Source organism: Nuphar pumila, chromosome 15, assembly GCF_984573655.1.
Source record: "Nuphar pumila chromosome 15, dmNupPumi1.hap1.1, whole genome shotgun sequence".
NCBI classification, from domain to species: domain Eukaryota; kingdom Viridiplantae; phylum Streptophyta; class Magnoliopsida; order Nymphaeales; family Nymphaeaceae; genus Nuphar; species Nuphar pumila.
In genome coordinates, this window is record NC_143263.1 from 66,794,688 (window position 1) to 67,083,045 (window position 288,358).

The following is a 288,358-nucleotide window of genomic DNA, read 5'->3' on the forward strand; positions in this document are numbered from 1 at the left end:
ACCTCAGAATACCTTCAGTATTACTTTTGAAAGGATAAAGCTTTCACGAAGAAGAATTCAAAACTCAAAATCTTTCTATTGGCCAACCAAAAGGATGAAGAATAAATCCTCGATATGGCCAGCAAAGAAAATTCAATGTTGTTGTAAAGCCATAAGTGATTGATATTGATCGCAGTCAATGGCACATTTTTAAAAATCATTCTTGGAAAATAAAGCAGTCAAAATATCCTGGGTGATACAAAAAAATTCACTCAATCTCTATATCTCCTCAATCACCTAAGCTGCAATTAAATATCTGCAAAAGGGATCTCTCAATTGTCGTCAAGATGAAGACGAATTATGCGAGTTAGACCCCCGGGGCCAAAGAAGATTTGGGTAATCTCCAAGATGAAGGAGTTTGTGACGGAACCTTACAGGGAAAGTTCAGATCACCGTCAAGATGAAGGCGACTGCGATGAGCCTCCCGACAAACCCTAAAGGATATTTAATTTCTGCTATCATCAAGAGATTTCCAACTAAAGAGCCAATAACCATCAATATGATTCCTGAGAGGCAAAGAAGGATCGGAACATCTCTGAGTTGAAGGAGTTTGTGACGTACCCTTTCAAAAAAAAAAGAGAAAAGTCAAGACATCTCCAAAATGAAGGATGATGTAATAAATTTTTCAAAAACCCAAGAGAGCTCCAATTCTGTCAAAAGAGAGTGCAGAAATATCATCATGAGAAAAGAATCCCAGGATATCAGACTGCCGAATCTGCCAAAGAATCCTCTTTAAATTTTATGAAATTCTATTATCAATATTCTTTCACCAATTGCTTTCACAATATCAAGAATACTCTTTTTTCTGTTTATATCAAGGAGATTGATAGCATCCTTGAAAGAAAGTCAATTGCAAGCAATTTGAATTTGAATCTGAATCTTGATTCTACGGAGTTAAGCCCAGTCAAAGGTAATACTTTAGGTAGAAAAGAGGAAATATTTTCAAAACAATGTGCATCACTTTCAATCATTTTAAATCAACGATAATTTTCAACATTTTGACAATATTTTTTAACTATCCTGGCGTGAAGCGAGAGCTTGAGGTTCATCTTTGGCGCATCCTGACATCAATTGTTATCCCTTTTAGGACTTGATAAAGAGAGTTTTCAAGATTCTTTCCCTTCTTTTGGTATAATCTAAGTGTCTGAGCTCTCAGATTTGCACACTTCCCTGTGTCCCCACTGTCCCACCATAGACAGTCCAATTTTGGCTCAAGGTTAAGTCACAAATCATTTTCTCGCAAAAGGTCATCAATTTCAAAAGTTATTTAGTCTCAGCAATGAGGCGCCAAAAATCAAACCTCTTTTCAAGCTTTAGGAACCCCAATTTCATCCTTTTGCAGAACCCCTATCAGATTCATTGTGCGGAAGTCCGAAGGTTCCATCATGGGTTCTTCTTTCGAGAATCCCATCATTTTCAATTTCTCGGTCAGGCTAAGGGTTAAACCTGAGCTTCATTTTGATGAGGTATTTCATTTCCTGGTCAGGTTAGGGGTTAAACCTGAGCCTCATTTTGATGAGGTATTTCATTTTCCGGTTAGGTTAAGGGTTGAAACCTGAGCCTCATTTTGATGAGGTATTTCATTTTCCGGTCATGTTAAGGGTCAAACCTGAGCCTCGTGTCTACACAAGGTATTTTCTCGTCCCATCCAGGTTAAGGGCAAAATGTGAATCTCACTTCTAAATCTTTTTTCTTCATTCACCATTTCATATCTACCATTTTCATCAGGGCTAATAATCTTCATATTCAGTCAGATCCTTCTAACTGGGGCATTTTTATAGCCCAAATTTGGTGTGTTTTTCTTTGCCACTAAGATCGACCCTAAACCAGCTTAGTAGCAAAGATGGGCATTTGTAAACACCCCAAATTTTCTACACTCATTTCAGATGCATCTCTCGTGTGCAGTGCCAACCCCGTTAGGTCAGTGTAGGAGTCAAACCCCGAGTCTGTTTCAGAAAACTACCATTTTACCAACTTTCATTAGGGAAAATACCATTTTACCCCTAGGTCATCACGAGTCTCAGTCAGTCGGAGTCAACAAAGCTCACTGGTCAGTTCAGAACTGTTAAAATATCAGTCATTTCAAGCTCATTTAAGCTCACAATGAACAAAGCATTTTTATTTATGACAATTCCTGCCAAAACGGGATCTTTTCTTCAGAAATGAGCTCATTTCTCACTCAAATCCAAGCCAATTGTCTCTGAGTCAGTCATTCACAGTCAATCCTATTCTTTTGAGTCTAACTTGAGCTCACCAGGAGTTTAAGTGCTCGAGTTTCAGTTTAAATCCACTTCCAAGTGTTTAGGAGCCCATTTTAGCCCGTTTCAGCTCTTTCAGCTGAAATTAAGCTAAGTCGGGTCGATTGAGCTAGTGTTTGAGCTTTGATTTTAGTTCATCTCAGTATTATTGACCTTTGTTTTAACTCAAAGCCAGCTCAGATCCGTAATTCACTTCACTCCAATGACCATTCTGTACCATTTCTCTAAAAATGGCAGTATTTCTTGAAAATTTAGTCAGAGAGTCCAGTTGAATCAGTATCTTGTCAGTCCAGTCGAGTTCTGAAACTCAAAAACCCAGCTCAATCTAGTTCATTTCAGTTCAAATTAGTTCAAACCCCAATTTCCAGTGTCACTCTAGTTCGGTAGAGCCTGAAAACCATTTCTTCAACCATTTTCCAAATGTTATCAATTTTAATACTTTTTGAACTGATACAACTATCAATCGGGGTCTAACATCCAAAATTCTTCATTCAGGGTCTGCATTTTGCATATCATTTCATATCATTCATCATCATTTCATATCATTTCTCAGTATTTCATAACATTTCATCACATTTCATTTCATTTTTGAAGTCCAGAACTCCAATTTTATAAATTTCAATCCAGATTGGGTTTTTAAAGTTTTCATAAATCAATTTCAAACCCTGAGTTTCCAAAATTGATATTTTTACGCCCGGGAGTCTAAATTTGGAAATATTTTCTCGAGAAAAACAATCTGGATTTATTTCAAACTAAAATTTTTAAATTCTACACTGGATTTGCTTCGCAGCGGGGTATTGAACTTCAAATTCTGAGTTCGTTTCAAAAACTGTCAAAAATAGCTCATTTCGTCATAAATCTTTCTAAAAAGACCATTCTGCCCCTATGATTATCAAAATGAATTTTAAATTTGGAAAGAGAGCCCACTCTGAGATGGCTTATCTACTTGCATTTTATTTTTAAAAGAAAAAAATAATATAAATATTTTCTTTTACCTTATTTTATCATTTTCTTTTTATTTTATATTTATTTTTATCATTCATTTTTTTAGAGGTGGGACCCACCAAGGTGGTCAACCAAACCTCCAGCCCCTTCTTTCCTTTTTCTTTTTCCCTTTCTCTTTCTCTTTCTTCTTCCTTTCTTTCCTTTTCTTTTTCTTTTTTTTTTCTTTTTCTTCTTCTTCTTTCTTTCATTTCTTCTTCTTCCCTTCCCTTCCTTCCTTTCCCTTCTCCAGCCCATTCACGTAAACCCTTCTTTCATTCTCATTAACCATTTTTAAAAACTTTAGCCTTATGCTATCAAGACCTATGTTTTGGTTTAAAAAAAAAAGAAAAAAAAAAACCTCCATACTGCTGGCTTTTTCCAGCCCTACCTCTCTCTCTCCCCTCTCCCTTGGTTCCCCCTTGGCTCCAACAGCAGCCCTCCTCACAAGGTGCAGCCACCTCCAACCTTGCAGCCATCGCCTGCACCACGGTTCAGCCACCACCTTCATCAACTACTCCAGCCGGCAACCACCAAGGAGCACCTCCACCTCCATTGCATCAAGGCACCACCTCCCGCCGGTCCTCCATCCAGCTGCAGCCAACGCACATCATCGATCCCCTTTAGCCAAGGTTGTGTCTCTTCTGGCTCCAGCAAAGATACCAAGGTGAGACTCCTTCGGCTCAATGAATTTTTTTTCATTTGTTTGTTTTGGTTACGATAGAGCTATTGAGTGAGCTACTTCATTCGCTCCATGGATGAAGCCTCTCACTTCAATAGCTAACATAAACACAGAAAAAGTCATGCCTCCCTAGAATTTTTTCATATTTTATTAGATCATAGATTCCATAGACATCATTGTTAATCTTGCTTTGTCATGTTTATACGTATTTCATTTACCCTAGTTAGTTCATTAGAATCAGGTTGTTAGTTTGTAGGTCTTGATTTTATGTAGGTAATCCAGTCATTATTTCATATTTAAATTCCTGTCAATAAATTTTGATTTTTTTGTGGTAAATGCATCTATGTATCTATGATTCTTTGTAAAAAACTCAGAGCAATTTGGGTTTGGTAACTCTATTTTAAAAATCCAAAACTGAGTTGGGTTTTGAACCCTCCAAAAATTTCAGGTTTTGTTTTAGCAAACAAAAACCTATGAGATCTCCTAGATGAGAAATCTGAATCTTCCCCTAAAAATTACAGTAGATTCACGGTGGAATCTACTAATTGTCTGAAAATTTTAGGATCTTTAACAGTAGATTTGACATCTGTTAAAAATCGATTTTTCCAGACCTCTAAGAAAACCTTGATTTTTCTTTGTCAGGGTATAGACCGACTTTAATGTGCTGTGTTCGTTCAATCCATAAGTTGTCTGTCAAAACTTTCAACACAAAAGTTGTTCCTAACTCATTACTGTATCATTTCCCAAAATTTGGGAATTTTTGAGATTTTTCAAGTATTTTTCTCAAAATTATCTTTTCTTTCTGACATATTCCAATATTCAGAAATTCCAGAGATCCAGGTCTCTAATAATAGTGTGCCCATTTCCAAACCGTAACCTGAATTGCAATACTGTAAAAAGATGAAATTTTTCTCTATTTGTTAAGGACATTTTCTCACAATTTAAGCTATTTTCCCATCTGTATGCTATTTTTCCCATATTTTATCCCAAAACCTGTTTGTCTACCTTAAATCCTATAGTCGTCGAATTTCGATCCGACTTGCCGGAGCTGTACAGCTCCGACCATAGGTCAAAACCAAAATCTATAAAAGACAAAAATCCTTTCCTTACTGTCCTATATCACTTCATACAATTTGGGAAATTTTTATGGAAGTTTGATATCTGAAATTCAATTTAGAATCAGCATTTTAGGCAAATTTTTTATTTTCTTATGATTTTAGCTATTTTCTATATTAAGAAAATAAAAAAAATAGATTTTCGAGCTCCATTCTGTTTTTATAGTTAGTCTAGGTGTCCATGCTAAATTTGGCTCAAATCCAAGTTCATTTGCCTTGCATGTTAGGTTATCTTTAAATTCAGAAGCGAAAATCAGGCAAAAATCGAGTCAAACTTGATATTTTAGCCATTTTAGGGTTTTTATCATGTAAATAAGCATGTCATGCCATATTAGTGTTAGTTTCAATGTCATTTGCATTTCAATTTCTCTTTTTTACAAAATTGTTTTCAGAAAACCCTGGTTTCAAGGCCATAGTCTTGTTATCAGAGGCATTTTGGTGATATTTCATCATATTATGTTTGATTTATTTCATTTAATTTTCAAATTTTCAAATTTTACAAAAATTCTTTCAAAAAACCCTGATTTCAAGGGGGGTATTTTGGTCATTTTGACCCCAATTTTGAATTTCCAGGTTTGTTTTCAAAATTTATTCTTTATTTCTCATGTTTATATCAAAAGAGGGTATGAATTTGGGTTTATATCTGAATAATATCCGATAATTTCCAATATTTTTGGATAACTTCAGAAAAACCTATATTTAAGTGCTAACATGTTTTCTAGTTTTGCAGGAACATCCAAGAAGAAGACTTAGCTTTTATTCTTTTATTTCAATTCAATGTAACATCAAGTTGTAATAATTTGGAATAAGAGTTACTTTTCTAATTAAAATAGGACTGCATTGCATATAGTTTAATTTCTACAAATTCTGATATCTGATGCATCATTCATGCACATTTTTCAAAATCACTATGGTTGACACGAATGACACGTGCACAAGCTCTTATGGAGTTTATAAACTTGGTGGAATTTGTATTTTTGGCCATAGTCAGAATACAAATGAAATACCTTTCAAATTCATATTCATTCATTCAATTTGCATTATTTTCAAACTCTTTTCTCAATTCAATTTCAAAAAAATCAATTTTCTCAAGAATTTTTAAGTCTTTCTCAGGATTTGATTTTATCAGAACTCTGAATTTTCAAATAAGATTTCAAAGTATTTCCCAAGTTCAAATCAAGATTTCCACATTCTCAACTTCATTTTCAAATTCCAAAATCGATTTCCCTAGAGTTCCCATTTTTCTGAGAATCCATTTTCCATTTCAAAAAATTATTTTCCAATGAATTTTCTAATTTTCTCAGAATTCCCAAATTCATTTCCTCAGAAAAGCAATCCAAATCTCAAAATCAATTTTCCCAAAGTCCAAGTTTTTCTGAGAATTCATTTCCCAATTCAATTTCTGATTTCCAATAAAATTCAATGATTTTCCAAGAATTCGTTTTCAAGTACTTTTTCAGTCACTTTCCAAGCATATCTCAATTTTCCAAGCAAACATCATATTTCGCAAACTTGCATCTTTTCAAAATTTCATAGCACAAGCCTGATTCTATGTGCATTCTAGGAAAATAGAGCATGATTTAGATATTTGAACTTAGTCAAAGCGCACATTTGATCCTTGGTTCGCTTACCTCTGGTAAAGGCGCCAGGAACGGTTGAACCTCGTACCGAAAGGCGGATCCCATTCCACGGAATTTTCCCACAAATTTTTAAAACGAAGGCGAGTAATTTTCAAAACCAATTTTCAAAAAAACTTTGGTCGAGTTTGACTCGCAGAATCATTTCTCTCACTCTCGCAGAGGGAGAGGGGAAAAAGTTTGCGATGATAACATGCTTTTGGGATTCGGGTTACGGTTTGGAAATGGGCACACTGTTATCAAACACCTAGATCTCTGAAAATTTTGGATATGAGAATCTGTCAGACCGAAAAGATAATTTCGGGAAAATACTTGGACAATCTCAAAAATTCCTAAATTTTGGGAAATGACAGAATAATGGGTTAAAAACAACTTTTATGTTGAAAGATTTTGCAGATAACTTACAGATTGAATAGACACAGCACATTAGGGTCGGTCTATACCCTGACAAAGAAAAATCGAGGTTTTCCCAGGGGTCTGGGAAAATCGATTTTTAACAGAGGTCAAATCTGTTGGTAAAAATCCTAAAATTTTCAGACAATTAGTAGATTTCACCGTGAATCTACTGTAATTTTTAGGGGAAGATTCAGATTTCCCATCTAGGAGATCTCAAATGCTCTTGTCTGCTAAAACAGAAATTGAAAGTTCCAAAAATGCGAAATCCAGTTTAAGATTTGATTTATTTAGGGGGGGTTTCAAAACTCGAATCAATCTGGGTTTCTGGCAGAATAACACAGACAAATCAACCTAACTGCCATAAAATTTCTAGGATTTTTAAACGAAAAATTAAACACAAAATTATAATTGGACTAAACACATGGATTTAAATTTACAAACTATCAATGAAACTTTTAAAAAGATAACTAAATGAATGAAAAGCAAACTAAACATGTTGTCTAAAACATGAAAGTTATATGAGAAATAATAAGAAAAAGAAAAGAATCGGGGAGGCATGCTTGAAATTCATTTTAGCTATTTGGAATGAGGGGCTTCATCCATTGAACGGATGGACCACCTCATCCGTATAGCCCTAAGTCCATGTAAAACATAAAAAAAAAAAGAGAGAGCTTATTATCTTGGCTTGGTAGGCTGGAGCCAATGGAGGCTGTCAAGGAAGGAGATGAGGTTGTTGTACTGTTGGTATGGATGCAGCTGGATGTTGAGGAGGGTGAGGTTGCATTGGTGGCTTGGAGGAGGTTAGAGGCTGCTGGAAGGGCAGCTGCCTGGAGCAAGAAGGTTGGTGCTGAACCGGCTGGAGCTTGAGGTGGTGCTGGGCCGACCAAGGAGGTGGCTGCAAGGGGAGCTGGAGCAATATTGGAAAAGGTGGCTATGATGGCTGTAGCTAGAGCCAAAGGGGAACCAAGAGAGAGAGAGAGAGAGAGAGGTGTGAAAGGGGGCGGCCATGAGAGACCTCTCCCCTTTTTCTTTTTCTTTTTGGTTTTTCTAACCTAGGGCCCAATAAAAATTTCCTAAGTTTCTAATGGGAATAAAAATTAGTGAGAGGGAAGAAGAGAGGATTCAAGGCATATGTACATGGGCTGGACAATAGGGAAAGGAAGGAAGGAAAGGGAAGAAGAAGAAAAGAAAGAAAGAAGAAAAAGAAAAGGAAAGAAAGGAAGAAGAAAGGGAAAAAAAAGGAAAGAAAGGAAGGGAGAGGGGGCTGGAGGTTTGGGCGACCACCTTGTGGGTCCCACCTCTCTAAAACGCAAAATAAAATAAAAAAACAAAAATGAATAAATAAAAAGAAAATTGAAAGGAATAAAATAACATTTTTTTTAATAAAAAGGAGATGCAAATGAATAAGCCATCTCAGAGTGGGCCCATTTTTCAAATTCGAAATTCGTTTTGAGAATCATAGGGGTAGAATAGTCTTTTTAGAAATTTTCGGACGAAATGAGCTATTTTTGGCAGTTTTTGAAACGAACTCATAATTTGAAGTTCAATACCCCGTTGCAAAGCAAATCCAATGTAGAATTTGAAAATTTGAGTTTGAAAGAAATCCAGATTGTTTTTTTTTTAGAAAATATTTCCAAATTTAGAATCCCAAGGGTAAAAATGTCAATTTTAAAAACCCAAGGTTTGAAATTGATTTCTGAAAACTTTTAAAACTCAATCTGGATTGAAATTTATAAAACTGGAGTTCTGGACTTCGAAAATGAAATGAAATGAAATGTGATGAAATGTTATGAAATGTTGAGAAATGATATGAAATGATGATGAATGATATGAAATGCTATGCGAAATGCAGACCCTGAATGAAGAATTTTGGATTTTACAACTTGATTGACACTTGCACCAGTTCAAAAAGTATTAAAATTGATAAAATTTGCAAAATAGTTCAAGAAATGGTTTTCGGGCTCTGTCAGGTTAGAGTGACACTGAAATTAGAGTTTTAGCTAAATTAAACTGAAATGAACTGGATTGAGCTGATTTTTAGAGTTTCAGAACTCAAGTGAACTGACCAGACACTGACTTGACTGACCTTTCCAACTAAATTTTCAAGAAAAACTGCCATTTTTAGAGAAATGGTACGGAATGGTCACTGAAGTGAAGTGGATTACGAATCTGAGTTGGGTTTGAGCTAGAACAAAGATCAGTAATACTGACATGAACTAAAATTGAAGCTCGAACACTAGCTCAACTGACTGAATTTAGCTCAATTTCAGTTGAATGAGCTGAAATGGGCTAAAATGAGCTCCTAAACACTTGGAAATGGTTTTGAACTGAAACTGGAGCACTTGAACTTCTGGTAAGCTCAAGCTAGACTCTGGGGAATATGACTGACTGTGAATGACTGACTCAGAGACAATTAGCTTGGATTTGAGTGAAAATGAGCTCATTTTCGAAGAAATGATCCCATTTTGGCAGGAATTGTCAGAAATGAAAATGGTCTTCTTACTGTGAGCTCAGATGAGCTTGAGATGACTGATATTTTAACTGTTCTGAACTGACCAATGAGCTTGGTTGACTCCGACTGGTTGGGGTTTTGGATGACCTAGGGGTAAAATGGTAATTTTCTAATAAAAATGGGTAAAATGGTAGTTTTCTGAAATAGACTCGGGGTTTGACTCCTACACTAACCTAACAGGGTTGGCACTGCACAAGAAGGGTTGTTTGAGAATGGATGTGGAAAATTTAGGGTGTTTACAGATGAACCTCTTTGCTACTAAGCCATCTCAGAGTGGGCTCTCTTTCCAAATTTAAAATTCATTTTGATAATCATAGGGGTAGAATAGTCTTTTAGAAAGATTTAGTACGAAATGAGATATTTTTGATAGTTTTTGAAATGAACTTAGAATTTGAAGTTCAATACCCTGTTGCGAAGCAAATCCAGTGTAAAATTTAAAAATTTGAGTTTGAAATAAATCCAGATTGTTTTTCTCGAGAAAATATTTCCAAATTTAGACTCTTGGGGGTAAAAATGTCAATTTTGGAAACTCAGGGTTTGAAATTGATTTATGAAAACTTTAAAAACTCAAATTGGATTGAAATTTATAAAACTGGAGTTCTGGACTTCGAAAATGAAATGAAATGTGATGAAATGCTGAGAAATGATATGAAATAATGAGGAATGATATAAAATGATATGCAAAATACATATCCTGAATGAAGAATTTTGGATGTTAGACCCCGATTGGTAGTTGTACTAGTTCAAAAAGTGTTAAAATTGATAAAATTTGCAAAATGGTTGAAGAAATGGTTTTCAGGCTCTACCGAGCTAGAGTGACACTGAAAATTGGGGTTTGAACTAATTTGAACTGAAATGAACGGATTGAGCTGGGTTTTTGAGTTTCAGAACTCGACTGGACTCACAAGATACTGACTCAACTGGACTCTCCGACTAAATTTTCAAGAAATACTGCCATTTTTAGAGAATTGGTACGGAATGGTCATTGGAGTGAAGTGAATTACGGATCTGAGTTGTCTTTGAGTTAGAACAAAGGTCAATAATACTGAGATGAACTAAAATCAAAGCTCAAACACTAGCTCAATCGACCAGACTCAGCTTAATTTCAGCTAAAACGGGCTAAAATGGGCTCCTGAACACTTGGAAGTGGATTTAAACTGAAACTGGAGCACTTAAACTCTTGGTGAGCTCAAGTTAGACTCAAAAGAATAGGATTGACTGTGAATGACTGACTCGGAGACAATTGGCTTGGATTTGAGTGAGAAATGAGCTCATTTCTGAAGAAAAGATCACATTTTGGCAGGAATTGTCATAAATAAAAATGGTTTGTTCATTGTGAGCTTAGATGAGCTTGAAATGACTGATATTTTAACTGTTCTGAACTGACCAGTGAGCTTTGTTGACTCCGACTGACTGGGACTCGGGATGACCTAGGGGTAAAATGGTAATTTCCCTCATGAAAGTTGGTAAAATGGTAGTTTTCTGAAACAGACTCAGGGTTTGACTCCTACACTGACCTAACGGGGTTGGCACTACACACGAGGGATGCATCTAAAATGAGTATAGAAAATTTAGGGTGTTTACAGAGGCCTAGTAGATCTTCCAGAAAAACATCAGCATACTCACGAACTATGTCTATATCTGATATTGTGAGGTCTGTTCTCTCCTCAGTTTTCATGTAGGCCACGAATCTCATGCATCCTTTTTTAATATATTTATTGGCCTTTAGACAAGATATGATAGTTGGCTTGGGTAATTTCCTAATACCCTAATATGTGAAAGTAGAGGTATGTGGTATTTAAAAGCTGACACACTTTCTTCTACAATCGATAGTGGCATGATGGTCTGACAACCAATCCATGCCTAGAACAATGTTTATATCTTTAAGGTCGAGTTGCAACAAGTTCACAGGCAACTCACAATTTTTGATTTCCACCACACAGTTAGAATACGCTGTATCCACTATGGTGGTTGCTCCTATAGGTGTCTCTATTAAGTAAGAAACACTCAATCGAGAAGGTGCCACTGGCAACCGTTTTTCAAATGCTGAAAAAGTGAAACTATGTGTGGCTCCTGAGTCGAATAATACATGAGCAAGAACACCAGAAATAGGAAGTGTACCTTCAACCACTTCAGGGCTGGAAGAGCTTCTTAGAGAGCTATTACATAAGCACAACCTGGTATTGTGGGCTTCGGCTTCGGTGGGGTGTTGCTTCTCAGATCAGGTTGTGGGCAATCATTGGCATAATAACCCATATGGTGGCAATTAAAACATCTCACGTTCCTTAAGTCACATTTACCCTCATGCCTCTGGAGACCACAAGTCCTGCAAGCATTATCCGACTGGGCCATCTTTTGAATCTTCGGCCTCTTAGTTTGTTGCATGCCGTTGTTCTTGAGGTGCTTACATTGGTTTTGACCTCCAAATTTTCGTTTGTTACCTCGTTGGAATCTTTCTTTAATCGAAAACTTCCTTTGAGATGACTCTGTCGCATCACTAGTATTGGGTCGAGTCCTTTCTTAATCCTCGATCTCTCTTTCTTCTGGGGCTTCTCTATCATTTGCATCTCCCAAAACTCATACCTGGAGGCGTAGTCTACGAGCCGACTGTATTTCTTTATTTGTTGTGGCCCTACCAACCTCAAAAGTTTGGCCCTCAAGCCCCTCTCAAACCTTTTGCACTTCTCTTTTTCGTTTGCCACTAAGGACTTGGCAAAACAGGAAAGCGAGTTGAAACAAGCGGTATACTAGGCGACAGTCATGCTACCTTGCTTCAGTTTCCTGAATTCTTCTTCCTTTTCTACCTTTTGGCACTTTGGAAAGAATTTCCTGTAAAATCTCTTCACGAATGTGGACCAAGAAAAATACGTGTCTGACTCCAAGGTGTTCCTGATGGACCTCCACCAGTACTCTGCATCGCTGGTCAGATTTGATACGAGTATCCACACCTTCTGATCCTCTGGACATTGGATGACATTCAATGCTTTCTCCACTTGCATCATCCAATTTTCTGTCATGACACCTACAGGAGTGCCATTGAAGAGCAGATGTTGCATGTTCTTGAACCTCTCAACCCATGAGGTGATGTCAGAAATCATCGTCTGAGGTTGACTTTGCTGGGCTCAGGTCGTTTGCAGAAGCTCATACAAGATACGATTGGTAGTGTATTCTGGCGATATTCTCGTACTTTCCCCTGTTAAACTTCTCATCAGTGATCCTTGTGGGATCTCCATATTTTCTTCTCCGCCCTCTCATAGAGCATACCTCTTGGGAGTGTGAATCGCTACATGACCCCCTTGAACTTGTGCCCCTTCCGTAGTAGGGGACGATAAGGGCACCCTTCGCGATGGTCTACCAAGGAGCTTCCTTTCTCGCCTGGCCGCTACAGTGTCCTTTGATAGGTAAGATGCTCTTCTGCGAGTGGCCATTGGTACTGCAGGAAAATTATCATTTAGTGAACTTATTATCACGTGGTTCGTTGATACTCGTACGAAATTGCATCACATATCACACAATATAAAAAAAATATTCAATTTATTTCATTCATAAGTCTCGTACATGCACGAGAAACATCACTAGCAAGCAAAAAGAAGGAATAATGCAATTTAAATAATATGACCCTACTAAGTAAACTAACTAATCATAATCACTCTTCAATCCATCTGAAGCATGGCCTGTTCCATGTGCTCCTTTGAGCTTGATGCTAGTGAGTCGCAGGGGAAGCATTCAGGTCATACTAAGGCGATGTAGGTGTATAAGTTGGTGTAGATGGAGTATGGGTAGGTGAGGCAGAAGTGTAAGTAGGTGAGGCCGTATCATCAGTGGGGTCTTCATCCTCATTTCCTTTCTCTGTACTCCTCGAAGTTGTTTGCTTGTACCCCAATCCTGGGTTGCTTCTAGTAGCTTCTGCAGCTTGCCAGGCTGCTTTCGCGGCCTGAATTGTTGCTATTCTAGCTTCCACAAACAGAGGCTCTTTGACTGGATATGGAACTCCTTGATTGGCTGCACTCATAGAAGCTGCATAACTAGCTCGAGACATATGTCGTTCTCGCGCATTGGCCATATGAGACCCTCCCCGAGCACCAAGTTTGCGCTAGGGGATGCTCTTCTCTCAATTCCTCTTCGTGCCGCCATCTGGTTTTTCACCATCCGCCCATGTGGATGTCGCTCTTGAGTAGTGTAAGGGTAGTTCTGAAGGTAAGAACATCGGTCTCCAATTATAATGTAGATCAGAGGAAGCCATGGTGTCAGATCTCTAACTACTTGAGCCATGCTTGTGATGACTCTGGTAGCCATCGTCATCGCAGCGATGAACTCTTCTCTCCCTCCGACGAGAGGCTCAGCAGGGTCTTGAGCCCTTTGGTCTTCGTTATTTCCTCGTTCGCTAGTCATTCCTAATCACACAATAATGTAATCACTAACGTACCTTATTCGAGCAGAGACTTATATATTGTCATTGAATTTTGTTATGAATGGTGAATATTTTTTTGTGTAAACCTGACTTTGATACTATTTTGTAACACCTCGATCTGGGACCTCAGAAGTCTGAGTTCGGTTGGTATTACTTCTCAGATGGAAGAGTTCAAAGTCTACATAGAGAAAACGTGGCTAAAAAAAACTTTTCATTTTATTACCATCATCACATTTTTCCTTACAAAGTTCATCATTCATGACAAAGGAAAGCAAATATATTTTATTCAAAGACAAGGAAATACAATATACCAAATGCTCTGTTGTAGAAGAAGAAGTTTCTCACGCCCTGATTGGTCTAATGCCTAAAACCTACTGTTATAATTTAAGCATGTAGGTGAATCTATAACCCAGTAAGGAATAATTATAAGCAAATAAACTATTAACTTACAACTATAGTGGGCTCCAAGCCCCTAATCTTAGTTTAGTTTTTGACACACCACACAAGTTGGTATATTTTAATTTCTCCTATTAACTTTCTCAAACACTCTCTCACACAACTATCACTAAGTCGGCGATACCGATTATAGACATTTATGGGCGTAGCAACCTCGTAGAACACCCCAATTCTATATATTGGCCAGACAATAAACCACCACAGGCACCCTACAGGTAGCTAGCCGGGAGGTCAAGCTCTTAATCTCGGTATGATTCATGCTACATCCTAACCATGATGGTTATCAATCATTCCTGGTCCTCCAGAGTCTCAACCCGGTATGAGTGAAACTATAAGTCATAACTAAGTTCAACCCATTGAACCATATTCTCAAACTCGTTCTCTCACGAGTGATGTTTGAACTCTTCACAATGAATCTCATTCTTAAATTTCATGATGACTTTAGGACTCACACTTCTCTCACTAAGCACGCAAAGATGTAGGGACTCTACATCGTTAAATCACTGGTGGCTCACTCTCCATGGTGACTGCACTCTGACTGCGAACTAGGTCATCACTTCCGAGATTTAAGGGGTTATGCATGTTGATCTTAACATATTTATTCATATAATATGAATAGACTATATGGGACTCCAATCTAACATACTCTCACCACAATGTTTGACATTAACGAACATTTAGACATGCAATCACAAATACAATCTCTTTCAGTCATGCAAGATACATCATAACTAACATAAATATCACAATCACATGTTTAAAATCAACTCATAATGTCAAGCATGGTAATTTTTATGCATGTCATGGTATCACTCGAAAGCTATCATGCTACTCATATTAATACACAAAATTACGATAACATGCAACGTAAAATATTTATTTACTTCTGAAATTACTTATAATATCCCTTACCTTGAAGGTGAATCCTTTGCTTTTCCTCAAATCAAGCCTCATGAAGCTCTAATAGTATGATCTGGTTACACAATATTCTCATAATAATGCATAAAACTTCATATATTATTACTAAATTACCAAAATATCATTTCTCAAATTTATTCATGAACTCTTAATTTTTGCATCACTAATTTGACTGAATTTCATGGACTAGTAGATTTTTTTCTACGATACGAGTCCAATGCACCAAACCTCACTCGATTCCAAGTTCGGGGTGCAAAGATATGCCCATTTTATCAAAATGGATCTCGGGTATCCCAAAGAATATTTAGGCCATTTCAGATTTCAGTATAATTTGAGACTATCTTAAGATCCGATCCGGATTCGTTTCTGATTTGGATCCAACCCTATCTGCTTGGATTCAGATCTATTACTCATTTGGATCCAGAACAGTCTGACTGGATCTAGAATGGTCTGACTATGTCCAGAACATCCTGACTGGATCCATAATAGCTTGACTGGATCCATGACATTTTAATTGGATCCAGAATAGTCTGATCTAGATTCGGTTCTGATATGGATTTAGGACTGATCCAATCATATCCAAAACAGTCAGTCTAGATCCAGAACAGGTCCAGATCGAATTGGATCTAAACTGAAAACCCAGATCTAGTTAGATCGAACCGGTTCGGCCTGACTTGGGTTTATCCAAACCGGTTCAGCTCAAACTCGATTCGGTCTGAACCGATTCCACTTGAACCGGGTTGGTCTGAACCGGTTCAGTTCAGACCGGTGCCGTTTGAACCGACCCATATAAACCGGTTCGGCTAGACTCCATTTGGTATGAACCGGTTCAACCCAAACTGATTCAACCAACATCTTTTTTTTAACTCAGTTTGTCTCGGTCTGGGTGCGACCCAGACCGACCCGGTTTGGTCTGGGTCACACCCAGACCAACTCAGTCCCTTTTTTTGTTGTTGTTGACCCAACCTTAGGTTCAGTCTGGGCGCGACCCAGACCCACCCTCGGCCTGTCTTTAAAAAAAACTGAAAGGGGCAAAACCCCTTTCGTTTACAGAGAGGGAGGGCCACCGACCGACCCTCTCCTCTGTACCCAAGAGGGTACGAGTCGGCATCCGGCGTTGGTTGACCCTCCCTACGATAGAGGGATCGGCCACTGACGTCGGTCGATCGACCCTCTCTCTCTTTCTCTCTCTTTCCCATCTTTGTTTTTTTCTCTATTTTCTCTGTAAATCACCGACAGCCATGGCTGTCGGCTCTCACTCACCTGAAAAAAGAAAGAAGAAGAAGGAGAAGGAGAAGGGGAGGTGACTCACCGAACTACCACCATCGCCGTCACCTGTAAGTGCTCCACTCTCACTCTCTTGGTTGCCCTCTCTCAGCTTCCTCTTGCTCGAGTGTGGGAAAAGGCACACCATGAGGGCTATTTATAACCCTCACGATGGGGTGAGGATAACCCTCAACCCCCCCCCCCCCCCCCCGCCCTTTTTCAATGTTTATCCCGTCTGGCGACTTCGTCTTAGGGGGTTTACAAGGGCATTGATTATAATGAGACTTTTTCTCCTGTCTCAACAATGGAATCGTTGAGGATAATCATGGCTCTCGTAGCTCATTTTGATTTAGAGCTATATCAGATATATGTGAAAACTGTCTTCCTGAATAGGGATCTGGATAAGAAGGTATACATGCAACAACCTCCTGGTTTTAGTATAGATGACTCGAATGATTTAATTTGTAAATTGAAGAAGTTAATTTATGGACTTAAGCAGGCCTCCCGTCAGTGGTATAAAAAATTCAATCAGGTAATTATGAACTTTGGATTCACTAAAAACATTGTTGGTTAGTGCATTTACATAAAGACTAGTGGGAGTAAGTTTATAATTTTAGTTTTATATGTTGACGATATTCTTCTTGCAACTAATGATTTGAGTCTATTACATGAAACAAAAGATTTTTTTTTCTCTCATTTTGATATAAAGAACATGGGTGAGGCCACATATGTTCTTGGAATCGAGATCCGTCGTGACAGAACTAAGGGTGTCCTTGGCTTCTATCAGAAATCCTATATCCTTATGGTTCTTAAAAGATATAGGATGGAGAATTGTTCTCCTAGTTTGACATCTATAGTAAAAGAGGATAAATTTAGCTTAATGAATTGTCTTCAGGATGATATTGTGAAGGCGCATATGATAGTTGTCCCATATGCTTCGGCAGTTGGAAGTTTGCAGTACGCGCAGATTTGCACTCGACTTAATATAGCGTTTGTTGTGGAGATGCTTGGTAGATATCAGTCAAATCCAAGCATTGTGCACTGGAAGGCAGCGAAGAAGGTCATGCATTATTTACAAGGAACGAAAGACTATATATTAACCTACAAGAAAGTTAGACCACCTAGAGGTCGTTGGATACTCTGATGCGGACTTAAGAGGGTGTATTGACAGTAGAAAATCCACTACTAGATACATTTTTGTACTAGTGGGTGGTGTTGTCTCATGGAGAAGTGAAAAATAGTCTAGCACTGTTGTTCATACCATGAAGGCAGAATTTATTGCTCTATATGAAACTTCGTCATAGGCTATTTAGATAAAAAACTTTCTTATAGGTCTTGGTATTGTGGATTTTATTGAGAGGCCACTAAAGATCTTTTGTGATAATGAAACAGTTGTGTCTTTTTCAAATAGCAACAAGATCTCAACCTCGTGTCAATACTTGGAATTAAAATACTTTTTTGTTAAAGAAATGACTGAGAATCATCTAGTATGTATTGATACAATTGGGACAAAGAAAATAATTGTGGATCCCCTTACTAAAGAACTAGCGCCGAGATTATATTCTCAATATATAAAGGAGATGGGTCTTTTTTATTCTTTTTGATGTATGACAATACATTAAATGATCATATTTGTGTATATGAATTTGATTCTCTATGGCTTTATAAATTATTGATTTTGCATAAAGGATCTCTTATATGGATTAGAGAGAATAGCAGAATAACAATATTTAAATGACCAATAGAATAGGTAAGAGACCAACCTATTCATAAAAGTAATTTCAACATGCTAAAGTACTAAAGGTGAATTATAGTGTAGTACATGAAAATATGACATTTCATAAAGGAGTGTTCATCTCCATGACTCATATGATTCATTCTTGTGATAAAGGGTAGCATGTGAACCCACATGAAGAATTAAATCGAGATAACGGTATAAACCTCGATTTAGTGCACTTTTGGTGTCAATGGGTCAAGTGGGAGAATGTTGGACATAACGGATTTGGGTTCAACCCATTGGGTGACTCAGTTTGACACCATTAGTGAGCCACATAATCGAGAGTTAGTGGGTGAGAGTTACGTGAATGTGAGATCCCACATTCACGTAACTGTCTCTTTCTCCCATTATATAAGGGGGATAGGCTGCCATGAAAATGATGAGAGATTCATAGCATATTAGCCTACCCCATATACCACATAAGGTTTACGTGGTACAAGGTCTTGCTCACCGTCAACCTTAGGATTGGGCTCATCGTGGGCGTCGACCAACTGAGGAGAACGTCGAACACCCACACTCGCATGCCATGGCATCTTTAGGTACGCTTCAGTGTTTGATTTTGCAGGAAACACCAACAACATGAACATAAAATAATCCCTCTTCCCTTGGTTTTTTTTTTCTATGAAGAAGAAAACCTGGGTGGGGCCTCGTGACCACCCTGCCTTATCTGGCCCATCTCTGAAAGCTATAGACACACTCGTGCACTAATGGGGTTTGGTTCGGTGCCTTCATCTCAGCACCCTCACAACAACCCCGCTGGCCATGCAGGCGGCCTCCTCCCATGTTGATAGCCACTAATAATCATTTTCTTTAAGCAAGTTTAGCAGTTGTTTTTATTCTTGATAGTTAACAACCACAGTTTATTTTTGTTAGATGTCAAACGACAAGCAAACCACCAAATTGCATGAACATAAAATAATTCTTCTCTTGTTTATAGCCTCTAATAGTCATTGCCTTTAACAAACAAAAATAAGTTTAGCAACCATTTTATTCTTGACCGTTATAGAAATATCATCATAGTTATCAGCAAAACAATAGATATGAGAAGCGATGCATGAAGTAGAATTGGGGCACGGTTTTTTTCTTTGTGTCTTCCTGACTCGCACGGAAAGGGAGATTGACAGGTTGTCTGAGATGTGATGCATATAGCTTGCCTTAGGCGAGAAGCTATATAAACTTAGAGGAAGCGAGTTCACAGTCGTGCATATCTCATGCAAGCTTAGTATAACGAAATATTGAAAGTGACAGAGTCAAACGGGTTGATAGAGCGGAGCAATGCCAATTGTCAGTGCAAAGCGAGTTCAAGCCAACGAGGGACGGGTGTGTCATCTTCCTGTGATGAGCGCACAAGTAGTCGAGGGTCGATATAGCCAGCTACATGTTCGAATAAGCATCATGAATATTAGAGTGAACATCGAGTTCTTGTGTCACACCGAATGAGAGGTATGTTATATTTTGGTGTCTATGACTCCCACAAAGTACAACGCTCATCCCGCAAGGAACCTTTGTTATGATGGAGTAGACCTTTCGACCCCCAGTCTAAATCAGTTGCTAATTTAATGTAGTAAAGCTCCCTAATCAAGAAAAATCATCGTCGCTCGACATACACTCATCGAGTGCAAGGTTGGGTGGCAAGAAGACCAACTAGAGCAGACCCCAGGCATGCCTTATGATGCTCATGGAGAATTTGCATACTTGTGCCTTATTATGCTCATGGAGAATTTGCATACTTGTGAGCACTCTGTGTACTCTCATGTGTTACTCACAATACGATCTTAAAGCGATTATGCAAACACATAATAAACAAAAAGAAAGTTTTATGAAGCAATATGAAGTGTGAGTGAAAGCAAATAAGAAATTAAGTAAAAACAAGTAGAAAATGATATAAAACCATTGTACAACCTTGTTATAGGAAATTTACTATTTTCTATTATAAAAATTATAAAAAAGTGATGGAGAAGCAAAAGGAAAACACTGAGGAAACAAAGAGGAAGCATACTTCCCACTAAAGAGAAATGAGGAGGAAGTATGCTTTCCACTAAAGGGAAACGAGTTTCCCATATTTGAGAAGCAAATTTTCCAAAGTTTCCCCATCTTTCCGAGAAGTGAGGCGTGTCCCACTAGCACACTAACCCTTGTATCAGTTGGCACTATCAATGTTGAAAAATGGTTTTAGTTGTTTTTAATCAATCTCAAACTTATAGATGTACTCCCTATAGCTTTTTTTTTTGAAAGGCAAGTTGGGGTTAGGCATACCCCCACCAGTTATTATTCAACGTACTACTGGGGTTTTGAACAGCAATGTCTCACCACAGGGAGACGTGCACTCATAGGTCCTACCAACCATGCGGAGCCCCCAGTTGGTTTGTACTCCCTATAGCTTAGCTAAAGATATTTATTTATTTTTAATCGATAGTGAAAGATATGCATTGAATCTTACACCATTTTTTGTTCAAATAGGCTTTTAAAGATACACAAAAGTTAGTGGCTCATATTGTACCAAACTTTACAATAAAAAGTCAAGCTTAGCAATGATATGTATATCTATAGCGTAGATGCATTTATAACAATAAAAAACAATTTTTATATTAGATTAAGTGATTTTTTCATGATAAAATGTGTTTTTTAGGGAGAGAAAATCAATGGCTGATGTTACACTGAAACTTGATAAAACATTGAAATTTTTCATTAGATTAATTCAATGTAAAGCATGTTTTCTAGTGAATAAGCAATAATAAACACATCTACAGGTTTAGATTAACTAAAAAACACTTGCAGGGTCATAACAAGTAACCTAATTTTTTACAGCAAGATGACTCTCTCTCTCTCTCTTTAGTTTCTTCTTGTTCAGCAGAGCATTTGGTAGATTTTATTTTTATGTCATTGAATAATTATGTAATTATTTTTTTTTTTGTTATGAATGATGAACATTGTTAAGAAAAAGTTGCTTATGGGAATAAAATGAAAAAAAAATTGCCACATTTTCTCTATGTGAACTTTGTAGTCTTTACCTTTGGGAAGTAATACCAACCGAACTCGAGCTCTCGAGGTCCCAGATCGAGGTGTTATAGAGTGGTGTCAGAGCCAGGTTCAAATAAAGAAGTTCTTCATTCATAATAAGTTCAATGACATAGAATGTGTTTCAAGTCTCTGCTCGATAATAACACGTTAGTAATTAGATTGTTTGTGATTAGGAAATTGCTAGCAAGCACAACCACGAAGACCCTAGAGCACAAGTCCACATGAGCCACCCATTGTAGGAAGAGAGGAATTTGTCGTTGCAATGACAATGACGACTGGAGTCATTACAAGCATGGCTCAAATCATTAGAGATCTTACACCACGGCCTCCATCAATTTACATCATAGCGGGACACAGAGATGTCATACATCATAACTACCCCTACACTGCTCAAGGGCGATAGGCACAGTCTTACGAGCGAGGGACTCACCAGAGAGCTCGGTCAATAGGTGTTCAAAAGATAAGAGATTGGATGGCGGCTGGAGGAGAAGTCGCAAAGAGAGCATCTTCTAGCGTAAACTTTGCATCTCGAAGAGGTTCTTGTATGACCAGTGCACGGGGATGACATATGTCCTGAGCTAGTTATGCAGCTGCAATGAGTGCAGCCAATCGATGAGCTTTATATCCAGTGGGAGAGTTCCTTTCTGAAGAAACTAGAAGGGCGGTGATTCGGGCCGCAGAAGCAGCATGGCAGACTGTTGAAGCAAACATGAGTGGCCCAGGATTAGGGCATCGATAGGTAGCCACGGGGAGTTCGGAGGAAGGAGGTAAGGATGAAGACCCCACTGATGATCCTGCCTCACCTACCTATACTCTTGTCTTAATAATTTTGCAAGAAGTTTTGTGCATTAATGCAAGCATGTTTGTGTAATGACCAAATCCTACTCTTAGATCACCTTGAGACTCAATTGCATTGAAAGCATAATGTTTGCACTTGAAGTAATATGCATGTTAGTTGTGGTTTGTTATGCATGAAAGACAATTAATTTATGAACGCATGTCTATGTGATTATTAATATCATGCATTGTGATAAGATTATGTTTAGATTGAAGTCTCTTTTATTCTATTCATATTGTATGAATGAATATTTTGAGATCAGCATGCAGACCCCTTAAATCTCGGAAGTGGCGACCTGTGGTAAGGGCTACTTGATTCACGGTCAGAGTGCAACCATCATGAAGAGTGGGTCATCGGTGATTTAATGATGTAGCGACACTACACCATTACGTGCTTAGTGAGAGATGTGTGTGAGTCCTAAGGTCATCATAAGATTTAAGAATGAGATTCGTTGTGATAAGTTTACGACCTCACTCATGAGAGAATGAGTGAATTACGAGTTTGAGAATGTGGTCCAATGTGTTGAACTTAGTCATGTCTTAGGGTTACACTTACACCGGGTTTGGGACTCTAAAGGACCATGGATGGTTGATAACCATCATGGTAAGGATGTAGCATGAACCATACCGAGACTGAGAGCTTGATCTTCCAGCTAGCTACCGGTGGGGTCCCCGTGGTGATTCGCTGCAGTGCCTGGTGGTCCAAAAACTACTGAGAGTGTATGGTTTATTGTATGGCCAACATATAGAATTAGGGTGTTCTACGAGGTTGCTACACCCATAGACGACTATGACCGATATAGCCAACCTATTGATAATTGTTGTGAGATAGTGTTTGAGAAAGTTAATGAAAGTAATTAAAATATACCAACTTGTGTGATGTATCAAAAACTAAACTAAAACTAGGGGCTTACAGTCCACTACAGTTGTAAGCTTAAATATTTATTTGCTTATAATTATTTTTTACTGGGTTATAGACTCACCCCCATGTTTAATTATAACTGTAGGTTGCAGGCACACTAGCACAGATAGAACTTGATCAGCTTCTTCGTCTTCAGCAAAGCATTTGGTAGATTTTATTTTTATGTTATTAAATAATTATGTAATTGTTTTTCCTTTGTTATGAATGTTGAACATTGTTAAGAAAAAGTTGATTATGGAAATAAAATGAAAGAAAAATTTTGCCATGTTTTATCTGTGTGAACTTTGTACTTTTTCCTTTTGAGAAGTAATACCAACCGAACTCGAACTCCCAAGGTCCCAGATCGAGGTGTTACAGTTTTCTCCCAAACAATTGAAGTATTTGTCTCTTATTGCAATCTGCAACTTAGCGGTGAATGAATTGATGATCTATTGTTTCAACGCTATGCAAACACTAGTGCATTGATTTGCAAGGGAGATACCCATATGTTGGAGATGGCCCTGGGTTGGCAAATATTTCCTTAATGCTAGTCTCAGTGTGAGTGCTGCACGAGAGGAGTGATATTTGCAGCAGATTGAATTACTACGGGAAAATTCCTCATCTTTTTGTCTTACAATTTCCCAAGCAGCCTCAGTAGACAAAATCCTTTGTTCGCTCCTGCCAATATAGCTGATCTTCCATATCAGAGAATTGAGGTGGATTAGTGATAATTTCATCTACTGCACGAAGACTGAGCATTAAAAGCTTAAAAAATGGATTAAAGTAAAACAAGCTTTATTTTACTTCTTGATGTACAATGTCTACTTCTATGATCTTTTCTTACTACTTCCCTTTATGCTTCTTAAACGCTTCATACAACTTTTATTATGGGAATTTGAAAAAACATGCTATATTTGTGATTCTCTATATTTTTCTGAATATCATATTTTTCAATGGATTTTCCCGGGAACGGGTGATACTAGTTTGAAGTTTTGAACTAAAGACCAGCAGATTGACACTACCCACAAGCCCCACCTTTTGCTATCGTTCTGTCCTATGTATCTCTCAATTCTCAAAAAGGATCGGGCCTTTTGACATAGGACCGGTTCCCATTCCATCCTATGTCGATCCTAGCCGTCCAGCCACATCCAAATGAAAATGTGGACCAATCCTAGCCGTTGATTGGACGGCTAGGATTGAATGTAGGATGGAACCCATCGTACGTTGGGCACTCGCCACACGCACCAATTCTCTTACTTACACGCTGCAAACCTTCTCAAAGTGCAACGATGGGCTCCCTCTCTTCCCCCTCTCCCTGTGCTCTCAGAGTGGAGGCACCGTTCCTCACCAACGTCCCCATCCGCCACAAAATCCCACCGTTGAAAACAACCACCAAAACCCCACATCACAAAACCCTCTCCTTCCCCTCAAAACCCCACCAAAACCTCCACCCCCATCTCAGAATCCTCAATTTCCGACCCCCCAAATCCTCAAACCACGAAACCCAGCTCACCAACGGTCGAAACCACGGCGAAGAGGATGATGGCATCCCCACCGACCATGTCAAGACCCTGGCCAAATTCAAGAGCAGGCACAACTACATCAGGGTTCTAGAAGTTTCTAGAAGGTTGGACCACCCCTTCTCAGGCTCCAGGCTCCTCCTGCTTGACCGCCCAGGGAACATCCACAGCATCGCCTTCCTCTTCAAGCTCCTCACTGATACCTACTTTGATATCTTTGCCACGTTTCCAGCAATTCTGAGGGATGGCCCATTGGGCATTCTGGGTTTTGGTGCAGGAACAGCTGCCACAATGATACTGAAGTTGTACCCACAAGCTGAAATCCATGGGTATGAGATTGACCCATGTGTTGTTTCAGTTGGTAGGGAGTATTTTGGGCTCTCAAAGGTTGAGAAACAGCATAAAGGGCGGATCTTCATATACATAGGCGATGCCCTCAAGGTACGTGTGAGAGAGGGCTTCTCTGGTATCATGGTTGATCTGTTCTCTAAGGGGGTTGTGATTCCTGAGCTTCAAAACTCAGAGACATGGGTGAAGTTGAGAGACAATTTGAGGAAAGGAGGGAGGATCATGATTAACTGTGGTGGGAGCTGCGTGGAGCCTGAGGATGCGTCTAGAGACGGGGCGTCGATCATGGAGGAGACTCTGCAGGCAATGGATCAAGTTTTTCATGGTCAGTTGCATGTCCTGAAACTTGGGAATCAGAAGGAGGATAGCTGCCTCGCTTTAACGGGTCCGTTGCCTGATCATGTCGCTTGGAAGCAGGCATTGCCATCTTCATTGAGGCATTATGTTGATATGTGGAGACCTTATCGAGGGTAGATCACGCCTCCCTCTTTCTTTAAATATTGAATTTTAAAAGGATGAGCAGTTATTCTTTCTCTGTTTATATGATTGAATTTCAATTGTTATTAATATGGATGGTCACTGGTATAGGAGTATTGAAATTGTATGAGATGAGTAAAAGTAAACCAATGTGAATTTCTCTATAGGAAATAAAACCAGTAGAGATGCAGGTTGGCTTGCTGCAAGGCATTTCCTTTGTCAAATGTGCGCTTCTACTATTGATTGTTGTAATCTCCTTCTATATGATTCAATTTCAATGTTTATTAATCTGGATGGTCACTGGTATAGGAGTATTGAAATCGTATGAGATGAGTAAAAGTAAACCAATGTGAATTTCTCTATAGGAAACAAAACCAGTAGAGATGCAGGTTGGCTAGCTACAAAGCATTTCCCTTGTCAAGTGTGTGCTTCTGTTATTGACTGTTGCAATCTCCCTCTGAGAAGCTGATAGTGCTATTCGATATGTTAGATGCTGATGGTTGTTGAAACATCATGATTCAGTTGTCAGGTTCTTGGACCTGAGGTTGTTGTCATCCAAATCCATGGTGAATTTATGCCTGTTTCTTGATGTTGGTTGGAAAACTCTCCTAATTAGGCTGTGAAATAGCCAACCAATCTAAAGAAGAAACTCAAGGCACGGTTAAGCCCCAAGTCAGGTCATGCCATCAGAGTTTTGCCATCGAGTTCTTTGATGTCTGCGTGGGAAATTTGAATCTTGGTATTCACCTCCTCTTCTTTCTTAAGTTTTTTAAATCAGCTACAATGTCGCATTGTGGATCATCTAAGGATTTTTTTTTATGAGGCATAAACAAAGACTATTGGCTTCTGTTGGTGGTAGGAATCGTGAGCTTCAAGTCGGAGATGTGACTGCCTATGCGGAACGATGAAAGTGCTATGTAGAAATTAGCTAGAGAAGTTTCATATCTGGTGCTGGTTGTATGCCAGGAGCATTACAGTGGTAGAAAATTATTGGTACAAGGTCAAGATAAAAGTAGCAGCTGGTCATGTGGTATACAGAATTAGTTTCTGCAGAAGTCCGCTCACAGATACTATTATGAAGCTTCATCTGCATTTGAGAACTCATGTTCTTCTAGAATCTAAGCATGCGTATGATGCAAAAAAAAGTCATTCTTTGGTATCTTCCACACTTAATTTAGCATCACAAAAATCTAATTCATTGGTACTCAAGTTGATCCCATGTTAATTTGTGTGTGCATCATACAGTCAGCTTTGAAGTCAACTCCATGTAGTTGGGACAAGGCTTCTTGATGATGATGATGATGATGATGATCTTAACAGTGAATCTTGCAAAGAAAGAAGCATGAATTTGCACCTAATTGTAAGATTTCCTTTGATGAAGAGAACAAATATTCCTTGCAATTAGACCTAGGACTGTCATACAAGTTTTTTGAAGGCAACCAGTCAAGTGTAATCTTTGGACTGTCAGTACCCCTAAGCATCTAAATGTATGTCAATCTTCCATAAGCATATGAACGTCGGCTAATGAAGAACCAATCCGACCCAGTCTGAATTGTTGAGGAAAATGAATTCTGACAAATCACGGAAGATGGAAGTTCAGGACTTCCTAACTTGTCATCCATCCTGATACTACTGTCGGCTGAGCATGCTTTAGAATTTTTACAGTGTGACACAAGATCTTCAATCCCATAAGATTGTGCCTCTATGAAACATATTCTTTTTCATTTTCCATCAATAGCACGCTTCCTGTTACTAGAAATTTGTCATGTAGAAAATTTTCCACATTGTGGTGTTTGGCGTATTTCAGATTTTGCTTGGATAACAGCATATTGAAGCAGGTAGCACTTGAGTGCAACATGGTATCAACTATCTGCTGAGAGACCATTTGATTATTTTCTACTCAATGACGGGTTGGTATTGGACTCGCTTAACAGTTCTGTGGCTAAGATATTTGATTCAATTGCCAAATGGTTTTTAGAATTTCTCCATTTTATATCCTCAGTCTTGAGATACAGTTTAGTCTTCGCCTTCTATTTAACAGAATCTATGCTTAGTTATCCAGTAATTTGTTTAAAGTTATCCAGATTAGTCACTGGAGAATTAGCATAAAATTTGTATCATGGCAACAGCTGCAGATATGTTCATGAGAGAGAGAGTTCTGTTCAGGGGTTTTTTACTCCATATTTCTCTCTTTATGGATCATGGAACAAGGCCATATCATTTGAACATTCCATGTTTGTTGGCCACGAATTCTTCCTTACCATCGAAGTTGAATAAGGGAGGTTTTTTTCATGGTTAGCTGCAAAATTTTATTCAGAAATGTTGTGGAAAAATTGATGAGCATTTCTTTACTACTTGCCCTTTTAACTCAAAATAGCAAACTCTACCTGCAGAGTTTGGCATCAAATGTTCGATCTGCTAAGCTCTTAGAAGGCAAGAGGGACAATCAAATACTGAGTTGGTGCTTTGTCCTAGAAATATTCTCCAATATTGCCAACAATGTTTTTTAGACAGTCATTTTTTATCCAAGAAATCTCCTCAATGCATAGAACACTGTGACGACGACCATATGTATCTTTTAGGCCGTTTGATTCCTTTTAGTCCTCTTATTGTCAATGAAATGCTTTCTCAATCTGTATCTAAAAACTGAAGAGAAAAGAAAGCAATGTTCCTATGTTTGCACAGAAGAATAACCAACTACTAACTACTAAATATGTTGAATATCATAAGGATTACTTGTCTTTCGATAAGCCCATCCCCCAGTTTAGTGGCCCAAAGCGCACACGTGAACAGAGAATAGAAATATTGCCTTAAAAAGGAAGAAGGCTGGTCTGAAATTCTTCCCTTTCCTAATTTGAAAAAGGTTATGCTGAGTATGAGTTTAAAGGGTGTGCTGCTCTCCTCTCCCTTAGTTTTGAACTTCTTCACTGTTGCATTTAATGTATAGGCTAAGTAGCTTTATGTTCTCCATCAAGATGCCGAACAGTCATAGTGGAAACAGAAGGGGAAGGATGAGGGTCAGGTACAATCAGTGGAACAATGCAAATGAACCCACACCATACAAGCTAACAATTATTTGATAAACTTGTGAACTTGCATCATTGAACATCGACATACTGATACTATTGAAATCTTATGTAACCATTTGTTCCTCAGAGTCTTGATTTGGCTCGATAGTCTTCATACTGCTCCATGAATTCATCATTGAATTTCTTGAAACTAGCCATAATTTGGGGCATGTCTTCTTCTGCTGGCAAGATGGTGGTTCTCAAGTGGAAAACCCTGCATCAGAAATGCAATGTCATATTCTATGACAGAAATCCCATCAACTGAATGTAGATCAGAAAAGTATGACTTCATAACACAGACATGATTTATGATCCAAAAGTAAAAGGATCAGAACTTTTTCAAGCATCGTCTAGAACCTATAGATGAATCCACATACATGAATTCCCTAGTGTTCTGTCATAAAAAGAAGAAGGAATTCCCTACTCACTTAGACATTCTGTTGACTATTTGATCCTGGAAGTGTTTGAGCAAACTAATGTTTGAAAAACATCTCAAAATTAACCTCCATCAGAGAGATTTTATTCCATGTTCAACATCACCAAAATTTTGAATAAAAACTTCACACTTTTGACAATAATGGTACAGTATGACTCCTACACCTATACCATGTGTGTGCACACCATAGTCACAAATATTGATGTTGGCTATATATTGGCGATGCTATTTTTCGCGATATTATAGGTTTGGTGATAAGTCTCGGGAAAACTTTGGGGCTTAAAAAATATAAAAATAACAAACATAAGTAAGAAAATATCATGTTTAGACAAAAAATACATAAATAATAAAAGAAATAAGGAAAAAATGTAAAAGAAAGAAGAAAAACATATTTAAAATATAAAAAATAAATAAAAAACAGTAAAACTAATTGATAATATCATGATATTAGCAAATTGGTGATTATTTTCAAAATATCTTGATATTTTACCTATATTATCGTTTGCTGAATTTACAGCAATAATATCGGACATTTTGAAAATATCTCCGATATTTGTGACTATGGTGCACACAAGCATGAACCAGACATGCATTTAGTTGGTGAACCACGGTAGGGATGTTAACTAAGAGTTGGATTGCTTGGAGAAAAAATAGTTGTTCTGGTTGCTAGGTCTAACACATGAATATGTGGTGACCACTGAGAAACCGGCAGATAATACAAATCAGAGCATATCACTTGATTTAGTTCTGCACTTCTTTTTTCATTTATTAACAAAATTGTGCCTCAAAACTTTCTGAAAAGTTGGTTACCCTTCTTTCTGACCAAAGCCAGAGCCTGGAACAGTTGAAATGCCAGTTGCTTCCAAAAGTTTCAGACAATAAAAGACATCAGGGACTTTTCCAGCTTTCTTTGCAGCTTCAATTGCTCTAGGTGGTAGACGTATTTGTGGGAAGGAATACATAGCTCCTGCAACCAAAAGTGCAATAGATTAATACTCTCTCTCTCTCTCTCTCTCTCTCTCTCTCTCTCTCTCTCTCTCTCTCTCTCTCTCTCTCTCTCTCTCTCTGGCCCACCTTCTGTGAAATTACAGACTACATTTCTGCAGCTGTTGAATCCATTGGTCATTATGTGTGCTCTTCTCCTTAGAGATTCAAGGACTGCCTTGCTGCATATTTCACCATAAATATTACCACGACACCATGAATAATGTACATCATATTTTAAAAGCATAGATCTACAAGCACTTATTCTGCATTTATCATGCAGCAGCCATATAGATAACAGGCATAAGATGCTCCTGAACATGGAAATCATACATTCTACAATGGGGGAAAGTGTTCCAGGCTCCAGCCATTTGTTTGGCTGATGTCACACTGCCAAGCATGTGAAATTTTGGTTTGGAAAATTACATATTTTGCCTGTATTATTATAGGTAATGAAATGGGGGTATTGTGTAAATAATGATTTCATTAGGACAAAACAATTGGGTCAAAACCCTTTCAACAAATGCATGTATGCATGTATAAAAAGAGTATTTCTCTTGTATGAGCTACATTTGCATGCAAAGTTCCACCAGCTACCTCTGAGAGAGAGAGAGAGAGATGGTAGTGATGTACCTCTCTTGCTCATATTTCAGGTATGAGATGTCTCCTGGTTTGAGGGGATTAACCATCAATCCTACCTGAAATGCAGAATTCCATTCTTTATATAACAAACCTAAGTATCGCCAAAGGGCCCTCGCACATTGCATATTATAAATGCACCAGTGAAATACACTCACATAATTATTGCATAATTAGTAGAACACAAAGAACTTATCAAGCAGGAACTGAAACACGTATAACCTCAATCAGATTCAGAATCTCAGTTAGTGTGCAGTAACAATATTAGTTGAAGTATGGATTGTCTTACAAATATCTGGCCTGGAACATTTGGACTGAGAGATATTGATGCAACTTTGTAAATTTCATCAACTGTCTGCACCAATCATCAACAGAATGGAGGAAACAGAACAAAGGAAATGAGTATGACATACAAAACGTAAGTAATGATGCTTTTCTGGAGAGCCACTCCATATTTAATTGAAGGAAATGCATATGTACTGGCCATTCACAATCAGTCGTCAGCAGTCTAAGAAAATGGTTTAGGTGAAATGACAAATGACCTAGCAGTTCTTGAATTCGGTGAAGACATGCAAACTTATTTAGAAAGACAAACAGATGATATATTTTGCAAATTAAAAACCTTTGGGGGGATGTTTGTCATCTCGAAGTATCCTCCACGTTGTCCACATTCACCCCAATATCCTTTGGACACGGTATGGAATGACACAAGTTGGACTTCTTTGCTAATGGGTGGGCCCATATCCATTAGAAGCTGGTAGCACAAAGAACATTTAAATAGTTTTTAAGGTGAATACATGTTAAAACAGATTAACAATTGAAGGATTTTTTATAAGTATACCTTCCTCGCGCTTATGAATGGATGCTCATCCTGATAAATATTTTGTTGATAAACTTCATCAGCAAGTAGGACTAGATTTTCAGCAAAACAAAATTCCAACAGTTCCCTCAGGTTAGCTTCACTTAAGCACTGGCCAGTTGGGTTTCCAGGATTTATGATAACCATAGCTCGGACCTGAATTCTCAGCAGCATTGTGAATGAGTTTATAGAGACAGATAATCAAATTGCACAACATAAACATAATCAGGAACTAAGCACAGAAGCAATATTTGAAACAGATGATTTAATGAAATAATCTTTTATTCTAGAAAATCTCTTTGAAAAAGTCTAAATAAAGACAAAACTCAAAAACAGATGAAATCCCCCAGACACCACAACTAGTGGAATGCCTGGAACCAAAAGAAATGTGGACTACCAACCTGGATTTGCAAACAAGTGACAGTCATGCTTATATGAAGCTAAATTTTACACATTATTGAGAGGTCGTTAAGTTGGAAGTATATTTGGGCTTAATTATTTTTAAAATGCATCATACTGGACATGTTAACTCTGATATTGAAAAGATAATTAACCCAAAGGATTACACCCAAGAGGTTCTAACTCAAGCTTTACAGTCTTCACTCATTTCATATGTGGCCCATAGCCACAATGTTTTGACCCCATAACTCAAGCAGGTCACAATCTTCTCCCCCATTAGAAAATAAGTACTTGATGAGGTGTGGCTGCTTGCTAGCTTCCACACATGGGTGTTTGTAGCTGAGCATGCATGACCTTCCATAGAAAACCCATAAAAGAAGCAAAACTTACAGTTATTCCTTTGTGACGGGCCTCTGCTACCGCCTGACGTAGGTTTTTTATGTCAAGGCCCCAGTTTGCTGACTCTTCCAGGTAATATGGGACAAGCGACCCACCATACAATGATATGGCAGCGGAATAAAGAGGATATTGGGGAACAGGAACAAGAATCTGCACATATATGATTATTCAGCAGATTAGGGAGAAGACAAGTGCCTAATTAAAACACATATGAGATCATGGGTTATCATAAGAATGACAAATCAACTAACACAGAATGTAAGATCATTCATATAGTGCTTTGTACATTCCTACAGAATTTTAATTAAAATCATTACAAAAATGCACTGTGTAACATGCTATCTGGATGATCTAGACAAATTTTTAAATCGTTTGTGACTCATGTCATGATCTAAATATACTCTACATTTTAAACATTCTTTTATGACAAACATCTTGTGCATCTGTAACAAGTCGCAGCAACCAAAAGAAAACTTAGCTGACACGCTTCATGGTCTAAATACGTCCTACATTTTAAACACTCTTTATGACACACATCTTGAGCATCTGTAATAAACCGTGGCAACCAAAGGAAAACTTAGCAGGTTCAATTTCTTAAAGATTTTACGCTTGCAAGTCCGACACATTCATTAGATATCCAAATGGTTCCATAAGGACCACCTTATAATAATGATGTCTTCTGAAGTTCCAAGGTGGTTCAACCTCTAATGGAAGAACCTTTTGGCCGTCACATTTTTCTGTAACTCGCTTTCAGTATATTTTTATGAATCTATATGAACTCCATGCGCAGCACTTTACTTTGGTAATTTTCAGATTAAGTCACTCTGATAGGTTTTAGTTTGATTTAAGATTGGAGAGAGAATATATCTGCAATCATTAGGTGCACGCCTGATAAAAATAAATGTTAAAATAAAAATAAAAACAGGTATTCAGAGATGCTGAGCTTGCAGCATATAGTAAATTTCAACTACTAGAACAGGTGTTGGAGGTCCCATTATATACTGCTGTTCAAGGCTCAGATTCTTGAAGATGCATGCAATGTCTTTATACAACTATCTTGTATGTGTCTCATTAAAGAAATCCTAAAAGTCCATATAACAAAAAGCTTTACCCCATCTCTGTTGTTGCGAATGATGGTGTTCAACATCTGCATTACTCCTTTGCTAGCACCATCTGTGAGATATATGAGTTCCGGATCACTGCCACAGGTGCAACAAAAGGTAACTCATCTTGTAACTTGTGCAAAACTGATAGCATCAGGTCTCCAAACAAGAAAACATCTCAAAATAGAAACAAGGTGACAAGAGAACAACCTATGACAAGTAATGCATATTTGAAATGTGACAATTGTTTTTGGATAAGGAAATCTATTGACCCTAAAAGCCACAATAACACTAGGTCTCCTCTTCTTTCACCATAAGTTGTATTTGGAACATTACCCTTCTGAACACCAGAGGGTAGGAGACAGAGATTGAAACATGAGTTTAGGTGGTAAAAAAAAGGTATGACATAACATAACATAGCCCGACTTCTACATTATGCTCATTTTGAGTCATGTCTCATATTTCAAAATGTTATCGGCAATCCTTTTCACCGTGGAACCTTTTTCCAAATCAAGCATAACTAGAATGAGAACAAGATAACATATGTTGCATGATATATCTAACAAACCTGTGGAATCCACATATACATAATTACAACATAAGATACAGAGATAATTTCTTCAGAGTATTCATATCAAGAAAGAAAAATCATGATAAATCACAGGAGAAGACACATGAACAAAAGCAGATGATGAAAAGGCTTCAGAATGTCATTGATAGCCCTTTCACACATGGCACCTTTATCCGAATCAAGCATACCTAGAGTGAGAACACAATAAAATATGTTGCATGATATATTTGTTAAAATATATGTATATATATATACTTATAAGTGTATATATATATATATATATATATATATGTGTGTGTGTGTGTGTGAAATACCCGATAGGGGTATTTTAGTCATTCCACATAGTTGTTTTTAGAAACAACTATTTTCATTACATAAGTTGTTTTTCTTTATTTAATTTTTATTTTTCCCATTTTTAATTGCTTTTTTATCAAAGCATTGGGGGTCCCACATGTAGTCGTTGGACCCCCCACGGTCATAAATATGATCGTTGGGGGCTCCAACGACCATATGTGGGAGCCCCCAATGGCTCTCGCCTCCTCACTTTTTTGTATAAATAGGGGGTTCCCCCTCTCTTGCATTTCATGGCTTTTCAAGCCCTTATTCAATAAATCTCATATTTTTTATGTGTTTCCCTATGTAACAGGGATTCGGCTAGCAGGGTGCCACACCCGCGTCGCTGCGACTCGACATGGGTGCGGGTGCGGCACTGGGTGCGGTCAACCCGATCCTGGGTGCGTTGACCGCACCCAGGGTCATTTTGGTCCATTTTTGGGATTTTTTTTTTTAAAAATTGCCCTATGAAATGGGCTACGAAATTTTAAAAAAAAAAATCTTGGGGGGAACCCCCCGGACCCCCTTCTATATATATATATATATATTTACGTTTTTGCCCCTGCCGCACCCCCGCACCCAAGGTTTTTGAAAGTGCCGCACCCCCGCACCCGCACCCATGTGACATAGGTGTTGCCTCTTTGAGGGCTTCTTGTGTTGTCTCTTAGTGGACTATTTTTATATTCCCTATCGTGGGTTTGTACTTGTTCATTCATTGGACCGTGTGAATGCATTAAGCATTCTTGTTATATCTTTTTGTATACTTTCTAACATGGTATCAGAGCCACAGAATTTTTTAGATTTTGAAAAGCTTCTCCCTTGATTTCCGTGCTTCATTTGCAAAGGTGTGTTATCACCTTGTTCTTGCAAGGAGTGTTTCCTTACTTGGCTAGGTGTGTTTCATCACTTGCCAAGAGAGTGTTTTATCACGTCTCTATCGGCTACAAGAGGATTTGGTTGGAAAGAAGGACTTAAGCAACATCGTTGTATTGTATTCTCTCTCTTCTCCTTGGAGTTACTTGGTATGTATTTTTACTTTTTTCAAGTATTTAGCCCATGCATTAAGCATGAGAAAAACACTTGTTTTTCTTTATCATTGTATATATATATATATATATATTGTATGATTAAAATAAAAAACAAAATGTATGTTTTTTTTGAAATTTTTAGTATTTTAATCATCGTTGAACTTGTTCCAAGGAAACGAAATATATGTATCATGTTTGAATCTCAAAGTTTTTTCGAAAATAACTCTAATATATATATATATATATATATATATATGTATATACATATATATAATCATGAATTATTAATTCTAGATGGTTCGTCAATCATATTCTTATCTTAAAATAATTTGATAATGATGTCTTATTTCATAAAATATATTACGTGCTTAAACTTGCATACATACTTAAACTTGATTGGAAGCATGTCTTTTGTATGAGACATATGGCTTTAATTTTTGCATGAGTGCTTTTGATCTCTCTATGAGAATGTATGCATTTGGTCGCTCATATGGTTTCTTTTATTTATTCATATGCCTCGGTTAAAACTCTCGTGTTATCTTTTGTAATTAGTATTTTTGTATATTTCATTACAATTGATAACTTTAAGATGTTTTTTCATAATACAAAACTAATTCTTAGATTGATAATGCTTGAGAATGATCTTAGATTTTTGTTCATCTCTAGTTTGATTTTTAGATGTCTTGAACACATTTTATAATGTTAATTCAATTTTCTCTAAAAATGTGTCATAATCACACAAAATAGATTGCATTATGAATAAATGATTGGCATATTTTCATAGCCTCTATATAAATTGTTGGATTATCTTTCAAGTATTCATGATTAGAGATCCTTCTAAAAACTTCATATGCATTATTTGCTTAATATTTCTTGTTGTGTTTGTCTCATAATATACTTTTTTAACTTCATTTTGAAGAATTGATTATGTTAAGCATGATCCGTGTTTATGCAAAATTGTTGTCATAAGGCATATTGTTGTGCATATGATTGCGCTTTATCTAAAATTGATTATCTACCATTATTGGATCTTTGATTTGACTTTTTCAAATCGGCTCTTTTTATAAAATCACCTATTTGAAAAATGATTTTTGTAAGTGCTTATTGCCTTCTTATGGCATTTCTATTGTCCATCACAAACTTTATATAATGCATCAATTTTCTTGGCCTTGTTATTATTACAGCCATGTTTATTGGGGTGAGTTATGTACACCTCGTGTTATGTCTTTTTAGATTGTCAACTTGTAGTTTGACTCTAAAAAATATGTTATGTGATCTCTGATTGTGAGTGTGTGGTATCACTCGTTTGTTCTTTGGTCATTGATTTTATTATGGATGTTCTTAATTATATGTACCTATGATGGATGTCTAACTTTTGAAACCATAGTGTTTCTTGATATATTGAAAAAATGATATTTTTTACAAGCCTTCTTGCCTCAATTGTCTTTCCTTTTATGCCCTTTATCTAAGTGTCACCATATGTAGACAATAGATGTTGGTTCACACTTTTGTGTGTGATTTGTTTAGCCCATTAGTGGCTTTTGTACTCTTGTTGTAGTAGTTGATACACTTATTTTGAGTGTCATTATATGTAGACAAGAGTTGTTGTTTCACACCATTGTGTGTGATGTTAGCCCATGGTTGGCTTTCGTGCTCTTGTTCTAGTCGCTGATACACTCATTTCAAGTGTCATTTTATGTAGACAAGAGGTGTTTTAGTCACACTTTCGTGTGTGTTTTTATCCCATGGTTGGCTTTGTACTCTTGTTCTAGTTGTTGAACATATTTGATTTTGAGTGTCATTATATGTAGACAAAAGATGTTTGTTCACACCTTTGTGTGTGACTTTTTAGCCCATTGTTGGTTGTTGTACTCTTGTTCTAGTCGTTGATACACTCATTTCAAGTATCATTTTATGTAGACAAAAGGTGTTTTGTACACACTTTCGTGTGTGTCTTTGGCCCTTTAGTGACATTTTTATGCTCTTGGTCTAGTCGCTGATACACTTGATCTGTGGGTTTTGGAGGTCTAATGAGGTGATTGTTTGTAGTGAAAAAACTATTGTAAAGATTTATGTGCTTTTTCAAAGGGTCTTAACTTATAAATTGTATGATCAATGAAATTTTCTAAGTGAAAAATGACTATCAACATGTTTTTGCATTATGTTTCATTGATAATATGCATATTTGGAAATCACAGTTACCTTTTGGCCTATGTCACAGGGATTCGGCTAGCAGGGTGCCGCACCCGCGTCGACGCGACTCGACGCGGGTGCGGGTGCGGGTGCGGCACCGGGTGCGGTCAACCCGATCCTGGGTGCGTTGACCGCACCCAGGATCATTTAGGTCCATTTTTTTTTTTGGATTTTTTTTTTTTTTAAAATTTGCCCTATGCTGCGAATTTTTTTTAAAAAAAAAAATTTGTTGACAGCAGCTGTCTGTCAGCTGGCTGACAGCAGCTGACAGACAGCTGCTGACAGCAGCTGACAGATAGCTGCTGACAGCAGCAGCTGTCAGCTGCTCGATTTTTTTTTTAAAAAGCAGCTCTGTCAGCTGGCTGACAGCAGCAGCTGTCAGCTGCTCGATTTTTTTTAAAATCCCGACCCCCTATATATATTGACATTTTTGCCCCTGCCGCACCCCCGCACCCGGGTTTTTTGGAAGTGCCGAATCCCCGCACCCGCACCCGCGCCCTCACCCGCACCCATGTGACATAGCTTTTGGCATTTACCCTATGATGGATTTGTGAATTTTGCACACTAAGTGCTCGTGGTGTTAAGCTTTCGAGCAAAGCTCCTATTCACTTCAATAAATGTTCTTATTTTTATATCTTTGAGCATTTGTGTTTCTATTTATGCAATGTGCCTTTGTGCACACTTGTTTCATTATTGATTGCATGCCTTTATGAGGAAACACAATGTGCCTCATTATTGATAAAATTGTCTCTTCATTATTGATTTATGTGTATTAAACATGCTTTAACTATATAATGTGTGGTCTCTTTTGTGCCCTTGTGCATATGGTCTCCTTGAAGACTTCCTTATATTTGCACTCCTTTGCAAGTAGTTCTTTGTGCCTTTATGCACTTAGCCTCCTTGTGATTCTTTTGGGTTAATCAAGTCATCTTTGGACTTGATCTTATTAAAGATATTTTCACATTAAAGTCATCTTTCGAACTTTATGTTCTTTTAGTCTTGATGACATTTTCACAATTATGCATAAAAGTGATGTATAATGTATGTATTAGCATGAAGTTAAGTAGCTCTTTCTAATGCATGGAACTTTTTGCACTTCTTTTAATAAGGATTCATTGTTTTATACCTTTGTGCACATATCCCTTTGTGGAAGTTGGTGCTCTTCGTATGCATTGTCTCCTTGTAGACATCGTACATTGCTTTTTTTTTTAAGACTTTTTCACATAGTATTGAAATGCTTAAGTAGCTCTTGATAAATAAAGATTCATTATCCCATTATGATCTTCCATTTAGATATCCTTTTCTGGGATTTGTTTGAAATGTCTCTTAATAGACACTTTTTTGAGAAATTAGTATGTTTATTTCATATTAGTGGATCATGCCCTTTAAAATAAGATAATTATGATTCACCGTCGTCCTTGAGGAATTCTGCCTTTATCTAATTAATTGAAAAGTTGTTACTACCTTGCTTAAACCACTCTTGCTTTTCAATATATTATTGTTGCAACTCTTGGGTTAGAATATTTTTCTTTTTTCTTGTGTACTTTGAGTCTTCTTTTGGTTTGTTCTTTCTCTGCAGGATCTTTAAGTTGTGATACCCTCATCATAGAGATAACCACTGAAGAGACTTGGGGATGATCACCAATAAAGGCTTTTTTGAAGACTTAGAGTTGCACGAATTTTCTGAAATACCATAAAGATGCAGTTTTTTCTTTGAAGACTGGGACTTCTTCACTAAAGCTCTCCATCTTATTTTCCTACTTCCCAAACTTTCGGTCATCTCCCCGTAAAGTTTGAGGGGGGTGTTAAAATATATATACTATATATATATATATATATGTGTGTGTGTGTGTGTGTGTGTGAAATACCTGATAGGGGTATTTTAGTCATTCTACATAGTTGTTTTTAGAAACAACTATTTTCATTACATAAGTTATTTTTCTTTATTTAATTTTTATTTTTTCCTTTTTTAATTGCTTTTTTATCAAAACATTGGGGGTCCCACATGTAGTCGTTGGACCCCCAATGGTCATAAATATGACCATTGGGGGCTCCAACGACCATACGTGGGAGCCCTCAATGGCTCTCACCTCTTCACCTTTTTTGTATAAATAGGGGGTTCCCCCTCTCTTGTATTTAATGGTTTTTCAAGCCCTTATTCAATAAATCTCATGTTTTTTATGTGTTGCCTCTTTGAAGGCTTCTTGTGTTGTCCCTTTGTGGACTATTTCTATATTCTCCATCATGGGTTTGTGCTTGTCCATTCATTGGACCGTGTGAATGCATTAAGCATTCTTGTTATATCTTTCCGCGTACTTTCTAACAATATCTAACAAGCTTGTGGAATCCATGAATACAAAAATTCAACCTTCAAAGGCCATATCAAGAAAGAATATTAATGTTATATCAAAGGAAAAGATACGTGAATAAAAGCAGAAATATTTTGATCAGAAGGCAGCAAAGAACCTTGGATACCCATCACGCCTTCCAATAAAATCAGCCACTTCCTTCCGTATTCCTGGTAGACCCCTTGAGTCACTGTAAGCACCTATTTGTTTAAAGAAGCATGATATTTAATTAACTGTAATCTGATGATAATTTTGGTTCAGCAACCTTCAAGAGGCTATATTTTGCTCCAAACCAAACAAGAAAGCATATAAACACATCACCTACCTAGTCCACCTGATGTCAAAGAAAGATAATGTTTTGCTCTTGCAATAGCATCAGCAGGGAATACAAGTCCCACATTGGGATCATCCATCAAAAATGGTGCTTGACATAATGCTATCACCTGTAAGTGACCACATACTAAATTATCTAAAGCAGATATTTTCCCTAGTTGACTTTGAATAATGAAAAAATAAATGGATAGATGCATCTATGCATTTAAATCTGAAAGAGGAATAAACCAGCATAAAACGTGATTTATTTTTCTCCGGGAAAAAATAACTGAAATCCTAAATGCTCAAAATACACTGAGCAGTAACAATTTAATACAAAAAATATTGAAAATGAGAAAATAGGAAAGGAAGAATGGTTAAATTTCACTGCATGTGTTTCGTAACAACCAAAGTTTCTTCATGTCAAGATCTACTTCATGAGCAAGTTTTACAAACAACACAAACATCGAAAGAAAAAAAATTACAGGAACACTTCAAGTATCCAAATAGAAGTGAAAAATGTAATAGTAATGAACCTGCCGAGGGAATGTAAGCGGCTTCTGTCCTAGAGCATGTGGGTTTCCAACATTTGTAAAAATAATCTGCAAAAAATATATGGGATCATGAGTAGACCAAAACTATTGTATTTTGGAGGTCATTCCAGTAAAAGACATGAAATTATTTTCATGGAAAAAAAAAAGATAACATAGTAATAAACAAAAGTAACTAAGATTATTAAGGCATACAACATATTTAGATATTTCAGACTATTTAGCTATAGAAGATACAACCGATCATGCTAGCCCATGTATGAGATGTTCTTTCAACTTAAAAAAGATATTATTGGTTTCTTTTGCCAGTAATTAATATGCAAGAAGAGATACATAGAAACACCTTCAAACAGTTCACAACAAATTCAAGTTTCCATAGGACCATATGGCTCCATGAAAGCCATCTGATTTAATTACACAAATAAACCACCAAGCCAACCATTGGAAGAACATAACATTGACAATCTAATTTTATTACACGTCAGATGTCATGTTTAATCTCAAATTTACAGAAATTTATTACATTTTGGAAGTCTAACTCTTCATAAGCCAAAGAAAACAGTTCCTGACAAATCACTGTGGCTAAGTACTAAAGAAGCACAATGCGGAGAACAAAATTCACCATCACATATACCTCAAAGGAACAAGAAAGAAAAACCTGTTTTACATGATTATTTGGCCACATGCATGAAACATTAAAAAAAATGTTAAAGAAAAGCTTCAGTCCGCTAGCAAAGAACACTATAAATATATTAATTCAGCAGTAAGAAAGGTTATCGGTAATCACAGATAGAACAATGTCAAACTGCCAATGAAAGTTCTAGGATTTACTGCAAGCTTTCATGTATTTGTTTCGGATACAAAGTGTCACATCCTATATTTGCTTTTTCTCTTTTGAGGATTAATTCTTTCCTATAGATTTTCTTTCGTATAATGGGATTCCTGACACTATTTTATGTATACATCATAGAGTTTCGGGTAGAGAAGTTTCATCCATTTCCCTCTTGTGGGACCATGGTACCACCTGTGTAAATTCAGATTTCTTCAAGAAAAAATCATTCCATAAGTTTTGAATTTGTAATTAAACATTTGATGAAGAAAGCAAAGAAGTGATTCTTTCACAGAACATAAAGACAAATAAAATGTTGTCATGAGGAAGCTACTTTTGCACTAACCAATTCAATACATCAAGATAAAATTGTAGATTAATGATTAAGTGTAAATTTCAAAATGAATTCTTTATCACTATTACGAAACATGAAAGACAGCATTACGTTACCTTCTTCCCTTCTTTCTGAAGCTCAGAAGCTCGGAGATATAGCTCTCCTCTGACAGCATACGCAACCTTTTTCACATTATCATTTATAGTGTCATAGTCTAAGGCCTTTGGCGGTGACATCCTGGCAAATTTAAATCATCACAAACCAATTTTATTATGGAAACTTTGCATTACCATATAAGTGATATCTGTAAAAAAGGCACCAGCACATGCAGAAAATGAAAGCCGGAAGGCCAAAGCAACAAAGAAATAAAAAATAAGTGCTACAATTTTATTTACACTCATAAATCAAGAAAACATCCTTTCCAAATTTTAATTCTTCCAAGAGTTTACTGCAATATTTTGTAATTTATACCACCTTAATACACAATATTTAAATTACATGGTTAACCAGTTTCAATTATAAATGAGAAATAAATAAATAAATAACCGTACGGAAAACAAACTATCTATAACTTAATAACGTTCAGACAATTATATTTGACAGGGAAAATTGAATCCGCAGCCTTCTGATACATGACGCTAAAGAATACAAATGTCCACTTCTCAAAAGAAGAAAGAATAAGAGAAGGCCAATAAAAAATTCATAGCGCAAATGGTTTAAGGTGAAAATCTGTGACCTCAAGAATTCATCCACAAACAGCAGATCACATCAATGAATCAGAAGAAGAATGAAAACAATTCACAAACATAGAAATGTAAAAGTACGTTTAAAAGTTTGGAATCAATCATTGGACTTTTTTTTAAATGAAGAACCAATTATTAGATTAATATCGTCCACAGTGTAATACAAGAAAACGGACATTTTATTGAACTCACACCTGACATTTATCACCACCAAGATTGGCCGTAGAACCTAGAAAAAGCTTCAAGCTAAAAAATGAATACATTTTTTATGACACGGATGATGACCAACATGCACCATATGCAGAATTCAAGCAAAAAGAGGATAAAAAATGCCTGTTAGACAAAAAATACAGACGCCCAATTATTAAAATCTGTCAATGGCCACAGTTACTCACTACAAGAATCCTACACAATCGAGAACAAGCAATTCAGTCACACCAACTATCTGGTAGATAAAGATACACTATCAGTTGCCTTCGTTACATTGATAGACATCCATACCTTGTTTTAGCAGCAGGCACAAAAAGAGAGTCGCAGGCACGATGACCAAGAAAGGATCGCAAGATTGACTCTTCCAATGAGGTTGCGCCCAAAAAGGAGGAAAGAAACTAGACCCACGTTCAGTTGTGCCCCAAAAAGAAAGGAACAAGAACCAAATTGAAGGGTTGGCCTGTATTGCTCCTGTAGAATGGATAACTGGATACTGTATAACCAGAGCCACTGAACATGAACAAAACCCACCCTCAAATTTAGGAGATAAGAGGGTCTTCTTCAAGGGTAGGGCCCCATGAACCTGGCACACTCTCTGTGTGTGTGTAAGTGCTTTAGTCTGAGTGAGAGTGACAGGAGAAGCTTTGCTGAGAGAGAGAGAGAGGTATTTCAGTCATTTCCTACCAGCCAAGACAAAAGCTTAAATTGAAATATAGTGGCGGCCTTTTTCTGGTAAGAATTTGAAATTTTTTATTTTCTGGTGCTTTTATTAGCAAAATGTCGCCACGCTACTCATCAATCAAAGAAATTTCTGAAAAAAATCAAGCATTTATATTAAATATTAAAAAACTGAGACAGCTAAATGTAAATTCAATATGCATAAAGCACCTATATGTAAATTTCCCTCAAAACAAGCTAGCTACCCCGCAGGCTCGGGTCCAGCCCCAAAGTGAGTTTATCTTGGCAGTTGGGAGTAGAGGTGTCAACCGGCTTAATTTACCCGGACCAAACCCTATAGGGTTTGGGTGTGACAAATAAGAAAACCTGATTAATACAGGCGTCCAGATTCGAAGGTCCTATTAATACATGGACCCCGATATAATTTGTGAAATTTTATACCAGACCCAGGTCCAACTCGAGTTTCGATTACGATCAGCAATTTTTTAATGTAAAAAAGATAAAAAATATTATTTTACCGGAGATGGTCTGAGCCTGGTTCGTGTAGTTCTTATTGGGTCTAGGTAAGGTTTCTCTTATAGTAGACCCGATTAGAACTGGATTCAGACCCAATACCATACCCAAAAATCTAATCCAAGTCTGGTTTCACCTGGGTTGAACCAAACCCCACCCGTTGACACCCCTAGTTGGGAGTGAACAATGACACAGTCATTCGTTCCCTGTCAGGGGTATGAACGGTATTGTCGAAAGGATCATTTTACACTTTGCATCAAAGACTAGTCTTTTTTTATATATTTTTTCCAACCCTTCACGAATGCTTAGTAATTAGGGAAATGCTTTCCTCATATTTCTTGTGTCATATGGAGCTTATATTCAAGGAGTCCCTTCATGAAGGCTTTATCCATTGTTTATCACAGTTCTTTTATTGGAAGGGGACTTGTTAGTCCTTTTAGCTTGGAAACCATGTTCTTGTAAAAGGATCATCAGAGTTTATGAGTTCTTTTGACCTTAAAATGCAAAGTGAATTTCCTGTTATTTATATATTTTTAATAAGCAAGTTGTCCAGGGGACAGCTCCGAGAGTATTTATACAGAAAAATCAATCACATACCAACATCCTAAAATGACAGAGCACAAATATTGTCCTTTACTCTTAAACCAAAATGTCTACACGGATTGAAATGCTAAACTAGTAGAAAACCTATTGGTTCTTTCAATTAAATCTTTTGGAATAGCATGCCAAAGATTCATTAAAACAGAGACGTCTATATCTACATTCTACACTATTACTAAAGATGGAACGAGTGTAGTCCCGTGCAAAGATGATAACCTTAGTGAACTTAAAAAGAAAAATGACAACTATAACAAACTATCATGAATATCATTTTTAGAATGTATAGTTTCTTCACATGTTTTTCAATGATTTGAGAGCATATAGTTCATGCCTTTTTTCCAACCTTACAGATGAAGCCAACTTTCATTATTTTTTCCGGTTACCTCATGTTTTTAGGGAATTGAGATTTTGTCACCTTTTCTTTTATCCCTCTGTATTTTAAAAGACACTTATTCCTTTCATGGTTTACGTCCACCAATTTGTCAACAAGAAACATTTTTTTAAAGGGATTGCCTCACTCCTATTTAGGTGTCCTTGTTGCAGAATCTATAAAAGCTTCTTAGTTCCCATGTTTTTGGTAAGTGGGAAGAGAATGGAGGAGATGCAGGCATTTCAAATTGAAATCAAAATCTTTTAATAAAATGATGAGAATTGTTGTTGATATTCTTTGGATATATGGGCAGATTGGTTGAGTACTCTCTCTCTCTCTCCAGCGTACACCCATGATTCCGAATAGATTGGACAATTGTAGCACCATGACCAAACATTATTTCTTTCCCTTTATCTTTCTCTGTGTGTGCACTAAACTTTCTATCAGAAAACATCAACTTTTCATGCTTTCTTGATTTTTTGTTTTTAGATCAAGCCCTATAGATATGATCACTATGGTTTGTTTAGCCAAAAGCACATTTTATACAGTCTAGTTGCATTGTATAAGCAGAAATTTTAATTTTTAAGAGCTTCAAAATTCAGATGTCCACTGTGCACTAAGATTACCATTCATCACCAACGGGGGATCCGTTTGTCTGGTAGGAGCAGCTAGTGCACGTTACCTTTTGTTGGGACGTTGCAGGTTCAAAACCCAATGGTATAATTGTATAACTGGTTGGGATCTGCTTAAGTTTGCTTTTCAAGGAAAAAATTACCATTCATTGTGCAAGCAGTGGGAGCCACCAAAAGTGATAACGTCATTATTTTACAATGGATGGTGGTGATTTCAAAACACAAAAAATTGTGTTTTGTCAAATCACATGATCTGTTCTCTCCTCTAATCTTAGAATGAACTAAGGTCCTTTTTTCACTAGGCCCAAACTTTTGGTTAAAAGTATCGATTTATTGGGCTGGTATCTCTAGAACACCCCCTTAATGGATTCTACAATTCAAATGAAAGCGGACAGAACCTTGACCAATATTAACTCTCTCTCTCTCTCTCTCTCTCTCTCTCTCTCTCTCTCTCTCTCTCTCTCTCTCTCTCTCTCTCTCACACACAGGGAGATACTTAAGGAAAGTGAATTTGAAGATTTAGCTGCATGGCATGAAATAATGAGCATCTTGGTCATAAATTTTTCAGAAAATAACAGCTAAATAAGTTTCATTCACACGAGGGAAAGATGAACTTTTGTCAGAAACTATACGCTACAAGGACGAGGATCAATAGTATTGTAACACCCCGATCTGGGACCTCAGGAGTCCGAGTTCGGTTGGTATTACTTCCAGAGGAAAGAGTGCAAAGCTTACACAGAGAAAACGTGGGTAAAAAAAAAATTTATTTTATTTCCATAATCAACTTTTTCTTACAATGTTCATCATTCATAACAGAAAAAAAACAATTACAATTTATTCTCAATGACAAGGAAAGTAAAATATACCGATGCTCTGCTGTAGACTGATAAAACTGCTCCCAAACGACTGATCTAATGCATGGAACCTACAGTTGTAATTAAACAAGAATGGGGTGAGTCTACAACCCAGTAAGGAATAATCATAAGTAAATAAAAACAATTTACAACTATAGTGGGCTCTAAGCCCCTAGTCTTATTTTAATTCTCGATACACCATACATTTTTATATATTTTAATTTCCCCCATTATCATTCTCAAATACTCTCTTTCACACAACTATCGCTAGGCTGACTATACTGGTAATAGTCATCTATGGGCGTAGCAACCCTGTAGAACACCCCAATTCTACATGTTGGCCAAACAATGAACCATACACTCCTAGTGGTCCCCAGACCACGAGGCACTGCAGTGAACCACCACGAGAACCCCACCGGTAGCTAGCTGGGAGGTCAAGCTCTCAATCTCGGCATGGTTCATGCTACATCCTAAACATGATGGTTATCAACCATCCATGATCCTCCAGAGTCCCAAACCAGTATGAGTAAAATCCTAAGTCATAACTAAGTTCACACATTGACAACACAGTTCACTCGTTCCCTCACGAGTGGTGTCATGACTAATCACAACAATCTCATTATTAATCTTAAGATGACGTTACGACTCACACTGCTCTCTCTTAGCACGCAATGATGTAGTGTCTCTACATCATTAAATCATCGGCGGCCCACTCTCCATGGTGGCTGCACTCTGGCCGCGAACTAGGTAGCCCTTGCCACAGGTCGCCACTTCCGGGATTTAAGGGGTACTGCATGTTGAACTCTAAATTATCCATTCATACCACATGAATAAACTAATTGGGACTTTAATCCAAACTTAATCTCATCACAATGCATGATATTAATGGTCAATTAGACATGCAATCATAAACACATTCGCCTTCTATCATGCATGACATATTAAAACTAACATGCATATCACAATAAACATGTATTTAAATTAACTCATAATGTCAAGCATGTAATTTATGCATGTCATGGTCTCACTCAAAGCTATCATGCTACTCAGAACATCTATAACACTACGATAACAAGCAACGTGAAACAAGTTTATTCACATCTAAAGTTACTTATAACATCCCTTACCTCAAGTGCGAACAATGTAATCTCTCCGAAATCGAGCCTCATGAAGCTCTAACAATGGTATCTGGTCATTAAAGCAATATACTTGAATCAGTTCACAACCTCTTACCAAATTACCAAAATACCCTTCCCAAATCTTATTCAAGAAACCATGGTTTCTTTATTACTAGTTTGACTGAATATCCTAGACCAATGAATTCTCCTCTGCAAAACGAATCCAACGCACCAAACCTCACTCGATTCCGAGTTCGAAGTGCGAAGATATGTCCATTTTACTAAAATGGATCTTAAGTATCCAAATGGATATCTTGGCACATTTCGAATTTCGGCCAAATTCGGGACTATTTTATGATCCAATTCTGATCTGGATCCAAACCCTATCTGTTTGGATTCAGATCCATTGCATACTAGATCCAAAACTGTTTGACTAGATCCAAAATAGTCTGATTGGATCCGAACCAGATCCATTCTATTCTGACTGGATTTAGAATAGTCTAACTGGATCCAGGACAGATTGACTGGATCTGGGCCTGCTGGACTGGATCCTGGACAGTCTGATTGGATCCAGATCTGATTGCCTAGGTCTAAACCCGAGACTGATCCAATTGGATCCAGAACCGCTCTGGTTCAGATCGGCTGGATCCAGACCGTTCCAATCCAATCAGACCCGGTTTGGATCACACTGATTCGATCCAACCCAACATGGTCTGAACCGGTTTTCCCCCAAGCTAGTTTGGGTCTGAACCAGTTCCACTTGAACCGGTTCACCCAAACTGGTTTGGGTCTGAACCGGTTCGACCCGAACCGGTCCACCCAACTGGTTTGGGTCTGAACCGGTTCGACCCGAACCGGTCCACCCAACTGGTTTGGGTCTGAACTGGTTCGACCCGAACCGGTCCATCCAAACTGGTTTGGGTCTGAACCGGTTTGGGTCTGAACCGGTTTGACCCGAACCGGTTCACCCAAAACATTTTTTTTTATAGAACTCGGTCTGGGCGCGACCCAGACCGGTGGGCTCGGTCTGGGTCGCACCCAGACCGACCCGGTTCGGTCTGGGTGCCCGGACCGAATCGGTCCCCCCTTTCAAAAACCCGAAAGGGGCAAAGCCCCTTTTGAATACACAGAGGGGCGGCCACCGGCCGACCCTCCCTTCTGAAACCACGGGCATCGGCCAGCGGCCGGTGCCGGTCTCCCCCTGCCGACAGGGAGCTCGCCCCCCCGGCTGCCCGATCCTTTCTCTTCTCTCTCTCTCTGTTTCCCCCACTCTCTGTCTTTTTTTTTTTTTTCAATAACTGCAACTCGCGGCAGCAATGGCTGTCGGGCCCCCCTGAGTTCGGATTAAAAGAGAAAAACAAAGAAGAAGATGGGGGAAGGTGGGCTCACCTTGCTGTTGTCGTCGCCGTCTCAGGTAAGAGCCTCTCTCGCTCCCCTTCTCTCACTGTATCTCCCTCTGCCGCTCGGTTGGTGCGGTGGAGGGAGGCTGCGTGGGGGTTTTTATAACCCTCACGCAGAGTGAGGATAACCCTCACCCCCGCGGATTTTGGGGGGTGAGGCTTATCCTCACCCCCTCCCGTTACGCGGTTTCCCCTTTGAGGAAACCGCAGTTTCCTTTTTGTTTTATTTTTTTCTTTAATTTTAATGTTTATCCCCTCCGGCGACTCTGCCGAAGGGGGTTTTACAATTCTACCCCCCTTAAAAGAAGATTCGTCCTGAATCTTACCTGGAAACAAATATGAAAATTGCTCGCGGATATCAGATTCACGCTCCCAAGTAGCCTCCTTATTGCTGTGATGGCTCCATCTAACCAATACGAGAGATAACTCTTTGTTTCTCAGCTTTTGCACTTTTGTGTCCAGGATTTCGATGGGCTTTTCTCTCATACTCAAATCATCTTGCAAATCTAATACAGTCTCAATTGTATCCAATATATGGGAGGGATCTGGCACGTAGTTCCGCAACAATTCGAGATAATGAAGGTGATAGAGCTAACCAGTATGCTGCCTGACCAACCCTCGCAAGTATCTCAAATGGTCCAATATATTTGGGGTTCAACTTTCCTCTTCGACCAAAACGCATTACTCCCTTAAACGGAGATGTCTTTAAAAACACGTGATCACCTTGCTCAAATTCCAACTCACGACGTCTTTTATCCGCATAACTTTTCTGTCGACTTTGTGCTGTGAGAAGACGCTCTCGAATGAATCTCACTTGATCTGTCATTCGCTGAACCATCTCTGGTCCTAACAAACTCTTTTCTTCGACTTCATCCCAACACAAGGAAGTGCGACATCGTCGACCATACAATGCCTCAAATGGAGTCATGCCTATACTTGCTTGAAAGTTGTTGTTGTAGGCAAACTCCATTAATGGCAAATTATTATTCCACGAGTCGCTATACTCCAACTACATGCCCGGAGCATGTCCTCAAGGGTCTGAATAGTTTGCTCTGACTGACCATCTGACTGAGGGTGAAAAGTTGTACTCATTTTTTATTGTGTCCATATTGCTTCTTGAAAGCTTTGCCAAAATCCTGATGTGAACTTCGAGTCTCTATCAGAAACAATTTAATCTGGTACTCCATGAAGTCTCATAATTTCTCTAATAAACAATTGAGCCAATTGGTCACACGAGTGAGTTGTCTTACAAACTAAAAAGTGAACTGACTTAGTTAGCCTGTCGACAATCACCCATACTGAATCCATTCCATTCTTCGTCTTAGGAAGCCCCGAAACGAAGTCCATTGATATAAAAGAGAAAAACAAAGAAGAAGATGGGGGAAGGTGGGCTCACCTTGCTGTTGTCGTCGCCGTCTCAGGTAAGAGCCTCTCTCGCTCCCCTTCTCTCACTGTATCTCCCTCTGCCGCTCGGTTGGTGCGGTGGAGGGAGGCTGCGTGGGGGTTTTTATAACCCTCACGCAGAGTGAGGATAACCCTCACCCCCGCGGATTTTGGGGGGTGAGGCTTATCCTCACCCCCTCCCGTTACGCGGTTTCCCCTTTGAGGAAACCGCAGTTTCCTTTTTGTTTTATTTTTTTCTTTAATTTTAATGTTTATCCCCTCCAGCGACTCTGCCGAAGGGGGTTTTACAATTCTACCCCCCTTAAAAGAAGATTCGTCCTGAATCTTACCTGGAAACAAATATGAAAATTGCTCGCGGATATCAGATTCACGCTCCCAAGTAGCCTCCTTATTGCTGTGATGGCTCCATCTAACCAATACGAGAGATAACTCTTTGTTTCTCAGCTTTTGCACTTTTGTGTCCAGGATTTCGATGGGCTTTTCTCTCATACTCAAATCATCTTGCAAATCTAATACAGTCTCAATTGTATCCAATATATGGGAGGGATCTGGCACGTAGTTCCGCAACAATTCGAGATAATGAAAGTGATAGAGCTAACCAGTATGCTGCCTGACCAACCCTCGCAAGTATCTCAAATGGTCCAATATATTTGGGGTTCAACTTTCCTCTTCGACCAAAACGCATTACTCCCTTAAACGGAGATGTCTTTAAAAACACGTGATCACCTTGCTCAAATTCCAACTCACGACGTCTTTTATCCGCATAACTTTTCTGTCGACTTTGTGCTGTGAGAAGACGCTCTCGAATGAATCTCACTTGATCTGTCATTCGCTGAACCATCTCTGGTCCTAACAAACTCTTTTCTTCGACTTCATCCCAACACAAGGAAGTGCGACATCGTCGACCATACAATGCCTCAAATAGAGTCATGCCTATACTTGCTTGAAAGTTGTTGTTGTAGGCAAACTCCATTAATGGCAAATTATTATTCCACGAGTCGCTATACTCCAACTACATGCCCGGAGCATGTCCTCAAGGGTCTGAATAGTTTGCTCTGACTGACCATCTGACTGAGGGTGAAAAGTTGTACTCATTTTTTATTGTGTCCATATTGCTTCTTGAAAGCTTTGCCAAAATCCTGATGTGAACTTCGAGTCTCTATCAGAAACAATTTAATCTGGTACTCCATGAAGTCTCATAATTTCTCTAATAAACAATTGAGCCAATTGGTCACACGAGTGAGTTGTCTTACAAACTAAAAAGTGAGCTGACTTAGTTAGCCTGTCGACAATCACCCATACTAAATCCATTCCATTCTTCGTCTTAGGAAGCCCCGAAACGAAGTCCATTGATATATCTGCCCATTTCCACTCGGGTATGGGAAGTGGTTGCAAAAGACCAGCTGGTCTTTGATGCTCAATCTTCACCTGCTGACATACTATACATTTGCTAACAAACTCAGCAATGTCTCTCTTCATACCACTCCACCAAAACGTATCTTTCAGATCTTGATACATTTTAGTGCTACCGGGATGGATAGCATATCTAGAATGATGTGCATCTTCCATCAACAGATTTCTAAGTTGATCATCCTTGGGAATGCACACTCTCTGACGAAATCTAATAAGTCCTTGATCTTCAATTTTGAATTCTGATTCTTCATTTTCTGAAATCTTCTTTCTTACTTGCATTAATTCTAGGTCTATGGGTTGCTTTTCCTTAATTTGATCCCACAATTCTGACTTCAATGTGGTTTGCACAAATAATAATCGACTTGGTAAGCATTGAGCTTCTGCCTTCTGATGAGCCACTGAGGAAAATAACTCCCAATCTGCAAGTCTAGTTAAAGCTCCTGCCTTTCTTCTAAGAGCATCAGCGACTACATTCGCCTTACCCGGATGATATTTTAGCTCGAAATCATAATCTTTCAGAAATTCCAACCATCTCCTTTGTCTCAAGTTCAAATCTTTCTGAGAAAATAAATACTTAAGGCTTTGATGGTCGGTAAAGACCTCAAATTGCTCGCCATAGAGGTAGTAACTCCATATCTTAAGGGCAAAAACCACCGCTGCTAGCTCCAGATCATGCGTCGAATAGTTGACTTCATGAGTTTTGAGCTGACGAGATGCATAAGCTATCGCTTTTCCGTGTTACATCGGAACACAACCCAATCCTTTGTGAGCGACATCACTATAAATAGTGAAACCTCTAGATCTAGAAGGTTAGACCAACACTGGAGCCGTGGTCAAACGCTTCTTTATCTCTTGAAAACTTTGCTCACATTTATCGTTTCACTCAAACTTTACATCTTTCTTTGTGAGCCTTGTCATAGGAGCCGCCAACAACAAAAATCCTTCAACGAATCTTCAATAGCACCTAGCTAATCCCAAAAAGTTGCGAATCTCAGTAGGATTCTTGGTCTTGACCAATTGGTGACTGCTTCAATCTTTACAGGGTCTACCATAATCCCGTCTTTAGAAACAATGTGTCCAAGAAATGACACTTGTTCTAACAAAAAAAGCACACTTAAAGAATTTGACATAGAGCTTATGTTCTCTAAGTGTCTGCAGAACTATCTTCAGATGCTCTTCATGTAGGTCAGAAATCTTATGCATCCTTTTTTTTTAATATATTTATTAGCCTTTAGGCATGATATGATAGCCGGCTTGGGTAACTTTTTAACATCCTGATATGTGAAAGTTGGAGTCCGAGGTATTTGAAAAAGAACACACTTTCTTCTACAATCGATTGTGGCATGATGGTTTGACAACCAATCTATGCCCAGAACAACGTCTATATCTTGAAGTCGAGTTGCAACAAGTTCACAGGCAACTTGCAATTTTTGGATACACAGTATCCACAATAGTGGTTGCTCCTATAGGTGTCTTTATTAAGTAAGAAACACTCAATCGAGAAGGTGCCACTGACAACCACTTTCTAAAAGTTGAAGTAGTAAAACTATATGTAGCTATAGAGTTAAACAATCCATATGCGATATTGAATTAACCACGTAATAGGCTTATTATTTGATTCATTTATACTCGTATAAAATTCTATCACATGTTAGCGATTACGCCACTCAGTTACTCAAAATATTTTATTTTATTTTATTGCTCATCCAAGCACACATAAATAAAATATTACTAAGAAGAACATAGAGCAGAATAATGGATAATCGAACTAGACTAAATAAAGCTAAACATCCCTAAATTCATCGTCATGTTACTCTTTGACTACTCAACAGCTTGATTCTCTCTTTAAACCAATTCGCGTCTGCTAAGGGTGAGTCATAGAATGAGCATTCAAGTTATATAGGAGTAAAGTATGATCAATCGTGAGATCGTCAGGCATAAAAATGATACCCATATTACATAAGAGTAAAGTGAGAGGTTGGGTAGGTGAGGCAAGATCAACAGTGAGATCTTCATCTTTGCCTCTCTCCCACAAATTTCTCGATGTTGCTCATCCCTAAACTAGTCTTGGGATGTTTCTATTTGCTTATACAACAAGTCATATTGTGTCTATGACCTGAATTATTCATCTTCTAGTTTCTTCAGCAATAAACTCCTCGATCAGATTTACAATTCCTCAATTGGTTGCACTCATGGTAGTCACCTAAATGACTCAGAACATATGTTGTGCCCTTGCACTAGTCATACAAAACCCTCCCTGAAACGCAATGTTTGCGCTAAGGGATGCTCTCCTTGAGCCGTCATCCGATTTCCCCCCATCCGTCCACGTGCTGACCTTTCTCTCTGACAGTTGCATTGTCGATTCCTTCTTCAATAAGGTGGAGGATGTGGCCCCTGGGTAGTATAGGGGTAGTTCTGATGATAAACGTCTTGGTCTCCGAGAATGATGTAGATCGGAGGAGGCTGTGGCGTTAACTCTCTAACCACTTGAGTCATGCTCATGATGACTCCAGTAACCATCTCTATTGCGGCGAAAAACTTCTCTCTCCCTACCATGGGAGGCTCAGCTGGGTCTTGAGCTCGTGGGACTTCGTGGTTTCCTTGTTCGTTAGCCATTCCTAATTACGCAATAATTTAATCACTAACATGTATTATTCAAGCAGAGACTTACATATTGTCATTGAGTCTTATTATGAATGATGAACATCTTTTCCGTGTAAACCTGACTCTAATATCACTTTGTAACACCCCGATCTGGGACCTCAGGAGTCCGAGTTCGGTTGGTATTACTTCCTAGAGGGAAATGTGCAAAGCTTACACAGAGAAAACGTGGCTAAAAATAATTTTTTTATTTTATTTCCATAATCAACTTTTTCTTACAATGTTCATCATTCATAACAGAAAAAGAACAATTACAATTTATTCTCAATGACAAGGAAAGTAAAATATACTGATGTTCTGCTGTAGACTGATAAAACTGCTCCCAAGTGACTGACCTAATGCCTGAAACCTACAGTTGTAATTAAACAAGAATGAGGGTGAGTCTACAACCCAGTAAGGAATAATCATAAGTAAATAACAACAATTTACAACTATAGTGGGCTCTAAGCCCCTAGTCTTATTTTAATTCTCGATACACCACACATGTTTGTATATTTTAATTTCCCCCATTATCATTCTCAAATACTCTCTTTCATACAACTATCGGTAGGCTGGCTATACCGGTAATAGTCATCTATGGGCGTAGCAATCCTGTAGAACACTCCAATTCTACATGTTGGCCAAACAATGAACCATACACTCCCAGTGGTCCCCAGACCACGAGGCACTGCAGTGAACCACCACGGGGACCCCACCGGTATCTAGCTGGGAGGTCAAGCTCTCAATCTCGGCATGGTTCATGCTACATCCTAAACATGATGGTTATCAACCATCCATGATCCTCCAGAGTCCCAACCAGTGTGAGTGAAATCCTAAGTCATAACTAAGTTCACACATTGAACAATATTCTTAAATTCACAGTTCACTCGTTCCCTCACGAGTGGTGTCATGACTAATCACAACAATCTCATTATTAATCTCAAGATGACGTTACAACTCACACCGCTCTCTCTTAGCACACAATGATGTAGTGTCTCTACATCATTAAATCATCGGCGGCCCACTCTCCATTGTGGCTGCACTCTGGCCGCGAACCAGGTAGCCCTTGCCACAGGTCGCCACTTCCGGGATTTAAGAGGTACTGCATGCTGAACTCTAAATTATCCATTCATACCACATGAATGAACTAATTGGGACTTTAATCCAAACTTAATCTCATCACAATGCATGATATTAATGGTCAATTAGACATGCAATCATAAACACATTCGCCTTCTATCATGCATGACATATTAAAATAAACATGCATATCACAATAAACATGTATTTAAATTAACTCATAATGTCAAGCATGTAATTTATGCATGTCATGGTCTCACTCAAAGCTATCATGCTACTCACAGAACATCTATAACACTACGATAACAAGCAACGTGAAACAAGTTTATTCACATCTAAAGTTACTTATAACATCCCTTACCTCAAGTGCGAACAACGTACTCTCTCCGAAATCGAGCCTCATGAAGCTCTAACAATGGTATCTGGTCATTAAAGCAATATACTTGAATCAGTTCACAACCTCTTACCAAATTACCAAAATACCCTTCCCAAATCTTATTCAAGAAACCACGGTTTCTTCATTACTAGTTTGACTGAATATCATAAACCAATGAATTCTCTTCTGCAAAACAAATCCAACGCACCAAACCTCACTCGATTCCGAGTTCGAAGTGCGAAGATATGTCCATTTTACTAAAATGGATCTTAAGTATCCAAATGGATATCTTGGCACATTTCGAATTTCGGCCAAATTCGGGACTATTTTATGATCCAATTCTGATCTGGATCCAAACTCTATCTGTTTGGATTCAGATCCATTGCATACTAGATCCAAAACTGTTTGACTAGATCCAAAAAGTCTGACTGGATCCAAAATAGTCTGATTGGATCCGAACCAGATCCATTCTATTCTGACTGGATTTAGAATAGTCTAACTGGATCCAGGACAAATTGACTGAATCTGGGCCTGCTGGACTGGATCCTGGACAGTCTGATTGGATACAGATCTGATTGCCTGGGTCTAAACCCGAGATTGATCCAATTGGATCCAGAACCACTCTGGTTCAGATCGGCTGGATCCAGACCGTTCCAATCTAATCAGACCCGGTTTGGATCACACCGGTTTGATCCAACCCAACACGGTCTGAACCGGTTTTCCCCCAAGCTGGTTTGGGTCTAAACCAGTTCCACTTGAACCGGTTCACCCAAACTGGTTTGGGTCTGAACCGGTTCGACCCGAACCGATCCACCCAACTGGTTTGGGTCTGAACCGGTTCGACCCGAACCGGTCCATCCAAACCGGTTTGGGTCTGAACCGGTTTGACCCGAACCAGTTCACCCAAAACATTTTTTTTTAAGAACTCGGTCTGGGCGCGACCCAGACCGGTGGGCTCGGTCTGGGTCGCACCCAGACCGACCCGGTTCTGTCCGGGTGCCCGGACCGAATCGGTCCCCCCTTTTAAAAACCCGAAAGGGGCAAAGCCCCTTTTGAATACATAGAGGGGCGGCCACCGGCCGAACCTCCCTTCTGAAACCACGGGCATCGGCCGGCGGCCGGTGCCGGTCTCCCCCTGCCGACAGGGAGCTCGACCCCCCGGCGTTGGTCGGCTGCCCGATCCCTTCTCTTCTCTTTCTCTGTTTCCCCCACTCTCTGTCTTTTTTTTTTTTTTTTCAATAACTGCAACTCGCCGACAGCAATGGCTGCCGGCCCCCCTGAGTTCGGATTAAAAGAGAAGAACAAAGAAGAAGATGGGGGAAGGTGGGCTCACCTTGCTGCTGTCGCCGCCGCCGCTGCCGTCTCAGGTAAGAGCCTCTATCGCTCCCCTTCTCTCACTGTCTCTCCCTCTGCCGCTCGGTTGGTGCGGTGGAGGGAGGCTGCGTGAGGGTTTTGATAACCCTCACGCAGGGTGAGGATAACCCTCACCCCCGCGGATTTTGGGGGGTGAGGCTTATCCTCACCCCCTCCCATTACGCGGTTTCCCCTTTGGGGTAACCGCAATTTCCTTTTTTTTTTTAATTTTAATGTTTATCCCCTCCGACAACTCTGCCGGAGGGGGTTTTACAAGTATCAACTCTTTAACGGTGAGAAAGAAACTTGCCTTTATTGATCGCCCAATAACAACGAGAGTTTTTTCTCAGCTAAATGATAGGTAATAGCGGCAACATAAATACCGCATCGCTGGACCAGGCCTTATCCCTGGCCACATCTCGTTGTTAAAGACAAAACTATAACAACAATCTTTGAATGTCGTCGTTAAAGATATGTTTATAACAGCGAGATTATCTTAACGTTAAATATTATCGTTAAAACACTTTACTGCTATATTTAAGTATAGAAAATCTCACTGTTATAGATCAATAACAGTGAGCTTTGAATCTCACCGTTATATGGTACTCTATAATGGCCACAATTATGTCATCGTTATCCATTGTATTTAAAAAGGGTCACCTATTAACCCTCATCCTTGTAGTGATACGCTATGAAACTTTTGACAAAAACCACAAATTTTATCAGGGTAAGGGTGGCCTCCTGCTGGAACCAACTACTAGATTGTTCTAGCGAAGAAACCTCTATAAATACATCTCACAAACATTCACTCTTATGTCATAGGAGTAACTCATCAAATTGGTTTTGAGTTGCAATTAAGTACTCCCCGCTTATCTCCCTTCTTATCATGTTGCTCCAAAAGCCAGTGTGTTGGCAGGCAAACTCTTCCACCCTCGGTTTCTTTATATGATAGATCTTTCAATATAATATCTTATGATTATTTTCTGTTTCCTAAAGTAAGATTTATATCCTCTTATTCAGGTAGATGGGTCACGACCTTAGATTCACCACCACCACCACCACCATCAAAAGGACATATTTGGAAGCCCTAAAGACGTCTCATGGAATGCCCAAAGAGTGCAGATCATGTCACTCTAGCTATTCTCATACTTGGGTCAATAAACCTGGTGCTCTGATAAGATGCAGCATGTACTGTTCAATGCATGTGATGCTCTCACATGCTTAGCAATCTATTACATAAGCACATGTACAAAGAGCATGCTTAATTCTGTCTCCCTCAAAAAATTATGTTACTTTATTTTTTTGAATGCCCCTCAAAAAAATTTATGCTGTTCTATGTCATTAGAACTGTATTTTTTTTTCTAACTATGCGTTGGCAGGCCGCTAGTTGGTAAAAGCTGTGGTTTCCACACCCAGCTTCAACCTTATGGCAAGGAATGCCCCTAAACATTTGGAATAGGAATTTAAGCGGTTCAGATTCGGGTTACATGTGGCCAATACCATATCCAACAGCCAATCTGATGTTAAGTAAACAAATTCAAATTAGGATTCAGATTTAGACAATGAAAAGCTCCTGCTAAACCCGACTTTTTACATGTAAAAGGATTTGAATATTCGTCAAAATTTGGATATTAATCAAATTCAATAGCAAAAAATCAAAACCATATCCACATTGAATTATAATAGAATATAGTTTTGGCTTACCAATTTCAACCAAACAGAGTCGGATCAGATAACGGATAAAACCGATCCATTATCTTTCTTAATTTCGAACTTGTAAGTCCAGTCAACTTGGTGATGTAATTCATAAGTCATCCGTACCAAATGAAGGAAGCCCTTGTGAATTATTAAGCATGTACTTATCAGAAATATAATTGCATCATCATGCAGTTGAACTATCGATGGCTCAGATCCTAGTATAGATTTATGGATCAGATAATCGGATCATAGTGAAGATAAGCTGGACAAGACTAAAAACAAGCTCTAGCAGTGAGGTCTTGTGTCAAGCTGAAGGCCCAGGATCGAATCCCGTTGGTGCATGAGGGCTGCCATTGATTTATCATGGTTGGGGCACATAAGGCTGGTGGTTGTGTCCTCAACCCCGAGTTTGACCTCGCAGGGAGGCAGGCCCATTAAGTGATCCGGTTCTCAACGAGAGTTTCTTGGTCATAAAAAAACATGCAAAAAATTATAAAAGAATAGGAATTAATCCGAGCCAACATAATATTTTGACCTAAATTCTATCCAAGTCCGACAATAATCGGATTATTCAAATCCAAATCCAAATCCAAATCCGACACAAATACATATTGGATCTTATTTCTAGAATCCGTATCCAGAAATCAAGTATCAGATTTGGATCTGAGAACCAGAAAGACCGGATCCATTTTTACCCCCTACTGCCTTCCTCCCCTCCCTCGGAGAAGTGAATGCTTACAATACCCACCCGCCCTTGTTCGCGTCCTCAAGATTTCTACCTAACTACGAAGTGCGAAGAATGAAACTCGACGACGAAGAGCAAGAATCACAACCTCCAAATGAAGACTCAGGTTTCATTTTTCCGCAAGCATTGATAGTTCTTTAATTTCTCATTCGTTTTAGAGACCGCCAATAAAGAGTAATCTCGTTCTTCCTCAACATAATGGGCACATATTTCACGAATAGTCAAATTTTATCGAGTTTAAAAAACTTTAGCGACGCCCGCTTTCGTTTTTGGTGATACCATCTTGGTTATGATGTGCCCAACTGTGTTCCTTGGGTGCTATGTTGAATTTCATAACTTTTTGGGCCAAAATGTTTTCAGTGTAATTGAACTTGAAACAGATTTTAGCGACTCCCACTTTCGTTTTTGGTGATACCATCTTCATCGTCATGTATCAAACACCCCTAGACATGATGCTTAATTCCTTTCTTTGGGTTGTGAGCGAATTTCACAGCTTTTTGAGCCCATTCTTTCATTGATGCTACTAATGTGAAATCTAATAACCCGTTGCTTGCTAAGGATGTTGCTTAAAGTATCTTTTTGGGTGACTAGTCATGTATTCTGCAGCATCTTTGCGTTATCACCAAGACATGATCAGAAGACCATCATTTTTTATGCAAAATGGGGTTGCATAAGGTCATTTAGGGAATGGATTTTGTTTTCGTTTTAGATTTAATGGGAATTTTGGAGTGAATGGTTTTCGATTCCGTGAACATATGGGCATTTAGTGCCGTTTGTTGAGGTTTTGGTAGTTATGCTGCCTTCTAGGATATCATGAGAACATGAAGCATGCTCGGGGTGAGCCTTCTTTACCAGTATAGGATCAAAATAGGCAGCTAAGGAAGAATTTTTTTTCCCCTTCATGAAGGGGTCACGAAGTCTTGTAACTTGTTGGCTCGGTTCTTTTCTTTGTGGGAAACGTGCGGTCATCAATAGCCATCGTAGATTAAAGGGGAAGCAATAACGCTCCAATAGTTTTTTAGATGAACGTGATATAACTTATAAGTCAGTGGTCTATGGCATACCTGCTCAAATAGATTTCTTGAGATATGTGTGTGATTGGTGGTTAAGAGTTATCATTGGTATACTCATGTCAGTGCCTATTCAGATGAATCTCTTGAAGTATGCCACCTATTTGTTGTGATGTCAATCACATGAACGCCCATGTTGATGTAGTTAACATAACCTTTGTGCAGACTATTTGTTTGGTTTTAATGTTATTTGGAGGTTGAACTTCATTTCTGTTCATGTGTAAAAACAGGTTTCTTTACATTGATCTACATAAATCTTTGTGTGCAAATATCTATAGGATAATCTAGGTCTTAGTGTTCAGTTTTATGAACCTTGGAAGGATATATGCATATCAAAAAATTTATTTGGCATAGTTATGTTGGATTTATCAGCAGTATGTATTGCTCATCCATCGTGGTATCTGCTTCTTTCAGTAGGACTGTCTTTATTTTTAGTGGATAACATGGTTAGATACTCTCAAAGTTTAAGCTAGATAAAATCCAGTATGGTTGAGAATATTGAGAAGACTGAATAAAAAGAATTTTATTGTGGATTCATGACCCTGGATGAAGGGAATCTGCTGAAAAGACTCCTTAGAAGGTAGCCCATGGTCAATATTCTTGTCTTTTTTGGATAACCAGATAATCTTTCCTTCTGTGACTGATTGTGATGAATCTCTCATGTACTGTGCTTTAGGATAGTTTAAAGTTAATATTGTCAATACCATTTTGTTTATCATGTTACAGGCCATGTATGTTGAAAATATCTTTATTATTTTGCAGTTGTCTTTGACGAGGCTAAATACTGGGCTATGGTGCAAGAAAATCCAACTGAATTTGGCATTTGGACATCTTTAATAGCAATTGTCGAGAAGATGCATGCTGTAAGTGATAGCTTGCTGTAGAAATTTGATAAAAGGTTTCTGGTTTTCAAAAAAGCCTTCTGTATAGTTAATTATCATGTGTAGTTAAGTACATTCTGATCTTATCCTTGAAATCTTGTCCATCAAATTCATTACATGCATCTGATGTTTTGCCAATCCTTGAACAAATAAAAAAAGAAACATAACAATAATCAAATTATTTGGATTAAGATATGAGCATGTACATCGAGTCATCTTTTCTGCTGATCATTGGAATGTCATTCCAAACAAATGAAAGGGGTACATTTCCATTGATGACCTAATTCAATATATTCTCATTAGAGTGGGTATTGGGCTAAGTAGCTTAATGGGACTGGGTTGTAAGGATGCAAAGAGTCTTCAATCACGAACCAAAAGTCCACCAACTTGAGTGGATAATCACAAAAGTATTTTCTAAGGAACACACTCACAAATCCCACCAAAGAGACACACATAAGAAAGCACACAATATAAAAATATATTTTATTCAATGAAACAAGTGTTCAAAAAACATACATAACAAGGGGGGAACACCCCTATTTATACACAATAGAGAGAGAGAGAGAGAGAGAGAGAGAGAGAGAGAGAGAGAGAGAGAGAGAGAGAGAGAGAGAGAGAGACCTCCCAACGGGTAAAATTCTAGCTGTTGGGATCAAGTAAAACCAGATTGACTTGGTCCCAAATATATATATATATATATATTTATGTACAATAAATATATTATAATATAAATATGTACATATACGTATATACTATACTATAGACACAAATATATATATATATATACACTCCCGCTCAAACTTACGGTATGATGACTGAAAGTTTGCCTAAAAGGAAGTGAAACCTAAGAGCAGAGAGAGGTTTGGAAAAAAAGTCCGTCAGTTGGTACTCAGATGTGACAAATGACAGATTAATGGTTCTTTGAAGATATTCCTGTCAGAGATAATGATAGTCTATCTCGATGTGCTTCATTTTTTCGTGAAAAATATTATTGCTATCAATGTAGATATCACTATTATTGTCGCAACACATCTTTGAAGCTCCTAGAATCTTGATTACCATATCAACCAATAATCTTTTCAACTACACCACCTCTATTGGGGTAGTAGCCATGACCCGATACTCGGCTTCAGTTGAGGAGAGAGACCTTTTGTTACTTTTTGCACCTCTATGAGATCAACGATTTACCTAAGAAAACACAAAATTTCGTGGTTGAGTGCCTATTATTAGGATCACCTTCCTAATATACTTTTGTATATACAAGTAAATCTAATATAGACGAGGAAGACATAAACAAGCTTTTAGAAATAAAATTTTTGAGATATCTAATAATACACAAAACAACTCCCATATGAATAAATGTGGGAGCATGTTGAATCCGACTAGTTATGTGTACAACATGTACTATATTAGGTCTAGTAATTACCAAGTAAGAAAGAGTTTCAATAAGCTGTCTATAAGGAGTTAGATCATCTAAAGGCTCTTATCATCAATTTTTATTTTGACATTTGTTACTTCAGGAGTGTCAACCTTCTTGTCATCTGATATACCAGACCTGAGAAGAATATCAGAAGCAAACTTAGGCTAAGATAATAAATACCCTTTAGGGGAATAAACAACTTTTATTTATAGAAAATATCGTAGAAAACCTAAATCAATCATTTCAAAACTAGTTTTAAGAATAGTTTTAATATGTTGAACTCTCTGTTTGTCTTCTTCAGTGATTATCATATTATCAACATAGAGAAGTAGAATGACAATACATGCATCAGAATTCTTAATAAACAAAGTCATGTCAATCATACAAGATCTAAACCAATATCAAGCATAACATTGCTAAATTTATCATACCAAGCATTGAGAGCTTGTTTCAAACTATATAATGCCTTATGCAAGCGAAGAGCCTTCCCTTGAGGTATACCCATACCTGGGGGGCACCTTTATGTACACTTATTTCATAAGATTTCCATTTAAAAAGACATTTTTAACATCCATTTGATATATGAACCAATTTTTAATTGAAGCAACTGCAATGAGGGTTCTAACTATGTTCATGTGGGCAACAAGTGCAAAGGTTTCTTTATAATCTATGTCATATTCTTGCTCATATCCTTTGGCAATTAGCCTAGCTTTGTATCTCTCAAGGTTCTCATCACTCTTGACTTTTATCTTATATACCCACCTACAACCTATGAATTTTTTTCCCCGTGGAAGATCTTGAATAGACCAAGTTTGAGCATTTTTTAATGCATCTAGTTTTACCCTCATGGCTTTAACCCATTTGAAGTATTATTTGGCTTGAACATAAAATGTGGGTTTTACATATGAGTGAATTAAGGCTATGCATGCTTGATATTTAGATGAAAAAGAGTCATATGATACAAATTTTGATGGAGGCTTTGAAACTCTAGATGATTTCCTAGTTTGCCATTCTTCTTCATTTAAATTAGAGAATTTTTCAAGTGCATATGGGGGTTTTGGATGTTCCCATCTAGAGTATTGTATACAAGTTTGATCATCATGAACTACTTCATCAAGAGACTCACCATCTCTTGATTCAATAACATTTTCAAAATCATATTCATAATCACAATCATCAATATCTTGGTTGGAATTAAGATCAAATAAAAACGAGTACTCTGTTACTTCCTTAGCTTGATCTTTATCAACGAAATTTTCTTTTTTCAAAAAGGTTACATTTTTAGAAATATATAATTTTTCAGCTTTAGGATTATAACACTGATATTCCTTTTAGTTGTTAGCATGACAAAAAATGACAGAAAAAATAGCTCTAGGAGAAAATGTGCCTTTGTTGGTTAATAAAAAACATTTGCAACCAAAGATTCGTAATCTAGCATAGTTAGGAGAGTTTAAAAAGTTTTTTAATAGGTGAAATATTTTGTAAAGAGGATGACGATATTCTGTTTATAAGATAAACAATTGTTGAACAATTTCTGCCCAAAAAATCTTAGGCACATGACTAGCAATAAGGTTTTTGAAGTTTCAATGATGTGCCTATGTTTTCTTTATGCTAAACCATTTTCTTGTGGCGTGCGAGGATAAGATCTTTGATGTGTGATGTCATGAAGATTAATATAATCTTTAAAATCATTTGATACAAATTCTCCTCCTAAATCAATACGAATTATAGAGATTTCATTTTCAAACCTATTTTTAACCAACTTATGAAAATTTTGAAAGTGAAAAAGACTTCAGATTTATGCTTAAGGAAGTATATCCAAGTGCGCCTAGTAAAGTCATCCATAAATATAACATAATATGCATATCCATCTTTAGATAATACGGGTGCTGGACCTCAAACAACCGAATAAACTAACTCAAGTGGTCTAGATAAAACATAAGTTCTATCATTGAATGGTAATCTCTTCATTTTCACAAGAGAAACCATTAAGATTACAATTTTTTTCCAAATTTAGAAAATATTGGATTTTTGATACATTTGGATGTCCTAATATTTTATGCCATATATTCAAATCTAATTTTTGGACATTACAACAAAAAACATCTTTAGGTATCTCCAAAAAATCCATATAGTAGAGTCCTCCTTCTCTATAGCCTTGCCCAATCAGCTTCCTTGACTGATGATCCTACACCAAATATTCATTTGAACAGAATAAAATATTATAATCATAATCAGATATTTAAGAGACAGATAAAATATTTAAGTTTAATTTAGGAATGTGCCAGATCTTTATAATAAAAAACCTTTTTGATTTTGAAAAATCTTTTTCAAAATTTTTTATTCCTTCAATTTGAAGAAATGTACCATCAATCGTAAAAACATTTGACACACTCGAGTTATGATATTCAGATAAGATATCATGATTGAGGGTCATGTGAAACGCTGCACCAAAATCGAGAAGCTAAGAGAATTTATCGGGTTGAAAAAAGATGAAACGACGGCTCGAGTTAAATAAGACTTTCCCTTGAGAAGAGGTTGAAGAGCTTCCACTAGTTGAGCTAGAGACATGCTTCCAATAGATTATTCTTGACATGTGAGAATGTCAGTTGACTCTTGTGGAGAGCCAACTGAAGCAACCTTCTTCTCATATGTCCCTTTTAGCTTAGGACATTGATGCTTGATGTTTACTGGTACATGGCAATAATGCCAAATAATTTTTCTTTTATCATAGTCATTTCCTTGTCTTCTATAATGTGGTAGTTTATATGCACGAACATAATTTTCCATCCTAAAGACGACCAAGACCGATTCATCTTCACTTTTTGCCTCACGCTTTCTCAACCTATTTTCTTTCATACTCAACTCCTATATAGTGTCTTCAATAGAGGAAACCTTCCTGAAAAAGGCGAACAATGTGTTTCGGGTCTGGATCCTGTACCAGACCCGAGTTCACTCATGTATAAGCCCAGACCCGAGTTCATTCATATATAAGCCTGTATTTTTATTTGTATTCGGGTTCGGATATTACACCAGACCCGACCCGACCTACAATGTACACTTAACTGTATTAATACAACCATTAGGTCACGATTTCTGTATGAAGAATTCGTGACAACCGCAATCGACATTTTGGGTTCCCTCTCTCTCTCTCTCTTCTCTTTTTCAATGCAGGTACAGATGAAAAACTTTCATGGTATCAGAGCATAGATCCCCTAAAGGCTGAAAAGGAATTTCGGCAGAGTCGACGATCTGAAAATCCAAGGTTCTTCGTTCCTCTCTTACTCCCCTTCCTTGTCTACCTTTTTTTTTCCCCATTTTCTGAAGTCCCCTGCGTTCTCACATCTCGCGTGGGACTACTTCTGTCAATCTGTGATTCACGTGAAATCCATTCACGAGAACCCAGATCGTGAAAAAGAGGGGCTATATGATTCCAAGTGTACAAATTCACGTGAAAGTGATTCCAAGTGAACCGATTCACGTGAACCCATTCACGAGAATCACTATTATCCATTGTTTGATCATCTTTTGCTTTTTGCCCTATCTTTCAAAAACCCATGATTTCATATTCGAATGCTACATTTTTCAGTTTTCCCATGATTTCTCATTGCTTCGCTGTGCAATCTATCCTTTAATTACTCGTTTCTACATTTGTCAAAAAGGGAGAGGTATATTTAACGTGTGAAGGTGCTTTTCACACGTCGTTAAATATCAGTTTTCACAAGTTGAACATCAGTTCCTGCATCCTCCAATTCTGACAATTTACGACCCTCTGTTCCAAAAAAAAAAAGAGGGTTAAAATTTTTCGTGGATACTCCTGTTGATTCTTATTCTCAATGGATCCTTATCACACTCAATCAAACCTTTCTTCAAGTTTTCTCAACCAGCTTGTTTCTGAAAAGTTAAACACTTCAAATTTCTTGATTTGGAAGAGACATTATTCCTTTCATAAGGAGTAAGGCCTCTTAGGTCACCTGGATGAAACCACTTCAGTCCCACCATAATTTGTCCCGAGAGAAGAAAAAGATGATAAAGGGGCGAGTTCAATCGTGTATGTCAAAAATGTTGAATTTCTCAATTGGGAAAGGAAAGATCAATCAATTGTTGCATAAATCACATTAGCATTGTCTCAAGAGATTCTCGTTGCCATTCCTGACAACTGTACAACGCTACAACTGTAGCGAAAAAAAAATTATGTTTTGGTTCGGGCCGGATCCGGACCCGACCCAGACCACCGCCTCTCGCCTGCCTTTTAAGACAACGAGGCAGGGGGAGGGGGGGGGGGGGGGGGTTACGAAACCCCCTCACCGCCTCTCACCCTCTCGTCTCTTCCCGACTCTCTCCCTCGCTCGTCCATTGTCGCCGACGCAGGTGACCCGCGGCCATCGACGACACGCGTACTCCGGCGGGCTTCTCTTCGGCAGCCTCCCCAGGTACGTTCTTCCTCTTCTCCTCTTTCCGTCTCTCTTTCTCTCTCTTATTCCTTCCCCCTCGTTTCTCCGTTACGCAGGGAGGGGAGGGCTGAGCCTCCTCCCTGCTTTCGTACGACAGGGGAGGGGTGGAGCCTCTTCCCTACTTCCGTACGGCAGGGGAGGGGCCGAGCCCCTCTTCCCTGCTTCCGTACGGCAGGGAAGGGGCCGAGCCCTCTTCCCTGCTCTCTGCTACGGCAGGGGAGGGGTCGAGCCCCTCCTCCCTGCCCCTTTTAGTTGCGCCAGCAGGGGCCTATGGCCCCTGACTTTCTTCTTATCAGCAGGGGCCTATGGCCCCTGCCTTTCGTTTGCCAGCAGGGGCCATCGGCCCCTGCCTTCCTTTTTGCCAGCAGGGGCCTATGGCCCCTGCCTTTCTTTTTGTCAGCAGGGGCCATAGGCCCCTGCCTTTCTGTTTGCCAACAAGGGCCATCGGCCCCTGCCTTTTTGTTCGCCAGCAGGGGCCATCAGCCCCTGCCTTTTTGTTTGCCAGCAGGGGCCGATGCCCCCCTACCCCTTTGTCCGCGGGCCTATACCCTTGGTCGACAGGCCCGGGGGAATCTTTGGAAGCTACATCGTAATGGGGACATATCATTACAATTGTTGGTCTCCAACGAGGAATTCCTAGTAAACGTGAGTCATCTGCTCGCATTGACTACATCCCTCTTTAGGCGGCAAGGCCCATTTGGCCCTGCCCCATCCTTTTTTTTGAGTCATTTGGGACAGTTGGCCCAAGCCCTATGTATCGGAGAAGTCGAGTCTTTGCCTTGCTTTTGTCTGGGTTTGCATGTTATTATCGCATATTTTCAGCTACGACGGATCCCACTCGCGCTCCGCGACCCGAGCCGTCAATCGTGTACGTCCGCAGACGTCAGCAAGCTCGTAACCCTCCAAGGTAGGGGAAGATTGCATGGAAGACTTAGATAATTGAATTAAGTTCAATTAAACTAAAAACGGCCATTAAATGAATATATATATATATATATATATACGAGTACGCACTTCACTCAAGGATGCGGTTTCGTAATCCTTGCTCTTTACCTTCTATCAGTTTTTACTTGCCGTTACGCATCGCGACGAGATTTAGCGTTGCACTTCTGCTTACTGCCTTTACCTTGTCGTCGCGCTCTGCGCCTAGGCTCTTGCTTTTGCATATGTGTTGGTATTGCTTTGCTATTGCAGATGACGCGCAAGTTCTTGCTCTTTGCGTATGCCTTAAAGGCATCCTCGTGGAGGATGTATGGAGCATTTACCACTCTCCCTCTAGCGACAAGAGTTTAGTCGGGAGCGAGCGAACTTCTTAGTAGGTGTTCTGTTGAGAAACCCGTATCCGTCTATCGAGGCCGGTATCGAGTCATGCGAGACATGTAGATACCCCAATAGCGGATGTGATTCGAGATAATCACATGCATAATGTTGGCACAAGGTACTGCTGTTTCAAAAGATAAAGTAAAGTAGATAAACTTTACATCTTTGTGAAACACTCCTGTTGAGGCTTCTATTGAGGAGCTATACCCCCTTCATCGTAGAGTACTTGTAGTCGTGCACGACACGTCTAGTACTGCGATGATCGGATGAGACGGTCGTGCGACATCGAACAGTGCTAAAGGCACAATGCTGTAATCACATAAATGGCCTCACATTCACCTTCACAGGCAAGATGCTCGAGTGGTTTGAAGACCACAACATAGGATGGGTCGTTAGTTAAGCAACCCCTAACGCACCCATTCGCTTCTGGTTGTTCTATCAAGGGAGAGGACAGAGCGGTACAAAAACTCCAATGGACAGGTTGTTAACAACCACCCTACGGGCAATGATCCGGCTTCCCGAGTCATTGGAGTTAGGGGAAAGGGGCTATAATAGTTAGCTTAACACTTCTGCAGAAGTTGAATGCATCTGTGGCACTGCTTTTCAGCCTCTGGGGAATCCTCTCTTGGCTAAAGCTGTCCCCTTTGGAGCGGACTCAACTAGCTTTTCGGGTTATTGAAAATACATAGAATAACAGACGCCCGAACTAGTCTCAATTGTTTCTACGTTTTGCCTGTGCGTACCCGCAGGCCAGTAATATCAGAACATAAAGTCTGTTCACATTGGTTGTTGGGTCGTGAGACTCGCTTGCACTACTGATTCGCTTGCACTACCGATTCGCTTGCACTATTGACTCGTTTGCACTAGTGACTCGTTTGCACTACCGATTTGCTTTCAATACCGACTCGTTTGCACTACTGATTCGCTTGCACTACCGATTCGTTTGCACTACTGACTCGCTTGCACTATTGACTCGCTTGCACTACTTACTCGCTTGCACTACTTATTCGCTTGCACTACTTGTTCGATTGTACTACTTACGCGGTTGCACTAGTTATCTGCGTGCATTGCTACCTGTTTAACTGCATATCTGCTTTAAACTGCGTAACTTACTGAATTAAATTTACATAATTCAGTTCTTTGTAGTCTCTCTTGTGCACCTACTAGTTTTTCGCGAAACTAACCCATTCTATGGGTACATGTGATGATTAGGTACACCACAAGCGATGACGCGATGACAAGATGGCTCCAAGACGTCTTTCTTCCTGCTCTTAGCTCGCGTCCTGTTGTTTTGGGTTTTTGTAACGGATTTTCCTTGGGATATCTGACTTTTGTACTATTTTGAGAACTTCTTAAATGAAAGCGGTTCTTTTCCAAGTGTTTGCAAGTAACATAGGTTGTGCGTTTTGGTTCTTTTAGCTAATGCGCCCAAAGTTATCAACTTGCCTTTCTGAAATTAACAAAAGTATAGTCTTCCGCTGATTTCGTAAACCATCTCTGAGATGAAGAGATTCCTTTTTAGTCTCTTGTCTGTTTTTCTGAAAGGTTTGAAAGTTTGAAATTTTGGGGCGTTACAACTTGGTATCAGAGCTAAGGGAAGCAAGGATTCTTGATCATTGAGCATCCGCATCGCGCTGTGAGTATACTTTTCTTCTTGCTTAGTAGGTGCACATTGCATTGTTAAGTTAAGTGGCTTGACACGTTTTGCTTATGTACCAGCATTGCTGGGGTTACATAAACTACTCATGTTAAACATGAATAGTACTTATGTTTTTGCTTGTTTTGAGCTTCCTAAAATTTCTAATTATTGGTATTCCTTGTTTACTCTAAGGATGGCAAGGAACTCGAACGAAGGGTCTGCTGACGAATGATCAGATCAGCGGGGATTCGTAATGGATTCCCTAGGTTCCCTGGCAGCGGCTATGCGAGACCAGATTCGTTCCCAAAGGGAATCAACGCCCGTTCCTGAGCCGATCCCGCAGTGACGTATGAGAAATTTCTGAAGCTTGACCCCCCGACCTTCGACGGCAAGCCCGACCCAGACATGGCCGATAACTGGGTTAAGGAGGTGGAACGAGTGTTCGAGGTCTTGTCAGTGCCCGATAACAAGAAGACGCTATTCGGGACCTTCAGGCTGAAAGAGAATGCCCGCAGTTGGTGGGACATGGCCCGAGGTGTGCAGTTTTCGGGAATTTCGCCCATTCCTTGGGAAGCTTTCAGAAAGGCTTTCTTGGAAAACTACTTCCCGCCTCACGCGAGGGAGAAGAAGAAGGTGGAGTTCTTGGAGCTCTGCCAGGGCAATTCGAGTTTGACGGATTACATCGCCAAATTCCAGAGTTTGGAACCCTACTGCTGTGAAAATATCTCCAATAAGATACTAATATCAAGACCTTAATATTCTTGATATTAAACCCACCATGAAAGCACAATAAGAACACTTTAGAACACTTGTGCACAAAAAGCACAACCCATAGATAACTCACAAATGCACAAAGGCATAAAAACAATGGAATCGATTTATTGAAAACTTGGGCTTTGACTCAAAGCCATGAAAAAATACAAGGGGGTGAAACCCCTATTTATAACAACACAAGAGGAGCCTTGGAGGGGCTCCACTCATAGACGTTGGAGCCCCTCCAACGGTCACAAATGTGACCGTTGGAGAGGGCCCAACGTCTATGCTAGTGGCCCCCCAAGGTACCTTTTGGTACTTTACAAAAAGAAAAAGAAAAATAAAGAAAATAAAAATAGCGTAAAATAGAGGAAAAGGCTATTCTACCCCTACGGCTAAACAAAACAGAAATATATATTTTATATATATAATAAGTAGATACATATACATATATATTAATATATGTATATGTATTACCTTATATATATAAAATATATATATTACATTTGAATGATTAGGTATATAATTTAACACCCCCCTCAAACTTAGGACAGGATGACCGAGAGTTTACTAAGAAGAAAGTTGAAGCGCGGAGCACACAAGGCTTTAGTGAAGAAGTCCGCCAATTGATATTCGGATGTGACATATGGTAGGTCAATGATTCCTTTGAGGTATGCCTCCCGAACGTAGTGACAATCTATCTCTATGTGTTTGGTTCGCTCATGAAAAATATGATTTTTAGCAATATAAATTGCACTTTTGTTGTCACAGCAAAGCTTGGTAGGCCCTTCAATAGTGATCCCCATGTCTTCCAACAACTGATGAATCCAGACAATTTCTATGGTAGTAGTCGTCATAGCACGATATTCCGCTTCAGTTGATGATAGAGACACCTTTTGCTGCTTCTTACATCTCCATGAGATTAATGAGTCTTCTAAGAATACACAAAAACCAGTGGTGGAGTGACGGTTATTTGGGTCACCTCCCCAATCAGAGTCAATATATGCAATCAATCTTAACTTAGAAGAAGAAGACAGAAAAACTCCCTTATTAATAGTGTGCTTTAGATATCTTACGACACGTAAGATAGCACCCATGTGAACAGAAGTTGGTGCATGCTGAAATTGACTTGCCGTATGCACCGCATGAGAGATATCTGGTCTGGTGATACTTAGGTACATCAACGATCCTACTAGTTGCCTGTAGGGAGTAGGATCAGAGAAGGGAACACCATCATCAATCTTCATTTTAGCTCCTACTATAGCAGGAGTTTCACAAACTTTATCATCTGTAATACCTGACCTGTCAATAATCTCAGATGCAAGCTTAGTTTGAGATAGAAAATATCCTCTATGAGAGTAAGCTACCTCAATACCCAAAAAATAAGTTAAGAAACCTAAGTCAGACATTTCAAAATTATCATTTAAAATGGATTTTATGATTTTAATCCCTTTAGAGTCGCTCCCAGTTATAAGCATGTCATCCACATAAAGTAGTAGAATGACAATCCCTGCATTAGATTTTCTAACAAACAAAGCAGTATCAGTAAAGCAGGATGAGAAATCATTTTCTAACATTATGGAGTTAAACCTATCATACCAAGCCTTGGGAGCTTGTTTTAAACCATAAAGTACTTTCCGAAGACGAAACACTTTTCCTTTAGGATACTCCATTCCAGGAGGAGCATCCATATATACTTCTTCGTTTAAATCTCCATTTAAAAACGCATTCTTAACATCCATCTGATAGATGTTCCATTTATTGATTGAAGCAACAGTTATAAGACATCGGACGGTGACCATTCGAGCAACGGGGGCAAAAGTCTCCTCATAATCAATCCCATATTTTTGACCATATCCTTTTGCAAGTAAGCGGGCCTTATATCTCTCAAGAGACCCATCACTCTTAGTTTTGACTTTAAATACCCATCTACACCCTATTGCTTTCTTGTCTTTAGGAAGGTCTTGAAACTCCCAGGTCTTTGCTTTCTTTAGGGCTTCAAGTTCATTATTCATAGCAACTATCCATTCCGGGCATTTTCGTGCTTCCTCGAAATCCCTAGGTTCTATGTATGAGTGAATGGCGCTTAGACAGGCTCTATATTTTGGTGAAAAAGACTCATATGAGATGAACCTAGAAGGAGGTCTTCTTGATCTTTCGGTCCTACGAAGATTTCCTTCACTTGGAGGGGTAGACTCACTATCATATCTTTCGAGGGTACTTTTAAAAGTACTCCTATGTCTATGAGAGTAAGTTATAGGATCTATATGTGGTTCTTCATTGATGTGTTGATCAGAATGAGTTTCATCATTTTGATTTGTTTCATCATCACTAGTATCATCATCTTCGGTTAATAAATCAAACAGAAAATAATAGTCAATATTCTCATCATTGGTTTCAAGTTTTTCGAAACCGCTAACATTTTCCAAGAAACTTACATTTATGGAAACATATAGTTTATCACTCTTAACATCATAACAGCGAAAACCTTTATGAGTTTCAGAATAACCAAGAAAGGCACAAGGAATGGCCTTAGGAGAGAGTTTGTCATTTTTATCAGTAAGGACAAAACATTTACATCCAAAAACCCTTAACCTGCTATAATCAGGATCTTTTTCATATAATTTTTCAAATGGGGAAATCTTGTTCAAGTTTTTAGATGGAAGTCTATTTATGAGATAGACAAAAGTAAGAGCGGCCTCCGCCCAAAGTTTTTTCGGAATATTTTGGGAAATGAGCAAAGTTCGTGTGGTTTCAATAATATGCCTATGTTTTCGTTCAGCCAACCCATTTTGTTGGGGGTTTTTGGGACAAGACTTTTGATGGAGAATTCCATAGTTTTTAAGATAGCTTTTGAATTCATTGGAAAGGTATTCACCACCCGAATCGGTTCTAAAAATTTTTAAATTTCCATTGAATTGATTTAAAACCATCATATGAAATGTTTTAAATGTTGAAAAAACTTCATGTTTATGTTTAAGAAAATATATCCAACTAAACCTAGTGAAATCGTCCACAAAGATAACATAGTAAGAGAAACCTCCCTTGGATATCACCGGAGCCGGACCCCATACATCGGAGTGAACAATTTCAAAAGGTTTTGTTGTAAACATGGATCTTTGAGGAAAAGGAAGACTTCTCATTTTTCCAAGAATACATTCATTACAAACAAAATTTTCATTACAAAGATGCTTAATAAAAGGCAAATAAGAGATTTTAACAATGTTGGGATGACCCAATCTCTTATGCCATACATGAATATCTTTGTTTTGAGCAACATTACAAAATTGATTCTTGGCAATTTTAAGAAAATCAACATAGTAGAGGTCTCCTCTCCTAGAGCCTTCCCCAATCAATTTCCCGGAGTGACGATCCTGTATCCAACATTTATTAGAAGAGAATTTTATATCGCAACCACAGTCCGAGAGTTGAGAAACGGAAAGTAAATTTAAGTTTAGTTTTGGTATAAGACGAATTTTTGGGATAAAGAAGTCTTGTTTTTCAAAATTGCCCATTCCTTTAATTTCAAGAGGGGTTCCATCCGCCGTTGAGACAAAAGATGGAAGACAATTTTTAGAATAATCACAAAGAAAACAATGGCTTGGAGTCATATGAAACGAAGCACCGGAATCAAGTAACCAAGATGTCTTACCAAGAGAGGAAGAGGATGACATAGCGGCTCCAGAAATGCCTCCTTTGAGAAGAGGTTGAAGAGCATCCACAATTTGATGAAGCGAAAGAGGTTCATTTGAAGTTGAAGGCCGTTCCTCCGATTGGGATGCTAAAGCTGCGGCAAGAAATTTCTTCCATTTGGGACAGTTGGGTTTGATATGTCCCGGTTCTTTACAAAAATGGCAAGTTAATTTGCTATAATCTCTCTTGTCATATCGATCATTTTGCCCTTGATTTTTGAAATGGGGCGGTTTGTAGGTCTTCAAATTATTTTCGGGTCTTGACACGACATTAACCACTTCATAGTCACTTTGAGAAGGTGTAGCAAGGATGCTTGGGTTATTTTTACTAATCCCCATACGTGTTTCCTCACCACTTAGCTTGGTGATGACATCTTCAATAGATGGGGAGGTGAAAGCCGATAGAAGAGAGGACCGAATTTGCTCAAATTCGGGTCTAAGACCATTTAGGAAGTTGAAAAATCGATCTTCCTCTAGTTGTTTGTGCCTTAATTCAATAGCTTCTCTGCTCCATTTTGGTTCGAGCATGGCAAGCTCGTCCCAAATAGATGACAATTCGGCAAAATATTCCCGAATAAATAAATCATTTTGTTGTAGAGTCAAGGCTTTCTTTTGGAGATAGTATTTGTGAGACAAGTCCCTTGAAGTATACATTTTTTCAAGGTACAACCAAGCTTCGGAGGCCCTTTTAAACTTAATGATGTTGGCATTGATCTTGGTTTATACGGATGAAAAAATCCAAGACAATATTTTGAAGTTCTTCGTTTCCCACTCATCATGCCTTTTGGAATATTCTTCTAAGGCCTTTTGTCTATCTTCTCCTTCAAGAATCTTAATTTCCCCTTTCTCTATAATAGAAAGCTTGGGTTCGGGTTCCGATATGGAGCCTTGAACGTAACCCCAAAGGCCTTTCCCTTTGATATGGGCTTCCATATTGCCGGCCCAAACATGGTAGTTCGAACCACTAAGTTTAAACCCAAGGGAGAAATGAGAGTCTTTTTCACCCATTAGAGAAATGAGAAGATGGAAAATAATGCGTACCTTAACGGATTTTCAACCTTTTCTTGACAAAAGTTGCTTCTAAAATATTGCCCGAAGTAAATGCTTCACTCAAAAACTTCACTAGCTTGAGGGTACGTTTTTTGAGGTGCTTCACAAGAGACGAGATGCACGATCCTCTTTCTTCCAACGAGGCTCTGATACCATGTGAAAATATCTCCAATAAGATACTAATATCAAGACCTTAATATTCTTGATATTAAACCCACCACGAAAGCACAATAAGAACACTTTAGAACACTTGCGCACAAAAAACACAACCCACAAATAACTCACAAATGCACAAAGGCATAAAAACAATGGAATCGATTTATTGAGAACTTGGGCTTTGACTCAAAGCCATGAAAAAATACAAGGGGGTGAAACCACTATTTATAACAACACAAGAGGAGCCTTGGAGGGGCTCCACTCATAGATGTTGGAGCCCCTCCAACGGTCACAAATGTGACCGTTGGAGAGGGCCCAACGTCTATGCTAGTGGGCCCCCAAGGTACCTTTTGGTACTTTACAAAAAGAAAAATAAAAATAAAGAAAAGAAAAATAAAAAAGAAATTATAATCACATTCATAAAATGAATGTGCGTAAAATAGAGGAAAAGACTATTCTACCCCTACGGCTAAACAAAACAGAAATATATATTTTATATATATAATAAGTAGATACATATACATATATATTAATATATGTATATGTATTACCTTATATATATAAAATATATATATTACATTTGAATGATTAGGTATATAATTTAACAACTGCCCCAACCTGTTCGCGGATGATCGTGAGCGAGCAGGAAAGTTTGTTCGGGGGCTCAATGAGGGACTTATGCATCGGGTCCTAACGAGCATGCCCTCGACCTTCTCTGCGGCAGTTGCTGCCGCCACCATTCTAAGTGAAGCCTGGGAGTGCACTAAGAGTGCTCAGGGCAAGAGGCCACCCGCTACGGGTGGTTTGCCGAAGACACCTTATGGCGACCTAGGCAAACGACCGTTCCTTCCTGTAAAGAGCGAAGGAGGAAGGAAACGATATCCTCCTTCGAAGCGTCTGCGGCCACAGGGCAGCCCTCCAACCAGGCAGCAGGTTGGCAGCGTATGCCCCAGATGCCAGCGATCTCACTTTGGGCAGGCGTGCCCGCTCGACACGGGCGGATGCCTGTATTGTGGCAAGATGGGCCACTACGTCCGTGATTGCCGTAAAAAGGCGGCTGACGATTCCAGGCAGGCCAGCGGAGCACCTTTGCTCCCTCGGCCACCACAGTCGCAACAACAGTATCAGACGCCGCAACCGCAGGCGAGCGGTCAAAGGAGGGCGCCGGGACGCGTCTATTCAGCCAAGGCCGAGCAGTTGACCAAGGGCGACCTAGTGCAAGGTACCCTTTTTGTCGCTAACCAAGCGACTTTTGTGCTTTTTGATTATGGTGCCACACACTCTTTTATTTCGGTAAAGTTTGTCGAGTTTTTGCACATACCTGTAAAACCCTTGCATAAAACCCTTGAAGTGTATAACCCGATTGGGAAAAACACCATTTGTGCGGCCTACGTACCAGAGTTGGACGTAGTATTGGCAGATCGGCATTTACCGGCTTGTGCTATCCTGCTAGTGATGACGGAATTTGACGTCATCCTAGGCATGGATTGGCTGCACAAGTATCATGCCAAGATTTTCTGCCGAGATAGCAGGATTGTCTTATCTCCACCAGGAATGCCTAAGATGAAATTTAAGATCGTGAAACCCGTCCGGGCGAGCAGCTTGATTTCGTCGCTGAAGGCACAGAGCTACCTGAGGAAGGGATGCACTGCCTTTTTTGTCAGTGTCATACAGTCTGAGCCGACGCGAGTCCCGATGGGAGACTTGGAGATTGTTCGAGATTTTTCAGACGTCTTCCCGGAGGAATTGTCAGGCCTTCCTCCACCTCGCGAGGTGTAGTTCAGCATCGAGTTGCTGCCGGGTACTACGCCAATTTCTAAGGCTCCATATCGGATGGCGCCAGCCGAGCTCAGAGAGCTCAAGAAGCAGTTGCAGGAGTTAATGGATCAGGGATTCATTCGCCCCAGTGTCTCGCCCTGGGGAGCTCCCGTCTTGTTCGTGAAAAAGAAGGACGGATCTCTGCGGTTGTGCATCGATTATCGGATGCTTAACCAGGCGACAATAAAAAATAAGTACCCGTTGCCACGCATCGAGGATCTGTTCGATCAGTTGCAGAGGGCCAAGATCTTCTCAAAGATCGACCTTAGATCTGGGTACCATCAACTCAGAATTAAGGGAGATGATATCTCCAAGACGGCCTTCCGGACCAGGTATGGGCATTACGAATTTACGGTCATGCCCTTTGGACTCACTAATGCTTATGCAGCGTTCATGGATCTCATGAATAGGGTGTTCAAACCTTTCTTGGACACCTTCGTGATCGTGTTCATCGACGACATCTTGATGTATTCTGATAGCTGGGAGCAACATCGTGAGCACTTGAGAGTTATTCTCGAAACCTTGCGAAAGGAGCGGTTGTTCGCTAAGTACTTTAAGTGCGAGTTTTGGCTCGAGGAGATCATGTTTTTGGGACATGTCATCTCCAAGGAAGGTGTGTCCGTGGATCTAGCGAAAGTCGAGGTTGTACTCTGTTGGCAGCAACCGAGGAATGTTCGTGACATTCAGAGTTTTCTTGGATTAGCTGGGTATTACCGAAGATTTATCCAGGACTTTTCTAAGATCTCTCTACCATTCACGCAGCTCCTGAAGAAAGAAGCTAAGTTCGTGTGGGATGACATGTGCGAGAGTAGTTTTCAGATGTTGAAGGAACGTCTTACGACTGCTCCTATTTTGGCCTTACCTTCGGGTCAAGGCGGCTTCGTGATTTACACCGACGCTTCTGGGACAGGTTTGGGTTGCGTCTTAATGCAGAACGATAGAGTGATCGCCTATGCATCGTGGCAACTTAAAATACATGAGAAGAATTATCTGACTCATGATTTGGAGTTGACAGCGGTGGTCTTCGCATTGAAGATATGGCGGCACTATTTGTATGGGGAGCGGTTTGAGGCTTTTACAGATCATAAGAGCCTAAAATATTTGTTCTCGCAGAAGGAGCTGAATATGAGACATCGACGTTGGCTGGAATTCCTCAAGGATTACGACTTTACCTTGTCCTACCACCCAGGAAAAGCGAACGTTGTGGCCGACGCTCTGAGCCGCAAGTCTCCCAGCGTTTCCGTTAATTCGTTATTTGCGGGGTGGAAGCTGATCGAGGATCTGATATCGTGGGAACCGTTTGCGGTCACTCCAGTTTCGATCAATCTTTCCAGCATGGTAGCTCAGCCTGAGCTATTGTCAAAGATCTTTGTCAGTCAGAAGACCGATGCGCAGTACGAAAAGCTGAAGGCTCTAGCGCAGCGGGCCGATGCCCCCTTCCGACTGAGTGAGGAAGGAGGTGTTTGGCGTAAGGATCGTCTCTGGGTGCCAGAAGATCCTATTTTGAGATATGAGATTCTCGCTGAGGCCCACAAGTCCAAGTACACGATTCACCCGGGCGGCACAAAGATGTTCAAAGATTTGCAGCGCAGATATTGGTGGAATGGAATGAAGCGGGACGTAGCCGAGTACGTTTCGAAGTGCTTGACTTGCCAACAGGTTAAGATCGAGCACCAGCGACCAGGCGGAGTGATGCAACAGATGGAGATTCCACAATGGAAGTAGGAGGACATCACGATGGACTTCATCGTTGGTTTGCTGAGGACGCAGAGGAAACACGATGCGATTTGGGTGATCGTGGATCGACTCACTAAATCGGCGCATTTCCTCCCTATACGGCTCAGTCAGTCGTTGGACAGCTTGGCAGACCTTTATGTCAGGAAGATTGTGAGATTGCACGGTGTCCCTGTGTCAATCATCTCCGATCGTGACCCGAGGTTCACCTCCAGGTTTTGGGGCAGCTGCAGTTGGCCTTGGGCACAAAGCTAAAATTCAGCACTGCCTTCCACCCTCAGACCGATGGACAATCTGAATGCACGATTCAGACTTTGGAGGACATGCTGCGAGCGTGCATGTTAGACTGGAAGGGAGAATGGGACTCTCATACCGGGTTGGCAGAATTCGCGTACAATAATAGTTATCATGCGAGTATCGGCATGGCCCCGTATGAAGCCTTGTACGGGAAGCCTTGTCGATCACCTGTGTACTGGGATGAGGTTGGTGAACGGATGCTAGATGCACCTATAGTGCTACAACACTATACTCAGCAAGTGCAGATGATCAGGGAACGTCTGCGTACCGCGCAAAGTCAACATAAGTGTTATGCCGATCGTCGATGTAGAGAGCTAGTGTTCTCAACGGGAGATATGGTTTTTGTTAAGGTATCTCCTACAAAGAGCGTTTTTCGGTTCGAGAAGAAGGGAAAGCTGAGTCCGCGATTCGTCGGACCTTTTGAGATCCTGGATCGGATCGACGAGGCGGCTTACCGCGTTGCGTTGCCTCCTCAGTACGCTCAGATCCACAACGTCTTTCACGTATCTATGCTGAGAAGATACGTTCACGACCCATCGCACATCATTCATTATGATGATGTGGATATCCAAAGAGACTTGACGTTCGAGGAAAGACCCGTGACAATCGTTGATTGTCGAGACCAAGTGCTGAGATCGAAGACGATTTCTCTTGTAAAAGTACATTGGCAACACCATGGAATTAATGAATGTACATGGGAGCCTGAGTCTGATGTCAGGGATAAATACCCTGACTTGTATTTTGACCAAATTATGCAATAGAAATTTCGCGGACGAAATTATTTTAAGGAAGGTAGGATGTAGCGAAAAAAAAATTATGTTTTGGTTCGGGCCGGATCCGGACACGACCCAGACCACCGCCTCTCGCCTGCCTTTTAAGACAGCGAGGCAGGGGGAGGGGGTTACGAAACCCCCTCACCGCCTCTCACACTCTCGTCTCTTCCCGACTCTCTCCCTCTCGCTCGTCCATTGTCGCCGACGCAGGTGACCCGCGGCCATCGGCGACACGCGTACTCCGGCGGGCTTCTCTTCGGCAGCCTCCCCAGGTACGTTCTTCCTCTTCTCCTCTTTCCGTCTCTCTTTCTCTCTCTCATTCCTTCCCCCTCGTTTCTCCATTACGCAGGGAGGGGAGGGCTGAGCCTCCTCCCTGCTTTCGTACGGCAGGAGAGGGGCGGAGCCTCCTCCCTACTTCCGTACGGCAGGGGAGGGGCCGAGCCCCTCTTCCCTGCTTCCGTACGGTAGGGAAGGGGCCGAGCCCTCTTCCCTGCTCTCTGCTACGGCAGGAGAGGGGTCGAGCCCCTCCTCCCTGCCCCTTTTAGTTGCGCCAGCAGGGGCCTATGGCCCCTGCCTTTCTTTTGCCAGCAGGGGCCTATGGCCCCTACCTTTCTTCTTGTCAGCAGGGGCCTATTGCCCCTGCCTTTCGTTTGCCAGCAGGGGCCATCGGCCCCTGCCTTCCTTTTTGCCAAAAGGGGCCATAGGCCCCTGCCTTTCTTTTTGCCAGCAGGGGCCATCGGCCCCTGCCTTTCTGTTTGCCAGCAGGGGCCGATGCCCCCCTAACCCTTTGTGCGCGAGCCTATACCCTTGGTCGACAGGCCCGGGGGATTCTTTGGAAGCTACATCGTAATGGGGACAGATCATTACAATTGTTTGTCTCCAGCGAGGAATTCCTAGTAAACGTGAGTCATCTGCTCGCATTGACTACATTCCTCTTTAGGCGGCAAGGCCCATTTGGCCCTGCCCCATCCTTTTTTTCGAGTCATTTGGGACAGTTGGCCCAAGCCCTATGTATCAGAGAAGTCGAGTCTTTGCCTTGCTTTTGCTTTTGTCTGGGTTTGCATGTTAATATCACATATTTTCAGCTACAACGGATCCCACTCGCGCTCCGCGACCCGAGCCATCAATCGTGTACGTCCGCAGACGTCAGCAAGCTCGTAACCCTCCAAGGTAGGGGAAGATTGCATGGAAGACTTGGATAATTGAATTAAGTTCAATTAAACCAAAAACGGCCATTAAATGAATATATATATATATATATATATATATACAAATATATATATTTATATACGAGTACGCACTTCACTCAAGGATGCGGTTTCGCAATCCTTGCTCTTTACCTTCTATCAATTTTTACTTGCCGTCACGCATCGCAACGAGATTTAGCGTTGCACTTCTGCTTACTGCCTTTACCTTGTCGTCGCGCTCTGCGCCTAGGCTCTTGCTTTTGCATATGTGTTGGTATTGCCTTGCTATTGCAGATGGCGCGCAGGTTCTTGCTTTTTGCGTATGCCTTAAAGGCATCTTCGTGGAGGATGCAAGGAACATTTACCACTCTCCCTCTAGCGACAAGAGTTTAGTCGGGAGCGAGCGAACTTCTTAGTGGGTGTTCTGTTGAGAAACCCGTATCCGTCTATCGAGGCCGGTATCGAGTCATGCAAGACATGTAGATACCCCAATAGCGGATGTGATTCGAGATAATCACATGCATAATGTTGGCACAAGGTACTGCTGTTTCAAAAGATAAAGTAAAGTAGATAAACTTTACATCTTTGTGAAACACTCCTGTTGAGGCTTCTATTGAGGAGCTATACCCCCTTCATCGTAGAGTACTTGTAGTCGTGCACGACACGTCTAGTACTGCGATGATCGGATGAGACGGTCGTGCGACATCGAACAGTGCTAAAGGCACAATGCTGTGATCACATAAATGGCCTCACATTCGCCTTCACAGGCAAGATGCTCGAGTGGTTTGAAGACCACAACATAGGATGGGTCATTAGTTAAGCAACCCCTAACGCACCCATTCGCTTCTGGTTGTTCTATCAAGGGAGAGGACAGAGCGGTACAAAAACTCCAATGGACAGGTTGTTAACAACCACCCTACGGGCAATGATCCGGCTTCCCGAGTCATTGGAGTTAGGGGAAAGGGGCTATAATAGTTAGCTCAACACTTCTGCAGAAGTTGGATGCATCTGTGGCACTGCTTTTCAGCCTCTGGGGAATCCTCTCTCGGCTAAAGCTGTCCCCTTTGGAGCGGACTCAACTAGCTTTTCGGGTTATTGAAAATACATAGAATAACAGACGCCCGAACTAGTCTCAATTGTTTCTACGTTTTGCCTGCGCGTACCCGCAGGCCAGTAATATCAGAACATAAAGTCTGTTCACATTGGTTGTTGGGTCGTGAGACTCGCTTGCACTACTGATTCGCTTGCACTACCGATTCACTTGCACTACCGATTCGCTTGCACTATTGACTCGTTTGCACTAGTGACTCGTTTGCACTACCGATTTGCTTGCAATACTGACTCGTTTGCACTACTGATTCGCTTGCACTACCGATTCGTTTGCACTACTGACTCGCTTGTACTACTGACTCGCTTGCATTACTTATTCGCTTGCACTACTCACTCGCTTGCACTACTTATTCGCTTGCACTACTTGTTTGCTTGCACTACTTGTTCGATTGTATTACTTACGCGGTTGCACTAGTTATCTGCGTGCATTGCTACCTGTTTAACTGCATATCTGTTTTAAACTGCGTAACCTACTGAATTAAATTTACATAATTCAGTTCTTTGTAGTCTCTCTTGTGCACCTACTAGTTTTTCGCGAAACTAACCCATTCTATGGGTACAGGTGATGATTAGGTACACCACAAGCGATGACGGATTGACAAGATGGCTCCAAGACGTCCTTCTTCCTGCTCTTAGCTCGCGTCCTGTTGTTTGGGGTTTTTGTAACGGATTTCCTTTGGATATCCGACTTTTGTACTATTTGGAGAACTTCTTAAATGAAAGCGGTTCTTTTCCAAGTGTTTGCAAGTAACATAGGTTGTGCGTTTTGGTTCTTTTAGCTAATGCGCCCAAAGTTGTCAGCTTGCCTTTCTGAAATTAACAAAAGTATAGTCTTTCGCTGATTTCGTAAACCATCTCTGAGATGAAGAGATTTCTTTTTAATCTCTTGTCTGTTTTTCTGAAAGGTTTGAAAGTTTGAAATTTTGGGGCGTTACAACAACTCTGGGAACGACTGGTTCAGACGTATTCGCAGGTTTCTCAAGCAAGGGTTGTTTTTCTAAAAAGGAAATTTCAGTTGCTAAGAAAAGATTCTATGACCATCATAGAATATTTGAACAAGATAAAGATTGTCACATACCAGCTTGCAGTTATAGGGTTTGTCGTTTGTGATAATGACATGGTGCAACAAACTATGAGTGGATTGGGATCTGACTACTATATGATAATTACTTCACTATTGTGCCTTCCTGTTCTTCCTACCTTCGATGAGCTACGAGCCAAATTGATCCAGTATGAAATGACTCTGAAGGGATTCTCTGAAGAAATTCATAATCATCCAAATACTCAAGAAGTTTTGACCACATGAGTGACTTATGGTAGAGGGCGGGGACAAGGAGGACAAGGGCGAAGTGGACACGGAGGACGTGGTTTGCTTCCCACTCCAAACATGTTAACTCATGCGCAGGGACCAAGATCCATTCCTACTTGCTTCCTTTGTAACAAGAAGGGGCATATCAAGGCGAATTGTTGGCATAATCCAGAGAATAAAGGAAAGGGTCCATAGACAGAAACCAAAAGAAAGTTCTCAAATACCAGAGACAGTGGAGAGATTAAAGAATTGTTGATATCTGCCTTGTCAGAGTTAAAATTGAAGTAGAGTGATGAAGGCACATGGTTTGTCGATTCAGGGGCAGCAACTCATGTAACCGGCGATGCAGGTAAAATTTCTAACCTTATTTCTTATTTCGGAAAAAGTAAGATTGTCACTGGAGACGGATCCCACCATCTTGTTTCTCATGTTGGAAAGACTGTCATTCCCATGTCACATTCTACTCTTATTCTTTCTGACGTTCTTCATGCTCCTGACATTAAGAAAAATATTGTCTCCGTCTCCAAACTTATTGATGATAATAATGCTTCAGTTGAATTCACTCCCTTCTCTGTGCAGGTCAAGGACCTACGCACGAGGGAAACATTCGCTGAAGGAAAGAGACGAGGCAACATGTATGTCTTTGAAGAAGCTCCATGTTATGATGTTCGCCCTTCTCACATGATTTCGAAGTCTTCATCAGAGTCGTGTTCATCCTCTTCTGCCAGTGTTTTTAGTATCTTTAAATGTAACAAGTCATTCTTATGGCATAGTAGGTTAGGACATTGTGGAAGTCATTTTATTGAGAAACTTGTTTCTAATAATCTCATTCCAAAAGAAAGTCTTAATGGGGATGAGAGCAGTCATAAATGTTCTAGTTGTCTTTCATGCAAGAGTCATGTATTGTCTTTTCATTCCATTAATAAGTGAGCTTCAAAACCTTTTGAGATTATTTGTTCTGATGTGTGGGGACCCGCCCCAATTGTCTCTGGGTTTGGAAGCAGATATTATCTAATCTTTGTTGATAGTTATTCTCGATACACTTGGATATATTTCATAAAAAATAAGTCAGAAGTCTTCTCTTTGTTTCAAAATTTCCTTATGGAGGTGGGGAATTTTCATCCCGTGATTTTATTTTTTTTCTTCAAAATAACGGAATAGGAAGAAGGATGTCCTGCCCTCACACTCCTCAACAAAATGGGATTGTTGAACGAAAACATAGACATATCGTTGAAAGTGCCATGAGTATGCTTTATGATAGCAATCTTCCCATCAACCTATGGACAAAAGCTTTTCATTCTGCCGTGCATGTGATAAATAGATTGCCGATGGTCGTTCTGGAGAATAAGTCTCCTTATCACTATGTCTTTGGAGCTCATCCTAGTTATCATGATTTGCGTGTTTTTGGATGTGTTTGCTATGTGCATATTGATCGGTCCCTGAGAAACAAGTTTCAAGACAAGGCCCAAAAGTGTAGGTTTGTGGGATACACAGATGACTACAAAGGATATAGGTGTTATGATCCCACCAACAAACGTATCAGAATCTCAAGAAATGTTGTCTTTGATGAACAAAATTTTGATGACAAAGCTGATGCAACGAATATACCAACTGAAGTTTACTATCCTTGGTTGAGTTCAGAACTTTTTGCTGACTCCAGTGAAGCATGTTCATCAGATTGCGTGCAGCGCAAAGAAGAAATGTCTGAAAACACTGAGACGTTGGGGCCACAGAATTCAGAAAAAGTACCGGGCAGATACAAAGGCATTGTCTATTTTAGACAGAGACCGACAACATCAAGCCATTCAGATCATGTCTCAGTTAGCAATCCGACTCCTTCTCACACTCTTGAGGTCAGAAAATTGAGCCGCATACGTCATCCCATTGACAGGTGGGTTAGCTATAATAACTTCTCCTTGGATCTTCAACTTTTTTTAACTGCTCTCAATAAGGAAGATGAGTCCACTATGTACTACCAGGCAGCCACTTCTACCAAGTGGGTAGAAGCCATGAATGATGAAATGCAAGCTTTGCATGAATGTGGAACTTGGGAAGTTGTTCTCAGACCACCTGATAAAAATGTTGTTGGATGTAAATGGGTCTACAAGATAAAGTACATGCCAAATGAAACCATTAAACGATACAAGGCAAGGCTCGTGGCAAAAGGATTTACTCAAGAAGCAGGGCAAGACTATGATGAGACTTTTAGTCCGGTTGTAAGAATGAGAACAATTCGAATGATTATTTCTCTAGGTGTTGAACATGGATGGAAGTTGAGTCAGCTTGATGTAAAAATGTTTTCTTGCATGGGGACTTGAAGGAGGAAGTGTACATGGAGCAACCCCCTGGATATCAAGAACAAAATTGTAAAACTCATGTGTGCAAGTTAAAGAGAGCTATCTATGGTCTGAAGCAAGCATCACGCTCTTGGTTTGATAGCTTCTCACTAGAGATTCAGAAACATGGATTTTCACGTTCCAAGCTGGACCAATCATTGTTTATTTTCAGAAGTCAAACTGTGACCACTCTGTTATTAATTTATGTCGATGATATTGTTATCACAGGAAACTCTGCGCCCCACATCCAAGAAGTAAAAGACTTACTAGGTCAGAGGTTCAAAATGAAAGATCTTAGAGCTCTGCTCTATTTTCTTGGTGTAGAAGTTGATAATCAGGCTTCATGGCTTGACACTCACTCAGCACAAGTACATCGTAGATGTTCTCAACAAGGCAGGCATGAAACACTGCAAACTTCTGGGAACTCCGAGTGTGCTTCATCAAAAACTTAGCGCTCATGATGGAGATCTGTGTGATGACCCCACCAGGTATCGAAGCATAATAGGAATGTTACAGTACCTCACATTCACTAGACCTGATATTGTTTATTCAGTCAATCAAGTGTCTCAATTTATGCATGCGCCACGTACTGAACATATGGAAGCCGTCAAGAGGATCCTTAGATATCTGAAAGAGACTATTGGGGATGGATTGACATACTCACCACATCCATATGACAAAGATGAGCATAGACTCACTGTATATTTTGATGCAGACTGGGCAGAAGATCCTGATGAACGAAGATCTACATCAGAATATTGTGCCTTCATTGGAAGAAATTTAGTCTCTCAGAGCAGTAGAAAACAAAAGGCTATCGCTAGATCAAGTACTGAGGCTGAGTATAGATCTATGACTGCTACTACTGCCGAAGTCACATGGATCAGACATCTACTGACCGAAGTAGGAGAAAAGATCTCCCACACTATCTTGCTATGTGACAACCAAAGTGCTATAAACATGTCATCCAGTACATCACAGTCGTGCTAAGCACATTGAAATTGACCAACACTTTGTGAGACAGAAAGTTGAAAAAAAAGAGATTGAGCCTGAGTTCCTCCATACTGAAAGACAAGTTGCGGACCTATTTACGAAAGGGTTAACAAAGGATCGTTTTTTGATGCTTAAAGGCAAGTTGTGCATGGTCCATAACCATGATCAACTTGAGGGGGGGTGAAAAAGGTGAACAGTGTGTTTCGAGTCTGGATCCTGTACCAGACCCGAGTTCACTCATGTATAAGCCCAAACCCGAGTTCATTTATGTATAAGCCTGTATTTTTATTTGTATCCGGGTTCAGATATTACACCAGACCCGACCCGACCCACAATGTATACTTAAGTATATTAATACAGCCATTAGGTCACGATTTCTGTATGAAGAAATCGTGACAGCCGCAATCGACATTTTGGGTTCCCTCTCTCTCTCTCTTCTCTTTCTAAATACAGGTACATATGAAAAACTTTCACTTCCCTCTATGAAGAAGAATCAATTTAGTTGTTTTAAATTTTGGTCTCAAGCCATTGACAAATTGATAAAAATGTGCCGCATCCATTTGTTTTTGGCGGAGGTCAATATCTTCGGGGCAATGCCATTTTGGTTCTAAAAGAGTCAATTCTTCGTAAAGTTCGGTCATTATAGTATTCTCTAATACTTTCTTCACCTTAGGTCATGATCTGAGCTCTATCTTACACCTTACACACATGTGAAACATCTTTAATAAAATACATTCTCTTGAGATACTTCCAAGCCTTGTTTGCATGTTCAAATTCGGTAAGGCTAGGGCATTTTTTAATATCTACACTACTAATAAGCCAAGACATGATTTTTGGTGTAATGAAACAAGCAGAAATACAAAAGAGATCCCAATATGGATCAACACAAATACAAAAGAAGTGCACAAACACTAATTTACCAAGAGATAATATAAAGTGAGAATGATCTCAAAAGCGTAACACATGCACACACAAGCCACTATGGGCACACACAACACAACACATAAAAAATATATATCTTCACTAATAAAATGCTTAGAAAAACATTGAGAACACAAGGGGTTTGAACCCCTATTTATGATACAAGAGAGAGGGAAGGGGGTTTGGGCTAGCCCCCAACAGTCATATTTATGACCGTTTGATGCAGAGCAGGACCGGGACGAGCCCATACAAAGTGACCCAGGCGTGGCCAGGGATCTCAGCATCAATGGGTTGGACGATTGGACCCAGATGATGGATCCGATCGCAAGTCTGGTACCACGATGCAGGGACGTGCCCCTGCCCACCTATTCCAGGCGAGCGAAGGTCTGAAGCGGCACTGCACTTCGACAACGTCCCAGATCCATCAGCAGCGTGGAGCTTTCTCGGGTCCAGGGACTGGATCCGAGACCCTGATCCCTTCGCGCCCTACTGATACCCTACTTTAGGGTTGTAGAAGATACACCGAACCCTAGATAGAGAGAGAGAGAGAGACGGTTGCACAGGAAGAGAGGACTCGATCAATGTTATTAGGGCCTCTCTTTATGTTAAATAGAGAGAGGCTTAAAGAAATAATTACAACCAAGTCCATTATAAAAGCAAAATTACAAATAGCATCAAATATAAAAAAGGACTTCACTTAAAACCACCTATCTTCAACACTCCCCCTCAAGCTGGAGCATAGATATCAATCATGCTCAGCTTGTCACAACATTTTGAGAAATTTGGTCTAGCAAGAGGTTTTGTAAACATATCTGCAACTTGGTCTTCCGACTTTAGATATTTGGTAGTGATATGACTAGCTTGAACCATATCCCTTACATAGTGGCAATCAACCTCAATGTGCTTTCTTCTCTCATGAAATACAAGATTGTTCGCTATATATGTTGCAGCTTTGTTATCGCACATCATGGTCATGGGAGATGAAACCTTCACCTGAAGATCATGAAGAACAATACGAACCCACATCAATTCAGCAGCTGTTTGGGCCATAGCCCGATATTCTGATTCTGCACTCGACCTAGAAACCACATTTTGTTTCTTACTTCTCCAAGAGATCAAGTTGTCTCCCAGAAACACACAGAATCCTGTGGTAGATTTTCTATCCACTACAGATCCTGCATAGTCAGCATCAAAATAGGCCACTATCTCCAGAGTTCTACCTTTCCTGAACAATAACCCCTTTCTAGGTGAAGATTTTAGATATCTGAGAATCATAATAGCTGCATTCCAGTGTACCTTAGTTGGTTTGTCCATAAACTGGCTAACTTTGCTTACTGCTAAAGCAATATACGACCTGGTCACAGTTACATACAATAGCTTCCCTACTAGGGAGCGATAGCTTTTGCTATCAACCAATTTTGATCCTTCTTCAAACAACTGAACTTTATGGTCCATGGGAATATTTGCTGGTTTAGCTCCCAACATTCTCGTTTCCTTTAATAAGTCAAGAACATACTTCCGTTGAGACAAAACCATCTCTTCACGGCTCCTGGCAACTTCTATACCCAGAAAATACCTGAGTGAACCAAGGTCTTTTGTAACAAAGTGTTTTTGAAGATGAGCCTTTGTGGCTTCAATAGCTTTCACATCATCTCTTGTAAGAATGATGTCATCCACATATACCACCATAACAACTATGTCAGAGCTAGTTTTCTTTATAAATAGTGTATGATCTGCTGCTGACCTATTAAAGCCAAAGCGTGACATCACTTCAAACAACTTTTGAAACCATGCACGAGGACTTTGTTTCAAGCCATACATCGCCTTTTTCAATCTACACACCTTCTGACACTCCCCCTCAACCGCGAATCCTGGAGGTTGTTGCATATAAACGGTCTCAGATAAATCTCCATATAAAAATGCATTTTTCACATCTAATTGGTACAAGTTCTAACCATGTTGAACATCTACTGAGAGAACAAGACGAATGGTATCCATCCGTGCAACAGGAGAAAAAGTTTCGAAGAAATCAATACCATATGTTTGAGTATACCCTTTGGCAACTAATCTGGCCTTGTACCTTTCAATAGAACCATCAGATTTGTACTTTATGGTATATACCCATTTACATCCAACAATGTCAGCATCTGCTGGGGAATCAACTAGATCCCATGTATGCTGAGATATTAAAGCATCCATTTCTTCTTGCATAGCCAGCTTCCAGCGAGTATCAAGCTCTGCCTGCTGATAGTTCAAAGGAATAGTTTCAGCAGATAAGGCTGAAATAAAAGATTTCATCTGATTTCAAATTCTGGCATCGGAGACAAAATGAGATATGGGATATAAGGTACATTGTCGTGTGCCCTTTCGTAGAGCAATAGGCCTGTTATCATCATCATGAAGATCACTATTGTCAGTAGAACTTACCTCAGGGGAAGAAGAAGATGAAGGCACTTGCGGAGGTGGATCTCTACGCACATATACCAATGGAGGATTATGAAATCTGGAAGAGGATGAAGGTTGGTTCAGGAATGAGGGCACAAATTCCAAAGGAAAAGGAGGTATAGGTAATGGACAAGACTCGGCTGGATCAACCTGCAGCGAGAAACCTATACTAGAGTAATATGGAGTGGATTCCAAGAAAGAGACATCCGCACTGACATACTCTCGGCGAGAAGTAGGATCATAACATCGATATCCCTTTTGATTTTGGGATATCCTATAAATATGCATTTTGTAGCTTGAGCAGCTAATTTATCACGGTCAGGGCCAAGTTTGTGTACAAAACAAACACATCCAAATACTTTGGGCGAGAGGGAGAAGAGGGGGGTATTGGGTTTTAGGATATGAATTGAAATTTGATCACCCACAAAAGATGAAGGCATGCAGTTGATCAGATAGCAAGCAGTTGTGATCGCATCACCCCAGTATAACGCAGGAACATTGGATTGAATCATAATGGTCCTGGCAACATCAAGCAGGTGACAATGTTTTCGCTCAGCCACCCCATTTTGTTGAGATGAATAGGCACAAAAAGTTTGGGGTTGAATGCCATTATCTTGGTAAAATTGTAACAGACCTTTTGATTTAAACTCGAGAGCATTATCAGTGCGAACAATCTTGACAATAGATTCAAACTGAGTTTTTATTTCAAGAATTAAAGATTGGAGAATACTTGGAACTTCAGATCGTTGCTTTATTAAAAACACCCATGACAACTTAGAGAAATCATCAACAATAACTAGATAGTATCGACACTGAGTCCTAGTAGGAATCTTACTAGGACCCCATATATCTGCATGAAGAAGTTCAAAGGCTTTATTACTAGACTGACTCTGACTCGAAGGGAATGGACTTCGATGATGCTTGCCCAGCTGACATGCTTCACACTGAAATGATGTGGTGGAAGGAATCTGAGGAAAGACCGACCGAAGCTTTGACAATGAAGGATGACCAAGACGACGATGCCACTGAACAGGACTGAATGAATGTTCCACTGCAGCATGAACAATACCCATTGGATGATGTAGGTAGTAAATTCCATTTTCTTCATAGCCTCCACCAATCTTCTTCCCCGTCAGCAAATCCTGAAAATGACAACCCATTAGATCAAATATTACTCTACAGTTTTGTTCTTTTATAAGGCAACTAACAGAGAGTAAACTTTGAGGAAAGTTTGGAGCATGAAAAGCATTTTTCAACTGTAATGAGGAGGATATAGAAATATTTCCCTGACCAACAACCGGGGAGGAGCTCCCATCAGCTAATGAGACTCCAAGCTGAGCCTTAATATCCTTTAGATCTGAAAAAACAAGTGAATTTACACACAAATGTCTGGATGCACCAGAGTCAATAACCCACTTATTGTCAGTCGGATGAAGATGATTTCCGGTTGAATAGGCAACACCAGCTACAGGAGGGGTGGAACTCAAAGGTCGAAAACTATCAGCTCATCATATTCAACACGACTAAGGGTGATACTACTTTCACTTGCAGAGATATTTTCCTGTGCCTTTGTTGCCTCGAGAGTAGTAACATTTGCCTGAGGAGCATATGACTTTGATGAAGAGGGGGTTGGCCGGCCATGCTTATCCCAGCAACGATCTTCTAAATGTCCAGATTTTCCATAAAATGTACATTGAAGTTTTCCTCTGCCTCCCACACCTCGTCCGCGACCTCATCCTCTGATGTTCTGAAAATTTCCACGCTCATAACCAGATGAGACAACTAAAGCAAATGACTAAGTCACAGGCTGAGAATGTGGAAGAGAGATCGCAAGTCTACTCAGACGATTATATGCCTCAACAAGAGTAGGTACATCTGAACCAGTCAACATTTGAACTTTTGCAACAGAGAATTCTGGAGATAAACCTGTAAGAAACCGAGCAACCATAGTTTGTTCTTGATGATCCTTTTGTTTCGAACAACAGAGGGGTCTGTGAGCATTAAGTCTTTCAAAGGCAGTTTTTACGGAGACATAGTACTGGGCCAAGGTTTGATCTCCCTGCTGTAAATTATATATTTCCTGTTCAACTTGCAGGATACGACTCACATTAGTCTCTTGTGAGTACGTATCTCGAAGATTGTCCCACATCTGTCTGGCTGTATTATAGTAAATTAAACCATCTGCAATATGAGGTTCGACACTATTCATAATCCATGACATAACTATGTCATTATCTTCATTCTAGGTAACATATTTTCCCACCTTTTCAGTGGGTTCGTCTTCCAACAAGACATGTTTTCTACGATGTCCAGATACCGACATCATAAATGTTCTAGACCACCTACCATAGTTAGTTTCATTCAACCTTACAGACGAGCCGTACGAAAATGGATTGACAAATGTCTTATATTCTCCAATATTTTCCAATTTTGAATCGCATTTCGAAGTTTCAGCCATACTTCTGGTTCAACAAACAAAAAACTAGACAAACTCCAATCAACACAAGGAAAAACGTGTGTACCACCCACACACCAACCGATATGACAATCAACAACTGTTCACAAAAAAAACCCACAACACTAAGGAACAGCAACCCACAACCATAAAAAATATTTTTTTTTCAGCACGTCAGTGAATCACGACCAACATAACTCTGCATACGCAGAACCTGTTTCATAACAGGGGCTGCTCCCCAGACATATACAGCTCGACAGTCAGTCATTTTTCAATCACGAGCAACACCACTACTAGTTTAATTGATGTTTCTTCAAAAAACCAAGAAGTCGCGACATGAACTCACGATACAAAAAAAACTCAGGGTCCAAATATCAGGGTATCACAGCTGAAATAAAAGCACTGATAGATTAACACATTCACGGCTGAAATATCAGGATAAAAGCACTGATATCTTTCACACATTCACGGCAGATCAGAAAGCAAATAGATTAACACACAGGAGCTAACGTGGTTCAGTGCAAACAGTACCCATGTCCACGATATCAAGGTCTCACGCCATGAAATCACGAAAAAACAGGGCCCAAACATATGCAGAATCACCAACAGCAACAGCAGACTCACCAGGGAATGAAATAACCAACAGCAGAATCACCACTAACCAACATTCGTCAACACTTACCAACAGCAGAGTCAATCCGGGAATGATATAAGACTCGACAACAAAGAATCACGGCAGGAACTCACAGCGAAGAAGAAACTCGACAACAGGTAGTCAAAAAAAAAAACGAGAAGCTATCAAACCCACAACAAGCATCCACGACCAGCAGCATGCCCAAATCTGTCATCAGATCTAAAAAAAAATATTTATCACTGACCTGATTGGAAAAATATTTTCATTGGATCGAAGTTTGATCATGATCGAGAAAACTTCCACGATCGACTGTGCTTTGATCACAATCGATCACGCTCCAACGATTGGCTATCGATCTCGCTCCCACGATCGGCTAGGCTTTGATACCATGTAGAAGATACATCGAACCCTAGAGAGAGAGAGAGAGAGAGAGAGAGAGAGAGAGAGAGAGAGAGAGAGAGAGAGAGAGAGAGAGAGAGAGAGAGAGAGAGAGAGAGGACTCGATCAATGTTATTAGGGCCTCTCTCTATGTTAAATAGAGAGAGGCTTAAAGGAATAATTACAACCAAGTCCATTATAAAAGCAAAATTACAAATAGCATCAAATATAAAAAAGGACTTCACTTAAAACCACCTATCTTCAACAAGGGTTACGTAGGGGGGGGAGATTGATTCTTTTGAAAGTCTTGGGTTCTCTGTCACGTTCAGCTACAACAGCCTTTTCATTTTGCCTTTCTTTTCTTTCTAGCTGCCAGTTCCATTTCCTAGTTTTTTTTGTCATTATTCATTGTAGTTCTTTATATTTTTTTAATAAACGATTAAGGTGGATCGATTGAATCGACCCCCCATGCTTCAGCGTTTTCCCCTTAAGCCATTTGTTTCTGCACGATTGATCGTGCGTTGAAAGATCAACATTAACGTCAGAACTTCGATCTCTCGCTGTATCAAAGTGGTATCAGAGCGCAACTCCTCCTCCTTGATCGACGGCATGGTGCAAGAAGCGAGGGACGATCCTACGAGAGGGAAGGAACGAGAGGGATCAGATACCGACAACGAGGATCCCATGATGCAGATGATCGACATGATGACAAAGATCTAGGAAAATATGCTACATGTAAGCAAGGATGTAGCTGGCATGTCAAAGCGTTTGGATGGGATCGAAGGTCGGATCATGGTCCTCGAGTAGTCGAAGGAGACACACACGACTTCTATGCTGAAAACGAAAGTGAGTCAGGTGGTTGGTGCAGCCGGACACGCGGATGCCGCAACGATCGAACCAGTCCAACCGACCCACCATCAATCTGCCGTGCAACTGGATGGCGTCGAGATGAGCCTGCACAGGGATGTTGGTCGTGCAACCATCCCGCAAATGGTACCTATTCTGAACCCCGTCTCTGTAGCAGCGGCAAGTCAGGTGGTTGGTGCCTCCCAACCAACCCCAGGGGGTTGTTGAGGGGCCTCCCAACATCGGCTCGGGTGTGCAGGCCTGGCCTTGAGCCACAGTGGAGGTGTTGCAGGCCAGACATGGCCTGTAGGGCCCGAGTGTGGCGTTCGGCCAGGCTGCAAGCGCGACTTCATCAGCCCTATCAGGGCTGAACTATCACCCCTCACAGAGCTCGTGCGTGGGGGCTTTGTCGCAGCCCACCAGCGAGCAGGGGGTGCGGTCCCTTGTGGATTAGATCGAACCCGACAGGGTCCGGCCCAGAGCCAATTGTAACAGGGCCCAGACCTGGTTCTCGGGGACCACCCTTTGGGTCCCAGGGAGTGGGCTCGAGCCTTGAGCCCCATCACCTGACCTACCCAGTTGGGTCCGGTTCGCGGGTTATCCCGAACCAAATCCAACCCAGAGTTACCGGAAACATGCATGTACTAAGGGGAAGCGTGCTTCCCCGAGACGCGGTTCGGAAGCGCGAAACGCGGCGCTTCCGAAACGCGTGAGGAAGCGCACGAAAAATATAGGAAGCGCGTCCCCCTTTAAAGGGGTGCGCGTCCCCCTTTAAAGGGAAGTGCGTTCCCCTATAAAGGGGTACGCGTCCCCCTTTAAAGGGAAGCACATCCCCCGTTAAAGGGGTACGCGTACTCCTATAAAGGGGGACGCATTTTTTAAAATGTCAAGTTTGCCCCTTTTTTTAAAAAAAAATTAACACATGAAAAACAAAAAATTAAAGAAAATCGTTTTTGAATAAGGGCAAAAGGGCAAAATTAACATGTGAAAAACAAAAAATGTCAAGTTTCTTTTTCTCGTTCCCACATCTTAAAGATCCCACCTGCATTTCCTATTGGGGATATTTTCTTTCTTTGGGGGGGGGGGTGGCGTAAGGGTGGTAGGGCTGAGTGGTGGTGGGTAACTGTCCCCTCATCATTTGACTCTGCTCCAGGTTGTCCCTGGACCCTATGTTGAATTGATTTATATCATGAATTTTTTTATAAGAATCAAAATGGGAACTTCTCCGGTCCAGAATATTAAGTGTATCTCTCATCTTTTCCTCCCTTTGGAAGGAGGTACATTGTTTAGAATCTTTAGACTTGTTGCTTTGAGAAATGCAGAGCGTCTTTTGCTCTTTACTAGAATAACTCCATGTTGTTTTAAGGCTAACTTTATCTATGCACAAATCTCGATAATTTGTACAAATCATCACAGGTGCTTGTTCTTCATGTTTGTTTGATTTAATGGTTAGAGAAGAAAATCTGAATTGATGTATTGCCTGCAGGCTGACTTGGATAAGATCTGCCAAGTATATGACTCATTTTTGCACGAGTTCCCTTTATGCTATGGTTACTGGAAGAAGTATGCAGATCACATGCTAAGTTTAAACACAGTTGACAAGGCTCTTGAAGTATACGAAGAGGCAACCAAGTCATTGGCATATTCTGTTGATCACTGGGTCAACTATTGTAGCTTTGCCATGATGTGGTTTGATGATCCAGCTGATGTTCGAAGGTAACATGCATCTTTTCTTTTTTCAAATGGCACTATTTAAGTGATAAACGGTGCAAAAACTGATAAACTTCACTTTGTGCAAATGATGATTTCAATAGAAAAACTGTATGTTCATTTTAAAATGTCCATGATAGGATTCTCTGTCATAATATTTAGTATCAGTACAGTCTCTCTCCGATTCTCCGTAATAACAATTCAAAATTAGGAAATGATGATTTAATCTTCTATTTACATCTACTTTTGGAGTTTATCTAGAATCTTTCGTGGCAAGAGATTTGATCATTCCATTATGACTGTAACATGGGCACTTCTTCCATGCCCCCTTACCAGTGTCATACCTGTACTGGTACTAGGTACTCTTAGGTATGTCTCATTTAGGTTTTGTACTCAACTGTCCATCATATAATCCAACCATGTGTAGTCTATGCTGAACATTAAAAATTTCTACTATTAATATAAATATTTGTTGATCATTATTTGTTAGTTAACTGCATACCTTTGACATGCTTTAGACTTTTAGGCTCTGTTTGGGAGCCGGTGTTAGAGATGAAATGAGATGAGATGAGAGGGGTGATTGGATTGGAGATAAAAATGGGCGATGAGGCTGGAGTTGTCAACAACATCCTTGTGAGAATGTAGTTGAAAATGACCCATCTCCACTCCCGACACCATTCTCTTCTCCCAAAACACTGTTCCCAAACACCTGTAAGGGTAGGTGGTATTAATTAAGCCCTCATTAAATACCATATCCACTCTCATCTCCTCCCATCCCCTGCTCCCAAACAGAGCCTTAATTCTTAATTGACAGTTTATGGCTTCATACTTGGAGCATCTTGTAGAGTGTAGCATAATTGCACATTTTTGCATGTGTAGCTATACACACACACACACACACACACACACACACACGCATGCAAAGCCACCCATTTTTTAGAAATTCTCATGTCATACACTTCTTTACATGCGTTGTACCCTATACCTGCACCTGTAGCTATGTGACATAGCATTATGACTTATTTACTAATAGTCAGATATATAATTGGGACCATGATGGATGATTATAATATGTAAGCATGCTAAAGTTTTTCGTAGGAAATACCAGTATAACAATTGCCTATTTGGATGTACTTGCCAAGAGCTACAATGCTTGCTTGGCTTGACACCTTGGACAGGGCCCTTACTCGGTCTAATTTAGAAGAAAAAAAAGAGGTACTTTTTGCCAGGCAGATGCATGCTTTGTTATTTAGTCGAGGAGACGTTTGGTCATCTTTTCTAGTGTTGCTTCTTTGGGAAGCCTTCTAGTCTTCCTTGGAGGGACATCCATTGAGCGATTTTAAACAGTCCCACTCAGAGTTACCAGTCGAGGAAGCGGGAGCGGGAAGCGGGAAGCGAGGCACTTTCAAAAATTTAGGAAGCGGGAAGCGTGGGATGACTTAGAAGAAAATTACGAACCGTCTCGGAAGCGAACCGAAAGCGAGGGGGAAGCGAAAAAAAAAATGAAAAAATGGGGAAGCGAGGGGGAAGTGCGCTTACCATAAATGGGAAGCGTGTTTCCTATAAAAGGGAAATGTGCTTCCCATTTTTGGGAAGCGCGCTTCCCAAAAAAAGCACGCTTCCCTGCACGTTTCGGAAGCGCGGCGTTTCGCGCTTCCGAAACGTGCTTCGGGGAAGCACGCTTCCCCATGCACCTAGGCGCTTCTGGTAACTCTGGTCCCACTCCTAGAAGTTTTGTATTGGCCCCTTGGGCTGGAGGTAGGAGAAGAATGGAATTTAATATGGAGATGGTGGCTCTTTACTACTTGGTGGTCATGTGGAAGGAGAGAAATTCTAGGTTTTTTGATGTATTATTTTTTGGTTGTTTAGTGGCTCATGTTAGGATTCAGTGATTTTTATTTCTTGATGCTTTGGGTAAATGGCCAAATTCTAAATTGTCTTGATAGGTATTCCGTGGATAGGCTCATGGGGACTGTTTTGTCTGAACCCTTTGGTTTGATTTGTGGGTTGATAGGATTATGTACATTCTAACTATGTTATAAGAAGGGGTCATTTGAAGGTATGCAAACAGACATACAAATCTCTGCATCATTACCTTCCATTTAGGATTTAGGAAGTGGCATAATCTGACTTGCTCTTTAAATATCTATCATTGGGCGCCATAGTCACTTCTTTGGACATCTATTGAACTCTAAAACAATGTTGTTAAAATCGTCTCACTAGGTGAATCAGTTTCTTAAAAAAACCTAAGAATCAAATCAAATCATTTGTGAATCAACAACTTTTTATCATCAGATGACACGTCATTAAACCATAAAAATATTAAACAATTTTTTGACCCCTTAAAAAATATTAAAAAAAATGAATTGCAGTGACACGTGAATTGGCTAAGGTCCGATTCGATCTGCCTTGCCCGATTCAGGCCAATTCAGATAAATTTGAACAACATTGCTTTAAAATAGCTTTGATTGTACATCTTTTTGTTAATATAAAGGATCCTTCAAATAATTCAAAGTAAAGTGATTTGATGTCTGCCTCGTTCTCATATGACATGACTTATCGATAGAAATATTCCAACACTCCATTTTTTTTTCTTTTGTTTTTGTATTACATGGTAATTTCTTGTCATCCTCTTACCTGCTATATCTATTAATAAATATGATTTCTTTTCTTTCAAATATTTGTTTTTGTGAGGGAGAAAATAGAAGATAATGAAATTTATCCCACAATTTACAAATGGTTAATGGTTAGTATTTCTTTTTTTACAAAGACTCTTACCTCTTTAAGCCATTGGTTTTGAAAGACAAAGTGTCCATGGTCCTTACCCACATTCAATTTATAAGAGGTTCAAGTGGTGGTGTTAGGATGAGTGACATGATAATATGATGTAGCTACCGAGGTATTGTTAAGATAAATGTAATATTGTGGTTTAGTTACCTTGGTATACTTATTGGTGCTTCCTTTGTATCCTTTTTGTTTTCTAGGTATACCTGTTAGGTATTTAGTATTTAGATTGAGTATACTTGTAAGGTTAGAATAGGTATTTTTTAATTTGTATTTGTATGACTAATATTTTTGTAATTTTTATTTTTGGTCAAACTGTTTTGACCAAGCTAGCTGTTAGGACTATGCCTAACGGCTTGTTGGAACTTGGAGGAGGTCCAACTAGCCATTGGACCTCCCTCTAACTAGCCGTTAGACTAGCCCTCTCCTTTTCTCTCTCTCACTCCCATTGGACCTCCCTCGAACTAGCCGTTAGACTAGCCCTCTCCTTTTCTCTCTCTCACTCCCTTATATAAAGAGTGTGTATGTGTGTGTTTAAGTGATAGAGGATGGATGTATATTGAGTGTGTGCATGAGTGTTGTGTTGTAGTGAGTTTTTTCTTGTATATTTTTTGTGTTTATTTCACATCAATAAAATATTTAACTTTTTATATATTGTTTCTTCTCTTGTATTTGCATGGATTATTGTATCTAGCATTTGGATTTTATCTATGTTGTTATGTTTAGTTTCTTGTGTCTTGGGTTCTGTGCCATTTTTGTGACAGTAACATGCTGTTATGTGATGATAAGGTGATGTAGCATGTTGTACATGGGTGTTTTGGTATTTGAACATATTTTTATATTATTGAAAAGTAAAAAATTTCCATCATAATTGAGGGACAATCTCCTTTTGCTGCAAGCTCTGTCCTCTTTCTCTTTTCTTTCATTGCATAATTTACGCGTCTTCAAAGTACTTTTAGTTTTATCTTTATACATTGGGCATGCTATTCTTTTTTGCATCGTATCAAAAAATTTTATTAGATGAACTGTTTTCAGCCTTTAAGCAGAAGATGCCTTTACATTTTGTGCTTAAAGTGCAACTGCTTGTCTTGACAACTGGATGCGTGATTAATTTTCATTATCTCAATCTTTTGACAGGTTATTTGAACGAGCTTTGAGGTTTATTGGAAAGGACTACTTGAATCACGTTCTATGGGATAAATATATAGAATTCGAATTTTCACAGAAGCAATGGGGTCGTCTAGCTCATCTGTATTTTCGGTCTTTGAAATTTCCAAATAAACAATTGGACAAATTTTTTCAAAGGTAATACTGTGATATCTTTTCTTTGGGCACGTCTTCATGATTCTCTTTTAATGTAAAATAAAAGATCTTTCTTGCCAAAATTGATTGGTTTTTGCTTGCATTTAGCTTATTCTTATTTGGCATTTATGCGTTTTCTTGTCCATAACTTATCCAAGAGGTATATCAAACTCTTGAGATTCTTAGATATTCTTCTTGCATTATCGTGAAGCTTGCATAAGACAAAACAGATACTCATTTACTAAGACAGGACATGCACTAAATATTCCTGCTTTGAGGTTATGCAGGTTGAATCTTAGAAGGTACCTTATTGACCCTGTTGGATCTACATATCTGAGTTGCTAATGTTGCAATCCTAAGAAGAAATGTTGTGGATTAAGAGAAAAGAGAGAAAAAAGAGGTGATAGTCTATTGGATTAGAGCAAACTAAGAAACTATTGTTTCTAATTTCAAAACACCATCTATTACATAAGAGAAACATTATCTAGGGCAAAAGTACATAAGAATAAAATATGAAATGCCCCTAGCTAGCATAATTGAGAAAAACACCATACACTCTCTGACATCGTACTCAAGTTGGGGAGACTATCTCAATTATCCCCACTTGTTCACAATTTATTGGAGTCTTGATCTATTCACAACCTTACTAAGGTGTCAGATTTTTTCAAACATTGATGATCTTATATTCTTTTGTTTCAGCCTTTTTCCTTATGAAGTGAAAATTGATGTCTATGTGCCTTTTCTTCTCATGGTAAATAGGATCCGATGCCATCTGAATAGCTGCATTATTATCACAATATGATGGGGTGGGTGTCCTCACGTCCAATCCTGATTATGTGGGAATAGACTTTAGCCATAAAACTTTGCATGTCCCTTATGTGATAGAACCCGATTCCTACAGGATCAGTTATATCGGTCCAGGCTGGTCGAAGCGTGGGTCCAAGCTTGTGGAGGAACAAGGCACCTGCGACTAGGGCTGGGTTGGTTTCAGGGGGTTCGCTGGATTGCTGCAACAGGCAGCAAGGATGCAGCAGCGATGAGGGCATGACAACAGCGGCTGCGGCATATCCAGATTGGAGTCAGACACGCTGCAACGACAGGCGTGTCGTTGGGTAGGACACGACCACAAGAAAACCATAGGGGAGAAGGGGCTGGGCATATCTCAGGGCTGGGACACATTGAGGGGAGAAAACATGGAGAGATGGAGACCTAACCTGGGGTGAGAAAATCGAGGCGGAAGCAAGGGCGCAACTGAAAGGGAGAAACACGTTTCCGACTGGCCGACGACGAGCGGGGATGGATGGACGGGTGAGAGAGCAGGGTCTTTCCCTCAATGAGCACTTACACATAAGAACCGTGAACAAAATTTAGAGGAACAAAATAAATTTCATTAAAAAATATAAGAGCTGTACATGCCTATTTATAGAACAAAAAGGAAATTAAGATAAATTGTACATCCATAGTCCCTCCTTGAATGGGGATAACAGGGAGGGTGTCCCACTCTTTGGAGGAATCCTGGAGGAAGTAAGATTTTCCAGAGGGGGGGGCGTCCCTGTAACGCCCTGAAATTTCTTAACTTGACAAGTAAAGTTTTCTGAGGGAATTCCCTGAAAGCTTGAACTCTGTTGTTCTGAAAACCCTTCAAAAAGGTATCTTTCTATTTTGAAAATCAAGTTTTGCAAATCCCAGGCACGTTGGCTCGACAATCCAAACATGACCACGGCGATAAATAGCAGACAGTTGAAAATAGTACTAAATTCTTAATAAAAAGTCACTGTACAAAGAAAATTAACAGGAGGCCCAGCCCCCCGTGAAAAAAAACCCAAAACTCCAATACCCTGCAACGATAGCCAGAAGTCTGGAAAGAAAAGTATAGCCTCGAACCACGTCGCATGCATCGTTGGATGCATGTTGCCGCTACTCATCACCTACCCATAAATGGGTCAGTCTCGCGAAAAACTAGTAGGAGTGCAACAAAAAAAACAAAAACAACTAGCAGGTAAAGCAGTTAAGCATACCACAACAGAAACAATGAGAAAAGATATACTGCACAGGAAACTCACTAGTATGCTAGCACGTAATACCACAAGTATGCAAAAACAACAGTTGAACGGTGAGCATGCTTAATTTAGTTATCACTTGTTAACCGGCCATGTGGGTACGTACATGGCACACGAGCCGAAACAGTTGAGACCAATTCAAGGGTTTATTATGCTATGTATCTTAAGATACCTCGGTTGACTGACTGAATCCTATCCTAAGGGGACGATCGGTGGTCGAGAGAGCAAGTCCTCAAAGGCCCAGTAAGGATGCATCCAACTTCTGCAGAAGTGTTAAGCTATCTAGTGCAGCCTTTTTTCCCTAATCTTCGATGACCGGGGAAGCCGAGTCTTTTGCCCGTAAATAGCCATTAATGACCTGTCTATCGGAGTTGGTACCATTCATCCTCTCTCTTGGCGAAGCTAAGTCGAATTGAGCGCGACAGGGGTTTCTTAACTGTCGCCTCATTCTTCGTGCCCTGGTCCATTAGACGCAAACGAGCATCTTTCCTGTGAAGGCGCCTGAGACCTTTTAGGTGTATTCTAAATCAGTATCATTGCACGATCGAGGCCTAATCTGTCTCGTAGTACTCAGTGCATCGTGCCAACTATATTAGCGTTGCAATAGTACAAAAAACCAAACGTTTGCCCAAACTCAGAAAACAGCAGCCCTTCGTGCAACGAGGCTCTTGTCTCGAGTTAGGAAAACCAGTATCTCATTTCGTAACTCACTGCAGAGTTCGAACGTTGATACTTGCGCTCTTACGCTAGGCTAAACTTTGTTGTTGAACCCTACCAATCCACGGTAGGGTTGAGACTACGACATTAAAAAGAAGAGTAACATGTAAATGTATGAAATAGCAGAAGCAACAACAAATGAAATAAACAGGGACCAAGATCGCAAAACCGCGTCCTGGAAGTAAAAGACAAGAAAGGAAAGTGTAAAAAGAGAAGCCTTGGCACATATAGCGCGATGACAACGAAAAGTAAAGTGTAGAAAGGAAACGGGACCAGGATCGCGAAACCGCGTCCTAGAAGTAAAAGACAATAAAAAAAGGTACACTAAAAGGAAAGCCTTGGCACATATAGCGCGATGAAAACGATAAGTAAAGTGCAGGAAAAGTAAAGTGCAATAAAAGTAAAGTGCAGGAAAAGTAAAGTGCAGGAAAGGACGTACATATATACTATATGTAAATGTTTTAATTTATTAGTTAAGTCCTTTGGTTTTAGCAGTTCATTGTTCCTGTTCCTTTTTACGCAAACCCCTACCTAGAAGGAGTGTGAGGGTTTGTACGCTTGCGAGCGTAAGTGATCACTGTCTCGGGCCGCGTAGCACGAGAAGGCTCCATGGTGCAACCTGTAAAGCTAAAAAGGTCAATACGCCATAATGCCACGAGGAACGGGTCCGGTAAGACCTGCAGTGGTACCGGACCCCAAAAACTAGGGGAGGCAGGGAACTCAGCTCTCTGCATAAGAAGGACAGAGGCAACAAGGTAGGGGAAGGAGCAGAGGCTCCCTGCCAAACCCACCTCAACAGGAAACAGGGCAGGGGGCAGAACTCCCCCTGACGGGAAGCAAAAGGAAAGCAGGGGGAGCTTCACCCCTTGCTGGAAAGCACAAGGCAGGGGGCAAAGCCCCCTGTCGACGAGCACAGGAAGGCAGGGGCGTCGCCCCCTTGCCAGAAAACGCAAGGCAGGGGGGCGAAACCCCCTGCCGCAACACATAAGAAAGCAGGGGGCTCGCCCCCTACAGTGAAGACATAGGAAGGCAAGAGCTCGCCCCCTGCCGGAGAACATAAGAAGGCAGGGGGCTCGCCCCCTGCCAGAAAACATAAGGCGGGGGGGGGGGGGGGGGGGGGGGCTCGCCCGCTGCCGGAAAACACAAGGCAGGTGGCGAAACCCCCTACTGAAACACATAAGAAGGCAGGGGGCTCGCCCCCTGCCGGAAAAACATAAGGCAGGGGGGCTCGCCCCCTGCCGGAAGACACAAGGCAGGGGGGTGAAACCCCCTGCCAGAAAACCCAAGAAGGAAGGGGGCTATCCCCCTGCCGGAAAACGCAAGAAGGCAGGGGGCTCACCCCTTGCCGAAAAACACAAGAGGGCAGGGGGCTCGCCCCCGCCGGGAAACACAAGGCAGGGGGCTCGCCCCCGCCGGGAAACACAAGGCAGGGGTGTAATGAAGTGCGAAATGAGAGAGGCGAAATCTCCAAGAGTAAGCACGGAAGCACGCACATACACAGGAGGCCACAAATGGGCAAAATAAACCACAAAAAGTGGTCAAACACACAAAGAGGTAAAAAAATATATTTCACTCATAAAATGCTTCATAAGAAGCTTGAAGAATACATGGGGCCATGCCCCTTATTTATACACAGCAAGGGACCCAAGGAGGGGCTCCCATAGGGACGTTGGAGCCCCTCCAACAGTCATATTTATGACCGTTGGAGGGGTCCAACGTCTCTATGTGGACCCCTCTCAAACAATAAAAAAGAAAAAGTAAAAAAAAACAAAAAAGAAAAAAAAATAAAAAGAAAGAAGAAAAGGAAGCATATCTAGGATATGCGTGTACAGGTGAAATGACAGAATTACCCCTATCGGGTATTACAAAATAAATAAATAAATAAATATATATATACATATAGACATATATATGATGATATATATGTGTATATGTCATAATCTAAATATATAGATATATATGTATACATCATATTTTAACACCCCCCTCAAACACACAGTGAAATCACCGAGAGTTTGCTAAGGAGAAGAAGAAGTGAGGCGATGGCAAGGCTTTGGTGAAGAAGTCCGCCAATTGATATTCGGTAGGAACATATGGGAGTTGAATGGTGCCCCGTAAGAACTCATCACGAACATAATGACAATCCATCTCAATGTGCTTTGTTCGTTCATGAAAGGTGTGATTGCTAGCAATATAGATAGAGCTCTTGTTGTCGCAACGCAGCTTTGAAGGAGTTGAGAACGAGACACCCATATCTTTAAGCAAGCTTCTTAACCATACAATCTCAGTTGTGGTAGTGACCATCGCACGATATTCTGCTTCGGTAGACGAGAGAGAGACTTTATGCTGCTTCTTACACCTCCATGAGATAAGTGACTCACCAAGAAACACACAATAACCTGTGGTAGAAATACGATCATCGGGGTTACCCCCCCAATCGGAGTCAGTATATGCAAGTAAAGTAAGAGGTGAAGAAGAGGATAAGAATACTCCCTTAGTTATGAAAATTTTCAAGTATCTGATAATCCTCATTACTGCTGCCATGTGAATAGTAGAAGGAGCAGTCTGAAATTGACTTGCACTATGAACTGCATGTGAAATGTCGGGCCTGGTGATAGACAAATATGTTAGTGATTCAATCAATTGACGGTAAGGCGTGGGGTCTGCTAAAGGAGTGCCATCACTGACTCTCATCTTGGCATTGATCACTTCTGGAGTCTCCACCCTTTTGTCATCTGTCAGCCCAGACCGGGCAATAATGTCAGAGGCAAGCTTTATCTGAGATAGGACATACCCCTTGGGGGAGTATGCAACTTCAATTCCTAAGAAATACCTCAGAAAACCCAGGTCAGACATATTAAAATTTTTCTTAAGAATATTTTTAATAAGGTCAATACCTTTCTTATCATTACATGTGATAATCATGCCATTCAACATATAGTAACAAAATTGTTATGTATTCATCAGAAGATTTAACAAACAAAGCAGTATCTGTGTAACATGAGGAAAACCATTATCAAGAACTACTTTGCTAAAAAGATCATACTAAGCTTTTGGTGCTTGTTTAAGACCATAGAGAGCTTTGTTCAACTTTAGAATATTTTCTTTCCCAATTTCAAGACCGGGCGGAGGGTCCATAAGAACTTCTTCACACAGATTTTCATTTAGGAACGCATTTTTAACATCAAGTTGATATATCGGCCATTGCTTGATGGAGGCTAAAGCAATTAAGGTTCGTACACTAGTCATTCTGGCTACAAGGGCAAATGTTTCTTCATAATCAATCCCATATTCTTGGGCGTAGCCTTTTGCAACCAAGCGAGCTTTGTATCTTTCTAGAGACCCATCACATTTGGTTTTGACTTTATATACTCATCTACACCCAATTGCCTTTTTTCCTAATGGTTTAGGAATAATGCTCCGAGTTTGGGCTTTGTTAAGAGCCTCTAATTCGACTTTCATAGCTTCAATCCAATGTGCATGCTCTTTAGCTTCCTTGAATGAGGTAGGCTCATGATATGAATGTATTAACATAAGACAAGTCCTATAATTTGGAGAAAAGGATTCATAAGACACAAATTTTTGTGGTGGCCTACTAGTACGAGAAGATCTCCTAGGTGGGTTGTTATCAATAGATTCTTCTAAAGAGAAGTCTTGAGAGTATCTGTCAATAGCAGGTTGATGTTGATTCCCAACCGTCGGGTGTAAACATTTATATCATTAAGGTTTTCATTTTGAGAAACATTATCATGTTGTGGTATATCATTATAATGTAAGATGCCATCACAAGTAGTATCACAACTAATTGCCTCGAGGGACTCAATTCTAGGAGCCAAGTCAAATAGAAAAGAATAATCGATGTCTTCCTTAGATGTGTGGATATCGAAACCATTTTGTTCTTCAAGAAAGTTTACATTTCTTAACACATATAGTTTATTGTTTCGAACATCATAGCATCTATAGCCTTTTTTATTCTCACCATAGCCAATGAACACACATTCAAGAGCTTTAGGTGACAATTTATCTTGTCCTTGACTAAGTACAAAGCATTTGCATCCAAAGATTCTTAGTCTATTAAAATCAGGAGTAATTTTAAATAAATTTTCAAAAGGTGAAACATTTTTTAAAGAAGAAGAGGGCATACAATTTATAAGATATGTTGCGGTAAGAAGAACTTCGGCCCAAAAATTTTTAGGAACATTTTTAGACACAAGAAGAGTTTTTGTGGTTTCGATTAAATGTCTATGTTTCCTTTCCGCAAGACCATTTTGTTGCGGAGTTTTAGGACAAGATCGTTGGTGCAAAATTCCATTTGTTTTAAAATAATTTTGAAAATCTTTAGACATGTACTCACCTCCAGAGTCAGATCTAAATATGGCTATATTGTTTTGAAATTGATTTTGAATAAGAACGTGAAATTCTTTAAAATTAGTGAAGACATCAGATTTATTCTTAATAATGTAAACCCAAGTATATCTGGTAAAGTCATCGATAAAAGAAACATAGTAAGAATAGCCCCCTTTAGACATAACGGGTGTCGGTCCCCATACATTGGAATGCACAAGTTCAAAAGGCTTTTTTGACACGAAATTACTATGTGAATATGGAAGAGAATGAATTTTGCCAAGAATACAATCATTGCATGTAAATGTATTTGTATTACAAAATTTTTCCAAAAATAGAAAGAGGTACAACTTGGAAATACTAGGGTGTCCAAGCCTCTTATGCCAAGTCTCAATATCTTTAGATTGAACATGATTACAAAATGATTTGGATGGCAAAGACAAAAAATTCATATAATAAAGGTCCCCTCTTCTATGGCCTTGCCCAATCCGCTTCCCGGACCGGAGATCCTGAACATAGCAATGGGTTGGTGAAAAAGATACATTACACTCAAAATCGGTAATTTGAGAAACGAAAAAAGATTTAGATTAAGTTTTGGAATAATTCGGATTTTGGGAACAATTTTTTTTTTGTTTTGGTCATAAATTTTCTCAAGATTTTCAATGCCTTCAACATTCAAGGATGTTCCATCGGCGGTGGATACTTATGATTTAAATTTATTGAGACTTGGTTTTGACAAAAGTGATGCATTTGGAGTCATATGGAAGGAGGCACCCGAGTCAAGAATCCAAGAAGTCATACCTGGAAAGGAGGAGATGGTGGCACCGAAAGTGGAAGGTGAAGAGGATGATGTAGAGGAGTTCATCTTTATAAATTGTTGAAGGGTTTCGGTTAGATGAGCGATGGACTCCTTTATGTCTCCATCCTTCTTTGAGTCTTCATTGATGATTGGAGGAGTTTCACCCACGGAAACCACCTTCTTTTTGAATTTAGGACAATCCGGACGAATATGGCCTGGTTCATTACAATTATGACAAATGATTTTTCTTCCTCCACCGCCATTATTCTTCCAAAAATGTGGTGGTTTATATGATCTAACATTGTTGCCGGGTCTAGACACGGCATGAACTTCATCAACATCTCTTTTCAAGGCCAAACGAGTTTCTTCTTGACATAAGTCGGCCAAAATATCACTTAGAGGAGTAGAGGCCCTATGAAGAAGGGATCCTCTAAGTTGCTCAAATTCGGGACGAAGCCCATGAATAAATTGAACGAACCTTTCTTTTTCCATTTGCTCTTGTCTTATGGCAATAACACTTCCTTCCCATTGCGGTTTGAGAAGGACAAGCTCATCCCATAAAGAGGATAGAGCACTATAGTAATCCCTAATACTCATATCACCTTGCTTAGTAGCTCTTACCTTTTCTTGTAGAAAAAAATGCCTAGCAAGGTCTCTTTGGGTGTACATGCCTTTCATAAAAGACCAAGCTCCATTAGCCTTCTTGAATTTTGCAAGATTTGCACAAATCTTCAATTCGACATTATTTATGAACCATGCTAGAATTTTAGCATGCTAGAATTTTAGCATGCTGACTTTCCCAATCTTCCATTTTAGAAGAGTAATCAAGAATAAACTTCTTTTTTTCTTCTTCGTTCAATGCTTTTTCTTCATCTCCTTCAAACTTAGTTAACTTCAATTGTGGTTCCGGAATGGTTCCACATACATAACCCCAAAGTTTTTTACCTTTGAGATTATTTTCCATAGCGGCTGCCCAGATGCGGTAATTGGTCCCATCCAATTTGAATGATAGATTGATTTTTGCATCTTTGTTGGCCATTTCTAGAAAAAGAATTTTAAGATAAGAGAGAGGAGAGAAATTACTTGTCAAGAGAGGATCCAATGAAGCCTTCACAACCAAGGCTCTGATACCATGTAATGAAGTGCGAAATGAGAGAGGCGAAATCTCCAAGAGTAAGCACGGAAGCACGCACATACACAAGAGGCCACAAATGGGCAAAATAAACCACAAAAAGTGGTCAAACACATAAAGAGGTAAAAAAATATATTTCACTCATAAAATGCTTCATAAGAAGCTTGAAGAATACATGGGGCCATGCCCCTTTTTTATACACAGCAAGGGACCCAAGGAGGGGCTCCCATAGGGACGTTGGAGCCCCTCCAACGGTCATATTTATGACCGTTGGAGGGGTCCAACATCTCTATGTGGACCCCTCTCAAATAATAAAAAAGAAAAAGTAAAAAAAAAAACAAAAAAGAAAAAAGAATAAAAAGAAAGAAGAAAAGAATAAAAAGAAAGAAGAAAAGGAAGCATATCTAGGATATGCGTGTACAGGTGAAATGACAAAATTACCCCTATCGGGTATTACAAAATAAATATATATTTATATATGTAGATAGACATATATATGATGATATATATGTGTATATGTCATAATCTAAATATATAGATATATATGTATACATCATATTTTAACAAGGGGGGCTCGCCCCCTGCCGAAAATCGCAAGGCAGGGGGGCGAAACCCCCTGCCAAAAACACCAAAAGGCAGGGGGCTCACCCCCTGCCGGAAATGGCAAGGCAGGGGGGCGAAACCCCCCTGTCGGAACCCCCCCCCCCCTCCTGTCGAGGCCGCAGGCGGAGGGGTTCGCTCCCCCCTCTCATGTGGGAAAGAGGAAGACGAGGGAGAGGGGGGCTCACCTAGAGGTCGCCGGCGGAGGCAGACGGCGGCGGATAGCGGGTGTCGACGACGGCGGGAAGGAAGGGGGAAGCTAGAGAAGGGGAGAAATCGAGGCGTCGGGGAGAGGAGAGGCGACGGGGAGGGGAAAGCATTCAATGCTTCCCCCCCCCTCCCCCCTGCTTCATTTATAAGCAGCAAAAAGGGGGGCGGGCGCCGCTCGGTAGGCCCTTACGCCCTACCGATAGCCCTCTTCTTTACGGGGCTCGGATCCGGATCTGACTCAGGTCCAAAATGATTTAAATTTTTTTTTTCTGGTTATTACAGTCCCACCAGAGTCCCAGCCTGGAAAGTATTCCCTGGGTAAGACTTGGAATTAAAAAAAGGTTCGTAACAATCCACCCCTCTGAAACATGCCTTGTCCTCAAGGCAGGAACTCGGGGTAACATCTTTTTATTCAACCTATCCTCTTGGATCAAACACCTAGGTAGGATTTTCTCCTTTTGTCATAAGCTAGTCATTTAAGTGGCAGCTCAGATGGTGCCAAATAATTGGTTGTCAATTGTACCAAACGTTGCCTTGAACACATAACGTGCTTCAAATTGTTGTATCTTTACCAGCGACTTACCATAGTGATGACCCGCAACTATACTAGGGGCAACAATCGGCAAGGTCATATCAACACTCATTTTACCCATAGCTGAATCGGGCTCTTACTGCGCTTCGATGTATTTGCATCAGGCATTGGGGTGTTGTGCTTCAAACATGCCTTCTTCTATCCCTTTACTCGGATCCCCATCGGATGTGGTCGTTCTCGTAATGACTGATGCATAGTCACTCTCAACAACTATGCACACAATACAAGCCAAATTTGAGGTTGCGGCTTGCATGGTCGGCTAGAAAATTTAATTGTGAATTCAATGCAACAGACTGTGCTGCAAAATTCCTCACGGATTGACAAAAATCTTGATTCTATTGTACTGAACTGGGTACCTCGCTACAGTACCACAGGAGGGCTGATTGTGATGCGCGTCAACCCACATCATGAGTGAGGGAGCTCATGATCGAAGTTGGGTGTCCCATATCTCCACCATGGTAATGCACATTCAGTTGCAAGGGATGCTCCAAGGACTCGCTAGGCGCAACTGAACTTGAGTGGCATGCGGTCCCACCCTACTGGCCTGATTCGAACATTATATCGGACACATGGCAGCTGACAATGTTCCGCCCTTCAGACCCATCTTTGCCAGCCGATTTCAGCCATCTCGGACCTCTTGGAGTGGCACAAGAAGCAATCTCACCTGGTTCGGAAATTTCACCAAACAGGTTGGGGGCAGTCCCTTTCGGCTTAGGTTTGACTGACTTCAGTTGGGATTTTGCATCAACGAGCCCACATACAATGTGGGGAGTGTGTTTCTTAATCTGGTTAGTCATTTGCATCATCTCAACAAGCTTCTTCTTGAACCTTTTGTCTTCCATAGCTTTATACTCTGCCTCAACACTTGATTTGGCCACAACCATTACAAATTACTAGGCTTCCACTAATGAGAGCGTAGTATCATGAGGTGGATTTTCTATCTTCCAAAGTACTTGCACAATCTACATCTCGATCCATTTCAATGTCAAAATGTGCATGATTCAAATATGATATCCCCTTTCTAAGGTTTTGCTTCAGATATCATAAAATACAATGCACAACATTCACATGTGCATAAAGTGACTAGCCACAATCACAACATATGCTATATCTACTCTAATGATGATAAGGTACGTGAGTTTTTCCACCAATCTTGATACCTTCTAATATGTTTAAACTTGTTGTCTTCACTCTACCTCAACTTATGACCCCAACATCCTTTAGTAGGCCCAAAACATAAATTTTTTTGGGATGAAGCTACATATATAAACAACAAGAGGGGTGAGAACTGAGGACTCGACACATGATGTATTAAACAAATTTGCATATTTTGATAAGGATGAAAACTATTCAATTCCTTTCATGGAGGAAGAGGATGTGGTAGAAGCAACAACTCAAGCTGCATAGTACAAGGGAGTTACAAGTCAAGTGGTGCAGGTTGAAGATTTATTGCCTCTTCCCCAAAGCACTTCAGTTCAAGCTGCAAGAAATATAGTGACTTGTTAGTTATGCAGAATCAGGGTTCATATTGCTGAAAGTTGTTGGCACCTCCATCATACGCTAGAAAGAGTGCTGCTAATTTCTTGCACACATTTCAAATAATTTGACACCAATCAATTATGAGGCAATCTATGTCTTTTACATGTTCCCAATTCATTGGACAGTTCTTATATGTGCATATATGCCATGCAATCTGCATTATGTGTAGACCATCCTCTTTTGTAGATGACTGAAGTCATGCACCTGCAAACTTGTAACGAAAGCAAGAGTAATACAAAAGAGCCACCAAGGGCATACAATGATCAAAAGAGAGTACACAAGCACAAGTCCACAAAGGGACAATTGTAACGACCCCAAACTGATGCTCGAAAATTTTGCGATTTTTCTTTTTAAAACGAATAAATGATTTTACAGTAATGCAGAATGATATCTCAGGGACCCGAGGCACATTACAGATTTCATATCCACAAACTGACATACATTCCAAACATAGAAATTTTCAAACCATAAATTTAAATTGAATTTAAATTAATTGAATAGTTCCCATTTTGGGTTCAAAAAGTTTCCCCAAAACTACAAACTCCTAAAACGGTCAGAATCCGAATCATAAACTATCTTTCCCTCCAGCAAGCTGATCCTGCCATCATTGGGCCTCAGTACCCAAAAAAGTTTTTTTTTAAACGTGGCAAGAACCAAAGTTCTTGTACGAGACCCTCTCGAAATCCAACAGTAAGGAAGATAACATAAATCAAATCAAACATAAGTTTAATAGAGCTCTAACAAACAATTCACATTTAAAACAAGCTTACAAAATAAACCCGTTTAATTTAAGGCAACCCAAAACCACACGCTTCATAACATTTAGGGATGCATGAATCAATGCAATTTTCATGAATGACTTTTTAATTTAATTATCCAGTATTACTTTTGAATTCATGTCTCTACTTAATGAAATATATTTAAGTTTCATCTTGCATAAAACCATGGATACTAGAAACAGGCCAAATCCCGAAGTCCAAGGCAATTCCTCAGTGGTATCTTATCAACCAATTTATTTTTTATTAACCGGGTCCCACACAAGTCCCTCGACCGACGTCAAAAATCATTACCTTAAATCGGAACATTAAGAATCATCACCTAATGTTGGGACGACAAGGGCATCATCACCCATTAACGTCACTTTCTTGGTCTACCAATAACTGTAGTTGAGTCATACCACCCTTAGGCAAAGTGGTGAAACTTTCCTACAACCGTGGCTGGGAATACAAACACCCATCGGGTTCTTGGGGAGAACAATGTATACGACGTTCAGTATTCTCACAATTTCCATGACCGCCATCCAAGGATCCTACCATTTTAGGGAGCTACCAAGAAAGAATAAATTATTACACAGTTGGGTCTCTTATACCATTTTTAATTAATTAAAGATTTTTCTCACAAGAACAATTATGCAAATCAACGTGCATTATCAAATTTGGGTCTTTGCCTTGTCAATTTTAACAGTGTAATGCATATGCCACAATTAACTCGGGAGCATAATGAAACCATATTGCAATGCATTCGAAACTTGTTATTTTAAGAACAATACAAGCATCTGGCCTCCAAAGGCCCATTAGTAGTTCATACATAACCACTACACAACTTAATATAATTAAATGACATTGCAAATTTCGGTGAACAACCATACATAAATAGGGGAATGTCAATTTGTATTCAAGGTACATTCACCTAAAACATAACACATTTAACCAACACAAATCAGATTTAACGATTTCAAATGAAACTCAGATTTGGTCGACTTAAATGAATTCGGATTTCAAATCAATTTCCAAATCAGATTTTTAATACATAATTTGCAGTTTAAACAGTTGTGGATTCATCATGAAAATAAAGGTTTTTATTTCTTCAAAAATTTCAGTCTTATTAACCTCCAACTAACTGTCATCAATTCAGTTTTAATGTGGATCAAAGTTTAACCAACACAATGTAATTTCAGACCATGTAGTGGATGCGATAACAGGTATTATCAAATCACAACATGATTGCACAAAGAACTATGCTTATAGATGTCTGTTGGCATATTGTATGATAATGGTGCCTAGACTCCACACAGTGGTCTCGTGCCACTCAAGTGAGATACAGGCTCCATCATTGACTCACATCCAGTTCAATAGAGGATGCTGGCTCCTAGATGTGAATCAAATGGTGCTAGCAAGGTTTCAGGCAGAATAACCCACCCGTAATTTAAGATCATATTTCCATGAGAAAAATATAAACCACCATAATCATCAACATATTGCCATGCTTCTGTCTTCTATAACTATGCAAAAGGTCACGGTCGCTTCATTGGATATTAATTAGTTACTAATACGTCCCTGATTTTATCATTAACTAAAGCTATTCACAATGATCATGTTTCAGATTTTAGTAATGCTCCGCACCAGACAGGGCAAACAGAAGAAACCGGGCCCGAACTCAAGTATCCAAACCACGTAATCAAGAACTCAGAATTTGCAAACTGCCCAGGAAAGAAGTGACACTAATTTGAACAAATACCAAAACACCTACATGTGCTTACAAAAGATAACTAGATGCATGATCACTCAAAATCGGTGCATGCATCATAAAAAAAAATCAATGCATGGGTAGTCAAAAAATCAAAGAATCAAGATCTGGACAGTTAAATAAATCTGAACATGTCCTTAACCTGAACAAGTTATTAATCAGCCTAAACAATTATGTTCATGCTCAGAGAAAACAGATAGCAGTTCATGCTCTTAAAAAGGTCCTAGAACGCATATCAGAAATATTCAGATGGTTAAAAGAATCTGGACAGACTATTAAATTCAAATAGGAACGCATCGATCCATGAAATCAGATTTATGGAAAAATTTCTGAACAGGCTGTCTACTCCTCACAGACCTAATTATGCTATAACAAAAACAAAATTCAGAACTGTTAAGTATCCAAAAATGTTCTCCCTCAAATAATTTTTTGGTTTTAAAATCTCTTTCCTTAAACCCATGAGAGATTCAAGATCCATGCAACTACAGTCCTTTCTACTGGATTAAGAGAGAGACCTGTACCTTGTTTGTGATTCAAACGACAAAGAAAGAGGAAGAAGATGTTGAAGAAGAGGAAGGGAGCGATGAAGGAGAGCACGCTGCAGCCCTCACTCAATGCTCTCTCTCTCTCTCTCTCTCTCTCAAAATCGACTTCTGAGAGAGAGAGGACCTCACACCCCTCTTAAATAACAAGGGAAACCTCCTCTAAGGCGGAGACTTCAATACAGAAATAGAAAGACTTCTATTTCTTTCTAGAAATAGACATCCCTCCTAACAAAAACTCTTAAAAATATATATAATATATATATCTTATCTTATTATTATAGTTATAATTTATTATTTTTAAGACTTATTTATCCTAATATAGATGGATCATGGATCTCGGCCAGCGGGTTCATGATCCATATCGGGATACAAAATTGCATCAGCCCATATTAAGAATATATTATATATTATATTAATCCAAACAGCAAAAATATTATTATTTTAGTAAAAAATTATATTTATTAAATTTAAAAACCTACAATTTTTATGAGATATTAATATTACAACAATACAAAAGCCAATCAATGGAAAATACATAAGATCACAAGAGCCATCAATGGGCATACACAAAAGAACACAAAACATAAAAATGATAGATCTTTGTTGAGTTAGAATGCTTAGAAAAACATTAAAGAAAATAGGGACAGGAGGTCCCTTTATATACAACAAGGAGGGCCAAGGGAGCCCCAATATAGTCTTTGGGAGCTCCCAATGACTATAAATATAGCCGTTGGGGAGCCCCCAACAAGTCTATGGTTTAAAAGACCAAAAAGCCCCTAGATAAAAGTAAAAGAATAAAGTATTGATAAATAACAAAAGGGATCAAATCTGCCCCTAATGGGCAATGCCTATTACAAATGTACAAAATAACCAAAATACCCCTAGAGGGCATAACCTATTACAAATTAATAAACATGATATACATGTTAAAATATATACATATTTATATATGTATGTACTTGTTTATGTATATATATATTATATATATTATGATGTAATTAGTAATGTCCTCTAAGGGCATTTTAGTTTTTTTTTATTTTATGTAATAGTAGCTGCCTATTAGGAGCAACATTTGGTTTCATTACAATAATGGTCCTTAGCCACTTGAGGTGATACGCAAGTAGGCGTCCCCCACTTGAGGGCTAGTTTGGACCGTTGAAAAACTGCAAGTTGGTGCCTTAAGGGAGTTGATATTCCCTGCGGCACGCGTTGATGGTCGTCCTTCTCTACGAGGACCACGAAGGGCTTGGAATTGCCCTTGCTAGGGTCAGAAGGCACCCCAGCCATAAGCATGAAGACGACAAGTTTGTTGTGCGGTCGATGATTACCCGCTTGTGTATGAGACTGCATTGGGGTCCCACGAGCAAAGAACGTTCAATGTTGATGGAGCGGAAGACCGTTGTTTAAGTGATCGGAAGCGCGTTAAGGAATGGGACTTGGTGTGTTAAAGGTTGCGGTGATGGTGGATGAAAACCCGAACAAGTTGAGTAGGATGAAGAAAAGAAGTAGACTAAAGGTAAGTGCAAAGGAAAATTGGTATATCAGTTAAGACTGTGTTCTTACCTACACCGGCATTGTCCAGGACGACAATGGTTTGGGTGGGGAAGAATATCCTGGATCGAGCCTTCGGAATGGGGCTGGTGCAGTGTGGAGCTCTAATGAGTGAAAAATGCATTGTGTGTAGGAACGTGCGGTATGCATTGGCTTGATCGGTGACGTGCGATGATAGCACGACACACGATAGACAACAGTATCGTCATTAGTGCATTGTTGTATGGTGGTACAAACGTAGAGCGTTATTTGGTTAAGCAGTGCCAACGGATCAAAGGATGTTGCCTTTGGAGATTTTGGTTAAGGACCTCTCGGCTTGCAAGACTTTTCCATGTGTAGCGTTTAGACGCACGGAGGTGCGTGCGGGTTAGGACTAATTTCCCCAGGGATCACCTTAGGTGATTCCAACCGAATATGGTGACTTGGGGCTAGGCGAGTGAATGCCTAGGCGCCAGTGAATGAGTTTGGGTAGTGCTCTTTGCTATGATGTTCAATCATCAACTGGTCTTCGGACTGGGGGCCGCAAAGTCTTGTTCCTTCAACGACGAGGTTTTATTGTAGCATGCGTATGAAGTCGCAATACGCACCATGGCACGCAAGACTAAGGCAAGTTTGTGCCCTTTTCAGAAGTGATAGCTGGTATGAGACGACTATGCACTAAGTGACATGGACTAGATAGAATACACATTTAAAGATGATATTGATCAGCTTTCGCTAGGCAACTGCGCACAAGGTGGTGCGCAGGGCCAATGAAATGATTCATCACATGGAAAAGTGTTGGTGCACGACCTTTGGTTGTTAGGCTGGCCAGACTGGGCAGTTTGGTGTGTTGCAGGTTTGTAAAAAAAATTATGCCCGTGACACCTCTACTCCATCTACTTTTGGTGCTACAGTCTCTTCACCTCTCGGTATGCCTTCTTGGATTCTTGACTCGGGTACTTCTTTCCATATTACTCTGAATGCCTTCCTTTTATCCGAACAAAGCACCAACTCTTGTAAATCTTTTGTTTTGAGCACCGATGGTACATCCTTAGATGTTAAAGGAATATGACACCTTGAAATTTTTTTGAGCAAATCAAAAGAATTTTTTGTTTAAAAAATTAAAATTATTTCAAAACTTAGCTTAAATCTTTTTTTAGTTTCTTAAATATCCGATCATGGTTGTAGAGTCTCTTTTTCACCTATGGATTGCTCTGTGCAGGATCTCTAATTCGAAAAGCTGATTGGACAAGGCCATAGGAAAGGGGACCTCTACTATATGGATTTTTTGTCTTTACATTTCAAATCTTTTTGTAATCATATTCAATCTAAGGATGTTATCACTTTGGCACAAAAGACTTGGTCATTTATTCTTGAAAAATTTTTGTAATGAAAAGAAATTTACTTGCAATGATTATATGCAAAATGCATTCTTCTCCTTTTACTAATAGTAACTTTGTTTTAAAAAAGCCTTTTGAATTGTGCATTCGGATGTATGGGGACCGGCACAGGTCATGTCAAAGGGAGGTTATTCCTACTATGTTATTTTTGTTGATGACTATATTAGGTTCACTTGGGTGTACTTCTTTAAGTTCAAATTCAATGTTTTTTCATTCTTTAAAGAATTTTATGTTCTTATAAAAAATCAATTTCAATCTAATATATCTATTTTTAGATCAGATTCGGGTGGTGAATATATGTCAAATGAATTTCAAAATTATTTTAGACAAAATGAAATTATCCACCAAAGATTTTGCTAAAAAACTCCTCAACAAAATGGTCTTGTGGAAGGGAAACATAAGCACATTGTTGAAACAACTAGAACACTTCTCATTTCAAAAAATGTTCTAAAATGTTTTTTGGGTTGAAGCCGTGCTTACCGCCATATATCTTATCAATAGAGTGCCCTCTTCTTTTCTAAAAAATATTTTACTATTTGAAAAATTGTTTCAAATATCCCCGGATTTCAAAAGATTAAGAGCTATGTCACATTGGTGCGGGTGCGGGTGCGGGGATTCGGCACTTCCAAAAAACCTGGGTGCGGGGGTGCGGCAGGGGCAAAAATGTAATCTCTCTCTCTCTCTCTCTCTCTCTCTATATATATATATATATATATATATATATATATATATATATATATATATATATATATATAAGGGGGGTTTGGGGGTTCCCCCGGCGCGGGTCCATTTCATAGGAAATTCTTTTTTATTTAAATTCCGCAACACATTTCATAGGGATTTTTTAAAAAAAAAAAAATCTAAAAAAATGGACCGAAATGACCCTAGGTGCGGTCAATGCACCCAAGGTCGGGTTGACCACACTCGGTGCCGCACCCGCACCCGCGTCGAGTCACGTCGACGCGGGTGCGGCACCCTGTTAGCCAAATCCCTGTTACATAGATTAAGAGTTTCTGGGTGCAAATGTTTTGTTCTTTTTCAAGAAAAGGATAAACTTTCACCAAAAGCTCTTGAATGTGCTTTCATAGGGTATGGTAAAATTAAAAAATGATATAGATGTTATGATTTCAAAAATAATAAACTTTACATTTCATGAAATGTGACATTTCTAGAAGATCAAAATGTATTTGATCAAAATGAACCCTAGGAGGAAGTTGATTACTCATTTCTTTTTGACTTATTACCTAAAAATAATTTCGATGCATCACTTGATTGTGGTGATGAGAGTATCTCTCTTGATATTGATAAGGATAATTCTTTTGATCAGTATGACTTCCTTAATGAGAACTCCAATGAAGTTTGTGTGTATACTCGGCATGAAGGGGGAAGTCATCAAAATGCTTTTGAAACCTATTCACAAAATCTTCCATTAGAAGATCATCTAGAGGAATCTTTACCTAGAAAAACTCCTAGGATTTCTAGGCCTCCTCAAAGGTTTGTCCTATGAATCTTTTTTCCCGAGATAGAGGGCTTGTTTGATGATGCTCAATGACTATCATGAACCCTCTAACTTCTATGAAGCCAAGGAACATTCACATTGGGTAGATGCTATGAAATTAAAATTAGAATCTCTTAGCAAATCCAACACATGTGAGTGAATAAGTAAATCTACCACTAGGAAAAAAGGCTATTGGTTATCGATGGGTTTATAAAGTAAAGACCAAAAGCGATGGCTATTTAGAAAGATATAAAGCTTGGCTAGTTGCAAGGGGGGTTATTCGCAGGAATATGATATTGATTATGATGTAACCTTTGCCCCTGTTTTAGGATGACTAGTGCTAGGACCTTAATTGCCTTAGCATCCATCAAACATTGGCCTATTTACCAATTAGATGTCAAAAATTCTTTTCTAAATGATAATCTTTGTGAAGATGTTTATATGGATCCTCTGACTGGGTTTGATATTAAGAAAAAAATTTCTTAAACTTAGAGACGCTCTTTGTAGTTTTAATCAAGCTCCAAAGGCTTGGTATGACCATTTTAGTAAAATTGTTATTGATAGTGAATTTGTTTCTTGTTATACTGACACCGCTCTTTTTGTTAGAAATGCAGGAAGCAATATAACTATTTTGTTATTATATGTTGATGATATGATTATCATTGGAAGGTAATTGGACTACTTTATTATGAAACTCAGATTTAGCAGTATCAAATATAGGTGGGGATTGGGTTATACCTAACCAATTGACACAGGTTCAAACTTGATCCAAATCCAAATGAACAGTATGAGTTACGAAGAATGAATCAGATCCAAATCCTTATTAGGATCTTATCGTCTTGATCCCAACATACAAAAAACATAGCTAATTATAACGAATATGTATGGACCATCACTCTTCACTAGTAAACATTTGTACCATCAATATTTCCTAGAAACTCCTTTCTGTGTGTGACATCTAGAGACTGGTTTATTATCAGTGCTTCCTCAAATTTGTGAATAAAGTTCAAGTGCTCAAGGGATGCTAAATTGTGAAGATAATAAAAGTTGAACATCTTTGGTAGGATAAAATTTAAACTTTTTGCTGAAATGGGGAAAATTGCAGGAAGAGACTAGTTTTACATGATCCAAAACCCATCAAATGATGCACTCTACATTTTCTTACAATTCTTAGTTGAAGTCACTTCATTTGTGATAACTTCAATGCCATATTTGTCATGGGCACCAAGGGAAGGTGCAACAAGTTGAAATTGCGTAATACCTTTTAAGATAAAAGATCTACGACCAAGAGTTGGGAGGCTTTCCATTGAAGGAAGGATTTTGTTTCACGTGTACTCATTAAGCCAGTGGCAGGATCTAGAATTGTTTGATTAAAATCAAGAGCAAGCTGTCCATGTTCCGAAGCTTAAACCCTTCACACATCGAGATGGGTTAATGGGAACAGTATCCATTATCTATTAAATTTCTTATATGTATCTTTCTAATGTTCTACTTTATTAAATAAGGTTCAATAGTCATCTACAGTATTTCATGTATAAATTTTTATAATAATGGAAAGAGGTGCCCAAACAAGTTTATAATCTTCTTTGCTGCCTAGATTTGCTGCTGTTGATACCTTAGCTTGAAGTGGATTCTGTCAGACTTGACCTTGGGTAATGTGTTCGATGGCCAGCTAAAATATGGTGCTTGACCAATTGCTTCCCAATTTGAAGGCAATTCTGAATTAGAATTTAAAGCAACATGAAATAAATAATGTCTTTCTATGAAAATCTTGACATTCTTAAATTATAGATCATATTGGAGGCCTCCCTAATTTTACTGTGATCTTCTATGATCTGACCCGAATCTTGTCATGCATGAATAGGTGATGTGACATGATCCATATTATGTTCTATCTATTCCACTTCCATTTATTTAACTTATGGTAGGAAATGCATTCATTTCCCCTTCGTCAACCCCAATCTATGATACTATCGGAGTGAAACAAGGGATCTAAGGGCATTATAATATTGCTATTTCATGCAGCCAAGAGAGTAATAAAAGGTTGTTGATTTGCATGGAACATCTATTTCCTTTTAATTGCAAAATAAAATTTGAACACCGAGCTTAACTAAACTTCATATCTAAATATAGTAATTCTTGCCATTAATGCTTCAGTTTTAAACAGTTATCTGCAAGTTGGAGAGATGAGCTTGAAACTGAGGGAGATGGTCACGAAGTAAACGATTCAATAGATGTTATCAATGGTGCAATTTCAGAGATAAATTGTAATAAAGATAATCTTATATTGACTGTGATTGATGATCTCTTGGGTCAGAAGCCTGGCACAGATAAGTCCATGGCACTTAAGAAATATTTATCTGCTGGTGAGCAATTGTATCACAAGACAAAACAGTTTGATGTGGTGATCCAGCAGTTTGAGACACGCATACGAAGGCCTTACTTTCATGTGAAGCCTCTTGATGATCATCAGCTTGAGAATTGGCATCTGTATCTTGACTTCATTGAGACTCAAACAGATTTTGATTGGGTATGGATTGTCAATTTTCCTATACTTTAGAAAGACTTCTGCTAAGTTTGTCTTTTGTCATATAAAACATGTAATTCTCTTGACAGATTGTGAAGTTGTATGAGAGATGTTTAATTTCTTGTGCAAACTACCCTGAGTTCTGGATCCGCTGTGTACAATTAATGGAAGCTAAAGGGGGTAGGGAGATTGCAAATGCATCTCTTCTTCGAGCAACTCAGATTTACTTGAAGGTACTGGGTTTTCAGTTGCATTTTGATATAGTGGTAGGATGTGTGTGCTTGCATGCATCGTGTGTGTGTGTGTGTGTGTGTGTGTGTGTGTGTGTGTGTGTGTGTGTGTGTGTGTGTGTGTGTGTGTATGTTTAGTGGATCTGAACCTTATCAGTGAAGTCAATTATGCTTAGTAACACTAAGAAAATACATCTGATTGATCTACCAAAAAGGGAAAAAATACAGGTTTGAAAAGGGAAAGAATGTAGGTGGAATGGGATAGCTGGATGGCAAAGTTGCAATGTCATAGCCAAGGGGCCTTGGTTCAAACTTATCCCCAGATTGACTTTCATTAAAGAAAAGAAAGAAACTGGCAAACCAAACAAGAAATGAAGTTTGAGTTGCTATCTTACAAAATGTACAGCTGATGTTACAGACCACTTGCTTTCAGACTATATAATATTCTTTTCTGAGTGCATTCTTCCTAAAATACTCAACTTTTTCTTATGAACAAATTTATCTGTTTCTGAAGTTTCTTTAGCTTTGTGAAAACAGAGAGTACCTGCTATCCATCTTTTTGCTGCAAGATTCAAGGAGCAAACAAGGGATATTTCAGGTGCTCGTGCTGAGTTTCTTAATTATAATTTGGATTCACCTGCTGATTACATTGAGAATGTTACTAGAAAGGCAAACATGGAAAAACGTTTGGTATGCAATGCTCTCTCACATCATATTTTTTCCTGCTGAAGGATATGCAAGTGTTATTAGATGGTGTTTAACCATTTTTATAGGGAAATGTTGAAGCAGCTTCCCTAGTATATGAGAGAGCACTTGAGTTTAGGAGTGAGAGGCAGAGCTTGCAGACTCTTTCTGTTCTATACATCCAATATTCACAGTTCAAACTGATGGTATGATATTCTAGCCTATTGTTTCTGTTATGTAGTTAATTGCAAGATGGTTTACAACTTTGTAAAATTATTCTCGGTTTTAGTCTATGTAACATAGACACGGCAAGGTACCCAACATGCCCGTCTCAGCACGGTCGCGTATAGGTGTGGGTACTGGGTGCGGCACGGTTACATTGTGAGTCAGGTCCAACCAAGAATCAACCCAAAACCCCACTTTTTTTTTTTATTACTTGAGATCATAGTTACCAGGAAACAAAATGGATGCGTGAATCAAAAGCAGGGAAGCGAGTGTTAAAAAGTAGCATGAAGTGGGAAGCGGGGTATGGTTATGAAGTGATTATGCAAATGCATGAAAATGAAAAGGCAATGCATAGAAAGCAATATGAAGGCCAACATAAGCAAATAAGAAATGATGTGAACACAAATATAAAATGCTATAAAACCAACATACAAGCATGTTATAAAAAAATTAGAACTTTCTGCAAATGAAATGGTAGGCTCCACGACTGCACTTGAATCTACTCAAAAGGAAGTATCTAAAAGATACTTTAGACAAGACCCATAAAAGGGTATAAATGGAAAAGCATAAAAATAAATAACACTTTATTTATGAGAGCAAAATGCTTAAAAAGCATTTAGAGGAATGAATTACACAAGGGGATGCACCCCTATTTATACAAGGGTATTAAGGAGAGCTCATAAGGAGCTCTCCCTTTCTAGCTGTTGGATTAGACTAGTCCAACGGCTAGAATTCAAGTTGTTGGACTAGTTATACAGCTAGAAAGTTGGTCAAGTTCCAACGGGAACTTGACCAAACTAGATGTATCTAGTTCTAATAGAACTAGATACCAAAAACAAAAAGAAAAATTACAAAAATATAAAAAATATATAATAATAATATTAATATAATATTATTATTATATATGTGTTGTTTACATTTTAACACCCCCTTTCAAACTTACTGTACAATGAGCGAAAGTTTGTCTAAGAGGAAGTGAAATCTGAGAGTCACGAGAGGCTTGGTGAAGAAGCCTGCTAATTGGTATTCTGACGTAACATATGGCAGATCAATGGTTTTATGCAAGTACTCCTCTCTGACATAGTGACAAGCCATCTCAATGTGTTTGGTGCACTCATGGAAAGTCCGGTTGCTTGCGATGTAGATTGCACTCTTGTTGTCACAACACATTCGTGAGACCTGTGTTGTTTCATCTCCCATATCAGCGAGCAGTTGCCTGAGCCAAACAACTTCTATTGTGGTGGTTGCCATGGCTCTATATTTATCTTCAGTGGAGGAAAGAAAAACCTTCTGCTGCTTCTTGCACCTCTATGATATTAGAGATTCACCTAAAAATACACAGAAACCAGTGGTTGAGTGCCTATTATTAGGATCATCTCCTCAGTCAGCATCAGTATAAGCAATTAAATCTAATGGTTACGATGTAGACAAGAAGAGTCCTTGTGAGAGAGAACTCTTTAAATATCTAATAATACGTAAAACCGCTCCCATGTGAACAGAAGTGGGAGCATGTTGAAACTGGCTAGTTGTGTGTACAATATGTGCTATGTTTGACCGAGTGATGGAGAGATAGGAAAGTACTCCAACAAGTTGTCTGAACGGTGTGAAATCATCAAGATGCTCTCCATCATCAATTTTCATTTTAACATTGACCACTTCTAGAGTGTTCGTCTTCTTATCATCTGTAATGCCAGACCTGAAAACAATATAAAAAACAAATTTAGATTGAGATATCAAATACCCATGAGGGGAATAAGCAACTTCTATTTCTAAAAAATATCTCAATAATCCTAAATCAGACATTTCAAAATGAGTTTTAAGAAGAGTTTTGATATTGGTAACTCCTTGTTTGTCGCCTCCAGTGATGATCATATCATCCACATAAAGAAGAAGGATGATGATACCTACATCAGATTGTTTAATAAACAAGGCAATATCAGTCAAACAAGAATGAAATCCAATATCAGTCATAACATGACTAAATTTGTCATATCAGGCTTTTAGTGATTGTTTAAGGCCATAAAGGGTCTTCTCAAGACGAAGTGTTTTACCCCTAGGAATACTAATACTAGGCGGAACTTCCATGTAGACTTTTTCAACAAGACTCCCATTTAAGAAAGCATTTTTGACATCCATTTGAAATATAGGCCATTTTTTGATAGAAGTCAAAGCAATTAAAGTTCTAACGGTGGTCATACGGGCCACATGGGCAAAGGTTTCTTCGTAGTCAATGCCATACTCTTGAGCATAACCTTTGGCTACGAGTCGTGCCTTATATCTTTTTAGGGTCCCATCACTTTTGGTTTTGACTTTATAAACCCATCTACAACCTATAGGTTTCTTTCCGAGAGGAAGGTCTTGAATGGACCAAGTGTTGGCCTGCATCCAAATTTGTTTTCATAGCTTCAACCCATTCTTCATGGTTTTTGGCTTCAGAATAGGAGGAAGGTTCAACATAAGATTGGATTAATGCAAGGGCTGCCCTATACCGAGGGTGAAAAAGATTCGTAAGAGACAAATTTTTCGGGAGGTCGAGAAATTCTAGAAGTCCTATGAGGGGGAACTTCAGAAAACCTTTCTAATGCACATGGTGGGTGTTGCTCTCCAACTCTTCGTCTTGAATATTGCAGACCAACATCTCTACTGGTTTGGTCTTCGCTATCATTTTAAAAAATAATAGGACTTTGATCATTGTCAAAATTATATTCAAAATCCTCTGCATTGAATTTTGAAGTTAAATCGATTAAAAAGGAATATTCAGTAATATCTTTGGATTTTTCACTTTCAAAAGAACTTTCTTTTTCTAGAAAAGACATTTCTTGATACATATAATTTTCCATTTTGAAGATCATAGCACTTGTAGCCTTTTTTATTTTTAGCATATCCTAAAAAGGCACATGGGATTGCACGAGGGGAGAATTTATCATTTTTGTTTATAAATACAAAACATTTGCAACCAACAACTCTTAATCTAGAGTAGTATGGAGCTAAATCATAAAGTTTTTCAATTGACAATATATTTTTTAATGAAGAAGATGACATTCTATTGATGAGATAGGTGGCATTTAGAGCGGCTTCAGCCCAAAAGCCTTTTAGAACTTGACTTGCAATTAGCAAAGTCCGAGTGGTTTTCATAATGTGGCGATGCTTTCATTCCGCAAGACCATTTTATTGAGGGGTGTGTGGGCATGATCATTGATGAGTAATGCCATATAGATTAAGATAGTTTTTAAATTATCCAGACATAAATTCTCCCACTGAATCGGTGCGAAAAATGGAAATATTACTTTGAAATTTGTTTGTGACCATTTTATGAAATATTTGAAAGTGAGCAAAAACTTCGGATTTATGTTTAAGAAAATAAATCCAAGTGTGTCTAGAAAAGTCATCAACAAAGATGACATAATACGCATAACCACCTTTAGAGATAACTGGTGCGGGTCCTCAAATGTCTGAATGTATTAACTCAAGAGGTTTTGTAAAGACAAAGGTTCTACTAGAAAAAGGTAATCTTTTTATTTTACCAAAGAATGCAGCCTTTACAAGCAAAATTTTCAGATTTATAAAATTTTCCCAAACTTGAGAAGTATTGGATTTTTGACATATGAGGATGGCCAAGTCTTTTGTGCCATAATTCTATTTCTAATTTTTGAACATTTAAACAAAATATATTCTTTGATAGTTTCAAAAAGTTCATGTAATATAGTCCTCCTTCTCTATGACCTTCCCTAATCAGCTTCCATGACTGACGATCCTGTATCCAGCAACCATCAGAAGAGAAGGATATATTACATCCATAATCAGAAATTTGTGAAACAGATAAAAGATTCAAATTTAATTTTGGGATATATCTAACTTTTGGAATACAAAAAGTTTTGGATTTTTGAAAACTTTCAAAACATCCTATTTATTCTATTTCAGGAGATGTTCCATCTGTTGTAAAGGCTTTTGATATACTTGAGTTATTTTAAGACATTTCGATAAACATTTATCATTTGGGGTCATATGAAATGAAGCACAAGAATCTAAGAGCCAAGGAAAGTTACCTGGACCGGATACAGATGCAACTGTAGCTCTAGTTGAGGCTTCAGTCGAAGAGGATACCCCTTTGAGAAGAGGTTGAAGAATCTCCATCAGTTGAGCCATGGAAACAGGTGCATCTTGATCTTTTGGCTCGGTTTCAACAGATGCAACCCTCTTTTCGCCTCTCCTTTTTAGCTTCAGACATTGAGGCGTATAGTGCTCCGGTTCATGACAGTGGTGACAAATAACTTTTCTTTTGTCAAACTCACCACTCTGTCTCCCAAAATGAGGCGGCCTATAAGTGCGAGTATGATTCCCTGGTCTAGACACAGCTAGAACTGAATCATCATCAACTTTTGGAGTACTCTTTCTAAGACGATTTTCCTCTATAGTTAGTTTTTCAATAGTATCCACAATAGTAGGGATTTCACTACGATGAAGTAGAGCCGATTTGGTAGATTCAAATTTCGGCCTTTATCCATTCATGAATTGGTAAAAGTGTTCCATATCGAGTTGTTTTTGACGAAACTCGATATCTTTTGCGCAATGCCATTTTTGCTCTAGAATAGCCAACTCTTCCCAAAGTTCGGACAACTCATTATAATATTCACGAATAGTTTTGTCATTTTGAGTTAATGTCCGAACTTTTTCTTGAAGATTGCACACATGGGCATATCTTTAAAGGAATACATATTTTTGAGGTATTCCCATGCCTTATCGGCATGTTCAAATTTAGCGAGGCTAGAACATTTTTTAATGTCTACGCTATTAATAAGCCATGACATTATTTTTGCATGCCCCATCCTCCACTCTTTTCATTTCTTTTCCTAAGAGGTTAGAGCATTAGTCTTCTCTTCTTCCGTTAGAGGGATTTCCTTATCACCCTCTTTTTTGGTGAGAGATAGTTTTGGTTCCGAATCGGACCATCCACTATTCCCCATAAGCCTTTTCCCCATATGTGGTGCTTCATAATTGAAGCCCATATCACATAATTAATATCATTCAACTTCATGGGTATGATGGTGACCTTATCATGGTCATCCATCATTTACAAGGGTGTGAAGAAGATAGTAAGGAGAAGAAAAACAAGGAAAATAGAAAAAAAGGGAGAAAGGGATACAATACAATGTTGTTGCTCAAGTCCTTCTCTCCAAATGGATCCTCTTGTAGTCGATAGAAGAGTGATAAAACACTCTTTTGGCAAGTGATGAAACACTCCTTTGCAAGTGACAAAACACTTTTTGTAAGAACAAGGTGATAACACACCTTTGCACAAGAGGCACAGAAATCGAGGCCGAATTTTTTCAAGATCTAAGAGTTTCGTAGCTCTGATACCATGTAATGAAATGGTAGGCTCCACGAATGCACTTGAATCTACTCAAAAGGAAGTATCTAAAAGATACTTTAGACAAGACCCATAAAAGGGTATAAATGGAAAAGCATAAAAATAAATAACACTTTATTTATGAGAGCAAAATGCTTAAAAAGCATTTAGAGGAATGAATTACACAAGGGGATGCACCCTATTTATACACGAGTATTAAGGAGAGCTCATAAGGAGCTCTCCCTTTCTAGCAGTTGGAACTAGTCCAACGGCTAGAATTCTAGCCGTTGGACTAGTTCCAACAGCTAGAAAGTTGGTCAAGTTCCAACCGAAACTTGACCAAACTAGATGTATCTAGTTCTAATAGAACTAGATACCAAAAACAAAAAGAAAAATTACAAAACAATTAAAAAGTATAAATACAAAAATATATAATAATATTATTATTATTATATATGTGTTGTTTACATTTTTAACATTTTCTATGATGTAAAACATAGAAAGTGAGGGGGAATTGATAAGAAGCAAGAGGGGGAAGCTTTAAAGAAGTGAAAGAGAATCTATTTGGGAAGCAAAGAGGAAGCATGCTTCCCACTAAAGAGAATTGAGTTACCCATATTTTGGAAGCTGGTTTCTCAAAAGCTTCCTCTCCTTTCAGGGAAGCGAGGAGCCTGCTTCCGAAGCAATCTTCTTGGGAAATGAGTTTCCCATGCAACAAGAAGCTTTGGGTAACTATGCTTAGGATGACTGTCGGTTAAAGGGTTGGCCCTGCCCTGACCCGATGAAAGGATAACCCCTCCAAGGAGGAGGCAGGGTCGGAGAAGAAGAAGAAGAAAAGAGAAGAAAGAAAAAAGAAGGGAGGGATAGATAGATAGATAGATAGATAGAAAGATAGATAGATAGATAGATAGATAGATAGATAGAGAGAGAGAGAGAGAGAGAGAGAGAGAGAGAGAGAGAGAGAGAGAGAGAGAGGCTCCTGTCATTTTTTTTGTAAAAGAGAAATTTCTTCAACCCCTCTTCATTTCTGTTCTTTTTAACTCCATCTTAAAAGTTTTTCTTCAGCCCCACTCTTCATTTCTATTTTCATTTTAATTTTTTTTCAACCCCCTCCCTTCTTCATTTTTATTTAAAAGAAAAGGCTATTTTGCCCCTCTTGCATTCAGAATTTCTTACAATCTCCCCTCTTTCAATAATATATATATATATATATATATATATATATATATATATATATATATATATATATATATATATATATATATATATATATATATATATATATATATATAGCCGTGTCCCCGTACCCGCTATTTAAAAAATTTCTGTAGTACCCTTCGTACCCGCACCCGTACCCGTACCCTATGTGACATAGGTTTAAGTCTTTATGATAAATTCTGTGACTCTGCATAGACCACAACTCAAGCATTTAGTTGGATGGAGGCAAGGGGTAAAAGTTTTTTTCCGCATGACAGTTGTACCTCCTTGCATGTTTCATTCTCCAATTATATACTATTGGAGAACATGGACACACAGAAAACATGAAGGGTTTAGAAGAAATCAGCTCTGTATCAATTTTAGGCTATTGGTATGAATTAAGATAGCATACATACAGGATCTTGTATCCCTATATTAGATATTAAGGATGCAAGAGAAAACATTTATTGGTTGGTTAACTTATTAAACATGAATTTCCGAACAGAAATTGTGACAATTGGGACTAAAAGGATCCAGACTTATGAATAAAAGTATTTTACTTGAAGAGTTACCCATAAGCTGATTTGTTTGTGAAAACAACTTCAGGGTCTGACATAGGAATTTGGTGGTTGGAACTTTTATCTGAAATCTCTCTCCAATAACTGCATGTTGGAAACCTTTTCTAAAAGCTAATGGGGAATATTCTTACCTTATAATCAGGTTTTGCATGTATCCTGCTTTATTCTCTTCCAACTAATAAAAGTAATGACTTTTTTTTCCCCAATGTATTTTTTTACTTAGGTGACTGGTAGAATAAAAGAAGCCAGAGATGTTCTTATCAAAGGCATTCAACAGTTGCCCCCTTCCAGATTTCTGTTAGAGGTATATGTTCTGGAGCTCTTGCGTATATTGTTTGTGTGAAATAAATTTCTATGTCAGTGTGGAGCAAACTGAAACAATGGCAAGGATCAAGCTATCAAAATGACCAATTTACTTGTCTGCATGTAAAGATACAGTGCAGGTTGACTAGGGAATAAATCTGGGTGAGTTTGGCATCGAGCTGATCCATGCAACTGTGCTGCTTTCTTTTTTTCTGTCTTTATCATTTCTAAAATGCCTATGCTCAGGTTATGCATTTGGTTCCAAAGTTATGAATCCTAAGGTTACCAATTATTGTGGTTAATGACACATTAGGTTATGCAATCTGGTGCTTCCAGCACTGGGAATTCAACACTGTGAAGAGATGCCAGCTACTCGAACATTGAGGCTATGACATGGTCACGTGCAAAGTTTTTCTTAATTGTTTCTCTTAGTTAAAAAGTATATCTAAAGGTTATAGTTAAAGGTTATTCCTATCTCATAACTTCAGAAAGTTCAGTTGAGATAGGAGTTCTATGATTTTATGTAGCGCATTGAAGTAACCTATCTGAAGAGTTTCTTCAGGGTGAAAGAAACATATTGACAGAAGTGTCCTCCTTGCTTTCCATTGACATAAAGCAGAGTGCCTTTGATGTGTGATATTTGAGATGTTGGGTTTTGTTTGACATCACACTTTACACCAGGTTGAGGACCTTGGTGACAGTATGCTTCATTTGATTGTTTGAGTTGTAAGGTTTTTGTTTACTCTGGCATGGTATTTTTTTCTGGGAGGCTTGTGTGCTAGACAACTACTATACATTTTCACTGAATTAAATTTCAGCAATGAGGAGTATATCCTAGTTGGAGCATGATGTCTTTTCTTGATTGGAAGTAAACATGAGGAAATCCACTTAAATTTTATGCCTTTTCCTTTGCAGGCACTGATAAACTTTGAGACTATTCATGGAGGGCCAAAACAGGTAGCTCTCCTGGAATCCATTATACTGAAAGCAGTAGCTCCTAATCCTGATGCTTCTGATGTGCTGAGTACCGATGACCGTGAGCAAATATCAAGTTTGTTCTTGGAGGTAACCAGATCATAACAGAGTTGAATTCCTCATCTTGGTGTCTTCTAATGATTACATTGCTGAAAGAACCAAAAAAAGGTAAAAAAAAATGTAGATTCGAGAGTGAGTTTTGTGCTTGTTCTAAAAGCATGTGGTGGAAATATTCTTGCTCCATATACTGCAATAGCATTTCAAAAAACTGGTGATTGTTAGGTCTGGTACTTGCAGTCAACTCCTGTCACTATGGAAGAAGAAGTTGCATCGTTTTGGACTGTTTTGTTAAGAGTAGATGTGTCCTTTAAATAGGGGTATTTTAGTCTTTCAAGTTATATCAAGATATGTTTGTACATGTTGTAATGTTCAAGGGTATTTTTTACATCTAAAATATCTTAATATAAAAAGCAGAGAACCCTAATCGTGTGGGACGTCCTCTCATTCTTGGCTGCCATTCTATTGCATCTGCTATGCAGGTTGCACGAGTTCCAAAGCTTCTTCTCTTGGTATCAGAGCAGGTTCGAGAATAAGCCCTCATCAAATCAGAAATTGCTGATTAACATCTGCCTCTTTCAGATGAGTCATTTCTTCTTTATTCCCTTCACTCCAGTCCACATCTAAATCGTTTCCCTTATCTTTTGTTCCATCCAATCAGATCTGAATCAAAGTCTAGGCTGATCAGATCTAATCCAGACCAGATCCGATCGTGTCCTTTTCCCTAAATCTGTTTACCTTGATCAGATTTGAATCATAATAAATCTGGTCATATTCTAATCAGATCTGATTCATACCATGTTATATTTGTTTCCGATCGTATTTTCCTTCTTTAATCTGTCTACCCTGATCAGATTTGAATCATAATCAGATCTGATCAGACCCTAATCAGATCCGAGTCCATATCAGGTCTGATATTCCTCTCGTTCACTCTTGAAAGTCCGCACCATTGTTCCAAAAAAGAAAGGAATGTCAGTTTATTTTTTCAAAAAAAAAAAACTGATAAAAAGAAGGGTCAAAACTATTAGAAAAAAGGACTGATTAAAAAAAAGGCAAAAAAATGGGGCCAAAAAAAAGGAAAGATCCCTTTCAAAAAAAAACTTTGTGATCAGATCTATTCCAATTTTTTTTGCGGGCATCATTGCTGACGTCATTCCTAAAGGTGATCCCTAATTTTGATCCACATTTATTTCATTTTTACTCGCATCATTCCTTGTTTTGGTTTATTTGTTGATCTGTTTTTAATCAGATTAGTGTTTGAGACCTCTCTTATTTTCTGTGAGATCGTTGAATCATCCTGTGTTAACATTGCTAAGTTGTACATGTATATGTATGTATTTTCATACATATATATTTTTGGTTCATATTGTATATATAAACATATATATTCATATGTATATATATTTTATTTATAAATTATGTAATAGGTAAATACCCATTAGGGGTATTTTTGGTCATTTCTGTTCTTGTAATAGGCTGTGCTCATTAGGGGCAAACTAGCGCTTTATTTTGTTCTTTTCTTTTTGTCTTTTCTGTTTTTATAGGGACTATTTGGTCAAATACCAAATATAGTTGTTAGGTTCTTTTTTGACTAGTCAACATAGAGTTGACTAGTCAATAGAGCGGTTGGAACCGTCCAACAACTCTATTGAGTTCTCCCTATCTCTTGTATATATATAAATAAGGGCTTTTATCCCCTTTCATTTTCCAATGCTTCTCTTAAGCATTTATGCTCAATAAAGATAAATATTTTTATGTTTTATGTTTTTCTATTTAGTTCTTTAATGTTTTATATGCCCTTAGTGCTTTTGTTGTTGCCCTTTGTTGGTTATTGTATTGTCCTATAGTGGACTTATGCTTGTGCACATTGTGATCTTGTAAGCCCTTAGTGGCATTGTTTTTGCATTTTTCGCTATTTCATTACATGGTATCAGAGCCAATGAATTCTTCGTGGCATTTTGCCTCTTTTGGATCTTGGAATTCTTTGGTTCGAGTTCGTGCTTCGTGAATGATTCATGATCGTTGTGTGGCTTGGATTTAAGAGAAATCTTGACCCGGTATGTATCTTATATCTTTAAAAAATATATATATATATATATATATATATTTGTTATTTTATTAAAAAAACTTTAAATATTTTTTTATAATTATTGTTGGACTTGTTTTTGTTAAATATCTTATAAGGTTTATTTGTTTAATCTTGTGAAATTATATATGTATGTTTATGAAATCATGTTTGAATCTTAATTTTTCAAAGCTTGCTTTATTTGATATATATGTATATAATCTTGTATGCTTGAGCATGTATTGTTGGCATTTAGATGCTTTATTTGAACAAGTCATGATTATAAATGTCAAATTATGTTTGTATTTATTATTGAACTTTGTTTTGTTCATTTTTGAAAAATTGCCATATATTTTAAAATAATTTGAGATATTTTAAAATAATGATGTGTGTATTTCACAAGTATGATCCTATGAAATTTTGCTTAAACTTGTGTTTAATTTTTGTCTTTACTCTTGGTGTATTAAAAATAGCGTATGAAGTGTTAAAAATTATTATCTAACTATTGAATGAATAATTTTTATATTAATATTTGATCCTTGTGCACTTATAATTGCCTTACATGATGAATAAGATTGTTTATTCGTGCATAAGGTATTGAGCATAATTTCTTATGGGAAGTCATTCACTTTAATAAATGCCTTTTATGGTCCTTTTGCGGGACAATAGTTATGATATTAGGTGTTTCTCTTATTGATTCTTTTTGTGGTACTTATGATTATGTTATTTTCTTAGTCCCATGGCATTATTTTACATGTTTTGCATGGGATTATGTTGCATACTTGGTTTTTAATAAAATATTAAGTTGAGAATCATGAGAAACATTTTTGTGTTTACTATTTATGGGTGTTATAAGTGTTTCCTTCATGGTTCACTTTAGTACTTGTCTATTATTGATAGACGTGCTTGTCCACCTAGATCTTTGGTGGACATGTGTATTCTTGACTAAAAGACTCTTAATTCATTGCATACTTGTTATTTATAAAATATAAATTTTTATATTGTGCCCTTAGTGCCTTAATCTATCACTTGCACATACATGAGTTTTTTTATCCCTTTATGAATATCTATAATTAGTTGTACTTGTGTATATACTTGGTTTTCTATATGGTACTTTGAGAATCTCTGTATATGTTTTGGCCCTCTTTAATATCATATGGCATTGGTTGTTTCATAGTAGACTTGTAATCTAAATTGAGTTATCTCTCTATATAGCTAGCTTATATTGATATGTTTGCATCAATTGACACTTGTTGTGCATATAATTTCACTATATTCATTCAAAGTTTTCATCTACCGTTATTAGGATTTGATTTAAAATTTTATGTTTTCAAATCGGTTCTTATATATGAACTTACTTACTTGAAAATTGATTTTCGTGAGTATTTATTATCTTCTTATGGCATTTGTGTTGTCCATCACAGACTTTTATATGATGCATCATTTTTCTTAGCTTTATTATTGTTGAATCAAAGATGTTTGTTGGGGTAAGTTGTGTGCACCTCATTTTATGTCAATTTAGATTGTCAACTTGTAGTTTGAATCTAAGTTGCAATTATGTGATCTCTGATTGTGAGTGTTGAATCACTCATTTGTTTTTTGCCATTGTCTTTATTTTGGATGCTTATAATTATGTGTATCTATAATGACTATCTATTTTTGAATCCATGGTGTTTCGAAAGATTGTTAAAGATTGATATTCTTATTAGTGATATTAGCTTGTTTTCATTACAAGCTCTTTTATTTCGTGTGTTTCTTCCTATTATGCCTCTTATTTAAGTGTCATTATATGTAGGCAAAAGATGTTTATTCACACCTTCGTGTGTATTTTTAGCCCTTTAGTGGTGTTCTTGTTATACTCTTGTTCTAGTCGTTGATACACTTGTTTTAAGTGTTATTATATATAGACAAGAGACGTGTTTCAATATGGTGAGTTATGTGCATCCATTGGTTATCCTCTTGATCTAGTCGCTGATACACTTGTTTTGAGTGTTATTATATGTAGAGAAGAGATGTTTATTCACACCTTCGTGTGTTTTTTTGATCATTAGTGGCATTCCTGTTATACTCTTGCTATAGTCGCTGATACACTTGTTTTGAGTGTCATTATATGTAGACAAAAGATGTTTATTCACACTTGTGTGATTTTTAGCCTTTTAGTGACATGGTGATTATGCACTTGTTCTAGTCACTGATACACTTGATTTTTGAGGTTTGGAGGCCTAGTAAGGTGATTGCTTATGGTGGTCAAATTATTGTTGAAGTTTGCAAAATATCACTTCTTGATATTTGTGAAAATTTAAATCTCTTCATATTTTTCACAAATTGGTTTTTATTTGCAAATATCGTTCTCTTTGTTATGTGGGATTTTAAAAAACTTTCCTTGAAATTTCTAAACTTTTACTACTTGTTTTTCCTTGTATGGAAAATGTTTATGGATAAAAATTTCCAGCATTTTTGCATACTTGTAATGTTTAATAAAAATCTTATTCTTTATATTGTGAGCTTTCTTGTGTGTGCCCCTTTGTGGGTTTTGAGAGTGTGTTTCTTAAGTAAACACTTGTGTGTTGTCCACTAGATATTTGACACTTTGGTTTGTAATCGAAGGATACTTGTTTTTTTACATTAAATTCATGCATTCTATGTGCATTTTATTGATAAAAATATTTATTTTTATTGTTGTTTCATGTGCATTAAATATGCTTTAATTGCATGTCTCTGCTTTATATTAATTAGCTTGTTCACATTATTGTATGCATGAATTTAATTAGTTCTTCTCTTCGTGAGGTGTCTTTTTGAATTGTTATATTTTATATGCATGTTATTTGAAATGCTTGGGATATTATTTATGCATAATTGTTTATCTCTTCTTGATGATTTATGTATCCTTTAGTGATCACATCTTATCGATCAACATTTATGTCTTCTTAAAAAATATGTTGATTTTGAGTTTATGGTTTAATTTCATAAAAATTGATCCTTGAGGAATACTGCTCTTATCTTTCTTAATGATTATCTCATGTTTCTAAAAATTATTACCCTTTTTTTAAATTCTACTCAAGTATTATTCTTGTTTTGAAAGTATATTGTTTTTTAAAACTTTATAGTTATTGGGTTAGGATATTTTCCTGGAACCTTTGTTTTGTTCTCTCTGCATTTTCTTAAAGATGCAATGGATTTAGAAAGAAATATATTTGATGCATCATATCATGAAAATGGAGATAGCCAATGAAGGCGTTTGCAGACGATCACCAATGAAGACATTCAGAGACTTGTATTTTTAAAATTCTCTGATGCGACATAAAAATGGAGACTGCCAATGAAGTCACTTAAAGACTTTGATCCTTTCTGTTGATTATTTTTGTATTTTCAAACTTTTGGTATATCACACTGTAAGTTTAAGGGAGAGTGTTAAGTTGTACATGTAATGAAATAAGCGGAAGAAACCAAGAATGCTAAAGCATTCACTATGTCCCACACGGACAAGTGCAACAAGCACAAGAGAGAAAATCCACTAAGGGATATACAAAGGGCCTTATAAAAAGGCTACACACATGAAAAATAATATCACTATTATTGAAGAGGAGCTCTCAAGAGCAATTCACCATACATGGGGGGTTCCCCCTATTTATAAGAAAAGGAGACCAAAGGGGCTCCCAATAGAGTCGTTGGGGGCCCCAACGACTCCATTGTGGGGCCCCTTTTCGGTATCTAAAAAATACAAATTTAAAAATAAAAAGAAAAATAAAAAATAGTGAAATAAGAGAAACAAAATAAGTACCCCTATGGGGTACTTTGTGAAATGACCATAATACCCCTATCGGGTATTATGGTATTATTACATATGTTTTAACACCCCCCTCAAACTTTACGAGGGAATGACCGAAAGTTTGCCAAGGAGGAACAAGAAGCGAGGAGCAGACAGGGCTTTGGTGAAGAAATCGGCAAGTTGATATTCTGAAGTGACATATGGCAGTGTTACTGTCCCACGAAGATATTCATCACGTACATAATGACAGTCCATTTCAATATGTTTCGTCCTCTCATGGAAAGTGTGGTTGCTGGCAATGTAGATGGCACTTTTGTTGTCGCAACAAAGCTTCGAAGCCCCGGTAATTTCGATTCCCATATCTTGAAGAAGACTTCGAAGCCACACCAGCTCCATTGTAGTAGTTGCCATAGCCCTGTATTCTGCTTCAGTAGAAGACAATGAGACTTTCTGCTGTTTCTTGCACCTCCAAGCAATTAGCGAATCTCCTAGGAACATACAAAAGCCAGTAGTTGAGATTCGATCATTTGGGTTTCCTCCCCAGTCAGCATCAGTATAAGCTAGTAAATCTAAGGAAGAGAGTGAGGATAGGAATAGCCCTTTAGTCAAAGTATTTTTAATATATCGAATGATCCGGAGCACAGCACTCATATGCACAGATGTAGGAGCATGCTGAAATTGGCTTGCAGAGTGCACAACATGAGCAATATCGGGCCTGGTGATAGTCAGATAGGTGAGGGAGCCTATGAGTTGCCTGTAGGGCGTAGGATCATCCAGCAGAACTCCATCCTCCAGTCGTAGTTTAGCATTGATAACCTCGGGAGTTTCCACCTTTTTATCATCTGAAATCCCAGATTTGGAACATATGTCTGCAACAAGCTTCATCTGTGACAATATATATCCTCGAGGAGAGTATGCAACTTCTATACCAAGAAAGTACCTGAGAAAACCCAGATCAGACATATCAAAATTATGTTTTAACATATTTTTAACTTTAAGAATACCGCTTTCATCATTGCCAGTGATGATCATATCATCAACATAAAGCAGAAGGATGATGATACTATTACCTGCATGTTTAACAAAAAGAGCAGTGTCAGTATAACAGGAGCGAAATCCCAATTGTAACATGATAGCACTAAATCTATCATACCAAGCCTTAGGGGCTTATTTAAGACCATATAAGGCTTTTAATAATCGAAAGGTTTGACCTTGGTTAACACTGATTCCCGGCGGAGGGTCCATATATACTTCTTCATTCAACTGACCATTAAGAAAGGCATTTTTAACATCTAATTGGAATATAGGCCATTTCTTAGATGATGCTACCGCAATTAAAGTTCTAACGCTTGTCATGCGAGCCACGGGAGCAAAAGTTTCCTCATAATCGATGCCATATTCTTGTGAGTATCTCTTAGCAACTAATCTAGCTTTATAACGCTCTAGGGAACCATCACTTTTTGTTTTGACTTTGTAGACCCATCGACATCCTATAGCTTTCTTATTTGGAGGAAGGTGAACTATTTCCCAAGTTTTAGCTTTATTTAAAGCATCTAGTTCAACTTTCATTGCTTCAACCCAATGAGGTATACTTTTTGCTTGATTATAATGGGAGGGTTCATAGTAAGAATGCAAGGCTATTAGACAAGCTCTATATTTAGGTGAAAGAGTTTCATATGAGACAAACCTATTAGGTGGAATTGATTCTCTAGAAGAATGCCTAAGGGAGGTTTCTTCTAGGGGTTCATTAAGCCGCAAGAATTTTTCTAAAGCACTAATAGGTTGGGCTTCCTCACGCCGAGTGTATACTTGGAGATTGTCACCATTAGTTGGTGATACATCATTATCATGAGAATCATGAGTATTTTCTAAAATTTCCGGATGACTCAAAAAGTCATCATTTGAATCTTCGAAAAGATCATTGATAAACATATAATCAATTTTATTTGATTTTTCCAATATGTCAAATCCATTTTCATCTTCTAAAAAGGTTACATCTTTGGAGACAAATAACGTATTGTTTTTATGATCAAAGCATCTATAGCCTTTTTTATTTTCACCATATCCTAAAAATACACATTCTATTGCTTTAGGTGACAATTTATCTCTTTTATGTAAAAGAACAAAGCATTTACACCCAAAAATCCGAAGACGATTGTAGTCGGGTGTCATATTAAAAAGTTTTTCATAAGGAGAGATATTATTCAATTTTGAAGATGGCATCCTATTGATTAAATAGGTGGAGGTTAACACGGCTTCGGCCCAAAAATTTTTAGGAATATTTTTAGAAATGAGTAAGGATCTAGTGGTTTCCAAAATATGCCTATGTTTTCTTTCCGCTAGACCGTTTTGTTGAGGAGTTCTTGGGCAAGATTTTTGATGACAAATGCCATGTTGTTTTAGATATGATTGAAAATCATTTGATAAGTACTCTCCACCCGAATCGGATCTAAGAATCGATATTTGACTTTGAAATTGATTTTGAATTTTTGCATGAAATTCTTTAAAGAAGTTAAAAACTTCCAATTTAAAGTTAAGAAAATAAATCCATACATATCTAGTATAATCATCAATAAAAGTAACATAATATGAATAACCACCTTTAGATAGAACCGGAGATGACCCCCAAACATCGGAATGCACCAATTCAAAAGGTCTTGTTGTCACAAAGGATCTAATAGGAAAAGGAGTAGACTTCATTTTGCCAAAAATGCAATCTTTGCAATTGATATCTTTTTCTTTACAAAACTTGTGTCCAAAAGGAAAAAGATACATTTTAGAGTAACTTGGATGTCCAAGCCTTTTATGCCAAGTTTCAATATTTTTGTCTTGGACATAAGTACAAAATGAGGTATTTGGAAGCATTAAATTATCCATAAAATAAAGGTCTCCCTTCCTATGGCCTTGCCCAATCCGCTTCCCGGACCGGAGATCCTGCACAAAGCACCCTTGGGATGAGAAAGATATTTCACATCCATGGTCGGCTATTTGAGAAACGGAAAAGAGGTTAAGATTTAATTTTGGAACTATTCTAACTTTTGGAACAAGGAAATTTTGAACATTTTTAGAATCAAGAGTTCCAACACCATTTATTTTGAGAAAAGTTCCATCAGCCGTAGAGACACAAGACATTTTTGAATTGGTGTGCACATTGGTTAATGCATTTTCATGAGGGGTCATGTGAAAAGAAGCTCCGGAATCTAAAATCCAAGAGTACGTACCGGGAGGTGATGATGAGGCAATGGCGGCACCGGAGGTGGAAAAAGTGACCTTTAAAATTTGTTGAAGAGCCAAAGAGATTTGTCCAAGAGTATCTTTGAGATCCCCGTTCTTGCCGTCATCTTCTTTGATGGTGGATTCTTCAACGGAAGCCACCTTTGGCTTGAATGCTCCATTTAGCTTTGGGCAAACGGGTTTAATATGTCCCGACTCATAACAATGGTGACATATAATCATTTTTCTTCCACCATTCCCTTGCTTACCAAAATGAGGTGGTTTGTATGTTTTAACATGATTGTCGGGTTTAGATACGGCAAGAACTTCCTCTATGCTTTTACCCATGCTATGCCTAGTCTCTTCTTGAGTAATCTCGGCAATAGCTTCTTCTAAGGGAGGAAACGTGGATCTATGGAGAAGTGAGGATCTCACTTGTTCAAATTCGGGACGAAGCCCAAATAAAAATTGAAACAATCTATCTTGTTCCATTTGTTTTTGTCTTAGAACCACATCCTCCATAGATACCCATTTAGGCTCTAAAAGAGCCAATTCATCCCACAAAGGATTTAGAGCACTATAGTAATCTTGTATGCTCATGTCTCCTTGTTTTGTGGTTCTTACTTTTTCTTGCAAGAAATAAGCTCTTGCAAGATCTTTTTGGGTAAACATACCCTTCATAAAAAACCAAGCTTCATTTGCCCGGCGGAATTTTGCAATATTTGCACATACCTTAAGTTCGACATTATTCATAAACCATGCTAGGATTTTTGCATGGTTGCTCTCCCAATCTTCCATTTGATGATTATAATCTTCAATGGCTTTGAGACGAGCATCGCCTTCAAGTGCTTTCTCTTGATCTCCTTCCATCTTTGTGAGCTTAAGTTGGGGTTCCGGAACGGTTCCCATTACATAACCCCAAAGCTTCTTGCCTTTGAGATTATTCTCCATTGCGGATGCCCACATCATGTAATTTTTTTCATTGAGTTTGAATGATAGATCGATCTTGACTTCCATTGCTACACAATGAAGATGTGAGAAAGAAAAGAAGTAGAGAGAGACAAGATTTTACCTTTAGTAGATCTTATGGCTCTGATACCATGTAATGAAATAATCGGAAGAAACCAAGAATGCTAAAGCATTCACTATGTCCCACACGGACAAGTGCAACAAGCACAAGAGAGAAAATCCACTAAGGGATATACAAAGGGCCTTATAAAAAGGCTACACACATGAAAAATAATATCACTATTATTGAAGAGGAGCTCTCAAGAGCAATTCACCATACATGAGGGGTTCCCCCTATTTATAAGAAAAGGCGACCAAAGGGGCTCCCAATAGAGTTGTTGGGAGCCCCCAACGGTCACATATGTGACCGTTGGGGGCCCCAACGACTCCATTGTGGGGCCCCTTTTCGGTATCCAAAAAATACAAATTTAAAAATAAAAATAAAAATAAAAAATAGTGAAATAAGAGAAACAAAATAAGTACCCCTATGGGGTACTTTGTGAAATGACCATAATACCCCTATCGGGTATTATGGTATTATTACATATGTTTTAACAATACATGTGTGTGTGTATATATATATATATATATATATATTTTCATGCATATATATATTTTTGGTTCATATTGTACATATATATCAATATATATGTATGTATATTTTATTTATAAATGATGTAATAAGTAAATATCCATTAGGGGTATTTTGGTCATTTTACTTTTTATAATAGGCTGTACCCGTTAGGGAAAACTAGTACTTTATTTATTCTTTTCTTTTGTTTTTTTTCTATTTTTATAGGGACTATTTGGTCAAATACCAAATATAGTTGTTAGGTTATTTTTTTACTAGTCAACATAGAGTTGGGTAGTCAATAGAGCTGTTGGAACAGTCCAACAACTCTATTGAGGTCTCCCTGTCTCTTGTATATATATATATATAAATAAGGGCTTTTATCTCTTTTCATTTTCTAATGCTTCTCTTAAGCATTTATGCTCAATAAAGATAAATATTTTTATGTTTTGTGTTTTTCTATTTAGTTCTTTAATGTTTTATATACACTTAGTGTTTTTGTTGTTGCCCTTTGTTGGTTATTGTATTGTCTCATAGCGGACTTGTGTGTGTGCACATTGTGATTGTGATCATGTAAGCCCTTAGTGACATTGGTTTGTGCTTGTGCATTTTTATTATTATGATCTTGTAAGCCCTTAGTCACATTGTTTTTGCATTTTTTACTATTTCATTACAAACATGTCTTTCCAAAATTCTAACATCAATTTCTCATTCTTGAATCAACTTGTTTATGACAAGCTAGATTCTTCAAACTTTATAACCTGGAAAAAATAAAGTATACCATTCATCAACATTCTTGATTTTTCGGGGCATTTTGATGGGACTCTTCCTATGCCTAATGAATTTGTTGCAACCCTCAATGCAAAAGAGGGGCAGCCAGCTACTAAGAATCCAGCGTATTCAGCTTGGAAGAAGAATTACCAATCCGTAGTCGCTTTTATTACAGCTACTCTATCGAAAAAAGTTTTATTGCAAGTATCTACGGGAGTTTCAGCATGCGAGTTGTGGTTGACACTACATCATTGGTTCGTTCGAGCAGATTTCTACCCCAAAAATCTATCATTTGAAAGGGGGAATTTGCTGAACTGAAACGTGGGGATTCTTATGTCATTGAATATCTCAATTGAATAAAATCTATCACGGATCAATTGGATGTTGTTAGATCTTCAATATCTGATGAGGATATTTGCTTGAAGACCATTAGGGGATTAGGGCCTGAGTATGACATTTGTTACAATGTAAACTGGTATACATCCCCGACCAAACTTTGATCAACTTCGCAATAAACTTTTGGAACATGAAGCGATGTTTCATATATCAGCCAGTGTCAACAAGGAACCAACAACTTCTCAACATGAAATTCTTTTTACAGGGTATGCTGCACCCAGACCACCAGGATCAGGCAAAGGCAAAAGCAAACGGTATGGGCCTAGATCAAGTATACTACCTACTCCATCAAGTCCAAGACCAAATAACTTCACGTGTCAGATGTGCGGGAAGCGTGGTCATATTAGTTCTGATTGCTACTGGAGATACGTGCCTTCCTATTGTCCGCCTACAGTTCTCATCCTTGTGTGTTTCAAAGCCGAAGCAACTGCTGGTCTTCCTTCTCCAAGACTACATGCACCAACCCACATGGGTTTTGGATATGCTACTTCTCGGTTCCAGGCCGCATCCTATTCACCTCAAGTCAGAGCCCAAGATCTTGACACTCTGAGTGCTGGCTTCTACAACTTAAATGTGAGCCAGAATCCTCTTGCAAATACCTGGGCAGCTCCAATCAATTCATCTTTTCCATGGACAACAACAAGTAGATCATTAGGGGCATCCAATGAGATGCACTCCAACGCTTGGTATTTTGATTCTGGGGCTGCACAACATGTGATCGATGATTCAGATGAGCTTCTTAATGCAATCCCTCATCATGGCATGAGTAGAATAGTCAATGGTGATGGAGGACACCACCACATCACTCGTGTAGGGACAACTGTTATTCCCACAAGTTCTAGCATTATGCATCTTCCAAATACTTTTCTTGTTCTTGGTATTCAACGTAACCTCATTTCAGTTGCTCAACTCTGTGATCAGTTTAAGTCTTACATTTCCTTTACACCATCTTTTGTTTCTGTGAAGGACCATCACATGAATTGGATGTTCATTGAGGGAAGGAGATGTAGGAATCTCTATGTCATCAGTGGATCGCAGCTTCCGTCATCATCATCCTTTAGTCCAGTCTTTATGTCCACTATTGAGAGTTAGAATAAAGAGACTGAGTTGCGGCATCGAAGACTCGGTCATTACAATTTCAATTTTCTCTGTGTTTTATGTAATAAGAATCGTGTTCCTTTGAAAAACAAAATTCCCAAAACTTCATCCATTTGTTCATTTTGTCAAATTTGTAAGAGTCATGAGTTCCCCTTTGGAATATCTAATAAAAGGTCTTCTTTGCCTTTCGAGTTGATTCATACTCATCTCTGGGATCTGTCCCTGTCTCTCTTTTTCAAAATCTCAATATTATGTTCCTTTTATAGATGATTTCAACAGATATACTTGGATCTTTTTACTTAAATCTAAGGATAAGTACTTTCTGCCTTCGAACGTTTCAAGAATTATGTCGAAAACCATTTTTCTCGTAAAATCCTTACCCTCATGAGTGATGGTGGTGGTGAGTACACAACCAGTGCATTCAAACTATTCATGCATGATAGTGGCATCTTGCATGAGATATGTTGTCATAAAATAGCAGAACAAAATGGTGTTGTTGAGCATAAACACTGGCATATGGTTGAAACTACCCTTATTATGATGGTCAAGTCCAACCTTAGGACTGACTTATGGACAAAGGCATTCCATACCGCAACTTTTCTTATTAACTGAATGCCTTTGATAAATCTGAATGGTCATGCACTGTATTCCTTGATGTTTGAGAAAAAACCAGATTATTCGCACATTAAGGTTTTTGGCTGCATATGTTATGTTCATGTCCATAAGACTCTTAGAGACAAGTTTGCTCTGAGAGCCAAACCTTGTTAATTCGTTGGTTATGATGATGAGTATAAAGGCTATAGATGTTTTGACCATGATTCTCGTAAACTTATTATTTCATGAGATGTTGTCTTTGATAAGAACAATATGGGAAATCGCAGCAACGATTCTAACTGCACTCAGTCACATAAATTGTCTGCTTTTTGGCCTTCCTCCCACAATGCCCATGCCAGTGGAACCAGCGTTTCAGCGCATCATTTTGACCAAATTCAACGCATCATTTTGACTTGTGCCTACTGATAGACAAGACACATCACAGATGTCCCAAGCTGAACATGTTCATACTTTTTCTACTTTGTTGCTACATCATGTGTTTCCTCGGTTTCAGAAAGTATACAGTAGACGCGGTCAACCATCATTTGAAGGAGATGACATGCATGTTGAATCATCTTCAAAACCGAATTGTATACAACCTAGTACGGGTGAAAATCAGATCAACATTGTTGCTGACCTTCCTATACAGATAAGGACATATTCAAGGGTGAGACATTCTCCGGATCGTTTTGTTACATATGAATCATTCTCCTTAGACTTCACTGTGTTCACTGCAACACTTGAGAATGAAAAAGAACCTATCTCCTATGGAGCAGCTAGTCAAAACCCTCTATGGGTGGAAGCCATGAATGAGAAAATCAAGGCTTTACATAAATGCAATACATGGACAGTAGTTGACCGACCACCAGGAAAGAATATTGTAGCTTGCTGATGGGTGTACAAAATTAAATATAAGTCTGATGGGAGCGTAGAGATTTAAGGCACGCCTCGTTGCCAAAGGATACACCCAAGAAGACGGATTGGATTTTGATGAAACCTTCAACCCTGTTGTTGGAATGGGTACAATCTGGATGATTCTGTCCCTCACAACTGCTCACAAATGACCTTTATTTTATTTAGACGTAAAGAACACCTTTCTTCACGGGAATCTACATGAGAAAGTTTACATGGGGCACCCTCCTGGGTACCCAGAAGGCGACACCAAAGTCACGATTCTCAGATTGAATAAAGCTATCTATGGGCTGAAGCAGGCATTTAGAGTATGATTTGAGACCTTTAGTGATGTGATTAGACATCTCGATTTCACAAGAAGTCACTGCGATTATTCGTTCTTTGTTCATCATGACAACAAAGGTATGACTATTTTGCTTGTTTATATGGATGATATAGTCATAACAGGAAGTGACATCTCCAAGATCAAAGAGTTGAAAAGAGTATTACATGGTTGATTTCACATGAAAGATCTAAGATTGATGACATATTTTTTTGGAGTTCAAGTAGATCAAAGAGATGATGCTCTTGTTCTTACTCAGTGCAAATATGCCTGTGATCTTCTTCAGCGAAGTGAGATGCTGCAATGCAAACTAGCCAAAACTCCCATAGCTCAAAATGTAAAATTACAAGAAGCTCAAGATGGTGATTTGTTGCTTGAGCAGCTAGAAAAATTCAGAAGTATAGTGAGAGCCCTACAATACATGACTTTCACTAGACCTAATCTTATTTATGTTGTCAATCAAATTTCTCAATACATGCATACGCCTAGACAAAGCCACATGGAAGTTGTTAAGAGAATTTTACGATACATTAAAGGTACTTTGTTTGATGGTTTAGTTTACAATAGAGAAAATAAAGTTGTTCATTCACATATCACTATTATAGCATGCTCAGATGCTGATTGGGCAGGTGACCCAACCACCAGAAGTTCAGTGACTGACTACAAGGTAGGCACTTCTTGTCTCTTGGTCAAGCAAAAGGAAAAGAACTGTCACCAAACCTAGCATAGAGCCATGACAACAATTATAGTAGAAATTTTGTGGATTAGACCAGGGTTACCGAAAGTGCCATTGGACATGGGGAAGCATGCTTATCCGAAGTGTGTTTCCGAAGCGCGAAGCGTAACTCTTCCGAAACGTGCTGGGAAGCGCCAAAAAAATTGAGAAGCTCACTTTTTTTTTCATTTTTTTGTGTTTTTCTTTCTTTTTTCTCCTTTTTCGCTTTTCCCTCGCTTCTTATGTCACTTTCTAGGTTACTTATGGTTCACTTCTCTTCTCGCTTTCGAGACGATTCCTAGTTTGCTTCTAAGTCGTCCCGCGCTTCTCGCTTCCTAAAATTCTGGAAGTGCCTCACTTCTCGCTTTCGCTTCTTGAATCGCTTCCCGCTCTCACTTCCCTGACTGACAACTCTGAATTAGACATCTCTTGACAGCGTTGCATTAGGGAATAGTGAAATCAGTGATAATCGTTGCTATTTCCACTAATCCTGTACAACATGGAAAAATGAAACATGTGGAGTTAGATCAACATTTTATTCCGGAGAAGGTTGAAGATAAAGAAATTCAACCTATATTTGTGACTAGTGTGAGGCAAATTGCATATTTATTTACCAAACCTCTTTCAGTTAATAGGCATTGGTTTCTTAAAGCCAAATTGTCCATGGTCCATAACCATGCACTGTTTGAGGGAGAGTATTAAGAGTAGACATGTCCTTTAAATAGGGGTATTTTAGTCTTTCAAGTTATATCAGGATATGTTTGTACATGTTGTATATGTTCAAGGGTATTTTGTACATCTAAAATATCTTAATATAAAAAGCGGCGAATCCTAATCACGTGGGACGTCCTCTCATTCTTGGCTGCCATTCTATTGCATCTTCTAGTGCAGGTTGCATGAGTTCTAAGGTTTCTTCTTATGTTTATATTACATGCATGGTTCCATGTCATGCAAAACACGAAAACAATGATTTCAATGAATGATATGCCTGAGTCTTGACCTGATTCTTACAAACTATGTTGTGCAGTTCCTAGACCGGTGTGGGGATATCCATCAAGTAAAAAGGGCATGGGATATGCATATCAGGTTGTTCCCATATCTATTTAGACCAAGTTCTTCAGGAAGAAATGCCACAGTGGGATACAAATATCCTCTCTTGACCAAACCAGGAAGGCATGAGCCTGTGGTCTCTACATTTTCTAGTGAATGTGGCAATGTTCCGCATGGTTCTCAGCATTTCACTCCGGAATCTGCATCTTCTCAGCATAAAATATCTAATATGGCTAAAGTTTGCCAGTCTCAAGATGATATAGCAGAACCCAAAGTTGAAAGACTGGAGGAAGTGAAATGTCATGTAATAGAGGGACACTCCTTCCCAGACATGACGCTGCATAGTGTAGAACATGCAGATGCTGCTAAATTGGAATTCAAAGAACAACAGATTTCACAGCCTCTTAAGGAATCATTGGAGCAGTCAAAACTTGAGAGCTTGAGTTCAAAGTCAATTTATGAAGCTAAAAGTCAAGAAAAAATACAGCCGCATTATGAGTTCCATGACCAGAAGTCTGAAATAGCTTTGCAGCATCCTCCACTAGAGACCCTTTCAATAAATCCTCCACAGAATGAAACTCAACCATCCTCCCCAACATTATCCCATGAAGAAAAAGTACCACCATTGGTCTCTCAGTCATATGGACACAGCATTCAGGAAAAGAACGATGATAGACTTTCCGGCAGAGTTGATCAAATACATGCCGAAGTTGACTTCTTACTACAGAAACAAGATCAAAAGGAGCATAACACATTACAGACTGCTAAAGATCCTAGCTTGCAGTTGACAGGGACACCAAATGTAGGACCAACAAACACACAAACTCACCAAGTTTTTCCTGTTAATGCTATATTACCAGATAATCATAACCCTGTAGTAGGAAACTGGGAACAGATGCAATATACAGGGCAACCTTCTGCAGCTCCTGGTTTTGGATATCATGTCTATGCTCAACAGCACCAACAATGGCAGGTTGCTCCACCTACGACACAATATACACCTATTGACTCACGTCCTCAAGTATACCTGAGTCAGGGATATTCTTATCCACCAGAGTACCAATATCAAGTGACACCTCAGACATACTTTGGTAGTGCTCAGGGTTGGCCCATGCAGAATATGCATCAAAGTGTCATTGTAGAACCTCAAGCTCAACAAAACACGGGCACAATTCCTTGTCCTTTCCCTCAAGGACAGCCTTCTCAGTATGCTACACTAGGAGCTGAACATTATGTTGGGTTTTCATGGCATCTCCAACAACAGCAGCAGCAGCAGCTGCAGCTGCAACAGCAACAGCAGCAGCAGCTGCAACAGCAGCAACAGTTACACCATCAAGAATGGAATGGTAGCCTTTATCCGCAGGTGTTCTCTCTCTCTCTCTCTCCCCCCCCCCCCCCCCACACACACACACACACATACAAACACACTCAGAGCTTAGTTCTAAATTATTTTCATGGTTTTCTGACTTTTGAAATTCCCAAAACAGCATGTTCTGCATGTACAAAACAATGCAAATGTTCCTTATGCACAGGAATATGGTGAGCAAGCTGCAACATCTCAGGTAATAGTGTTACTATATCAAATGCATGGAAGAATGTTCTACTTTATATGCCATTCCATTCAATAATTTGAGAAAACGTGACTAGGTAGATTTGAATTGCCACGAGATGTATTGAGGTGGATGAGTTGTCTTGAGTTGCATTATGCTCTTTCTTAAGTTACCTCTGGGAATTTAACTCATTGCCGGACTCAATCAAGTTCGGCTAATGCCATGCATTGAGTGTGACTCCTGACTCAAACAATGTTGGAAGCACAATTTGGTGTATCTTGTTTCAGAATCTTAAATGTCTTTTAAAGCTCAGTTTTTTTTGCAGGTTGAGGAAACTGGCCAGCCAAACAGTAGTTCAGTAGCACTTGTCCATTCTATTTCTGAAGTGCAAACTCCCTCAAGTCAGTAAAACAAGGTATACTATGACACCAAGTATGTTCCTCCTGGAGATTGGTTAATGCAGTTATATTCATTTAGACAAGCTAGATACTAACTACGCCTCTTCCAAGGCATATGGTTAGTCTGTAGCCTCTAAGGATACACGGCCATGGACACTATGAGCTGCTTAAGCACACATGGAAACAGTTTAAACTTGCACAAATTTTAAGGGGTCTGCCTCAGTTTGAAACCATCAAGTAAAGAACATGAAAAAGTCATTGGTGTCATTATTTCTACTTAATGTGATCTTATTGTATTCTCTGAATTATGAATAGAAAGAAAGGAAAAATCTCAAATGTTCTTTTGTTGTGGAAGGAAAATGTTGTGATTGTATAGCAAAGCCTACCATTAGCAACTGAAGAAAGGAAGCTATGTTGCTATATACATAAAATTTCAATGAAAAAAATGAAAAACATAAAACGATTTTGAGATCCTTCTGGTAATGGAAATAAACTTGAAAAGAAATTTTGGGTTTGTTTTGAAGCTGTTACAGCTGAAGATAAGATGATATCACACCGAACTTGCACAATTGTCTTCATCCATCAAATTCATATATTGCTAAACATCCTACTGATCCGAGTTTGGTTGGATTGTTGCATATCAGGTATTAATGGAAAGGCATAAATTGTTCAGTAAGGTTTTGTATGCATTACAAAAGGAATGGTGCAGGGTGGTGATCATCCAACAAGATAAGGCAGCACCAAAATGAAAGGGAAGATGAAAAAAAAAGAAAATGGGAATGGTTTTGAATTCATGATATGCATTCATATATAATCACTAAGCAGAACTGTCTATCTATATGAGATAAATGATTTTTTTCAGCTTTCCCCTTAAGATTATAGTTTTCATTGCCATGAATATTGCTAGGTGTGTAGGTATAGTTCTCAAGATAGCGATAGTCTTTGTATTGCATGAACTTCATATATTTTTTGGTTTTCAGAAGAATGATTAAGAACTTTGGATATTGAGGTTAGTGAACGGAGTTTCTTGCTACTCTGCTCGGATTGGCTTCGTAACATGAGATCGTTGGTGCTTATAAATTTTCTTGTTGGGTTGAACACATGGCTATTTAATGAACTCATATATATATATATATATATATATATATATATATATATATATATATATATATATATATATACAGAGAGAGAGAGCCACGATACCTTGCCCTGGTAAACTCTCTTGTTTGCATGGATATATCCACAAAATGTAAGATTTCATCATATTCAGTGGTATTTTAGTCATGTGGAAAGATATCTGGACGAGTGGCTGCTTCCAGGAAGGGGAGTTTTCTTTCACAGTCAAGATGCATCTGGCCTAGGGAATGGCCCATTCATCTGTGTTTCTGTGTATGGCCCTGTCACAAACCCTGAGAAGGAAGTTCTTTGGTTGGAGAGTTTGATACTTTACAAGTGAACCTTCCTTGGTTTGTGGCTGTGGATTTCAATAACATCGGTTACCTGAGGAAGGACAACACCCAGTTAGTGGCCTACATTCCATTAGACAGTTTAGAGCAGTTGTTGACAATTATCAATAGGTGAACATGCCATTAAATGGCGACAAATATTTATGGTCCAGTAATAGGTTGAGATTGAGACCATGCATGTGGAGGTTGGACCGGGCACTTGCAGCTCAAGAGTTTATAGCATGTTGCCCTCGCATCTCCAGCCATATCTCTCCTGAGTCACTTTCAGATCATGGGTTATTGTTTGATGGGGGCCAGCTTCAAGAGCAAAGAGAAAATTCTGCTTTGAAGGATGGTGGTTGGGGTTGGAAGGTGTTGTGAATTATCTCCCAGGATCGGAATCAGCCAGTTGATGGCTAGTGGACTGGTTACAGAATTTCCGTGAAATTTACATGGGGCCAGATTAAGGAGTGGCTGAAAGAGAATGACTCATCAAATAAGGTTGGGAGGAGGAGCTGCTGAACTCGCAAACTGGTTGGCATATGGTGGACAACGTGGAAGTGGACAGGAAAATCAGCAATTTGTTCTCAAAGATTAAAGAGTGGTGCGCAAGAGATGAACTACATTGGAAGCAGAAATCTTGAGTTCAGGGGTTAAAGGTGGGGGATCAGAACGCAAACTTTTTTTCATCAATATGCTTCGAACAAGAACAGAATAAACTGTCACACACATTAATGATCTGGTTCGAGAGAGAGAGAGAGAGAGAGAGGGCAATTATATAAATGTATAAAAAGAGTGCCTTACAGCAAAAAAAAAAAGCCAAAAGGTGGTGCAGAAATTTAAGGAAAATTTCCATTTACGGGGCAACCTTTTCCCTAATTTACCTCATGTTTCTCTCCTGATATGGGCCTCGGATTTCCTAAAAACTGTCAAAACGAAGGCTTAGTTATATGATTATCTATTCATTCAGAATAATTCATAAATAAAATTATAATAATAACCTTCATAATCAAATTTTCAAAGAACTTACCCTTTTCTTTCTCATGAGGATGATTGAGCTTTTTTTCAGTTTCAAAGGACAACACAAAATACAAAAAAAAAGCACTGTTTTCCACATGATTGATGTTAACTTGAGCGAATAGGGGGAAAATATGTTGGCCCCTAAATGAAAATTTTTCCAAAATTTAATTAAACTAAGGCCAGGCACCAAGACCTCATCAGAATATTGAATTGGACTAATGGGATAATAAAATATTGTTGCAGCAATTCCAAGGCAAAATTTAGTGGGCCATCATTGTATATATATATATGTGTTGGGACGTTGCAAGTTTGAACCCCAAACGGTATGGTTGTATAACTGGTAGGGGTCTGCCTAACCCCAGCTTTCTCTGTGGAAAAAAAAAAATAGCACAAGAAGTTTAGAGTTAAACGTGGACAATAGGTAGTTCTGGAATTCTCTCTTTCTTGTTACACGGGCAACTTCCAATTTCTTGAGGATGCTGCTGCCCGGGCTTGTAATAGTTTTCGTTGTGTATATATCAATTGTATCGACCAAAGTTCTATATCAGCTAAAAAATAAAAAATAAAAAATATTATGTGTCAATCAGAACGTGACATGTGTTAAAACTATTAAAATAATATTAAGAAAATTACTTTTTAGTATTTTTATTTATTAAAAAATAGCCGATTCAGGGGTGATGTGTATCGATTTTCTGCCAATACTATACGTATCGGCCAATAAGCACGATACTTGACAACATTGGTATATATAGCCCTGTTGGTATTTCTTCTCCACCTAAAGCTATGAACCAAATGAAATAACTATGGCTACATAATAAGTACCCGATTCCATTAGCTTATTCATAAATTTATAAAGATTCTTTAGCTTGGCTTAAGGAGAGGATAGCTGTATTGCTTTACATTCTCTTTTTTAGTCTTATCCAAGTTAGCTTAACTGTACTTTTTATATTTTTTTTACCATTTCCTGAAGCCATAAGTGATGCAGGATCTCAATATTATAGTTCAATCTCCAAGTGATATATAATACCAAAAGGTCCTTTTCTACTAAAAAGTTAAAAAACCATCCTTTCAAATTTCAATATCTTATATAGACCCATTATAAGTAACAAAATTACAATCAAATCCATAGCCCATGTGTAATTGTCCACTGAGGATAAAAAAATATTAATCAGATCTTGTGAAACTTTTCTATCAATTTTTTTATAATTTTTTTTAAAAATAATTTCATAAAATAGTTTAAAATTTTTATTTATCAAATTACCAAGCTTGATTTTTTGTAATATGAATTACTATTTTTCCTCAATGTTGGATATTCTCCAAAAAATAGTTTTGGATCCCCTCTTGGATGCTCATCATTGCACATATATTTTATTAATTTTCCAACGTATGCTTTTTAATAAACTTATTACAACTTGTTTAGGTGTAATCAAAATAATTAAATCATTTGCTTAGTGATATAATGGTTTCTCATGTCAAAAAATATTGTAAACTCTTTTTATATATGAGAAAATGATCTATTGCCAGTAAATCAATTTTCAAGATAATTTTCATGCACAACCAATCAGTATATAATTAAGGTCAAGTCGCTACTTTAATGATTCCTGAATTTGTCATTTCATATCTCATACACTATCACAACTAGATAAATGAGTTGCATATCATCATCCATAATTATGACTATTTCAAGTATAAGGAATTGAAACAATTAGTTCTCTCATGTTTACCTGAAGTACATCTGGTCATCCTACAATGTAACATGTGGACTCTTATGATATATCATATTAGTCGTCTAATGGATAATATACATTAATATACCTTTAAGCATGGTGATCTCAAAAAAAGAAATAGATTCAACTAGAATAAAACATTTTAGTAAATTTTTAGGGCACTATGTCCAACAATATGTCTATTTGATCTGTATACTAAAAGATAAAATGATCTTCATTATAGTTCCTAAGTGCATGTTTGATGGAAGGCGTACAGAACGCTTTTTTTTAACAAACATTAGATGCGACGGCGGACAGCGTTCAATATGCAGTATAATTGTCGATCCACTTCCCGCCTGTTACAAAATGAACAGGAACGGAGGGAAAAAAATGTGCATCGACGGGCACGCCAAAAATGAAGTAGGGTTGAGCGGATGAGAAAGAGGACGACAATGATGAAGATGATAAGCAGGTAGAGGCGGAGGAGGACGGGGAGAATCAGGTGGTGCCGTGGACGTCACTCTCCGGGCCGTCAACGAGCCCTAGCAGGGAGGCGGAGAAATCTTTCGGCCGGAAACATGACCGCGCCGACTACGGGACTCCACCGGCCGTATCGATGAAATGGAGACATGAGAACGACGATTTCTTGTTTCAGGTTCGTAATTTCTGCTCGCAGTTTTGTTTCCGATGACACTTATCGGAAGAAAATTACGAAGAAGAGAGGATTAGGGATTTTTTTAGTTCCAGAGGCCACCTTACTCACCAGAGGTCCCTCTACGCACCGGGCGTCTCCTTGCTATCTACCTCTCTCTGTTCTCTACTTGTCGTTAGCTACCTTGGTCGATGGATGGTACTCCTCTTATTTTTTATAACTTTTTTTTTTATTTTCATTGATAAATTTGGACTGTTTATTATGATTGTGTTTATTCATTTGCACTTCTTGTTTCTCTAGCTGTTGAAGCAATTTCTCAGCCACTTTGTTAAGTGTTTCTATATGCATGGGTGACCATGCATACTGCTCTCTCTAATTTAGGTGATCCATACTACCTGTTCGCTAAAATGTCTCAAAGCGGCTCACGGACAAGTCTACAGCTAACCTATTTGTTAAAATACCACTATTCTTCGCATTTGATTTAGGTTCAACTTTGAGGGTTTAATAGTTAATATAATTTTATGAAATTGTCATTTAGCTTCTCATGTTGTTCGTGCCTTTAAATTCTCTTATTCTCCCTTTTCTCTTTGATTTTGTTTGTTAATAATTGATTTTGGGTATGTAAGGAAAAGAAACTGATTTTGGTTTAAGTCTTAGCCATAAAAATGGGTCATGGTTAGCCTTGCGTAGCTCATCCAACCTCTTAGCTTTCAACCCACAGATGTGCAAATATTATCAAGAGAAATTGGCTACCTAGATATGAACACTTCTAAGATTTTAAAAGTACCAAGCGTTTCATAGAGTTACAAGAATAGTGAAGGACTTGGTTGTAAAAGAAAATGCCCTTGGTTGCCACTAGAGGCGTTGCTGCTCCAAGACTACCACATTTCTAGTATTTTTTCTTGTTTCTGTTTTTATTGCTGATCATATTGAACAAATATGTAAAAAATACGTACCCCAGTAAAATATCATTTAAGCTTTTCATACTTTCTTGATCAGGTAAATGTTTATGTTGAGGTCACCTTTCAAATGAATTATATGGTTGCAATCATATGTTTAAGTGTAGGAAAACTTCTATATGTTTGCATATAAGACCCAAGCAGCTTGTGAAAGCGTTAAAATTGAAAACACCCAGTTGACTGTGATCATCAGAATTACAACTATTTTGAATTTAAGCACCTTTATGACCTATGTTAGTGTTTTTGTGATTTTGTTCGATAGCTTGATCAAATTTTGTGTTTCTAATTGTGTTCTCAAGAGTTTGAATAATTTCTTTTCTGCTGTTTATTGTTGCAGAATAGATTGTTGTTGAGGTTGCAGAGATTTACTGATTTGAGTTTTGGGAGGAGCGAAATTCTGGGAAATTTGTAACTTCTTTTGGTATTTGTAATTCGTTTTTTGGCATTGAGCTTGAAGGGAAAAGTGGGTTTCACTTTGTTTCATGTTGCAGTATGTATTTAGCTTAGTTAATGCATCTTGGGAAGGGGGCTATTGTGACTGATTTGGATTGATGATTTTGGTTTGTAATTGGATTCCTGTACGCTATATGTTAATGATGGTTGTAATGTGAAGTGTGTACATATGAGTAATATGATTGATGGGCTCAATAGTTGTTTAACATTAACTGAAATTCTGGACAGAGGCTCTTACAAGAGAAAAATCTTATGGTTGAGTCATTTTTCACTTCATTGAGGTATTTATTTTTCATAACTCTCTCAGGGGGACTTTGACGGTGCTTTGACACGTGTGAAAAATGCATATGTGCACATGCACGTCTAGGAGTGTGGGTGAGGGTGGGTATGTGCACATGTGTGTGTGTCTTATGGTATTGAGTCACAATACCTTATGGCAGTATGCTCTTGGTTTGTATAGATAATCATCAGTAGCTATATGTAGCCCCTTGCAGATATTATTATAATAGGTTTCATTATTAGCCATCTTTAGCTATTTTGCAACTCTGTTGCATTTTGATTGGTTCAGGGCTCATGAGAAGTAATTTGCAATGAAAAGGACCATATGAATTGCTGGAGACAAAGCAAGGTGGAAGATAGGTGCTTGTGATGAATGTTCTGGGGTTTTAGTATCTCTTCAAGAAGGCTAGGGCTAGGTCATCAACAAACATTTTCAATTTTTTTGGTGTTCTAGCATGAGTGTGTACACAACTTTGCAAGGATGACACACGTGTAGATGTGTTTTTGTAATCTGTGCCGAACAAAATTCTGAATGCTGGAGTATTTCAAAAAGTTAATTGCTACCATCATGGGTAATATTATTACTTAGTAGAAATGTAATGAATTTATGACGATCACCAGAAAGCCCTATTGGATTTGGAGAATTGCACAAAATATTTCCTTGCATACTTCTTTTGACTAACCAGCTTCATTTTGGTGGACTTGCTGACTTCAAGGTTTAGAGTTTATCTCATGGCCTTATGATCTTCCATTTTCAACTCCGGATGTTAATTCACTACTGAAAAAAGAAATCCATTGTGTCATGAAGCATAAATTGATACAGTTATTCTTTTTTAACTCATTTTGGTTTAACAAGAAATTATGGGATCACTGTGTAGGTCCCCTTGTATTGTGGTACTAGACAGAATTAATTACACTATGCCAGAGGAACTGTTTTATCCAATATGGTTTTATTTCAATTTAAAGACCAAGCGTGTTGAAGTTTGCCAAAAATGACATACTTTTCCACTTTAACAATGTGTTCATCTATCCCGATTATGAAGTCTGCAATTACCTCTCTCTCTCTCCAACCTTCCCCCCTGGACACAAACACACTCTAGAAATACCATTTGTGCATATGGATGGTCCCTATTTTCTAAACATTGAAATGTATAACAGATTATGCAAAAAGAATGAACACTGCAACTGCAAAAGTGCAACACTGCAGCTTCTAATTGATGGAAAAAACAATATCCTATTAAATGTTCCATTGTGCTATTTGGATAATATCCCTTTTATGTTCGTACTTGTCTTCATCGTAAACAAATCCAAGTAAATTCTTGAACTTGACAACTTGAACAACAAAAGAACATCACTCAGCTAAAAAATTAAAAAAGGCAAAAAAGATGCAAAAACATCAAAGTAAATTGATCAGAACAAATCCAAACCAATCATCCACGTTCTCATGGATGTTTTGCAGGTGTATTTTCAAGTACTTCTTGAGTTGGAAAAAAGCAACAATATCTTCCTGCAAAGTTTATCCTTAACATTTTAAGAAGTTATAAAACAGTTCTAACTGGCATAATGAGTATGTTTATGCTTAAGGATCTGTAAATAAATATTTGGTTGTAAATAAATGAAGCATACAATAATTTAAAATGGAAAATCGGATGAATAAATACTTGTAGTCTGCAAAATTCTAAAATTCAGTTGATCAGATGAAAACATATAATATCAAAGATACCATGAAAACCTTCTATCGGACAAACTTACTTGTAGGCCAAGAGTCATGCTTAGAAGACTGATTTCATTCTTCCCAGCTATCAGAGGTATAGATTTCTCAAACTTGAAGGTTGAGTCTGAGCCACTTCCAGAAACACTAACTAAATTAATGAACAGAAGATTATGAATCATCCCATAAGCATGTCGAAAAATAGAACAGGAAATTATAGTAAATCCATGCAAAAATAATAAAAGAACAATGCATGTAATTTTGCTGATTAAAATGTTGATAGCATAATATGAATTGTTCATATCATTTGGCTAAGTTCACATATACATTCTAGAAGGTAAATATTCTTAATATCTAATTTGAGATTCATATTCGGGGCAAAAATCTAATTTGAGATCCATAATCGAGGCAAAAATACATATTCACGGCAAATATCCAATTCGAGATTCATATTCGGGGCAAAAATCTAATTCGAGATCCATATTCAGATCAAAAATTCAATTTGAAATCCATATTCGGAGCAAAAATCCATATTTGGGGCAAAAATCCCATTCGAGATCCATATTCAGAGCAAAAAACCATATTTGAGGCAAAAATCCAATTCCAAATCCATATTCGTCATGGCAAAAAAATTCATGATTTTAGATATAATTTCATAATTGGATTCATATCCGAGCAAAAATTCATAATAAACTTGTTAAAACATGCAAAATGGTGGACAAATTGGGTCATATGTTCCAAAATGAAGTAATTTGATCCATTATCCATGGCTGTCCAAGTTGTCTGCACATCGTGTTCAAACAATGGACATTTGCAACATAGCATTTGAGTACAGTACAAACAAGCGTTGGACTTGGAACAATTGTTACGGAATGAACAGAACCAATGTTCTGTTCCATTCTTTTTTGTTCATTTCATACAACCCTGGACAAAAATCAAACATACCCTAAATGTCCTAACGGTACAGGACATCTTTGAAATTACTCACTTTTTCCTTCTTTCTTTTTTTAAAAGCAAGCTGGCGTTGGTCTGACCCCCCCTCCCCACACACACACACACACAGTTATTATTCAACGTATGGTTTTGAACCTGCAACGTACCACAAGGGGAGGCTTTCTTTCTTATCAATGATGAAACGACCTTGCAGTTTGGTGACATAACAAGATTGCAGTTGGTACAACTTGCATAGCAATTATGCTAGGAAAACTGAAAATTTCGATATAATAAATTAAAATAGATGTAATAAAGAAAAGAGAAAAGGTTTAGGGAGAAAGAAATTATATGAATGATAAATCTCCATTGGATTAATGATAAGGTGCTTCTATCCTCATTTCTGGTCTCATTGGTGGCCTCAAATCTTAGATATGAAAATTTGATGTGTCGTGGTGAGGCGCAAATATGGTACAAGTCCCATGCTCGAATTTGAGGCATTTTATACCCTCACTTCTTAAGAAACCAAGATGCACATATTTATAGGCTATATTTGATGACGATGAAAGTTCTTATGGAACATACTGTACGGGTAATTTGATGTGTGTTTTTTAAACACTTCTATTTTCGATATTCTTTCATGTCCAAAATCGTAAATGTCTAGATTTTAAAAGATCTTTTTACCCTTCACATGTGAGAACAATAAAATACATTGGTAGAACATGGTGAGCAAAGACAGTTGAAATATTATTCAATGGTTACATCTCTCTCTCTCTCTCTTGCATCTTAAGAGTGAATGTGCTTCGTAACCTCACGTCCTTGTTAGCCGGAACATGTCCCATCACATTTCACTGCCACAGGAATGAAGATCTCATGAACTCTGAACCCAATCGTGCTTTGAGCTTGAAATTAATCTTTATACTCTCTCTCTCTCTCTCTCTGAGATTTGATTGTGGGCATGATATTAATTCTATCACCCCTCATTCTTAATTGCCGTCCAATGGGAAGGAACACAACCTACCTGACCTATCTAGGACAGGTTTCGAAGCCTCAGCCAAGCTTTTGAGGGCAACCCTTGCGAGGGTGCTAACAGGCTGGTCAATATCAGGAACCAACCGGGCCAGTTTGCACCCTACGTGAGGATGCACCAAAAGCTTACCTGAGCTTCGAAACCTATCCTAGATAACCCAAGTTTAAGGTGCTTCACATTGGTCACGATTGCATACAAGGAAAGGAGAAACCATTGTCATGATCCATTGAATAAACCCATCTTCAAGCTCGAACCCCAATGAGAGACGGGAGCAGATCCAATGATCCGCCGAGTAATACCATGCAAAGCAAAGCAGATTCAGTGATAGGCCGAGTACCTTGCAAAACGTGCTCGATCCAATCACTGTGGTGTGGCTGTCACAGTGATTGGGCCGAGCACCTTAAAAAGTGCCTTATCCTGATTACTGTAACATCCCTTGATAAGGTACCCAGTGACCGGGTGCCACACATCCCACCACCTCCTCCCCACTTGGATGGATAGCATCCAGTGGGCTATCATATCAATCATAGACTTGTGTTGGCCCATTGGGTTAGGGGTGGAGGCCCATCTTAGGAGAAAGGGGCACCAACCTACTTATAAGTTTTGAAGGTGGCGTTTCTTCTACAGATTTGGCAAGAGAATCCCTTGTTTCAAGCATGGGAAGATACCCACAGCAGCTTACAAATCCACAGCTGCGGAAATCTCTTCAGAGCTTTTAAGATGAACTCTTGCAATGACCACAATCATCAATGACGTCTGCAATTTCTTCTTCTTATTATTATTATTATTATACTTTTTTTTAGATAAGCAGACCCACCACTTATTCCAGGTACCATTGGGTTTTGAACCTGCAACGTCGCACCACAAGATGACGTGCACTGACAGCTCCAACTAACCAAGCGGAGCCCTCGTTTGGTGCTTCTGCAATTTCATGTCCCGACATTTAGAAGTAAAAAAATGAAGATGATCGTTTTATATTTTTACCAACTTGAAATTTCAAAAGTAGAATACTCCCATCTGAATGCTTGGTGGACCTAGAGGGTATCATTAGATACGGAGCTGCAAGGTTGGCTGCTTGATGGAAGATTACAGTGTTACGCCCTTCCAAATATACAGATGCCGCCTTTCAAATATATATATATATATATATATATATATATATATATATATATATATATAGAGAGAGAGAGAGAGAGAGAGAGAGATGCCACTTATTTGTCATCATGATATTGCTCCTTTAGCTTCCTTCACTACATGCAATCCAGGAAACAAGTTTGGCCATCCTGTTGAGAAAAGATTCTGAATGAAATAAAATAAAAAATATTACCCTTCCAAATAAATTGAGCCACTCATCTCTCTCTCTCTCTCTCTCTCTCTCTATATATATATATATATATATATATATATATATATATATATATATATATATATATATATATATATATATATATATATATATATATATATATATATATATATATATATCCAACCAAAAGAAGATCCAAAATCTATAATCAACAACTATCAAAAGGAGCTTATTTTCTAATGCTTGATCATCTTATTTATCTGACCTCATATATTTGTTTTGCTATAATTTATTTAGTAAGAAATATGCTTTACACGAAGACTTTATGACATATACACGTCTTTTGAAATATGAAATATACGAATTTAAGAATTTTTTATGCGAAGCAATTCAAGTATTTGTGATGTTGGTCGGTTTCAGTTTAAAAGAAAGTTCGTTCATACTTATTTTATGTGAATTTGATAAATTTTTAATGCATGGTAACTCAGATATTTGTGAGGTTGGAGTTTTCGATGGAGACAGAAAATCGAAAATTCATAATTAAAAAAAATGTAGACCGAAAATGATAGGTGTGAAGGCTAAAAAGGTCATAAAAATAACAGTATTTGCAATTTTGAATAGTAGATGAATTTAAAAAAAATTAATGCTTTTCAAGAAATATGTCATTTTGTTGTACAATACGATCAATTTTTAAAATTTTAATACATCATGGGTTGCTGATTTTTTGAAGCAGATAAAAACTTGTTTATATGCCACAATCAAATGATTCAAAATTAATTTTCTACTAAACCTTGCAGATCTATAAAGTCAAATCTACAAAAAAAAACTACAAAATATAAAAAGAAAGTGGTTTATATTTGGTAGTTTCATGCCTTTAATAATACTATATATATATATATATATATATATATATATATATATATATATATATATATATATATATATATATATATATATATATATATATATATATATATATAGAGAGAGAGAGAGAGAGAGAGAGAGAGAGAGAGAGAGAAACTGAAATATGTTTACCAACCAAATATGTTTGCTGGTATGAATCAAGATTTTCATATAGTTTTTTGCAAATCTAACCCTTCAGATGCATTCAATGTGGTTCATTTGCTAGGAATCGATTATTGGATCATCATAATCGGATCAAGAAATATGATTTTTCATGCTTAAATATTTATAAAAAATTTAAGCCATTGATTTTCAACTCTCAGAAGATCCTTCTTATACATTGTAACTGGATGATCCAAGAGTCTATTTCTATAAAACCAAGAGACTGAATATGGTAAAATTTTCGAAAAAAATAAAAAAAACTATAAAAATCTTGGTTTATATCAATAAATATATTTGGTTATTTAACATATTTTGTGTGTCAGTTTTTATTCTGCAATAGCATGACTGATCGCCCATCTCAACGATTCTTGAGATGGGTGGTCTCTATCTCAATAAATGCCAAGATGAGCATGGTTGTCAATGGATGCATATAATATGACAATATACATATAAAGGATAACATTTGCTACCTTCATTGGTAAGAAACCTTTTTGACCTAATTTGAGCTTATGGATGTATTCACATGATCAAAATAGTAGGAATCCATTCTTGGATCATAGTTTTTTGACATAAAAATATATTTTTTGAGGTTTGAAAACTTAGTACATTATAAGCATTTGTCAACTTTCTTAAAATCTGACATACAGATAAGAAAAACATGATCCAAAGTTCAATTTCTAATAAACTTAATATGTAGAATAGTTGAAAAAAATAAAAATATTATATTTTTCACAAGGGGTTTCTCACCCAAAGTAGCAAACATTACAAATATATATATATATATATATATATATATATATATATATATATATATATATATATATATATATATATATATATATATGGTTAATATTGGCTACTAATGAAGGTACGAAACTAATGAGCTAGAAATCATAGGTGCAAGTTTGGTTAATCTAACCACATAGATATGTTCAACATGGTTTGTTTGCTAAGGATCGATCTAAAGATCGTGCTTTTCTGATGTAAAAATGTAATTTTTTGAGTTATAGATTTTGGCACATTGTGGGGCCTGGATTTTTGGACTCCTTTAAGAACCTAATTACTTGTCATAATCACATGGTCCAAAACAAGTTTTTTACTAGTCAAATAATGTAGATCACAACATTTGTTCTAAAAAAAAAATTTTTTGAAGAAAAAAAGTGATTTCTAAACATTATATATATATATATATATAGAGAGAGAGAGAGTAACCCTTATCATCAAACACATATGTGGCAGCACGCCAATAATGAAAATGACTTTTAGCCGTTGCAACCGCCGCTAAAAGTCTTTTTTCCGTCTAAGGCATTAGTGTAGTTTGATCATCGCTAATGCTAGCTTTTTTACAAACATCATTCGAATAACCTGTGTGATCAACCGCGCAAAAAAATTGTCATTCAAATAATCATTTTTTTGATTTTTTTTTAATGCATGGTTCTTAGCCATGCATTCTACCTCATCTACTGCCATAGACGTCTGACAATACTCATGTGGAAGAGGGACCGTTCAACCCAAGGAAAGTCCAAAATCTACAACATATGATAATCAACCGTGTTCCTTGTCTTTCATCAATCGAACTTTACATGTTGAATTTTTATCATTCATTTAGTAAATGACATGTTTTTTATTATGATTTTTTTTGTCGTTTAGATGCAATTTTTAAAGAGCTAAAAATCAATGTCACACTCATGAATTTGAACCTAAACTCCTCGTCTAACATACTAGGCCCCATCCAATTATGCCAAACCCCTAGTGATGCTGAAGAGTTGATGGAAAGCACCATATCAAACCTCACTGGTGCACAGGTGGTTTCTTAGCAAAGCAGGTTATATGCCCTCCCCCCCCCCCCCCCCCCTTGCATTGTTTGCTACAATGTGTGTTCAGGGGTCCGAATGAAAGTCACATATATAAGCTTGTGAGGCTCGTATCCCCATGTATGTCGGCATCACTTAGCAATGGAGTCTGATGTGATTGCAAAGACTTAAGTACCCTTTTTCGTCATTCTCGTCAAGAAACGATGGTTCGAGAAAAAGACAAAAATGTCCTCCATCTAGAAAAGTGAAATGACGGTTTAAGATTCTCCTTCTAGAAAAGTAAAAACGTCGGTTCTAGAATGATGTTAACTATTCAAAGTTTAAATGTTTCGTTTTTGCCCTAAGAAGTAAACTTTTGCACCATCTGTTGTAACTGGAGATCCCTTTGACGGCGTATCCTTTGTCTTCGTCTGCTACTCCTGGACCCTCTTTTGTCATCGTCTGCTTCCACCGAAGCACCCTTTATCATCATTTGCTGTCGTCAAAGTACCCTTTGTCGTCGTCTATTACAGTCGGAGCAACCTTTGCCTTCGTCTGCTGTCGTCGGAGCACCCTTTATCATCGTTTGTTGTCGTTGAAACATCTTTTGTCGTCATCTACGAGTGGGAGCATCGTTGCCACCATCGATTGTGTCTACCTTTTGGTTCTGGGCATTTCTTCCTCACTATCGGATTATCAAAACTCGTATTATTTCAGTGAGTTTCGTGTAAGGTTTCATTATGCAAATAAATCGATTTGTAAATATAAATGCTAAATCTTACAAGTTGTTTTACTATTTATGCTAAATAACACTTATTTTCATACTGAAACAAATTGATTTATACCTATCCACCTTCTGGGCGTCGAAAAATAGTTAGCACGATTTGTTCTTATGAAGCAACAACGATTTATATGTTTGAAGAAGTAACAATTTAATGAAATTACTATGATTTGTACTTAAGTTTGATAAATTGTAAAAGAATGTTTACGTATAAAGCTCAAACGTTACAACAATATGTACTTATGAAGGTTGTAATTTCTAAAATAATTTATACGTTTGAAGCAATAATGATTTAATGAAATTATCACGATTTGTACTTAAGTTTGATAAATCGTACATCAATGTTTATACATGAAGCCCAAACGTTGCAACGATATGTACTTACTTATGAAGGTTGTGATTGCTACAATGATTTGTAAGTTTGAAGCAACAACGATTTATATATTTAAAGCAGTAGCTATGTATATTTATAAAATTACCTTGATTTATACTTAAATTTGCTAAATCTTACAACGATATTTACATATGAAGCTAAATATTACAATGATTTGTAATGTTGGTAATTGTTTAACAAATGAGATAATTTGTAATATTATATACTTGAGAAGACGATTGTAACATATAATGATGTGGTTAAATTTATATATTATGCAGGTTAATAATGTCTAAAGCTTGTGAGACAAAAAATTCTTTATTGTTCGATATCACTAGACTTAATAAAATGATTCTTCATTCTTATCTATACTAGCATTACTAAGATCAAAGGAAGAAGAAAAAAGATGACCAATAGAAAAAAAAAACAAAAGAAGAAGAGGGAGGAAAATGAAAAGCAAAGGCAACGAGGAAGAAGGAAGAGGAGAAAAACTCGAACAGCTCACGGCCATCCACATTTTAAAAAGCTCAAAAGTGAACAAAACCACGTGGCATTTATCCAAAATGCAAACAAACGGCCACGATGTCCGCAAAAACGCTCATGTTCAGCGTGACCTGATCTGCTTCCCTATTACAAGGGCACCACCGCCCGCTCACTCCCCATCTCAGGAGTAGGCTAATCGGCTTAATTCTGGCCGTCCATGGCCTCATCTCCGGATCTGCAAGTCTTCCTGAGCTTCAGCGGAGAGAAGGATGCCAGCAAGAGCTTCACGGAACGGCTGTACGACGCCCTTCATCAGAAGGGCGTCGTCACGCTGGTGGAGGGATCGGACGGTGAAGGGGACAGGATGGAAGGATCGACCATCTGCGAGCCCGTCATCTCAGGATTACACGCCGATTTGGAGCGGCGCCTCTTCGATCTGGCCCCGATGGTCCGGTGCGGAGGGATGGTCAAGATCCTTCCCGTCTTCTACCTCGTCGATCCGTCGGACGTTCGGCGCCAGAGGGGACCCTTCGAGCTGGCGTTCCGGATCGATGAGATCCGATCCGAAGAGAAGGAGGTGAGGGAGTGGGGGGAAGCGATGAGCGAGCTCGGTGAGATTGACGGCTATGTACTTTCGGATGCTCACGATGAACGGTGCGCCTCTCTCTTTCTCTCACAGGTTTAACCCAAACCAAATCCGATCCGGTCAAGGGAACGACGCACTCGGATCTAAGTGACTCACCTGTCGCCTGAGTACGAGCCACTGTCATACACGTTTCACTCGCAAATATCGGTGATATTTTGAAAACATCTCGATTCTATTGTGGTATTTTTAAGAGCCGATAAATACTGACAATATTTTAAAATACCTCCCTTTTAGCTTTTTACAGAACAGTATCGCCTATCTGTAAAATATCCCAATATTAACACCTTCTTTTTCTTCTCTTATTTTTTTTTTTATATATATTTTATAGTATTTCTTTTATTTTTAAAATAATATACATGCTGATATTTTTCCGAGATTTTACTTCGAGAAAAATGATGTTTTCTAATTTATCATGAGATTTTCCCTGGCCGAGAAAATTCCGATAAAGAGATTGTGACTTTGGTTTCAGCGTGTAGTGACAAACGTTCAAACCGCAACTGTTTCACCGCTAATTTCTGGTGAAATTTTGAAAGTTTTTCCAAATTTCTTGTTCTTTTATGAGTAAAATCTTGGAAAATAAAATAACATAAATAGGTGCAAGGGGAAAAGGTTAAAATTTAACAAAGTATGTGAAAAATAAAACAAATTTTTTAATTTTTTTTGGAAACATGTAATGTAAATATTGTGATCAAAACGAAGTAAATATTTTCCCGGTATTTTCGTTCAACGGTAATATTGCAATTTAGAGATATCATGAAAGCTTAGACTTAGATGCTTAAAACAGCCGTTATAATATCATTTTGACGTTATTTTCAAAATACCACGGATATTTGTCTCTATTGACCTCCGCCAAGGTTAGATCTAGCTCTGGTCTAACTCAAAGCGGTTTGGTTTGGTATCGCTGAAGCTGAAACATAATCAGATTAGGTCTTGGGTACCGAAGTTTTACCAGATCCGGAATTCATTAGCTATTTTGTTTCAAGGGCTCGGGTCTGGTATAAACACAATCATATTTTGGTTAATTGAATTCATAATCAGACTCGGGTTCAGATGACGAGTGCTTATACTGAATCCAATCGGATATGTTTATAAATAAACAGTTCGAATCTTGTCCGACTTGAGTTGAACTTGAATTCTGATCTGAATGTAATATTACTAAACTCGTATTCGAGTTCAATATTAACTGGATTTGGTGTTTTTCAGTCCTAATCATAGTTAGCAAAACTCCAATTAAAACTAGGGATGGCAGTGGGGCGGGGCGGGGGACAAGGTTTCCACCCCCGCCCCGCCTCAAAATTTTATCCTCCACCCCAGCCCCGCCTCCGCGGCGGGGATGGATTTTATCCTCCACCCCCGCCTCTGTCCCCGTTTCATACCCTTCATCCCCGGTCCAAGGGGATGAGGCGGGGCGGGGCGGGGATATTGCGGGGAAAAGTGGTTGGGGCGGGGATCGTGGCGGGGACGGGGCGGGGCGGGGCGGGGAAAAGTGCACGTCCACCCCCGCCCCGCCTCCGCGGCGGGGATGGATTTTATCCTCCACCCCCGCCTCCATCCCCGTTTCATACCCTTCATCCCCGGTCCAAACGGGGCGAGGCGGGGCGGGGCCCCTCTTTCCCCGGTCCACTGCCATCCCTATTTAAAACACACGTCTTTTTCAATGTGGCAACCTGAAGTTGGACTCAGATTTCCGATGTGAAGATGCTAATACTGAATCTGTGTCCGATTAGCAATTGAAGATGGATTCTTATACTGAATCCATCTAAAGCGGACTTATATTTGATTGGATATCCGACCCAAAACTATTTCATTTTGAGTTAGCATGAATGCAGTTGAAGCGTTTAGCATAATTTATTTGAAAAACAGACAAAATGTTCATATAGCTTACGACCATGTTCCTTATGCTTGTTATTTGTTGCTTTTGTTTGATGTGAAAAACCAGCAGGCTTGAAGACAAGGTGATACAATTTATTGGGAAGTGGGTTATAAGCGAGTTCAACAATGTTACACTGGATGTTGCTGATCACCTCATTGGAGTTGATTCTCTCATGTTTGATATAACAGAGTTGTTAAAAATAAAAGCACATGATATTCAAGTACTTCAAATTCATGTTATGGGTGGAATAGGAAAGAAAAACTCCAGCCAAGGCAGTCTATAACCGAGGATATCAAAGTATTTTGATGCTACCTGCTTTATTTCAAATATTAAAAAGCATCAAAGAATATAAAGAGCCACTTTTAAGATTTTTAAATTATATATCAAGTTAATAATGTTAGTAAAGGTCTCACCATAATTAAAAGAATTTTTTATGTGAAGTGAGTTTTCATTGCACTTGATGATGTGGACCACATAGATAAACTTGATGCATTGATTGGTGAGTGAAATTGGTTTCTTGTTGAAAGTAGAATCATCTTCACAACAAGAGATGAGCACATATTTAATGTGCTAAAATTGAGTGCACATAAAAAATAAAGATAATCAATTCTCTTTAATTATCATACTTTTGAAAGAGACCTACCAATTGAAACTTACATAGAGCTCTTTAAAAAGGTTTTATATGGGTGGACTGCCCTTAGCTCTTAAAGTATTGTGAGAAAATTTTTGAATATTGGCAAAGTTTTTTTAATAGATTAAAATTAATTCCTTTTAATGGTATTCAAGAAAGGCTGAACATAAGTTATGATGGACTAGACGAAGAGAAAAAGATACTTCTTGACATTGCATGCTTTCTTATTGTATGTAGATATAAAATGCAATTGTCATAGGGAAGCAGCATGGCTTCTTTCTAAAGATAGAAATCAAAGTTTTACAATAGATCTCATTAAAATTAGAGTTAACTACGAATGCATGACCAACTTCACAACATGAGGAAAGGTATCATCCAAGAAGAATATCCCGTGGGCCCTAGCAAGCAAAGTAGGTTATGGGTTTATGAGGAAGTACTAGATGCATTGGATAATCGAAAGGTAAGCACTAGCGCAAGTGAGTTTCTTAGCTTTGTCATTTTATTTTCATAAATTTTCATATTGTTTACTTGATTAGCATTTCTATGGTCAGGGAACAGTAGTTCTTGAAGGCATTGGTGTTGACTTTAAAGCAGAGCCTGTGAGAGATTTCAGTGTCAAGTCTTCTGCATAATTATCCAATCTAAGGTTACTTTGTGCCAACTTTTCAAACTCTAATTGGTCATTCAAATGCATGTCCACACAACTAAGATGGATGGAATTGTCGTGGGTGCCCACTGAAATCACTACCAGATGATTTTAATCAGAAAAAAATTGCAGTCCTTTACCCTATCTAACAGCACAATTGTCAAAGTGTGGAACAGGAGCGCCTGATTGGAAAACAAGGTTGGTTATGACATTTCATACATCTGATTTAGAATCTTGTATATTTCTAGTGTGGTTTGTTTCCTTATATGAGACCTTGGATTTTCGGGTCTTCAAATGGCTGACTGTTCTTATTCTCGCTTACTACAAGCACCTTGAGAGGAATCCTGATTTAACAAAATTGCAAGTCATTAACAAAATTGTCATTCTATAGGCAATATGAAAAATCTAGTTGACCTTTTCGTTAATGATACTGGTATTTAAGAGATTCTTCCTGACTCCATAGGATCCCTTGAGAATTAAAAAAGCTGTTTTGGTGAACTATGTAAAGCTGGCAAGACTGCCAGATGCAATGGGGAGATTGACCAATCTTGAGAAGTTGCACTTGCAAGAATGTGAATCACTGAGGACATTGCTCCATTCTATTGGCAAAATGAAAAATCTAGTCAAGCTTGACCTGCATGCTCTCCACATTAAAGACCTTCCAGATCCAATGGGGTATCTTGAGAAGCTGAAGACATTGTTGCTGTCTGAGTGCAGAGAATTGAGAGCATAAAATGGGACCCTGCCTAAGCTTGAAAAGTTAGATATGAACTATTGCAAGTTATTAAGAACACTGTCCAATTCTATCAGCCACATGACGTTTCCTCAGTATTTTCCACAGCTTGACCTCTGTGGGACTGGCATTGAAGAGCTTCCTAACTCGATAGGATCCTTTCAGTAATTGAATGACTTGGTACTGTGTTGATGGTGGAAGTTGGAAGGCCTGCCAGATTCTACTGGAAGCATGTCAACACTTATAGACTTGAGCTCTTGTGAATTAAGAGAATTTTCTGATTCTATTTGCAATTTGAAAAATGCCAGTGCTTTACCTTTATGAAATTGAAGCACTTCCTGAATCCATAGCATGTCTTGAGAAGTTGACAGAGCTGTTGTTTCTTGGACTCAAGAAGTTGATGGAATTACCAGATTCAATAGGCAGAATGACCATCCTTGAGAAATTAAACTTGTGTTGTTCATTTGCAAGAACATTACCAAAATCTGTTGGCAATATGAGAAATCTTATTGAGCTCCATAGATGAAACCAGCATTGAGGAGCTCCCTAATTCCATAGGATCTCTGTAAAAGATGAAGACATTGTGGTTCCTAAAATGAAATAAGCTGAGTTCTACCTGATTAAATTGGAAACCTGTCCAAATTGAAGTTGTTGGACTTCAGGTACTGTATGTCACTAAGAAAATTACCTGATGCTATCAGCGACACTAGGAACCTAGCTGAGCTTTATCTGTCTGAAACAGGACTCGAAGAGCTTCCTAACCATTGGATCTCTTGAGAATCTGAGAAAATTGTGTTGAACAAGTGTTGCAAGCTGTGTGGTCTACCAGATGAAATCATTGACTAATCTCGAGCAGTTGGACTTAAGTTGGTTTATGTCATTAACAAGACTTCCTCATTCTATTGGCACCATGAAAAACCTGGTTAAGCTCCATCCCTCTGGCACCTGCATTAAAGAGCTTCCTGATTCCATAAGATCCAACTAGAAATTAAAGATTCTTTGAGCATATAAATGTATAAAGTCCTTCCCATCCATGGGATATTAAGGCTCATGTTCTTGTGAAAATTATATTTAGTGATGTTGATAAGAACATATACATATGGTGTGATTGTTTTGTATTTTTAAATGCAGAAGGCTGACTAATAGATTAGAGCTGTCATTTCAAGAATACCATCACCATGAAATTCTCTCCTTCACTCACTCCAAACGTTGTTTCACAGTCGAATAGTTAACCTTGATACTTGCACACATGCATGTGCAAGATTCCTGTATCTCTTGTTTCCAGACTTTTCCCATTGCAATGACCACTCTCTAACTATAAGCCAAATTGGAAGCCCTATTTAATTGTATACAATGTGAGGGTCCCCATATGTCTGATTTCCAAAACTCTTACATCAAAATGCATTTTTTTACCAACTCTTGTCTTGGTGCTCTCTCTCTCTCTCTCAGTATGTGTTCCTTGTATAATCTTTGCATATTTTATAGAAAAAAGTTTTAGCATTATAAATATCATTATACTAGATAAATTGCTAGATAGCATGTTTATTTCCTTACAGGATCATCAATATGATGAATAGCTAAATTTATATAGCAATACTATGTATTGGACGATGCTCTTATTGCTTCCCGTTAGGTTTTAAATGTTAAGTAGTTGATATTTTGTTAATTTTCTAGGAACAGCCTAAATGAGGAAGAACTAGCGATATACATCAGTAAATATAGCTTAAACTATTAGAGGAGTTCGGAACCCATCCTTTGACATAATAGGTGAGGTTTTTTTTCTCTCTTTTGGTTTCTCCATATAGGTGACAAGAAACAGAGGATGGCCATCACTAAAGTTTCTTGTGGGCATGTGACGAGGAGGTTGAAGTCGCAAGGCAAGAAGTCACCCTTAAAGGTGGTGTTGAGGGTGGTGGTGTTGCTTGACTCTACACTATTAATGAGAGGCATGTAGCAACTCGTGTTGGCTCGTTCACCCTGGATCTTGTAGCAGGCCGGCCTCTACTCGCACATTACATTGACACAGAACCAGCATCACTACCAAGGCCATAATTGCCACTGCACTGGTTTTGATGCTCTTATATTCACAAGGGTCAGATGGGCATACACATTAGGTCTTGTGTGAGTGTAGTGTGACGATCAGTGGCGGACTTGCTGCATTCCCCTCTGGATCTCAATGTGGCCATCCATATGGCTGACCTGATCGCAACCTGGTAGGGCCCAAAACGTGGCCAACCGAAGTGGGTCCATAAAGCATACCACATTATGCAGATTTGGACAATGCACAGCCCAACTTACAATAATGACCTGGATATTTTATGCATCCATTTTCAATTCTTTTTTTCTAATACCACCGTGGGGTCGCCCTTGTGGCCAGCGGAGTGGCTGTGAGTCTGCTGAGATTAAGGTACCAGATCAAACCCCGCCTCTAGCTTTCAGAGGTGGGCCACCTAAGACACCCAGATGCAAATGCAATGTATCGATGCACCGATCACCCAGCGGCACAAATTACATACAAGATTAAATTAAAGGTGGTAAAGAAATGGGAGCAAAATACAATCTCTCTCTCTCTCTCTCTCTCTCTCTCAAAATACAACCACAACAAAGCACCCCCACAAATTAAGACTGCAAGAGTTCCACTCGTCTGATAGGGACGACTTGTGAACATCACCATGCTGAAGGAATGTTATAAAGCTCAAAAGCCAAGGGTATGCATACCTTGCCGTGAGGCCGAAGCTGTACACCCTGGTGGGCAAGGTGGATATTGGGGTTTTACACCAAGCTCATGAGTAAGTGAGGTGGTTTTCCTCCATACTTTGAAGGAAAAAAAATTGTCAACCCCTATTACAGGGGTGTCAATAGATCAGATCTTTTTCCGGTAACTGACCAAATCCGACCCAGTTTAGTTGAATTTGGTATGCCAAAACAATACCCATTATAATGGGCTGTGGATATGATTTTAATTTTTTGCTACTGGATCCTGTGAATATCTAGATTTGATGGATGTCTGAATCTGTTTACATGTAAAAACAGGATTTGGTATGAACTTTTTGTTGGGGGGGGAGGGTTCACTGTCGGACCGGAGTCGCCGGCGCCTCAGCCACCAGCCCGTCGGAGCCCCTGCAAAAGCAAAACATACAGAATGCATACCTGAAGCGGACATTGCCGAAGGGTGGAGGATGTTGTCGGAGAGGGGTTTCCTTCAACTCAGCCGGTCTGCAGCCACCACAAGCGCAGGCCTCCAAATGCCACCGGTGAGTCGACCATATTCCCTCTTTTACTGTGTTTTTCACTGTATACACAGTTTTGATTTTTCCACACAGTTTTTCTCCGTATGAGGTTGCTCATGAAACCTCTTTCTTATAGTCACTGAATGAGAACGGTTGAATAACCGTTTCCCCTTTTATTCGGTGATGGGTTTAACGGAAGGAGCACTTTATGTAGGGAAACATTACCCACATCGTGGGTAACCACCACCAACGTGGTGGTTTAACCCAACATTCTCCCATTGTTCCGACGATAAACCCTTTAACCAGAAAACCTTATGGGAATAATTTGACGAATATAATGGCCTTTTTATTCTATTCTATAGGTCCTTAGTTGAATCTCTAATCCTTATGAGATTAACAACAACCATAATGAGAATAAAAAACTGAAAGTGATCACTTTAATTATGTGCATATGTCAAAAAAAGTTTAACAATCTCATCCTCATTACATGTTCGAAATATAATCCCGGTGCTAGCCCTTTAGTAAGAGGATCAACAATCATCTCTTTTGTACTAATATTAACAATATGTACTAAATGATTCTCCATCCTTTCTTTAACAACAAAATACTTCAATCCCATATGCTTACATGATGTAGTACTTTTGTTGTTATTCGAAAAGGACACCGCAGCTTCATTATCACAATTGACCTTCAGTGGCTTCCCAATGGAATCGACCACATTTAACTATGATATGAAGTTCTTTAACCATATAACTTGTGAAGTAGTCTCGTACAATGCTATGAATTCTGCCTCCATGGTGTGGGCAGCAGTGGTCGTCTGCTTTCCACTCCTTCAAGAGATCGCGCCCCCAGCAAGTAAGAAGACGTACCCAGTAGTAGACTTTCTACTATCAAGGCATCCTCCTAAATCTGCATCTGAGTAGCCAATGACCTCAAGGTGATCAACTTTATGATACGTTAACATATAGTATTTTGTCCTTTGCAAGTACCGCATGACTTTCTTGGCAGCCTTCCAATGGGGTAAACCTGGGTTAGACTGAAATCTGCCAAGCACCCCTACTGTAAAAGAAATATCTGGTCGAGAACATGTCTGCGCGTACTGCAAGCTGCCAACAACTGATGCATATTGATAAGCACTCATTTGTGCTTTGTCAATATCGTTCTGTAGACAATCCTTTAGGTTCAATTTATCACCTTTTGATATGGGTGTGGAATTAGAAGAACAATTTTCCATCCCATATCGCTTTAACACCTTATCTATATAAGATCTTTGGGAGAGGCCTAAAACACTTTTTGCTCTGTCTCGATGAATCTCAATGCCAAAAACATAAGCAGCATCACCCATATCTTTCATATCAAAATGTGATGCAAGAAACTGTTTTGTCTCTGAAAGCAACTTTATATCGTTGGTTGCAAGTAAAATGTCATTCACATACAACATCAATATAATGAACTTACTCTCACTTTCCTTAAGGTATATACATTGATCAATAATGTTTTCTGTAAACCCAAAAGTCACAATGACTTGGGAAAATTTAATATACCACTGTCGGGGGGCCTGTTTAAGTCCATATATTGATTTGTTAAGCTTGCAAACCAAACGATTATTTTCAGAGAAACCAAGAGGTTGTTCCATGTATACCTCTTCATTCAGATCCCCGTTGAGGAACGCTGTTTTCACATCCATCTGATGTAGCCCTAAGTCATAATGAGCTACGAGGGCCAAGATTATCCTCATTGACTCTTTAGTTGCGACAGGAGAAAATATCTTATTATAGTCAATGCCCTCCATCTGGATGAATCCTTTAGCAACCAATCTTGCTTTATGCCTCTCTATGTTACCTTTAGAGTCCTTCTTGGTCTTAAAGACCCATTTACACCCTACGGGCTTTACTCCTTTAGGTAACGTGACAAGATCTCACACTTGATTTTTAGCCACAGAGTCTAACTCTTCTTTCATGGCTTCTATCTAGTGCGAAGATTGTTTGCTTTCAACAACTTTCATAAAAGTCAATGGGTCATTATCCATATCTATGAAATCACCAGGCCCCTGAAGGTACACCACATAATCAGGATGTATGGCAGATCTTCTAATCCTTGTGGATCTCCAAACAGATCGTTCCTCAGGCTCAGATTGAACCTGATCATCCTATTCGTGCTCTGCCGTATTGTCCACAATAGGTTCACTTTAGATTTGTGCATTAACAATCGAATGATCAACCACACCATCATTAGGAATAACAATGTGGTATCTTTCGATGTTTTCCTTAACAAGTGATGAAACTGGATACTGTAATTCCTCAAAACCAAGGCTTTGAAGTGCACTTAATCCTACTGAACCATCTTCTAGGAATTTTGCCTTATCTGTTTCAACAATCTATGGTGAGTGAGATGGGCAATAAAACTTGTACCCTTTTGATCTTTCTGGATAACCAATGAAATATCCATTGGTTGTTCTTAGATCAAAGGCTTTAATGTGGGGGTTATACAGTTTAGCCTCTGCAGGACATTCTCATATATGCATATAAGACATTGTTGGTTTCTTACCTGTCCACAGCTCATAAGAAGTTTTAGGCATAGATTTCGTAGGAACGTTATTCAAAATATGCACAACAGTCCTTAAGGCTTCACCCTACAACTTTATGGGAAGTGTTGAATAATTCAACATAGCTTTGACCATTTCTTTAAGCGTACGATTTCTCCTTTCAGCTACACCATTCTGATAGGCACTACGTACCAGGCATGGTATATTGAGGCACAATGCCTTCCTCTTTGAAAATCGCGCTAATGGTCTTTCTCTTTGCCCCATCTCAGTAAATCTATCATAATATTCGCCACCTCTATCAGACCTGACTATCTTAATAACCTTATCGGTTTGTTTCTCTACTTCTTTCTTAAATTCCTTAAACATCTGAAAAATATCAGATTTTTCAAAGATCAAGTAGAGATACATATACTGAGAATAGTCATCAATAAATGTGACAAAATATTTTTTGCTTGTATAACAGTGGAAAAACGGTTCACATACATCCGTATGGACTATCTCCAATATCTCACTGCTGTGTTTGGCACCCTCTTTATATGTGTTTGTATGCTTAGCCTCTATGCAATTAACACATGGGTCATTGTTGTTAAAATCTAGAGATTTCAAGATCCCTTCATTTACGAGTTTCTTTATTATCTTTTCAGATATATGACCCAACCTTTGATGCCAAAGCATATAAGATTTATCATTTATCAAGCTAGGTTTATTTCCAACCAATGTGTATTCAGAAATCAGAGACTTCCGAGTTTGGATCTTCACATTCAATCTATATAAACCATCATAAACTGATGCAGAACCAATTTCAATTGAATTTCTGAATATGAACAATTTGGAATTTTCAAACTTAAAACAATATCCAAATTTATCCAACTTTGAAATTGAAATTAAGTTTCTACTATATGATGAAATATAAAAGATATCATGAAGATCTAAAACTACGCATGTATCCAGAGTAATCCTGCAGGTTCCAACACCCTTCACATGTGAACGCATCTTGTTTCCCGAATAGATGTTTTTCTCATGCATTGTTGGTTCTCTTCTGCTCAGGAACAACTATAGACAGTTGGAAATATTAACAGTAGCACCAGAATCAATCTACCAACTATTTTCAGGAATTTGTAATAAATTACATTCATGAGAAACAAATGACAAATTACCTCTCTTTTCCAACCACTTCTTGTACTTTATGCAATTTGCCTTTATGTGTCCCTTCTTCTTGCAAAAGAAGCACTTTATGGAAGCAGAGTTGGATTGTTTTTCTTGGGATGACTTATCCCCAGTTGGCTTCTTCCTAGCATTTCTTTTAAATGCATTCTTCATTGGTCCTACCTTGGATGTATAAGAAGCCATATGTGCACTCTGCACCTTCTTCTCTTTCAACCTCTCTTCTTATTCAACACACTTGGACATAAGTTCATTGAACGTTCATTCATCATTATGTGTGTTGTAAGAGATTTTGAAAGGTCTGTATTCCAAAGGTAAGAACGTTAGAACTAAATGCACTAGGAAAGAATCAGAGATGGTGAACTTCATGTCATTTAGCTGAGACGCTATGTTCCTCATCTCCAAAATGTGCTGGCGAATATTTCTCCCTCAAGTATATTGCATAGATATGAGTTTTGACATCAAGGTACTGGCTCTGGCCTTGTTTGAACTCACAAACTGTGCCTCAATGGCATTCAAAAATTTCCTCACTGCTCTGCATTATGGGATAGCACTGCGAATAATCTTAGCTACTTTATTTTATAGAAGCAACAAAGTAAGTCTATTCGAGCGCTCCCACTTCTCAAAAGTAATTTTTTGATCAACAGTGCTCTGATCAGTGAGGGCAGCAGGTTCATCTATCTTTAGGGCTAGATCTAAATCCATATACCTTAATGTAAAAAGAACAGTTTCTTTCCAATCACTAAAGTTAGATCCATCTAGAAAAGGTATAGAGCTAGAGCCATCTAAAATCACAGAACTAGAAACTGCATGACAAAAAACATGTATCAAAAAGCATTCGTACGAGACTAAACTTTAATGAAAAAAGCAAAATAATAAAGGCCCTTGATATGCTTATTTTCAGGCGAGTGAAGGGGGTCATCGGAGTCCTACTTTGGTAAGAGCTCCGACACGAGAAATCACTTCGCCTACCGACCATATTCGGTAAAACTAAGGTTCTTGTGAAGTTAGACCATCAATACAAGATACCTTTGGATACACATGTGTGATGTATCTCGACACATTTACCTTATTCCACCATACTTAAATTCTAAACACGATAAAACTACATTTGGGTCCTTTATCGTTTTATGAATCTAAGTACAATAAGGATATTGACTTAAACTGTATGATAGTATAAAATTCTTTGATGACATACGTGTTTTCAGTCACTTTGGTGACATGAAAATACTAAATCATCTAACTATCCTTAATGCCAATATGAAAATAATATCTTGAAATGGTCCATAAACGGAATGGACCAGTTATATGACCTTCGAAATAGTTCGAAAACAGAATGAACATGTCATATGTATCACAAACTGGTCTTAAAGTACTCTGAACCGGTCTGAAACATTCCTGAATCGGTCATCCAAGGGTCTGAACTAGTTCTGAACCTTATGAACCGGGTCAAGTATGGACAAAAGTTCATAAAAACCCTATAATCGTATGCCAAAATCCCTGTATTTTCTTATATTTAAGAAAACAGGGTCTTAGCATCTCGGAACCAGTGAGAAACTGGAAGGAACCGGTCTCGGAAGGGGGCTGAATCAATCCTTGATCCGGTTCAGGCCAAATAGTGTCTGGACCCTACTAGATCTGGGTCAGATCTGACTGTAACCGGATCTAGGTCGAACCTGGTTGGAACCAAATCCAGGTCGGACCTAGTAATATCTAGATCCGAGTCGGATCCAGTAATATCTAGATCCGAGTCAGACCCAGTAAAAACCGGATCCAGGTCGAACCCGGTTTGTAACTGAATCCGGGTTGAACCCGGTATTACTGGATCTGGGTCAGACCCAGTAACAACTGCATCCGGGTCGGACCCGGTATTTACCGAATCCGGGTCAGACTCGGTTAGGACCAAATCTGGGTCGAACCCGATATTAAACTAGATCACGGTCGGACCCGGTTTAACCAGATCCGAGTCTGACCCAGGGTTTTAATTGGATCCGGGCCAGACCAGAGAGGGTCCCCACCCGAATCCCAGATCCGATCCAGAGGAGCCTTATGGATCGGTTCGGGTGGGGCTGGGCCGAATCCAAAACCGGGACCCGAAAATCCAAAACAGGTTTAAAATAACCTCAAACACGAAATAGGGTTTCAGAAAACCCCATTTCGTTATATCTTCTCCAGATGCAGAGAGAGACCGCCGCCTGCCGGCGATGCCCCCTGCCGACGACCAACGCCGCCTGCCAGTGACCAACACCGGCACCCCGATGGCAATCTTTCTCCGGCAAAAAACAGTCACCCGCCGGCGAATCATAAAAAACAGAGGTTCGGCGTCGATTCCGGCGACTCCTTAAAAGTGGATGGAGAAAGAAAATGCCGACGATGCCCTGGCCGACAGAAAACCTCCAAAAAAAATTGAGGTAAGCTGGTGCCGGCGACTAGATGCAGAATCGCCCCACGGCGATCTGCCATGTTGGACGACCAGAGCACACCCCGCAGCGGATGCGGGGTGTGGGCCCATAACCCATTGTTGGGGGGGGGGGAGGGTTCACCGTCGGACCGGTGTCGTCGGCGCCTCCGCCACCGGGCTCGTCAGAGCCCCTACAAAAGCAAAACATACAAAATGCATACCTGAAGCGAACATTGCCGGAGGGCGGAGGATGTTGCCGGAGAGGGGTTTCCTTCAACTCAGCTGGTCTGCAGCCACCACAAGCGCAGGCCTCTGAATGCCACCGGTGAGTCGACCATATTTCCTCTTTTACTGTGTTTTTCACTGTATACACAATTTTGATTTTTCCACATTGTTTTTCTCCGTATGAGGTTGCTCATGAAACCTCTTTCTTATAGTCACTGAATGAGAATGGTTGAACAACCGTTCCCCCTTTTATTCGGTGATGGGTTTAACGAAAGGAGCACTTTATGTGGGGAAACGTTACCCACATCGTGGGTAACCACCACCAACGTGGTGGTTTAACCCAACACTTTTCACCATTCATAGCTGAATCCAAATTAGAATCCATTTAGCTAACATCTGATTAGTCAGATATGGTTTGATCACATGGAATCCCAATCCGAACCGTTTACATCCCTCCCCTATTGGAAAGGCATTCTAGCTTTAGTCAAAGTCCCACCTGCTCCTTATTTTGAAGGAATAGGTAATATGATATAGGAGGAGCCTCCATGAAGCTCTCTCGTCTCCACTTACCGCCAACGAGCATCAGGTCATATAGCATATGATGGACCTTATCATTTGCCAAATGTGACTGTTGAACCTGAGGTTTAGATAGTGCCACGTACTTCCTTTTTCTGTTCTTGGGAGCAAAAGTGGATGCACGTCAGGAATTACATAGGTTCGACGGTCAGGATTGGCATATGACAGGGTCAATCATATGCCATATTACATTCTCGGAGTTGCCACCTACCTACTCGTTGATGAAGATTTGGCATTTATAAAATGTTTGAATAGAATAAACAAATTTCCAATGGATAAGTTGCATTTAAGCATTCTCCATGGCGACTTACCTTTCACTCTTTACTGTCCAAATTATATTTAAAATTCGTCTAGTCACCCTCCAAGTGGGATTGGATATTCGAGTAGACATGGGTTTAATCTAAGCCAAGTTTGGGTTGGACCCATTCAGATCCTTCAAGCCTCGGGGGAAACCAATCAAATCCAACCCGGATTGGATACTCCAGAGCTCAACCTAGGCCAATTGTTCGGAGTTGGATGGACCCGTTCAGATCCTTCAAGCCTTAGGAGATACCAATAAAACCCAACCTAGGTCTTATCAGGCTCACCATGATCAGGCTTAGGGAGAGAGCAGCTTGTCATATGATTTTATTTTTCATCTCCACATGAAAAAATGAATTGTTAAAAAATTGAGAAAATTACATCTTCTTTTTTATTCGCATTTTTTTAATCATTCGAGACTCTTAAATCTGCCCAACTTTTTTTTCTTTTTGCATAATTCCATAAGCCCAACTTTTTTTTTCTCATAATTTCATACTTTTTATGTTTCACCCAAACAAATGAAATATGAGCCCAAAAGCATCCCTTGCCATAAGGCCGTAGCTGGCTTTACATCCTGATAGAATGAGAAAGGGAGACCTCAAGGGTTTTTCTTTTTCATGAGGAATGGGAAACCACACCACCACCCCGGATCAGAGACCTAGTCACACTAGCTATGCCTGTGTACTTATGGTAGCTTTCTGGCAGTGTAACCCTTCAGCGCACCCCTTGCCTAGCAGGGAGTCACCTTGCTTCGACACAAGCAAGAGATATAATGCCCTTACCCCTTCTTATAATATGGTAAAGGGCAGATGCCCATGAGAATGGAACCTTACCACCCATCTAGTGGCCAAAGACCCCTCCCACTACACAGAACCCCTTGGGGCTGAGACCTCAAGGGTTTTACCAACTAGAGTCAACCAAAAAATAGAAATTCTTGCTTGAGATATCCAAATGCACCCTTAGCCAACCTCTTGTCAAATCCAGGTCAAAAACTTGTACAGTTGTACCCATAACCCATGGCCTGCTGGATAGAGGGTTTCAATGAGCCGGGTTTGACCTGTACCAAACTCTATAGGGTCCGGTGATGAAGAGTAAGGTTTGATTAGAATCTGGATCAGATCCAAAAGGCCCAATTATTATATGAAGCTGGGTATGATTTGTGAAATTTCATATCAGATCCGAGTCTGGCCTGAGTTTCAATTAAGATCCTTGATTTTTTAATATACAAAAGATTAAAAAAATATTATTTTGCCTAGTCTGGTTCATGTAATTCAGGTATGGTTTTTCTTATGATGGACTTGATTGAACCTAAGTCCAGACCCAGTACCAGTACCTCAAAGTCATATCCGGTTTTAGTCCCACCTGAGTCAGGACCCGATCCGACCCGTTGTCACCCCTACAGTGCCCGACCTGGCATCCATCTTCGGGTTGCATGTCCCCACAAAGATTGCGCTTCCGTTACGTCCACCAAAAATGCAAAAAAGAACAAAAAATGTGTTTGGCACAAAGTGGGGCTAAAACACACACAGCCTTTCTTGACTCAATCCACACCAACCACCAAACCAAACCCTTTGCGTTTGACCACAATATGTTTCTATCTGCAAGACTGCAACTAATACTGTACTTCGCAAAATTTGACTAAACTACCACTTCAAGTTGTAACTGCTCTAGTGGAAATAATGATGAAATCAATTGAGGTGGGAGCACAATTTCATTTTTGTGCTTTTCTGCACTGAAAAATCATTTCTTACTCCTGAATGTTCTTTAGAAAAAAGCTCAGATGGTGCCGTGTGTTTATTCGGGCAACTTAGTCCCTTTCCTTCACTATTTGCTAAACATACTTCCGTTTTTTGCATAAAGGGCAGCATGGTATGGTGTGCTTGACCTTTAAGTAGTGATGAAAGTCGTGTTATGATTAAAGCTTGCTAAGCGGACAAAAATCTCATTCCCATTCGTCGTCTCTGTGCACACGCTTTCTTTGCAACGTAACGCTTCTGTAAAAACTTCATATCGTTGCCTTCTTTTAGCGAGGTACTACAGATGGGTGGTCGTTTTTCTGCCTATAAAATCCCTTAGATCCTTCTACCAAGGAAGTATCCGGCGTTGTTTTATGTCTTTATGCCATTCTGCATTACCCGGACTCTGAAGCTTGAGCTCTAGAGAAGAGTTTAGCAGAATCTGACAGTGTGGTTTTTGGCTGTGGGGAAGAAAGAATGGAGGTGGTGCAGGCCAATAAGAAGAAGCAGATATACCTTTTCTACTGCGTAGAGAGTGAGGATCTTGCGCGCGCCATTGCTGCTCAGTCAGATTGTATTCTGTTGCAGTCTATCTGTTGGAGGTAATTCTCTTTGTTTGTTGTTTTTGTGACGTGGCGTTGTTGTTTGATGTGGTTTATGTGCTTTTTGAGGTGTTTGGGCATGTGGGTGTCCAAAAAATTAAGTGGGGAGTTGGAATTGTAGCATGGTTTTGGTTATCTGTGCATGCCTGAGTGTAGAGTCTGTGCATGCGGGTGATAGAATTTGTGAGATTTCGATGTGTATGTCAGTGTGGAGCATCTGTTATTTCTTATGGATGGACACATTTGTTCATATGGGTACCTATATTTCTGCATGCGAGTCCGGTGCATGTCCGTGTATTGTGATGTTTGAGTTGGTGCTTTTGTTTTTGTATTGCGGAGAGTATAAGTTTTCTGAAGGGATTTCGGGTTATAAGGTGGCGGATGTCCAAATTTTTAGTAGTTTGTGTTTTTGTGACCTTCAGTATGGTTGTATAAACTGGGTGAAGTCACATCCATGTCTAACAGGAAGGGAGTGAAAGGAGGAATTTGTATATGAGAGAGAAGGCTTATAGTATTTCGAAGTGAGAATATGTTATGCAATTGCATTATGATCCGGTTAGCATGAATGGTCATCTCTCTCTTTTGAGAAGCTGGAGGCTAATCAAGATTCTGCTTTTGTTTTTCTTGCCTGCTGCAATGATTCTGCTTATTGCTGACTTATCCACTATCCTGTACTGCAAATTTATTCTTCTTGATTGTCAGTTCTTTTCCTTAGCGGTAAATGACATTTAAAGGGAAAAAGAAAGCCAACGTGATTGGAGTAGTATGTATTTCTAAAGGAATGCATCTTGTAATTTGCTATGCATCCAATTGTTTATGTAATTCGAGATTTCTATTGTTGTAACTGATTCTACTACTTATGATACAGGTCCTTTGCTGATGGCTTTCCAAACCTTTTCATTAACAATGCACATGATATCCGGGGCCAGCATGTTGCTTTCCTAGCATCCTTCAGTTCCCCTGGCGTCATATTTGAGCAGCTCTCTGTCATATATGCTTTGCCAAGACTTTTCGTTGCTTCGTTTTCATTGGTCTTGCCATTTTTTCCAACTGGTTCTTTTGAACGCATGGAAGAGGAAGGTGATGTTGCCACTGCATTTACCTTAGCACGTATACTATCAAATATACCTATATCTCGCGGCGGTCCAAGCAGCTTGGTTACATTTGACATTCATGCTTTGCAGGTTGGTTTTGTATTGCATATCCATCATTTGATAATTTCACTATATCCTCTATAATTACCACTTGATTATTGGCTTGTCTTCTCAAGTTTTATGCAACTATTTGGTTACTGTAAACAATTGTCATGGATTTAAGTTTTAATGCTTGCTTTATCGTTTGGATGTGTAGTTGTAATGTTTTTCATATTGTACCGACTTTTTTCTTTGGAATCCACTGAAAATGCTGGCCTCTATAAGCACAAGCATATGTGTGCATACAAACAGTGTGCACATGTGTGTGTCTTTTGTATACTGGTAGCACAATTCCTCATCACACTGCCACTCATGTTTCTCATTTATTTCTTGACACTCTAGCCCCAAATCAGCAAAACATATTGCCTGATTAGCATAGTCTGCATGAATTTGGTGGAGGTGAGTTGCCTTTGATGGCAAAGACAATTTTCATCACAAAAAGCTTATTTTCTCTTTTGCATTTCTGTTTACTATGCTATTAGATTAATGTATTCACACTCGTGATCACACTGGAACTCATTGTTATTGGTTCAATTGCACCCTTTCCCCTTTCTCAAAATCATATAAAATATTGGCTGATTGAGACAGATTTGGAGGTTGGGGGTTATTCTGGATAAGTGACTTTCCTTGCTAAAAGCTTCTCCATCATTTTCCACTTAATGCATACATACCTTATTCCAACCATAGAACACATATACTCCTTAATCCAATCATGCAAATATTTAGTCAAATGTGATAGCTGGATGGTTAGGTCACGCAAGCATAACTAAGGGATCTCAGGTGCAAATCCCACAGAGCCCCAGCTTGTCTATCAAAAAGGTTGGTAATGAGATAAAGACAATCCTTGTTATCTTTGTTATTTTCTTAGGATGAAGTAGGCGATACATGTTTATCATATTTAGCAAACGCTCCCAAATCTATGTTGATAACAGCTGTGTTGTGTCTTTCCTTGTTTTGGAAAAGCATTAGTAGAGTACTCTTTATGAAAGAATGATGTTCTGTAGCGCTGTTGCATCTGAATAAAATAAAACTACTTATTACCTACACCTGGGATATGTGTATTTCAGACATAAGACCAAGTTGTACTTGCATACATCTAGATTGGATTCAGTCCATGCCTTGGCGGGTCCAAAATGGGCCAAACTTGATGCATGAGAACGTGCTGTGATCCTATGCACAACTTCTGGAGTTGCTGGCCGGCGTCTAGGCAGCTCAATTGTGTCTAAAGATGGACCAAATAACCATCAAAATGAGTATCCCACCTAGATGTGTCAGTGTTGGGTCATCTAAGCAGGACAGTTACTAGTTTAATGTGGACAGGAATAGAATTAATTTACAGCTTGGCCTGGTTTTGATCCATGTGGCTTTGGTTAAACCAAGTAGCATCTTAATCCATGTTGGCCAGGTGCATTTGGGTGGATCTTGATCAAACCTAGGTTGGTTCAATCACAGTCATCAACATTGATATTGGAAATTTGTTGTCAAGACGACGTCTCTGGCCAATTAAAAATAATCTTTTTCTGGGCAAGATCTCTGCAATTTTCAGAAAAATAAAAGTGAAAAAGGGGGATAATAAGCACTGTTTTTTGTATCATATAAATATTTAGAAACACCCTTTAAGATTTACAAACATATGGAATTGGGAATATTTTTCAAAAATCATATTTCTGTAGTGTAGAGATATTTTTTTATACTTTTTAAATCATGGTAAGATAGATTTTTAATATTACCTCATGAAATTTCATGACAATGTTAGAGCTTCAAAATATCAGATATATGTGTAACTGTGGGATTGGACTAAGAAAGGTCAGATCCATAATACATCTAACAGAATCCCAATTTAGTTTTTGCTTGTTTCTTAAGGAGGTTAAGTTTTCATGAACATTTATTAGTGTCATTACATATTAGACACATATCAACTGAAAAGATCTCGACTGTAGATTGTCCATTTGCATTTATTGGCCTTGATGCTTTCACTTTTTGATGTTCACAATGTAATCTAGTCCTCACAAGGTTGTATTTTTTGGCTCTTACAGGAAAGGTTTTATTTTGGTGATCATGTTTTGCCTTGCTTTGAGACTGGAATTCCTCTACTGAAGCAACGGCTTCACCAACTTCCTGATGCTGACAATGTGAGCATTGCAGTGGCCTTTTTGTATTTATTGCTTCTATAGTGCGAGTGCTGTTTTTTTCTGATTAGATTATGTTGCTTCACCTTTTACTGCCATGCTGAAAATATACATGAAACCTTACTGTTTTATGTTTGCATTACTTCCAGATCATTGTGGCATTCCCTGATGATGGAGCTTGGAAGCGTTTTTATAAGCAGTTGCAGCACTTTCCAATGGTCAGAATTGTTTTCCCATCTCTGTCATATATACTATCTTTCTCCAACTGACTGACTATGTAACACGGATACTACCAGGCTCACATACCTTTTTTGTACTTGCATCCTACTGTTAAGTGCCTGACGAATACACCAAAAAGCCCTAGAGTGATTAAAGTGCGAAAATTCAAGACCTTAAACCACCAAGATCCTAACAGACCGTCAAGTTATGTAGCCAATGTCCTTGGAAGGCCACTCTAGGATGGCTTTCACTCTTGCCTTAATTCCATGTAGCCTTTTTCATCTTTGGCGGCTTTCACTCTAGTTCAGGTAGCCCTTTTTCTAAGTTGCCCCTTTGGGAATCTAACACAAAACGTAGTGGTTGCTCTGATGTCAAATGTTAGGTGCCTAACCAATACACCAAAAAACTCTAAGATGATTAAGGTGCATAAAATCAAGTCCCTAAATCACCAGGTTCCTAGCATGTACCCATACTGGTATTGAGTACTCTTAGGTACGAGCCAACTGAGTTTCACACTTTTACACATTTTATTCATCTTATGATCCAATAATTCTAGAGTCTATGCTTTAAGTCAAAAGTGTCTTCTGCTAACTATATATGTATGATCATTATTTGTTAACTATATACCCTTGACATTCTTTACAATTTAGTTCCTAATTGACAATACAATTTTATACTTAAAGCATTTTGTAAATGTAGCATAATTGTGCATTTTTGCATGTGTATGTATATACCATAGTCACAAATATCAGTCTTGGCTATATCTCGGCAAAGCAATTTCTTGGGAAAAAATTAATGCTTAAAAAATTAAAAAACATAAAAATAACAGAAATAAGTAAGAAAATAACATGTTTAGATAATAAAATGTGCATACAATATAAGAAATAAGTAAAAAATATAAGAGAAAGAAGCCAAACATATTTAGTATATAGAAAAAAATAACTGATAATGTCGTTATATTATTGTGATATTATCGCTATATATATAATGTATAAATTATTGATATTTTCAAAATATCATGATATTTTGCCTTTAATATCATTTTTATGAATTTACAATGATATTATCGTGATATTTTCAAGATATTACCTATATCTGTGACTACGGTATATAGCCATGTACCAATCTCTCTAGGAATTTTCGTGCCATACCCTTCAGACCATGTCATATCCCATACACGCCCCCATACCTACATACCTACATGCCTATGGGTTATGGCTCATTAATTTTCCACTGTCCAACAAGATGCTTAATAGTTTTTATTCCTGGCAGTCTAATAGCATTTTAATTTGAATGTGATGTTTAAGGTGATTTGCACCAAGGTTCGTGAAGGTAATAAGAGGATTGTGCGTCTGAAGGAGGGAAATCCTGCTGGTTGCCATGTCATAATCGTTGATGATTTGGTACAATCTGGTGGTACACTTATTGAGTGTCAGGTATGGACCTTTACTGTATAGACTGGTAGTAGTATCCTCATTGCTTTCTGTGAATGCTTTGCAGAAGTATGTCATTGTTTATCAATAACTTCCTCAGAAAATCCACATTAGAAAAGGGGCAAAAAGTCAAATCACAAGAATGATGCAAATATATGATGAGAATTGTGTTTAGCTGTTAGTTGAAGTGCACAACAGCAAACTCATAATTGTAAAATTAACAGTTTACTCTGTCTATCATATCATAGTATCAAATACAATAGTAAGTGGGCATGAATTACTGGTTCCTGTGAAGTATGTACCAACCTATGCTTTATGTAAGGTGTTGGTCCCCCTATATATGATGACAATTTACTCTTGCTTGAATATTTAACTAGAATGGCACTTTAACTATCATTTCTATCATCATGATTTTCCTCTTCTAGATGTGTCTGCAAGTCTTACTTCTCTGATCACATGTGATGTTATGCTCTTAGTTACTCTGCAAATTCTGGGCACATACTTATGGTTCACGTCTTTAAGTGTTGATGCCTCTCTTAGATCCTTTAACCTGCATCATATCACCTTTTGGTACTAATGCTGTTTCACTTTTCCATATTGCAATCTTTCAAACAGTTGAATTTTTTAAAGTGTTTTCCAAGCGTAATTGAGAACTTTGGTCTCCAAGCATAAGCTCTTCTGGAAGTGCTTGTCATTCAAATCTTTTCTTGCCTTATACTTTCTCAACTTGCACATGCTTAGATTTGATCATTTTCTCACAATCCAATATTTATTTTGTTGCCAATGCTAGCTATGTTAGGTTGTAATTTTCTGAGCTACTATAGTTTGGCATTCTTGCTTTTGTTTCTCAACCATGTGCACCTAACAGCAATTCAATGCAGACCTTAGTTAGTTTTTCATATGGATTGCCCTACTGCTATGCCTCATGGATACAGCTGTCGATTGAGGATGCAGCCATTTTTTATCAAGTTTTCCAATGTGACTAGTTCACGAGGGAATATGGTACAGGAGTAAGAATGGAGTATCCGGCATAGCCTTTTCAGTTCCCTTTTCTACCTTGAGGATTTGGTTAGTCAGGCCTTTAATAGTTTTATATACAAGTTTCCCCATCAATTCCTTCTATTTACGTTGGGAAGTTGATGACTCTCAGAGACTTCCAAAATTGTTTCCAGTCAGTCGTCCTTAGATTGCATCCAATCTTGTCTAATTGGTAGCCCAGTGAGTGTTTACATACATACAAGTAGTTCGTACTATTTCCATTGAGCAAACTAGAGCATGATCTCATGAATGCTTATCTTATGTCTAAAGACTCTAAACCATATGCTTCTGTATGCATCTGTTGTTTTACTGCATAATCATGTGTATCTTTTTGCTGATGCAAGGTTTTTATGCATCAACTCTGTTTTGTTTATTTTTGAGAAAAGAGAAGTTTAACTTCACACTGTAGGTTTAAGCAATGACTTGAGAAAAGAAAGAACTGAATGTATGAAACATGAGTTTGAGCTTATGCCATTTTAACTCCTTTTTAACCTTTCAGAAAGTTTTGGCTGATCATGGTGCTGCAAAGGTCAGCGCTTATGTCACTCATGGTGTGTTTCCAAAGAGATCATGGGCGAGATTTGTTCACAGCAATGACGGTAACTATATACTTGTTGCTCACTTATGTTTGTCATATTTGTTATGGCTTATTTTCCATCAATTTTTGTTTTTCAGAAGGCTCTGGAAAACCTTTTGCTTACTTTTGGATCACGGATTCATGCCCTCTTACAGTGAAGGCTGTAGAAGGTAAGGCTCCTTTTGAGGTGATCAGTCTTGCAGGTTCCATTGCTGATGCTCTTCAAATTTGAGAAGCATGAAGTTCATCACCATGGTGTTTGTTGACCAGAGGAAATAGGATATCCTTCATCATAATTTCTGATTTCCATGGGATCAGACATTTTTTTTAGCAAGAAAATGAAACCAGGAAAAATGTTTGCACAACAGAGAGAGAGAGAGAGAGGTTGTCAAAATTTTGTTTCTCCTCAATTGTGACATGAAAATTTCATATTTGCAATATCAGTGGCTTCTGTGGTTTGTATGGATCCAAAACATTCGGCTCCTGCTAATTTTGTGCACTCTTTGGGTGCAAGTTATTGGAGAGAATTGGGGGAGTTGGAAGAATTTATCTAATTTCTGGAATATGTAAATTTCACATCATAGAGGAGATATTTTTGGGGTCATTTTACATGAAAACGTGCAACTACTTTCTCAACTCCCCAAGCCTCCATAGGTACCTTTCTTCCAAACAGCCATCAGGGGAGTTATCTTGAATCCTCTATTCCTACTCCCAAATAAAGCATAGTGCCTTATGGTTTGTTTTGATTCAAAGAGTTGAATCTTCAGTTCTTTACAATGGCATCCGACTTTGAGGAAGATCATCATGTTGTTTCACCTCTTTCTTTATATATAATTTAACTCAGGATCGAAAGCCACACGTGTAACACCCCGATCTGGGACCTTGGGAATCTGAGTTCGGTTTGTATTACTTCACAGAGAAAAAGCATACAGAGTTCATACAGAGAAAACATGGCTTTTTTTTTCATTTTTTTTCAATAACTCACTTTATTTCACAATGTTCATTATTCATAAAATAAGAAATAACAAATACATAAATGTTCAATGACAAGAAAAATAAAAACTACCAAGTGCTCTACCAAATAAGTAGCCGATCATGTTCTGTCTATGCTAATGTGCCTGGAACCTACAGTTGTAATTATATAAGGGAGTGAGTCTACAACCCAGTAAGGAATAATTATAAGCAAATAAACACTTTAACTTACAACTGTAGTGGACTCTAAGTCCCTAGTTTAAGTTTAGTTTTCGACACACTATGCAAGTTTGTATATTTTAATTATCCCTTTATTAATTCTCTTAAACACTTTGCCATACCAAACTAACCCTAAGTCGGTTATACCTGTCATAGCCATCTATGGGCGTAGCAACCCGCGTAGAATACCTCAATTCTACATGTTGTCAAGACAATGAACTATACACTCCCAGTGATCTCCGAACCACCAGGCACTGCAGTGAAACAAAAAGGGGTCTCCATCGATAGCTAGTTGGGAGGTCAGACTCAATCCACTACAAGAAACCTATGGATTAGCGATGACCTAAATCCATCGCTAAATAGTTTAGCGACAGACAGATTTCATCGCAGAATTTTCGACGCTAAGTAGTGACAAAACTTATTCGTCGCTAATTTGCGATGGATTAGCGATGGGCATGATCTGTCGCGAGTCCTTCACTATTTTAAATTAGCGATGGATAATATCTGTCGCTAAATTTTTAAAAAAAAATGCTCCCTGCCTGCGCGTTCTCCGACAGGGAGCAATTTTTTTTTTCACAGAACCGGCGTGGTCTCCAGCGTGTTCTTTTGCACAAAACCGACGCATTCTCTGACATGGTCTTTTGCACAGAACTGGCGCGTTCTCCGACGCGCTCTCCAGCGCCCTCCCGACCTGGTTCTCTGCTTTTCCAGCCCAACCCGCCATTGTGGGGTCGTCTGCGATGCCCGCAATGCTTGTCCGTCGACTTGAAACCATAACCCCCAACAAAATCGTTAGGTCGAAAATGGAAAGCCATGCTCGAAAAAAAAAAACCACTTACCAGACCGGAGAGGTCAGACCGACCTCGTTCTCTAGCGCCGGCGGGCGACTCCGACTCCTCTTCTTCCTCGCGTTCCTCCGCCACGAAGTCGTCCTCATTCGAGAAGTCAAGGAGGCCCTCCGGTCTGGTAAGTGGAACCGTTTAAATCTCAATCGGTTTAAATTTCGAACGGCGGGGAGGGAAAATTTCGCGCCTCAGGTGGGACGGTTTAAATCGAAAATTAACAACGAAATTAGCAAGGAAATTCCATCGCTAATTAACGATAGATTTAGCGAGGGAGATATTTTCGTCACTAATTTTGCAAATATTTTGAATGTTAGCGATAGATAGTTTTCTCTCGCTAATCCGTCACAAATTTGCGACGAAAAAAATTTGTCGCAAATTTTCATCGTTAATTAGCATTTTTCTTGTAGTGATCTCAATCTCGGTATAGTTCATGCTACATCATAACCATGTTGGTTATCAATCATTCATGGTTGTCTAGAGTCTTAAACACTGTGTAAGTATAACCCTAAGTCATAAGCTAAGTTCAATACATTGAATCACATTCTCAAACTCGTATTTCACTCGTTCTCTCACGAGTGATATCATGAAATGATCATGACGAATCTCACTCTTTAATCTCAGGATGATATTAGGATTCACACTTATCTCATACTAAGCACGCAATGATGTAAGATCTCTTTATCGTTAAATCACTAACGGCTCACTCTTCATCGTGGCTACACTCTGACCACGAACTAGGTAGCCCTTACTACAGGTTGCTACTTTCAGAATTTAATCTCAATATATCCATTCACATAACATGAATAGAATAAAGGGAACTCAAGTCTAAACACAATCTCATTATAATGCATGTTATTAGCAATTTATCACACAGATATGTTATCATAAAATAATATATTTTTAATATGCATGACATACCATAACTAACATGTATATGCAATCATCTCATAATATCATGCATGATCATTTTATGCACATCAGGTTCACACTCAAAAGCTATCATGCTAATCTTGCTAATTCACAACATTATAATAATATGCATCGCAAAAAGGTTTATTCACAACTACAATTACTTATAATATCCCTTACCTTGAATACAAATATTGTGTTCTGGTCACAATCGAGTCTCAAGCAGTTCTAATAGTGATCATTACACAAGCATATTCGTATCAATACACATCACCTCTTATATTTTAATAAAATTACCAAAATTTTCTTTCCGAATTGACTTATGAAACCTCAATTTTTGTGCTTATGATTTGATCAAAACCAGAGGACACAAAAATTCCCCTGTACGATACAAGTCCAACGCACCAAACCTCACTCGATTTCAAGTTTGAAGTGCAGAGTTATGCTCATTTTACCAAAATGGATCTTGGGTACACACAAGGGTACTTTGGTCATTTCGATAATTATTTTTAATATTCAAAATTAAATCACAACTCGATCCAGATACATTTTTGATCTGGATCTAAAATGTCTTACTAGATCCAGACCCATTATTGATTTGGATCCTAACCCAATTCTGGTATGGATTCAAAACAGATCTATTCAGTTGGATCCAGATCTAGTTCTGATCTAAATTCAGTACTGATATGAACCAAATCCAATTATGTTTCAAATCTAGTACTGATATGAATTAGATCCAGTTTTTTTCTGCATTTAGAACAGTCAATCCATATTCAAACCCAAATCTCTTTGGATCTAGTTCGATTTGGATCGATCCATATTAACTGAATAAAAAAATGATCTCATCCATATTAGACTGGATTCAAATCGAGACCTGAGACCCAGTCAGACCCGACTCAATCTGGTTCAAACCTAGACCGGTTTGGTTTGTATGAGTCGGTTTAAATCGGTTCGGTCTGACCCAGTTTGGTCCAAACTAGTTCAGTTCTGAACCGGTTCGGCCTGAATAGATTCGGTCTGAACCGGTTCGACCCAAATTTTTATTTTTTACTTGTCTGGTTGGGTCTGGGTCACGCCCAGACCAAACTGACCCCCCTTCTTAAAAACAACAGAGTGGAAAGGGCTCAGTCCCTTTCATTTTCTGAGAAACAGAGGGGCCAACCCTCTCTCTCTACCATTTTTTTTCTTTATTGCAACACACCGACAGCAATGGCTATCGGCCCTCTTCTTGATCAGAAAAAAAAGGAGATGAAGAAACCTCTTATCTGCTATCGTCGGCCTAAAAAATATGGTGAGACTCCTATTTTTTTTCTTCTCTCTCTCTCTCTCTCGATGGTGGGGAGCGCACTTGGGGTGAGGATAACCTCACCCCCCTCATCGATCGTGGGGGTGAGGTTTATCCTCATCCCCCCAATCTGTTACGGGAGAGACGATTCTCCCGAATGGGGAATCATCTTTTCCTATTTTTTTAAATATTCCTTGAGACGATTTCGTCGAAGGGAGGTTTTACAATTCTACCCCCCTTAAAAGAAGATTCGTCCCAAATCTTACCTGAGAATAATTATAAAAATTATGCACAGATATCTTATTCAAGCTCCCATGTGACCTCATTTTTGTTGTGATGACCCCATATGACTAATACAATAAATATTTCTTTGTTTATCAGCTTCTGCACTTTCACATCCAAGATTTTTGTAGGCTTCTCACTTATGCTTAAATCATCTTATATGTTCAAAACTAACTCAACTGCATCTAGTATGTGTGTGTGTGGGGGGGGGAGGGATTTGACACATATTTTCATAATATAGAGACGTGAAATATGTTGTGAATTTGAGATAAGGAATATGGCAAGGCCTATCAGTATGTTGTCTAACCAACTCTCGTGAGTATCTCAAAGGGTTCAATATATCTTGGACTCAATCTTTTTCTTCGATCAAAGTGCATCACTCCTTTAAAGGAAGATATTTTTAAAAATACATGATCACCTTGCTCAAATTCTAACTCGCGACATCTTTGGTCTACATACTTTACGCTACCAAAAGGCGCTTTCGAATAAATCTCACTTGGTTTGTCATGCACCGCACCAAATCAGGCCCTAACAATCTTCTTTCTCCGACCTCATCCCAACACAAAGGTGTTCAACATCGTCGATCGTACAATGCCTCAAATGGAGTCATGCCTATACTTGCTTGGAAACTATTATTATAGGCAAACTTTATTAGAGGTAGAATGTCATTCCACGAGTCACTATACTCTAAAGTACATGCCCATAACATGTCTTTCAGGGTCTGAATGGTTCACTCTGATTGTTCGTTTGACTGAGGGTGAAATGTCATACTCATTTTTTAAATGTGTTCTTATTGCCTCTTGAAAATTCTGTCAGAATCGCGACATGAACTTGGAGTCTCTATCTGAAACAATTGAATTGGGTACTTCCGGAAGTCTGACTATCTCTTTGATGAAAAGTTGGGTCAGTTGGTCACAAGAGTATGTTGTCTTATCGGCCAAGAAGTGAGATGACTTAGTTAGCCTGTCTACAATCACCCATATTGAATATATCTCATTCCTGGTCTTTGGAAGTTCTGAGACGAAGCCCATAGTGACGTCTACCCATTTTTATTCAGGTATAAGGAGTGGTTGTAGTAGTCCACCAGGTCGTTGGTACTCAATCTTAACTTATTGTCACACCAGACACTTGCTTACAAACTCAGCAATATCTCTCTTTATTCTGCTCTACCAAAACGTATCTTTCAGATCTCAATACATTTTGGTACTGCTAGGGTGCATGGCATATCTAGAGTAGTGTGTCTCGCTCAACAACTGATGCCTGAGCTGGTCATCCTTATGAATACACACTCTATGATGAAATCTGAGAAGTCCTTGATTATCAACTTTGAAGTCTCACTTCTCACTTTTCGAAATGTTTTTCCTCACTTGGGCCAACTATGGATCTAAGGGTTTCTTTTTCTTAATTTGCTCTCACAATTCTGACCTCAACGTGGTTTACACAAACAGTAACCGACTTGGTAAACATTGAGCTTATGCTTTCTGATGCGCGACTGCAGAAAATAAATCCTAATCTGCGAGTCTGGCTAATGCTCTTGACTTTCTACTAAGAGCGTTAGCAACTACATTCGCCTTTTCTGGATAATATTTCAGCTCAAAATTACAATCTTTTAAAAATTCCAATCATCTTATCTGCCCCAAGTTCAAGTCTCTCTGCAAAAATAAGTATTTGAGGCTTTGATGGCCAGTAAAAACTTTAAACTATTCACCATACAGGTAGTGCCTTCATATCTTAAGGGTGAATATCACCGCTGCTAACTCCAAGTCATGTGTTGGATAGTTGACTTCATATGTTTTGAGTTAGCGAGATGCATAAGTTATCACCTTACTATACTGCATCAGAACACAACCATATCCCTTATGAGAAACATTAATGTAAATAACGAAACCTTCAGATTTAGAAGAAAAGACCAACACTGGAGTAGTGGTCAAATGCTTATTTATTTCTTGAAAACTCTGCTCACACTTGTCATTCTACTCAAACTTTACATCTTTTTTAGTGAGCTTTGTCATTGAAGCTGTCAACATAGAAAATTCTTTCACAAAACGTCGGGAGTACCTATCCAATCCCAAGAAATTACGGATCTCTGTAGGATTCTTGGGTCTAGCCCAATTTGGTAATTGCTTCAATCTTTGTAGGGTCTACCATAATTTCATCTTTAGATACAATATGACCAAGAAAGAATACTTGTTTCAACCAAAAGACACACTTAGAGAATTTAGCATAGAGTTGATGTTCTTTGAATGTTTACAAAACTATCCTCAAGTGTTTCTCATGTTGCTCCCTCGTGGTTGAATAAATAAGAATGTCATCCACAAATACCACCACGAACTTATTCAAATATGGTCTGAAAACCTTATTAATTATATCCATGAAGGTTGTTGGTGCATTAGTCAGACCAAAAGGCATAACAAAAAAATTATAATGGTTGTATCTTGATCTGAATGTCGTCTTAGCTACATATTCTTTCTTAATCTTTAGTTGATGATAACCCGATCTCAGATTCAACTTCGAGAAACATGCAACTCCTTGAAGTTGATCGAACAAATCATCAATCCATGACAATGGATATTTATTCTTGATGGTCACTGCATTCAATTGCCTATAATCTATACACATTCGTAGTGATTCATTCTTATTTTTGATGAACAAAATTAGAGCACCCCAAGGAGATATTGATGGTCATATAAAACCTTTCTTCAATAATTCCTGTAGTTGCTCCTTAAGTTTCTTAAGTTCTGCAGGTCCCATCCGATAAGGGGACTTCGAAATGAGTGTTGTTCCCAGAACAAGATCAATCTGAAACTTAATTTCTCGGTCAGGGGGAGACCTGGTAGTTCCTTCAAAAAAATATCAGCATATTCTTGAACTATATCCATATCTGATATGCTTCTCTCCTATCGGTCTTAATGTAGGCCAAAAATCTAATGCATCATTCTTGAATGTATTTATTGACCTTTAGGTATGATATGATCGTTGACCTGAGTAGCTTCCTAATACTCTAATATGTGAAAGTTGGAGTCCAGGTTTTTTAAAAACTAACACATTTCTTTCTGCAATTAACAGTGGCATGGTGGTTTGACAATCAGTTCATACCTAGAACAACATCTATATCATTGAAATCGAGTTGCAACAAGTTCTCATGCAACTCATGATTTTCTATTTTACTATATCATTGTTATACATAGAGTCCACTATGGTGGACTCACCTATAGGTGTTTTTATCAAGTAAGAAACTGTCAATCGTGAAGGTATAATTGGTAATCGTTTTCCACAAGTTGAGGTGGTAAAACTATGTGTAGCAGCAGAGTCAGACAACTCATGTGCTACATTGAAATCATCATGTAATGGACTGATCATTATTTGAGTCATTTATACTCTCACATCCATCACATGCAAGTAATTATGATGCTCATTTAGACAAAAATATTTTTTTTCATTAATCATCCCAGTACATATAAAAGAAATATTACTAAGCAAGCAAGAAGAAAACAAAGCAAAACAAAAATAATCGAACTAAACTAGATGAAACTAAGCATTCCTAAATGCAACGTCATATCATTCTTCAATCCATCCAAAGCTTGGTTCTCTCCCTAAACTCCTTCGTGTCTGTTAAGAGTGAGTCATAGGAGGAACATTCAAGTCGTATGAGAGTGAAGCAAGAGTGTAAGTAGGTGACACAATATCAATAGTGGGATCCTCATGCATAAGAAGCGTACCCATATCGTATGAGGGTAAAGCGAGAGTGTAGGTAGGTGAGGCAGGATCAACAGTGAGATCTTCATCTTCTCCTCCTTTCCACAAACTTCTCGATGCTGCTCATCCTTGTGCTAATCTTGAGCCACTTTCGTTCGCTTGTGCAGCGTGTTATGTTGTCTCTGCGGCCTGAATTGCCGCTCTCCTTATTTCTTCAGTAAGAAACTTTCTGGCTGGATGCGAATCTCTTTGATTGCTTGCACTCATGGCAGTTGCATAACTGGCTCGGGACATATATTATTCTCGTACACTGGTCATACAAGACCCTCTCCGAGACGCAAAATTTATGTTAGGAGATGCTCTCCTTGCGATTCTTCCTTGAGCTGCCATCTAATCTCTCGTCATTCATCCATGTATTGACCAAGCTCTCTATCAGTGGGACTGGTGAGTCCCTCGCCCATAGGGTTGTGGTTGCTACCCATAAAACTGTAACTGTCACCTTTGAGTAGTGTCAGGGTAATGTTGTCAGTGGGGGTCGTGGTGTCAACTCTCTGACTATTTGAGTTATGCTCACCATGACTCCAGTTGTCACTATTATTGCAACGCCAAACTCTTCTCTCCCTACGATCGATGGCTCAGAAGAGTCTTATACCCTAGGGTTTTCAGGATTATCGTGCTCACTAGTCATTTTAGCCTAATCACTAACACTATTTTTTATTAGAGACTTATATCATATTCTATGTCATTAAACTTGTTATGAATGCTGAAATTTTTGTGTAAATCTGGTTGTAAAACCACTTCAAAACACCTCGATCTGGGACCTTAGGAGTCCAAGTTCGGTTGGTATTACTTCCTACAAGGAAAGCATACAAACTTCACAAAGAAAAAATATGGTTAAATTTTTTTTCCATTCTTTTTTCAATAACTTACTTTCTTTCATAATGTTCATCATTAATAACATAAGAAATAATAAATACATAAATGTTCAATGACAAAAAAAATAAAAAGTACCAAGTGCTCTCTCGAAGAAGTGGTCGATCATGTCATGCTTGTGCTAGTGTGCCTGAAATGTACAGTTGTAATTATATAGGGGGTGAGTCTACAACCCAGTAAAAAATAATTATAAGCAAATAAACACTTTAACTTACAAATGTAGTGAGCTCTAAGCCCCTAGGCTGAGTTGAGTTTTTAACACACTACACAAGTTTGTATATTTTAATTATCCTCGCATTAACTCTCTTAAACACTCTGTCACACCAAATTAACCTTAGGTCGGCTATTGCGGTCATAGCCGTCTATGGGCGTAACAACCCGCGTAGAATATCCCAATTATGCATGTTGGCCAGACAATGAACCATATACTCCCAAGATCCCCGGACCACCATGCACTGCAGTGAAATAAAAAGGGGATTCCACCAGTAGCTAGCCGGGAGGTCAGACTCAATCTTAATCTCAATCTTGGTATGATTCATGCTACATCTTAGCCATGATGATTATCAATCATTCATGGTCATCTAGAGTCCCAAATATTGTATGAGCATAACCATAAGTCATATGCTAAGTTCAACACATTGAACCACATTCTCAAACTTGTATTTCACTCATTCTCTCATGAGTGATATCGTGAAATGATCACAATGAATCTCACTCTTTAATCTCAATATAACATTAGGGTTCACACTTATCTCATACTAAGCACACAATAATGTAAGGTCTCTACATCGTTAAATTACCGACGACCCACTCTTCATGGTGACTGCACTCTGACCGCGAATCAGGTAGCCCTTACCACAGGTCGCCACTTTCGGGATTTAAGGGATTATGCATGCTAATCTCAATATATTCATTCACATAATATAAATAGAATAATGGAGACTAAAGTCTAAAGACAATCTCATCATAATGCATGTTATTAGTAATTTATCACACAGATATGCTATTACAAAATAATCTCTTTCTAATATGCATGACATACCACGACTAACATGTGTATGAAATCATCTCATAGTATCATGCATGGTTATTTTATGCACATCATGTTCGCACTCAAAAGCTATCATACAAATCTTGCTAATTTACAACATTACAATAACGTGCAACGCAAAAATGTTTATTCAGAGCAACAATTACTTATAATATCCTTTACCTTGAATATGAATCTTGTGTTCTGGTCGCAATCGAGTCTCAAACGGTTCTAATAGTAGGATATGATCATTACATAAGCATATTCGTATCAATACACATCACCTCTTATATTTTAATAAAATTATCAAAATATCCCTCATGTATTGACTTGTGAGACCTTAATTTTTGTGCCTCTGATTTGACCAAAACCAGATGACACAAAGATTTTTCTCTACGATATGAGTCCAATGCATCAAACCTCACTCTATTTTGAGTTTAGACTACAAAGTATGCCCATTTTACTATAACGGATCTTGGGTACATACAAGGGTACTTTAGTCATTTCGATAATTATTTTCAATATTCAAAATTAAATCAAAACTCAATCTAGATCAATTTTTGATCTGGATCCAAAATTGTCTCACTAGATCCTGACTCATTATTGATCTGGATCCTGACAGAGTTCTGATCTGGATTCAGAACTGATACATTCAGTTGAATCTAGATCTAGTTCTGATCTGGATCCGGTACTAATCTAAATCAGATCTAGTTCTGTTCTGGATCCAGAACAATCAATCCGAATCTAGACACAGATCTCTCTAGATCCTGTTCTATTTGTATCGGTCCAGATTAACTAGATCAAAAATGGTTTGATCCTGATCAGACTGGATCCAAATCGAGACCCGTGACCCAGTCAGACTGACTCAATCTGGTTCAAATCTAGACTGGTTCGGTTTGTCTGAGTCGGTCTGAACCGATCTAGTTTGAACTAGTTCACTTTGACTCAATTTAGTCCAAACCGATTGAGTTTCGAGCTGACTTGATTTGAATCGGTTCAGCTTGAACCAATTCGACCTAATTTTTTTTTTACTCGTCTGGTTCGGTCTGGGTGCGACCCAGACCAACAAGTTTGGTCTAGGTCATGCCCAGACCAACCCGATTTTGTCTAGGTCACACCCATACCGACTTGGCCCCCTTTCTTAAAACCAACAGAGCGGAAGGGGCTTAGCCTCTTCCATTTTCTGAGAAAGAGAGGGGCCGGCCTCTGCGTTGACCCTCTCTCTCTCTCTCCTTCACTTTGTGGTAGAGTGTCAGCCGACCTCTCTCTCTCTCTCTGTATCATTTTTTTCTTTAGTGCAAAACGTTGGCAATGATGACTACCAACCCTCTTCTTGATCGAAAAAAAGAAAGGAGAAGAAGAAACCTCTTACCTGCTTCGACCCAAAAAATCTGGTGAGTCTCTTGATTTTTTTTCTTCTCTCTCTCTCTTGCTCGACGGTGGTGGAGAGCACACCGTGAGGGCTATTTCCGGTGAGGTGAAGATAACCTCACCCCCCTCGTCGATCGTAGGGGATGATATTTATCCTCATCCCCGGGGAGGTGGTTCCTCGAAATGAGAACCAGCTTTTCCTCTTTTTTTTTTTTTTAATATTCTCTCCCACGATTTTGTCTGAGGGGGGTTTTACTACACTGCACAAATTCAGTACTAAAAAAGATCATCAAACTCACTTTTGTCTCTTTTTGGCTGCTTGTCTTGTAACTTCAGAAACAAACACCTGTAGTGCGGTTAGGCTCTGTTTTCTGATGTTGTTTAGATGGTAATGACATGTAAATCTATCTTTGTGATTTGAGATCACAAACTTTAACGAAGATTTGAATTTAGATTTTTATGCGGGCTTGCTGGAATTCTGATTAAAGAGAGCATTGTTAGTCGGAAACAATGGGTTCCTAACCTAACATTCAAGATAAATCAGCATGAGATTGCTTGCTGCAGCCTGCATTTGTTGTAGTATAATTCTTCTTTAAGTCCCAGAATATGATTGAGATATTGAAACTTTATCAGCTCTCATGCATTCAGCACGCGTTTATCATGTCTCCAGTCCTCAAGAATGGGGATGCCAATGTCTTGAATATTATTCAGCATTAGACTCTAATCCTAATCAGATTAGTCAGATCCAGTAGTTAAAGTTGGATCCAATGACTAATCAGATCCAGACTCGGTGGAGTTTCGCATCCAAACCAAAGTTGAGTAGGATTAAATCTGAATTTGAATGTAAATGTGAGATTTCAAGCTAGTTGGATCCAGATTGGGTTTTAGTTGATCCCATCTGACTGACCATAGTAACAAAAGTTTAAAATGGGCGAAATAATAGCACCAACATTTTCATCAGAAATTGAGATTTTTTGTTTTTTTCGCATTCCTATGAATGAAAGATCAGCAAAAATAAATCTAAGAAAATCAGGAAAACAGCACACTTTCCTGATATATATCAGCCGATATAAACATCATTAAAACGACATCATGATATTTTGAAAATATGATTTGATCATTTGAAACGGCCATCTGAGTATCACTTTTTTGCAATATTTTCAAAATATTGCCCATATCTGTCATGTGCAACCGTACTCGGGTTCTTGCAACTGAGACGAATGAACGAGCCGTCTACCAACCCACAACTCGGATAAACATGACAAATCTTTCTAAAAAAGGATAACCATGATTAAAAAACAAAAAACAAGTATAATAATAAATTAACAAAACAAAAACCTATAAAAAAATAATATTAATAAAAGAGAAGGAAAGAAAATGAAGTCCATCTGCAATCTTCTATGTAATGAGAGCATCAAGAGCCGCTTGCACTGATTCAGCTGCAAGGAGGAGGAAGAAAAAATGGAAGGCATGATAAGCTGCAGACCTCCCCAACACTGGAACCCAACCAAACCCACGACCCCAGTCGGAAGAAGAAGCCCCAACCCCATCATCCACCTCCCCACAAAACAAAGGCCTCCCTCCCTCCATGCTCTGAACCCATTACAGACCGGAAAGGACTGACAGAACCCCCTGGTGGTGGTGGGCTCAGCCAATGCAGACATCTACGTAGGCGGCCTGTGGCGGCAAGCTGTCCTACCCAACCTTCTTCGTAGGGCAGCTCGGCCTGGACGCCCACGGCAGGCTGATCGCCGACGCCCTTGAGGCAGGTGGGGTCCGCCTCGACCTCGTGAGGAGCAATGAGGGCGCCCCGACGGGGCACGCCGTGTTGATGCTGCAGTCCGATGGGCAGAACTCGATCATCATCGTGGGCGGTGCCAACATGAGCTGCTGGCTGGGGGAGCTTTCCCCTGAGGACGCCGACCTCATTGGGAGGGCAGGGGTGCTGCTGCTCCAGAGGGAGATACCCGACAGAGTCAACATTCAGGTTGCCAAGGTGAATGCACTTTGCACAACACTCTGGGTTGAATCACAATTGTTACCTTGGTAACTGTTTGGTGGTGTTTATGAAAGAAAAGAAAAAAACTGTTTGTGTGGCATATTGGGTTGGTGGTATTTCATTGTGTTGGTGAAGATGCATTTAGCCTTTCTTGTGGTTGATTTCTGTGTTTAGTACTGTACCACCACGTGGTGGTAAACACTTGATTTACATAGATCTCTAAAGCAAAATCTAACCACTGGATCATGTTTTGCATGCTCTATTTATTATTTTCATGTGTTAAAGTTGACTAGAAAATGATATTTTATACCATTTTTAAGGGATATTGCACTCAGTCCGTATGACAACTGAGCTTGAATCAAATGTGCTATGAGGCACCCTTTAGACTATCTATCTTTCAAGCTATAGTTGTCACACTTAAGATCAAGTCCTTGGCGCAATGAACATTCATGCAACTTTGCTCGCAGGATACAACAAAGTTTTCACTTGCTCGTGAAGGTCGGCCCACGCCCTAGACTAGGTGAAACTGAGTAACTCGATATGGACCACCTTGAATAGCCTCTAGGCTCAACTTAGGCAAGATCCTAGGCTCAACTTAAGCAAAGTCTTGACTAAGTTAAGGTCCAAACTCACTAGAGATAGGAACAAAAAGAGCACTACGGAAAGAGAAGAAAGAAAGAAGCTTGTGGCAAAGAAAAAGATAGAGAGGGCTGGGGTATATATAAGCCCCAACCCAACAACTAGAAATAAAGGGGCCTGCTGGCCAAACGGCTATCCATAAAGGCCCAAACAACAAGGAAGGTCCATGCATGGACCAAGGGTAAAAAGTCCGGTCAAGGAGACTAAAATGACCACAACAGGTATAAAACTGTCTAAATAAGAGGGCACAGTCAACAGTCAACATGACTGGGGCAGCTAAGAGACGTTGGAGCTTTCAATGACTACACGCAGGAACGTTAGATTAGGTCAAGGGTGGCTCCAATGTTTTGGATTGATTAGGTCTAGATCCAAAATGGTTGGTCAAGGCTCATAAAGTGGGTTTGTCAAAGGCTAAAGATGGTCAATCTTTGTGTTGGTGTTAAAACCAGAGCTACCGGAAGCGCCTAAGTAAAAGGGGAAGCGCGAAACGTCGCACTTCCGAAGCGTGCGGGGAAGCGCCACTTTTAAATGGGAAGCACGCTTCCCATCACACTTCCCCCTCGCTTCCCCACGCTTTCCCTATTTTTTTTTTCATTTTTTTTGTATTTTTTATTTTTTCGCTTCCTGGGCCGTTTCCGGTTCGCTTCATAGGTCGCTTCCGAGACGATTTCTGAATCGCTCCTAAGTGGTCCCATGCTTCCCGCTTCCTAAAATTTTGAAAGTGCCTCGCTTCCCGCTCCCGCTTCCTCAACTGGCAACCATGGTTAAAATCATGTTATTAACAAAAAAGAATAGTCAAAGTCCAAAAATGACCATGAGCAAGACCAAACCAATGCAAACCGAATTCAAATCCAAACCCAAATTAAATTCAAATCCAGATCCAAAGTCTAAAGTTTAAAGTTTAATTGACATGCCCCCAATGTGCCTTGCCCATAAATGCAACTCTACATTATTTAAAACTAAGTGAAGTTCCTCAACTTTTCAATTTAGGACTAAACTTTTAGGAATAAATGTACACCCACTAACTTAGGTAAATATAGAGGAATAGGTAGGCAATCCTGAGGAGATGCTCAAGAGAAGTTGAGGCCATAGGCGAAGCCTCCAAATAAGGCCCTAATGTTTTTTTTTAATTGTGCATAAAAATTCTATTATTTATTAAAGGGGTTGCACCACTTTTTTTTCTTAAATTCTTAATATCCTCCATATTTACTAATTGGGTTCATAGTTCATATATATATATATATATTCATCATACTACACAAAAAAACATCAAATAGTTGAAAAAATATTATCTAAAATCCACATTTCTTGCTTTTAATGATGCAAATGTATTGATTAAATCTTTATAGTCAATTTTTGTCATTATATCTCTTTCAATAGATAGCATAACTAATCCACTTAATCTTTCTTGTAACAGTTGTTCTTAGATTTGACTTAATCAATTTTAATTTTGAAAACTTCTTTTAGCGGAAGCAACAATAACAAGTATGGTCAAAAGTATTCTATAAGCAATATATGCGTTTGGAAAAGAATTTTATATTTTTATGAAAGATAGTGTGTCAATATATGCACACCACACACATGAGAGTGTAACGACCCCAATCCATACCCTTTAAAAATGTAGAATATTTTTTTTTTCAATGCGGAAACCTTCCCAGAGATCTGGGGTCCTCACAGTTCCACTTTCCATTGGATAGCTCAACCACCACAAACGAAGTTGCAATCATCATCCATAAGAACCAACTAAAACTCTTTTATTAAAGAACCAATAAGAGTCTCACATACAACTCAAAAGCGAAGTAATCAACTGCAAAAAGTAAAAAGAACTAAAAAAAACAAAAATAGAGCCACTATGTCCCATGCTGAAACTGACAAGCGCAAGTATAACTCTCATCCATCCCAAGTAGTCAGTCCAGCCTCACTGTTCACCATGTCCTGTGAAAAACCAACAAAGTAGGGTGTCAGAACCGAAATTCTAAGCACAACTACTTCTAAAGAAACCAGGTGAGACAAAGAACATGGATAAGACTTCATGCAATGATTTGACTGAGTGCAGATATAAAGTTTGCAACATTCAAATATTCATGACTACCAACAATTGCGTATGCTCACCAGTCAAGAATAGTAAAACAGTACCATATATCAGGAACTAAATAGCCAAACCTTGCAGCATGATTTCAATAAGTAAATCCTATGCTACCACCAAATCATGTCATGATATAAAGAATGATTCAAACATGCATGATCTAATTCACAACAGAAAAATGCATGATTATGTGCAATGCATGATTTCCTTTGTTATCTTTCATTTAAGTTCCATCTTTCCATATGCATGCCCTATTAAATGCATACAACCTTAAGTTCATCTTTTTAATTACCGTTGTTCGCGGATACACCAAACGGGTATAATCCCCGAGGTCAAGTAGGTTTCCAGGGTAGCTTAACACATAATTTGTATTTTATTACTGGGTTCTAACTTAACCCTCGACCGAATCACCTTCGGAACATTAAACCTCCACATCTAATGTCGGGGACACAAGGGACACCCTACGCCCACAAGTGCCACTTCCTTGGTACCATAAACAACAGCTGTGTCAAACACACTACTCCCGGGTAAAGTGACAGACTCTCCCTAAAACCGTGGCCAGGAGAAAGAACCTCAATATCGGGTTCGGGGACCAAATTACAACACATGGAGTTTTTGTATCCTCACAGTCTCCTCAAGACTGGATATCTAAGATTCTCATACTCCAGATGAGATATCCCAGAATGTATATTACACTGTTCTTATTATATTTTTTTTATTAAAGTTAATTCTTTAAGTTTGCAACACCATATGCAAAAGTAAAGTGAAAAACCCGCATCCTCCTTTGCAGGGACCCATTCGGGACTCCAGCCCGTATAAACCACTAGAACAATGTAGTAATGTGCCAAACCATCTTATGTGGTTCAAGTGATGCAGTTAAAAACATATGTGAAAGAAAACCAAACCCACAGCTCTCCAGGCCGATGATGGTCCATTTAGGCCATCGAGGCATCACATCACAAAACAAAAGTAGTGTTTTATTTATAACACTAAGCCAAAGTGCCAAAAGCATGTGCACTTATGAAAATCATAAACCCAAATATATATGCATGTCATTACTCATTCGTATGCATTTTCACTATGTGTGTGTTACCTACATCACATATGGGTATTAACCAAATCCATGGTTTCTTTAAGTGTGTGAGTGTACACATGCAATACAGGTTCTCATCAAGCGTACATGCTCACCAAACTATCAATAATCGATCCATGATCACATTCACGATTAAACAACCAGCAAAATAATATGCTAAGATAAGACTTCACATATTCACCGAGCAGAAATGTAAGTTTTCTGCATATGCTAGGGAAGTTGGTCGGGCTTACCAATCCTAGACCCGTCAACCTCCTAGCTAGAAACATAGTCAATTCAGTCCAGCGAGTAATACTCTCAATGTCACTTTATATTGAACTTCATATTAGAAAGCATATAACCCCATCGGCTATTCATATGATAACCAAATGAATATACCTTCGTCAAATCATAAGTGAAAGGAAAACAAGCCCACAAGGATGCAGTTTCATGATAGGATTATCAATTTCAGTTCAACATGAAACAACCCTCACATATGCAGTTTTAAATAACAATCGAATTCCTTCTTACATCGAAATGATTCTTTTATATGAAATTTACACTTACAGCTAAAATTTATAAATCTAGCAATGACAATAATAACCAAGACATTATTTATATATACATACATAGTCAGTTGGAACAAATACTGACTTTAATTCTAATCCAAAACATTGCATAGTCCCTTTTTCTTTGTTCACTATAGGCAAGAAAAAGCAAGTCACTCTTGAATTGTATGCATCCTTTAGGAAGTGAGGTGCATCATGTGATATTGATCCTTTATAACTAATTATGAAAGCAAAACAGGGCATTGTTCTGCATATAACTAAACACCTAAAATACAACAACCAGTAAATTATATACCCACAAAATGTTTGGGAAACTCTTGAGCTGCTAACCAGCAACTCACATCTTATAACTATAGTAAGACCATATCTACCTAAGATAAAAATTCCAATGCCTGAGACAATCCATTAACAACTTAAGAGCAATCTTTGAGTCGTAACCTAAGAAATGCTCAAGCTCCAAAGACAGAGGATGCAGTAACCAATAAGCTGACAATAACCCAGTCAGCTATACAATTTAAGTGAAAAAAAATTGTTCATCACTCTTTGAAAGTTGGCTCAAAAAAACAACCTACTACTTTAAATAATATTTGCTTAGAGCTTAAAACCAGATGTGGAATTTGCTCATGCAGTTCATCAAGAAACAGGGTAAAATTCAATATATTAATGCTACAAAAACTGCAGACTCCATTTCCATTTGTTTCAATAGAGACTCGGTTTTAAGGCTTATCAAATTCAAATCAATGAAATGGGTACATGAATAAGTCACAAGATCAGTTTTGTATATACAATTTTTCAAACACCTATCCAAAAACATCGATTCACATGGAATCAACAATGCATGTGAATAATTTCAAATTTATTTCCTAAATAAAATCCAAGATTTCTGTAGCAAATAACGTTGAAACTGGGCATCACGCTGAAACAAAAATTTAATTGAACCAAGATACAGATTCTTTCATATGGTTTAGCACCCAAAATAAACAGATTTCGTTTACCTCTTTCCCTTCCGTATTTAGGTTATCGAGTCCCAAAACAGAAATCCCCCAAACTTGGGGTTATCCATTTCAAGAAATCGGAAACCCCACGACTGGGGCTAATCCGATACCACAGTCGAACCCCAAATCGATTTGAGTTAGGGATTTTGCAAGGTAGGGTTAGGCAGGAAAATCCCCAAATCTGAGGTAATCCCAAAAAGAAATACTCGGGACCTACACGGTTGGGGCCATCCCCTACCTCAGTCGACCCCCCTTTCACAATGGAAACCCCAAACCTCCAAATCATAGGTTAGGGTTTTCGGATTAGGGTCGATGAAAACCCCCATATCGAAATTTAATCTAAGAAGCAACCAAGGAAACAAAAATCGGCCATCCAAAACGTCCCCATGGACCCTCACCTCAAAAGATTACACAGGATCGAACCCATGTTCGATCCCTCACCTAGAATCGAGAGGAGTACCGTACCTTTTTTATGATTTCCCAGCGATCTTTCCGGCGATCAGAGGCTGGAGACGCGAAGGCCAAGCTGCTGGTGTCGCTCCACGCTGCTGCCATGACAGAGGGCGCTTGTCGTGGCCTGTGGTGGCTGCTGGTGGTCGAAGTTCGCCGGCGACCACCTCTTTTCCGGAGCGCACGGAAACGAGAGGGAGAGACGAGATAGATGGGGGAAGAGAGACCCACTGTGTGAAGAGGGAAAAAACCCTCTCCACTCCTCCTTTTATCGGCCCACCGAACCCTTTTTGCGAGTTGCAGGGTTGGTTACGCCCTGCGTAACCCCCCCCCCCTCCCCTTTCTGTTTTCCCATTCTTGAAAACAAGAATCGTGCTTCTGTTTCACGCTCCCCCTTAATAAGTGAAATCGGGTCCCGGTCCGAGCCCGTGACCCGCGACGCTGGGTCCATTTTAATAATGGACCCGGTTTCGCCTACGGGTGACGGATTCTCAGTTGGATCCGTGGATCCAACTGTGGGTCTGACCCTATATACTAAAGATTATATTTTTTTCTTCTAATAAATACTATTAATTATTTATTTAAATATTATAAGTATAGTTTTAATACCCCATTGTGGGTTATTTATGCATTCTTTTATGGATCCGGTAACGGATCCGAGGCCCAAATTTAGAAAAACACCTGTTATTTTCCAATAAACTTAAATAATTAGTTGTCAAAAATTGAGGTTATTACAGAGAGACCTAGTTGTTAGGCAAATCCAACATTTGTTAACACCTACTGAAAAGAAATACTACAACATATATGTTAAAAGAAAGGGCATAAGACCTAATTGTTATCAATGAAAGTGGTCATACAACGTATAAATACATCATGCACAAATTATTTAGACTAATAATGCGCAATATATACACTCAATGTGTTGAACTCCTCTAATTTCCTTTTTCAAAATTTCCCCTTCTTCAATAAGAAAAGTTGCAGGATTAAGGCCCCCCTCACTCTATTAAGTTGGGTTAAAGGATATACAGGATTATGCAACCAACAAGATTTAAATATGAATTGAACATGAGCTCGAGCTTGAGCTGCTGAAACTTGTCATGGTTGTTGAGAGTGCAATTTTCTCCTCCTCTAAGTTGTCATTTTAAGGTGGTATTTGGAGGGAGTTAATAAAAATAATTTTGAAGAAAATCAACTGAACGGAAAAAAACTTTAAGAAGACAATTATACTAGAGAGTGCCAACATGATTAGCAATTTGAACTTTAGCAGTAGCAATGAAATAAAAAATAATTTATGGGTTCTATCTGTTAGAAGAAATGAGAATGAAGAACAGAGCAGATTCCGGGTTAATTACATGATCCATAAGAATACCAATTTTAACCATCTTTCGAAGCACGGTGGTTTAAAAAATAGATAGCCATCACAGATAAACAAAATTATAAGCATCCATAATAATAATAATGGCAAAAAACAAATGCATGATACAACATACTCACAAATCCAGAGATCAAACAATCGTTAGTTAAAGTCAAACTATAAGTTGACAATATAAATTGATACAAAACGAGGTGCACACAACTCGCCCCACCAAACTATTAGAATATGGATCAGATATGGATCCAGTAGGAGATCCATATGGATCGTGTATGTTCTATACTCTAATGTAATTTGTTTTACTAACACAGGACAATTTTGTCCATGTAAAAAGTACTCTAACCCTATTTATCTTAATGAAGTATTAGTGCAGCTGTACAGAAAAGAAAAGGCTGTTGATTTCACCAAAGAAGTCTTTGCTCTCTCTCTCTCTCTCCCCCACTCCTCTTCTTGGTTTCTACTGGCAGTTTTGACATGGTATCAGAGCAGCGACAATACTGGGAGTAAAACGAGTTTCATCAGGGACGCGAAAAGCTGCATCCTCATTCTCGTCAGGTCACGCCTCATTTCTGGAAAAGGTGTGTTCTCCTCCTCGACAGGTCACAATTTGTTTTTCCTTTTTCTTTTTGTTTCTCTCCTCGTTATTCCTGTTTCTCCTCGTTATTTCTGGAAAAGCTGATTCCACGTATCCTTTTACGTGAATCTGATCTGGACTGATCATTCACCCTAGCCGAGTTCTTTTATTTTCGAGTTCCCCCTGTTTCACGTGTCCTCTCACGTAAATCTGGTCTGGTTTGGACTGGTCACCCCAGTCGAGTTCCTCTGTTTTGAGTTCTTTTTGTCTAGACTGGTCAATCCAGCCAAGTTATCCCCTTTCTTCTGTTTGTGTTGTCCTTGTTTCACGTGACCTCTCTTGGTCACAAGAATCTAGTCTGGTTACATTCTCCTTATTTAACACACCTCTACAACTCCATTTAAGGCTCGTTTTTCCATTCACAGATCTGAATACACTCAGATCTGCTCATGGTTTCTTATTTGTCTCACAGATATTGAGACAATACCCAGATCAACTGTCTAAACCCAGATCTGTTCATGGTTCGTTATTTGTCTCACAAATACTGATTCTTCTATCATAAAGCAGATTTCTGAGTCCTTTACGATATCAGTCTTATTTCAACCAACCTTGATCTTTCTGTCATAAAGTCTATTTCTGCCATAAATTTCTGCAAATGGATAGTTCAACAAACTCTGTTCTTTCTTCCAATTTCCTGGGGCAACTAGTTTCCGAAAAGTTAAACACAAACAACTATCTGACCTAGAAAAGGCAGATTACTCCCTTCATTCGAAGTCAAGACCTTTCAGGTCACTTGGATGACTCCATTCCAACGCCTCCAGAATCTATCACACAAGAAGCCAAAGAGGACAGAGGATTGCCAAATATCATTCGCAACCCTGCATTTGTTGCTTGGATGAAGCGAGATCAAGCCCTCGTTGCGTACATCACTTCCACATTGTCGCAAGAAGTATTAATTTCTATTCCTGTTGATTGCACAGCTAAAGTATTGTGGGAGACTCTAGCTCAGACCTACTCTCAGATATCAGAGGCTAAGGTGTTATTTCTCAAACGTGAATTCCAACTTTTGAAAAAGGGGGCAATGACCATTATTGAATTTTTAAATCAAGTCAAAAGTATCACAGATCAATTGGCCATTATTGGATATCCAGTGTCAGATAAAGAAAAAGTGCAGCAGACATTGAATGCCCTAGGATCAGAGTATCATGTTCTTGTCACTTCTTTATTGTGCTTGCCGACGTTGCCCAGTTTTGAAGATTTACGCGCTAAACTATTCCAGTACGAGATGTCTTTAAAAGGCATGTCGGATGCTTCAGCCGGACAACCATCTACACATGATGTTTTTGCCACAAGGATGATTGTTGATCGTGCACGAGGAGGGTGCGGTAGAGGCAGAGGAGCACAACTCCAGGGTGGACGTGGGCTGTTACCTACACCAAATTTCACTGCCAGCTTTTCAAAAAATGTTCCCACATGCTACCAGTGGAGCAAACGTGGTCACATTAAAGCCAACTGTTGGTACAACCCCCAAAATCGTAATAGAATACAAAGCAATAGAAATGTTGGCACATCAAGAACTGCAGGTACCTTTCAGGTCAGTGATGATGCTAAGGATCTTCTGATGTCTGCTATGGCCAACTTGAACCTGAAACAGAGTGATGATGGGATATGATATGTAGACTCTAGGGCAGCAACTCATGTCACTGGCAATGCAGGTAAGTTCTCTACTTTGATTCCCTATTTTGGTAAATCTAATATTGTAACTGAAGATGGGACTCACCACCCTATTTCAAACATAGGCAATGTTCTCATCCCTTTGTCCGAGTCTTCTTCCATTCCTTTATCTAATGTTGTTCATGCAACAAATATAAAGAAAAACATTATCTCTGTTTCAAAGCTTGTTGATTCTACCAATTCATCTGTGGAATTCACTCCTACTTCTGTCTTTGTCAAGGATCTTCAAACGAAGGAGATGCTCGCTAAAGGAGAGCGACGTGAAAACATGTATGTCTTCAATGAAGATCCAACCTCCAATGTCCTGAAGCCCAAGTTTGATCATGTCTCTAAAAGTGTCCTAAGTTTATCCAAATGTAATAAGCCAGATCTCTGACATTCCCGTCTTGGTCATTGTAGTCAAGTCTTTATTGAAAAGTTAATGTCCAATGGTTTTCTTTCAGAGTCTGTTTCACCTTCATTGAAGGATAAAATGTGTCCTAGTTGTCAGGTCTGCAAAAGTCATGTACTTCCTTTTCATCAAATGAATAAAAGAGCTTCCATGCCTTTTGAGATAATATGTTCTGATATTTGGGGCCCAGCCCTCAATCCTTCCTCTTCTGGAAGTAAATATTATGTATCATTTATTGACAGTTTCTCTCGCTTTACCTGAATATTTTTTATGAAACACAAATCAGAGTTTTTTCTTATTTTCCGTTACTTTCATGCCTACGTTAAAACTCAATTCTCCCAAAATATTCAAATTCTCCAATGTGATGGAGGTGGTGAGTATTCCTCCAAAGAATTTTTAGATTTTCTCCAAGAAAATGAGATACATCGTAGAGTTTCTTGCCCGTACACTCCACAACAAAATGGAATTGCTGAACGTAAACACAGACATATTGTGGAAAGTGCAATGAGTATGATGCATGGTTGTAACTTGCCTATTAGTCTTTGGACAAAAGCTTTTCACACTGCCACTCATGTGATAAATCGTCTTCCTATGCCTATCCTTGAAGATCAATCTCCCTATTATGTTCTTTTTGGTGTACAACCTGATTATGATGAGTTACGAGTTTTTGGATACAGATGTTATGTACACATTGATAAATTGATGAGAACTAAATTTCAGGACAAAGCCTCTATATGCCAATTTGTAGGTTATGCAGATGAACACAAGGGTTACAAGTGCTATGACCCCGCCAATAAGAAGATCAGAATTTCCAGAAATGTTGTCTTTGATGAAAATAATTTTTTAGAAAATAAAGCAGACCACAATCGTGAACATATTGACGCGGCTGCTAATTGGTATGATCCATGACTTAGTGCTGAACTTATTTCACATACTACAAAACATACCACTTTGGTTCCTGAAAGCGTACATGATGAGACAACTTCAGATAAGGTATCAGAAACAGAATGTCCGAGATACAAAGGAAATGTCTATACCAGGAGACCCAGAGAGCAAATAGATGTACCTGTTGGAGAACAAGTGGCATTGTCCAGTAATAAAGAGGCACCAAGAAGATCAGGCAGGATAAGGCATCCTATTGAAAAATGGGTGAGTTATGATAACTTCTCTATGGATTTTCAGATCTTTCTATCCAAGATTGAAAAACACGAAGAACCACTTGGGTTTTGTCAAGCTGTTCAATCTAACAAATGCATTGAAGCAATGAATGAGGAGATCGAGGCACTTCATGAGTGTCAAACATGAGAGATAGTTGGTCGTCCCCCCGATAAAAATGTTGTTGGCTCAAAATTGGTGTATAAGATTAAGTACAAACCAGACGGTAGCATTGAACGATACCTTTGGCACGTCTTGTTGCCAAAGGTTTTACTCAAGAATACGATCAAGATTATGATGAGACGTTCAACCCAGTTGTGAAAATGGGAACTATTCGTATGATTCTTGGCCTGACAATTGAACATGGGTGACCCCTTAGTCAACTTGATGTTAAAAATGCATTCCTTCATGGGGATTTGAAAGAAGAAGTTTACATGGAACAACCTCAAGGCTATGCAGAGGGAGACCCAAAAGAATATGTATGCAAATTAACCAGAGCATTGTATGGTTTAAAGCAAGCCTCTAGGTCATGGTTTGAGAGCTTCTCCTTAGAGATTCAGAACCACGGTTTCATTCGTTCCCAACTAGATCATTCTCTATTCATATACGGGGATGAAACCACTATGGTTTTCTTACTCATATATGTTGATGATATAGTGATCACTGGTAATGCTCCAGATCATATCCAACGAGTTAAAACTTTACTAAGCATGCGGTTCAAAATGAAAGATCTTGGAGAACTGAGATATTTTCTTGGTGTAGATGTGGACAGACAGGATGAAAAAATGTCATTAACTCAACACAAATATACTCTTGATCTTCTGGCCAAAGCAGGAATGACGGATTGCAAACCTGTGCCTACACCCAGTGTTGTCAATCAAAAACTCAGTATTTGTGATGGTGAGTTATATCCTGATGCAAGCAAGTATCGCAGCTTAGTGGGCATGTTACAATACCTTACTTTTACTAGACCAGATATTGTATATTCTGTAAATCAAGTATCTCAGTTCATGCATGAACCGAAGACTGATCACATGGATGCTGTCAAACGTATTCTTTGTTATCTAAAAGGGACGGTGGGTGATGGACTCGTATATGCTCAATCTCCTTTGGGGACACCAAAACATGACATATTGGCCTATACAGATGCAGACTGGGCAGGAGATCCAGATGAAAGAAGGTCTGTTTCAGGATACTGTGTTTTTATTGGAAGGAATCTTGTCTCATGGAGTAGCAGAAAACAAAAGACTGTGGCAAGATCTAGCACAGAGGCAGAGTATAGATCTATGGCAGCTACCACAACAGAAGTGACCTGGATTAGGCATCTACTTACAGAGATGCGAGAGGATATCTCAAGATCGACTCTTATGTGTGATAATAGAAGTGCTATACAAATTGCGTTAAATCCGGTTCATCACAGTCGGACTAAGCATATTGAGGTTGATCAACATTTCATCAAACAAAAGATAGCAGACAAAGAGATTGAACCGGTTTATGTGCCTTCAGAAGACCAAGTCACTGATATGTTCACAAAAGGTCTCACAAGTAACCGCTTTTGGTACCTGAAAAACAAGTTGCACATGGTTCACTCCCATGCACAACTTAAGGGAGGGTATTAGAATATGGATCAGATATGGATCCAGTAGGAGATTCATATGGATCGTGTATGTTCTATACTTTAATGTAATTTGTTTTACTAACACAGGACAGTTTTGTCCATGTAAAAAATACTCTAACCCTATTTATCTTAATGAAGTATTAGTGCAGCTGTACAGAAAAGAAAAGGCTGCCGATTTCACCAAAGAAGTCTCTGCTCTCTCTCTCCCCCACTCCTCTTCTCGGTTTCTACTGTCAGTTTTGACACAAACATCTCTGATAACAAGGCCAAGAGAAATGATGCATCATATAAAATTCTGTGATGGACAAAATCAATGCCATAAAAAGGCAATAAATATTCCCATAAATCAATTTTCAAAAAAAAAGAGTTCACATCAAATAATTGATTTGAAAAAACAAGTTTCAAATCAAATCTAATACAGGTAGATGAAAACCTTAGCATGAAAATAGTGCAATCATATGTACAACAATATGTCTATTGATACAATTATATGCAATATATGATGTCTTATGACAAATTTGAACAAGCAAGCAATCAACACAGATCATGCCCAATTTAAGCAGTCAATATATTGAAAATAAAATTTTTGGATTACCTTTCATAAATTCACCAATCAAAGAACACTGTGCATCAAGGCACAAAGGTCCAATAAAAAGAGACAAGGATAATAGTTTTAAGAAGCTAAAACTAAATCATAAGTCTACTATGAGATAATGAAGGCACATATGCAGAGATTCATGAAGATCTTTCATGTAGATGTTTAATACATAACTATTTTTAATCATGAACTCACATATGTCATACAAGAGATTTTGCAACAAGTATAAAATTGTGATATAAAATATCAAAGAAAGAAACTACTAAGAATTGCAAGAGGGGCACAAGTACCCAGGTCAATAAATCATCAATGGGCAAAAGACACATAAGCAAAAACACATAAAGTCACTAAAGACTCAATGACAGGAATCTTTCAAAAATAAGTTTTAATACGAAAGTAAACAAGGTTTCCCAATGAAGTTCACCATATCAACAAAGGTGGATACTCAAAGAGTTTCACCAAAGCACCAAAAGAACATACACAAGCCACAAAATGGGCTCACACACCAAATTCACCCAAGGCGGTTAACATAACTATAGAAAAATAATATTTTATTGATGATAGAATAATGCAAGATGCATATGATCCGTGATATAAGTATTTGCCAAGAGATTATCACAAAGGCCTGTAAGTAATCGTGGCCATGTTTCACGGAGTTGTTTCAACCGTTAGAAAAAGAGTGGGCCCTCCTCTCTCTTTAACGGTTGAAACTTGAAACAACTCCGTGAAACATGGCCACGGTTACTTACATCTCCCACTTGGCCATGTGAAACAAAACTAGATGCAGGTTTTGGCCTCCCACTATTGGAGTGTTCTCTTTACATCAATATCCTGGAATGAGTTATATATTTGAGTTTCTCATCCAGACATATGTCTATATTAGACATATCTTAATCCCATACTGAATACATGTTTTGAAAACATTTCCTCTGATATATCCTTGGTTAAAGGATCAGTAATCATATCAGATGTAGGCAAGTAGCTGACTTTGATTTCATTTCTTTCAATCATATCATGAATATAATGGTATTTTACCATTATATGTTTACTTTTTGAATTATCAGTTCCACTCTTCATAAGAGAGATGGCTGCCTGATTATCACAATAAATCTGGACTGGCCCGTTGGTTATTTTTTGCTTCAAATCACTAATGAAGCGGCTTATCCAAACGACAAATGTGGCAGCTGCATTACATGCAATATATTCCGCTTCCTGAGTATGCTGTGCTACACAGCCTTGTTTTTTGCAAGACCAAGAAACTGCACCTCCTCCCAGGAGGAAAACATATCCAGAGGTGGATTTACTATCATCCCTGCTGCCTGCAAAGTCAACATCAGAATATCCAGTTAATTCTAAAGTATCACCTTGAGAACATAATTTCAGGTTTATAGTCCCTTTCAAATATCAAAATATTCTCTTTACTGCTTGCCAGTGTGGCCAACCAGGATTACTCTGGTAGCGACTAACGAGACCAACAACAAAGCTGATATCCGGCCTAGTGCAAAGCATAACATACATCAAGCTTCCGACAACTTAAGCATAAGGGACATTTAGCCTTTCCTGTCCATTACCTGGAGTATCATTTTTACTCAACTTGACACCTTTTATCACAGGTGTTCTAACAGGCTTATAATCACTCATTTTGAATTTCTTGAGTATATGATTTAAATAGCTTTTTTGACTCAAGCTTAAAAGTTTGGAGCTTCTCTCTCGAGTGATTTTAATTCCAAGAACATAGGATGCTTCTCCCATGTCTTTCATTTCGAATTGTGAATTTAACAACGACTTAGTTTTAACAATCATATCATTGTCGTTTTCAGTCAGAAGAATGTCATCCACATATAATAAGAGAATAACAAATTTACTCCTGTAACGACCCCAATCCATACCCTTTAAAAATGCGGAATATTTTTTTTTTCAATGCGGAAACCTTTCCAGAGATCTGGGGTCCTCACAGTTCCAATTTCCATTGGATAGCCCAACCACCACAAACGAAGTTGCAATCATCATCCATAACAACCAACTAAAACTCTTTTATTAATGAACCAATAAGAGTCTTATACACAACTCAAAATTGAAGTAACAACTGCAGAAATTTAAAAGAACTAAGAGAAGCAAAAATAGAGCCACTGTGTCCCCTGCTGAAGCTGACAAGCTCAAGTATGACTCTCATCCATCCCCAGTAGCCAGTCCAGTCCAGCCTCATTGTTCACCATATCCTCTGAAAAACCAACAAAGTAGGGTGTCAGAACCGAAATTCTGAGCACATCTACTTCTAAAGAAACCAGGTGAGACAAAGAACATGGATAAGATTTCATACAATGATTTAAGTGAGTACAGATATAAAATTTGCAGTATTCAAATATCCATACCTACCAACATATACATATGCTCACCAGTCAAGAACAGTAAAACAGTACCATATATCAAGAACTAAATAACCAAACCTTGCAGCATGATTTCAATAAGTAAATCATATGCTACCACCAAATCATGTCATGATATAAAGAATGATTCAAACATGCATGATCTAATTCACAACAGAAAAATGCATGATTATGTGCAATGCATGATTTCCTTTGTTATCTTTCATTTAAGTTCCATCTTTCCATATGCATGCCCTATTAAATGCATACAACCTTAAGTTCATCTTTTTAATTACCGTTGTCCGCGGATACACCAAACGGGTATAATCCCCGAGGTCAAGTAGGTTCCCAGGGTAGCTTAACACACAATTTGTATTTTATTACTGGGTTCTAACTTAACCCTCGACCGAATCACCTTCAGAACATTAGACCTCCACATCTAATGTCGGGGACACAAGGGACACCTCACGCTCACATGTGCCACTTCCTTGGTACCATAACAACAGTTGTGTCAAACACACCACTCCCGGGTAAAGTGGCGGACTCTCCCTAAAACCGTGGGCAGGAGAAAGAACCTCAATATCGGGTTCAGGGGACCAGATTACAGCACACGGAGTTTTTGTATCCTTACAGTCTCCCCAAGACCGGATTTCTAAGATTCTCATACTACAGATGAGATATCTCAGAATGTATATTACACTGTTCTTATTATATCTTTATTAAAGTTAATTTTTTAAGTTTGCAACACCATATGCAAAAGTAAAGTGAAAACCCGCATCCTCCCTTGCGGGGACCCATTCAGGACTCCAGCCCGTATAAACCACTAGAACAGTGTAGTAATGTGCCAAACCATCTTATGTGGTTCACGTGATGCAGTTAAAAACCTATGTGAAAGCAAACCAAACCCACGGCTCTCCAGGCCGATGATGGTCCATTTAGGCCATCAATGCATCGTATGCAAAAATCATAACTTGCAATGTATGCAATCATACCAACATAATTCCACATGCACATTCATTCATACCATTTTAACAATGTGCATGAGCTTTCGCAGTCATATGTATGTGTAACCATTCATGTGTAAGTGCTGTCATGTAATCACTTAACACACATGCATTCATCCATAGTTTCATAAGTATATGAGAATATTTATGCATGATTATACATGCCAATAGACTTCGATCCCATATATGCACATGCACTTGAAACCAAATCATACATGCATGATAATTAAACATGTCCCATAATGTAGATACATGAAACCTTTCATTCATAGCATGAGTTATCACCCACACACAAGCACATAAACCGGATCTAGAAATTTATATGTCAGGGTTGCACGCATTCACATCATGTATGCACCTCCACCAAACAAACTTTGCAATCATATTAACAGAACAAGACATTCAAGAGAAGGTATATCAAATATTCATAAATAGGAAAAAGTAAACAATCTGGTGTAACCTAATACAAAAACCAATAGTCAATGTTACTTTAATCAAGTGAAGTCAAATCCTACTGTTTCCATAAAATCAGAGCGATGAAAGCAATTCATAATGGTGCAATAAAAATCAGTATGGTGGAAGCAAGTCACATTGTTGTAATACAGCCCAACTATGTCAAATCAGAGGATAGCAGGGTGCGCTAGTATGATAGGGTAGGAAAGTCAGAATATCACCGAGTATACGATTTCTAGTAATGGTTCAGCATACCCTAAGGTATTCAATTGACACAAATTGTTCAGCACATACTAGTGTAGTCCATTAACACTAACTGATATTCATTTTAGCAAGTATACTCCTAATGATCACTAAATTTTGAACCTAACACTATACATGATTAAGTTACAGATGGTCATTCCTGTGTATTAAGAGCTTACAAACCATTGAGTAATTGCATAAATAAGGAGTACAAGTTCAAATGTGCAAATTCAATGTTTTTCATATTAAACCTATATTTGGCATATACGTACATTAGAGCTCTTTGTGCTATGAAAACAAAATGTGAAACCTACACCAAGCAACAAGGAACTTGTTGTTCATACAGTCTTGCACAAACCTGGGGTATGGCCAAGATTCCCCTCTGACTATGTTTCACAATGAAGATGACAGTTACAAGATAAAAATGTTTTTTGCAACCAATATGGTATGCTCGCCACTTTTCTGGAATGGGCAATAAAATCCCAGACACAGTTCATCTTGTGCACTTACTGACTCCTACAACTAGCACGCTTTATCGTCCATCTTGCAATCCCATAATCATGTGCATACTAATGGGGAAAGTATATCCACGCTTCAGCAAACATAAAATGCCAATATGCAGAAGCATCGACATGGATCTAAGTGTCCATAGTATACATGCATCCTTGTCTTGCCTGAACAATGAAATAGCACTCGAGTACCACACCACGACCAGAAAAAATATATATATATATATAACAGCAGAGTACACGAGAAATGCATGGCACATCAACCCATAGCACAATCAAAACCCCTTCCCTTTGTCCCGAAATCCAGCAAAGACAAAACACCACTCATAAAAAAAGAATCCAAAACCCCCAAATCATAGATTTGGGGTTTTAGGTTTAGGGTTGACAGAAACCCCAAATCTGGGTCGCAGCCACCGAAAAACCCAATACCTTACCATCTGAGTTTTTTTTTCCGGCAGCCAAGAACCCCACCTCTCAAATCACTACCCAAAATCGAACTCAGGTTCGATCCCTCACCCAAAATCCAAGAAGCACCGTACCTTATTGAAGAATTTTCCGGCGATCGGAGGCTGTCGTGGCTGCAAGAGAAGGGTCGGTTGAGCTTCGTCAGCGCTGCCGCGTGGGGGGTGATGCAAGCTGGTTTCACCCCTCTTTAGTGGCGTGGAGAAAGGTGCTCGCTGAAGGCTTCGATGGTCGCAGGTAGCCGAAGTTCGTCGGCTGCAGAATCCTCACTCCGGCGTGCTCACACTGAGAGGAAGAGGGAGAGAGACTGAGTGGAGAGGGCAAAACCCTCTCTCCACTCCCCCCTTTATCGGCCCCAAGCCCGCCTTCTTTGCCAAGGTGCAGGGGTCGGTTACGTCCTGCGTAACCCCCTCCCCCCTTGCCCCCTTTCTTGTTTCTGTTACAATCTATCGGGCAACCCTTATCGGGTTGCCCTTTCTTTCTTTAAAAAGCCTGTTACACAGGGTGGGGCTCGGGTCCGGACCCGAGACCCGTAACCTGACTCCGGACCTTATGGATCCACAAGTTGGATCCAAATGGATCCAACTGTGGATCCTCGGATTAACTTTTAGCAATTTAAATTTTATTTATTTATGATTATACATATATATATATATATATATAGATATATTAAAATATATATATATATATATATATATATATATATATATATATATATATATGTATATGGATCCGGTATATGGATCCCATACCCATCTATGCACCCCTATTAAATAATTATTCTCTGAATTATTTAATTAATTAAAAATTATTGTACTTATACATATATATCAAATTTATGAGGTAAATTTATTCGAAAAATCTCTTTATGGGTCCTGGATCTGAAATTGGATCCCAGGCCCAAATCACTCTATTATGAAATATATATTATAATATATTTAAATAAATGCCTAAAATTATGGGTATTACATCCCTACCCCTTAAAAGAATTTCGTCCGCGAAATTAGAACGTACTAAATGTGAGTAGTACTAAAATCAATTAAATGATTGACAACTAAGAGATACCTGTAAACACCCCAAATTTTCACTCACCTCCCCGACATTTTCACCAAGCATCAACATCCAGCCTCTGAAATCGCTGGAGGGCAAAATGGTCATTTTCTGAGCTCGGACCTTGCAAAAGTCCAAATTTCATCTGCAACTCTCAAAATTTCTCTATTTTGTCTCAGATAGTCAAAATTTTACTCCTGACAGAATACAAGAATCTTCAAGTCTTGGTTCAAGATTATATTGCATAAGACATGACATTGCATATCATTGCACGAGCATTTCAAATCACTGCACTGCACAGCATGTCATTTCGAGGTCCAGAACCCTTGATTTCAAAATTTTCAATCCAGATTAGAATTTTAACTCTTTTCAAAATTGATTTCAAAACCCTGGGTCTTCAAAATTATCAATTCTTCTCATTTTACCCCCAGGACTCTGAATTTCAAAATATTTCCTCAGAAAAACAATCTGGATAATTTTCATTGAATTTCAACTCATATTTTGCCTTTTGTCAGCTATTCCAATATCCTTCTTTTACAAAATCGCCCTACAGGGTCAACTCTTTCCAAAATTTCCTGTTAGTCCAAGATTTTATGAAAATTCCAAAAAGAAGTTGTGGTTTAATCCTTATTTCAATAAAGAAGCAATGTGGGACCCACACTGAGGTGGTGTCACACAAGCTTTCCTTTTTGAAAATTTGAATTTTGAAAAAAACCCAAAGAAATAGGAGCCTTGTCCCCTGGATTGGTGCCACTTGTCCTTTCTCTCTCCTCCCATTTACATGCCATGTGTCAGCATAGGGTTCACCTAGAGTTGGTGCCACATGTCACCTTCCCTCTTCTGCCACGTGTCAGTGTGGGGCTACCCTAAGAAGCCTCCACATGTCATCCCATTTATCGGCCATGTGTCACCCTATCCATCCTGCGCCATGTGTCATTTCAAAGAACACCAGGAGATGCCAAGTGTCATAGGTTGTCCTGTCTAGAAAAAGTGGAGCTTGTCTCCTCTGAGGTGACGCCAACCTCTCCCTCCTTCTAGAAAAGTAGCTTGACACATGTCTCTCCCTACTTTTCTCAGAAAAGTAGGAGACACATGTCACTCCTAGATTCCTCCAGAAAAGGTAGGCTTGTCTCCTCTGAGGTGACGCCATTTGGAGTGTGTCTCCTGCAGAGGACACATGTCAAGCTCTCATTTCCTCAGAAAAAGCAAGTGCCATGTGTCATTTCTTGCTCTCTATAGAAAAACTAGAATTCAAAGTTTCAAATCTCCTCATAGGTGGCGCAGATCCTGAACTTCTACCTTTTTCATCTTGTCTGAGATGGCGCCACATGGCTTTGCCCTCCTTCTCTCCCCTCTGCCACGTGTCATTCTCTGCTTCTTTAAGAAAAAGCAGGTGACACATGTCCCCTCCTAACTCCTTCAGAAAAAGTAGAGGACACATGTCTTCTCCCTACTTTTCTCAGAAAAGTAGGAGACACATGTCACTCCTGGTTTTCCTCAGAAAAAGCAAACCATTCAAAATTTCAAACAAGGCCTAGGTGGCGCAAATCCGGAGCTCTGATTTTTCCAGATGGCCTATGAGGGCGCCACATGTCCCTTCCCTCCTTTTCCTCCCTCTTGCCACATGGCATTGTAGGAGCCACCCTGAGGTGGCGCTACATGTCCACCCCCCATTCCTTCAGGGCCAACCTCCATTAAAAATTCAAATTCTCCTCTGAGGTGGTGCCATTTGAGAAGGCCTCTCCAGACAGCTGACACTTGTCTGCCACATGTTCAGACCTCCCTGCATCAGGAAAAGTAGAAAAACCCCCCTATGAGGTGGCACATTTTGTTTCCTCCCTTCATGTTCTCCTGCCACATGGCATCGTAGGAGCCACTCTGAGGAAATGCCACATGTCAGCCTCTCCTTTCCTGCAGAAAAAGCAAAATTTCAAACATTTGAACTCCCCCAGAGGTGGCGCCACATGGCATGCCCCTACTGTTCCAACTTTACATCTCAGAACACCTTTTGAGGTGGCACCATTCCAGGACTCCACTTGGCTCCATTTTGATTTTTATTTTATTTTTAATAAAAGTAGCCCACCATGAGGTGGCGCCACCTGAGGACTCCCTACAAAAGGTGAGTTTGAATTTCAAATTCCAAGATAGCACCCTCTGAGGTGGCGCCATCTGGGAGTTCCCTGCAGAGAGAATCAAGCAAGCTTTTGAAAAATTCTAAATTCCCCTGCTGAGGTGTCTCACCCACAAAATTTCCATTTTTTTTATTTTTCTCAAAAATCAAAATAGCCCCATGAGGTGGCGCCACCTGAGGGCTCCCTGCAAAAGCCAAATTCGAATTTCAAACCCCCAGATAGCACCCCCTGAGATGGCGCCACATGGAGGGCTCAGATTGAGCCTGTTTGAAATTCAAAATTTTTCAGAAAATCTACAAAAACAAGGCTCCACGCCCAGGAGAAGAGAGCATCTTTGGAGACCATTTTTGTGAACTTGAAAATCCGACCTAGCCTCCCTAAAATCTGATTTTGAACTTTGGAAATCGTGCCCCCTTCGGCTCATTGGAGAAGGTGGAGTAAAGTTCGTGCAGTGGCCAATTCGATTCAAGCATAGGTCAATTTTGGTGAACCATCCGAAGCTCGGAGCGAAGGACGAAGAAAGCTCGTGATAGCCTCCCCTCTTAAGAGCTTCTACGCTGCGTAACGAAGCAAGGTGCACTTCTTTTTCCCTTGATTTGATTCCATAATTCGATTCGGGAGTCGTTTGAAGAAAGAGCTCATCCGAGAGATGGATTGAGCTATTCTCATAAAATGAAATATATAAAACGTTTAATTATGCTTCCTTGATGATTTTAATATTCATGCATTTAGCTAGGTTTAATTTGCATTTTATTTCATTCATTTAGCATATTTCATGAATTAATTAGGATTAGTTTAACATTTATTTCAACTCTACTCATTTTCAGTAGGTCTCTGTTTTTGTCAGTCAGTCCACACGTCATTTCATGCATTTGTTTTTTATTAAAAATCCCCAAAAACTCACGAAATGCGCCCTTAGGTGTCCCTAAAAGTTTGCCAAAATTTCGGAGGCATTTGAATTTGTTTACTGCGGTAAACATTCAAAATGGAAAGTCGGGTTTTGTTACCCGGGATGCGTTTTGAAAATCATTTGCCGACTTGTAAAATCGAGATATCCTCTATGGGAGATCCGATTTTTGATCCGAAAAATGTTCTGAACTCGGGAGAATGTCTAGTTTTTAATATGAGTTTTTCAGATTTTTCTGAGTTTTTTAATGTCTGACAAAAATCCGAGAGTTCGGGACACGTGTCAGAGCCTAATTTGGGCCTCTGAGATTTTGGATCGACTTAGGGCTATGGTTTCTCTTTGTGTGTTGCTCCAAATCCAAAACTGTAAAAAGTGAAAGTTATGTACGGGGTGTCTTATGTTTGCATCTAAAAGCCTGTGATTTTTAGAACAGTGTTGACACCTGCTTTGAATTTTTCTTGTCAGCCTTCTGTTTTTCTACATTTGTCTGTTCTGTTGATTTAGGCAGAAATAGTTATATTTTTATCTGTGTTTCCGTTGATCAAATGCTGAAGTCATGAACATAAAAGTTGTTCATGTAGGTGTCGTGAGTAGCTCTGATTAATTTCATAAATTTCCATGGCTGTTTGATATTTTTTTAGCGTTTTACATCAGATTAGTGTGATTTTTACCTCTGTCAGAACTAAATCCCTGTTATTGAACTCACCGTGGCTCAAATCCCGAGGCTGTAAAACCAAAAATGTTCCATTTCGGGTCCTTTAGCAGTCTTCAAAATATCATAAGTTTTCATGGTGTAAATCTTGCATTATCATGTTAAGCATTGCATTTGGTTTGGATCCATAGGCAAAATCCACCATTTTAGGACTTTCTTTGAATTGTAGCATTTAAATCATATCATTTCGTGATTTTTAGCATTTTAGGCTGTTTATCAGAGTAAGTAGATGCTTCATACCGAATTTGGTGCAATTTGAAATCCATTTGAGGTTCGGATTAGCCACAATACCAAAACAGGGTCCCGCAGGACCCGGATCCAAGTGAAAAACAAGCGAAATTCGTTATTTTGGATAAATTGCAAAATGCCAAATTCTGATTTTACAGTCCTAATGTGTTTAGCAGCATGTCATACTGCATTTCATCATCATTGAATTCAATTTGAATTTCGAAATCCCAATTTTACTAAGTTTTCCTTCAAAAAACCCTGATTTTAAAGGTGTAACTTTAATTTTAGGGGTATTTTGGTCATTTTGACCCCAATTCCGAATTTCAAACTGTTTTCCACTGAATTCCCTGCATTTACATCATTTCAAATATCAAGGAAGCATGATCATAGGGTTTATATCCAATTAAATCCAATAATTTCATAATATTATTGGAAAATTTTGGAAAAACCCACATATTTAAGCTAACCTTATTTCAAGTTTGGCAGGGACATTCAAAAGAAGGAGCTGAAGTCTGCAAATTTCTTTTATTTTCTTTATTTAGTGATGTAATAATGTAAATTTTGGAATAAGAGAGTTAATTTTCTGCTTAGACTAGGATGCATATCATATAGTTTGAATTTATGTACTATCTTGCTTATGTGATTCACGCATTTTATTTCAAAAGCACTATGGATGTTCACGAATGGCACGTGCACCAACTCTTAGGGAGTTGATGGACTCGGTGGGATCCATATTTACGGCCCTAGTCGGAGTATGGACGAGACCCAGATCCGTCATCTTTCTACTAGTCACATTGAGCCTACACTCTTAGGCTATCTTAAAATGCACATCATATTTCTAAAGTTTTCAAAATCATGTGCATCAAATCAACTAAATTCTGAACATATTCATGGCCACAGTCAGAATATGTGAAGGATTTATCTTGACTTAATGCACACATTTTCCAACAAATCTCTTAGAAAATCTTTTCAAAGTGCATTCATTCACTCATGTCATTTGCATCATGAAATCATTGATTTTCTCAAGATTTTCTCAAAGAAAACTTCATTCTCAAGAAATCGATTTCAAAAGAAACTCTAAGGATTTTTCAAAATTGGTTTTCCAAAGACAAGTTTTTCCACAGTTTTCCCAGGAAAATGATATTTTCTTAAGAGATTCAAAAGAGTTTTCCAATCTTTCTCCAAGATCCAAAATCGATTTTCAAGTATTTCAAAAGGTAAAATTTCCAGGATTTCGATTCCCCAAGTTTTGAATTTTCTTCTCCAATGAGTTTTCCTATAAATCTTCCATCATTTTCCTAAGAAAACTCTCAAAGTTCGAGTTTTCCTAAGAAGTGTTTCCCTTTTCAAAAGGTTCATCTTTTCTCAAGAATCACTTCCATTTTCCCAGGATTTTCAACCATTCATAATTTTCCCAAGTCTTTATGAACTTTCCTGAGATTTCAAATCTTTTTCATCTGAGTTTCCTGAGAAATTGACTTTCAGCTTTTTCCTAAGAGAATCTTTTCAACTCCAAATATTTTTCAAGCATACATCATGTTTTCCCAAGTTGCATTTTCCAAAATCTCATAGCACATGCCTGAATTCTCTGTGCATTTAGGATAGAACATAACTTTGATAATTTCGCTAAGTCAAGCATAATTTTGGTCCTTGGTTCGATTACCCCTGTTAAAGGCGGCAGGAACGGTCGAACCTCGTACCGACAGGTCGAGCCCCATCCCATGGATTTTCCTGCAATTTTTAAAACGGAGGCGAGTATTTCAAAACATTTTCCAAAATCCGGTCAAGTTTGAATCGCGAAAGCATTTCCCTCTCTCTCTTTCGCAAGGAAGGGAAGATGGGGGAAAAATTTCGCGACGATAACAGGTTTGGCGACCGTGATGGGACCTATCCTTGTCTGACCTAAATTATGCTTGACTTAGTTTAATTATCAAAATTATGTTCACAAAATGTCAGCTCTTTTACTTTCAATATCATGTGAGCCTAAGAGCCTAGATTCTGACCTAGCTGACATTGATTGCATATAGCTTAGGCATGGTTTGGTAGGACCATATTGAGGAGAAATTTTCATGCTCACATAGACTTAGGTCTAAATACAACCCTCCTCAATTTAGGATCTGAATGCAAACAATGTATGCTTCTTCAAAGTTTTCAAAATCTATCTCTCTAGGATTTAGAGCCCTCTATTTCTTGCATGTGATCATTTTTTCAAAATCTCCATTACCTATCATTACCCGGTCTTCACGTTGCTGGGCTCTCTTCCAGAACCATAGTTCGGGACAGAGCCTCACAACTGGGCCAACTATTTGGGTTAACACCCCCCTACCACGTACCGCGGGCCACAGTCCGAAGTATATCGGTAGGCGCTCAAGGATGTTGGAAAACCTTACCTTAGAACCGGAGTTAAAATTCTATGCCACGTACCTCGGATTTCGGTTCGAGTATATCGGCATAACTGGATTGGACAAAGATGATCTGAACCTAGAGTTAGGATTAGGGTCCTACAACTGTTTTCAAAATGATGCATTTAGAGTCAGCCTTTTAGGGAGTGCTGAATGTGCATAAATGTTTGTGCAGGATGTGATTGTATGATTTTCTCAACTCTTTATGTTTCCGAATGTTTTTTAACTCATTAGGTCTTTTTCCAAAATCCTTATTTTCCACAAGGTCTTTTTCTCAAACCCTGGATGATTTTTCCAAATATCCCATTTCTTCCAAAACTCCAGGCGATTTTACATTCTACTGGATCTCGAATTTCCAGCTGCACTTTTATCCTGCCTGCAAAATTTTTCAAAATTTCTCACATTTTCCTAAGTCTCATTCTAAATCTTTCTCTGTTTTCAGTTCGATGGCATCCAGTCAAGTCGATCCTATCTTTCCTGAAGGTCACATCTCCTTCGAGGTGAGACAAGGTCGTCCTGAACATCGAGCTCTTAGCACCGGAACTTTCATTCCCCGGTGGTATTACTCCTGGCTAAAGAGCTTTTCCCGAATGTTCCCGGACCATTTGAGCGAGTGCAGATTAGAGCTGGCATCAGCAGTCGGAAAGCAGACCATCAATGGCAACCTAATCCATGCAATGGCGGAGCGATGGAATCCTCGGACGTGTACCTTCTGGTTCCCATGGGGAGAAATGACCGTCTTAATGGATGAATTTTTAGAAATCATGGGGTTACCAGAACCAGCCGGTCAACCAGGAGATCCGTTAGAACATCAATTCCTTATCAATGTCAAGGGTTTGGACCCCCGAGACTCCTTAGCTCGTATGACAGGCCGTCAATCTTGGCCCCTGATCCAGTTAGAAGGAAATGAATATGTTGACCTACTTGAGTTGTACCGCCAGTACAGGACCTTTGTCGAAGTCAGCTCGCTATCAAGGACAGCTAAAGAAAGGATTCAAAATGCGATGGTTCTGTGCACTGTAGGATTATCCCTCTTCCCAGATGGACAAAACTACGTGGACATCAGAATAATCCAGCTTATGAGAAGATGGGGAAGTCGGCAAACCAATCGCCTCTCTATAGCCATGGCAGCGCTCGCCTTCCTATATCGAGGTCTGACTCGATTCTCACTTGGAGAATCCATTTTGGTTGAAGGATGCATCTACGCACTTCAGTCCTGGTTTTTCCAACATGTTCCAACCCGAGCAAGCTCTTTCAGATACAATGGACAAGAACTCCTTCCAGTGGCGCAGTACCGGTCTATGATCAACAGCATTCAAGAGGATGACGTAGTCTGGGACTATTTTGATCGGCAGCTGTCTCCTCCCCGATATACGTACGCTTATGGCAAGCGGTTCAAGTTGCTGGGACCATTCTTCTGCACTTACTATCAACCAGAGAGATGTGTTCGGCAGTTCTCCCAGAGGCAGCAGTATGTCGAAGCCCGACTGTTATCAGGAGTTATGGCAGAGTTTGATCTCACTTCCGCACAATGGTCCGGGGCATATCACTCTGCCCGCTACGGCTGAGATTCCTTTGTCTCTCTTAAAATCTTTCCAGGTCCTAGAGTGTCTGCCGACTATCGTGAATGGTGGCAAATTGTTTGTCCCCCACCTCTTTGTCAAGATCAATAAAATCTTATTCTTCTCATTTTAATAAAATTCTCTTTCTTTCTATTGTGGTTTGACGACCTCGCCTAGGTAACAAGGCATATTTTCGTTGTTTATTTCTTTTGCAGAAGGAATGACAACACAATTGTCGTGATTCCCACGACGACTCAGTCCCTAGTAATGGGACATCTTTTCCAAATTGTCTACCATATTTTCAGCAAATATTTCTTCCAAAAGCTAATTCCTTCATAATCTAATCAGGTCTTTGCCCTGCAGAGAGCATCCATACCATTTGATGGTTGAGACAAGATCAGGCAAAAGAACCACGGCATCCCAGTACTCGTCAGCCTCGGAAGAAGAAATGGGTTCCCCTCGATCCGAGAAGAGTCAAGAACAGCAGCAAGAAGACGATGGCATAGACCCTCAAATGTATGCCATGTTCAAAAAAATGATGAATAAGATGATGAATGAGCAGCCCGAGACCAGCTCAGAAAGGAATCCATTCAGAGAAAAGTTCCATGGTCGTAGGAGTAAGAAGGCTCCCAAGAAGCAGATCCAGCCAGAAGAGATTTCAGATGAATCAGACTCAACTGAAAACACAGATGAAGAATATGAAGTGCCTCCGGCATTTCAGAAGCGTGGCCAAAGTAAAAGCCGCAGATCAAAGAGCAGAGATAAAGAAGAGCCTTTGCAAGCGCAGTTCAAGGAAATGGCCCGAGTTGTCAAGGATCTGCAAGCCCGCGACAAGGGCAAGAAAGTCTTCACCAATGAGGACTTCTATGACGGCTTAGAAGGGGATGATGATCTGGAGAATCTCCCCCGAAAATTCATCAAGTTCGATGGTTCTGGCGACCCAAAAGCTCATCTCGCTACCTTCTTTGCTGAATGCTCTCGGTTTAAGAGGGATAACCGAGCATTGTTTCTATGCTTCCCCCGCAGCTTGGAAGGAGTTGCAGCCAAGTGGTATGCTGAGCATATCAACCCCATCGAGCTCAAGGAGTTCGACAAAGTTGTGAATCTCTTTATTGAACGCTTCTTGTTCAACACAGAAGCGCTGCCTACACTGAGTCATCTCTGCAATTTAAGGCAGAATGAGAATGAAAAAGCACAGGACTTCATTCACAGATGGAGATCAGCCTGTAATAAGATGAGAGATCCTATCTCGGAAAGGCATGCATTGTCCCTGATCCTCAACAATTTTTCATAGCCGTTAAGAGGATTGATCTCCACAGCACCATCCAGGACCTTCATTGAGTTGACTGAACGAGCCGAATGGCTCAAACTAAGTGTGGAAAATGGAGTCTATGAAGGCTTTACCTTTTCCAAGATCAACTCCCAAGGTGAGCAGAAGAAGAAAGCTCACTTCACTTATTCTGCCAGCAACAGCAACAAAGACCAAAATTGATACAAAGGGCAGAAGAAGGATTACTGCTATGGCTCAGGCAGTTCAAACAACAAGGATCAGAAAGCAAATCCTGCTCCTCAGTACAGCAAGCCTCCTCAGCAGGATCAAGGGCCGAAACTGCGTGAGAAGACCAAACATGAAGGATGGAGCTACGACAGAAAGTTTACTCCCCTTGACCAATCACTCGAGGATGTGCTCGAGTACATGCTATCGAAAGAGATGGTCAAATTGCCCAGATTGGCCGATCCCCCTGTGCCCATGGGGAAATGGAAAGATCAGTTTTGCAAGTTCCACAGGACAGTGGGACACAACACCGAGAACTGCTTTGTTCTCAAAAACATCGTGCAAGATCTCATTGAAAAGAATCTATTGGTAGAAGGAGAAGAAGAAGAGAAAATGGACATTCTCAATCACCCCTTCCCTTCACACACCACAGCAGTAGTGTCTGCACAACCCTTTCTACCGCATGAACATATCAAGCCATGTTCTGCGCAAGATCTCCAAGTTCAGCATCAGGTGACGGTGCTACGACAAGCAGCTCCAGATTCCAAGAAGATGGACTTAATCTCAGCATTCAGTAAAATGAAAGTTTCGGAAGCACCTGTGAAGTCAGTTCCCAAATCAAAAGGAACTCCTGACTTCTTCAAGCAAATCATTAGACCAAGGCCAGACAGGTCAAGTCAGAAGCCTCTGACCGCTTTATCCAATGTCTCCATCCTTGACTTGGCCAAGAATTCTAGCAAGCACCGACAAGTACTGGATGATTTACTCAGGAAAATCAAAGTTAAACCCAGTACCACTCCTGAAGACATGGCACAGATTGTAAACTCTGCCATGACCAATGCGCCAATCACCTTCTCAGATGAGGACCTTCCAAAGCCTCATTCCTTTTATAATAATGCTCTTTACATTATCGTTCGGGTCAGAGGAATGACAGTACCTCATGTACTGGTCGATGGAGGCAGTAGCCTCAATATTTGCCCTGAAATGATCGCAAAGGCATTAGGGATCAAGGATAAAGAATATATTCCGGATCCCATCACTATCTATGGGTTTGACAATCATGGTCAAACGGCCAAGGGCAAGATATTCCTGGAGGTGTTTATCAACTATTCAGTGCATTCAATGCTTTTTCACGTGGTTAATGTACCACCAACCTACAACTTGCTGCTCGGAAGGACATGGATTCACAATGCTAATGCAGTGCCTTCCACCCTACATCAATGTGTGAAGTGGTCAAAAGGTGGAATGATTACCACAATACTGGGAGAAGACCCAGAAGAAAGGCTCCTGCAGCCCATGATTTCTCGGCCATCATTCAATGCAGATATTCCCAGCATCAGAGAAAGTGAAGAGATCAATCTCGGAGAGAATCGAGAAATACTTCAGGCATCATCAGAGCCATCTCTGCACACAGTAGCCACGACCCGATGAAAAGGTCCTCAATTCTTCAAGGTTGGAGACCGAATCGACTACAGCACCATTAAGGATCACCCATTGTTTCCACAATTCATGAAGTCAAAAAAGGGATTTGAGTTACTCCTGAAGCATGGCTATCAACCCTTCAAGGGACTCGGCAAGAACGAAGATGGCCGCATCGAGCCAATGATCCAGAAACATCATCCCCATAGAGCAGGACTAGGGTTCTCCGGAGGAAGCTCATCAAGGAAGACTGTTTTTGTCAAAGGAGCACAATGAAGACCATTTGTTATTTTCTTTCTATTCTTTTCCAAATAAATGTCTCATTTTACCAATATCATTGATCAATTCAATCAATAAAATTCCAAGTTTCTTTGTCTATCCGGATGCCATCTACTCCCTTTCTGTTTGTCTCATCATTTTATAATTCAATGCCATTTTATGCATGGTTCTCTTCAAATGATTGTTTGTCTTACTATAGGCCGATTTGTTTGAACCAGATTTCTTCTCCAAAATTTTAGAATGACTTCTCAGACAATCAAGAAGCTCGTTCTCAATCCCAAGGCCTTTCAGAAGTCGACAACAATTCACAGAATCAAAGCAAGCACCGGAAATGATAAGATTGCAAAGCAGTCAGATGATTGTGCAGAATATGATCAGTCTCTTCAGGAATTACCAGAGTTCGCCACTGTTCAGAAGCAAGATGAACCATCTCCTCTAGTACAAGATCCAACTGAAGGTGTCAATATCGGTTCAGAGGAAGATCCCAAAATTCTCCAGATCGGAACCAGTCTGAGTCCGGAAGAAAAGAAAAGTCTTACAGATTTTCTCAAGCGGCATGAAGAAGTGTTCGCATGGACATATGAAGACATGCCAGGCTTAGACCCCAAATTAGTCGAACACCGTCTTGTCTTAAAACCGGATGCTAAACCAGTTAAGCAGAAGCTGAGAAAAATGGATCCCAGAATAGAACAACAAGTCAAGGAAGGACTTGAAGATCTGTTCAAAGCAGGATTTATTCGAGCTATTGACTACCCAGATTGGTTAGCCAATATCGTCGTTGTCCCAAAGAAAAGCGGCAAAGTGAGGATTTGCATAGGCTTCAGAGACCTCAATAAGGCAACTCTGAAGGATGACTATCCACTTCCAAGCATCGATCTTCTAGTCGATAGCACGACAGGACATGCCATGTTCTCTTTCATGGACGGATATTCCGGCTACAATCAGATTAAGTTGGCCGTCCGCGACCAATCAAAAACTTCCTTTACTACGCCTTGGGGCACTTTTTGCTATACAGTTATGCCTTTTGGGCTCAAGAATGCTGGAGCAACATATCAACGGGCAATGGCTGTCATCTTTCATGATCAGATGCGCAAAATCATGGATGCGTATGTTGATGATATTCTCGTGAAATCTAAAGAGGAAGAAGATCACCTCAAAGCACTTGATCAAGTCTTTAAAAGACTTATTCTTTACAAGTTAAGGCTTAACCCGCAAAAGTGTGTCTTTGGAGTCGAATCAGGCAAACTATTGGGTTTTCTGGTAAGCAAAAAGGGAATTGAAGTTGACCCGGCTAAAGCAAAGGCTATCATTGATATGCCACCCCCGAAGAATCTCAAAGAACTACGTAGCCTTCAAGGACGTATGCAGTCAATCCGGCGATTCATTTCTAATTTGGCGATGAGATGTGAGCCCTTCAACCACTTACTCAGAAAAGGAGTGAAGTTCGAATGGGGACCAGAGTGCCAGCAATCGTTCGATCGAATCAAGAAATATCTCCTTAATCCCCCCATCCTGAAGCCACCAGAATTGGGAAAACCTCTTTTGCTATACATCTCAGTCAATCAAGTCGCATGCGGCGGATTCTTGGCGCAATACAAAGATGGTAGCTTGATAGAGCATGCCATTTATTACGTGAGTAAGACTTTTATAGATTATGAGAAGAGATACTCTCAAATAGAGAAGACCTGCTTAGCTCTGGTATGGATGTGTCAGAAGCTAAGACACTACCTGTTGGCATCAGAAGTCAAAATCCTGTCTAAACTCAATCCCCTCAAATACATCTTAGAGCAACCTTTCCTAAGCGGACGAGTCGCCAAATGGCAAGTCTTACTGATGCAGTATGACTTAGAATATGTCTCGCAGCAATCAATCAAAGGCCAAGCAATTGCAGATCAATTGGCGGATTTTCCTCTGGCCGAAGAAGTGAAAGCCGAAGATGACTTCCCTGATGAGCAAATATGCAACATCCAGCAATTTCCAGTCTGAAATTTATTTTTCGATGGTTCTAAGAATATGGCTGGAATAGGCATCGGAATCCTATTAATCACTCCTGAGAAGGAGATGATTCCATTTTCTCTCAAGCTCGACTTTCAATGCACTCACAATATGGTCGAGTATGAAGCCCTGATTCAAGGTCTAAAGATTCTATTAGACTTCAATGTCAAGAGAGTACATGCCTACGGTGACTCATTACTTGTTGTCAATCAAGTTCGAGCCGAATGACAAGTCAAAGATCAGAAGCTATTTTCCTATCAGAAAATTGTTTCAGCTCTTATCAGCAAGTTCGAAGAATTTCAGTTATTTCACATCAAGAGAGATTTTAATCAAGTGGCCGATAGCCTAGCCAGTTTAGACTCCATTATGTCATTCAAGAATGGAGAATCTTGTCGCTCTTTTGAAATTGGCAGACTTGACCAACCTGCCTTCATTCCAGCGGAACAGGTAAACCAGGCTGAACAAAGGAAGAAGCCTTGGTATTACAATATCAAAACTTTCATAGAAACTGGCGAGTTTCCTCCAGAACTCTCAAAGAAAGAGCAGCGAGCAATCCAGCGTATGTCTACTCGATACTTCATTCTGGCAAATGTCCTCTATCGTCGTGGATTCAGTTCAGAGTATTCCAGATGTTTAGATAAAGACGAAGCCAAAGAAATCGTGCGAGAAGCACATGAAGGTATCTATGGTGGTCACGTCGGCTACCAAACCCTTGTCAAGCAAATCATCAGAGCAGGTTACTACTGGAAGACTATGCAACAAGACTGTTATTATTATGTGAAGAAGTTTGTGCAATGTCAGATACACGCACCTTCCATCCATGCGCCAACAACATATTTATAATCCGTTGTTTCTCCATGGCCGTTCTCCATGTGGGCCTTCGATGTCGTAGGTCCCATCACTCCTTCAACTTCAAATGGCCACAAATACTTCCTTGCCGCAACAGAATATTTCACCAAGTGGGTAGAAGTCATCACTCTTCGCACAGTAGAAGGCCGACACGTGGTCTCTTTTATTCACAAGAACATCCTTTGCCGTTTCGGCATCCCACATGACATTGTGTCAGACAATGGCAGTCATTTCAAGAATGAAAAGATGAAGACATTCTGCTCAAAATTCAAGATCTATCACCATTTTTCCGCTCCATATTATCCTCAAGGGAATGGTCAGGCAGATGCCACCAACAAGATTTTAATTCGTATCTTGGAGCGAACTGTGGAAACAGGCCATGACTGGCATGAGAAGATCCACGATGCACTATGGGCCTATCGGACCACCATTCGTACACCAACGAATGCTACCCCATCAGAACTAGTCTATGGGACAGAAGTAGTATTGCCGCTACATGTTCAGAAGCCCGCTTTGAAATTTGCTTCACTTCTGCAATTACCTCTTGATCAATACCAGCAGCAGCGACTAGTGCAGCTAGACTTACTCGACGAGAGAAGGCTAAAAGCAGCAGAGCATGCTCAATCCTATCGTCAGAGAGTAGCCAGGCAATATGCGAAGTCTATCATCGAAAGAAGATTCAAAGTCAATGATTTAGTACTTCGATCCACAGCTTATCTCAAGCATCGTCCCGACGGCAAATGGTCGCCAAATTGGGAAGGTCCCTATGTTGTCAAAGAAGCATTACCTCGCAACTCATATCGGCTCATCAATGCCGATGGGGTAGAATTGCCAGATCCTATTAATGCTCGACACTTGAAAAAGTTTTATACTTGAAACATTTATTCTCCTCTTGTAATCCTTCCTGTTTCCTTCAAATAATGATCCAACTTTCTTTCCCAGTTACACTGGGGCATTTTAAAATTTTGTTCTATATGCAGGCAGGATATACAAATTCCTCATTTCATGCACATGTGCATTCATATGCATCAATTCATATTCATTTGCATCCAACTGCATTAGCAACAATCTGGTCAGTATTGGGATTTCAACAAACAGTCCCATCACGATTCCTAAACGATTCAAAATCGAAAGGTCATCACCAATACTGAACCAAAACCTAGCGCTCGGACTGGTATTATCTCAAAATCCAGTACTCAAACTGGCACATTTTCAAAATCCCAATTTTTCAGAAAACCTAGTTCCGACTCAGGTTTTTATTCAAACCATTTTCATTTGTTGATCCGAGTTCCGACTCGAGATCTCTCTATGTATTCGAGCTCAGATTCGAGCTCCTCATTTTCATTTATTGATCCGGGTTCCGACTCGTGATCTCATTATCTTATTTAAGCTTTGATTTGAGCTCTTCATTTTCTTTTGTTGATCCGAGTTTCGACTCGTGTTCTCATTATCTTAATTGAGCTCTGATTCGAGCCTCTCATTTTCTTCTGTTGATCCGAGTTCCGACTCGTGATCTCATTACCTCGTTCGAGCTCAGATTTGAGCTCTTCATTTTCTCTATTGATCCGAGTTCCGACTCGTGATCTCATTATCCTATTCGAGCTCAGATGCGAGCTCTTCATTTTCTTTTGTTGATCCGGGTTCCGACTTGAGATCTCTTTAGTTACTCGAGCCTTGACTCGAGCGCTTCATTTTCTTCTGTTGATCCGGGTTCCGACTCGTGATCTCTATATTTTATTCGAGCTCTGACTCGAACTCATCATTCTCCCTTGTTGATACAAGTCATTTTGATCCTCAGGGTCTGTCGATTGCTCAAATTTGACATTTTGACCTCCAAATTCCAATTTAAATCTTCAAATCAGGCAATTCTCCAATTTCGACCTCTGGGTCACCCAATTTCCAATTCTCAATTTCAATTACCAATTTCCAATTTTTGACCTTCGGGTCAATCAATTTCCTATTTTTGACCTTCAGGTCAATCAATTTCCAATTTTCGACCTTCGGGTCAATCAATTTCCAAATTTTGACCTTCGGTTCGCCTAATTTCCAAAATTTCGACCTTTAGGTCACTCAATTTCCAAATTTCGACCTTTAGGTCAATCAATTCTCAATTCCGACCTTCGGGTCACACAATTTCGACCTTTCGGTCAACTAATTCTCAATTTCGACCTTTTTGGGTCAAACCAATTCTCAATTTCGACCGTAGGTCATCCAATTTCAACCTTCGGGTCATTCAATTTCCAGCAACCAATTTTCCAATTTCCAATTTCGACCTTTGGGTCAATCAATCTCAATATCCAATTTCAATCATTTCCTCTTGCGAAAGATCCTTTTTAGGGAGAGTTCGAGGGAGCTCGTTCTTTTGCATGCTATCCAATTTGTTCACTTAGCCCCTTTTTAGGGAGAGTTTGAAGGGACTCGCGTCTTTGTGAACTGTTTGCAAAACAATTTCCAATTTCACACGAGGAACCCTTTCAAAGGGAGAGGCTCGACGGAGACTCGCTTTTCTTGTGACCCCCCAATTTCATACTAGGCCATCTTCGTCATGAAGGACCCCCCTTGCAGGGAGAGTGTGATGGACTCGTTCCTTTCATGACCCAATTTTCAGACCTCACTATTATGGGCCCCCTTTCCATAAGAGAAGCCTAATATTAGGGAGCTTTGATGAAAGCTCAATTTCTCTTCGAAAGTTCATTTTGCAAACACCTCCTCTTCAGGGAAGAGAGGAGTATTTCCCAATTCCCATTCAGGTAAGGGCTAAGCCTGAGTCTCTCTTTTTGGGGAAAAGGAGAGGAGAATTTTCGTCACGGATGTGTTGAGCCGGATTTCAAATACTCATTTTCACTAAGGATTTCAAGAAAGTTTTATCAATTTGTCAATCAATTAATTGTTGATTTCAGAATCTTTATTGCACAAACCTTTATCTCAATTTACCTTTAGCATTACTCCCAAAAGAGTGAAGCTTTTGCGAAAAGAGATTCAAACTTCAAACTCTTTCTATTGGCCAACCAAAAGGATGAAGGATAAGTCCTCGATATGGCCAGAAAAGAAGATTCAATGTTATTGAAAAGTCGTAGGTGATCGATATTGATCGCAGTCAATGGCGCATCTTTAAAGGCTATTCTTGTAAAGACGAGGCAGTGGAAATATCCTTAGTGCTAGAAAAGAGAGCATTTACCCAAACCCCGTCTCCTCAGAATCACCTAAGCTGCAATTAAATATCCGCAAAAGGGATCTTTCACCTGTCGTCAAGATGAAGGCGAATTAGGCGAGTAGACCCCTGGGGCCAAAGAAGATTCGAAACATCTCCAAGATGACGGAGTTTGTGACGGGTCCTTCCTGGGAAAGTCCAAAGCACTGTCGAGATGAAGGCAGATGCGATGAACCTCTCGACAATCCCTAAAAGATATTTAATTTCAGCTATCATCCAAAGATCTCCAAACCCATCATCCAAGAAGGATCGAAACATCTCAAAGATGAAGGAGTTTGTGACGTACCCTTCCAAAAGAGAGCAAGAGAGGAAAAAGAAAGAGAGAAAAAAAAGTCAAAATATCTCCAAAATGAAGGAGAGTGTAGCAAAAACCCAGAGAGCCAAAAAAGTGCAGAAAGATTATCAAGAGAGAAGCTCTCACGATATCAAGCTGCCAGATCTATCAAGAATCCTCTTTAATCTTGTGAAATTCTATTATCAATACTCTTTCATCAATTGCTTTCATAATATCAAATTCTCTTTCCTGCTTGTATCAAGGAAATTGATAACTTCCTTGAAGAAGGTCAATTGCGAGCAATTTGGATTTCAAATCTCGATTCTACAAAGTGAACCTTACTCGGAGGTAATGCTTTGGGTAGAAGAGAAAGAACATCTTTGCAACAATGTGCAACATTTTCAAAAATTTTGAATCAACAGCAAAATTTCAACATTTTGACAATACTTTCTAGCTATCCTGACGTAAAGTGAGAGCTCGATATCCGTCTTCGATGCATCCTGACACCAATTTTAAATCCCTCTGAAGGACTTGATTCCTTCCCTTCTTTGAGAGCATGAACTCTCAGATTTGCACACTTCCTCGTGTCCCCACTGTCCCACCATAGACAGTCCCATTTCGGTTCGAGGTCGAACCACCAATCATTTTCTTGCGAAAGGCAATTTCAAAAGCTGATTTTAGTCTCAGCAATGAGACGCCCAAAATCAACCCCTTTTCAAAGCTTTAGGGACCCCATTTTCCTTCCTTTTGCAAAAACCCTATTGGATTTATTGTGCAAAATCCAAAGGTTCCATCATGGTCTCTTCTTTCGAGGATTCCATTCATTTTCTGCCCGATCAGGATAAGGGTACAAACCTGAGCCTCAATCAAAGAGGTATTTCATCTTCCGCCCGATCAGGATAAGGGTACAAACCTGAGCCTCGAACAATAAGGTATTTCCATTTTCTGCCCGATCAGGTGTAAACACACCAAATTTTTACCTCCATCCAGTGTTTGTCCATTTCATAAGTCATTACAGATCATTGCATGTCATTGCATGTATTCTGCATAGCATTGCATGTCATTGCATAGCATTGCATGTCATTGCATCTCATTTTCGAGATCCAGCACTCCTATTTCAAAACAATCAATCCAGATTTGAATTTTAAAGCTTTATTTCAAAATAAATTTCAAAACCTGGGTTTTTATTCAATACTCTGTCATTTTCCAACCCCAGGACTTTATATTTCGAAATATTTTCTCAAGGAAACAATCTGGATTCATTTCAAATTCAAATTTTATTCGATTTCAAGTCACAGATGAGACCCATTGAGGTGGTGTCGCTTTTGAATTCCTCTATTCATCAAATTTCTCAAAATTTTGAAAGTTTCAGTCCGATCAGGACTCTGTCTCAGAGTCCTGATCCGGTCAGGAGTCTGTTTTTAAGTCTGTTTTACTTCCATTCTCAATCTTTTTTCGTTTGTTTTCGAAATCTAGATCATTTTACAGAGTCCAGTTAGTTCAGGACTCTATTTTAGAGTTCAGTCGAGTTGGGAGTCTAACCCTGACTGTGTTTTCTGACTTATTTCATCATTTCTTGATAAAATCTTTTGAAAATTCTTTCATTTGGCTTTTAAAATCTAAAATCTCAGAGTCCTAAGGGTTCAGAACTCTAACCCAGAGTTCCAGTTCGCTTGAGACCCTATTTTCAAAGATCTTGAATTTCAAATGTCAATTTTAACCCATTTTCAAAGCCATTTTCAGTGTTTATTTCAAAAATGTTCAAAATTCGATGTGGGCCCACTCAGTTGGCACCATATCCAGAGGAATTCTAACTCAGTTAGGACCTTATGCCATTTCAAAAATCCTAATTTTAAGTTTACTTTTGAAAATCTTTTGAAAACTCCTTCAATTTCAAGTTTTAAAATCACTTTTTGAAAAACTCAAGTAGGGCCCACTCGGGGTGGCGCCATATTCGAGTAAGTCAGGGCTAGACTAGGGTTAGTTGATGTCTTGGTTAGTGTTAGAGGTTTAGAAGAGTCAAAACCATTTTGAAAACTCATTTTGAAAACTCATTTTGAAAATTAGTTTTTAAAACTAGTGTTTTTAAAAGTTTTTAAAGGTGTTTTAAAAACCCAAATGTGAAAGATGCCAAGTGGCATCACATTTGGGGGTTTTCTAGGTTTAGTTAGGGGCTAATTAGGGATTAATTAGAGTCCCACCTAGGTTAGAAAACCACAAAAAATCGTTGCCTTTAGTGGATTTATTAGAAAGAGTCCTAAAAAAATGAAAAAAACTCTTAATTAACCCTAATTAAGTGACTTTTTGAAAAACTATAAAAAGGGACCTAAGGGGGGCCAAAAGGGGGGGCTCTTTTCTCTCAAATTTTCGTGGCCTCTCTCTCCTCTCCAGCACCTCCACCTTCCTCCATTGCAGCTGCAAGCACCAAGGTAATATTTTTAATATTTTTTAGTTTTATTTAATATTTTTTCATGTTTTAAATCAATTTTAGCCATGGGTACCATCATCTTCATGGATTAAACCATGGATTCAACCTCAAGAACCATCAAGAATCAGCAAGAACAATCCAAGAAGGTGATCTAACCCTGTTTTGGGTGATTTACAAAGATTTTAATCCATTAGAATTGATTTTAATATGATTTTTTGCATTAATAACCAATAAAATATATGATTTACCCTTTTTAATGGGTTAAATCTATGTTTTAAAGGTGATATCAAATTCCAGCCATTGATTCCCTATTTTTAATTTATTTTCATGGTTTATTCATGTTTGTTTTACGTTCTATAGCATACAAATCAGTTTTATTTACTGTTTTATGGTTTATTTTATTTATTTACATTAGTTAATACATGGTTTTTCAAGTTTCTTAAATTTCTGTGTGTTCTAGGTTTAGAACAATAAAGATGATGTTATTTCGGATGGAAGCACTCATTGTTTATTTTTGATATTTTTATATGTGGTGCATGCATGAGTTATTGAGTTACTGTAGAAAAATAAGAGGTTTTGGATCTCGGGAACCCTGTCAAAAAAATCAGACATCAAATCGGGTTTTTAAAGCTTTAAAATTGTGGTTAAAATCAAGAAGGTAACTTGCTGTGATGATATTTCTCTCATCTTATATCCGATTTTAGATCTGTAAAGTGCTATGGATTCACATTGAGTATATCTGTCTTCTGTGAAATGTTTGGATTTTTTGATCACTGTGTAGTATTTTCCCCTTTTAGGGAATCTGTTTTTAAATTTAAAACTCGTTAGGGTTTACCAAAACCCTAATCAGACTTGTGTTAGTCATAAATCCCAAACCACAGATCCGATTCATGATCTGTAAAAAGTGAGTATTGTTATTTTTCTGTCTAACGTTCACCACTAAAATTTCAGAGATTTTTGTTTAGGATTGATATTTATGTCTGTATTTTCAATCTGGAATAGCTGTTTTAATCCCTGTTAAGAGTGATATATTTTAGCTCAGATTGCCGGAAGGGTTTCTCCCTAACCGGAGATGATTTTTTCGATTTGTAAATTGGGAAATCTCTGTTTATCTTCCTAGTTAGTCTCTGTAAAATTTCATAAATTTCCATGGAGATTTGACCCCTGGTTCAGGTCTTGGACTGAGACTGGTTGGTGAATTAGGTCAAAAATAGCATATTTTTAGGGTTTAATGCAATTTTCGGATTAATTTAATGTCAAAAAATTATTTTTATAATTTTAATTCGACATTAGGGTTATAACAAGTGCAGGTACCAATTTTTATGGATTTTGAAATCCATTTGATGGCTGAATTAAGCAAATTGCAAAACCGGGTTCCTGAAAGATCCAAAAACACTGCTAAAATCACAGTTTTTGTGATATTGTTGGATTTTCGTGCATAAGCATATATTTTTAGGGTTTAATCATGTTCATAATCATATTAGGATGCTTTAGGTTTAATTTGATGCTCATTTGATTTCATTTAGTGCATAAAACCTAAGTTTTTACCAAAATCTATTTCAGAAAACCCTGATTTCAAGGTCATAGTCTTGCTATCGGGGGCAATTTGGTCATTTGACCTAAATTTCGAAATCCCTAACCCTAATTTCATATTTTTAATCATGTCATAGCATATTTGGTTTGGGTTTATGTGAACACCCCAAATTTTTCAAAATCTTTTAGATATTCCCTTTTTGCCCCTAAATTCATTTTCTAAGCAAAACGGGTCATTTCAAATCTAAATTCAAGTTCATATCTCAAGTTTTATTGAAATTAAATTCATTTCATATGTTTAAATTGATTTTGGATCTGAATCCATTGTCCAGATCCAAATCTGAATCTCCTTGTTCAAATTTTTAAATCAAAATTATAGAAAATACCAAAAATAGCCTTTAAATAGCTCGGATAGTCCATTCGATATCTGTTTGGATCCATCCCATTGTATTTCCCGATTCGAGCATCAAAACTCGAACATTTTCTCAAAACCTGGGTCCAAACCCACTTTCAGAAGAAATTTCTCCAAATTGGTCTGAAATTCTCAGAAAATATACTTTTGTAAATATTTCTCAGAAAAATGAAAAGAAATTAGTGTTTAATCTTTGTTTTCGTGTAAAAACTTAGATTTTTGTTCCAAAAATACAAAAAAATGGGAAAATCATGCAAAAAACCAAAAAATTAGGAAAAACTACAAGAAAAATAAGTGGTTTTTGAAGATTTTGCCGAAAAACTCACCTTGAACCATTTTATAAAAACCTTTAGAAAAGGAGACTCCTCTTGGGAATTTGGAAAAAATTGCAACGACCCTCCTCCCGCGCATCCTCCATCACCATCTTCCTCGTTGGATGGCCCTCCATCTTCAACCATATTTTTCTCTCGAATCCTCTGCTTCTCCTTTAAAAAGAGAGCACGCAAGAGGATTAGGGATCCGTCTCCTGCATCTCCATCGGCATCCATTTTTCCATCCCTTCACCGCTTCTTCATCCTCCCCCTTTCCTCCTTTATTTTGGTTTGGAAGAAAGCTCCACAACCAAGCGCCATTTTCATCTCTTCCCTTCTGAGTCACTGAAGAAGCCTCGGATCCTTCTCTCAGAATTCTTGCAAGCAAGGTAACTCTATTGTTTCCTCTTATTTTTTTTTTTTTTTTTTTTTTTTTTTTTATTTGCCCCATTAACGCACTGGCGATTGCGTTGGGTTGCTTATAGCAACATCAACCATCTCCCTTGTGCAATAGCAAAATGGAATCTCCTAATTCCGATATCTATTTTTCTGCTCTACAATTTATTATCGGATTTCCATGGTTTATGTAAGAATAGATGTTTGTTTACGTTGTTTCAGGTTCAGTATTTCCTTTTCAGTCCCTTACATCAATTTTCTTATGTTATTTTCTATTTGCATATTTCATATTCCAACCATTTTTCTCTGCCTCCCGGCAGTTTCAGATTCAATCGATCTATGTTTCCTAAGGATACCTTCATGTAAATTGTGACTTGAGGTTAATAGTTTGTCTTAGTGTTCTGTATTTCCTGAAATTATGATCATAATGGACGATCTGAAGATGGGCATACATCCCGGTGACTTTTTTTTTTACTTCCGTGATGGGTAATTTGGAGATATGCATTCTCTTTTTCATGATTTCTACTTCTGGGACTATGCTGCTATAAAGGATGATCTAAGAGTGTTGTTCATCTGAACGACTTGGGTCCTCTGGGTTGAGATCCCTGCAGCTTTACCACAAGCGTGTGTTATACCCTGTCATAGCATGAAATACACGCACTCCCCTGTGAACCGTGATCTCGGTGCTGCCAAAGATCAGGGGCATTATGACCAGGAATCCTGCTTCACAAGCTCTCATACACAAAGAGATTGACCCCATTTTCCATCTCTCTGATGGACATCAATATCATTCAATCTGCTATCAACTGACGAAGTGGGCAAAGTACCCTATTAAGGAAGATCTGGAGGACTATTCAGCATCCTCGTAGCACCCTACTCTATCATCAAATGAGAACGTCTAAAACTCTGAGTGCTGGAGAGTTTGTCAAGCTGTGCCAATTACCGAGGAAATAAAAAAAAAGAGGGAGAAAAAGGAGGTGATGAAGACGTATCTGAACATGTCACCGATTTTTTTTTTTTTAGCTTTTACATGAAAAGTATTAGTACGAAGGTGTGAAGTGTTAGAAATAACATTCTGATGCATTAATGGATTAAGTAATGTCTTGAATTGAATTTATGTTTAGAACTGCTATTTTCTTGTACTTGGTCGTTTTGCTTATTGAACAGGGATTATACGAGCAGCAATAGATCATCTGCCTCTTGGTGTGCAACATCCAAACTAGATCAGCAAAATGGCTACTAAAAACAGCACAAATAATGGAACACCAGCAGCGCTCAAGATATTCATGAATGGCAGCATAAATGGTTCACTGATGGCTGGTGGTCAAGAACTCTTGGGATGTCATAATACTCATGGCCCATTATTTAGCCCAATTTTTAGAAATTTGGCATATCATTCGAAGGTTGTAAGGTCAGATTCATTGAATCAATGGGTCAATCTTAGCCTATCAGGTTTGAAAAGTTGTATAGACCTCATTACATTGATAAAAAAAATATATAGAATCTCTTGTTGTTGCAATACAGTTACTTGCGCTTGCAAGAATGCACGAATAAATGGTTGAGCTGAACGGCAGAGATCCCCAAGAACCTCTTGACAGTGAGTGATTTCTTTTATATATTATCCAAAGGATGAGACATGGTGGAGTACAAGCATCGATCAGACCACGAGGTAGGATCAATTCAAACTCAAGCAGGGTAAGTATGTCAGGGGACTCTAAGCTGTAATTTCAACTGGTTGCATCTCTTAAACTCAATGTTCAGTGTACAACTAAAGTTCATATAGGCCACTGATAAAATTTCTTTTCACAGAAAACTGGGACATTGAATCGCTTCTACTTCATCAAACATAACAAAAGTTATGGTAAACGAGAAGGTTCGATACCCAGTGAGAAGCATTATCAGAGCAGGAATCAGCTCAACCACATATTGGTTCTGGTGGAGACTCTTTTTTTTTTTTAGCTTCTTATACTGCAATGTCAACCCCTCAGGCTCCTCAAGAGGTCACTGAACCAGTGAAAACTCATAGAGCGATCAAAAACCTGACCTCACATAATACAAGGGTTTCTGTTCTCGTAAACTATTTTAAAATAGCATGGGACTGCTTCTTTGCTATTTTGTTGTTGTTGGCAATATATTGATCCTTGGTGGTCATTCCTCTTCTCCTAAAGCCCCAGCTACATGCTTATCCCCATCTTCACAGGTTGTGTCAAGCTCAAGAGTTTTTGTTGATTCTCCTTCACACAGCACCCCTCCATCTCCCACAACATGCATGTCGACCGTGTATACACCGTTGCTTTGCACATCATAGGGCCCCTTTTACCTCTTTCCCTATATGCATTCATTTATTCCCATCCAGTATGTACCTTGCCATTATCCCACTTATTTCCATTTTGTTCATCCCCACCTCCTGCGAATTGATATAGCCACCCAGCACCTTCACCTACAACAGTGCTTAACACTGTTGTATCTTGTCATAAGGTTTGCAGCAGTACTAATACATTGTTGTAAGGTATCCCTAGGCACTACAGCAGTACCAGGTACTGCTGTAGCTTCTAATATATCTACAGCAGTGCCAAGGCACTGCTGTGGTACAATAATGCAGGAACTGCCAACATATTTGTGGTGATTGCTGAATCCCCAGTTGAGCTCCCATATATTTGGATATGAGGGTCCAAGGGGCGTTAACCATGTAGTCCACTCTGTAAAACATTGTTCGCACTGTTACGTTTTTGTACCCCTTTTTGCCGTGCGCCACCATCTTTCCTCAAAACCTCCTACCTTATTTCATCACTGGAACAACCATTATTGTATTTTCATTCCTATCATGTTCCCTGTACCCCAGCTATAACTCCATCTCAGCCCATTGCCTGCCATGCTTCATAACATTCCACTAACCCCTGCTATGTTAACCCAGTTCTCTGTATCATCTGCAAAATTTTGCACATTTACCTATATATATGTTCACTGTAAACCCCCTTTTTATTATACCCTCTCTGCAGGCGCATCATACACATGCCAACAGCCACTTGTGCATCTTCTTCATCATTCCTATAACATCTCTCTATTGATGCACCTTCACAGCATCAACCTCCTATTACCACTTAACCAATCCCACACAGCAACCTCCATCCCTCCTGCTGCACAGAAACATATCCTCCCACCTTCATGGTTATCCTTTCAATCCTCACTATCGTACAACCAATACTGTCTTCAAATCCCATCTCTTCAAACAACTACCCTGTTATAACTACAGATTTTCTTTATTCCACTTGTTGTCCAGCATAACCCTTTATCACTTGCCCCAACTCACCTACTCTATATTCATATCATATATATATATATATGTATATACATACATATATATATAAACACATTAATGGCTATCCTTCCCTACCCTAGATTATCAATGTTGTTTCATAAAGTATTAAGCATAAAATAGGTATATGAGTGTCTTATCACTTACATTTCTGAAATCCAAGTGATATGTGTAGTTTCTCTTCTATTCTTCATACTAACTAAGTGCTTTTTGCAGGGAATGTGTGGAAAATATCATTATTTGGAGTTGTAAATTCAATTTCGTGTATTGTAATAGTTAGATATTAAATGAGAATTTACATTTCCTGTTTTAGATAGAATGAATGAGCATTGTAATTATCATAAATTGTTTATTTTCATGCTTTTCACCTTTATTTTCCAAAATGTCACAAATGGGAACACGAATGGCACATGCACCATTTCGTAAGAGGTAAATTAATCCTAAGTTGATGATTTGCATCAATGGCCATAGTCAGGATGTAAACAAAACTTAGGAATCTTTATCTTTTATAAAATAACATTGGATCCACACTGGATCCTCTTCAAAAATCATCATATTTTCAAATATTTCTTTCTTTTATTAGAGTTTAACTTAAAATTAACTCAAAATATATACCAATGGCCATAGTCAGGGTATATTGAAAGTTAATTTTATTTTAAACTCTATAAAAGCACAAAAATATGTTGTATTCTTCACCTGAATTTAAATATAGATTATTATATAATACATTCAATGACCATAGTCAAGGATGTATTATATTTTCAATCTTATTTTAATTCATATAAAGAATGGAATAGCTTTTCAAAATTTAATTTCAAATTCTTCAAATTCATTCATCATTTAGGATAGAACTGCATCATGTTTTCAAAAATTCCTTTTTCAAAACTCCAAGTGATGTAAATATCTTCTTCAATCAATCTTCAATTCTTGTAAAAACCAATTCATCTGTTCATTTTCAATTCTATTTCATTTTCAATCTCAAAAGTTCAATTTAACTTTGAGATTTCAAATGTATTTTATATTCAAAATTTCCAATTCAAATCAGATTTCAAAGTTCAATTTGACTTTGAAATTTCAAATTCAAATTATATTCAAAACTCCAAATCAAATCCAAAGTTCAATTTAACTTTGAGATTCTCTTCATCTTCTAAAATTCAAATTCAAACTTCAAATTCAAAGTCTAAACTGACTTTGAAATTCATTTGTATATTCAAGATTCAAATTATAAATTTCAAGGTCAATTCAAATTTGGAAATTCTTGATTCATCTTCTAAATTTAAACAACTCCAAAAATCCATTTTAGGATCCAGGATTCAACATTTATATCGGATCTCAGGCTTCAGATCTAATTCCACTTAGGATCTAGAACCCAATTCTACTTTGGATCTTAGACTTCAAATCCAAATTCACTTAAGATCCAGAATCAAATTCTACTTTGGATCTCAGACTTCAGATCCAAATTGCACCTTAGGATCCAGAGTCCAACTCTACATTGGATCTCAGACTTCAGATCCAAAATCCATCTTAGGGTCCAGAGTCCAACTCTATTTTTGGATTTCGGGTTTCAAATCTTAAATCCATTTTTTGATCAAGAACCCATTTTTTTGGATTTTAGATCCAATTCCATTCTCAAATCTAGATTTCAAATCCAATTCCACTTTCAGATCTCATCCAAAACTCCTTAAATCCATTTCTATTCTCACAAACCATTTGATTATCTCAGATCCATTCCAAACTTAAAAATCCAAATTCAATTCCATCTCAAGTATTCATTTCCTTTTCTAAATTTAAACCTAAAATTCAAAGTCGATTTTGACTTTGAAACATTCATTTCCTTTCATTTCAAAGCTTCAAGTCATTCTTTCTCATTTATTCTTCTAAAATCCTGATTTACTTCAAAAACTTAGAACTTCTTTGATCTATCTCAAGTTCTAAAGTTAGATTCAAATCATTTTCTTCACTCCCTTACCAAGTTCATCTCAGAATACTTGGAAATTTTCAAAACATTCTTTTCAAAAGAGCATACATCCTTGCATTGCACAAGTATGATTCTTTGTGCATTTAGAGTTAGAATATATTCTTAGATTATATTTAGGCAAAGCAAAAGGCATAGATTCGATCCTTGGTTCGATTACCCCTAGTAAAGGCGCCAGGAACGGTCGAACCTCGTACCGACGAGCGAATCCCGTCTCTCCATTTTCCCGCAATATTTTCAAAAACGGAGGCGAGTTAAATTTCTAAATTCTTTTCAAATCATGGTCAAGTGAAAACCCGCAAAATAGTTCCTCTTCTCTCTCTCTTTCTTTCTTTTCTCTTCTCTCTTTCTTTTCTTTCTTTTATTTTTCTCTCTTCAAAAAAAAAAGGAGGAAAATAGGGGTTAGAAAAGGAAAAGAGAAGGAAGAGAGAGAAACCGACAAAGAGGAAATTTTTTTGCGATGATCACAGGTTTGGCGACCGAGATGGGACAACGTCTCAGTCCGGTCAAATTTATGCCTTTGCTTTGCCTTTATATAATCTAAGTCTTTATTCTAACATATGTCAGCTATATTTTCCATGCAAACCTTAGGAGCCTAGACTCTGTCCTAAAGCTGACATCTTTTGCATATAGGATTTAAGTATAGTTTGGTAGGACCATATTGAGGAGACTATTCCATGTTCGCATTAGACTTAGGTTTTAAATACAACTCTCCTCAATTTTAAGGATTGAATGTAAACAATGTATGCAAGTGTATGACTCTTCTCATTTAAATCTTTCTCTTTAGGACTTGCATTAGAGCCTTCTAGTTTTTTTTTCTACATGTTGATCATGTTTTTGAAAACATCCCTACCTATATTGTCCCGGTCTTCACGTTGCTGGGCTGTCTCACTGAACCATAGTTCGGGAGAGAGCCTCACAACTGGACCACTTATTTGGGTTCGCGCCCCCCTACCACGTACCTAAGGGCCATAGTCCGAGGTATATCGGTAGGCGCTCAAGGATGTTGGGAAGCCTTTACCTTAGAACCAAAGAGATATCTTTATATGCCACGTACTTCGAGCTTTGGCTTGAGTATATCGGTGTACCTTGATTGGAAACAAATGATATAAATCTTAGAGTTAGGATTAAGGTCCTACCAGCCATTTCAAATATTGCATATAGAGTCGGCCTTAGGGGGTACTGTTTGTGTATCCTTGCTTGTATATCTGTGATTGTATGATATTTTATATATATATATCTTCCTTATATTTTCCAAAACCCTGGGTATATATCTCAAAATTTCCTCTTTGTTTTTAAAACCCAGGTGTATTATTCTTTCTCTTCTTCCTCTTCCTCTAAAAATTCTTCCAAATTCTTCTGATCCTGCCTGCAAGTCCTTCAAAATTTTAAATCCTTACCATTTATTGTCAAAATTCTATTTTTCCTTTTATTTTTCTTCTATTTTTATATTCTTGTTTATATTTTCATAAAAATCTCTTTCCATCAAGAGATATCCTTTTCAAAAATAATATTTTCTTTTCATATTTTTCAGTTGGTTACTCTCCCTCGTAGAGTAAACAACGCAATTGTCACAAATTTGGTGGCGACTCAATCCCTAGTAATGGGATACAATTAAATTTTTAACCTAAATCCTTCCTCTTTGTCAAAATATCTCCAAAAATTTCTTTGGTCTAAAAATCTCCACTTTTTCTCCACAGAGAGTTCTGATATTTCAAAAATGGTCACTATAAGAGGGGGGAAAGAAACAGATCCTCAACTCAGCGACAGTGAGGCGGAAGAGATGAGCTCTCCTAAATCAGTCAGGGGACAGGGTCAGAACAAGAAAGATGACATCGACCCCGCTATGTATGACATGTTCCAAAAGATGATGGCAAGGATGATGTCGGAGCAAGCTGAGGCCAAGCTGAAAGAGGCAGCTCCTAAAAGCAAGCTGAAGAAGAAGCCTGTAAAGAAGCAAGTCAGAATCATCAGAAAGAAGGTGCAACCAGATACTACTTCTGAGGAATCAGAGTCAGTCGAGGAAGAATCGGAAGAGGAAGAGCAGATTGTCTACAAGCAGAATCCTCCGAGACAGTCTGTAAAGATAGTTGCGGAAGAGCCCGAATCTGTCAACAAGCCCAAGTCTGGGGCTCCAACAAAGGACCTGATGAGTAAACAGATGAAGGAAATGAATCGAGCTATTAAGGATATTCAAGCCAAGGGTAAGGGCAAGCAGACCTACACCGGCGAAGATTTCTATGATGGTCTAGATGGGGACGATAACTTGGAGAATCTTCCCCGTAAGTTTCTCAAATTTGACGGGACTGGCAACCCTAAAGCCCACCTGGCCACATTTTATGCAGAGTGCAGCCGTTTCAGGAAAGATAACAGGGCTTTATTCATCTGTTTTCCCCGCAGTCTGGAGGGTGTAGCAGCCAGATGGTATGCTGATCACGTGAATCCTATCGAACTACGAGAGTTCGATAAGGTAGTAAATTTGTTCATCGAACGCTTCTTATTCAACACTGAAACCTCACCTACATTAAATCATCTTTACAACCTGAAGCAAGGAGAGAATGAAAGAGCAGGTGATTTCATTCACAGGTGGAGAAGCACCTGTAATAAGATGAAGGTACCCATTCCTGAGGAACACGCATTGCAGGTGATCCTCAACAATTTCTCTCAGCCTATAAGGAGCCTCATCGCCACTTCCCCGGCGAAATCCTTCATCAAGTTGATCGAGCGAGCTGAATGGCTCGAAGCAGGGATAGAAAGTGGGCTTTACGAGGGCACACCTCTGGTCAAGAATGTCCAAGACCAGAAGAAGAAGGCGCAATTCGCTCATTCAGTTGATGCCTCCTGCAATAATCTTGGCAGCAGCAACAAAGGAAACAAGAACAACAGTGGCAGTGGTCCGAGAGTAGATCAGAACAAGGGGCAGAAGGAGGGATCCTTTAAAAACAATGATAAACCGCTTCCGATTGGCCTTCAGCAAAAGGGTGATCTTCAAGAGAAGCCCAAATACATCAAGTGGGAGAAAAATCGAGTCTTCACTCCGTTATCTAAGAGTTTAGAAGTGATTATGAATTACCTTTTGAAGCACGGGATGATCAAACTTCCTAAGATCGCAGATCCTCCCGTAATGTTGGGAAAATTCAAGGACCAATTCTGCAAGTACCACAGGGCAACGGGGCATGATACAGAGCACTGCTTCGTCCTCAAGCACATGATACAAGACTGCATTGACAGAAGTGAGCTGATAGAGGACGAGGAAGAAAAGCAGCCAGCAGTCCTGACAGAACCATTCCCGGACCACTCAAAAAATTGATAAAGCCAAAGTTTTTGTTTGCTTTCGTCTCTTTTTGTCAGTTGTCCTGTAGGGGCTAGTCAGCCCAGTCTTCTATGAGTCTTTTTCCTTTTCAAGTTCTTGTAAATATTCAGTTGTTATCAAGCCTTTGCTTATCAAATGAAATGTCGATTTCCTTTATATCTTTTATATCCAATGCTTCTGTTCCCTTTTGCCATACTGGGGCATTTAAATTTTTGTTTTTTTTTCAGAATGCGGGACAATTCTGACGTCATTCATGAGAGAAATGATATTACCTATGAGGGCTTTTTCAAAAAAATCATGAAATTTTAAAAATCTTCGTCAGGACCAAGGAGTTCACATATTCCTTGGTCTAACCTTTGACAAAAAAATCAACCCTCGTGTTGATCATGTCTTCAAAAATAAGTTTTTCAAACCATTATATTGAAAGATCAACCCTGGTGTTGGTCTTATTTTCCAAAATGAATTTTAAACTTTTATATTCAAAAATCAATCCTTGTGTTGATCTTATCTTTCAAAATGGATTTTAAAATCTTTATATTCAAAGACCAATCCTTGTATTGATCTTATCTTCCAAAATGGATTTCAAATCTTTTTTTTCAACCCTTGCGTTGGTCTTATCCTCCAAAATTGATCTCAAAACTTTTCAAACATCAACCCTGGCGTCGTTCCTATCTTTTAAAAATGGGTTATAAATCATCATATTCAAAGATCAATCATTGCATTGGTCTTATCTTCCAAAAATGGGTTTTAAATCATTATATTCAAAGATCGACCCTGTGTTGGTCTTATCTTCCAAGATTGGTTTTTAAGCATTACCTTCAAAGATCAACCCTTGTGTTGATCTTATTATCAATTTTGAACTGTTATTTTTTTTTTAGAAATCAGATCTATTGTTGATCTTCTTCTTCAAAATTAGGTATTCAAAACCATTGCCTTCGAAAATTAACCCTCATGATGATCTCTCATGTTTGATTTAAAGGATCAGATCTCGCGCTGATCATTCTTCTTGTGGTGGATTTTCTTCCCCCAAAATGATTTCTCATTTATCTTTTAAATAAACGTTTTCCTTCCAAAGATCCCATATGCAGGCAGGATCAGAAGAACTCCTTTTCTCAAATCTTGTAAATCTTCAGTTAGTTCTGATATCTTTATCAGTTTCATTCATTTTATTCATATTTTTATCAAGTTTACATCAATTTTTATCAAGTTTATCAAATATGTTCGCAAAATTCCATTAAATTTTATCAATTCCATTTTCCCTTTCAGGTTAAGGGATAAACCTGATGCCTCTTTCCCATGAGGTATTTTCTAAATATTCTTGGTAGCCACCCTTTCAGGTTAAGGGATAAACCTGACCCTTGTTGTCCGAGGTGTTCCCGCTCAGGTTAAGGGATAAACCTGACCCTCGTTGTCCGAGGTGTTCCCATTCAGGATAAGGGATAATCCTGAAACCCCTCGTAGGAGCCACAATGCTACCTATGAGGATTCTTTTGTAAATACAAGTTTTGCCAATCTTTATTGATTTTCTAGATTTATATCAATTTACCTTCACTAAATTTTCTTAAATTCTATTCATCTTCCCATTCAGGATAAGGGATAATCCTGAAACCCCTCGTAGGAGCAATAACGCTAACCTATGAGGATTCTTTTATAAATACAAGTTTTATTAATCTTTGTTGATTTTCTAGATTTATATCAATTTCCCTTCATTCAATCTCTTTAAATTCTATTCCTTTTCCCCTTCAGGATAAGGGATAATCCTGAAACCCCGGCCATTCTTCTTGCTTCAATCTCTAAATGTCTTAAAATAGGCCGATCTCCTTCCCGACTCTCAGTTGGAAAACCTAGTGTTCGCATTGGGTATTTTTGCTAAGTTTCCAAATCTAAAAATCAAGTTCATCAGTCCTCGTGTTGTTTGTCTCTCAGAAAGTCTCAATCTTAAATCAAGCCATTAAATAAAATGTCCCAGCTACTTCGCTGGTCGTTAAATGATTAAATGAAATGTCCCAGCTACTTCGCTGGTCGTTAAATGATTAAATGAAATGTCCCAGCTACTTCGCTGGTCGTTAAATGATTAAATGAAATGTCCCAGCTACTTCGCTGGTCGTTAAATGATTAAATGAAATGTCCCAGCTACTTCGCTGGTCGTTAAATGATTAAATGAAATGTCCCAGCTACTTCGCTGGTCGTTAAATGATTAAATGAAATGTCCCAGCTACTTCGCTGGTCGTTAAATGATTAAATGAAACGTCCCAGCTACTTCGCTGGTCGTTAAATGATTAAATGAAATGTCCCAGCTACTTCGCTGGTCGCTAAATGAAATGTTCCAGCTACTTCGCTGGTCGCTAAATGAAATGTTCCAACTCCTTCGTTGGTCGTTAAATGAAAGGTCCCAGATTTTTCTGGTCATTAAATGAAATGTCCCAGCTACTTCGCTGGTCGTTAAATGAAATGTCCCAGCTACTTCGCTGGTCATTAAATGAAAGGTTCCAGCTACTTCGCTGGTCGTTAAATGAAAGGTCTCAGTTCACCTGTTAGAATATCCAAAATCATAAATTACAACTAAAGGTCGCATCAAAATCTATATTGAGTAAATATTTCACATAGAAGTCATGAAAACTTTGCCAATTTGCTAAAAATATTTGTTGATTCCAAATAACTCTTACTGCACAAAAGAATTACCTCAGATTACCTCTAGTATTTTCTTCATAAAAAGTGAAACTCTTTGTGAAAGAGAGGTAAAATTCAAATCTTTTTCCTGTTGATCAACCAAAAGGATGAAAGAAATATCCTCGGTATGATTAGTGAAATAAATATTCGATGACATTGAAAAGCCGGAAGCGAATTGATATTGATCATAGCTATGACGCATGTTTAAAGATGATTTTCTGGCAATTAGACAATGAAAATATCCTGAGCTATAAAAGAATCCACCTAATCCATATCTTCTCATTTCTAAAGCTGCAATCAAATATCTGCAAAAGGGATCTCTCAATTGTCGTCAAGATGAAGGCGAATTAAGCGAGTAGACCCCCGGGGCCAAAGAAGATTTGGATCATCTACCAAGATGAAGGAGTTTGTGAAGGATCCTTCCAGGGAAAGTTCAGATCACCGTCGAGATGAAGGCGAGTGTGATGGACCTACCGACAAACCCTAAATGATATTTGATTCCAGCTATCATCTAAAGACTTTTGAGCCAATATCATATATAATCCCTGAGAAAATGAAGGATCGGAACATCTTCAAGATGAAGGAGTTTGTGACGTACCCTTCCCTGAAAAAGAGAGAAAAGTCAGGAACATCCAAAATGAAGGATGATGTAAAAGCCCGAAAAGCCCAATGACTCAAAAAGAGTGCAAGAAGATCATCATGGGAAAAACACCCAGATATCAAACTGCCTAAATTGCCAGAAGTCATCTTTTCTTATGCGAAATTCTTTTGTCAATATCTCTTCACCACTTGCTTTTATGAAATTAAGAATATATCTTCTCTTCTCATATCAAGGAAATGGATAGCTTCCTTGAAGAAAATCATCAGCGCTGAAATTTTGAATTTGACTCTTAAAACCAAGGAGTTAACCTCGTTGGAGGAAATACTTTAGGTAAAAGAGGAAATATCTTTGCGCACGTGTACACATTTTTAAGCGTTGAAGTCAACTATAAATTTATCTTATTGGCAAAATTTTCTAGATATTCTAAAGAATGAAATAAATATTCGATATTCATTTTTGGTGCAACCTAGCGTTGTTCATATCTTTTAGAAGAGTTACCCCATTCAGTTGAAGTATATCTCCTGTCCCATCACGGTTTCAAGAAATCCGTATGGTTGTTCCCACTCAGGTTAAGGGTCAAAACCTGTACTTCCTGCGAGAGGTCATTAAATTCAAAAGTTGGTTTCAGTCTCAGCAATGAGACGCCCAAGTTTATCCCTTTTTCAAAGCTTTAGGGAACTCCATTTCCTTCCTCCTTTCGCAAACCCCTTTTCGGATTTGTTCGTCCAAAACTCCGAAGGTCCCATCATGGTCTCTTCACTCGAGGATTCCGTATGGTCGTCCTCTTCAGGTTAAGGGTCAAGCCTGAACCTCGCCCCTCGAGGTATCTTCCTTTTTAGGTTTGGGTTAAACCTAAGTCTCGTTTCGATGAAGTATTTCTTCCTCCAGTCCCATCATGGTTCTTCCCATCGAGGAATTCATGCTTTGTATATCCATCCAGAACAGGATCCTATTTGAGCTCCATCTCACAAGGCCTTCTCTCATAAATGTCCCATCAAAGTCCTCATATATTCCTTTCCCCATTCAAGTTATCTTGATATATCTTTGTCCCATCCAGGTTAAGGGCTAAACCTGAGTCATTTCAAAACATTGATTTTGTCTCACCCATGAGACTTGATCAAAATTATTATCTTTCATCATTTCGGGATCTTCACCCAAAATTCCATCACGATTTCCTCATCTCTATTATTTAGTCATATCACTTTCGAGGATTTCGTCTTCCAAAAGCCATTCAAGGATAAAGATTTAAATCTGAAAAACCATGTCTTTTAAATCAAATTCTTCCACACCCAGTTCAGATCTGCTGACTGGGGCATTTTTTTCAAAATTTGGAGTGTTTCTTTGCCACTAAGCTCGGCTTACAACCGGCTTAGTAGCAAAGAGGGGCATCTGTGAACACCCCAAATTTTTCAAAATCTTTTAGATATTCCCTTTTTGCCCCTAAATTCATTTTCTAAGCAAAACGGGTCATTTCAAATCTAAATTCAAGTTCATATCTCAAGTTTTATTGAAATTAAATTCATTTCATATGTTTAAATTGATTTTGGATCTGGATCCATTGTCCAGATCCAAATCTGAATCTCCTTGTTCAAATTTTTAAATCAAAATTATAGAAAATACCAAAAATAGCCTTTAAATAGCTCGGATAGTCCATTCGATATCTGTTTGGATCCATCCCATTGTATTTCCCGATTCGAGCATCAAAACTCGAACATTTTCTCAAAACCTGGGTCCAAACCCACTTTCAGAAGAAATTTCTCCAAATTGGTCTGAAATTCTCAGAAAATATACTTTTGTAAATATTTCTCAGAAAAATGAAAAGAAATTAGTGTTTAATCTTTGTTTTCGTGTAAAAACTTAGATTTTTGTTCCAAAAATACAAAAAAATGGGAAAATCATGCAAAAAACCAAAAAATTAGGAAAAACTACAAGAAAAATAAGTGGTTTTTGAAGATTTTGCCGAAAAACTCACCTTGAACCATTTTATAAAAACCTTTAGAAAAGGAGACTCCTCTTGGGAATTTGGAAAAAATTGCAACGACCCTCCTCCCGCGCATCCTCCATCACCATCTTCCTCGTTGGATGGCCCTCCATCTTCAACCATATTTTTCTCTCGAATCCTCTGCTTCTCCTTTAAAAAGAGAGCACGCAAGAGGATTAGGGATCCGTCTCCTGCATCTCCATCGGCATCCATTTTTCCATCCCTTCACCGCTTCTTCATCCTCCCCCTTTCCTCCTTTATTTTGGTTTGGAAGAAAGCTCCACAACCAAGCGCCATTTTCATCTCTTCCCTTCTGAGTCACTGAAGAAGCCTCGGATCCTTCTCTCAGAATTCTTGCAAGCAAGGTAACTCTATTGTTTCCTCTTATTTTTTTTTTTTTTTTTTTTTTTTTTTTTATTTGCCCCATTAACGCACTGGCGATTGCGTTGGGTTGCTTATAGCAACATCAACCATCTCCCTTGTGCAATAGCAAAATGGAATCTCCTAATTCCGATATCTATTTTTCTGCTCTACAATTTATTATCGGATTTCCATGGTTTATGTAAGAATAGATGTTTGTTTACGTTGTTTCAGGTTCAGTATTTCCTTTTCAGTCCCTTACATCAATTTTCTTATGTTATTTTCTATTTGCATATTTCATATTCCAACCATTTTTCTCTGCCTCCCGGCAGTTTCAGATTCAATCGATCTATGTTTCCTAAGGATACCTTCATGTAAATTGTGACTTGAGGTTAATAGTTTGTCTTAGTGTTCTGTATTTCCTGAAATTATGATCATAATGGACGATCTGAAGATGGGCATACATCCCGGTGACTTTTTTTTTTACTTCCGTGATGGGTAATTTGGAGATATGCATTCTCTTTTTCATGATTTCTACTTCTGGGACTATGCTGCTATAAAGGATGATCTAAGAGTGTTGTTCATCTGAACGACTTGGGTCCTCTGGGTTGAGATCCCTGCAGCTTTACCACAAGCGTGTGTTATACCCTGTCATAGCATGAAATACACGCACTCCCCTGTGAACCGTGATCTCGGTGCTGCCAAAGATCAGGGGCATTATGACCAGGAATCCTGCTTCACAAGCTCTCATACACAAAGAGATTGACCCCATTTTCCATCTCTCTGATGGACATCAATATCATTCAATCTGCTATCAACTGACGAAGTGGGCAAAGTACCCCATTAAGGAAGATCTGGAGGACTATTCAGCATCCTCGTAGCACCCTACTCTATCATCAAATGAGAACGTCTAAAACTCTGAGTGCTGGAGAGTTTGTCAAGCTGTGCCAATTACCGAGGAAATAAAAAAAAAGAGGGAGAAAAAGGAGGTGATGAAGACGTATCTGAACATGTCACCGATTTTTTTTTTTTTAGCTTTTACATGAAAAGTATTAGTACGAAGGTGTGAAGTGTTAGAAATAACATTCTGATGCATTAATGGATTAAGTAATGTCTTGAATTGAATTTATGTTTAGAACTGCTATTTTCTTGTACTTGGTCGTTTTGCTTATTGAACAGGGATTATACGAGCAGCAATAGATCATCTGCCTCTTGGTGTGCAACATCCAAACTAGATCAGCAAAATGGCTACTAAAAACAGCACAAATAATGGAACACCAGCAGCGCTCAAGATATTCATGAATGGCAGCATAAATGGTTCACTGATGGCTGGTGGTCAAGAACTCTTGGGATGTCATAATACTCATGGCCCATTATTTAGCCCAATTTTTAGAAATTTGGCATATCATTCGAAGGTTGTAAGGTCAGATTCATTGAATCAATGGGTCAATCTTAGCCTATCAGGTTTGAAAAGTTGTATAGACCTCATTACATTGATAAAAAAAATATATAGAATCTCTTGTTGTTGCAATACAGTTACTTGCGCTTGCAAGAATGCACGAATAAATGGTTGAGCTGAACGGCAGAGATCCCCAAGAACCTCTTGACAGTGAGTGATTTCTTTTATATATTATCCAAAGGATGAGACATGGTGGAGTACAAGCATCGATCAGACCACGAGGTAGGATCAATTCAAACTCAAGCAGGGTAAGTATGTCAGGGGACTCTAAGCTGTAATTTCAACTGGTTGCATCTCTTAAACTCAATGTTCAGTGTACAACTAAAGTTCATATAGGCCACTGATAAAATTTCTTTTCACAGAAAACTGGGACATTGAATCGCTTCTACTTCATCAAACATAACAAAAGTTATGGTAAACGAGAAGGTTCGATACCCAGTGAGAAGCATTATCAGAGCAGGAATCAGCTCAACCACATATTGGTTCTGGTGGAGACTCTTTTTTTTTTTTAGCTTCTTATACTGCAATGTCAACCCCTCAGGCTCCTCAAGAGGTCACTGAACCAGTGAAAACTCACAGAGCGATCAAAAACCTGACCTCACATAATACAAAGGTTTCTGTTCTCGTAAACTATTTTAAAATAGCATGGGACTGCTTCTTTGCTATTTTGTTGTTGTTGGCAATATATTGATCCTTGGTGGTCATTCCTCTTCTCCTAAAGCCCCAGCTACATGCTTATCCCCATCTTCACAGGTTGTGTCAAGCTCAAGAGTTTTTGTTGATTCTCCTTCACACAGCACCCCTCCATCTCCCACAACATGCATGTCGACCGTGTATACACCGTTGCTTTGCACATCATAGGGCCCCTTTTACCTCTTTCCCTATATGCATTCATTTATTCCCATCCAGTATGTACCTTGCCATTATCCCACTTATTTCCATTTTGTTCATCCCCACCTCCTGCGAATTGATATAGCCACCCAGCACCTTCACCTACAACAGTGCTTAACACTGTTGTATCTTGTCATAAGGTTTGCAGCAGTACTAATACATTGTTGTAAGGTATCCCTAGGCACTACAGCAGTACCAGGTACTGCTGTAGCTTCTAATATATCTACAGCAGTGCCAAGGCACTGCTGTGGTACAATAATGCAGGAACTGCCAACATATTTGTGGTGATTGCTGAATCCCCAGTTGAGCTCCCATATATTTGGATATGAGGGTCCAAGGGGCGTTAACCATGTAGTCCACTCTGTAAAACATTGTTCGCACTGTTACGTTTTTGTACCCCTTTTTGCCGTGCGCCACCATCTTTCCTCAAAACCTCCTACCTTATTTCATCACTGGAACAACCATTATTGTATTTTCATTCCTATCATGTTCCCTGTACCCCAGCTATAACTCCATCTCAGCCCATTGCCTGCCATGCTTCATAACATTCCACTAACCCCTGCTATGTTAACCCAGTTCTCTGTATCATCTGCAAAATTTTGCACATTTACCTATATATATGTTCACTGTAAACCCCCTTTTTATTATACCCTCTCTGCAGGCGCATCATACACATGCCAACAGCCACTTGTGCATCTTCTTCATCATTCCTATAACATCTCTCTATTGATGCACCTTCACAGCATCAACCTCCTATTACCACTTAACCAATCCCACACAGCAACCTCCATCCCTCCTGCTGCACAGAAACATATCCTCCCACCTTCATGGTTATCCTTTCAATCCTCACTATCGTACAACCAATACTGTCTTCAAATCCCATCTCTTCAAACAACTACCCTGTTATAACTACAGATTTTCTTTATTCCACTTGTTGTCCAGCATAACCCTTTATCACTTGCCCCAACTCACCTACTCTATATTCATATCATATATATATACATATATATATATATATGTATATACATACATATATATATAAACACATTAATGGCTATCCTTCCCTACCCTAGATTATCAATGTTGTTTCATAAAGTATTAAGCATAAAATAGGTATATGAGTGTCTTATCACTTACATTTCTGAAATCCAAGTGATATGTGTAGTTTCTCTTCTATTCTTCATACTAACTAAGTGCTTTTTGCAGGGAATGTGTGGAAAATATCATTATTTGGAGTTGTAAATTCAATTTCGTGTATTGTAATAGTTAGATATTAAATGAGAATTTACATTTCCTGTTTTAGATAGAATGAATGAGCATTGTAATTATCATAAATTGTTTATTTTCATGCTTTTCACCTTTATTTTCCAAAATGTCACAAATGGGAACACGAATGGCACATGCACCATTTCGTAAGAGGTAAATTAATCCTAAGTTGATGATTTGCATCAATGGCCATAGTCAGGATGTAAACAAAACTTAGGAATCTTTATCTTTTATAAAATAACATTGGATCCACACTGGATCCTCTTCAAAAATCATCATATTTTCAAATATTTCTTTCTTTTATTAGAGTTTAACTTAAAATTAACTCAAAATATATACCAATGGCCATAGTCAGGGTATATTGAAAGTTAATTTTATTTTAAACTCTATAAAAGCACAAAAATATGTTGTATTCTTCACCTGAATTTAAATATAGATTATTATATAATACATTCAATGACCATAGTCAAGGATGTATTATATTTTCAATCTTATTTTAATTCATATAAAGAATGGAATAGCTTTTCAAAATTTAATTTCAAATTCTTCAAATTCATTCATCATTTAGGATAGAACTGCATCATGTTTTCAAAAATTCCTTTTTCAAAACTCCAAGTGATGTAAATATCTTCTTCAATCAATCTTCAATTCTTGTAAAAACCAATTCATCTGTTCATTTTCAATTCTATTTCATTTTCAATCTCAAAAGTTCAATTTAACTTTGAGATTTCAAATGTATTTTATATTCAAAATTTCCAATTCAAATCAGATTTCAAAGTTCAATTTGACTTTGAAATTCCAAATTCAAATTATATTCAAAACTCCAAATCAAATCCAAAGTTCAATTTAACTTTGAGATTCTCTTCATCTTCTAAAATTCAAATTCAAACTTCAAATTCAAAGTCTAAACTGACTTTGAAATTCATTTGTATATTCAAGATTCAAATTATAAATTTCAAGGTCAATTCAAATTTGGAAATTCTTGATTCATCTTCTAAATTTAAACAACTCCAAAAATCCATTTTAGGATCCAGGATTCAACATTTATATCGGATCTCAGGCTTCAGATCTAATTCCACTTAGGATCTAGAACCCAATTCTACTTTGGATCTTAGACTTCAAATCCAAATTCACTTAAGATCCAGAATCAAATTCTACTTTGGATCTCAGACTTCAGATCCAAATTGCACCTTAGGATCCAGAGTCCAACTCTACATTGGATCTCAAACTTCAGATCCAAAATCCATCTTAGGGTCCAGAGTCCAACTTTATTTTTGGATTTCGGGTTTCAAATCTTAAATCCATTTTTTGATCCAGAACCCATTTTTTTGGATTTTAGATCCAATTCCATTCTCAAATCTAGATTTCAAATCCAATTCCACTTTCAGATCTCATCCAAAACTCCTTAAATCCATTTCTATTCTCACAAACCATTTGATTATCTCAGATCCATTCCAAACTTAAAAATCCAAATTCAATTCCATCTCAAGTATTCATTTCCTTTTCTAAATTTAAACCTAAAATTCAAAGTCGATTTTGACTTTGAAACATTCATTTCCTTTCATTTCAAAGCTTCAAGTCATTCTTTCTCATTTATTCTTCTAAAATCCTGATTTACTTCAAAAACTTAGAACTTCTTTGATCTATCTCAAGTTCTAAAGTTAGATTCAAATCATTTTCTTCACTCCCTTACCAAGTTCATCTCAGAATACTTGGAAATTTTCAAAACATTCTTTTCAAAAGAGCATACATCCTTGCATTGCACAAGTATGATTCTTTGTGCATTTAGAGTTAGAATATATTCTTAGATTATATTTAGGCAAAGCAAAAGGCATAGATTCGATCCTTGGTTCGATTACCCCTGGTAAAGGCGTCAGGAACGGTCGAACCTCGTACCGACGAGCGAATCCCGTCTCTCCATTTTCCCGCAATATTTTCAAAAACGGAGGCGAGTTAAATTTCTAAATTCTTTTCAAATCATGGTCAAGTGAAAACCCGCAAAATAGTTCCTCTTCTCTCTCTCTTTCTTTCTTTTCTCTTCTCTCTTTCTTTTCTTTCTTTTATTTTTCTCTCTTCAAAAAAAAAAGGAGGAAAATAGGGGTTAGAAAAGGAAAAGAGAAGGAAGAGAGAGAAACCGACAAAGAGGAAAATTTTTTGCGATGATCACAGTTTATTCCATCCAAATTTCAAATTTTGCATTTTATCAAAATATCTTTCTAAAAACCCTAATTTCAAGGCCATAGTCTTGTTATTAGGGGTATTTTGGTCATTTTGACACCAATTTCAAAATTTCATATCTTCTCTTTCATATTTATTCAATTTTATTTCATACTTTATCATTTTTATTTAAGGGAATCAAGGAAGAGGCTTATATCTAGCAAAATCCAACAATTTCCTGATATTGTTGGATAAATCTAGAAAAGCCAACATATATTCATTAACAAGTTTTCTAGTTTTGCAGGTACATTGAAGACTTTATTTTTCATGTATTTAAATTTCAATAGTGATGTAACTTGTAATTAAACTTTGGAATAAGAATTTACATTTCCTGCTTAGCTTAGGCAGTATTGCATATAGTTTATTTTTTTATAATGTTAATGTGTGATGGATGATGATTCATGCATATTTTTACAAATTCACCATGGTCTACACGAATGGCACATGCACTAGCTTCTATGAAGTTTATAAACTTGGTGGAATTTGTATTTATGGCCATAGTCAGAATACGAATGATACTTAGATTTATGATCTTCACATTAGCCACATTCAGCCTACACTCTTAGGCTAACTTCAAAATGCACTGCATTTTTCAAAAATACAAAAAGTATTTCTCAATTCCTCAAATCCATATTCATTCATTTCATGCATTTGTCAACTCCAATTCAAAATCCAAGTCAAGGAAATTGAATTCCTCAAAATCTCCTAAGTCTTATAGCAAAATCGATTTTCCCAAAGACATTGAATTTCAAAGGATATTTCAAGTATTTCCCAAGTTCCAAATTCAAATTTTCTAAGTTAGAATTTCAATTTCCAAGTTTGAATTCAGAGAAACCAAGTCTCTCAGAATCAATTTTCACTAAATGTCAAGGATTTCTCAAAATCGATTTTTATTTCTCTCAGAAGTATATTTCAAATCCCAATTCACGATTTCTCATGTGATATCATTTCCAAGATTTACATTTTCTGAATATTTCAATCATTCAAAGCAAACATCATGTTTTCAAATGTGCATTTTCTGAAAATACATAGCACATGCCTGATTCTATGTGCATTTAGAAATTAGAATATGATTTAGACAAGTCGAATAGAGTAGAGCATAAGATTGATCCTTGGTTCAATTACCCCTGTTAAAGGTGGCAGAAACGGTTGAACCTCGTACCGACAGGCGAGTCCCATTCTTCGAAATTTTCCCGCATTTTAAAAACGGAGGCGAGTTATTTTCAAATTTTTTTTCAAAGGTCAGTTTGATTTGCAAAAGTTAAAATTTTGCGATGATAACAGGATAAGGGTACAAACCTGAGCCTCGATCAATGAGGTATTTCCATTTTCTGCCCAATCAGGATAAGGGTACAAACCTGAGCCTCGATCAAAGAGGTATTTCCATTTTCCGCCCAATCAGGATAAGGGTACAAACCTGAGCCTCGATCAAAGAGGTATTCCATTTTCCGCCCAATCAGGATAAGGGTACAAACCTGAGCCTCATCCAAAGAGGTATTTCATTTTCCGCCCGATCAGGATAAGAGTACAAACCTGAGCCTCAAACAATAAGGTATTTCCATTTTCTGCCCGATCAGGATAAGGGTACAAACCTGAGCCTCGATCAATGAGGTATTTCCATTTTCTGCCCGATCAGGATAAGGGTACAAACCTGAGCCTCGATCAATGAGGTATTTCCATTTTCCGCCCAATCAGGATAAGGGTACAAACCTGAGCCTCGATCAAAGAGGTATTTCCATTTTCCGCCCAATCAGGATAAGGGTACAAACCTGAGCCTCGATCAAAGAGGTATTCCATTTTCCGCCCAATCAGGATAAGGGTACAAACCTGAGCCTCATCCAAAGAGGTATTTCATTTTCCGCCCGATCAGGATAAGGGTACAAACCTGAGCCTCAATCAAAGAGGTATTTCATTTTCCGCCCGATCAGGTTAAGGGTACCAACCTGAGTCTCATGTTATGAGATATTCCATCCCCAATCAGGTTAAGGGCCAAACCTGAGCTTCGTTCCATACGAGGTATTTCTGTCCCATCCAGGTTAAGGGCATAAAAACCTGAATTTCACTCTCACAGAATGAGTATTTCCTCTTCATTCTTCGCTTCATATCTACCATCTTCCTCGGGCTAATTTCTTCATACCCAGTCAGATCCTTCTAACTGGGGCATTTTTTATAGCCCAAATTTGGTGTGTTTTTCTTTGCCACTAAGCTCGGCCATGAGCCGGCTTAGTAGCAAAGAGGGGCATCTGTAAACACCCCAAATTTTCACTCACCTCCCCGACATTTTCACCAAGCATCAACATCCAGCCTCTGAAATCGCTGGAGGGCAAAATGGTCATTTTCTGAGCTCGGACCTTGCAAAAGTCCAAATTTCATCTGCAACTCTCAAAATTTCTCTATTTTGTCTCAGATAGTCAAAATTTTACTCCTGACAGAAGACAGGAATCCTCAAGTCTTGGTTCAAGATTATATTGCATAAGACATGACATTGCATATCATTGCACGAGCATTTCAAATCACTGCACTGCACAGCATGTCATTTCGAGGTCCAGAACCCTTGATTTCAAAATTTTCAATCCAGATTAGAATTTTAACTCTTTTCAAAATTGATTTCAAAACCCTGGGTCTTCAAAATTATCAATTCTTCCCATTTTACCCCCAGGACTCTGAATTTCAAAATATTTCCTCAGAAAAACAATCTGGATAATTTTCATTGAATTTCAACTCAGATTTTGCCTTTTGTCAGCTATTCCAATATCCTTCTTTTACAAAATCGCCCTACAGGGTCAACTCTTTCCAAAATTTCCTGTTAGTCCAAGATTTTATGAAAATTCTAAAAAGAAGTTGTGGTTTAATCCTTATTTCAATAAAGAAGCAATGTGGGACCCACACTGAGGTGGTGTCACACAAGCTTTCCTTTTTAAAAATTTGAATTTTGAAAAAACCCCAAAAAAATAGGAGCCTTGTCCCCTGGATTGGTGCCACTTGTCCTTTCTCTCTCCTCCCATTTACATGCCATGTGTCAGCATAGGGTTCACCTAGAGTTGGTGCCACATGTCACCTTCCCTCTTCTGCCACATGTCAGTGTGGGGCTACCCTAAGAAGCCTCCACATGTCATCCCATTTATCGGCCATGTGTCACCCTATCCATCCTGCGCCATGTGTCATTTCAAAGAACACCAGGAGATGCCAAGTGTCATAGGTTGTCCTATCTAGAAAAAGTGGAGCTTGTCTCCTCTGAGGTGGCACCACTTGAAGAGTGTTTCCTGCAGGGGACACGTGTCAACCTCTCCCTTCTTCTAGAAAAGTAGCCTGACACATGTCTCTCCCTACTTTTCTCAGAAAAGTAGGAGACAGAGGTGGCGCCATTTGGAGTGTGTCTCCTGCAGAGGACACATGTCAAGCTCTCATTTCCTCAGAAAAAGCAAGTGCCATGTGTCATTTCCTGCTCTCTTCAGAAAAACTAGAATTCAAAGTTTCAAATCTCCTCATAGGTGGCGTAGATCCTGAACTTCTACCTTTTTCATCTTGTCTGAGATGGCGCCACATGGCTTGGCCCTCCTTCTCTCCCCTCTACCACGTGTCATTCTCTGCTTCTTTCAGAAAAAGCAGGTGACACATGTCTCCTCCTAACTCCTTCAGAAAAAGTAGAGGACACATGTCTTCTCCCTACTTTTCTCAGAAAAGTAGGAGACACATGTCACTCCTGGCTTTCTTCAGAAAAAGCAAACCATTCAAAATTTCAAACAAGGCCTAGGTGGCGCAAATCCGGAGCTCTGATTTTTCCAGATGGCCTATGAGGGCGCCACATGTCCCTTCCCTCCTTTTCCTCCCTCTTGCCACATGGCATTGTAGGAGCCACCCTGAGGTGGCGCCACATGTCCACCCCCCATTCCTCCAGGGCCAACCTCCATTTGAAATTCAAATTCTCCTCTGAGGTGGCGCCATTTGAGAAGGCCTCTCCAGACAACTGACACTTGTCTGCCACATGTTCAGACCTCTCTGCATCAGGAAAAGTAGAAAAACCCCCCTATGAGGTGGCACATTTTGTTTCCTCCCTTCATGTTCTCCTGCCACATGGCATCGTAGGAGCCACTCTGAGGAAATGCCACATGTCAGCCTCTCCTTTCCTGCAGAAAAAGCAAAATTTCAAACATTTGAACTCCCCCAGAGGTGGCGTCACATGGCATGCCCCTACTGTTCCAACTTTACACCTCAAAACACCTTTTGAGGTGGCACCATTACAGGACTCCACTTGGCTCCATTTTGATTTTTATTTTATTTTTAATAAAAGTAGCCCACCATGAGGTGGCGCCACCTGAGGACTCCCTACAAAAGGTGAGTTTGAATTTCAAATTCCAAGATAGCACCCTCTGAGGTGGCGCCATCTGGGAGTTCCCTGCAGAGAGAATCAAGCAAGCTTTTGAAAAATTCCAAATTCCCCTGCTGAGGTGTCTCACCCACAAAATTTCCATTTTTTTTTTATTTTTCTCAAAAATCAAAATAGCCCCATGAGGTGGCGCCACTTGAGGGCTCCCTGCAAAAGCCAAATTCGAATTTCAAACCCCCAGATAGCACCCCCTGAGATGGCGCCACATGGAGGGCTCAGATTGAGCCTGTTTGAAATTCAAAAATTTTCAAAAAATCTACAAAAACAAGGCTCCACGCCCAGGAGAAGAGAGCATCTTTGGAGACCATTTTTGTGAACTTGAAAATCCGACCTAGCCTCCCTAAAATCTGATTTTGAACTTTGGAAATCGTGCCCCCTTTGGCTCATTGGAGAAGGTGGAGTAAAGTTCGTGCAGTGGCCAATTCGATTCAAGCATAGGTCGATTTTGGTGAACCATCCGAAGCTCGGAGCGAAGGACGAAGGAAGCTCGTGATAGCCGCCCCTCTCAAGAGCTTCTACGCTGCGTAACGAAGCAAGGTGCACTTCTTTTTCCCTTGATTTGATTCCATAATTCGATTCGGGAGTCGTTTGAAGAAAGAGCTCATCCGAGAGATGGATTGAGCTATTCTCATAAAACGACATATATAAAATGTTTAATTATACTTTCTTGATGATTTTAACCTTCATGCATTTAGCTAGGTTTAATTTGCATTTTATTTCATTCATTTAGCATATTTCATGAATTAATTAGGATTAGTTTAGCATTTATTTCAACTTTGCTCATTTTCAGTAGGTCTCTGTTTTTGTCAGTCAGTCCACACGTCATTTCATGCATTTGTTTTTTATTAAAAATCCCCAAAAAATCACGAAATGCGCCCTTAGGTGTCCCTAAAATTTTGTCAAAATTTCGGAGGCATTTGAATTTGTTTACTGTGGTAAACATTTAAAATGGCAAGTCGGGTGTTGTTACCCGGGATGCATTTTGAAAATCATTTGCCGACTTGTAAAATCGAGATATCCTCCATGGGAGATCCGATTTTCGATCCAAAAAATGTTCTGAACTCGGGAGAATGTCTAGTTTTTAATATGAGTTTTTAAGATTTTTATGATTTTTTTAATGTCTGGCAAAAATCTGGGAGTTCGGGACACGTGTCAGAGCCTAATTTGGGCCTCTGAGATTTTGGATCGACTTAGGGATATGGTTTCTCTTTGTGTGTTGCTCCAGATCCAAAACTGTAAAAAAGTGAAAGTTATGTCCGAGGCGTCCTCTGTTTGCATCTAAAAGCCTGTGATTTTTAGTATAGTGTTGACACCTGCTTCAGATTTTTCTTGTCAGCCCCCTGTTTTGCTACATTTGTCTGTTCTGTTGATTTAGGCAGAAATAGTTATATTTTTATCTGTGTGTCCGTTGATCAAATGCCAAAGTCATGAACATGAAAGTTGTTCATGTTGGTGTCGTGAGTATCTCTGATTAATTTCATAAATTTCCATGGCTGTTTGATATTTTTTTAGCGTTTTACATCAGATTTGTGTGATTTTTACCTCTGTCAGAACTAAATCCCTGTTATTGAACTCACCATGGCTCAAATCCCGAGGCTGTAAAAACCAAAAATGTTCCATTTCGGGTCTTTTAGCAGTCTGCAAAATATCAGAAGTTTTCATGGTGTAAATCTTGCATTATCATGTTAAGCATTGCATTTGGTTCAGATCCATAGGCAAAATCCACCATTTTAGGACTTTCTTTGAATTGTAGCATTTAAATCATATCATTTCGTGATTTTTAGCATTTTAGGCTGTTTATCAGAGTAAGTAGATGCTTCATACCGAATTTGGTGCAATTTGGAATCCATTTGAGGTTCGGATTAGCCACAATACCAAAACAGGGTCCCGCAGGACCCGGATCCAAGTGAAAAACAAGCGAAATTCGTTATTTTGGATAAATTGCAAAATGCCAAATTCTGATTTTACAGTCCTAATGTGTTTAGCAGCATGTCATACTGCATTTCATCATCATTGAATTCAATTTGAATTTCGAAATCCCAATTTTACTAAGTTTTCCTTCAAAAAACCCTGATTTTAAAGGTGTAACTTTAATTTTAGGAGTATTTTGGTCATTTTGACCCCAATTCCGAATTTCAAACTGTTTTCCACTGAATTCCCTGCATTTACATCATTTCAAATATCAAGGAAGCATGATCATAGGGTTTATATCCAATTAAATCCAATAATTTCATAATATTATTGGAAAATTTTGGAAAAACCCACATATTTGAGCTAACCTTATTTCAAGTTTGGCAGGGACATTCAAAAGAAGGAGCTGAAGTCTGCAAATTTCTTTTATTTCCTTTATTTAGTGATGTAATAATGTAAATTTTGGATTAAGAGAGTTAATTTCCTGCTTAGACTAGGATGCATATCATATAGTTTGAATTTATGTACTATCCTGCTTATGTGATTCATGCATTTTATTTCAAAAGCACTATGGATGTTCACGAATGGCACGTGCACCAACTCTTAGGGAGTTGATGGACTCGGTGGGATCCATATTTACGGCCCTAGTCGGAGTATGGACGAGACCCAGATCCGTCATCTTTCTACTAGTCACATTGAGCCTACACTCTTAGGCTATCTTAAAATGCACATCATATTTCCAAAGTTTTCAAAATCATGTGCATCAAATCAACTAAATTCTGAACATATTCATGGCCACAGTCAGAATATGTGAAGGATTTATCTTGACTTAATGCACAAATTTTCCAACAAATCTCTTAGAAAATCTTTTCAAAGTGCATTCATTCACTCATGTCATTTGCATCATGAAATCATTGATTTTCTCAAAGAAAACTTCATTCTCAAGAAATCGATTTCTCAAGAAACTCTAAGGATTTTTCAAAATCGGTTTTCCAAAGACAAGTTTTTCCACAGTTTTCCCAGGAAAATGATATTTTCTTAAGAGATTCAAAAGAGTTTTCCAATCTTTCTCCAAGATCCAAAATCGATTTTCAAGTATTTCAAAAGGTAAAATTTCCAGGATTTTGATTCCCCAAGTTTTGAATTTCCTTCTCCAATGAGTTTTCCTATAAATCTTCCATCATTTTCCTAAGAAAACTCTCAAAGTCTGAGTTTTCCTAAGAAGTGTTTCCCTTTTCAAAAGGTTCATCTTTTCTCAAGAATCACTTCCATTTTCCTAGGATTTTCAACCATTCATAATTTTCCCAAGTCTTTATGAACTTTCCTGAGATTTCAAATCTTTTTCATCTGAGTTTCCTGAAAAATTGACTTTCAGCTTTTTCCTGAGAGAATCTTTTCAACTCCAAATATTTTCCAAGCATACATCATGTTTTCCCAAGCTGCATTTTCCAAAATCTCATAGCACATGCCTGAATTCTCTATGCATTTAGGATAAAACATAACTTTGATAATTTTGCTAAGTCAAGCATAATTTTGGTCCTTGGTTCGATTACCCCTGTTAAAGGCGGCAGGAACGGTCAAACCTCGTACCGACAGGTCGAGCCCCATCCCATGGATTTTCCCGCAATTTTTAAAACGGAGGCGAGTATTTCAAAACAATTTCCAAAATCCGGTCAAGTTTGAATCGCGAAAGCATTTCCCTCTCTCTCTTCCGCAAGGAAGGGAAGACGGGGGAAAAATTTCGCGACGATAACAATACCTTAGACCAGATCAGTCTGATCGTCCTGAGTAGCAGTCGTAACGGCATAGACCCTCCCGTTAGTCCTCCGCTGACCTTGTTGTGGCTAAGGTATCTGTCGCGGCTGCTTCTGTGGTTGTTGTCCTTCCTGAGCCGCTGGCTTGTTCGGACAAAAAGGAGCAATGTGCCCTGGCTGTTGGCACTGATAGCAATTTCCCTTGAACAACGGGCAAAAACCTAGTGGATGGTTCTTGCCGCACTTACGACATGTTGGCGGGGCCTTTCCTTGTTGTTGTCCTCCATGAGTTCACTGCTTCTTGCCACCCTGAGTCTTTCCGCCTGTAGGTGGGTCCTTCTTCTTTCCGCCCGAAGTATCCCCTCAATTTGTGCCTCCCTTCTGTGCTACATTCCTAGACCTCTCCCAGTCCTTGGTCAGAACAGTGGCTGACTCGATCGCATCGGCCAAAGTAGGAGGCCGACCTATCAGGACACGAGTCCGTAGCCCATCCTTTAGTCCGTGCACAAACTTCGCTGCCCTTGCTTTCTCATTCTTGAAGAGGTTCGGGCAGTACCTCTCGAGATTCCGAAACTTGGTTGTGTAATCTACCAGACTCATGGTTCCCTGAGTCAGATCAAGGAACTCTTGTTGCATTTGTTCATCGACGTACGCAGGAAAGTATGCGTCCAGAAACTCTTCCCTGAACGTCTCTCAGGAGATCTCGTCCCAATCGGCGAACTTCACCCTTCGCAGGGTGTCCCACCACTTCTTGGCATCGCCCTTCAGACGGTACGTGCCAAAAGGTGTCTTTCTGTCTTCAGGGACAGATAGGACGTCGAACGCCCGCTCAATCTCCTCAACCCAGTTCTCCGCTGCCTCTGGGTCTGCCTTTCCTGAAAAAGTTGGTGAATCCAACTTCAGGAACCTTTCGAAAGAAACGCCACCTACATTTGGAATAATATCGACAGGAGGGTCACGAGCTGCTGCTTGTGCAGCTGCCTGCGCAGCCTGTGCCACTTGCGCAGCCTGTATAGCCTGAGCTGCTTGCATCGCCTGTGCTGTCTGTGCCGCCTGAGCCGTCATGGTCTCGGTCAGGGTGTGAATGACCTCCATCATAGAGTCCCTCTGTTCCTGCCAGGTCGCGGGAGCAGCAGTAGAGGACGAAGCACCTCTACGGGTATAATGCGACATCTACAACGCACATCCTTTCCACAAATTAGACTCTCACTTATCCTACCCCCTTAGGGTTGATCATGGACAATAATCGTTCACGTAATCACACCAAGACTTATTAAACTATATTTGCAATCAATCACACAAAATTCACATAATTTATGTAAAAGTATTAAATAGTCATACCAGTGAAGAAGACTGCTCTGGAGGACGAGTCACACTTGTCGACGCTTCAGGACATGGCTCATATACCAAAAAATAAAATTTAATACTCAAAAGATGACAGAATTGCAAGTCTTTGTGGTGGGCTCTGATACCAAACCTGTAACGACCCCAATCCATACCCTTTAAAAATGCAGAATATTTTTTTTTTCAATGCGGAAACCTTCCCAGAGATCTGGGGTCCTCACAGTTCCAATTTCCATTGGATAGCCCAACCACCACAAACGAAGTTGCAATCATCATCCATAACAACCAACTAAAACTCTTTTATTAATGAACCAATAAAAGTCTTATACACAACTCAAAAGTGAAGTAACAACTGCAGAAATTTAAAAGAACTAAGAGAAGCAAAAATAGAGCCACTGTGTCCCCTGCTGAAGCTGACAAGCTCAAGTATGACTCTCATCCATCCCCAGTAGCCAGTCCAGTCCAGCCTCATTGTTCACCATATCCTCTGAAAAACCAACAAAGTAGGGTGTCAGAACCGAAATTCTGAGCACAGCTACTTCTAAAGAAACCAGGTAAGACAAAGAACATGGATAAGATTTCATACAATGATTTGACTGAGTACAAATATAAAATTTGCAGTATTCAAATATCCATATCTACCAACAATTACATATGATCACCAGTCAAGAACAGTAAAACAGTACCATATATCAAGAACTAAATAACCAAACCTTGCAGCATGATTTCAATAAGTAAATCCTATGCTACCACCAAATCATGTCATGATATAGAGAATGATTCAAACATGCATAATCTAATGCACAACAGAAAAATGCATGATTATGTGCAATGCATGATTTCCTTTTTTATCTTTCATTTAAGTTCCATCTTTCCATATGCATGCTCTATTAAATGCATACAACCTTAAGTTCCTCTTTTTAATTACCGTTGCCCACGGATACACCAAACGGGTACAATCGCCGAGGTCAAGTAGGTTCCCAGGGTAGCTTAACACACAATTTGTATTTTATTACTGGGTTCTAACTTAACCCTCGACCGAATCACCTTCGGAACATTAGACCTCCACATCTAATGTCGGGGACACATGGGACACCTCACGCCTACATGTGCCACTTCCTTGATACCATAACAACAATTGTGTCAAACACACCACTCCCGGGTAAAGTGGCGGACTCTCCCTAAAACCGTGGGCAGGAGAAAAAACCCCAATATCGGTTCAGGGGACCAGATTACAGCACACGGAGTTTTTGTATCCTTACAGTCTCCCCAAGACTGGATTTCTAAGATTCTCATACTCCAGATGAGATATCTCAGAATGTATATTACACTGTTCTTATTATATCTTTATTAAAGTTAATTCTTTAAGTTTGCAACACCATATGCAAAAGTAAAGTGAAAACCTGCATCCTCCCTTGCGGGGACCCATTCGGGACTCCAGCCCGTATAAACCACTAGAACAGTGTAGTAATGTGCCAAACCATCTTATGTGGTTCACGTGATGCAGTTAAAAACCTATGTGAAAGCAAACCAAACTCACGGCTCTCCAGGCCGATAATGGTCCATTTAGGCCATCAATGCATCGTATGCAAAAATCATAACTTGCAATGTATGCAATCATACCAACATAATTCCACATGCACATTCATTCATACCATTTTAACAATGTGCATGAGCTTTCACAGTCATATGTATGTGTAACCATTCATGTGTAAGTGCTGTCATGTAATCACTTAACACACATGCATTCATCTATAGTTTCATAAGTATATGAGAATATTTATGCATGATTATACATGCCAATAGACTTCGATCCCATATATGCACATGCACTTGAAACCAAATCATACATGCATGATAATTAAACATGTCCCATAATGTAGAAACATGAAACCTTTCATTCATAGCATGAGTTATCACCCACACACAAGCACATAAACCGGATCTAGAAATTTATATGTCAGGGTTGCACGCATTCACATCATGTATGCACCTCCACCAAACAAACTTTGCAATCATATTAACAGAACAAGACATTTAAGAGAAGGTATATCAAATATTCATGAGTAGGAAAAAGTAAACAATCTGGTGTAACCTAATACAAAAACCAATAGTAAATGTTACTTTAATCAAGTGAAGTCAAATCCTACCGTTTCCATAAAATCAGAGCGATGAAAGCAATTCATAATGGTGCAATAAAAATCAGTATGGTGGAAGCAAGTCACATTGTTGTAATACAGCCCAACTATGTCAAATCAGAGGATAGCAGGGTGCGCTAGTATGATAGGGTAGGAAAGTCAGAATATCACCGAGTATACGATTTCTAGTAACGGTTCAGCATACCCTAAGGTATTCAATTGACACAAATTGTTCAGCACATACTAGTGTAGTCCATTAACACTAACTGATATTCATTTTAGCAAGTATACTCCTAATGATCACTAAATTTTGAACCTAACAATATACATGATTAAGTTACAGATGGTCATTCCTGTGTATTAAGAGCTTACAAACCATTGAGTAATTGCATAAATAAGGAGTACAAGTTTAAATGTGCAAATTCAATGTTTTTCATATTAAACCTATATTTGGCATATACGTACATTAGAGCTCTTTGTGCTTTGAAAACAAAATGTGAAACCTACACCAAGCAACAAGGAACTTGTTGTTCATTCAGTCTTGCACAAACCTGGGGTATGGCCAAGATTCCCCTCTGACTATGTTTCACAATGAAGATGACAGTTACAAGATAAAAATGTTTTTTGCAACCAATATGGTATGCTCGCCACTTTTCTGGAATGGGCAATAAAATCCCAGACACAGTTCATCTTGTGCACTTACTGACTCCTACAACTAGCACGCTTTATCATCCATCTTGCAATCCCATAATCATGTGCATACTAATGGGGAAAGTATATCCACGCTTCAGCAAACATGAAATGCCAATATGCAGAAGCATCGACATGGATCTAAGTGTCCATAGTATACAGGCATCCTTGTCTTGCCTGAACAATGAAATAGCACTCGAGTACCACACCACGACCAGACAAACAAAAAAAATATATAACAGCAGAGTACACGAGAAATGCATGGCACATCAACCCATAGCACAATCGAAACCCCTTCCCTTTGTCCTGAAATCCAGCAAAGACAAAACACCACTCATAAAAAAAGAATCCAAAACCCCCAAATCATAGATTTGGGGTTTTAGGTTTAGGGTTGACAGAAACCCCAAATCTGGGTCGCAGCCACCGAAAAACCCAATACCTTACCATCTGAGTTTTTTTTTTCCGACAGCCAAGAACCCCACCTCTTAAATCACTACCCAAAATCGAACTCAGGTTCGATCCCTCACCCAAAATCCAAGAAGCACCGTACCTTATTGAAGAATTTTCCGGCGATCGGAGGCTGTCATGGCTACAAGAGAAGGGTCGGCTGAGCTTCGTCAGCGCTGCCGCGTGGGGGGTGATGCAACCTGGTTTCGCCCCTCTTTAGTGGCGTGGAGAATGGTGCTCGCTGGAGGCTTCGATGGTCGCAGGTAGCCGAAGTTCGTCGGCTGCAGAATCCTCACTCCGGCGTGCTCACACTGAGAGGAAGAGGGAGAGAGACTGAATGGAGAGGGCAAAACCCTCTCTCCACTCCCCCCTTTATCGGCCCCAAGCCCGCCTTCTTTGCCGAGGTGCAGGGGTCGGTTACGCTCTGCGTAACCCCCTCCCCCCTTGCCCCCTTTCTTGTTTCTGTTACAATCTATCGGGCAACCCTTATCGGGTTGCCCTTTCTTTCTTTAAAAAGCCTGTTACACATGGTGGGGCTCGGGTCCGGACCCGAGACCCGTAACCCGACTCCGAACCCTATGGATCCACAAGTTGGATCCAAATGGATCCAACTGTGGAACCTCGGATTAACTTTTAGCAATTTAAATTTTATTTATTTATGATTATACATATATATATATATATAGATATATTAAAATATATATATATGTATATGGATCCGGTATATGGATCCCATACCCATCTATGCACCCCTATTAAATAATTATTCTCCGAATTATTTAATTAATTAAAAATTATTGTACTTATACATATATATCAAATTTATGAGGTAAATTTTTTCGAAAAATCTCATTATGGGTTCTGGATCTGAAATTGGATCCCAGGCCCAAATCACTCTATTATGAAATATATATTATAATATATTTAAATAAATGCCTAAAATTATGGGTATTACATCCCTACCCCTTAAAAGAATTTCGTCCGCGAAATTAGAATGTACTAAATGTGAGTAGTACTAAAATCAATTAAATGATTGACAACTAAGAGATACCTTAGACCAGATCAATCTGATCGTCCTGAGTAGCAGTCGTAACGGCATAGACCCTCTCGTTAGTCCTCCCCTGACCTTGTAATGGCTAAGGTATCTGTCGCGGCTGCTTCTATGGTTGTTGTCCTTCCTGAGCCGCTGGCTTGTTCGGACAAAAAGGAGCAATGTGCCCTGGCTGTTGGCACTGATAGCAATTTCCCTTGAACAACGGGCAAAAACCTAGTGGATGGTTCTTGCCGCACTTACGACATGTTGGCGGGGCCTTTCCTTGTTGTTGCCCTCCATGAGTTCACTGCTTCTTGCCACCCTGAGTCTTTCCGCCTGTAGGTGGGTCCTTCTTCTTTCCGCCCGAAGTATCCCCTCAATTTGTGCCTCCCTTCTGTGCTACATTCCTAGACCTCTCCCAGTCCTTGGTCAGAACAGTGGCTGACTCGATCGCATCGGCCAAAGTAGGAGGTCGACCTGTCAGGACACGAGTCCGTAGCCCATCCTTTAGTTCGTGCACAAACTTCGTCGCCCTTGCTTTCTCATTCTTGAAGTGGTTCGGGCAGTACCTCTCGAGATTCTGAAACTTGGTAGTGTAATCTACCAGACTCATGGTTCCCTGAGTCAGATCAAGGAACTCCCGTTGCATTTGTTCCTCGACGTACGCAGGAAAGTATGCGTCCAAAAACTCTTCCCTGAACGTCTCCCAGGAGATCTCGTCCCAATCGGCGAACTTCACCCTTCGCAGGGTGTCCCACCACTTCTTGGCATCGCCCTTCAGACGGTACGTGCCAAAAGGTGTCTTTCTGTCTTCAGGGACAGATAGGACGTCGAACGCCCGCTCAATCTCCTCAACCCAGTTCTCCGCTGCCTCTGGGTCTGCCTTTCTTGAAAAAGTTGGCGGATCCAACTTCAGGAACCTTTCGAAGGAAACGCCACCCGCGTTTGGAACAATATCGACAGGAGGGTCACGAGCTGCTGCTTGTGCGGCTGCCTGCGCAGCCTGTGCCACTTGCGCAGCCTGTATAGCCTGAGCTGCTTGCATCGCCTATGCTGTCTGTGCCGCCTGAGCCGTCATGGTCTCGGTCAGGGTGTGAATGACCTCCATCATAGAGTCCCTCTGTTCCTGCCAGTTCGCGGGAGCAGCAGTAGAGGACGAAGCACCTCTGCGGGTATAATGCGACATCTACAACGCACATCCTTTCCACAAATTAGACTCTCACTTATCCTACCCCCTTAGGGTTGATCACGGACAATAATCGTTCACGTAATCACACCAAGACTTATTAAACTATATTTGCAATCAATCACACAAAATTCACATAATTTATGTAAAAGTATTAAATAGTCATACCAGTGAAGAAGACTGCTTTGGAGGACGAGTCACACTTGTCGACGCTTCAGGACATGGCTCATATATCAAAAAATAAAATTTAATACTCAAAAGATGACAGAATTGCAAGTCTTTGTGGTGGGCTCTGATACCAAACTTGTAACGACCCCAATCCATACCCTTTAAAAATGCGGAATATTTTTTTTTCAATGCGGAAACCTTCCCAGAGATCTGGGGTCCTCACAGTTCCAATTTCCATTGGATAGCCCAACCACCACAAACGAAGTTGCAATCATCATCCATAACAACCAACTAAAACTCTTTTATTAATGAACCAATAAAAGTCTTATACACAACTCAAAAGTGAAGTAACAACTGCAGAAATTTAAAAGAACTAAGAGAAGCAAAAATAGAGCCACTGTGTCCCCTGCTGAAGCTGACAAGCTCAAGTATGACTCTCATCCATCCCCAGTAGCCAGTCCAGTCCAGCCTCATTGTTCACCATATCCTCTGAAAAACCAACAAAGTAGGGTGTCAGAACCGAAATTTTGAGCACAGCTACTTCTAAAGAAACCAGGTGAGACAAAAAACATGGATAAGATTTCATACAATGATTTGAGTGAGTACAGATATAAAATTTGCAGTATTCAAATATCCATACCTACCAACAATTACATATGCTCACCAGTCAAGAACAGTAAAACAGTATCATATATCAAGAACTAAATAACCAAACCTTGTACCATGATTTCAATAAGTAAATCCTATGCTACCACCAAATCATGTCATGATATAGAGAACGATTCAAACATGCATGATCTAATGCACAACAGAAAAATGCATGATTATGTGCAATGCATGATTTCCTTTTTTATCTTTCATTTAAGTTCCATCTTTCCATATGCATGCTCTATTAAATGCATAAAACCTTAAGTTCCTCTTTTTAATTACTGTTGCCCGCGGATACACCAAACGGGTACAATCCTCGAGGTCAAGTAGGTTCCCAGGGTAGCTTAACACATAATTTATATTTTATTACTGGGTTCTAACTTAACCCTCGACCGAATCACCTTCGGAACATTAGACCTCCACATCTAATGTCGGGGATACAAGGGACACCTTACGCCCACATGTGCCACTTCCTTGGTACCATAACAACAGTTGTGTCAAACACACCACTCCCGGGTAAAGTGGCGGACTCTCCCTAAAATTGTGGGCAGGAGAAAGAACCTCAATATCGGGTTCAGGGGACCAGATTACAGCACACGGAGTTTTTTATCCTTACAGTCTCCCCAAGACCGGATTTCTAAGATTCTCATACTCCAGATGAGATATCTCAGAATGTATATGACACTGTTCTTATTATATCTTTATTAAAGTTAATTCTTTAAGTTTGCAACACCATATGCAAAAGTAAAGTGAAAACCCGCATCCTCCCTTGCGGGGACCCATTCGGGACTCCAGCCCGTATAAACCACTAGAACAGTGTAGTAATGTGCCAAACCATCTTATGTGGTTCACGTGATGCAGTTAAAAACCTATGTGAAAGCAAACCAAACCCACGGCTCTCCAGGCCGATGATGGTCCATTTAGGCCATCGATGCATCATATGCAAAAATCATAACTTGCAATGTATGCAATCATACCAACATAATTCCACATGCACATTCATTCATACCATTTTAACAATGTGCATGAGCTTTCGCAGTCATATGTATGTGTAACCATTCATGTGTAAGTGCTTTCATGTAATCACTTAACACACATGCATTCATCCATAGTTTCATAAGTATATGAGAATATTTATGCATGATTATACATGCCAATAGACTTCGATCCCATATATGCACATGCACTTGAAACCAAATCATACATGCATGATAATTAAACATGTCCCATAATGTAGATACATGAAACCTTTCATTCATAGCATTAGTTATCACCCACACACAAGCACATAAACCGGATCTAGAAATTTGTATGTCAGGGCTGCACGCATTCACATCATGTATGCACCTCCACCAAACAAACTTTGCAATCATATTAACAGAACAAGACATTCAAGAGAAGGTATATCAAATATTCATAAGTAGGAATAAGTAAACAATCTGGTGTAACCTAATACAAAAACCAATAGTCAATGTTACTTTAATCAAGTGAAGTCAAATCCTACTGTTTCCATAAAATCAGAGCGATGAAAGCAATTCATAATGGTGCAATAAAAATCAGTATGGTGGAAGCAAGTCACATTGTTGTAATACAGCCCAACTATGTCAAATCAGAGGATACAGGGTGCGCTAGTATGATAGGGTAGGAAAGTCAGAATATCACCGAGTATACGATTTCTAGTAATTGTTCAACATACCCTAAGGTATTCAATTGACACAAATTGTTCAGCACATACTAGTGTAGTCCATTAACACTAACTGATATTCATTTTAGCAAGTATACTCCTAATGATCACTAAATTTTGAACCTAACACTATACATGATTAAGTTACAGATGGTCATTCCTGTGTATTAAGAGCTTACAAACCATTGAGTAATTGCATAAATAAGGAGTACAAGTTCAAATGTGCAGATTCAATGTTTTTCATATTAAACCTATATTTGGCATATACGTACATTAGAGCTCTTTGTGCTATGAAAACAAAATGTGAAACCTACACCAAGCAACAAGGAACTTGTTGTTCATACAGTCTTGCACAAACCTGGGGTATGGCCAAGATTCCCCTCTGACTATGTTTCACAATGAAGATGACAGTTACAAGATAAAAATGTTTTTTGCAACCAATATGGTATGCTCGCCACTTTTCTGGAATGGGCAATAAAATCCCAGACACAGTTCATCTTGTGCACTTACTGACTCCTACAACTAGCATGCTTTATCGTCCATCTTGCAATCCCATAATCATGTGCATACTAATGGGGAAAGTATATCCATGCTTCAGCAAACATGAAATGCCAATATGCAGAAGCATCGACATGGATCTAAGTGTCCATAGTATACAGGCATCCTTGTCTTGCCTGAACAATGAAATAGCACTCGAGTACCACACCACGACCAGACAAACAAAAAAAATATATAACAGCAGAGTACACGAGAAATGCATGGCACATCAACCCATAGCACAATCGAAACCCCTTCCCTTTGTCCTGAAATCCAGCAAAGACAAAACACCACTCATAAAAAAAGAACCCGAAACCCCCAAATCATAGATTTGGGGTTTTAGGTTTAGGGTTGACAGAAACCCTAAATCTGGGTCGCAGCCACCGAAAAACCCAATACCTTACCATCTGAGTTTTTTTTTCTGGCAGCCAAAAACCCCACCTCTCAAATCACTACCCAAAATCGAACTCAGGTTCGATCCCTCACCCAAAATCCAAGAAGCACCGTACCTTATTGAAGATTTTTTCGGCGATCTTTCCGGCGATCGGAGGCTGTCGTGGCTGCAAGAGAAGGGTCAGTTGAGCTTCGTCAGCGCTGCCGCGTGGGGGGTGATGCAAGCTGGTGTCGCCCCTCTTTACTGGAGTGGAGAAAGGTGCTCGCTGGAGGCTTCGATGGTAGCAGGTAGCCGAAGTTCGTCGGCTGTAGAATCCTCACTCCGGCGTGCTCACACTGAGAGGAAGAGGGAGAGAGACAGGGGAAAGAAAGCGAGAGAGACTGAGCGGAGAGGGCAAAACCCTCTCTCCACTCCCCCCTTTATCGGCCCCAAGCCCGCCTTCTTTGCCGAGGTGCAGGGGTCGGTTACGCCCTGCGTAACCCCCTCCCCCCTTGCCCCCTTTCTTGTTTCTGTTACAATCTATCGGGCAACCCTTATCGGGTTGCCCTTTCTTTCTTTAAAAGGCCTATTACACAGGGTGGGGCTCGGGTCCGAACCCGAGACCCGTAACCCGACTTCGATTCCTATGGATCCACAAGTTGGATCCAAATGAATCCAACTGTGGATCCTCGGATTAACTTTTAATAATTAAAATTTTATTTATTTATGATTATACATATATATATATTAATATATATATATGTATATGGATCCGGTATATGGATCCCATACCCATCTACGCACCCCTATTAAATAATTATTCTCTGAATTATTTAATTAATTAAAAATTATTGTACTTATACATATATATCAAATTTACGAGGCAAATTTATTCGAAAAATCTCTTTATGGGTCCTGGATCTCAAATTGGATCCCAGGCCCAAATCACTCTGTTATGAAATATATATTATAATATATTTAAATAAATGCCTAAAATTATAGGTATTACAACTCTTACTTTTCCAGACATAAACACAGTGGTCAAACTTATTTGACACAAAGCCTAATAATGTAATAGCCTTATGAAACTTTAAGTACCACTGACATGGTGATTGCTTGAGTCCGTATAGGGATTTTTTCAACCTATATACTTTATTTTTTTCCTTTTATTGTATAGCCTTCAGGTTGCTCTATAAAAATGATTTCCTTAAGCTCATCATTAAGAAACGCGGTTTTAATATCCATTTTATGTAGATCTAGGTCGTAGTGAGCTACTATTGCAAGAATTATCCTTATCGAGGCAAACTTTGCAACCGGCGAGTATGTATCAACATAATCCAATTCTTCTTTCTGAGAGAAACTCTTAGCAACTAATCTTGCTTTAAATTTGTCAATGCTGCCATCATATTTAAATTTCTTCTTTAATACCCATTTACAACCAATGGCTTTTCTTTCCTCAGGTAAATCAACTAATTCCCAGACTTGGTTTTTCTCAATGGACTCAATTTCCTCGTCCATGGCTTTTACCCAGTCTGTTGACTCACGTGAGTTTATTGCCTTACCATATGACAAGTTATCTTCCATGTCATCCATGTCTAAAGCATAACACAGTTCCTCCGATAGATAGACATAATAGTCATCCAAGTAAGACGGAGGAGCTCTAGACCTTTTGTGTCCAACCAGAGACTGTTGCGAAAAAGAATAAGAAGGATTGATTTCAGCAGGTTCGCCATTACTTATAGGTTCTTGTAAGTCATCTGAATCATAATGTAGATCAAGAGGATCATCTTTGTTTATTTCTGGAATAATTTCTTCCATGTTTTGATCTTTCAAGAAGATAACATCTCTACTTTCGATTAAACCCTTATCTGGGTGATAGAATCTATAACCTTTGGATCCTTTAGGATATCCGATAAAAATACATCTTATAAATCTGGTATCCAGTTTATCCCTTGATCATTCTATAACTTTTATATGAGTTACAGAACCCCATCTACGAAGGTGGCAGAGAGTAGGTTTTCTTCCTGTCCATGATTCATAAGGGGTTGTGACAATAGCTTTACATGAAACTCTTCTTAATATGGTTAGATGTATGTTATCTAACACTTCTTTATAATTGACAATAGCTTTACATGAAACTCTTCTTAATAGATCTATGGATATATGAAAACCACTAAGAGTACATACAAAAAAGGTCCCGATAAATTAATTTATAATTGACAAGTATGTAATAAACCAATAGCCTTCAATTAAGCTCAAAAGTGTCCACCAAAGATATAAATGAACAAACACAACAAGTGTCAAGGGATACACCAACAAAGCTTATAAAAGGGCACACACGAGTAAATTAAAAGAAATATTTTATTCAATCATCAAAGTGCAAGAAACATGAAGAACATGTAATCATAATTTTAAAATCCTTAAAAAATCACATATTTACTTAGTACATACTTTGATAATTACAAAAGGTACTAGCCTACTCAAAATATACATCGAATCAACATGCTCCCGCAAGAGCCAACAAAACAATAATATATTTAAAAAGAAGCTTTAATTTCAATTAATTTAAAAAAAACGTGTCCAATTTTTTCAACATAAATACCAAAAATCAATTTTTAGAAATTTACCTTAGATAGTTCACCAAATATGAAATACATACCGGAATGTGAGATCATCGAGTTCAAGCCATACATCAATTAAGAAATTTCTTTAGATGAACAAGTACGAACAATATGCCAAGACCAAGATTCCAAACTCTGATACCATGTCACGAAATAGCACAAATCCCGATGCACTTTGAAATGGTTTCCAAGGACCAAGAATACAAAGTATTTGAACACATTCACAATAGAAATACCCATAGAACACAAGACTTAAAAATAAACAATTTCATTAAGAATGAAATTCAAATAATATAAAAAAATATAAAATTACAAAAAATCCTCACTACAAACACTCAAAACCTAAAAGACTACCATTACTCTGCCATATTTATAGGCCCAACAAAGAGAGAAGAGAGAGGGATTAAAGGGAAGAGAGAGACCCTTCTAGCCATTGGACTAGCCTTCAACGGCTAGAACTCAGTCAACCTAGGTTTACCCAGGGCTAAGTCAACCTAGGTTGACTAAGCTCTCCATATACATTAAATATATAAATATATATATTCATACTATATGTATGAATACATATGTATGTATACATACCAAGAATACATTTATCTTAACAAGCTTCACATGAGATCTCGGTAAATCAAGAATTACCATGCAGGGCAAAAGAAGAATCCGGAAAGGATAGACCTAATGGCAAGACTATCCTAATGTGCGAGGCAATGGAAATCTCTAGAGAGTGTATACAACTAGAAAGGAAGAGTAAACAACAAGAAAAAATTCCTATATCCATGCAATTCTGTTGTATCAAATCCCTT

General features: G+C 38.7%; 6 protein-coding genes across 8 annotated transcripts; 4 read left to right on the forward strand and 2 right to left on the reverse strand.

Moving 5' to 3' along the window:
* Positions 1–24,496: 24,496 nt before the first annotated feature.
* Positions 24,497–25,838, forward strand: LOC149815502 (uncharacterized). Its single transcript, XM_089990556.1, has one exon. The coding sequence runs from the start codon at positions 24,497–24,499 to the stop codon at positions 25,547–25,549; it is 1,053 nt and encodes a 350-aa protein (XP_089846682.1). The 3' UTR covers positions 25,550–25,838.
* Positions 25,839–28,462: 2,624 nt separating this feature from the next.
* On the reverse strand, positions 28,463–43,409 carry LOC149815503 (glutamate--glyoxylate aminotransferase 2-like). The gene is made up of 14 exons (XM_089989795.1): positions 43,183–43,409; positions 42,055–42,175; positions 40,761–40,826; positions 40,238–40,355; positions 40,031–40,112; positions 33,448–33,535; positions 32,328–32,486; positions 31,521–31,694; positions 31,302–31,433; positions 30,969–31,034; positions 30,674–30,738; positions 30,131–30,222; positions 29,867–30,023; positions 28,463–28,834 (listed from the first exon to the last, which is right to left on the reverse strand). The coding sequence occupies exons 2-14, from the start codon at positions 42,172–42,174 to the stop codon at positions 28,705–28,707; spliced, it is 1,449 nt and encodes a 482-aa protein (XP_089845921.1). The 5' UTR covers position 42,175; positions 43,183–43,409; the 3' UTR covers positions 28,463–28,704.
* An 18,191-nt stretch (positions 43,410–61,600) lies between these two features.
* On the forward strand, positions 61,601–152,312 carry LOC149815504 (pre-mRNA-processing factor 39-1-like). The gene is made up of 13 exons (XM_089988269.1): positions 61,601–61,698; positions 96,920–97,149; positions 101,065–101,232; positions 122,879–123,251; positions 123,338–123,481; positions 124,016–124,168; positions 124,252–124,368; positions 131,733–131,813; positions 132,728–132,877; positions 149,306–150,691; positions 150,816–150,890; positions 151,204–151,293; positions 151,921–152,312. Exons 1-12 carry the CDS (start codon positions 61,627–61,629, stop codon positions 151,285–151,287), a joined length of 3,033 nt encoding a protein of 1,010 aa, XP_089844395.1. The 5' UTR covers positions 61,601–61,626; the 3' UTR covers positions 151,288–151,293; positions 151,921–152,312.
* A 15,086-nt stretch (positions 152,313–167,398) lies between these two features.
* On the forward strand, positions 167,399–172,887 carry LOC149815505 (disease resistance protein L6-like). Of its 2 annotated transcripts, none has more exons than XM_089988658.1 (2): positions 167,399–167,916; positions 169,851–172,887. In XM_089988658.1, exons 1-2 carry the CDS (start codon positions 167,480–167,482, stop codon positions 170,062–170,064), a joined length of 651 nt encoding a protein of 216 aa, XP_089844784.1. In that variant the 5' UTR covers positions 167,399–167,479; the 3' UTR covers positions 170,065–172,887. The 2 variants fall into 2 exon arrangements, with proteins under 2 accessions (XP_089844784.1, XP_089844783.1); XM_089988657.1 differs by having other exon boundaries at positions 167,448–167,916; positions 169,848–170,570.
* Positions 172,888–184,032: 11,145 nt separating this feature from the next.
* LOC149815506 (ribose-phosphate pyrophosphokinase 4-like) lies at positions 184,033–191,632 on the forward strand. 2 transcript variants are annotated; one of them, XM_089988982.1, is made up of 7 exons: positions 184,033–184,570; positions 185,439–185,754; positions 187,800–187,895; positions 188,042–188,110; positions 189,419–189,547; positions 191,082–191,181; positions 191,258–191,632. In XM_089988982.1, the coding sequence occupies exons 1-7, from the start codon at positions 184,446–184,448 to the stop codon at positions 191,389–191,391; spliced, it is 969 nt and encodes a 322-aa protein (XP_089845108.1). In that variant the 5' UTR covers positions 184,033–184,445; the 3' UTR covers positions 191,392–191,632. The 2 variants fall into 2 exon arrangements, with proteins under 2 accessions (XP_089845108.1, XP_089845109.1); XM_089988983.1 differs by having other exon boundaries at positions 191,261–191,632.
* An 83,417-nt stretch (positions 191,633–275,049) lies between these two features.
* LOC149815507 (uncharacterized) lies at positions 275,050–275,751 on the reverse strand. Its single transcript, XM_089990557.1, has 2 exons — positions 275,462–275,751; positions 275,050–275,368 (listed from the first exon to the last, which is right to left on the reverse strand). Exons 1-2 carry the CDS (start codon positions 275,749–275,751, stop codon positions 275,050–275,052), a joined length of 609 nt encoding a protein of 202 aa, XP_089846683.1.
* Between the last annotated feature and the right edge of the window lie 12,607 nt (positions 275,752–288,358).

Excerpts from the sequence above, each read along its gene's own strand:
- LOC149815502 (XM_089990556.1), top strand. The coding sequence starts at position 24,497 with ATGGGCTCCCTCTCTTCCCCCTCTCCCTGTGCTCTCAGAGTGGAGGCA.
- LOC149815503 (XM_089989795.1), bottom strand. The coding sequence starts at position 42,174 with ATGTCACCGCCAAAGGCCTTAGACTATGACACTATAAATGATAATGTG. Across the intron at positions 40,113-40,237 it reads TTTGACATCAGGTGGACTAG|GTGCTTACAGTGACTCAAGG; the intron begins GTAGGTGATGTG and ends TTAAACAAATAG. Across the intron at positions 28,835-29,866 it reads GGCTTTGGTCAGAAAGAAGG|GGTTTTCCACTTGAGAACCA; the intron begins GTAACCAACTTT and ends TTTCTGATGCAG.
- LOC149815504 (XM_089988269.1), top strand. The coding sequence starts at position 61,627 with ATGGTGCAAGAAAATCCAACTGAATTTGGCATTTGGACATCTTTAATA. Across the intron at positions 123,252-123,337 it reads CTCAAACAGATTTTGATTGG|ATTGTGAAGTTGTATGAGAG; the intron begins GTATGGATTGTC and ends TTCTCTTGACAG. Across the intron at positions 150,891-151,203 it reads AGCAAGCTGCAACATCTCAG|GTTGAGGAAACTGGCCAGCC; the intron begins GTAATAGTGTTA and ends TTTTTTTTGCAG.
- LOC149815505 (XM_089988657.1), top strand. The coding sequence starts at position 167,480 with ATGGCCTCATCTCCGGATCTGCAAGTCTTCCTGAGCTTCAGCGGAGAG. Across the intron at positions 167,917-169,847 it reads TCGGATGCTCACGATGAACG|CAGGCTTGAAGACAAGGTGA; the intron begins GTGCGCCTCTCT and ends GTGAAAAACCAG.
- LOC149815506 (XM_089988982.1), top strand. The coding sequence starts at position 184,446 with ATGGAGGTGGTGCAGGCCAATAAGAAGAAGCAGATATACCTTTTCTAC. Across the intron at positions 185,755-187,799 it reads TTGACATTCATGCTTTGCAG|GAAAGGTTTTATTTTGGTGA; the intron begins GTTGGTTTTGTA and ends TGGCTCTTACAG. Across the intron at positions 191,182-191,257 it reads ATTTGTTCACAGCAATGACG|AAGGCTCTGGAAAACCTTTT; the intron begins GTAACTATATAC and ends TTTGTTTTTCAG.
- LOC149815507 (XM_089990557.1), bottom strand. The coding sequence starts at position 275,751 with ATGACGGCTCAGGCGGCACAGACAGCACAGGCGATGCAAGCAGCTCAG. Across the intron at positions 275,369-275,461 it reads AGAAAGACACCTTTTGGCAC|GGAAGAGTTTCTGGACGCAT; the intron begins GTACCGTCTGAA and ends AGAGACGTTCAG.